Here is a 288,358-nt window from a genome sequence, read left to right as displayed (position 1 = left end):
CTCTAACCCAGCTCACATCCGGCCAATGCCCCTCTTGATCCGGTCTCACCAGATATGGAGAAAGGAAAGTTGAAGGGCCCCTCTAGTTCCCTCCCATGTCACCCAACAAATGAGGACCTTTCTACCTCAGAAAGCCCCCCTAAACTTGCAAAGTGTGTAAGTGCACTGACCCCTTGCCTTCCTCCTGGGCCCACCCTCAGAAGCCACTGCTCCTGGCGACATCTGTCAGTGGTGGCTGAACTTTCCCAGCCCTGCCAGGGACAGCCAGGACATGTCTTGTAACTTTGTTTCTCAGCTCATGAACCTTTGTAACATAAATTTTAAATATTCTTTTATATAAAAAAAGAAAGATAGGAAGGAAGAAGGGAGGGATGGAGGAAAGAAAGAGAGAGAAAAAAGAGAGAGAGAGAGAGAGAGAGAGAGAAAGAGGAGAGGACTAAGAGAAGGAAAAGCTATAAACAAAACATAAAAGTTGTTTAATGGACGACATAATGAGGCCATGAGGAAACAGCCTGGCATTGATTTTCTCTGACATTTCACCTATTAAATTAAGAGCTTCGTAAGGAAGAGCTCAGATTTTTTTCTTCTTCAGTCAATTAAGATTTTTTTTTAACTGAAGAACAAAGCAGCTATTGTCTGAGCTCTGTGCGGGGCCAAGTTTCTCAGCAGGCAAATGGTGGTGCTTAGGGGTGGGGGAGTCTAAAGGTACAAGGTGCCCCCTGATTTGGGGGATCCAGGGGATTGGCCCAGGCCAGGACTGAACCCCATAAACCTCTTCCTAAGTGTGATGACCTAAGTGGTTCTGTCCCAGGATGGGACTGCCATGAGAACATAGAAAGTTCTAGAATGCTTCGAGGGCTTTAGGGAATATCTCTGCTGGGATGCCACCATGTAGGGGTCTCGATGTGAATACGTGAATCCTGACACTAACCTTGTCAGGTAGGCAGGGAGGCATCCCATTTAACAGATGAGAAAGCCGAGGGTCTGAGAGGTTAACTCATTTGCTTGAGGTCACTCACTCATTGTGTTTACATGGCAAGCACACCCGGTTCTGGTTGTTTCCAATGGCCATCTTTGGTCATTGTTCTCACTGCCTCTGTCCTTCTGTCTCCAGGACACAGGACAGCATGAGTCCTCTGCCCTCTGAGGCAATGTGAGGGCAGAGGAGACAGCACCCTGTCCTCATAGTTGTCCCTACCATCGGTCCCAAATCCACCCCCAAACACACCCAAGGTCCCCTTTCTCCCCCTCTCATTTCCCTCCTTAAATCTTGTTCTCAGCTCCATGATTTCCAGAGAGGTGTCAACACTTACTATCTGCTTAAAGTCAAACCTTGACAAGGATGAAAACCAAGTCAAAAAATGGAAGCCATAGGACCTTTCACAGAGTTTAGAATGAATAAGGTAAGGGTCTCTCCAGTTGCTCGAAGATTACGCCACAGGTGCCTTGTACAGGTGAGTCTAAGACTATAAACCATGATGGTGGAGGATCCCAGGGGGTAGCCAACGTTAGTTCTCCTGAGCCCTTCTGGTCCCTGTTCCTATTGGCATAACAAAGATGCCTGGGCCTGAGCAGTGAGGCAGGGTCTGCCCAGGCTGCAGACCTCAGAACCATCTGCTTGCTCCATCCCTGATAAGTAGCCTCTGTGTAGAGACAGCTGGTGGATGAGGACTGTCCAAACATTTCACCCACCAAGATGGTGTCCTCCTGCAAACCAAGGACCAAAGTTTTGCCACTTTTTCATCACAAGGACCTCTCCTAGAGTAACAGCATCTAAGAAGGTAGAGATGCTCCAGTCCTGGGTATCCTACCTGCTTGATGACCTGAATGATGCTGTTGCAGGTTATTTTCAACTGAGAAAACTGAGTCACAAAGAGGAAAAAGACGGCCCAGGTCACACAAGCACAGCTGGAGTTCACAGTGGTTCTGCATGACTCCAGAGCCCTGTGTTACTACCAGAACACACTGCCATCTTCCCAGAGGCAGCAAGAACTCAAATGTGTGCGGGCCTGGGTGTCATGAGGGGTTCACCAAGTCTGCCCCTTTGGACAAGGCAAAAGTAGAGAGAATGTGGATCTCCCGTGGTGGGGACCCGCTTCCCTCATTTTCCTTCAGGGAAAGTTCCTTCCAACTTTAGGTGCAGGCAGAGGAAGCAGGAGAGCTATCAGCCCTTAGTGTGGGCATGTGACCCACAGTCACATGTGGCCAATCAGGAGAATTCATCTTTCTAGGACACAGTGATTGGTTCAGGAAAGGGTGCATTATTCAATTTGGGCCAATGAACGTCAAGTTTAAAACTTGCCGGAAATGCCTGGGCAGGAGCATGTTCTTCCCACGAAGTCTGCAGAGGAAGAGGGAGTTGGGGGGGTGAAGAGGAGGGGGGGTGAAAGGGGAGGTGTGAATTCTGATGATGTCATTACTACTGTTTGCCACATAAACTCCTAAAACATGAATTTCTGTGTTCTTTATTTTATCCTTCATCAATTTGGACAAAGTGTCTGTCACTTGCAATCAAACAGTCTTATTAATACACCCTTTGGTTGGTCACTGTGGTTGCACATCTTCTCTATTGTCATTTAAGCCACAAAGGACTTCAGGGACGTCAGACGCCACCTCCCTTCTACTTTCTTCCTCATGGGCTTCCTAGATGGGCCAGCCAGTGGCTCTCTGTCTAGGAAGCAGTGCTGCAGGGAACGCGAAGTTCCTCGGAGCACAAAATGAAACAGTAAGTGTTCATGGAACTCAGCCCTCCAGGCACTGCCATAGTGTCACCCTCCAACCCACCCTTTCATCTGGGGTGGAGCTGGTCCTCAAAGGTACTCCTGGGAAAACAGGTGACTCGCTGAGGAGCCTGGAAGGTACCAATGGGCCAGGAGAAGGTCTGGCTGCCTCTGGGATCAAGCTCATGGGTTAGACCCACTGGGACCCCCGCTCACCTTCTCCCAAGCTAGTGTTACCAGGAAAAGCACAGGGAATGTGAATTTCAGATACATTTTTGCTCTAACCATGTCCCAGACATTGTGTGAGATATAATAAAAATTTATTTGTTTTCATTAGCTGAAATTCAAATTTAAGTGGACATCCATTATTTTTATTTAATCTATCTGACCCCTCCCCAACAGGTGACAGCTCAGTACAAGAAGCCCCACACAGGTGCTACCTCAGGGCCAGGGAACATCTCTGTCCTCTGTCCCTCCACCCCTTCCCCAGGACAGCTTTTGATAAACACAATCCTGATGCTACTCTCCCTATTCCTCTGTCTCTCCACACAAGAGTAATCAATAATTCACCCAGTGTTGGTGATACTCTTTGTCTTGACCTGGTGAGCTACATGGATTAATTTGTGAAAAATTCATCTACTGTATACATAGTAACCAGTGTATACATAGTCAGGTGCCACATAAGGTCAGTGACAGATCACATATATGACAGTGATTCCATAAGATTATAACAGAGATGAAAAATTCTGATCACCTTGCGCCATCTCAGACACCATATTACTCATGGCTTGGTGCTGATGCTGGTGTTAAACAAAAAACTATGGCTTCACCAGCCACGTAAAAATATAGTTCATGCCCCTATGTACAGTACCTGCTATTTGTCAATGATAACGAATGGCCAGATTACTGCTTTAGGCATCTAGAAAAATCCATGCTTCATTCGTTCGTTCATTCATTCATCTTGTCAAGGGTTACAGGTATTTTTTATCCCCCTTCTCAGATGAGATTAACTAAGTTGCCCCGATTACAAAGTGAATGGCACAGTCAGAATTCCATTGTGGCCCAGGGATCTGCCCATGACAGCATGGCTGCCTGAGATCGTGGCCAAGACCTTGACCAGTCACACCCAGCGTTATCATGTTCATCACCCGCAGACACCCTGGGCCCAACCAGAAGCTCCTCGTGTCCACCACAGGCCCAGGGCATGAAGGGAAGAGCCCTGGACCTATGCAAGGAGCCTGGGATGGATGAGACTTAGCATCTTAGCTCAAGGGTGACCCAGGGCCAGTACTTTTTATGTGGGCAGCTAGGGCTTACCTTCAGGAAGCCCCTGTCTATTTGGCATCCCCTACCCTACTTCTTAGTTCCTGGGGGATAATCTCAGTGCCCCACTTGTCCCCTGATGACAGAGGAGGGCACACAATCAATGCCTGCAAATCAGAGAACTGCCTCCCTGTCCTCAATAAATAGACCAAGAATTAAGCATCTAAGCCATCAGGGAGTTTGCTCTATGGATGCTGCCAGAAAGCAGGTTTCTCCTATCCACGGTCCCAAAATGGCAGCATAGGCACACCTCAAATTTCCAGTGGATTAAGAAAAGATTTCCAATGCATGTAGAAAATCTGCCTAAAATAAAACCGCACAGTGGAAAGAAGAATCAAGAGGTGGAGAGACAATAGTGTAGAACCCCTGGATCTAGCCATACCTGAAACCAGCCACTCAGAATTATCAGTTAATGAGCCCATAAATTTCCTTCTTTGCTGAAGTCAGGCTGGATTCCATTTCTGCCACTTTCAGCCAAGAGAGCTATGGAGATGCATCTATCCTCTCAGCCTTCCAGGGGTGTGGACTCAGGAATTGCCCAAGTTCTCCCTCGCTGACAGCCACCACCCTTCCCTGCGGAGGTTTCCAAGACTGATCTTCTATACCTCCTTGCAGCTTAAACCTTAGGCTCTGGAGCTCTCAGACTGAGCCACAGCCTCCCAGGGTTCCAGATTCCTTCTGTGGCATCTGCTGGCCGTGATGCTGGGCAAGGTAAGCAGGAAATGTGGGGGGAAGCCCAGACTCCAGGAACCTAAATCAAGGGCAAGAAATATCAGGAGCTCAGCAATCCCACTCCTAGGATAGGAGTCAGGCTATTCCAAGGGCACCTGTACACCCATGTTTATTGCAGCACTATTCACAATAGCCAAGCTATGCAAACAGCCAAGATGCCCCACCACTGACGAATGGATTAAGAAAATGTGATATCTATACACAATGGAATTCTACTCAGTCACAAAGAAGAATGAAATTTTGTCATTCTCAGGTAAATGTATGGAACTGGAGAGCATTATCTTAAGTGAAGTTAGTCAGGCTCAGAAGGCCAAAAATTGCATGTTCTCCCTCATATGAGGACTATAGACCCAAAACAAATGCAGTAATATTATGGGACACCAGTCACACTAAGGGGAGGCCGAACCTGGGAGGAATAGGGCAAGAGAAGGAAACCAAAAACTTGAATGTGGTTGACGTGCTCACTGTACTGGAATAGATATAGAAATTTTAAACTGGTCACAGCTACCATGGGAAGGAAATTAGGGAGGAGGGAAGAGGACTGGTAGAGGGGAACCAATTGGGGTTGTGGTACACATGTGCATGGAAACAACACAAGGAATCTCCCTGTGTAGCTGTCTTTATCTCAAACTAGAAAAACCACCATCTTTCTCTTATTATTTTTTATGTTTTTTCTTCTACAAAATCAGAGAACAGGAGGGCGGAACAGGTTCTGCCCTGGTGTGGGGGAGACATTAGTGGGAGGAGGGAGGTGGCAGGGAAAGGTGTAGGACAGTGAATATGGTGCAAACAATGTATCCACATGTGTGTGGATGCAAAAATGATACCTGTTGAAACTGTCCCAGGAATTGGGGAAGGAGGATGAAGGAGAGCAGTGGAGGGGGTGAACTCAAGTATGATATATTTGATGCGTTGTAAGAACCTTTGTGAAGGCTACAGTGTACCCCCACCCAGACCTATTATAGTTATTATAATAGAGGTTATTATACCTGTCCCACTGTGAATTTTGTGGGAAGATAGGTCTTTTGTTCATCAGTTTCAATCACCCTCTTTTCCCCAGCATGGAGACATTCAGAAAGGCAAATATTGAGGGGAGCTGCAGCACGGGGCTGAGGATGAAGCAGAGAGTAGCTCAGGAGAAAGGGGTTTCAGTCCCCGGCCTCCCATCCAGGCACATCAGGCAATCAGGGGCCCTGCCCTGGCAGACACAGTGGGTGCCTATGGGCACCTTCCCCCACCCACCAGCAGGCCCATTTCAATGAGGGGGTCTACTTCTTCCTCCAAAGCGTAGCCCCACCTTCAGCTACAAGTGACCCCTCACTGGCCTAAGCCAACCACTGCCATCCCATTATCCTGTCTGTGACTGGTTCAGGCATGAACTTGTACTTCAATTCTGACCAATAAAATTGAGGGGAGGCCTTCTGAGATCCCCCGGAAAGGTTTCTCCACTAATTTACAAAAAGAGTGACAAACCAGAAAGAGACGGTCTTCGCTATCCAGTGTCATGTCTGCATGTGGTGACTGGAATTGCCACAGTCACGGGGCCTCATCTGGAGGGGAAGCCAGTCCTCTGAAAGTGCACAACTCACTCACTCTACTCCAAGTCCTGCCCTGCCCCAGGACCCTTGCACGTGCATCTCCCTCTAACGAGAATACTCCCTGTGGCTCATTCCTCCAATTCATAAGGCCTCTGATCAAATGTGTACTGCTCAGAGGACTTCTCTGACCCGTCTCCCCTCCATTATTCTCGAGCCCCTTCCTTTTTCTTTTTTTAATACCAGCTCTTAATTCCATTATACGATACAGTTATACATTGCTTGATGGTGAAGATACCCTCTGAGAAATGTGTCATTAGGTTATTCTGTGGTTGTGTGAACACCATAGGGTGAACTTACCCAAGCCCAAATGGTATCACCCACCGCACATGTATGCAGTCTTTTGGTGACAAAAGACGTCGTCATGCACCAAATGACTGTTGCACCCACAAATACTGTGTGTCCGTATGCACTGTGCTCATAAGCAATACATGTAATAAGCACATAAAATATTTATATGTATTATAGAGTATATAGGATGAGTATAGGCATATGTGTATGCATTTAGAGTGTATATACAGCTGAACACACAGCTGTGTACATGTACACACTATATATATATTTATCTTTACAGGTACAGCGTGTGTGTGTGTCCATGTGTGTTTATTGCTAGTCCTTAACACACAAATGTCAGCCCCATGGAGGTGAGGACTTGGGGGCCTGCCCAATACTTAGAAATGCCTGGCACAAGTGACACCAGAAGGTGGGAAGAATGAGCCCTGCTTTTTTGATGACACTGTGGGGCTTCCCAGTGAACCGGCACGCAGGACCTCTTGCTGCAGGTCGTGATGCTCTTCCTCCCGAAACAAGCTGGAGCCTGTCCCTGTGGGTTTGGCTTCTGGCAGCTTCCTTCTGTGTGCTTGCACGGCACCCTCACTCTCAGATGCCCACCTTGCTGAGTTGGGCTGCCTGCCTCCACCTGCCAGGCTTGATGCAATCCCAAGCCCTCCCCAGAATGCTAGGCAGAGGGTCTGGCAACCAGATCAAATCCCAGCTCTGCTGCCCTGTTGGTGCTCCTTGGCAAACTCCATGGTTTCCTTGAGCTCCTGTGCATCCTCTGTGAGGTGGGAACAGCAGGAAGGCGCCCACCTTGGAGACTCGAGGGCCTTCAGTGCGATGCTTAGGGTAAAATCTCTGGCTTGATCAATTTCCCAACCTGGTGACATTAAGTGACAATCCATTCCTCTCTGTGCCCTGAGATCTTCCTCCGTCACAGAAAGGTGACAGAGATGCTGGCTTCAATGGATTAGATGAGATGGTTACAAATTGTTTAGCACAGTGCTTTGATAAAATAGCAGATATTACCGGTGCACTCATACACCTTCCCTTTCAGGATACAGACTGCAAACCCCAAAGGCCACAGGAGATGACTTTTGTAGGATAGGTGAAGGTGTTTGAGTTCATTTCTGACCCTTCCCAGGTGGGACCAGCTTCCTCCACCCCTGAATGGAGTTCTCACTGGGTAAGCACCTTACATAGGTGAGGGGACACGAGCCCAGCTTGGCACTGACTCTGCAAAACTTCCCTCGAAGCTCAGACCCCTTCCAAATCCACAGGAAGGACCAGGGCCACTGGCTCATCCCTCACCTGGCTGGGTCTAAACTGCAGGCATTAGGTTCACTAATCGCCTGTAATCACCTTGTTTGAATTACCATGGCAAGTGCTTCCCACTAAACGGCCTGTTATTCCAAATCACCCTTGGTGGTTTTAATTAAGTCCACTGGAATGTAGGCCCCTGGCCCTGGCTTTATTAGGGAAAGGTCCTGCAGACGCCTTGATTCCCCACCTCCCCTCCACAGAGCCTGTAAGAAGAAGGCATTCGGCCTGTCCGTCAGATTCTGAAGTCACCCTTAGTGAGAGGATGATCCTGCCATGACACACCACCGCTCCCCCAGCCCGTGGGTACCATCTGCTTCCAGAGACTCACAGGGCTGTGACCCAGAGACCAGGAGAAAGTCTTCCTGAGAGAGTCCCCAGAATTCTGGCCTCCTGACTCCATGTCCCAGGCTCCATGCACAGTGTATGAATTGCTGGGCAGAGACCTGTTTCCCCAGCTCAACCCTGAGGGGGCACGGGGTGGGGGCGGGTGGACAGGCATTTCTTGAGCACACATAGGAGATTAAGAAAAATAAGGAGAAGTTCTTCCTATGTCTAAGACCTGGGCAAGATGCTGGACAGGCAAAGGGGAGCCAAGTGACACTGCCTGCCCTCATAGGGCTTCTACTTTGAGGAAAGTTGAGCTATGTTCAGCCCCTGTGCCCCTGGCCTTAGAGGATTTATCCCATTGAATCCTTTACCCATCAAAGGAAGTGGATGTTGGGGTCCTTATAGTGGAAGAAACAGAGGATCAGAGAGGGTAAGTCACCTGCTTAAGCTCACACAGCTGCTGGTCCAATGGCAGAGTTTGAAGATGAACCTTTGAATCTATAGTCCGTCCCCACAAGGCAGCAATCAGGACAATCTGGGGAGGGAAGGACTCCAAAGTCTTCAGGGTGGAGCCACCACAAAAGGATGGTTTTATTTAATGGCATGGGGGGGGAGTGCATTTTCCCTGTCCCCACCCTGACATCACTGTGAACCTTGAACTGCTAAGTGGAGCGAGATGGGGCAGGGCAAAAGGTGAAAGCAGCCTGCTCACAGCCCACAGGGCTGGGGAAATGAGCTAATTAGGACCTTACAGTGGGGCCGGGCCACAGCTGGGCAGCTCCAGCTGGCTCAGGGTGGACAGAGTCCTCCTGGCCCTGAGGTCAGAGGGTCAGCCCTGCCTCAGGAGCAGAGGTTCTGTCCCTGTCCATCTGATCCCCTGGGCCTTCAGGTGCCACCGTGAAGACAAGGAGCCAGACCCACACGCTTCATAGAGAGATGGTTAGTTACGGCTCTTCTCTTCAGAAACAAAACCTCCAGCTCCCTGGTTTTCGTTTGGACTTGGCCTTGCTCTGCCCATGGTTTCACTGGCCTAAATGGTGAGTGCCAGGACACAGAGCAAGCCTGTCCGGTTTATCACTGGTCGGCACGCAGCACCCAGCACAACACCTGCACCATGCAAACTACTCAATAAATATTTTCTGGATGAATTAAGGAAGAAATTGGCTGAGAAGTCACAAAGCTAAGTGGCAGCTTTTCTTGGCCAGCCTGGGAGTGATCTGTGCTGGGCTGGGTTTTGCTCTGACCAGATTCATTAAAGCAGCATACATAAGTCACTATCTGTACTGCACACTGAGAACTCAAAGCTTCAGTGTGATCCCAGGGGGTGGGGACAAAGTCTAATGAGCAAGACTCAATTATTTCTAGATATCTAGGTCAATGACAAACAATCAAGGAAGCCTTCTCAGAAGAGATGGCATTAGAGAACCCTCATGGAGGCATGAAGTTGGTCGGGTAGAGAAATGGAGATGGCCATCAAACAGGAGCAAAGATAAGGGGACAACACCCCTGCATGGTTCAGACATCATGATACACAGGCATAAAAGCTCTCCAACGGCCTCCACTGCTCCTTGCTGCAGGACTCTCAGGGAAGCAAGGGGATCTCTAATTTAGCTGAGAAACAGGACCCAAGGGAGAAGAAACCCATATTTATTGAGTAGCTAGGTAGAGCCTGGATAAGTGGTAAGAACTGAAAAAGACATGGCGTGGCTGTCTGGGGGCCTCTAGCAGGGCAGATGTCAACCACACACAACACACAGTAGACTCAAATAGGGCGGGGGCTGGGGAGAGACTGAACCACAGAGGGAGCTGATGCAGTTGGTGGGCTTGGGGTGGGACCAGGATGACCCTATTTTACAGATGAAGAAACTGGGGATCCGAGGTGCAAATGTCCATCAGTTCTTTAAGCAAAGCAATTGCATAAAACAGCCTCTCACGTGGGCCGCACACAGTGGCTCCCAGCAAATTCAGGCATCTCAACCCTCAGGACCAGAAAAGCCCTTGGAGAGAAAGTGACTCTGTAAAGACTTACTCTGGCCGTCGTTTGGAGACATTTTCTAAGGGAGTCACCAGATTAAGAACACAGGTTAAAGTCAGACAACGTTCCAATGATCGCTGCTCTTGCTGGCGGGCCCTATGCTGGGCCCATGTGATAAGAGAACTGTCTGAAAGTCACACTGGGTGAAGGTGACGAGGCAGAGTGTCTGGCTGCCTACCACGTTACATGACGATGCAAGTGGCAAGGGACAATTTGATGAAAAGACAGCTCCCCATTAATCGTGAAGGGAGTGAGACAGGCTGATGAACCCAAGGCTGGAGCCGTCACCGAGGGGCGGAAGGAAGGACATGGCTGGGTCGTAGAGAATGAGGGAAATTTGATTAGGCAGGATGGGGCCAGTAGCAACAGCCACCTATAGCTCTTGTTACCCTTGAAACCAATCCCTTCTGCGCACACAGCAGCCGAGACCCTTATCCTAAGAATAAGAGGGTTTTTTAAATTGAGGAATAAAAAAGTGGGGTCGGTAGAAGAAGAGAAGAGAATGGTCTTTGCCTTCTGCAGTGAGTGCCAAAACTACTTGTCCACTCTGGGAATGACATGTCGGCAGACCCTGAAAAAGTGTCCCCATGGGCAGGGAGGATGAGCAGTCCCTTGGCCCACCACGGGGAGATTTCTCCATCCTCCTAATGTTTTCCAGGGGGCCTGGTCTCACAGAACAGAAATGCCAAAACTGGCCCAAAAACTTAAAAGTGGGGGTTTTCCACTCTGCACAGCTAGAAAAACCTAGAACTTGGGGGATGATATGTCTCCTCGTGGGACGCATGGGTCACACTCTGTCATGTAAGAATTAATCAGATTGGGGCTCTGTCACAGCTAGGTCCCTCTACAGGCCCCTGGCTTTCAGGTCATTGGGCTGAGGGGTCTTTGTTTGCCTTTCTTCAAGGTCACTGGCTCAAGCGTTCATGGCAACTGAGAAGCACCAGGCTGGAGGGCTCCCCTGCCACACCAAGAGAGATAGCCAGTGACAAAGGACTGGAGCCGAGAGCTGGCCCTCTGCCCTGCCTGTCCCCTCTCTGTACAGTCAGCTCCAGCCAGGCAATGAGTGGGCAGACAGAGCGACACTGAAGTCTAGCCCTCGCGTATCAGTTTTGATTTGGACTGGAATGGCCTTCCTCGGCTGGATTTCAAAAGACAGCGTTACTAACGAGAAACACACAAGCTCTCCAAATGATGTTAACTTCTTAAAAAGGGAAGGGGGAGATCCTCTTTGGCTCTGTTGACATATATTAGAACCACATTGTCCAAGGAGAAAAGAGTCGTCACTTCTGAGCAGAAATACAGGAGGCCTTGGGCTCTGGAAGACGCGGGAGCCGGGTGTCATATCTCTCTAAGCTTGGAGGGCTTTTTGTTTTTGTTTTTATTTTTATGTTTTTTAGGGTGCTGGGAATTTGCAACTTCAATTTAAAACAGAGGGAAAGGAAGGAGGATTACAGTGCGCAGAAATGAATTTTTGAATGCAAATGAACAGTTGGGGGTTTTAAATCAGTTTATCATTTGCTAACTGTTTTTGAGACAAGCAGGAGATGAAGACCAGAAGATAGATGTGGGCTTACAGCTTGCCACCTCCTGACATTTCCCAGCTCCTTGAGCCTGGGCAAGTCACCTGGCCCCAGTTTGGACACCTGAAACACCCCCTCTTAGGCCCCTGGGAGGAAGGCCTGGCCTGGGAGATGCCCACTCCCTGGTCAGAAAATGGAACTTGGTTAAGGGTGTCCTTGTTACCTGGGTGAAGTTAGATCCAGAGCTCTGTAGGCCTAGCTCTTTCGAGAACACTTGAGCATCCTCTAGAACCCCCTTGGAGATGTAACAGTCCATCCACAGAGAACACTCTCATTTTCAGAACTGAAGGTGGGGGGGAGGGACGACTGTGGCCCCTGTCTTTGTGTGCAGGTTGAGCCCAACTTGGGCACCTGAATGTGCCAGGGACTGGCTCCTTCCATAACCCAAGTGTGCTTCCTGACTGTCCACTTCCCGTGCCACCTCCACAGCTCTTCTCCAGAAAAGCCTCACTCGAGGGCCTCGGGAAGGCTTTCTACTTCCCACTTTGGTAATATCTTCTCCTTCCTAGGGTTCAGTTTACCCATCTATGTCAAAAGAAAATTGGGGGAGTTACCCCCAAGGTCCCCTTCAGAGCCAATGCATCACCAGTCTGTGAAGGCTGAGACTCCTTCTGACCTAGCAAAGGCTTTCAAGATGCCCAACAGCGGATTCCAGGGGCAACACATCCCAGCAAGACCCTGGCCAGCTCCCAGCCTCTGGCATCTTCAGGACTGCCCATCATGGTCAGGACACCAGAGCACTTTGGAGCAGGAGACAAATGGTGGGCTGATCCCCTCCTAGGAGCTTTCAGGGCTCAGAGACGCATTTGTCTGCCCACTAGACCTCTCTTCCCTGTAAAGGAAAGCCAAGTGTCCCAGGAGAACGAAGAGGGCTCCAAGTGTCCCAAAGCACGCTGTGGGCCTTTTCTCTTGGGAGAGATAAAGGCCAGTCCAGAAGGACCCTGGCTTGGACATGGGAATGGAGTCCCAGCGTGATCGGAGCCTGCTCTTGGCTTTATAAAAAGAGTCTTGCATCTACAGCTTTCACTTCCCCGAGGCCTTGGTTCTAAGAAACTGGACTCTGCCTTTTGCAAAAGCTGCTGAAACCAAGCAGAGGTCTTCAGCCCTCAGCACTGCGCCTCCACGAGGCGCTTCGGGTTGCTTTCAATGCCTTTAGAGGTTCTCTGGACATCTAGAAGGAAGTGGGCAGGGCTGGCATAAGTCACAAAGGGTTTCTTCCTCTGAGATCAGGAGAGTCTCAGCCCTGCTCCTTTATCAGACAAGCAGTCTAAGACCTTAAACTTTCTGACACTTATCCCACAGCTGTGAACTGGGGATGCCTCCCTGACAGGACTCCTCTGAGGACAAGCCCTGGGTTGGGCTGGGTCTCTGTTGGGGTGCCTGTCAGATGTTGCCACTTTTTGCAAATCTAGAAATTGCCTGGTGGCTAAGTGAAGAGGTGAGTTAGGAGCTCAGTTTCCCCAACTCATCCTAGCTTCTCCATCCTTACTTCTCCATCATGGCGGGTCCTTCCCACTCAGGTGCTGGGCCCAGCAGGTGCCATCTTTTGGTCAGCTGAAAGCCCCCAGCAACGGCTTCCATTCCTGCCCTGTGCCAGGAGGCAGGTGAAGAGAACCATGTAGAAACGTCACAAAGCGAGAGAAGAGAGAGAACAGGATTGTCTTGCCGCAAGACCTCACAGCTGCCCTGCCCTGGCATCTCTCCAGAGTTGGGGTCTTAGGGGTCATCAGCCCCTGAGACGACGAAGTCAGCTGGGACCCACATGGAGCTCTACCTCAGCTGCTATCCCCAGCCTGTCCCCGTGCATCTGAAGACTTGTTTCCAGCCAAAGGCAGACCCTGACCCAACAAGCCCCCAACCCTTTCAGTCACCTTGAACAAGGAATGTTTTTTTCATTAGTGCCCCACTCCTCTGCTCCCCTCCCTGCCCCACAAAGAGGCCTCCAAGCTTGAGCTTCCTGCTGCTGTCTCCAAACCCCATAATATCCCCAGGCAGCTGGAGGAAGAAGGCGGTGATCTCAGCTGACAGCCATGTGCCTCAGCCCTCCACCCACCCGACCCCTCCCCCTCGGCTGGCTGACAAGCTGTTTTCCTTCCCTTCGCCCACGTGGAGACAGCACCACTTCTCCCCCTCCAGGTCTCCCGGGACTCCTACCCCAGGACAAGCTCTGACCCAAGTAAAGCAACTGCCCTGTGCCAAAAGTGCTCTCAGTTGCAGCCTTTCTTAAACGCTCTGTCCCCATTTGACAGGTGAAGAAACTGAGGTGTCTTGCTCTACCCCTCCTCTCTGAGCACAGACTCCTTTTGGTGGTGGGGAGGCTGCCGCCAGGCTCCTGGGTACCATATGGCTCCTCCAAATGGTCAGGGAGCCTTCACTGCAATGCATGTGCTCCTCGCCAGCTGTTCCAGCTGTGCTGATTCCATGCTTCTCCCGCCTCCGCCCCCCCACCTCTGCCTTCCCCATTCTTCCCTTCAAAAATGCTGACTTTAGTCAACAGTAGAAAGTTTACTCTGGAGGGAACTGACACTCCTGTGACCTGAGGAGTTGTAAGGGGACAGATTTTACTTTTTAACAATGGGGATAATTTGACTTTAGAGTCATTTATACCTTGGTTCAAATCCTGACTGTGCCACTTCCTAGCTGTGCACCCTCCATGGGTCCCTTCTTCTCTGAAAGTCAGCTCAGCTTCCTTTTCAGGCAAGCAGGAATATTAGAAGTGCCTGTGGCCAAGGAAAGGCTCAGTGTGACAGAGAAGGAAAAGGATGGCGGGTCTTGAAACTTCTTGCCAATTGCAACCAATTCCTTAACAACCCAAATTTCCTTCCTCCCAATACCTGGAATGAGAGATGTAGCAAAGCCTGGTGGTAGCATTGCTCTGTCCAATATGGTGACCCCAAGCCACCAATGAAATTTAAAAATCAGTGTCTTGCTTACATCAGTCTGGTCCCGAGTGCTCTGTAGCTCCCTGTGGCCAGTGACTGTGATCGACAACACAGACCAGCCTTAAAGCTCTGGTCGAGAACATGGGCCCTGAGACCCAGCTGCGGGCTTCAGAGCTTGGCTTTCTAGCCATGTGACTCTAAGCAAGTTCCTTAGTTGCCCTCTGCCTCAGTTTCTCCATCTGCAAATTGGGGTGATGATAGTGTTCCACTCTTAAGAGTTGTTATGAAAAAAGATAAATTAGTGTTTGCAGACTACTTGCAAAGCCCTTGACACATCATAAGGGCTGTTAAACAATAAAATCAGATTACAAAGTACAAAAGTTGGCTTCCTATGTCCCTATGTATAAATGTCAGCAGGGATGTTCCCCACACACAGATGCACACCTCAGTACTGACCAAATTCCAGATTCCATACTAAATGAGTCACCGTGTGTAACAATTCCTTTAATTCTAGACTTGTACATAGTTTGCATGGTAAATATTAATTCAAGGAAGTAGAAGCGGAAATCTGTCAGAAACTTAAGATCTGGAAAACACAGCACTGAACATTCAGTCTTACCCAGAGCTACCTGGTAGCCAAGGTAAAAAGGGAAATATGGCAGACGGTTTCATTTTTATCTGATGATCAGATGAGCTCATGTGCTTTTCTCTTACCCAAGATCTGATCAAAAATGAAATTTTTATATGTATGTAGATTTTGTAAAAGTCTGTGATTAACCCTCTCTTCAGGCCAATCCCCAAATTTCTAAGTTCCAACACACATCTGAGTTGCAAATCCCACTAGGGTGAGGTTTTAAATCTTCCCATAGCCTCTGCCCCCAGAGAGTCTCATGCCCCTAAGTATTACAGCAACCTCTGAAGTATTTCTGCCTGTCCTTGACCCTGACCTTGAAGCCCCTTTTTCATGAAACTAGGACCTGGTATACATCTGTCCCTGGTGGGAACTCTCCATAGGGCTGCATAGATCTTCTTTGTCTCAGGGTCCCATAGTGTTGCCCAGTTCAAGGTCAGGAATGAGGACACAGACACCAGCCTCCTCACCCTCAACACTGAGCCAAATCAGTTGATGGGCCAGGTAGAAGTGGCAAGGGTGCCAGACTAGTGTCTCCCAGACCTGAGAGCCAAGCTATCCTTGGAACTTTCTCAAACTTCAACTGCCTTCTGCCTGAGACTGAAGATCAGTCTGCCCGCCACGGGCTGGAGGGAAACCTCGGGTGGCACGGAATGTAGCTGTTACCGAGAGCAGCTTACAGCTAATGCCATCCCGCCCAGCCCCACAGGACGTCTGCCAGTCTGCCTGTCTCACCAAAGCTGCGTCATCCCCCAGGGCTGGCAGCCGAGGCAGCCAAGGTCAGGCCAACATCGAGAAGCCTGTGATATGGCAAAGCCGGGTTTGAAGAGACCCTTCAGAATGGCTGGTCCCAGGGCCAATCAAGGTGCCCCTGTAACATGGGTAGCACTCTGCCTGCTGGGCCCACCCCAAGTGGTTCATCCCATTTCCAGCCAATAGGAGGAGAGGAAATGCTCCCTAGAACAGGCCAGCTTGGAAAGGGAACTTTAGCAGTTCAAAGATCCATCGAGACCCTGAACAAGAAGGAGAGGGAGGGGAGTTGATGTGGCTCCATGCTGCTGTGAACAGGCTGAATTGTGCCCCTCCCCCATTTGTAGGTTGAACTCTTAGGATTTGGAGATGGAGGGGCTCTTTACAGAGGCAGTTAAGGTAAGTGAGGTCATATGGGAGGGCTAATGTGACTCGTGCCTTTATAAAAAGAGGAGGTCAGGACATAGAGGCTCTCAGAGGGAGGACCAAGTGAAGACACAGGGAGAAGATGCCATCTTCAAGGAGAGAGGACCTGGAAGGAACCAACCCTGCTGTTACCCGGATCTTGGACTCTAGGCCCTGAAACTGTGAGACAACGGGTTCCTGTGGCTTCAGCCCCTGGCCACGGGTCTCTGTGATCACAACCCAAGCAGTCGTGTGGAGCGCCAACAGGCCTCCTGATGATCGGACTGCACCCCAAAGCTGCCACTCCCACAGCTCCCTCCGGTGGACAGGAACAGAATGAGGTTGGTCAAAGGCCTGTGTGCCAGGCACTCATGGATTATGCCACTTGATCCTCCCAATCCTGCCAGGAGAAGCATGGGCTCCATTTTCCAAGGAGGAAGCTAGGAGCCTCTTGGCAGGGAAGGTCGTTGGAGTTGTGTCTTATTTGGTTCTGTCTAGTTTCAAAGCTGAGGCCCCTTTCACAAGTACATGAACAGAAGACACAACTAGGAACTGGGTGACCACAGGTTAACAGGTGATTCCCAGGTAAGCATCTATCCCACACATCCGTGAGCTCTGGGTACCACACTGGGGGTGGCCCCCACCTCAGAATCTCCCAGAGAAGCCCAAAGTCTTCCTTCCTTGCAAAGAAAAGAGGCCCTGGGAAGAAAGAATGAAAGGAGAGGACACCAGAGCAAGGGGTTTAAAGATGGAGACACTGAGAGAGTCCAGGAACCAGCAGAGAGAGGAGCACTCTGTCCATAGCTGGGAATGTTCCCTAAAACCTCTCCTGCACCCCCAGAGTCTGGTGGCCCCCAATTCTGATGGAATTAGCAGCACAGGTACTGCATGCCAGGTGCTTTGGTGGATTCCTTACACCCTCTCTGTGATGACTCCTTCTGTGGTATGAATCCTAGAGAGGCAAATCATTTGCCCAAGGACCCACGGTGAGGAGAACATCAACCCCTGATTCCTGGAGCTGGAGTCCGCTTCCCAGTCATTCCCCTGCACTGGAAGGGACAACTGTAGACGTTTCATTGTTTGGGCTATAGAAGTCGGTGGCCCACGCCTGCAATCCCAGCTATTTGGGAGGCTGAGTTTGGGAGCATTGAGGTTCAAAGTCAGCCCAGGCAAATGGTTTGAGAGACCTCACCTCCAAATTAACCAGAACAAAATGGACTGGAGGTGTGACACAAGTGGTATAGCACTTGCACGAAGCCCTAAGTTCAAACCCCAGTCCCACCAAAAAAAAGAATAAACTAACGTGTGCACCATTTCAAGAAGAGAAACACTATAGGCAAGAAAAAACCCACCACAGAAAAGGGCTGGTGGAGTGGAATAAATAAATAAATAAATAAATAATAAAAAATAAAAAAAAAAAGAAACACTATAGGCTATCAGCCATTAACAGCCTAGCACAGCAAGTGAAAGTGCATGGAAAAAAAACTGAGTCCTGGCACCCTAGGTCAAGCTGCAGACACCTGAACCAATAAATTTTCTTTTGCTGAACCCATTATGCTAAAGAATTCACTGTTACATGGAAGCACAAAGCATTTTAGAAAGAATAGGTATTAAGTGCAAATTCAATATGCTGATCCTTATTAAAACAGTTTATGGGCTTCCGTTGCTCTCAAGACCCAAAAACTTGACCATGGGTTTCACAGCCCTGACCCCAGATGCCTCCTGCAGCCTCAGCGTGATCCAGCCCCTCCTCTACACTGATCTGCCCTTCTTCTACCACAGGGCCTTTGCACAGACTGTTTCTTCTTCTTTGAGCACTCTTACCTCCCATCCTCACAGACATAACAGATCCCAACTGCGTCTTGATGTCTTTAGCAAAGTTTTCCCGAGCCTCCCCATCAATGACTTTCTCCCCAGTTGTATCCCTCCATAACTCTCCTCTTTAATGCAAAACACCAGTAATCTTTACAGTCATGTGATGACTTCATGTCTCCTCCCTGTTCATCTGAGAGTTTCACGAGGGCACAAATGACATCTGTGTTTGTTCACTGTTGCCCCTCCCCCAATGCCTAGAACAACCTCCTGTCACTCAGCTTGAAAATAAATTGATACTACAGCACCTGGGAGAGAGTGTAATACAGAAACACTTCAGTTTGTAAATAATGTATATTTATTTCTAGGATGTATCTTTTTTTCCAGAGGTGTCCATTTCTTTTGTTACCAGAAAACAAAGATTTATTTTTAAAGAATGAAAAAGAGCAGCACTTCTCGCCCAGAGCAGAGCCAGTGGCTAAGTGACAGATCCCAGCCTGTCACCAAAATATATGAGAATGGTATTTTTCTTTTTTTTATGTTCACAGACACATGCATACCACTAAGTGAATGGACAGAATTATTTCCCTTTTGAAGGTTTGCTTCCACAGTTTTGCTGCCTGCTACTGTGTCAACAGTACAGATTCACAAACACCACCACCACGAACAGAAAGATGCAAAGCAAGTTTGTTTTTGCGTTATTTTCCTCCTCGGGTCAGTGAACTTGACCTTGTGATTTCTACTGCTCGAAGCTCCAAAGTCACATCTTCTGCTAAGAAATGACCCGGAACTCACCTGTTGAAATTAAAGCCTGGTGATCCCTGGAGCCTCTTGTGAGCTCCAGCACATCCACACGTGTGGCCATCTGGTCACAGCCAAGATGACCAGAGAGTGAGCTGGGTGGCAAAAGACAAGCATCGGGTTCCAGGCCCCAGTTGCTCACCCACTCTGTGATCTCAAGCAAGTACCTCTGCCTCACTGGGCCTTGATTTCCCCATCCATGAAAGAAGGAGGCACTGGGGGCATAAGTTGGTGGCGGAGTGTTTGCCTAGCTTGTGCAAGGTCCTGTGTTCCAACTGCAGCACTGCAAAAAATTTAAAAAAAAAGAAAGAAAGAAACAGGAGGAGGACTTCGATCAGACAGACGAGCAATTTCCAAATTGTTGCAAAACTTTGGCTGCAAGTCTTATTTCTTTTCCAGCAAAATCAGAAACAGAAGTTCAATATATAAACAGATAAAAGCAGAGCCTCTCAGCCTGACATGGAGTGAAAGTCTGAGATCCGTCCGTTTGTCCCCTTTCTCCTGCACGACCCCTACTCCTAATGCTTGCCTATATATGCGTGCGCGCACACACACACACACACACACACACAAGCGTGTGCATGCAGCAGCAAAGACACCAGGATGACAGTCTGCAGGTCACAGGCGAAGCCATTGCTAACCCCCTCCCACCTCTGCTAAGCCATAGATTCAGTGGTTTCATCTTGATTGACATTAGCTGTGCCTGTGTCCCATCTTGCTACAATCGTATACTTCTCTCTTAATTTACTGGTCAATGAAAAGGACTAGAGCCTGACATTATACCAGGGACATATGGTACCCAAGAGGAGCACAGCCCTCACAGAGCCCCTGGTTCCCAAGGAGAAATCAATAATGACACAGACTACGTGACCTTGGTGGCAAGTGCTGGAAGAAGGAATTTTAAGGTCCTAGAGAATCAAGCCCAGGCAGGCAAGTAACAGGTAGAGACCCAAAGGATGAGGAGGCTAAGAGGAAAGGAAGAGAAGCCAAAGAAAAGGAACAGCACGTGAAAAGGCCCTGTGGCTGAAGCCTAGCCCACCAGGGAGCAGAAAGCAGGAGAGGTGGCTGGAGCCAAGTGTAGGAGATCATGTGGAGAACTGAGGAGGAGGAGGTGGAAGGGTGGTGCTAAGGTGTCACCCTGGCTCTGGGGGTGTGTCAACAAGGCTTTTCTTTATCCTAAGAGAAATATAAACGCCTCAAAAAAAGCCAGAAACCTGGTACTGACATACATACATTCAGCAACATTTGTTGAGCTACTGTGTGTCCTCACTATCCTGGACCTTAGGGATAAAACAGTTAAAAAAAAAAAAGATCAAACTCACTGCCCTGTCCAAGTGAGGGAGAGAAAAAAAAAAAAACAAACTAAAACAGGAAAGTTGTCAGATGTAGAAATAAATAGATCGGGGCTTTGGTGGAGCCTGAAGATGGCTCCCACAACCTAGGGAGGAAGAAGGTGGGATGGACGCTTTAAGAAAAAAAAAAAAAAAAGAACAAAACCTGCTGGGTGTGGTAGCACATGCCTGTAATCCCAGCACTCAGGAGGCAGAGGCAGGAGGATGGAGAGTTTGCGTTTCAGAGGTTTCCATCCATGGTTCCTCGGTTCTGAGTTTCTGGACCATGGTGAGACAGGGCACCCTCACGGCAGGCGGTGGTTGGGCAAAGCTGCTTACCCGTTGTGGCCAGGAAGTCAGGAGGATGAGATGGGAAGGGACCAGGCATGCCCCGGTGACCTACTTCCTCCAACCAGACTTCACCTCCTAATACTCCTAATGGCCCGTTCAGCTGTGACCTCATCAATGAATTAACCCATTGGTGATGTCAGCACCCTCGTGATCCAATCACCTCCCCACCGTGCCACCCGCTTGAGACCATGCCTTCAACACATGAGCCTTTCTGGGCAGAGGGACACTTCTGATCCAAACCATAATGTCCTCATGATCAGGCACAGATTCAAGGGGCAGGACAGGAGCCCAGAGCCCAGCCATAACTATGCTGACAGCAGTAAGAGATGCTGGCTTGGAGCCTGACACAGAGCAAGCCACGAACACAGCCCCATTCGACACAGCTCCGGAGGTGGCTGACTGGAAAGTGGCAGAGGGAGGTGACAGGCAGACCGAAACTGTCCTGCCTTTTACTCCCAGCCAACAGGGTGAAGGGAAAGGAGACAAGTGATATGGTCTTCTGTATGAAAGTGAGACTCCCTGGTCCAAGGCTATTTATCCTCCTCCAAGGTAGAAGAGTCTTTGTGAAACAGTCTCAGAGAGGCCAGCTGTGTCCCCACCCCTCTGCAGAACCCCCACGGGGCAGTGGCCAGGAGTGGGGCAGATCCTTTTTGGAAGAGTAAAGTAACCCCAGGAGACGCCTGGGAACACTGGGGCATTGACCGTCTGGGGCCTGGACTTTTCCTTTGCCAGTGGGGAGGAAGGCCAGAGGTGGGCAGGACGGGTGTGGGGCTGTCGTCCTAAGCCTTGACTGAGGTTTGGGTGGCAGAACAGACCTGAGGAATGAATAGGGCTGTGGTGAGTTAAGCAGCTTGGAGTGTGAGGCAGGCGGCCTCTGCCACAGCCCCGGGCCATTCTGCTCCTAACAGCTCACCTTTCATGGCTGGTGGCACTTTCTGGACAGGCCGTGATAGCCCAGCTTTGTGGGGCAGCCAACCATTCATGTCATCCAAGGCCAGGACCAGTTCCTTCCTTCCCTGTTCCAGATGGGGTACTACTCCCAAGAGGCTCAGAGTCGCCAAGGAGTCCTGGGGACACCAGCTCCCTTCATGCCAATCAGTGCATATATTAAGAAGCAGAAGAGATGGTTCTTCCTGGGGCCAGAGACTGGCTTTCTCTGCCAGCCCTGTGAGCTGTGTGAATTTGAGCATATTAATTAACATTTTTGAGCCTCAGTTTCTTCATCTGTAAAGAGGGGACTTTTAAAATGAGCCCTCTAAAATGAGCAATATAATGTCACCCCCAGGGCAGCTGTGAGAATTAAGAAAGTGCCCAGAAAAGAAAAGTGCTCAGTAAGTCAAGCTCAGTATGATTATTTACAGACTAAAATTCAAGACCACTAGGCTGACGCTCACAGAGGCAGTGCCAGTGAAGGTTTTAAAACTACAGCTGGAGACTCAAACACAAGTGCTCTACCAGGCAGCCTCGGCTCCAGCATGCTGATCCAAAATTCAAACTGTGGGGATGCTTGTGACTGAATCAGGCGACTCCCGCTCTGGGAAGAGGAAATGGGTCTTGTCAGTTCAGATGCAGGAGGTGACAGGCCCTGGCAGGCCAGGGGAACACTCTGGGAGATGAGCAAAAGCTAGTGACCATTATAGCAGAATGGTTATACCCAGAGAGAAGGGCTCCTTCCAAGGTGAGTTGGGGCAGTTCTGGCCTCCAGCTCAGGGCTGTGATGAGGGAAGCAGACTCAGCCTGCATACTGACAGCCCTCACCAGGAGGCCCATTGCGTGAGGCCTTGGGGAAGGGCTCACTGAGCAAGAACCAGGGCCAAGCATTGTGCTAACACAAGGAGATGGACATTAGTGAGACATGGCCTGTCTACACAGAGATCAAGAAGGTTAACACAGTCTACCTCCTTTGTGAATTCTCTGCAAACACTATTCTCTTTAATCCTCTGAGTGGCCTTAGGAAAGGAAAGAGTTCAGAGATGCTGAGCCACTGCCCCAAGTCACCCAGCAGGAGTGTGGCAGCAGACACAGGCCACCAAGGCTTCCAGCTCTGACTCTGTCATCACAATCTCCCCCAACCCCCCCACCATCACCTCCCTGGCTGTCCATGGAACTTGTACCCAGAGTTGCTCTGTGATAAGAAGTTGAAAGGGAAGGCAAATTCCCCATCTCTGCTTCCCCAAGCAGCCATGTGCCCCTCTCTTGTGCTTCAGCCACTCACCCGGAGCCTTGGGCAGGGGTGCCAGCCCCACCCAGAGGGGCACACCTGGATGTCTTTCCCATCGACCCCACAGGTATCAGGCAGAGGCTCAACACAGAGCCACCCAGCTGCTACTGCCATGGAACATACAAATCAAACCCAACTGTGACCCAAAACCACAGCCAGTTTTTGAACCTTGAAATTTCCCTCCTTACCGACCCTCAAACCAGAGCTGACGTTCACACTCCTGAAGGCAAAGCCAGCCAACAAATGAAAACCATTCCCACAGTCCAAGCCCAACCATTTGCTCCCAGAATTGGAGCGTGAACCTCCTAAGTGTTGGGCCACACCTAGTCTCTGCCCCCAAACTTTTGCTCATGGTTTGGAGCCTTTGAGTATAAAAATGGGGTGCTGAAGGTACTGAGTGGGGGACAAGGCCTTTCTCAGCTTTGGGACCCTATGATAGCCTTTAGGTAGAAAGTGGTAAGCCAACCCCAGGACCCTGGGGAAGGGAGAAAAGGCAACCAAGAGGGCTATGGATGAAACTCCACTTTCCCAACCAGGTATGGCATCACACTCTGTGTTACTTAATGGGTGAGCCTGGACCACCATCTTGCAACCTTGGTCCCTGTCCTCCCACAGCAAAGGGCAATGCACCATCTTGTCTAACTTTGATACCTGGTGACAGTCATCTGGGAGCTGGAAGGGGTCATAGGCTTGGGAAATGTCCAGCCACACCACCATGGGCTTGGCCGAAGCTTCCAATGAAAGTAGGACCACTCAGCATGGCAGTGTGTCTGTCTGTCTTCCAGCCATGTTGAGTGGAGACAGACACAGAGTAGTAGACGTGGGTGTAGGACAAGGAGACCAATAAACTGAAGCCCTGGTAGATGGCCCTAGCTTCTCCCCCAGAGGCTGGAGGGCTGGGTGACCAAGCACACAGAAGTGGCCGGCTACAGAGCTCACCTCCTAAAAGAGATGCACATGCGTCATTCAGTCAGCACCCTGAGCTCATGGCTATTCAGCTATATCACCTCTACACTGAGGAGCTCCTTCCCTTCCCACAGGGAGCCAGGCTGCTTCCCTGCCAGGGCTTGGAGGGGAGAGTGGAGTAGGGTGCCAGGGGCAGGCACAGAGGGGCTTGGTGGATCACTGAGGAAGGAGGCCCCCTTGCAGGAATTCAGGGGAATCATTTCTCAGGCCCCCATGGTGGCAGGACTGGAAAGTCAGAGGAGGTCTTAAACCCACAGGGTCCCAGCAAAGCAAGGAGACTGGCAGTCTACTCACTGTGCCAGCTCAGGTCACCTCAGTCCAGGCTCAACCTTTCCCTGGGACAATGAACCATTCTCTTGGTGAGAAAACTTTCCAGAAAGTTCCTGGCATAGAGTAGGCATTACAGAGCAAGTCGTTGGGACCCAGAGAGGTCTAAGTTGAAGTCCTCACTGTATTCTCCGGTGGTGATAGGGGCTGGTAGAGTGACTCAGTGGTAGATCACCTGCCTAGCAAGCATGAGGCTTTGAGTTCAAACCCCAGTACCACCACCAAAAAAAAAAAAAAAGGGATAATCATAGGTACATTTTACCACTGGCCTGAGGTTGACAGCAGGCACATAGTAGGTACTGTAAATCGCTTAGGCTAGTGGCTATCCCATACTGCCCAGAAGGGCTTGGTACATAGAACCACACAGAAGCATAGTCAGCCTCCTCCAGGGGAGGCTCAGAGCCCCAACCTGGCCTGGCACCCAACACTGCATTCAAGAGTACATTTCTCAGTGACCAGTGTCCGCTTGTCCAGCTCCTCCATGGGAAAACTTGGAGTCCCGACTACAGTTACATTTTCAAACCTTCTCACAATCCAAGTGTCAACACCAATCGAAACAAGATGTTATTTTCAGACCTCCTGCCAGACCGGATTAATTTCTACAGGCTCAAAGCCCATTCTGGAACTGTAATGTCTCAATTTTACAGATGAGAGGAGGGAGGAAAGAAAGTCAAATCCTTCTTTGACTGCTTGATTTGGAGACATTGGGGAAGGGTGTGCTGGAGCAGGTGTGGGATTGGGCTTGGTCTTGGCACCCGAATGCCCCATACCTCAAAAACAGCACCTGAGGCCTGCATCTTTCCCACGGCTGACCTCTGCTGACACATGTCTAGTCCTTCTGTCACCTCACAGCCACCTTCTCGATCCTATTGTATATGTCACCAAATTCTCTGCCTGTTGAGTCTGGAGAGCCAATGGGCATGGGAGCGTTGACCAAGGTAGGGAAGATGAAAACCAGAAGAAGGATGAAACATCTCCAAGCACGGGGTTCAAGTGCACCCCAGATGAATTGAGGCCTGGGTATGTGGCTGCCTGGAGGGAGGACAAGGTCTTGAGTCCAGACGCTGGACCCCACTCACTGGCAAGTGAGGACCCGGCTCTGCCTCAGACTTGCAGCATGAGGTCGCTTTGTGCCATCTGGAATCCTCCCAGCAGCTTGCCAAGGTGAGCATGGTCGTGACGTTGCCAAAATGTCCATGTTGCTGACCAGGAAACTGAGAGACTCGCTCAAGGTCACCAGCATGCCTGGGTTGCATGGGGGTCTTGCTCTCACCAGCCCCATGGACCTTAGCAGCAGGACAGTAGAAAGAAGGTCTTTCCCTTGGGGTGACCCTGACCTTTCCCTATTCACCACTGAAGGGACAGTTGGGTCCCCTGTGTGAGAGCAGAGGGGACAGGACAGTCTGGACACTGAGTATTGTTCAGTCTTGTTCTGTACATTTCCCTCTACTTGCTATCTAACCTGACCTGAATGAAAAATAAACTCCATCTAACTTCTCCTCAGCACAATTCTATGACTATTGTGAGAAGTGGGCAACCTCATATATGTGCAAGAAAGCTTAGAAAGCTAAGCTTCCCCTCCTGACTGCACGCCTCACCAGGCCAGAGCTCCTATTTATCCTCAAGGTGCAATTATAACACTGCCTCCTCTGGGGAGCCTTCCCTGAATTCACCATTGCTTTTTCCTCCCTTGGAGAGTTCTTCTTTTTGCCTACCTAGTATACTGGGATAAGGCTCATATGTCTGTAAGTCCAGTAAAAGGTTGGCACACCAGAAACTCTCAGAAAAATCTGTATTGAAGCAACGAATTGAGAGTAGAGATACATTGGCACCTCATGGCTCCATTTTGGAGATGAAGAAACTGAGGCTTAGAAATCTAAGCCACAGCTTGTAAGTGGTTCTACCTGGCTCATAGCCCAGTTCTGCTTGACTCCAGATGGGCATTCAGAGTCAGGAGCAGTCAGCCACGCCCACTTCTCCAGGGCCCTTGCTCCACCAGCCAGGTTGGGAATCAGCCTAGACTTCCATGCTGCCCAGTCTCTTGACTCTCCAAGGCACACCAAGGCAGGACTGCCCATCGTTCCAAAGGCCCCTGACCATGGACTTGGGGGTCTCAGTATTCATATGTGAATGGGTTCCCTTCAACTTCAATCTGGTCTCTCCCTCATCCCCTGATGGGAGGTCAGGCCCAGTCAGGCAGCCCTCCTTTCCGAGGTCTGGGCAGGCAGAAGGAGAAGGGCTTATCCCCACCCCCGGGGCAAAGGATGGAGAGACAGCGACCACAGCAACAGCAAAGTCATGACCTGAGAAGGGCATCCAAGCTGCCTGCAAATTTTACCCTGGTTCTGTCATCAACCCAGGAGGCTCATGGGAATCCTGGAGCCCTGGGGCAGAGCTAAATGCAGACCAGCCTTCATGGTAGCAAGGGAGTAGCATCGACCAGGGAGCAAATGAGAGACAGCCTACACAAATGCCACAGTGGGGTCCAGAGCCTCCACCCGGATGGGAGCCCTCTGGGACCTGGCTCACAGACAGCATCTGCATCTCGCACATCCCTTTGTTCACCTTGCAGTCCCTCTTCATTCACTAGCATTCAGGAACACAGAAGAGGAAATGAAAAGACTCAGAAATTCACCCCCAACCCCACCTTTCAGAAGGACCACTGTCAAACTTTGACACATGTGATTCCAGGTGACTTCCTAGATATAGCCCTTGTTCATTTTCAAGATGGGATCAGACTGGCCAACACTGTTTTACAACCTACTCGTTTTACTTACCAACGTGAAATTATAGCATGTGCCCACACACGCTTATGAACGCTCCCAACATTTCTGGAAGAACATGCAAGAAATGTTAATTTGGTTGCTTCTGGAGAGAAAGCCTGCAGATCTAGGGTGGGAGAAAACCCAATTTCTAATTTCATGTATTTTATTTAATAAGCATGGGAGTGTTTATTGTATGCACTGTTGCAAGCATTGCACGCAGGGGCACCCCTTTCACTGGCTTTATAACACATTTCTGCAGATTTAATTTCTCACTAGGTATTCCTGGTACTTTTGTATTAAAAATAAGTTTGTGAGTCAGAGTAGAGCTCAATGGTGGAGTGTGTGTTTAGGATGGACAAAGCCCTGGGCTCAATCCCCAGCACCCAAAACAAAAGAAAACAAAAAAACAACAAAAATTGCTTAAATTCACACAGGTAGCAGACATGTCTCCGTTTCAAATAATATCCATTCATGTATCTCTTTCCTTCACTGCCTGAGGTTGTCCATTGGACAGTGCCTGGGGCCAGGCCTGTTTTAAAGGACCAATCAAAGCTGGATACAGCTAAATTATCCACTCCCCTGGAAAGGCACAGAGACAGAAAGAGGTGACATTGCCTTGCCTGCACGTGTATTATAAACAGAAACTCTTCTCTGTCCTAGAAGCAAACCAGGTGGCAGACAGAAAGCCAGACAAGCCACGTTGACTTGTTAAACCTCAAACCAAAATGACCTAAATCTTATTTAAAAAAGAAAAAAGAAAACACAGGCCGGGCGCCAGTGGCTCATGCCTGTAATCCTAGCTACTCAGGAGACAGAGATCATCAGAAGGATCACAGTTCGAAGCCAGCCTGGGCAAATAGTTCCACAAGACCCTATCTCGAAAAATCCTTCACAAAAAAAAAAAAAAAAAAAATGGGTAGAGGAGTGGCTCAGGGTGTAGGCCTTGAGTTCAAGCTCTAGTACCACACACAAAAAAAGAAAGAATGAAAGAAAAAGAAAGCACAAAACCCAGAGTGCCCATGGAAGCCAAGCTTCGTCCCTGGTGAGACTGCTCCCAGTTGTGGTGAGCCTGTTCCCAGAGGCAGAGGACTGACATTTACTGAAGCAGCTCTGGTCCGTTCCTCGGTCTGCTTGAGATCCGTCAACTCGATGACATTCCAGAGCCTCATTCACAGAGATGGGGCTCAGTGCTCAGAATCAGCAAGGCCTGGGGCTCTGGGTGACCTTGAGCCTGTTATAAATCATTTTGGGTCCCAGAGTTCCACTTTCTGGGGCTGCTATAGGCTTAAGTAGCCTTAGGAAGAGGGCCTTCAGGAAGCTGGGCCATGGGGCGACTCTAACCCTGTGAGTAGCTAAGGCCTTGGACCACAGCACCCCCAAAGTGCTGTCCCCTGGCTGGGACTCTTCTAAGCCATTTGGAAGCCTGAGCTTCTACAGCTTGGATGCTGCTGGCTTGTCCTGTCCCCCGAAGGCCCAGGGGGAAAGTAATACTGCTCCCAGTTGCCATCCCTACCAAATCCCAACCATGTCAAGCTGTCCATCCCAGACACGAGGCTGGGCCAGCTGACAGCAGCTCCAGGGTCACTCCCCGTGGGAAAGAGGGCCTAATGAGGCAGACATGAGCCTGAGATTTGGCCAGGGTGGAGGGATAGGCCGCCCCACTCCCATACACTCTGTTCTGTGGTCCCCTCCCACATGGAGAGGTACCACTTCCAGCCTAGTGTTGTTAGTGGCTGCTGCCAGCTTCTCGCTCTGACGGCATTTGATCACCACTTCTGCACCAACTGCAGGCACCATTTTCCCCGTTGTCTAGGAAGGGAAAACTTACTGGAAATCTGTACCCTGGTGTCCCTGAACCCCACCAAAGGGAAGCAGCCCAGACCCCTAAGACAGGACAGAGGCTCTGGAGGAGGAGCTTTCCCAAATCATTTCCAGGAGTCCTCTTGACCGACCCTGACCCTAGCCCCTTTGTCCAAGACCACTGAACAGTTCATAACACTCACTCTGCCCAGAAATTGTCACCCATGGGAGAAGGTGGGCCAAAAGGACACAAAGGTGTCCTCGTGGCCACCATAAGCCCAGCCCAGCTGTCTGTTGGTTTGGAGAAACAGGGCCACAACATAAACCAGTGCCATACCCTCTTGTTGTTTCCTGGGCTGAGCCCGAGTCAGATCTGTTCCCAGTCTCACTGGAAAACACAATTCAGGACTGGGGCCCTTCTGTCTCACGCACTAAGTCCCACCTCCTGCAACTATTGGGACAGTCAGAAAGGGGTCCTACCTGAAATACCCCTCTTTATGTACCAAGGAGACTCTTAGTGTATTCCATCCTTGGCAGTGCACAATGAAAACCCTCTTTATGTACCAAGGAGACTCCATGTCCCCACAACTGAAAGGAGACAGGCCCTCCAAGGAAGGTTCCAGAACTCGGAGAACACCCACAGAGTCTCAATGTGTGAATGAGTTTGGAGAAGGGCAGTCAACAGGTCCCAAAGTTTCTTGCAGCAACACTGTCCCCAGCCTCCACCCCCACCCACCCAGCCTGAAAATACTTTGCATTCTTCCAAATTAGAACGGCCGGTCCCTATTTCAACTAAAATGCAATTTAAGACTAAAATCTCCCCAGCTAAAAGGAGGCAGCCACCCTTACCCCAGGCCTCTCAGCAGGAAGCTGAGACAGCTCTCTGCTGGCTTTGCCGACCTCTCTCACGGCTTCTCTTTGCTGGGGGTGATGGTGGTGGCCCGTAAGTACTAATAATAATTACTTGGAAAAATTAATGCTACCTGGACATTATTACCAACCTGTAATTGAGGGTGGTTGGTTTCAGAGCTAGGCAAACACAGAGGATCTGCCTTAGGGCTTGCCATTCGTCTTCACGGCAGATGTGTGGAGTTTTGTGGATGAACACGAATGAAAAACGCACTTGACTTTGGAGCTGGGGCTTGGGCCTGCTCTAAAATGCATACACAATTCATAATGATGCGTTTGATTAACGGTGAATGGGCATGGAATTCTGAGGGCCAACCCATGTGACGGCCACATTAACACCAGATGAAACTGTCATGTGGAGTGAGGTGACAAAAAATCCAAGTGTGAGTGACTGAGAGTATCCAGCCCTGGGGCTGTGTGGGAGATGGAGACCAAATTTTCTATAATTTTTTTTTTCTTTGTAACTGGGGAAGAAGCAAAGAAGAACCCACAAAGAACACAGAGGGAAAAAGTGAATCTAATTTACATTCAGAAGTTGGCTTTTCAAATGACGAAGTGAGATCCCAGCATAAAAGGTTGACTTCTTTTTCTCTCCTATCGCCAGGGATCAGCTCGTAAATCCAAAGGAATCATACCAGGAAAATGGTCTTTTGGGTCCTCTGATAAGCTCAGCTATTACTGATGGTCAGGAAAGTCATTTTTGAAAGGATAGAGCCCTTAAAACCAGTTGGATGTTTAAAATTGTGCTGGAAAAAAAAAAGAGTTCCAGTGACCACAGGAACATGGGCGGCAGCCTAGCTTGTGGCCAGCGGGCCCAGCACAGCCCAGCAGCCAGGGGTCAGCGTTTCCATGCCTGCTGTGTCTTGCTGGGCAGCAGGGTCTGGAGCATCAGCCTCTACAAGTCTTATTGAAAACATTATCTTTTCCATCAATAATCCCTCTAAAGTTATTAGCAAACTCCCTGGCTGAAGCTGACATATTTACAGCACGCAGTAAACTTTACGTATCTGCTACAATATGAAAGGGGAGAAGTAGAAAGTCCCCACTCAGCGACCACGACAAATCATTCCATCTTAAGATGATCAAGTGGAAAGCTAATTGTCCTGCAAGGACGGGCTCCCATCCCATCCACCCTCCAGAAGCAGCATTAGAAAAGATGAAAAAACTATGTCTGATGATTGGAAACATAAGAATACACATTAAAAAAAAAAAAAGGTAGGGGTGGGGGAGAAAAGAAAAGAAAACTGAACTGATATGACCATCTAGGCCCCAGCAGAAACCTGATATTCAGATGGAATGGTTAACATTTGGGGTTGTTTGGGGAGAATTGCTCCAAGCTGTTTTTGTTCAAAATGTATAGATTTAAGGTAAGAAGCGCCGTGTAGGCTGTGCAGGTCATAAGCACTTTGGAAACAAGTCCCCTGTTACTTTTCAGCTGACGAAGGTAGGGATGGATTTTTGGCTTTTTTTTTTTCCTTTCTTCTAACTGGGTAGCTTCGTGGATTTTCACTTGGAACTGTGTTAGAAAAATATTTACTTGTCTCATTCTTTTTATCAGTCTGTCAGGGTTTTCTTCTTTGGGATTTTGCCATTCTTTCTCATGGCTTTCTTCTTCCCTCTTCCCTCCTGCCTTAGGGCCAGTAAGGTGTTGAGGCAGAAACCCAATTCCATCCCAGCCCACTGATCTCCAGAGACTCCGTGGACGTTGTTGGAATTTTCTCTTTTCTCCTTCAGGGAAAGGAATATATATATATATATATATATATATATATATATAAACATATATTGTATTTACATATATAATCTCAAGGTTCCCTTAAAGAGCACTTAAGATGTGAGCCACCCAAATGTCCAAAAGTTTTGGACTCACAGAAAATGATCTGTTTTGATGAAAATGGAAATGGTGCATATTTATTTGGGAGGAATCCCATCAATGTTCTTTAGGGAAGTATTTGATTTTTTAGTTGTTATTTGGCAAATCCAGAAAGGGATTTAAGTATCCATTTGAAGCTTCTGGTTTTCATCCATTTTGTGAAATGAATTTCTCTCCACCCTTAAACTCTGCATTTAAACCATTTTCCTCAAGGGAAAAAAAAAGAAGAAGAAGGAAAAGGGAACATCAGAACATTTCCAACTCTAAAAAAGCAGAAATACATCTTCAGAGGAAAATATCAAAGGTATCTTAGGGAGGAAATGAAAATAATTACGTTCTAGAAGGCCAGGTTTAAGAGGAGTTTTAGACTCTGCATTGGAACAGAAAGTCTTTTGGAAATTCAGATTAATAACCAGCTCCCCGGGGGCTGTTCGTTTGCAAAGTTCTGTTTTACCGTCAGCACTTTTAAACCTCTTCGAAATATCTGCATTCTTCCCTAACTTCATAACTGAATTGTCACATGTCTTTGCTATTTACAAAAAAAAAAAAAGGAGACATTTAAACCAGAAAAATCTAACTTCAGGTGTAAACTTTTAGTAGTAAAAAATCTATATTAAGAGCTCTGTTTTAAAGACAGCGGTTGGGAAAAAGATTAAAACACAAATTGAAGACAATAAAATGTCATCAGATTCTTATGCTTTTGCTGTACAGAACATCATCAAAGTCATCCCATATGTTAACATGCTTTTTATATATTTTGTTATGTGGCATCCATTTAATTTTTATCAACAATGACAGTCCCAATCTCCAAATATTTGTGTCAGGGGCAGGAAAGGGATACGCACCCAAAAATACCCTCAAAATTATATACTGATGTCAACACCACGCTTTAGAGCTGTTATGTTTTTGTGGTTTTGCTTTTGTAAAAACATCTCCTCTGCGGGCTTTTGTCCATGCATATCTGCATGGGTTTCTTTTTCTTGCAGTAATGGGGACCACAGTTTTTGGCTCCTCCATCAGCAATATCTTTTAATTTGGTCTTTCAACCTCGGTGAAACCATACTGTTTCTTTTTTCGGTTGATCTGTGCTGGAAATGAATTCCACAATTTCCAATCCCGGCATCTCCTATCCCATAACAATACAAGATGTGGAAAATGTGCTTAAGACTGAAAATCACATTTTGAAAATCCAAGCGTTTCTCCTTCTAAACTTTTACTAAGCAGCTTATTGAATAAATGCAGGGATGGCTTAAGCATCTCTAGGGGTAAAAAAAAAAATTATAAAATACAATTTAAAAAAAGAGTATGATGCACTATTTCTTATATTTCATTAGGTAAACCTCAAAAAAGTAAACATTTTCCCCCCATCCATTCACTCACTGCCTGTTTCAGATTTTAATGCAATGATAAGTTTTCTCAGGATCTCCGATATTTATATTTCAGAACTTAAATATCTTTATTTAAACCATACAGTCCTGATCTCCAAAACCCACGATTTTTAATATTTTGGTGACTGAAATCTCTCATGTTTGAAACTTTGCCTCTCTGCAGAAGTCTCTTGTTATCCGAGGTAGAAAAACAAACCGGGAGCCGATTATCAACTGGCCAACGCTGGCTGCTCATGTAGCAAAAACAGGGCCGACCCCGTTCTCCCCTGCCCTGGGACAATTGCTCTCCTAATAATAAACAGGGAAAATGTAAAATGTTTTCTTTAAATTAAAAATCGAAACGAATTGTTTTAATGAATATCTCTGGTTATGAGGGTAGCGCATGCCCTGGTGTGTACACTTTGTGAAGAAAAATTTCCTGTGCGGTTTTCCCTGTGAGATCAAAAGGAACTAATTAACTTTTCTATAAGGTAAACAAAACTTTAACTTGAAATATCCCCATGAAGTATGTGGGAAGTGAGTTTTTGTGTGAATAGAAGAGGGAGGGATGGAGGGAGGGATGAAGGGAAGGTGGAGGGAGCCGGGTTTAATTTTATATTGGAATCTTCCTGTGCTCAGAAGGTATTGGAAACTCCTTCCCCATGGTCAGCCCTCTTCTTTCTCCCCCATTACCAAAATGATATTTAAATCAAAGGCAGAAACATTGCCAAGTTCAAATCCCTCGTTAGATTAATAGGGCATTGTTCCGTTCATAGAAAATGTGTTCTTCTCTGAGCTCCTTTAAGAGCTGGGTGAGTGGAAGAGCCTGGGGGAGAGTGTGGGAAAGCCAGAGTGGGGAGTGGAAGGGTGGAGGAAGAAGAGCTGCCAGAGGACAGGCGGCTGCCCCACCCCCAGTCCAAGTAACTGGGGTCAAGGGACCACCTCCCACCCCCATCCCAGCCCCCTTTCCCCAGGACTTGACTCATTTTCTCAGGTTTCTGGGGCAACCTCACAGGAGGAAACAGCCCCAGGAGATGCTGAGGGTCTTGGGGTTGTGCTGCTCTGGGGCACTGACCCCTGGGCTGGGATCATAGCAGTGAGGAGCGTGCCTGCCCCTCCCTGGAGAAGCAGCTGCCACTGAGGGCCAAGTGCCCAGGGCCTGTCTCTCCCAGTACAGGGAGTCCTTGGCCTGTTGGGGCCAGGTCCCCTTGCAGGGCCTCCTCTTGGCTCTTGCCAGGCAGCCAGCCTAGAGGACAGAGATGGAAAAGACAGCCAGTGCAAAAAGAGTAGTAGGCTCCCAAAGCAAGGCCAGCAAGGCAGGTTCCTGTGTCTACACTGCCTGACACCCTGTCCATCCAGCGCCTGCCTTCAGCTTCCACTTCCCTGGCATCCCCAAGGCAGAGGCCTGGGTCACACTCCCCTAGCTCCCTCCCCCCACCACTCACCTCCAGGCACAGCACTGTGTTAACAGCTAACAGTGACCAGTGTCCCCAGATGCCAGGCTCTGTGCTAAGTGCTCTACCTGTTTCGACTGAACTGCATGGCAAATGCACCAGGTGTGCTACCACTGGTGTTTCATAAAAGAAACTGAGGCAGAGAGCACCAAAACAACCCGCCAAGGTTTCCCAGATAGATACGGTGTCCTATGAAACTGAGCTGCCAAGAACCAAGCTATCTGGGGCAGGGGACCCCAGTGTGAGCTCCCTAGTGATAGCCTAACCAGACCCCAGCAACACACCCTGATCCACCCATCAGCCTGTCTACATCAGACCTGGTGTTGTCTCTGGTGCTGCCCTTGGAAAAGGCCATTCCCAACTCCATAGGGAAACAAAAACAAAAACAAAATGTAAATGCCCTAAATGGATCCTTTTTGCCTTGGAGAATAACCTAATCCTCCTAAGGAAAAATATGGTGTGGGGTGGGGGAGGCAATAATTATTGTGTTAGATTCAGTAGCAAAGCCAGCAGTGGTTTTCCCTAAGGCCAGTAAGGGATGTGAGTAAGGTCAGTGCTGCCTCATCTGGCTGTGTGATCTTGAGCAAGTTCCTTTACCTCTCTGAACCTATTCATCTGTTAAATAGAGATGATTCCAGCTACCTGTAAGAGGATGAAGTGTGACCACACCCTGGTTGTCAGACTTCACAGAGGTTAAAGAAAGACTGACCCTTTCTTCCCACCCCCCCACCCCTTGTCAATTTCTGTGTTGAAGCTCTCACATAATTTTAAATGTTTAGTTATTACAGGTGATGTCCTTGCCAGGAGTCCCTTTGCCATAGCCAAACTCCACTCGGTTTTAGTCAACCCTGGGACACTGACTACAGACCTCCCCCCAAACCTGCCTTTGACTTCAGTGCCTTAGCAGAGAATTCTCTGTCCATCCAGCCCATCCAGCCCAAAGATCGGTGTTCAGCTCCAACGTGGTCTAGTCTTTGTTTTGGCAGTACTAAGGTTTGAACTCAGGGCCTTGCACTTGCTAGGCAGGCAGTCTATGCCTTGAGCCACTCCTCTTGTCCCATGGTCCATTCTTTTTTTTTTTGGTTTTAAGAATTTTCTTTTTTTTATGTTCTTTTTTTTTTCCTTTTTCTTTTATTATTCATATGTGCATACAAGGCTTGGTTCATTTCTCCCCCCTGCCCCCACCCCCTCCCTTACCACCCACTCCGCCCCCTCCCTCTCCCCTCTGCCTCAATACCCAGCAGAAACTATTTTGCCCTTATTTCTAATTTTGTTGTAGAGAGAGTATAAGCAATAACAGGAAGGGACAAGGGTTTTTGCTGGTTGAGATAAGGATAGCTATACAGGGCATTGACTCACATTGATTTCCTGTGCATGGGTGTTACCTTCTAGGTTAATTCTTTTTGATCTCACCTTTTCTCTAGTTTCTGGTCCCCTTTTCCTATTGGCCTCAGTTGCTTTTAAGGTATCTGCTTTAGTTTCTCTGCATTAAGGGCAACAAATGCTAGCTAGTTTTTTAAGTGTCTTACCTATCCTCACCCCTCCCTTGTGTGCTCTCGCTTTTATCATGTGCTCATAGTCTAATCCCCTTGTTGTGTTTGCCCTTGATCTAATGTCCACATATGAGGGAGAACATACGATTTTTGGTCTTTTGGGCCAGGCTAACCTCACTCAGAATGATGTTCTCCAAATCCATCCATTTACCAGCGAATGATAACATTTCGTCTTCTTCATGGCTGCATAAAATTCCATTGTGTATGGATACCACATTTTCTTAATCCATTTGTCAGTGATGGGGCATCTTGGCTGTTTCCATAGCTTGGCTATTGTGAATAGTGCCTCAATAAACGTAGGTGTGCAGGTGCCTCTGCAGTAACCTGTGTCACAGTCTTTTGGGTATATCCCCAAGAGTGGTGTTGCTGGATCAAATGGTAGATCGATGTCTAGCTTTTTAAGTAGCCTCCAAATTTTTTTCCAGAGTGGTTGTACTAGTCTACATTCCCACCAACAGTGTAAGAGGGTTCCTTTTTCCCCGCATCCTCGCCAACACCTGTTGTTGGTGGTGTTGCTAATGATGGCTACTCTAACAGGGGTGAGGTGGAATCTTAGCGTGGTTTTAATTTGCATTTCCTTTATTGCTAGAGATGGTGAGCATTTTTTCATGTGTTTTTTGGCCATTTGAATTTCTTCTTTTGAGAAAGTTCTGTTTACCATGGTCCATTCTTTCAGCAAGCATTTTCTGAGCACCTACTGTGTACCAGCTATTGGACTAATGACTGGGAATTCGGATGTGAAGCTGGGAGACATAGGCCCCCTTCCTGGTGGGCAGGGCCAGGTGACAGGTGCTTTATATCTTTAGCAGTGAATCAGCTCTTGGTAGGGGGGTGTGTGCACAAGCCCCATTTCACTGCCTGTCACCTCATCAAGCCTCTGTGTTCCCAATAAGTTTTTGAGGGCCCACTAAGGGACAGGCTCTGTGCTGGGCTCTAGAGAAGGAGCAGCCGACAAGACCCGTGGCCCCCCTGGAGCCCAGAAAAGAAGTCAGTTGTGAGGGGAAGGACAGACCTTCTCCTGACCAGGGCCCACCATGCAGAGCAATACCATCAGGGACATGGGAGGAGCTCGTGGAACATGTGGGGGTCCCCTAGGCATTTGATCCACCTGGATCCAGGAAGAGACAACACTATGGTTTCAATGCTTGTTCCAAAAATTCATGTGTTGGGCCCGATACCCAAAGTCTGTATGGCACTTAGAAGGGGAGCTTTGAAGGGTGATTAGAAATAGATGAGGTCATGAAGCTAGGGCTCCTGTGATAGTATTACAAGATAGCTTTCTAAGAAGAGGGAGAGAGATCCAGGCTGGACGAGATGCCTGCTGCCATGTTTATGATGCAACACGGAGGCCCTTACTAAGTGCTGACACCATGCTTTTGGACTTCCTAGCCTCCAGAACTATGAGCTAAAGAAACCTCTAGTCTTTATAAATTACCCAGTCTCTGGTATTCAGTTATAGCAATAGAAAATGAGCTAAGATAACAGAGACAGTGACAGCCTGGGTAAGACCAACAGAAGGCTGCTAGCCCTGATCTGACCCTGATTGCATTAGAGCAGACCTAAAGCCTTCCTCCCCTACCTGAAATCTGCCTTCACTAGTTCCCTCCCCTTTCACTGGACTGCTGGTGTTTCCTTCCTGGCATTGGCCCATGTCCCTGCCAGGGAATGTGGACTGTGCTCTGTATTCCAGCAGCAAGAGTCCCACTCCCTGCACCTGGCATTTGGCTGGCTTCTAGTGCAATCAGCTACATGCATGGATTACTAAGGTACAAACACATATTCCTCTGTCTCTGCACACATGCATGTTTGCACACCTGCCCTGGAGAGAATGAAGACTGAATAAGTATTTGCTGGATGGAGCCAAGGGGGGATGTGCATCTGGTATGAATACACGGGCATCCAGTGTGCATAGAGAGACAGACACATATGGCTTCATATACAAGGTTAGAGATCAATTTATGGGAGTGTGTACACACCACAACTCCATTTCTAGTTGGCATCAGGAAGTAGGCTGGCATCTTGTAGAAACTAACTGTTCGTTCAGGTGTACACGCTTACAATCTGTGTGTGTGCAAAGTGAAAAATATGACTTGTTTTTTTCCCCTTTTTCTTCAAAAAGCTAGACAAGATTATATAAATATGACTGACTGTTAACCTAATAGTTAACTTGGAATTTCCAAAATTAACATAAAAAATAACATGGGGCTGTCAGTCTCCTGACTGATGAATTACAGTATTTACACATCCTGGAGTCAACTCCATTGTCACTTGCTGACCACCCCATGCTTTTATGAATCAATTCACAGAAACCCCACCATGCTGTCTTGGTCAGACCTTCTCTCCTTACAGTAAGACAACAGCCCGAGGCTGACAAAGGTGAGTGACCAGCCCATGGTCACCCCACTCAGAAGCCCTGGGGTGCCTTGACTGGTTGCCTTAACTGTGCTCCACAGACTGAAAGGCTTAAAACAACAGAAACATATTCTTGTCTGATTCTGGAAGTCAAGAATCCTTTGACAAGGTGACAACACTCTCTTGCCAAAGACTCAGGAGAGAATCCGTTATCTCTCCTGGCTTCTGGCATTTGCCAGCAGCCCTGGGCTCTCCTTGGCTCCTGGCTGTAGTCCTCCAACTTCTGCCTCTGTCGTCGCTGGCTTCTCCCCTGTATGTCTAAGTCCAAATCTCCCTCTCCAAGGAGGCCAGACTGACCTCATCCTACCTAGTTCTACCTGTAAAGAGTCTATTTTCAAGCAAGGTCACAGTCACAGGGTCCAGGTAGGCATGAACTTGAGGGGACATTACTCAACCCAATGCAGCTGGAATTGAACCAGGTCTGAATGACTGCTACCTTCTTGCTCCTTCCAGCATAGCCAGGTCTCAAGTTCCCATTTGCAAGGTGGAGGTAGCAGTAGAGCTGTCCCTCCCTCTATGACAAGGTCAAGAGGAACACAAGCCACCAGTGACCCTGCTCTTGGAGTCTGTGAGATGCACAGGGGAATATTTATGTGTGTCAGAGCTCTGGTGGGGGGAGGGGGCAGGGAAAGTCATAGGACCCTTGGTGACAAGTGACAAGGAGACATCCTCTGAGACTCCTGCAGTCTGCTGTCCTGCAGGTCCCAGGAAACCAGCTTCCTCTCCACGCGTTCTTCCTCTTCTCCTCCCAGAAGCTCACTCCATCTGCCTAGTGCTGCACTCAAGGAGTTGCAGAAGAGACCTCATAGCTTTAGGAGTCAGGGAGCCACAGCCAGAGGGACAGCTGGGGTCAGACACCCCACCCCGAGGGGACCTGCACTTACCTAGGGAAAGCTGGTAGCTCTGGCTAGTGCTGCCAGAGAGGAAAAGCAGAAAAGAGAAGACCAGGCCACACCCCCAGAAAACGCCAGAGGATTTTCCTAGGGGTCCCTTCCCCTTGCATTTGTCAGCACTCAGACAATCACTTACCCTGGAGGGTCCTGTTCCACCCCTGTGGCTCCAGTTACCTCTATGCCATCACATTTGTTATCAGTGTCACTACTTTAGCAATACAGGCAGGTGACTGGGGGCTGCCTGCTGGACCTGGCACTTACTCACTAGGTAATGGGTGACCTCTGACTTCTCTTAGCCTCTGTTTCCTCTTCTGAAAAAACAGAAGAATCATAGGCACCTCACAAAGTGGTGAAAATTAGGCAAGTCTAACATCCAGCAAATTACAGGTGAATGGCAGTGTCCCTTGTGTACCCACCACCTCCTCCACCCCACAGTCAAAGACCCATGTGATTTCTAGAAACTGCTGTCCACCCTGACTAGAAAATGAGGCCTAGTCCAGGTCAGAGTCATCGTGATTCCCGTATATGGGATTATTTTGCAGAACTGGAGGTTTAGAGATACTACAATGTAATCATTACCTTCAACCCCGGGGGTCCTAGCTCTGCCTGTTATGAGCCCAGTGACTTGGACCAAGCCAGCTGACAAGTTGTGGGTCAGAGGAATGGAGAATGTAGCTATGTTGCCATTCAACATTGTCACATCATTGGCCTGAGCCTCCATTTTCCCATCTGTGAAATGGGTGATGATTCATGCTCCACAATGGGCATTGTCATGTCTGGTGCGTGGCAGAAACTCAATAAATGATGGTGGCATTGCTATTCATGATCAGTTCATCTTCTGGGGGAAACGAGGGGACAAATGTTCCAACAAGGCCTCTGGGAAGGATTCTGGCTAGCAGAGTTAAGGGGTGAAATCCCCACAACACCTTCTCCCCAAAGTCTTCTGCCTTCCAGTCTGTGCCTGTCACAGGGGGTCTCAGGCCAGGACCCGGCTCTGTCCCTGAACCAGGCTGGGTCTGTGGAAGGGTCTGAAGGAAGGGGGGGAGGAGAGGAAGTGGGCCTCTGAGGGGTGAGCGCTCATAAATTCATTGGTGGGTAATTTATGTCAGCCAAGTGTAACACCGAATGCCTGCCAGTGTGAGAGGTTAATAGGGGAGGTTAAGGTTCACAGGCCGGCTGATTAATGGGCCTGGCCACTGCGCTGGCTTCAGAGGTGTCTGGGGGAGATGGAGGGGAAGGTCAGCTAGGGGGAAAGGATGGGAGGGAACGTGGGAGAAAATGAGGGTCCTGAGGAAGTTTGATAAACAGGAGAGGAGGTCACAGCATGGGGAAAAGACAGGCAGGAGCGTGAACCAGGACACAGGCACCACAACCACAAGGTGGTGGCCATGGGAACTTGCCCACTCCGAAGCCCTGGAGGCCTGTCTCACACATGACGTCACACTGTGGGTTTCCAAAGGGTTTGGGTTCATCAGCGGGGCTAGGAAGCAAAATTGAACAAGCACGTTCAGCAATGGAAAAGGAGACAGTGGCAGGTGACAATGACCTCATCCGCATAGCATAGTGTGGTCTGGGCCGAGATGGGAATGGGAGACAGGTAGAGTTCAGCCTCCGGCTCCGCCACTGCCTATCCACAGATTCTGAATGCTGGTTTCCTCACCTGGGAACTCAAGTGCAATACCAAGTCCAAAGGCACTTCTGTACATTCTTGGGAACTTCTGCCTGAGGACACCCACCAGGACATCCGACCTGCACAGGACAAGGGGCAAAAGAGTTGGATCTGAGGGAAGCCTTTTAAAGTGGGCACCAAAAGAGTGGTGAGCAGCTGGTACAGTTGCCCTTGGCACTGGAAAAGTGGCTTAGGGTAGACTTTTGTGACAATCCTCTTGGTAACAAGTGGCCCTATGGTCCCAAACACCAGACCCAGAATTTCCTGAGGGCCACTGGTAAGGTCATCCAAATGGTGGTTACTTAAGAGATGGCATCTTAGCACCCACAGAGCACCTTTCCACTCACCAACTCCCACCTTTCTTTCCGGGTGCAAGGGTCACTCAGAGGAGAAGCCAAGAGACTCGGCCAAGTCTCAGCTGGTGAGTTCAAGGTGGGAAGTGGTGTCTGTCTGCAGGCTTGGGCTTTCTCAGGTGCAGCGCCTCAGCCGAGGGCCCTCAGTGCACTGCCGTTTTTCCCAGAGGGCCTCAGCACCCACATTCTGGGGGTGATGCATGGAGGACAGAGGAAAGGCCAGGAGAGCTCCCCTGGGCTCACCCCAAGACTTTCAGTCCTCAGCTTCCAACGTCCTGTTTCACCACAAAAAAAGTGGGGCCAGTGGAGCTTTTCTGGTTCAGATTTTCAGGGTTTGTCAGTGTCGTTCCAACTCAACTCCTGAGGAAGGGGCTGTGTTCTCAGATCTGGGCTGGCAGGGGGATGCAAAGGTTGCTGTCACCTCCCCCATAACACACACACACACCCCATCAGTTACAGCAGCTTCCTACATGTATGTGGACACGTGTGCAGACATGTGTGGGCATGTAAAAAACATGCATACACACGAGTCAACCCTTGAAAACTGAGCCAGAGCTCAGTCTGCACACAGAGCCATACTCAAGATGTCAGCCCCTGAAGAACAGAGAGGCTAGGGTGATCATCTCTATCTCCAAGACACTCCTTGGGGCTGCCCCTCCACTCCAGCCCTGCAGGGCAGGATCCCTCCAAGGCCTCCTCTTCTCCACTCCAGAGCCTCCATACTTCGCCCTGCCGACCCAGCCTGCACCTTCATCCTTCCCGTACTTTTTCCTCCTTCCCATGCAGCCTTTCCTACATCAATGCAGGAGTTTGTCCAGCTCCTCCACCCTCACCCTCCCTCCACAGTTGTTCTGATCCATAATAGAGGGTCTTCAAGCCAATCTCGTTCATTCCTGGTCTTCAGGGCAACCACACCCCCTTGCCTTCCTCTGCCCACTGAACTTCCAGGTATGTTGAGGCTGGAGACCTGGGTATAGCGTCCCAAGATCTGGACAGTGTTCTGCTCTGCCTCTTCCTAGCTGTGTGTGCCCAGAGCAGTCACTTTTCCTAGAAGGCCATGTGCCTGTGAGGCCAGACGTGCACCACCTTTCAGGCCAGAACTAGACTTGAATGCCGGCTCTACCACTTCCTCACTGTGTGTCTTCAGGCAAGCACACAACCCTCTCTGAGCTTTGCTCTCTTTGTTATAAAATGACAACAACCTGTTTGCTATGGAAATTCAAATAAGATATTTAAGCTCATGAATGCAAATATTTGGAAAATGTTTCTTCAAAGACAAAATGGGCTGCATACCTTTATTTTTAAAGAGGCCTACTGCTTCCAACAGAACATTCACACTAAGAAATACAGGTAGGCAAGTTGAGCCTGGATTGGGTAAGAGGCCAGTCAAGGTTTCAGCTCTCGGATTGGAACCACAGCTGTGACTGTGTGCTCTTTGTCAGAGCCCCTGGTCTCTGCTCTGCCTTGGTTGCCTTATCTGTAAACTAGGGACAGTCATAAGAGAAACAGAACCCTCCTGTAAGATGGTTCTGAGCCTTATTCATTATTCAGACAAAAAATAAACACTGATCAGCATCTGTCCTGCCCCAAGCACTTCTGGGCCCTGAAGACAGGACACAGACACACACCCAGGGGTCCTTGTGTTACGATAGGGGTGATCGCAGCCGACAGCAATCAAACCAGGTCTCTGTGGATAAGATGAAGAATCAAAGCAAGGTTGGTGACAGCAAGTTCCTGGGGTTACCTTGGATTGAGTGGTGCCCAAGAGGAAGAAGCCCAGAATTGGGTCTGGCTCATGATAGGTGCTCAGTAAATGACACTAATTGCTGGTTTCTGTGACTGTGCACACAGTTGGATCAGAAAGGGTTTTGGGTGCTGGCAAGCCAGCCTTGCCTCCCTGGGTATGGGAAGGGAGAGCCATACTGACATCTCAGGGATGGCACAGCTGGGGTACAGACCTGGCTTGCCAGGCCGCCATGCTAGTTCTGGAAGCTTCTGTACCACCTCCTTCCCTGGCCCCCATCAGGCTTTCATTTCCTCTGGTGGAGGCTGAGTGCCAGCGCCCTGCTGCCGGCCTGGACTGCACATCAGAGGCCAGGACCATTTGCCGCGGGTTTCACAGGGTGTAAAGTGCTCAGCACCCATTAAAGTGAGAGGGGTTGCAGGGCGGAGGCTGGGAGCCTGCCTAAAAGGCTCAGAAACACTTCACAAAGAGCCAAGACCAGCCCTGATCCCTGACTCTGCCCTGGAACTGTTTATCTCGGCTTTAAAAGGCCACAGGCCAGGCTAAGAGCTCATAAAAGGGGGAAATGCATATTGTCTTCATGTAGCTTAGGGCAAGTGAGGGGGTCTCCCAGAGAGCTCTCCACAACGGGCGAGGCAACTTCCCACCCGTCTACCCATCAGAGCAGCTATTAGGTGCTATCGGTGTATAGGTCCTGGTTGAGACATCAGATCACAGGATACAGAAAGAAGGATAAGGAAAACACACTTATGAGTGCCTACTACATATCAGGCCTTGCCATCACCTCCTTCAAGCTTCACAGCAATGGATCAAGGCTAGCATTATACAAAGGCCCAGAAAGGCTAAGTAACTCACCTGAAAGTCCACAGGTAATGGCTATCAGAGCTAGGATTGAATAATGGTTTTGGTCCGCAGATATGGCAAAGTAAAGCAGCTTGAAGGAGGCTTGTCCTGCCTTCTGGAGATTGGGGACGAAGGGAATTCTCCTGCCCAGCCAGCTGACCACACCCAGGGATGAGGGAGGGGCAGGTGTAAGGCCAGGGCTCCTGCCATCCTTGATAGTAAGAGTGGAACACTTGCTCACCCTTGCCAGGCACTGCCAGAGAGCATTCTCAAATAGCTACTCACCCTGGACCCAACTGCTAAAGTTACCCCAAGTGTACAGATGAGAAAACTGAGGTCTCCTGCCAGTAAGTGGCAGGGTCCAAATCGTCCCGACTCTGATGACTGCCCCCTCAGGCCCCGTGTGGCGCACGATCGCTGTGTTAAGTGCCTGTTTTGTGCCACCCTCTACTTACAAGGCGCTCTGCACTTTACAAGCCTTTTTCTCATACATCTCCCCATCTCCTCTCGCAACTTGAGCCAGCCTTGGCAACAAGGCATGCCCTAGACCCAGGCTTTGATCTATGGTCCTCTGGGAAGACTCCCAGAAGGGACTGTGAGTTCCTAGGAAGACTGGCTCTGGGGAGCCTCCCCAGCTAAGGGATGCAGAAATAGAGTTTTAAGCGGCATCCGGCATCAGAGCGCTTAGCCTCAACTTTCCAGAAAGTACCCTTGACAGTTGGGAGGAGCATCCTACCTTGATGTCTGCCTGGAGGCAGTGGAACGGACCATGCAACCTCTCCTGGCCTGTGCACTTGGCACGTGTGAGTGAGGAGGCGGTGTGAGAGCCTTTGTTAAAGGGGAAAATAGTTAACCATTCCAAAAACAGCTGCCTTCAGGGCAGTAGCTCAGATATAGCAAAATGGAATCATTCTACTTGGTTCCTTCATTCCTTCCTTTGTTCATTCATTCATTCGCTCAACATCTTTGTTGCCCAAGCCCATTTCAGCTAGAGACTGCATTGCAGGTGATGAGAGCAGAGGATGAATGCTGCTCAGAACAGGGCCATGTAACTCCAGTAGAGAAGGGTGTGGGGAACTTGCAGAAGATGAGGCTGGAGCTTCACCTCAGAAGCTGCTGAGGAGAGAAGAGCATTTCAAGCAGGAAGCATGGCGTGGGTAAAGCAGACATTCCAGAAATGCTCTGGGGACCCACATTGGCAGAACCCAGCCACTACCATGTCCTGATAAGGTGTCATGATTTCCCTCCTTCCTTTCCAAGTGTTGCCTCCCCAATTTGTGGGGACTTTATTAAAAACACACAGTTAATGGCCAGGAAAGAGGAGGCACTTTTGCCTTCTCTCTCTCCACCCGCCCCACCCTGAGCCCCCACTCTGGCTGGAATGTAGCCATCAAAATAAACATTAAATGTAAAATGCCAGAGCTGAGTTATTACTTGTGAGGGTTCTGGGAGAAAAATTTATAGCAACATTACAGTGTTTTGTTAAAAATCTCTTAATGCACCAAAATGGGAAGGTGTGTGTGTTTTTTATTAAAATGTTACACTCTATAAATCCGATCTGCAAGAAGGATACAGGTGGCGACCCAGGGACTCAGCTGGAGAAGCTGTCACTTCTATCTTTGGAGCCGTCCTGTCCCTTGGCTCTGGAAGTCTCCTCTCCCCAGCCCCTGTCCCTCTCCTCCTCCACACCGGCTCCTCTTCCCTGAAAAACACTTTTCCCTCAAGGCCCCAGAAGAGAAGCCGCAAAGGGTGTGACGTTTTGTGTCACTTCCCAATACCCTCGGGGTCTGTGGAAAAGTTGCAATTTTCTTAAAAGGCCTCTCTGAGCAGTAGAGCCCCCACAGCGGCCTTATGAAGTTTGTCTGGCGTGGGGTGAAATTTCCTGTTGGTCCATTTTTGCAAGTTTAGATTCTGGCTGATGCTGCATTTTTCAAGGGTTTCTTTGTGAAAAAGGCAACCAGCTTCTGTCTCTAGTCTTCTGTTCTGGAATGTCCTTCCCCAAAATAGTAGATGATATCACAGGGGCAGAATGGTGGCCGTATTTTCTCCCTTTAACTCTATGGAGGTGTGTCCTTCTTAAAAGGAGAGAATTGTGGGGGTTTGGATTTATATAACAGGAGACTCGCTTTTCTCTCTACTTTTTTTCAAGACAGATTCTTGCTACTTATTCCAAGCTGGCCTCGAACTGGAGATTCTTCTGCCTTAGCCTCCCAAGTGCTAGGATTATAGTCATGCACCACCAAGCTCAGCTTTCTCCCCACCTCTCAAATAGTGATATCAAAGGATTCTTTAGTGGCATTAAAGCAGAGATTCTCAGACTAGATAGAAGTCTGAGAACCCCTTAATTTGCACATGAAATTGAGGATTGAGTGGTCGCCCCCAGAAGATATGTCCAAATCCTAGCCCCCAGTACCTGTGACTACAATCTTATTTCAAAAAGGGAGCCAGGTGCTGATGGGTCACACCTGTAATGCTAGCTACTCAGTAGGCAGAGATCAGGAGCATCATGGTTCCAAGCCAGTTTGCAAGACCCTATCTCAAAAAAACCCATCACAAAAAGGGCTGGTGGAGTGGCTCAAGGTGTAAACCCTGAGTTCAAGCCCCAGTGCCACAATATCTGGGTGGCCCTAACTCCAGTGACAAGTGTCCTTATAAGAGACTGAAAAGAGGAGTCAGAGAGAAGAAGGCCCAGGAAAGACAAGACAGAGACTAGAATAATGAAACCACGAGAAAAGCTTGGGGCCACTAGGAGCTGGAAAAGACAGGGATGGTTTCTTCCTGAGAGCCTCCAGAGAGGGCCCCTCCATTTCAGACTTCTGGCCTTCAGAATCCTGCTGCTTACAGGCGCCAAGGTGTGTGAGAATTTTTTAAGGAAGCTCTAGAAAATTCCTATAGTGCCCAACTACCTCTTTCCAAGAAGAGGGGCCTCAGCTTTCACGCAGTTATGAAGGTGTTGCTCCCCAAAACGTCTAAGAGGCATCAAAACGTTAGTGTGAAAATGTACATGCTTGCAGTTGTCCCTCCTGCAGAAGAGGAACTGGCCTTGATGCAGGGTCACCAAAGGTCCCAGGTCCCAGGTCCCAGGTCCCTGTCCAGTGTCCTACTACACACACTGCCCTTCTTACAAGTTCATCCCACACTTATTCTGTGGGTGCTGGGTAAACGCCCTGCTTTACTTCCTTCTCCAGCTCCCAGGTCCTCTGAGCCCAACTTTGCCTTTGCAAATCACTTGGGACACAGCTAAGGCACTGAGAAGCCAGCAGGAGGGGCTATGAACCCTGATGTCTATGCCATCTGCCTGCATGACCCGCTCTGAGGGTACACCGCTCTGGAAAAGGACAATAGGTCCTTTGGGGAGTGATGAAAACATTCTGGAACTAGACAGAGGTGGCTGTGTGGCAGCTGCACCACAGTGCAAATGCACTAAGTATCCTTGAATTGTACACTTTAAAATGGTTCCTTTCATGCTATGTGAATTTCACCTGAAAGGGAATTGCTTCTCTGGTGCAATCATTTGCAAAACTCATTTTTGTCCCTCCTTTCCCAAGAAATGGAAACCATGTCCCTTAGTCTGGCAAGGGAAAGGAGGAGGCCAGTGACATATTCTAAGAAACAAATCCTGCAAGGACTGATTGGCCACATTTGGGAGCCTGAGGAATCCTTAAGGGCAGGTCACATGGCCCTGGACCCTGGGACCTAACATAAAAGCCACTGGAACTCAAGGCAGCTGTAGAACTTCATGCTGTCCCAAGCCAGGCAAAGCCTTTGTTCCAAGTAAGAATAAGTGCTGAGGTTAAGGGACCCCACCCCGTGATCCCTAATCCTCACAACCTTCCTAGGAAATGCAAACAACGCACTTCCCGTTTCACAGATGAGTAAACTGAGGCACAGGAAGAAGTGACTTGCCCAAGATCGTGCACCTGCAGACTAGACTGACTAGACCGTTTTTTAGTGAACAGCTTTTCCTAGGTCTAGAGCCTGCACTGTTCAAAGCATCGTTTGAAAAAAGCTGAGAATGAATCCAATTTAGAGACATCAGCAGCGAGGAGTTTCCATGCTCTGAGCATGGCAGAGGGACTAGGAAAAGAAGCTGAGAGGAAGCTCAGTGTCCCTGGCCCCAGTACGTCCTGCGCAGGTGTCCCCAGGTTCCCGAAGCCGCTGTCCTCCCAGGCAGAACTCCTGCCTCCCGACAGGGGCGCTTTTGGAGTGGCGGCCCTCCTTGATCTGGCCCTGGGAGGACTCAGGGGAAGCATAGAGGCTGATCTGCTGGGTGTGCAGGGCCACCCACTGGCACCCATGAAACTCAGCAAAGGCGCCGCCTCCTGGGGACTCCACAGTCGCTGCTCCGGGTCTTGCCTCTATTCCTGGGAGTGCCCAGGGAGGTGCCTAAGCTATAGATTTGGCTGTTTCTTCTTCTTTCTTGAGCTGCCTTTTGCATTTGGTAAGGAGGACCTAAGAGCACAGCCATGGGTTTCCCCAAGGGCTGGGACAGGGATATGGCCTTGTGGCAGTGCTGTGCTTCTGCCCTTAGTTGAACAGTCAGGGTCCTTGGACCCCTGCTCTACACAAAGGGGTCCAGAAGTGTCCTCAGTCCTGCAGCTGCTCAAGCCAGGCCAGCTCCGGGCTTGGCCAGGAGAGTTTGGAGAGGCCAGCAGTGTGACAGGGCCCTGGGGAGGAAGGGACCTCAAGGAGAAAGGGTGGGGATCATGTCACTGGAGTTCCCTAATACTCCTGACCAAATGGGGGACATGGGGAAGCTGGGGTGGAGGCACAGATGGTGTAAGCAGAAGGCAATTGGAATATAATCACCCACCCCCTTACTAAGCACCTACTATGTGCTAAGCCCTGAGCCAAGGGCTGTTTGCAGCTGCAGAGCTGCTACTCTGTGCCTGAGAGTAGCAAGTATTTCTCCCAGCATTCCCCTCGGCTTCGCCCCTCCCCCTCTCCCCTGGAGCTGTCCTCCCTGCCCATCACAAGCCTCTGTACTGGGATCAGAATGTGAACCCAGCTGCCTCCCAGGACAGGTGCTGGGAAGACCCTGCCCTCTGAAGGCAGGCAACAGGAGGAGGGATTGCAGGCAGAGGGAATGCGCCCATCCCTGTCTGTGAGGCCACTGCAGCTGTGGCTGCTGGGACAAAGATACCAAGCCTAGGAGCTGGTAAGCCTGAGCTCACCTGCCGTCCTGTTCACAGGTGGAAGGCTTTGTGTGCCCCGGGCTGCCCCAGCTGCGGAAAAGAGGCTTAGACTCCACTCCACGGGATGGTGAGTGGTGAGCTTAGAATCAACGGGTGTGAAGAAACTGCTTAAAGTGTAAGACAGACGTGAAGCTAGGAGCTGAAGGACTCCAGAGACCCTCCTTCCCTAACACCTCTCCCTCCCCAGCACGGCCCTCTCCACCTCCCCTTGCACTGATCACAGGCCCCTGGGAGTGAATTTCTTTGGTCTTTTCACTCCTCTTTGAAAAGACCTGAGCCTTGATGAGGCTGTGGGCAGAAGAGGAAGAGGAATGTGACAGGGATCCCCTGCACTTGAGGGCAGGCACTCTAGCTGATCACAGGGGCTCTAAGCCTGGCCCTGGTGTCTAGAATAGTCTCTAATCTCTCTCTCCCTTTCCCTCTCCCTCTCCATCCACCTCTCCATCTCGGTACTAGCACTCCATCGCTTATGCCATAACCCCAGCTCTTTTAGCCTTAGTTATTTTGGGGATAGTATGTAGATTTTTTTTTTTTTTTGCCCTGGTTGGCTTGGACAGAAATTTTCCTACCTACAGCTCAGCTTCTTAGGGTCAGATAATTTTTGTCCAGGCTATCCTCTAACCTAGATCCTCCCAATCTCCACCTCCAGAGTATCTGGGACTACAGGCATGAGCCACCATTCCCAGGTGAATTTATCTTAAGTGAGTATGGTCCCATTTAATCCTTCAGCTATCCAGAGGTGGGTACTGTTATCAGCCCCATTGTACAGGAGAGGAAAGTGAAGGCCATGAAAGCAATCATTTGGCTAACTTTATACAAAGTAACCGATAAACAACAGAACTGGGATTCACCCCGGATGTGAAGCCCAGCTCTAGATCACTAATTGAATGGCTGCCTCCTTCCTTCCTTGCTTTGGCCAGCCCCAAGGGACAAGGAGGCTCCCTGCTGTCACAGACAGATACCTCAGCCCAGCTCAGTCCTAGAGGCTCCCTCCTAACATCCTTAAGAACTGCACTGGAGTAGGCACAGCTGCCACTGGCTGCCCACCAACTCTCAGCTCTGGGACAGAGGGCTGTGGAACAGATAAATGAAACCTTAAAAGAGAGGGTCTCTCCGAGGTGGAGGGCATTGATGTAAAGCGAAGAAAGGGAATTCCAGGCCATGCTCCCTCCTGGAGGGGAGGCCAGGCAGGACAAAGAGCTCTGGGGATTGGTGGACTGGGGTGGGGGTGGAAAAAAGGGGAAAGGGATAGGATCCCCAGCCAGAGGGATCCAGGAAGCCAGCCCTCTCTTTTCCCCAAGGAAACCTGCTCTTCTGCCTCTTCTCAACTCCTGATTGGTTTTCTGGCTGGTAGGGTGCAAAGACCACCTCTTAGCAGAAAAAAGTGCCATTGACCTTGGAAGAGACTCCCAGCTGTCAGTTGGGCAGTCCCAGGCTGGTATCTTTGTTGCAGTGAAAAGTGAGGGGCAGACTCCACATCTGTGGGGACAGAGGGCTTTGGAGAGAGCACTACTTTGTCTCTCAAGGCCAGGGGGAGAGGGGCTCAGACGTCAGGAGGCTATGCACTTCTTGGAGACTTCATAGAAAAAATTTAATCCTCTCCCCAGAGACAGGCACATATCATGTAGATGATGCACCGAGGGGGTCTCAGATACCTCCAGCCACTGACACTCCTTTCTCTCTACTACTGAGGCCTCCACATTTCCAGCTGAGAAATGGGTTTCCATCTGCTTCCCCCATCCAGGCTGAGCAAAGGCAAACCCACCCTTCCCCCACCACCTGGAGACAGGAAGCCCTCACTTCTGCCCCCCAGGTGCCTCCCCAAGTGTTATGTGTGGGGTGATGTGTAGTGGACACCCTCCATCTCTACCAATCCATCTTTTGCAGTCTCATTTTGAAACCTTAGATGTGCAGCTTCCAGGAAAGAGAGGACACAGGGATCCAGTCTAAACACCTGCCTGGGAGTGGTTAACAATGAATTTGGAAATTTGTGGACTTAAATTATCTGTGTTCTTCTCAGCTCTAACCAACAGACATGGGGTGGGCAGGCTTGGACCCCGAGGAGGATTCAACACGTTCCCTCCACTGGTCTGCACGATCTAAGCTGGGGTGGGAGAAGCAGAGTGGAGATCTCCTCTCACAAGCTTTGGAGTCTGGATTTCGAGGAGGATCGCCAGACCCGGGTTCAGCCTTCCCGGGCCCTTGAAACCCGGGTCCCGGCCCTGAGCTCTTACCTTTGTCCTTTGGGGGAGAAGGTGAGGAGCAGGAAGGCGGGGAACCTGCTGTACTGCGCACCTGGACGGCGCCTTCAGACGGGAACCCCAGCTGCGCCCAAAAGCACCAGGTGCCCAGCGCCCCAAGAACGGAGAGGCAGGCTGTGAACGGAAATATGGATGGGCAAAGGTGTGAGTCTCCAGCCTGTGGAGGGAGCAAAGCTGGCCACTTTTTAAAATCTCGATCGCTCGGACTTGGTACTTCCTAGACGCTCAAAATCGAACAGCTTTGAGCACCCAGAACGCCGTAGAACACCCCGTTTATCAAGCACCTTGGGAATGGGAGTTGGCGCTGGTGAAAATGCAGGCTCCTTTGTCCCCTTCGGTGCCCTGCGGGATTAAACACAGTATGAGCAAAGGGGAGATGGATGTTAGCTAAGGCCGAGTTCTGATCGTTCGCTAGCCGCAGTTCCAGAAATAGTTAATTTTAAGCACCTGATTTCGGGGTGCACATCCCAGTGTGCCGGGTGGGCAACGCGACGCTGCCAGGGCGCTGCTAAGGGGACGCCGGGACCTGTCCCGCGCCTCCTCCCCCCAGGCCCGCCCGCGAGCTCAAAGCGCCCTGGCGACCCCGCTCCTTCTTCGTGGAAGCCGGGTGCGCACTCTCCGCGGCCGCGGAGCGCACAGAACCTTCGCGGGGCAGAGCCTTCTTCCCGCCTCGTCTAGCAGGGGCGCGGCCCGCCGAAGAACAGCGGCGGATGTAGAAGCCAGCGCTCGAAGGCACTGCCGCCTCCTTGGTACAGGGAGATCGGGACACGGTCTGGGAGTGCTGGGTGCCTGGAGGCGAACGTCGCCGTTGACCGTGCGACATACCCCAGATGAAGGGTACGCTTGGCCCGGGGGACTCGCTGCTATCGCGCCCACCCCAGTGGCAATGGAGAGGAGATTTTCCTGCGGACTGGGAAGGTGAGAGACCCTTCCCAACCACCTGTCCCCCGCTGGCTTTGAATGACTCCACAGATCGCTGAGAAGGCTCTTGGGTTCTGAGATCACATCACCTACGTTCAAATTCCAAGTTCAAATCCCAAATTGTCTGCTTCACTTTATCACCGTAAGCAACTACGTGCTTCATTTATTTTTCCGTGCTCCTGTTCTTCCGTCGCTGTAAAATGAGAATAATAATACCACCACAAGGCTATTGTGAGGACTGCACAGATCTCAGTGTGGAAGAGAGCTGTCAAACCCACCATTGCTATTATTACCCCGTTATTTCCAGGGGAGGTTTGTGCATACGTGTCTGCAGAGCAGACGGGTTCCCTTCCACGTTTTCTAAGATTCTTAACTCTTCCCCCTTGACCACCCCCAGAGTATCCAAAATGTCCCCTCAGCTGCCCCAGACTTCTAAGAAGCTTTGTATTTCTCCTTCCATTTGCAGTGGCAACTTCGACTGTGGAGTTCCCGACTGACACAACAGGGTGTGATCTCGGTTTCACCTAGCTGGCAGTTGAGGCTTGGGGCAGTTTCCTGAGGTCATGTAGCAGGTAAGCAGTGGCCAAGCTCTGGACCTGGAGTGTCCCTCCCACCGTTTCATGGTTTGTACTGCCAGACAGGAGTGCAGCAGGGGATTGGGGGAGTTAGTGGCAGCTTGGGTCAAAGAAGGTGGCTCCTTCTTTGAAAGAAATTCAGGACTGCTGTTCCTCTCCCCCAAAGGGGACCCTGTAACCAACTCAGTCCCCTACCCCTGGGCTCTGCCTCAAGAGCTGCAGCCCCGAGACAAGGGAACTGGGCAGTTCTCAGCCTTGGATATTTGTTCCTCCAAGCATTCGTTCAGTCACCCATTCAAGGGATATTTTCTGAGCAGTGCTGTAGGCCAAGTCCTGTGTCCCGCACCATGGAAACAGTGGTCTCCAGTTTGCATTGTAGCAGGCAAACAGACAATAGCACAGTAAATTCACGTGCATGTGGGAGATGCTGTCAGATCTTGATGAGTGCTATGGAGGAGGGGTCATGTGTGACAAAGGGAGCTGGAGTGGTGAATGAAGTCCTCCCTGAGGAAGAGACACCCAGTGCCCAGGCTGAGAAAGAAAGATTTTCTTGCTACCTTCCCTGTCCTGGGAAGGATATACCTGCTTGGGGTAGGAGGCTGCCTGGGAGAAGAAAGAAAAGTGTAGTTAAGGATGTACCTGCCAGGGTTGGGGGCACAGGATGTGCAGAAATGGCTTCACAGCCCCCACCATTCCCCCTGTTGAATGCAGTAGAGTGACCAGGCTAAAGAGACACCCTTGGCTTGTTAAGAGACCTCATGAGAGGCAGACAGCAAGCCAGGGGAGCCTTAACTGAGGAGCAGAAGCCAGGGTTAGAGCCAGGCTTCAGTGCCTTCCATGTGGCAGCTGGGGCAGGGGTGGGGGTGAGTGTAGGGATGGCCAGATGGGCAAATGGATGAACAAATAATTTAACACAGACAGAAATAATCAGCTACACCTATCAGCATTTTCCCCAGCAAGGTGTGTTGGAAGGGACCCAGGAGATGGGGCCAGTGGAGATTAGTCTCTGGAAGGTTTCAGGTCACACTCTTAAACGACTGGTCCAGAATACCATCACAGGGACACAGCAAACCCCACAGACATCTCATTCTTCCTCAGTCCATTCTTAAGGTTAAATGCAGACAGGAGACAGCCTCATTCCCAGGTGTCAGGGCAAGACAGGAGAAAGCCTGGTGAGGGCATCCAATATGTGCCCAAGCGCTAGAGGTTAGAATGGGAGGGGGCATCGAAAGGTTGAATGAGGTAGCAATTACAGGCCATCAAAGCTCAGGGTGGGTGAAACACAGCTTGCTGAGATGGGACCAATCATTACACTGAGTGCACCTGGCACAGAGGTTTCTAGAGATTTAGTGTGATTGTCACCTGTACTCCACCCCTGCCACTGAGATTCAACTCCCATAGTCTTCCCTCCTTTGTAGACCAGGAATTGGGGTGGGGGGAGAGTGGAAGGATGGCTGCCACCATCTGGGTGCCTGCAGGCAGCTTCCAGGCTCTGGGGACTGGAGTAGCCTGCTCTTTGCAATGCCTTGACAAAAAAAAGAGTCTCTATGCCTCTGGGAACCACATGGCGTTTTCATTCATTCATTCAACACCCTTTTTCTGAGCACCTTCACCATGCCAAGCCCTGTGGTGCGTGAGATGGGCCTGTTCCCTTCCTGAGAGAACTCACTGTCTTCTCCTCCTGGGCTCAGCAGGCTACTAACTTTGCACACTTGATTTTGGAAGGGGAGGTGAATGGCCCCCCGTTGTCATTGGCTAGAGGAAAACAAAGATTCTTGGAACTCTGTACTGTGGGAAAACTTGGAAGGAACAGATAGACAGATCGAGGGATCCACAACTCAGCTTCAATATTTTATTCTACAAATATGTGGGGCACTAGGATCTAGGAGGCTGCTCTGAGGGAGCCACTGACTAGTAGGACTGTGCACATAGTCAGCCATCCTGAGGTCCTGAGTGGCCAGGAGGCAAATGGAGCATCAACCTGGACTGAGATAGGAAGGGGAAGGAGTTCAAGGCTGAACTCCAGAACACCAGCCAGATAGACAGACAACAGCAGGGAATTCCACTAGAAGGAACCACTATGCAATATGCCCAGGTAAGAGAACTTGGCAAGTTCTAGAAACCAAAAAGAGCTTTAATTGGATTAAGAGCACTTAAGACCCTGGCAGGCTTTTCTCACCCTTTTGCTATCTGAGGTTACAAATGATTTAGGGTTTTGGTTTTTTTTTGTTGTTGTTGTTGTTGTTTTTTGAGACTCAGTCTACCCATGTAGACTACCAGAGGTATGATGAGGCAAAGAATGCATGGCTGTACTGATGTGGCTTCTGGCGCAACAGATGTTCAATAAATTTAAGAGGCTTAGGTCTGCTGGCCAGAGAGACTGATTCCTGACCAGCAGCAGAGGAGGGGCTTGGTTCTGGGTGCCCGGACTTGGTTAGAGGAAATTTTTTTTTTTTTGCAGTCCTAGAGTTTGAACTGAGAGCTTCACTCTGTGGCTTGAGCCATGTCTCCAGCCCTTTGAGGGATATTTTTATTAACAGCACTTCAAGGTAAGCCGGGATGGAAACCAGATGTAGGATTGCATAGTCGGCAGGGAGCAAGGACCAGAGACACCAAGGAGTGGGGTGGAGTAAGGATCAGCCCAGATGAGGTTGGAGGTAGATACACAACCCCCAGATATTTTCTCTGGGTACCTTAGGTGCAGAGAGTCAATGTCCCATGCTAGTGCTCAGAACACTCAGGTCCTCTCATTTTACTTCACGCTTTCACCTCTCTCCTCACTTTCACCCTCCCAATCCATGGATTTTCCCTGTGGCTAAGGAGGACTGCTCAAAGTGGTCTTCCATCTGAGTCATTCCTCAGCTGGAGATCTATTTTCTCTTTGAGTTTTTGTTGGCTCCACCCTCCCATGGAGGGTTTCTGCATGGGTTCCAAGGAGGTCTCACTGTATGACCTCAGCCAGGTGTCTCCACCTCGCTGAGCTTTGGTTTGCTCATTGGAAAATTGGAGACCCCAATCTTTACCACTTACTGTTGTGAGATGCAGTTGATGCTTAACCATGTGGAAGGGGCTTGGCAGGCAGTAGAAGTTCTTTTCCCGTGCTGTGTGGTGGTCCAGGGGTCCAGCAGCCCAGAGGAAAATCACAGCTCATCACTCCTGTAATCCCAGCACTCCAGAGGTGGAGGTAGGAGGATCATCAGTTCGAGGCCAGCTTGGGCTACCTAGTGAGACCCTGTTTCAAAGAAAAACAAAAACAAAAAATCCAAGCTTTTTGTTTTACAGTGGGGGCAATGAGGCCAGGGAGACTGGAAACTTCCTCACCCTCACCCCTAGCAATTGCAGGTGACAGACCAACAATCAGGCAAGACCAGAGGTCTGGGGACTCCTTACTCTCACCCTGGCCTGCCAGAAAACCCAGTAGGCTGGGCCTGGAGGAAGGAGAAGTGAGCAGTACTCTAGAGGGTCCCCGCAGGGGGTGATGGAACACAGACACCCCAACACCCCAGCCCAGCGCCCTTACAGGGCAGATAAATAGTTAACAAGACAAGAAAGTGGCCACATACAGGATGACAACAGCGCGCGCGCGCGCGCGCGCGCGCGTGTGTGTGTGTGTGTGTGTGTGTGTGTGTGTGTGTGTGAGAGAGAGAGAGAGAGAGAGAGGATTTCAAGGAGAAACCAGGAATTGGGAGCCCAGATTGGAAACCAAGGAAAAGATACCAGAAGACGTGCCACCAAGTTCCAGCCCGGCACCCAAACCACTCTGCCTGTACTCCCTCCGACTCTGAATGTCAAAACCTGTTAAGGTTGTTTTCTTTCTCTTTTTTAACCTGTCATTAAAATTTTCATTCCCCCCACCCTAGGCCAAAGTTCTAACCCAGCGCCCATTCTCAGCCAAGAGTCGGGAGCCCTGGGGGTCCTAGCACCAGCAAACCCCTGCCTAGAATCCAAAGGTTCTCCGGTGCATCTCCTTAAGAGAGAAAAGGAGGGGCAAGGAGGATGGAAGGAGAGTAGGGAGAGAGGAGGGGAAAAAGGAGGGGCGCAGGAAGGAGCAAGTCAGAGAAAAAAAAAATCACTTTTTTTTTCCTGTCTCAAAACCTTAAGAGGGTTTCGGAGATCTGGTCAACTTTTCGAAACATCTGAATCTTTTTACAGCTCTTGGTCTTTCCCGGGCCAGCTGTGGGGAGGGAGGGAGAGGGAGAGAGATAGGAGAGAGAGAGGAAGAGGGAGAGAGAGAGAGAGAGAGAGAGAGAGAGAGAGAGAGAGAGATTCAGGGAGGCGTGGAGGGGAAGAGAGGGAGGGGAGGGAGGAGGGAGACAGCGAGCAGGCCAGGCGGGCGTGGAGAGCAGTACCACCGCCTCCTCGCCTCTCCAAACTCTGGGCCAAGGCGCGCGGTGGCGTCCTCGCGCCCTCGCCCGCGCCCCCGCCCGTCGCCGGCGCAGGCCAGGCATGAATGCTGAGACTTGCGTCTCTTACTGCGAGTCGCCGGCCGCTGCCATGGACGCCTACTACAGCCCGGTGTCGCAGAGCCGGGAAGGTTCATCGCCTTTTAGGGGATTCCCTGGCGGGGACAAGTTCGGCACAACTTTCCTGACGGCCGCAGCCAAAGGGCAGGGATTCGGGGACGCCAAGAGCCGGGCCCGCTACGGCGCCGGGCAGCAGGACCTGGCTGCACCCTTGGAGAGTGGCGCCGGGGCGCGGGGCTCCTTTAACAAGTTCCAGCCCCAGCCTCCGACCCCGCAGCCCCAGCCGCCGCCGCCGCCGCAGCCGCCCGCGCAGCAACCGCATCTGTACTTGCAGCGGGGCGCCTGCAAGACACCCCCGGACGGCAACCTCAAACTCCAGGAAGGCAGCAGCGGCCACAACGCGGCCTTGCAGGTCCCCTGCTACGGTGAGTGCACGTGCGGGTCATCGGGGGCTGAGGACTTCGGGGTCCGCGGTTTCGGCACCCCAGAAACCCACTCGACTTGTGGAAGGCAGAAGTGGGAGGGCTTGGGGAGCTCAGGGCGAGCGGTGGGTGACTCTGGGTCGGAAAATGAGGATCGACTGCTTCCAGGGGGTCAAGGGATCCCTTGGCCCAGGTCACAGAGCGCTCTTGCCATTTTTCCCGGTGTCTTCGCCGTCTGCCCAAAACCGCTCGCTTTTGCGCTGCCCGAGGGGTGGGAAGCTTCGCCCCGGCTCCCGGCGTGCGGCTAGAAGGAGCCGCGGCGCAGCGCGGGGGCGCGGGGCGCGGGGCTGCCTAGGACTCGCCCACGCCAGCCTGGAGGCTCCTTGCGCCGCGCCACAGGTAAGAGTGTCGCAGGTGCGAGCCCGGCCGTGGGCCCGAGAGCGGTCCGCCGGGCGAGCATCGGGCCCCGCGGCTCAGCGCTGCGACACAAGTGCGGCTCGGGAAGCCGGGGACCCAGAAAACCCGAGTCCTAGGCCCGAAGCTCCGCTCGCAGAGGGAACGCTGGCCAGCCAGGGTTCTCGGCTCTTCTTCCCCGGCGGTCTCTGGAAGAAGCCGGCCTGGAAACAATGGTTTACGACCGACGGGGCGGGAAAGCAGGAAGCCAAGGAGAACGCGACAGCGCTGGGCTTGGGGAAGAGGGAAGGGTCCAGATCCTGATTTGGCCCCACAGGGAACCCGAGGGAGCTGGCCTAAATGACCTCCAAGCCCCCTTGAACGTCATGGCAGGGCGCAGGCCTGGGTCCTCAGAGCGCAGCAACCACTGCAGTGGAGAGAGCCTGTCAAGAGGTTAGGCCTTTCCTTCCTCCACAGAATCTGGGATTGGGGGCAGTGGTTCCCCCAGCCCCAAACTGGAAGTAGGAGAGGTACCTTCTTCGGCCAGGAGCCCTGGGTGCACACTCTCCCCCCTGGCCTTGGCCTTCAGGCAGGTCCCTAGTGAGATGAGCTGGTCCTTGACAGGGCAATGAATTTGGCTGGATGTCCAGGCACTAGGCCTGGGGACAGAGGTGGAACATGGTGGAGGGCTTGGTGGCTGGAATGACCTTAGGAAAACACATACTTTCTTATATCAAACTTGCTGTCACAGGCTTAGAACAAGTTCATAGGTTCTCATAGGTTTTGGACACACAAATATTCATACAGTCATATCTACACTTAAGTTCTACACACACACACACACACACACACACACACACACCTCTTTATGATTTAACATGGTCACACCAGGTACAAACTTGTGTGGCCTCAAACAAGTCACACATTCCCAAACCCACAAAGCAGGTTCTGAAAGCTCTGGAAGTCTTTTCCCACCTCCACCTTTTTTCTCCTCCTCCCCCTTTTCTCTCCACCTCCACTGAAATGAGGTCAGGGACTCAGACTGAAGACACCCATAACTCCATAAAGGTTGTCCTTCTATACCCAGGGCCAGGAAGCCAGGTATGTCATCCCAACTATTAGATGAGAACAGGTCCCAGACTGGGGGACCCCCGAGAGTCACAGTTGAAAGCCAAGGGCTTGGGTGTTATCGCTCCCATTGTACTGCATTTTCATATGTTAAAGCAATTCCCAGTGAGGCCTCCGAGGAAGCAGAGATATTACTGGAGAAAAGAGCCAGGTAGCTCCCAAGCTCCTGGTGAGATGTCCTCGGGGCCAGAGGGAGGAGCTGGGTCCCTCCTGCCCTGCTAGGTCCTAGAGGCCAGTCTGGCCCTTCCAATACTTGCTTTAGCCATCGAGGGTTGAGGGAAAGGATCAGCTACTTGACCTGGGCTGCCCCTAACCTACAGTGTGACCCGACAGAGAGCACTAAACTCCCATTTCCTTATTGGTGTCTGGGCAGTAATAGAAAGGCCTCACTGGGTCGTAAATGTTCCCCAGGGAGCTCCCTCTGCCACATTTCCATCCCTTCCATCTCTGTGATTTGGAGTGGCCAATTCTGAGTGTGCTGGGCAGGCTCCTGCTGCTGCTTTGCTCTGGCAAAGTCGTAAGCTACAGATCGGGAGAAAAGGCAGTCCCTAACCCTGACAGAACCCAACTGGCCTGCTGCTCAGGGCAAAGCTGACCGAGGACAAATTTCTCTGTCCTTTCTCCTGTCAGCAACTGAGTTTCCCCGGCACCCAGGGGATTTCTGATCCTTATGAGAAAGGGATTGGGCACATTGAGAGACAGAGGCAAGGCTCTGACCTTCTACAGAGGTAGCTAGGAGGAGGGCCTCTGGAGATGGTTCTCCAATCTGCCAGCAAGCAGGGAAACCGAGGCACACACTGACAACAATTCTGAGAGTGTGTATTCAAAGAGGGGGGAGGGAATGGGGTTTGAGGGGAAATCCTAGGATGTTCCCTGGAGCTTGGGAAAAGACTAGGCAGAGGTAGAGTCGCCCTTGGCCCTGGGCCTGGCCTTGGCTGATATGGATCCCCAGCACAGTTCGGTTAGACCTCACAACTCATCCCAGCTTTGGGGGTCCCGGCCTCAGAACAGTTCCGATTGGAGGGGAGGCCCTGATGCCTGGGTTTTAGTACCACTACCATCACCCAGGCGCACATCGGGAGGAAGGTGCGAGCCTGGGGGCCGCAGCAGGACCAAGCCGAGGGAGTGCGGACAGGGAACTCTCTGGACCTGATCTTTTCTGTGTTGCCTAAAGAGGAGAGAGAAACTCTTCGTGGCTGCAGGCGTCCTTACCCCATCCGAGACCTTTCCCTCTAGTGCAGGGACACTGGCGTTTTAACGAAAGAACCCCACCTATCCCTTGCATAGCGCACCCGGGACCTGGTCGAGCTCCTTGTCCCCCACTCCGGCGTCTCCAAGTGTCAGCCCGAGCTCAGGGCGGGCCACTTGGGCTGCTCCAGCTGCGCCTGGTTGAAGACCGACGTTTCCCTGCGGTGCGAAGGAAGAGCCTCCTTGTCCCCGCGATGGGAACTGCGGCGCGTCGCCTCCAAACCCTCCGCGGGAGTCGCCGCCGGCCTAACGGGCCTTGCGGGTGCGGCCGGTGCGGTGCGGCTGCGGGGAGCGGCCCTACCACCTCCTCTTTCGCTTTCGATTTGGTGCGGCAGGTTTTCGCTGCGAGCAGATTCCTACCTCCACATCCACCCGCTCGGAAGGCAGCGCTCTCAGCGCCCGGATCAGGGACACCGGGCCGGGCCGGAGCCCCTTGAGGCGCCGCCGAGGGGTGCGTCCTGATTTTTTTCGAAGTAGACTCAATGTTTAAGTGCTAGAGATATTTATTTCCCCCACACCGACACAATCCACACACCATCAAATGTGTAAACTCCGCCAGGGTCATATTTGAATTTAGCCAAAGAACGAAGTTTTTTTTTTTTTTTGGAGAGAAACCCCAAAAGACTGGGAGACACGGAGGGAGTTTTGGGTGATTGTAAGAAAATCAGGGAAAACTCGAACCTGGACGCTGAAGGCTGGTCGTGAAGCCAGCAACCCCGGTCAGTTTTCCAGGGAAAAGGAAGATGCTTTTCTTTTTCCCTTGTTAATTTCCGTAACTACCAGCCTGCTCAAACAATTTGACCTAACACACACGTTCTTCACTACAGGAACAGAAGGCTTGGGTTAAAAGCCTAGTATTATTTTCAATCAATTGACTTGCAGAAATCTTTTTATAATTTACATAAAGTGGGGTACAAGCTCTTCGAAGATTTTTTAGGAACGTCTCCGTTGGTATAACTACCACCTGGATCAAGGTAAGGACTATTTACGTGTTGAATATGTGCACGGAAACTTTAGAGGAAAAACCATTTTTGTAAACTGTTTTAAGGAAATTCCAGGAAATATTTCGGAGCGCCCGGGACCGCTTTTTCTCACGGTAGTGTTTCTTGGGAAGGATGACCTTACACGCCGGGGCGTTTGCCGTTATTCCAAGAGCCGGGGAGGGATGGTCATCGCCAGATTATCCCGGAGCGATCGAAGCCCGGAGCCTGCGATTTCGAGATGCAGTTTGGGTCCTCAGGAGGAAAATTAAGTAAAAATATCCTACCTAAAATCTCCCCAAGGTCCCCGAGGGCTTCAGTTTCAAAGACCAGCTGGGCGCACTTTTCCGGGGACGTGCAAACTTTCCCTTTCTTCTCCAAGGTTTGGTTTGCGGCTTTGTTTGCAAGGTCGGTTGAAACAGGAAACGGGAAGATACCGGCCTCTGCTGCTGCGGGGCGTGAGAGAAGTTGAGCATCTGGCGCGCTTGACCTGGGTTGGGGCTTCTCCGCTGGCCCCTGGAACCCAGGGCTCCAGGCAGCAGGCTTGGGAGAGCAAGGCGTAGCTGGCCGAGCCCCGCGGCTCTGTGGGCACGGGATGGCGAGCAGGGAGGCCGCGCCCTAGCCTGCGCTTCTCAATGCATCGACAGGCAGGGGAGAGTGCTAGGAGGGAGGGCTCCGGGCCCCAGCGCATTAGCGATCTCTGCCCAGAAGACCTCTGTTCTGGAAGCCGAAGCGCGTAGGCCCAGACACCATTTGGGGTGGAGCAGTGAGAGTGCTCTATAGTGTCGGGACCTCGCCTGCGGAGCGCGACACCTGGCCACGTGCGCCTGCAGCCGCGCGGTTCCAGGAATGGTAAGCGGCTTTGCGCTCCCGTCATGGAGGAAACGAGGAGTCATCAGTTTGGAAACCATCAGTGCTTAGACCCCTCTGAGTGATTATCCCGTCCAGCGAATCCAGAGTGGAAGCTAAGGGTGTCCCCACCCTAAGGCATTACAAGGCCATGGCTGCTTGGGCTGCGGCGCCACTAGACAAGGGAGAAGAGGCCCTTGGGGGTCTAGGAATCTCCTCACTCATGGCCAGCAAGCCCAGCCACAGCAGGGATCGGCGGTTTCTTCTCTGAGATCAGTTACTGGTGGCCTCCGGGGATCGCCCCTCCAGAGGCGCACCCCAGTTCAGAGGTGCAGAAGAGCCTGGAGGCAGCAACTGTCAGGCTGCCCCAAGCCAGTCTCCCCAGAAAGATTGACAAAATTCAGTGGTACATAGAAGCCTCCGCTGCGTCCAGGACACCCAGTCGCACCAGACTCTCTTGCCGATAGAAAAGACTCACTTCACCCCAACCCACACCCGCCAGCACCAAGAAGGAGAGGGAGGAATAGAAAAGGAGTTAAGGCTAGACTTACTTAGAGGAAGAGAATCCCGCAAAGGGGAGCTCAGAGGAGGGAATGGCTCGGGTAGGATGGTGACGCCGGGATGCCCCAGCGGCTTCAGTTTCTGACTTGAGAGGCAGCTGGCAGGATCACTGCCACACCAGGGTGCCCTTTTGAAGGGGAAGGGTAACTGGAAGATAACAGCGGGGGATAAAAGACACCTCTGCCCACGGTAGCCATCTTTCCCTGCGACCGCGCGGCCGCATGTACTTGGGACCATAGAGATGCCTGTGCCGGCGCGGGTGCTGCCGCGCGTTGGGCACCGAGAGGGAGCCCACGCGGGGTTCATCGGTTTCTTAAAGCAGATTGTCTAGGAGAGAATTCTTATCCTGAATAGAGAACCACGGAGCGTGGATGTCGGCTCCACGTGCTTCCTAAAGCACGAGACCTTGTAACCCAGGTCTAATCGGACCAGCTGGTTGTCTGTGGGCTACTGTGACTGAGAAGGTCCAGAGGCTGTGGAACGTTTGAGCTGCGACTAATGGCGGGCTTGGCCCTCGCGTGGTGGGGCAGGGTGCGCGCATCAGGGTGCAATTCCTGGGTCTTCACGTTCTCCATTCCCTGTGTGGCCTTTGGAGAAGTCCTTTGGAGAAAGTCGGGAATTTCTCTCATGTCCAAAGGGCTTCTTGGGGTGTCTGTGCTGGCTCCAGATTGGCTTCACCTCCTTCCCTCCTGGCTCCCTTACACGTTTTTGTTGGGGAGAAATCATAGTAGGTACAGTGGAAAGAAAGGCTTCCTGGAAGGGAAACAGGTCATGAGTGGACAGGAGTCTGATAGCGACAATCTGGGCTGACAGTCTTGGAAGGCTGCTGTTGAATGCAGGTTCTCGGTTCAGTACTGGGATGTGCACACACGGAGGTGGTTTTGAGATCACAGGGGACCAGGCAACCCAGAGTCTCTGGAGTTCCTGGCTTCTCCCAGGCTGCCCTTGTCCACTGTTTCCACTTAGCTTCCCAATCTCTGCATTTATTGAGCACCAACTGTTGGCTGGACCTTCTCCTTGGAAAACAATCTCTTTGCTAGAGTATCCTTCCAGGTGTGTACAGTTGGACTTAACCAATGTTCCCTGGCTGAAAGGATGCATGAAGAATGGGTGTGTGTCATCCAGAGTGTTGTCTCCAGCATGGTTTGGCGTTCCTGTGAGTGGATCCCAGTACCTTTGGCTGTGTGACTGTAGCATGTTAGTTTAAGTTCATGAGTTTGTGGGTCACACAAGAGCGTGATTGTGGGCAGACATGTGCCCGCCCATACTCACTGGGTGCTGCTGTCCGTTTTCAGGTACACTTGTATTAACTTGTGTGCAGTCCTGCATAGAGGATGTTCAAGTCTCCCAGTATGTGACCACCTTGTGTGTGCACGCATGGGTACGAGGGTGAGCGCCTGTGTGTGGCTCCCAAGACCCCTCCAGGTCAGTGTGTAGCTTAGCTTCTCCTCCAGAGTTGCACCCAGGGAGAGAGTGACTAAGCCCCTTGTGTCTCCAACCTGGGGTCTTCCAGCTGTGTTTGCAACTCCCCAGGGAGTCTGACTCACAATAGGGTAGGCAGGGTCTCCAGAATCCTCCAGGATCCACAGACACAGTCCATTCAGCCCTCCTGAATGCAGGAAGGCTTTCCCCTGCCTCCCAGCTCTGGGATGTCCTCTTTGTCTTGTGTGGCTTGCTGTGGAAGAGAAACCAGCCTTCCACCATTTTTCTATACATTGCTGAATCCATTTAGGAGATGAACAAACTGAAGCCCAAGGAGAATTGTGTCCCACGGCCAGGTTCTTGGGAGGGCAGGAACCCACTGCTAAATTCACCTCCTTTCACTGCTGGGTGGGGAGGTACCAGGGGTTAGGGAAAGTCGGGTCTGCTCACCCACTCTCTTCCCCTCCCCTGCAACCTTTCCAGTGAGTCGCACTCTCTCTTTGCATCAAATAGGGCAGTTGCCTCCAATCCCAGCTCTGTCTTCTCTCCCTTCTCTGTCATTGTGGGGTGGTGGCAGATCCCACTATGAGCCCTGGGGAATTAGAGGGGCAACAGGGAATTGCTGGGGTTTTTCAGGGATTTGTCCCACATAGATCGAGATGGCCAGGCTAGACTCCAGCTCTCCACCTGGCTCTCCAGGGTTGGTTTTCTTTTCTAAGGGCAGGAAATCACATGGTGGGGGAGATTTACCTAAGACCACATGACCAGCCTCCTCCTCTCTCAGATCACTTTCATCTGCTAGGGGTCATGGTGGCATCTAGGAGCCCTGGTACCCCAAAACACATACAGTGGGTCATGCTGGGGTCCCACCCCTTGTTCAAAGAAGCCACTGACATGTTTTGTTTTACAGAGGAGGGGCCTGAGATGACTGATTGCTCATGGCTCACCAAACTTTGCCTGTCACCAAGCAAGCCTTGTTGAGGGTTTGCAGAAGTGCTGGATGTGGCCTTGGCCTTCTGGGCCAGAGGCAGAGACCCTCAGACAAGTTACCTAACAACTGCCCTTCCCTGGAGCCAGCACTTCCCTCAGGCCAGACTGAGAAGGCTGGCTCACCTGGTTATGTGCAGGAAAGACACCCCAGGGTCCTGTAGCTCCTAAGCCACCACCCCCTCTCAACCAGGGCTCCAGGTGGGGAAGCCTCACCCAGTAAGGGGAGGACTCGGGAGTTTGAGGCTTTTTCAGGCACCTTCTTTTCTTCCTCCACACTTTCTTTGCAGATTATGAGATCTAGGTGCCCAATGGCTTTTGTCATACCAGTCTATTTATTGTCACTGTCTGTTGTCACTCAGTGTCTTCATTTGTCACAAAGGACTGTTGGAACAGGAGGAGGGCGTAAGCCTGGGCTGAAGTTGTCTGCACCAGAATCCATAGTCCTACACTGAGTTCTTTGGCCCTCCCCTCGTGAGGGTGCTAGGGGATTACAGATGGTGGTAGTGTGGGTATGATCACATCTTTCTTGTTTATTTATTTATTCATTTATCCATTCATTCATTCATTCATTCAGTGGTGCTGGGGGTGAAACCCAGGACTTCATGCAATGCTAGGCAAGTGCTCTGTCACTGAGCTGTACTCCCAAGCCCCTAGTCAGGTTTTAGAGTGGGGATGGGGACTTTGGAAGCCTCCAGGATGTAGAAGCCTCCCTGATGTAAAGGGTTCTACCTGGCCATGGTTTTTACCTCACCAGTTGGCCACATGGGAACATTCATATCCTGTCCAATCCCAGCACTGAGCTGGGACAACTACAACTCCTTGACCTTCAAGAAAGGAGCTCACCTTCAGACTGGAAAGGCAAGCCTGTCTGCTGCCCAGGTCCCCTGGGACCCCCAAAGAGCTTCCTATTTGCAAAGCCCTTGAATTGGGACTTGATGGTGTCTTAGGCGATAGGCTACTGTGATATTCCAGGCCTGAGACCAAGGGACCAAGAGAGGGGGGTGGGACCCTCAAGAGACCTTGGAGGTCTCCACCACCCCACCCAATTCATTGTACCTAGAGAAGAGAAGCTTGGGCCAACTGGCTGAAGGGTAAGAGTCTGGCGTGCCTTACCTAGCTCCTTGCCTTAGTCATCCTATCTGCAGAACAGGGGTCATAATGGGTGCAAAGGGAGGTACTGGATGCCAGGAAGCATTTCCAACACAACCCTACAAGACGGATAGTGTCACTGACCCTATTTCACAGGTGAAAATTGAGACTCAAAGAGGAGGGGAACTTGTTAGAGCTGGGACAGGTAGAAAGAAGTGAGTTCTTAGTGGCCAAGGATTCCAAGAACCTAAAAGGCTTCCTTTTTTTTTTTTTTTTCAATGCTCCTAATTAGACTTGAAGTCACTCTAATCCTAGACAATATGGATGTGAAAGACAGGGAGTCTTTCAAACATGACCCCAGAGAGCTTTTCCCATTATATCTGGGGATGTCGAGAGGGATGCTGGGTCAAGGGTAGGCTTTGCCACCTGGCAAATGGTGTTCTAGACATGACTCTGACTTTGGACATGGCTTCTTCACCTGTGCCAGTATGGGGACTAACTATATCGCTGCTGGCCAAGCAGGGTGAAGCTGAGTAGTGTCTGGGGGACCAAGCAATGGGAAACACCTTCCTCCTGGACAGCAGAGCTGCAGGAGGTTTTGTCTGTTTTCTTTCAAACTGTTTCCCCAGAGCCTGGAGCAGGGCCTAGTATACACAGTAAGTGCTCAATTCCTTTGTTGTTGAGTGAGTGAATGAATGAATGAGTGAATGACATGAGGTATGAAGGTTCTAGAAGCACTGTAAATCTTTCCATCCTCCCTTCCTTCCTCTGTCCTTCGAGCAGAAGCCTAGGTTGACAACCTACCTTGTCATTATTTTGCACTCTGGTGGAAAATACTTTCTCTTCCCTGGGGTTCCTGTGATCACGGTGGGGGGAGGGGGCAGGGAGGTCTTGGATGGCTGTGTTTTGCACAAGCCTTGGTGCTCTCAGACTCTGGCAACTGGAAGAGCCCCATTTCCTCCACTGCTCCTCTTGGTCTCAGGTCTGGAGTCTGGCTGCCATAGTCCCTAGGGCCATCTCTAGTCGGGTGAGCACTCCCCATCCCAGCCTCTTACACCTTGCAGATAGCACAGCACTATTCGTTCCAGCTCCCTCCTCCTGTAACCCCATTCTGGGTGCCTGTTTCCTCTTGCTGTCTGCCCTAGATCTGAGCTCCTCCCTTGAAATCCCATCTATGTAACCCCCTCCCAGGGGTTCTGAGACACCCACCCTCATACCCACACAAGGGAAGCAGTCTTCTGTTTGGACCTGGATGGCACCCTGGCCTCATAGCCCACCACCCCAAGCACCTGGGTTCCTGCCAGGCTGCCTGCTGGAAGGCCTGTGTCCCATGTCACTGTTCCCTGCCTCTGGCTTCCAGCACTTGCAGCCCGTGAGCATCAAGGATCCTCTTCTCACTGCAAGACTCTGTAGAAGGAATTATGTCCCCACTTTACAGATCCAATCCAAGGCTCAGCGTGAGGCAGTGACAGATAAGGAACACACATCAGGAGTGGCTCTGAGCACAGACTCTGATGCCCCGCTGCCAGGAAGTGAATCCTCACCCAGCACTTAGGAACTCTGGCCTTCTCAGGGGACAGTCCCCTCATCTGTAAATGAAGAATGATAACGTCTCCATCCCACAGGGCTAGAGGAGACCATGGACACATTGAGACCTGAGCTGGGGATGTCAGCACTCAGGGGTGGTGGCTGTTAGTATAGACAGCCAGGCACTTTGGGGGTTGGTGTGGACAGAGACATAGAAGGGCTCCCTCCTTCCTTGTCAGAGAGGGAACTGGGCACAACTGAGGCTTGAGCACTGCCCTGGGAAAGGCCTGGCCCCAGTTCCTCCTCATCCTTGTCAGGCATTGGGTAAATCCTAGAATAAGCTCATTCCCTTGGAGCTGACAGCCTCGTCAGGATGAGCCTGACAAGGCAGAAATCCCCAGCAAGGTGCCAATGGTCTGGGGCTTCCAAGTAAAGACATTTGAAGTGGCCCTTGGAGGTTGACTTGACTTGGAGCTGAAGGAGCCAGAAGTGGTCCTCTAGTCTCAGGAAACAGCAGGAACCAAGACTTTGGGTCAGGAAGGGACACAGAGCAAGCGTGGGCACGTGAGCATGGTGGACTCAGTGAGGTGCGCCTGAGAAGGCAGGAGCCCAGCCTAGAGGGCCCACTGTTATCTGTAGAGGGTTTGGGGAGCCACTGGAGGACCCAAGAGAGCAGGGAGAGGCAAGCCCAGGCCAAGGACTTGGTGCTGCTTGATGTGACCGTTTAAAACAACTTCAAAATCTTCATTTCAATTAGGGGTGGATTTCCTCTTGTAGAAAAATATACATAACATAAAATTTACATTTTAAGTGCACAGTCCAGTACCATTAAGTACAGGCACAATGTGGTGTAGTCATCACCTCTGTCTACTTCCAGAACTTTTCATCATCACAAACAGAAACTGTACCCACGAAATAGTACTAGGATTACAGGCATGAACCACCACACCTGGCTAGAAATTCTTTATATATTTTGGATAATAATCTTTTATTTGATACATGATTTATAAATATCATACATACTCTCATCCTGTGGGCTATATTTCCCTCTCTGGATAGTGTTCTTTGATGTACAAAAGTTTTTTAATTTTGACAAAGTCCTGTTTATCAATTTTTTTCCTTTATTCCCGTTTTTGGTGTTGCATCCAAGAAATCAAATTGAGAATGCCAGTGTCACAATGTTCTGTTTCCTCCTACATGCTTTATTGTTTGGGCTCTTCAGTTTGATCTTTGATCCAATTTTGAGTTAATTTTTGGATATGCCATAAGGTAAGGCTCCAGTTCCATTCGTCTGCATGTGGACATCTCGTTTCCCCACTGCCATGTGTAGAAAAGACTGTCCTTCTTCCACTGGGTGGTCTGGAGGCCCTTCTTGAAGACCAATTGACCGTGTATTTGAGAGTTTCCTCCTGGGCTTGCTATGCTGTTGCATGTTCCCAACATAGCCGTCTTATGTGCGGTTCAGGACTGCATAGTGCAAGGAGACACTTGTAGGTCACCCTTCCCATCTTCTTGCAGGCAGGTCAGTGTCAGACAAGGCACAAATATAAGCTCAGGAACACATTTATTTTCCAGGAACCAGAGTGAGTGAGAAGGGCTGGAGGGCTGAGCCCTAGGTCCTGACTCCAGAGCCACCCACCCTCTGGCTAGGCTCCTGGCTATTTGGGAGTCCCTAGGACCCCTCGGCGGATCATCCTATGGGGACAAGGCCTTTGTAGAATTCTCATGTGCTTCTGGGGCCCACACACCCACCACCGAGACACCCAAATCTGTACCACTCTGCTCATTAAGACAATTCCAGAACCCTTTCCCCAGTGGAACTGAAAGGATCCCTAGGAAGAAAGCCTGCTGTCCACTCCATAGACTCCATGCTGTCAGCTCTGTTTGTATCTTGGGCATTTCCACTTGATTTCTGTAAGAGCCACTTGCAGCTTCCTGTCCCCTGACCAGTCATTCCTGGCAGTATTGCCAGGGTCTCAGGCTCTAGGGACTGGATAGGAGGGGAACAGGAGAGAGGACTAAAGGGTAGCAGCTGTCCCCTGCTCCCTCACCCCATAATTCCCCAGCCCAGGTGGTTAAACAGGGGCTGCTGAAGCCTACTCTCCCAGCCCAGTGCTAAGGGATGTAGCAGACATGATTCCTGGTGTTCTTCCAAATGATAGAAACACTGCTCACCCCACAATTGGGCTCCACAGGCTGCTGAAGCCTTTGGTCTGGGAAGGCCAGTAGTAGCCCTGGAAATAGATTGCATTCCAAACAGCTGGCTGGCCTTGAGCAAAATAATTGATCTCTTTGCCTCAGTTTCCTTATCTGTAAAGTGGGGATCAAAGTAGTGTCTTACCTTTTAGGAAAATGGTGAGGCCCAAATAAGGTTAAGATAGATAAAGAGCCTAGAACAGTTCCCGGGACAGAGCAAATGCCAGGAAAGTTAGCTGTTCCCATTGATAATGATTTGTGGAACCCCGACTATGTTGGTCACTTGGAGACTGGGACACCCAGTTCCTGTTGACTGGGATGAGTAAGACTGGAAAGGGAAGCTATCATTACAGTATCTGCTCTGCACAGTTGAAGATGCGCATCATCTTTTAAGATATGGATGAGCAGTGGAAGGGAGGGGGCGAGCTGTCTGCAGAGCACATGGGTAGGAGGGCTGGAAGGGAAGAAGGGATCCCCAGGCCTCTCGCACCCCACACCCCACATCTCCCTGCAGCTCTGTCTCCAGGCATCATGATTTGGGCATTCCTTCCTCCCCTCCCCTTGAGAATGTCATTTCTCTCTGCTCACCTCATCCAAAGCTTCAGATCTGGAGGTCCCCAAGAGCAGCGGTGGTCGTGTTAATGTTTGTCTGCATCGGAACAGCCTGGAAACAAGGAATCAGGCTGGGGGAAAGTGGGGAGCCTGCACTCTTCTCAGCCCTATCTGCCCTCTGCACTTAAGGAGAGCCAGATTTTCTACTCCAACTTCTTGGGAAACAGTACCCCACTTACAGATGAGGAAGGCGAGACTCAGAGGGGGCAGGAACCTCCCCCAGGGGGTCCCACTGTGCCTCACACCAGATTTGCTGAAGTCAAAGTCTTCTCCATACCTCCACCCATGGGGCTGCACGATGGCTATAAGACACAAACAGCACCTGAGGGAGCTCTGCAAACTGTGGAGTGGGTGCACCTGGGAGGGATTGGTGGCACAGAGTCTGCCATGCAATCGTCCCTTCGTGCACTGAAAGAGTGACCACATACCATGCCACCCAGACCCCAACCCCAACTCCCTCCTTCCTCCTGGGCCACATTCAGATGCAGACTAGGCCAGTCCAGGGCCTGTGTGGGGTAAGCTCCCATGGGTGAGGGAGGAGGGGCCACCCAAACCCCTGCTCTGAGCGGGTCCCCTCCTTTGCTCAGCATCATCCCTGGTAAGAAGCTGGATTGGAGAAGCATTGCCTGACCTGGGCCCTCACTTTACATGAGTCCCACAGGACTCATTCCCTCTAGAGAAAATTTCAGAAAACCCACTTTTGAGTTACCCAAAGTATGTTCTCACCATTTCAGATTGATTCCCCCCATAACTGCTTTAACAGGTTGAAAAGAAGGGGCTTGTGTCACATCTGCTGTGGGTTAAGGCTTGCTTGATAGAATAAACACATGATACATTCTGAAGCAGGCAGGGGGTTGAAGTCTTTTGTAGTCTGAAAGAACAGAAGTCAATCAAGAACTATTTTCAACCAACATATTAACTGTGAATTTTGAAATATTAAATATCATTCATATTTATATAGTGTTAGGCATTTTTCTGTCACTGTAACAAAATGCCTAAGGTAGTGAGCTTATAAAGAAAAAAAAAAGCTCTATTTTGACTCATGGTTTTGGAGGTTCCAGTCAATGAACAGTACCTCATGGTTGGAGCACATGGCAGAGCAAAACCACTTACATCTGAAGCAGGGAGCAAAGAGAGGAAAGAGCTGGAGTCTCACAATCTCCTTCAAAGCACACATCCAATGCCTAAGGACCCTCTTACTAGTCCCCATGTCCTCAAAGTTCCACCAGCTCCCAACAGCACCACCCTGTGGACAAGCCTTTAACACACAGGCCTTTGGGGAACATTCAATGTGCAAATTTCAGCAATACCTATGACAGGGGATAGCAAAACACTTGGACCCTCCTCCCCCAAATCCCAGCCATTTCCTTAGGAGCTCTAACCAAAAGCTTAGATGTAAATATCCTTCAGAAAGTTTAATCATTGCGTAGTTACGAATGTGGGATTTCTTTGAAGGGAACATTGAATGAATGGTCTTTTCCATCCTTATTAACCCCAGAAAATTAAGTCACAGACTTTCTGTCAATCTGGCCATTACTTTTTCCTTCTGGCCGAGGGAAGGAACATCTTTCTGCTGTTCTAGTTTGTCAGTGACTCTTTAGCTTCGAATGTATTTGAGAAAGCAAACCCTGGATTTTGGTGAAAGAAGCAAATTCCTTCCAGGAGGATGCAGAACTTCTGTAGGCTGAGAAATTTGCCTACTTTGAGTGTCAGACACCAGACAAGGTGAGGGGAAGGAGAGAGCCTGGTAAGATACCTTGGTGAGGGCAGTCTGATGGCCTGCGTGATGATGGAGGCTGCAAGAATTCACTCTTTAAAGCTTATTTCGAGTTGGTTTTTGTTTGTTTGTTTGTTTGTTTTGAGACAGGGTCTCACTATGTAGCCCAGGCTGGCCTCAAACTCTCAATCCTCCTGACTCAGCCTCTTGTGCGCTGGGGTTACAGGCATGAGCCACCATGCCCAGCTCTGTTTAAAGGTCATTGCAGTACATTCAATGTTGGTTTTTACAGGGGCTTCAAATGTTTCACCCATTTACAGCCTTTGTTATACATATATAAAATGGGCCCTGGTTGGATGGGGATCCTGGGAGCCATTTTGGGCAGAGGTTCATGATTCATAGACATCACCCAGGCAGCAAATGTGACTGAAGAAAAAACGTGTAGGAAGGATTGAGGAGGGGCTGTGACACCTTCAGGCTGAGGGACTTTGCCTTGGCTCCAGCAGCTGTGGGCCTAGCTTATCTGCACATTCTAGTCATACCAACATGTCCTGGAGGATTTCAGGATGGCAGTGGGGCAGGGAGGCAGAGGACGTCCATCCATGGTCTCTGCCTGCTTCTCACCTTGCCACCATCTGGGATGTGGACGATCTCAGCCTCACTTTACAAGTAAGGAACCCGAGGCAGACAAAGGGCAGTCTTGCAGGGATGGCTTTGGTGACAGAGCTACAGGCTTGTGTGGAAGCCTCCTTAGGCTCTCCTGTAGCCTCCTCCATTTCTCTAATGGAGAAAGCTGGTGTTCTCGGCTTGTGGAAAAGGCTAAGCAGCCTCTGCACCCATACAGCTGCCTCAGATCCCTGTACGGAGCCCTGGAGTCACCCTGCGACCACATGACACACCCCCCACCCCCAGTCCAGGGGAGGTGCCCTGCTAGCCCTCCACCCTGCCCCTACCCACCTCCTCTCTCCCTGAGGCGAGCCTTTGCGGTAGGGGCTTTGTGCTTCTGCCACCTGGCATTTTGCCATCTTGTAGCTGGCACTTCAGATACACTGAATGAGTGGAAAGTGACAAATGAGCAAAGAAGTAGCAGAATCAGGAGCCACACCCAGGCCCATCCTACTCCAAAGGCCTCTCACCCATTTGCCGGCCTTGTGCAGGATTTATGCTTCTGCCTTGGAACCAAAAGCAACATCACAGTGTCCCTGAGGAGGTGTTGACACCGGCTTTCTTCCTGTCACCTAGGGGAAACACAGGCTTAGGGGATCAAGTGACAGATGTTTAGGGACCTGCCTGGGACTACACAGTTTGGGGGAGGTGGAGGGGACAAGGGCAGACACACTGCAGAGTTGGAAGCGGGAAGCATGGGTTCCAGTCTAATTCATCCATGTCTTGGCAGTGAGCCAGGAGGCAGAGCTTGGGTTTTGAGACATGGGCTGGGTCCTGGACATGGAAACTAGGAAACTTCCGGTGTCCTGGAGGAGCAAACCAGGGTTGTCAGAGTCCCTGATGGAGGAGAGAACCTACTCACACCTCAGCATCAGGAGGTGACCTCCAGGTGTCTGGTCACAAATGGGCTTCTGTTGGGGACCCTGCAGCTCGGTTCACATTAGTCCTCTGAGACAGAAATTGCTCCTATGGCTTTCTTCTGTCCCCAGCACAAGGTAAAGACTGTCTGGGTTCCCTCAAGAGTGCATTTGGGTATGAGGGATGACACAGCACCTCCCCTAGAGGCCATGGCCTTGGGGCTGGGCCATCCGGTGGACCCCAGCTTGGCCCCTGCCAGCTGTGTGATCTTCAGAAGTTAATAAATTTCTCTGTACCACAATATTACTCGCAGAGTAATACTCACGACTCCTGGGGGCCTGCAGAAGTCAAGAAAGATGGTAGGTGGGCACCACACAAATACAAGGGACCACACCAATTGTTGTTCCTGACATTCTTGGTTCCCTCTACCTGGCCCCATCAGTCTCTGGCTCCTTGATTGGTAGCTTAGGACAGGCACAGTTGGAGGCTGGGCTGGGGTGGTGTTGTTTTACCACAAAATGCAACACGACTTGCCAAGACCCCTTTGGTTCTCAAGAGCCTCCTGACCTTTCCCACAGGAAAGAGCATCGTCTGCTTCTTCCTATGGAACCTGCTGTATTCAGGTAGGACACAGTGCTCCTGCCCTGGAATCCTGGGCCACTTGACCATGTGTGTTACCTGCCTGCCCCCTCCATGAGACCATGGCTCCTAAGAGGGGCACTGAAGCAGCGCTCAGTGGATGAATAAATGAAATGAGACAGGTGACAGAGTGGGAGAGACCAAGAAAGATGCATTCCAGGTACAGAGAGCTTGGGGGCCCTGGGCCAGGACAGAATGGAGCAAAAGCCAGGACAGAGACTGGGAGGATGGGTTTTCTCTGTAACCACTTTTTTTTGTTACAAGGAAACCTTATTCATTTGGACCAGTGGTGGGAAAATTAAAATGATTATAGACCCAAAAATCAGTCTTTTTTACTTTTTAGCTCCAACAGCAGCTTGGCAGTGACTCACAAATTTACACGTCCTACAGGTCCAAGAAATACTGCTAAAGGAATCTCTCAGTCCCTAAGAATTTCCAGCTTTTTCTGTGGTATGGGGGTTTCTGAAGGGCTGGGGGCTCAAGGTTTGTTCTGAAGCTGGTGCTGGCCTTGGGTTCTGATGACCTCGAGTAAACCTGCCTGTTTAGAATGAGACTGGATGGTGTGGGCCTCTGATCACACTCCAGACAGGCCCTGGCCTGATGAGTTCAGTCCTGCCCCACAGAGGGAAGAGGCCACTCCTCCCATGGGTCATACACTTTTGATTTTAAAACCTGTCCATTTTGACGGAATTTCAGATTTAGAAGTTAGGAGTACACCCCCTTCACACTGACACTGTGCCATATTCACTGATGTCCCCAGTCTTTCTTGAGGGCTCCCCACGTGGATGTATGTGTACGCTGACAGGTGTATATGTACACAGACACATTTTTTTTTTCTGAACAGCTTAAGAATTAAGTTGCAGATGTGCCCATTTGCCTAGAAGTACTCGAGTTCATGGTCCTGAAACAGAACGTGGGTCCACACTTGAGGTCCCCAATGGTCAATGATGCTGATCTTCCACTTGGGGCAGCCTTACAGAGACACCATGACGGAGGAATGCTGTAGGGCTTCTCCAGAGGCAACTGAGAGGAGCTATTCTCCTGTACCTCCCAACTTGCTTCCCTTCCTCTTGGCCCCATCCCACAAGGCACTCGCCCCAGGAGGGCCCAGTGTTCAAACCTCAGCTCTGCCTTTTACCTCCTCTGACCTCAGTTTCTGGGGCTGTAAAATGGGGTGTTTTGTCCATGGTGGTGGCACAGCAGATGCTCTAGGACCTTGTAGAGTACAAAGCACAGTTCCTGGTGGTCTGGAACGCTATGTGTTAATCCCTTTTCCTTCCTTGGTTCCTGGAAGTCCTTTTTCTGGACCAAGAGGAAGCCCCTCCCCATGTGGGAAGAACCCAGAGAACGCGTGTCTGAGCTGGGGTGGCCAAGGAGGGCTGTTGTGCCTGCCTGTGTGGAAGAATCCCCAGGAAGAACTCAGACTAGCGATGACAGACAGGCCAGCCATAAGGAACAGCTCCAGCAAGATAAGAGGCAGGGGTGTCCCAGGGAGCTTTTACAGAGGGCAGTCATCTGCAAGTGAGTCAGGTGTTCCTGCATACCTACTGTGTGCAGCATAGCTGGAGGCAGAAGGCATTCCCTGAGGTCTCCAGTAAGGGAGGCAGCTGAGGCCTCAGCCCTGCCAATCAGTGCTGGTGACATTAGATGGGTGTCTTATCAACCCTCAGTTTGTCCACCCTGGGAGAGTTTTGAGGGGCAGAAATGAGCCGGCAGTGTGCAAGTACTGGGAAAGAGGACAGGCAAAGGGCGGATCCTCCTAACTCATCTCTGTGCCCCCAGTAGAGAAGGGACAATGGCAGGCGCATAGTAGGGCCGAATAACTGCTTGATTGGCAAGTCTTCCTAGGTGTGGCCTTCAACCAAACTTCTAGAACTGGTCATCTGGGCATAGGGCCTCAGGTGCCACCTCCACCCAGAAATGCTTTATTGGAACTGCAGTGCCTCCTCGTGGCCAGTGTGTGCAACTGCGGTCTTGGTGTTGGCCTACTGAAGCTGGGCCTAGAACCTTGCTGCAGGGCAGGGAACTTGCCCCGTGGGTGAGCAGCCCATGCAAAGACACCCCCCAGTTGTGGCTGGTCCAGGGCCATGCTCTCCCACAGCCCTTTCCGCTCTCCCCCTACTGGTGGGAATCCCCACAGCATTGTAGAACCAGGGAAGCAGAAGTTAAAGAGATTTGTCCAGGACCACCTCTGGTCCTTCATGCCCTGCATGAAGTGAGCTGCTTTCTTTGAGCTCACTCCTCTTGCAAGGTGTCGCCCACCCATGCAGCAGCCACCCCACACAGGCAGTGTATGCTGAGGACAGGGGTCCTCCTGGGTCTGGAGCCCAGCTCTCAGGCAGGAGCTCTCTCCTCTGGGGCCCTTGCTGCCCTCAGTAGGGCATGCAGACATGAGCCACACTACCAAAGGCAGAAGGAGCGCAGGGGCATGTCCTCCCAGCTGGTCACACACACTCATTTCCTCTAATTCTTGACATGTGTCCTAGGCACCCATGCACATCAGCCCAGGCCCCAGCTCCAGGCCCCAGCTGTGCCTCAGGGAGGTCCATCTGAACCGCTCACAGTGGAGTGAGGGGTAGGCCTGGAAGCCAGTGCCTTAAAGCAGGGAAGTCAGCATGTAAGAGGTCAGCCCAGCCTTGGGGTCAGGCAGGAAGCTCGGTGACCTCTGGCTGAGCTTCAGAAGCCCAGTAGGGACCTTCACAACAGAAGAAATGCAGAAAACAAAAGCTTTTGCTACTTTAGTGATAAAAACATCAATTCAGATAAGACCTCACTTTCACCCAACACCACAATGACCAGTATAGGCACTGAAGGTTGCTGAGGACACGGACACCTCTGGAAGAGTTTGGTCATGTTGATCACGCATGTGATGAACTCAGTCTTTCTAGCTATGGGCACTGCTAAGATGATCACCATGAATGAACAAACTACAATGGTGCCCATCGCAGACCTGTTACGAATCTACTGCAGCAGAGGAAGGTTCAGCTAAACAGTTGGTCACCATGGAGAGATCTGTGCAGCAGGGAAAGATGTACAGAACAGAGCGTTAAGTTAAAAAAAATTTACAAATGTAAGTGTTTGTGCATGTATGTGTGGAGTGTAGTTTCCTTCTCTTGGCTTGTCTTGATTTTTTAAAGTTTTCTGTATAGAACACAGATTAGCACTTTTTTTTTTTTTTACAGAGTGGTGCATTTATATTTCAAGAGTAATCAAAACACTATTCGTTTGTTAAATGTGCAAACAAGTTTTTTTTTATTGTTTTATTATTCATATGTGCATACAATGTTTGGGTCATTTCTCCCTCCTTCCTAATCCCCCTGCCCCCTCCCTCTCCCCCTCGATACGTGGCAGAAACTATTTTGCCCCTATCTCTAATTTTGTTGTAGAGAGAGTACAAGCAATAATAGGAAGGAACAAGTGTTCCTGGTTGAGATAAGGATAGCTATACAGGGCATTGACTCACATTGATTTCCTGTGCATGGGTGTTACCTTCTAGGTTAATTCTTTTTGATCTCACCTTTTCTCTAGTTTCTGGTCCCCTTTTCCTATTGGCCTCAGTTGCTTTTAAGGTATCTGCTTTAGTTTCCCTGCATTAAGGGCAACAAATGCTAGCTAATTTTATAGGTGTCTTACCTATCCTCACCCCTCCCTTGTGTGCTTTCGCTTTTATCATGTGCTCAAAGTCCAATCCCATTGTTGTGTTTGCCCTTGATCTAATGTCCACATATGAGGGAGAACATACGATTTTTGGTCTTTTGGGCCAGGCTAACCTCACTCAGAATGATGTTCTCCAATTCCATCCATTTACCAGCGAATGATAACATTTTGTTCTTCTTCATGGCTGCATAAAATTCCATTGTGTATAGATACCACATTTTCTTAATCCATTCGTCAGTGGTGGGGCATCTTGGCTGTTTCCATAACTTGGCTATTGTGAATAGTGCCGCAATAAACATGGGTGTGCAGGTGCCTCTGGAGTAACCTGTGTCACAGTCTTTTGGGTATATCCCCAAGAGTGGTATTGCTGGATCAAATGGTAGATCAATGTTTAGCTTTTTAAGTAGCCTCCAAATTTTTTTCCAGAGTGGTTGTACTAGTTTACATTCCCACCAACAGTGTAAGAGGGTTCCTTTTTCCCCACATCCTCGCCAACACCTGTTGTTGGTGGTGTTGCTGATGATGGCTATTCTAACAGGGGTGAGGTGGAATCTTAGCGTGGTTTTAATTTGCATTTCCTTTATTGCTAGAGATGGTGAGCATTTTTTCATGTGTTTTTTGGCCATTTGAATTTCTTCTTTTGAGAAAGTTCTGTTTAGTTCACTTGCCCATTTCTTTATTGGTTCATTAGTTTTGGGAGAATTTAGTTTTTTAAGTTCCCTGTATGTACTGGTTATCAGTCCTTTGTCTGATGTGTAGCTGGCAAATATTTTCTCCCACAGATTACTACTTATAATGAGAAAAAAAGCCACAAAAGTTACAGAGAAGCACATGCTGTTGATAGCTGCATTTAGCCACATGAATGAGGGCACAGCAGGCAGTGGGAAGGGGCTACATGTCATGTGGAAGGCTGGCACCTCCTTGCAGTGCACAGGGTGGCGGTGGGAGGGGTTAGTCTGAAGTTGGAGAAACCCGTGAGGAGGTCTGAACTTGAAGCTGGGTACTGGGAGCCACCATTCTCCAGACACCTCAGAGACACAGCTCAGAGAGGACCTACTTGGTAAGGGCAGTGCCCATCTCTACCACAAGAGGGGCCTTTCTCCCTCACCTTCCTCTACCCCACTCCAAGAAGGCATCGCTCACAACCTCCCATAATTCCTGGCACAGAACCGGCACTTTTTTTTTTAACTGTGGGGGTTGAATTTAGGGCCTTGAGCTTACTAGGCAGGTGCTCTACTGCTTGAGTCATCCCCAGCCCTTTTTTGCTTTAGATATGTTTCAGGTAGGGTCTCACGTTTTTGCCCAAGCTCTGCCTTGGACCCCTATCTTCCCTATGGTTCAGATAGGATCTCACTAATATTTTGTCCAGGCTGGCCTCTAACTGCAATCCTCCCAATCTCTGATCTCTGCCTCCCAATGACCTGAGACTACAGGTGTGAGCCACTGCACCAGGCTGGACCCAGAACCCTTTGAGCACAGGCATCAGTAGGGATTCTACTCTCTGCCTTCAGATAATAGTATAACCTGTTCCCAGGAGAACAGATAGAAAGCTACAAAAAGAACAAAGGTAACCGTATATCCAGGTCTCCCATTCTGTAAACTTCTAGTACTTTCTAAGGATGATACTCCTCGATGCTTTTTCCCAATGAGATTTCTTTAATAAGAAATGAACATCTTTCTGCGTATTAAAATGCTGTTCTGTAAAGTGAGTTTCATTCCTTTCTTCATCAGATGTTCGTGGTGCACCGTTCATGCTCCAGGTATCTTACCAGCCATTAAACGGAAGGTGCGAGCCAAGCAACTATCTTCAGATACGCCCCCGGTTTATGGGAGGGAGAGAGAGACAACAAATAAAGAAAGGCAGAAAGAGACGCAGAAAGGAAACCAATAACTGCATAATACTTCTTGTTAAATGCTAGCAAAATAAGGACTATCAGGAAGGGTTTTCCATTTGTGGAATTAGCAGCCTTTATATAACCAGTTCCCTATTGCTGAATATCCTGGCTAATTTCAGTCTTTCAACTTTTTTGGCAGCACTGGGGTTTGAACCCAAGGCCTCACACTTGCTAGGCAGGTGCTCTTATGGCTTGAGCCACTCCACCAGCCCCTTTTTGTGATGAGTTTCTTAAAGATAGGGTCTTTCAAACTATTTGTCCAGGGTTGACCTTGAGCTGCAATCCTTCTGAGCTCTTCCTCCTGAGTAACTAGGATTACAGGTGTGAGCCAACAGTGTCCAGCTAGTCTTTTCACTTTTAAGCAATGTCAGAATGACTTTTCTTTCCAGTTAATTCTTTAATTATTGCTTTAGACTAATTCCCTTAGAAGTAGGATTTCTGGGTGAAGGTCTGTAAATGTTTTATCTAGTTGGCGGTTCTTTCATATTTTTGAACATAATTTTGTATTTTCTCTTTAGTTGCATTTTTTGAATTATAAAATAACATGGTGTAAAATTAAACTTTGGGTGCACAAACCTATACACTCCTGTGTATATTTCACACTCCACCACCATGATCAAGATACAGAATATTGTAGGTTCCTGGTGACACACACCTGTAATCTCAGCTAATAGGGAGGGAGCGGTAGAAAGATCACAATCCAAGGCCAGCCCAGGAAAAAGTACAAGACCACATCTAAAAATAAACTAAAGCAAAAAGGGCTGGGGGTGAGGCTCAAGTGGTAGAGGCCCTCAAGAGGCCCTGAGTTCAAACTCCAATACCAACAGAAGAAGGAGAAGAAGAAAGGGGGTAGGAGAAGGGGAAGAGGAAGAAGAAGGAGAAGGAGAGGAAGAGGAGGAGGAGGAAGAAGAAGAAGGAAGGGAGAGGAGGAGGAGGAGAAAGGGAAGAAGAAGGAGGAGGAAGTGGAGGAGGAGGAAGAAGAGGAGGAGGAGGAGGAAGAAAATCAAGAAGTAGAGGAAGATTACTGTTATTACTGCAGGTCCAGAATAGTTCCACCACACCAGTGTGACCCCTTTGAAGGCACGACATCTCCCTACCATAACCTGCTCACTAAGTCATCTGTTCTCTGTTCCCATACTTCTGCCTTTCCACGACATCTCCCTACCATAACCTGCTCACTAAGTCATCTGTTCTCTGTTCCCATACTTCTGCCTTTCCACGACATCTCCCTACCATAACCTGCTCACTAAGTCATCTGTTCTCTGTTCCCATACTTCTGCCTTTCCACGACATCTCCCTACCATAACCTGCTCACTAAGTCATCTGTTCTCTGTTCCCATACTTCTGCCTTTCCACGACATCTCCCTACCATAACCTGCTCACTAAGTCATCTGTTCTCTGTTCCCATACTTCTGCCTTTCCACGACATCTCCCTACCATAACCTGCTCACTAAGTCATCTGTTCTCTGTTCCCATACTTCTGCCTTTCCACGACATCTCCCTACCATAACCTGCTCACTAAGTCATCTGTTCTCTGTTCCCATACTTCTGCCTTTCCCAGGATGTCCTATGAAAAGTAAGGGGAGTCACGAAGTCGGCACATTTTGAGACTGATTCTTTGACACATTCCTTAAGGGCAGATGCCCAGGGAGGGGCTCTGGGGCAGGAGGAGAGTGTAGACTGAATTCTACCAGTTGCTCCAGCCCTTGCTTTCACATGGCTTCATCCCTTTCTCTTATCCCGCTGTGACCCGTGTGCTGTGAAATCTCACTGCGGTTTTAATTTGCACTTCCAGAATGGGTAGCACTGTTGACCCTGTGTCTGTATTTGCCACCTGAATATCTTCTTCGGCCATCTGTCCACCTTTAAAAAAAATTAATGTTAAATGAATCACACTCTACTCAGATTTCATTATTTCCCCCTAATGTCCTTATAGTGGGATGCTCGTTCATTTACTCCTGGTGTCCCCCTGAGCCCCCTCTGGTCTGGGATTTGTCTTGTTTGGAGAAGCAGGTTAGGGCTTTGGTGGGTGAGCGTTGGGAATGGGGAGCAGCTGTCCTGGGCACCAGCGCTCCCATCCCATCCCAGCTCCTCCCTGGACTGGCAGCCCTGTGCACGAATGGCAGAACATGCAGAAATGCTCCCTGCATGCTCGCTCGCTGAAATGTCACCCGGTTACTCTGCCCCTTTGGCATTATTTACTGAGCCTCAAGCTAAGATAGGGACAATCCAAACCGAGCTCTGGACAGGGCCCAGCAGCAGATGAGGTGGGGCGGGGCCATGATCAATGGTGACCTTTAGCCTCAGCCCTGCCCCCCACGACTGTTTGGACAGCGGTCGGTTTAGTCAGTGCCCTTTAAATAGCATGAAAGGGCCCCGTGCTGGCCTGTTTTGTTTAAGGAGATTACATCGGTGCTGTGCACTCCGCCACAGGGTGTGTGGGGCCAGCTCACCCGGGAACAGAGCAGCGGCATGTCCCCACAAAGCAGATGTTTGCAGGAAAAATAGATGTAATCAAAACCATGGAGGATAAAATTACTCAGACCGTTAGCTGTAACTGCTTGTGCACAGCCATCCACACACGTCCACACCCACCCATGTGTCTGCTGGACATCCACACCCACACAACTGCACACACACATCCCACTCACGTGCCTGCAACTTGCCCACCCCCCCACGCACATTCACAGACGTCATGAAACTCTCACAAACCTCTCTGCAAGCAATTGCGGGTGTGTCCCCCACACCTGCCTCAGCTGCTGGCCAGTGCCCATGTCCTCCCACACAGGAGGTCACACAAAGAGGCTCCCAGCACCCTCCCCCAAATGGCTCTAGAAGTGCACTGTCTCCAAATCCCAACCAAAAGAAAAAAGACAGACAGACAGAAAGAAATCAGCCACCTTTGGAAATCTCTCAAGGGCTTTCACATCAAAAAAAGAAAAAAAGATTGGAGCAATGTCACTGGGTTGACCAAGGACAAGAGGACAAGTGGTAAAGGCTCAGGAAAGGAAGAAAGGGTTCCCGTTTCTTGCATTTCCCAAGCTGAGACTCAGCAGCCAGGGTCTGCAGCATCAGAGCAAGTGGCTCCAAGAGGGGTGGGGGCTCCTCCCAGATGGGTTCAGGAAGGGCTGCCTCCTGCTTCTGGTGAACCATATGATCTTGACTGAATGCCCCCCTCCTCTTGTCTCCTTACAAGGGGTCCATTACAGTAACACCAGCCTGGAATCATGTTTAGAGCCTTGGGTGTCACGGTGTCACCCCAGCCACAGGGCAGGCATAGTGGTAGATGATCTTGTGTGCACTTTACTCGACTCCTCTGGGCAGCCTAAAGTTCATTTCCAGACCCACAATGCGGAGCTGCAGATTGGGCTTCATTGTGCTGGGCCCCACCACCTTGGCCCCGGGAACTCCTTCTAGGCCCCCCACTCTATTCTGAGAAGGGTAGAGGCTGAAGTCAGTCTGGAGTCTGTGGCATGCCTCCAAGAACCCACTGCGCAGCAGGCAGCTCCCTGGGTAGTGGCTTCCACCCAGGCTGGGTTCTGCTGCCACTCAGCCTATTCCAGTGCTGGGGTCCAATGGCTCTGAAGAAGGGTCTCCAAGACTGGCAAGCAGGGGTTCCCAGTGGCCTCTTCTCTCCCACTGGTGGGCGTGCAGTGGCCTGGTGGGTGTGTAGCCTGCCCCTAGTGGATGGTGTGTGTTGGTCTAGACGGTGAGACCTCCCCCGTGAATCCCAGCTCTCTGCTCCTCCCTCATTCTTTCCCTTCCTCGTTTCCTTCTCCCTTGCTGCATGGGGACCACCATCCCTCAAGGTCTGTCTTGGTCTTTCTACTACCTGCTGCCCCCAGTCACCTCCTTCTTCATCAGCCATGGGACCTTAAATTAGTGGCATTCATTTTTGTGTGCCTTTTTAATGTGTCCTATCCACTTCATCCTCATTGGGTGGCAGAATGACTGGGTCCCACAACCGCTGTTTTCTGCATGTGCACTATAAGGCCCCGGCACACAGTAGGTGTACGAAGAGAGAGACTGGACAAAGAGAGAACACAGTGATATCTGTTTGTGAGAAATTGTTCATGTATTCTTCTGCAAACTCTCACTGCCTCCCTGCCACCTGGCCTACCTTGTGCTAAGCCCTGAGCTGAGAAGGGACAAATGATGAGGTCCACACCCCCGGGGAAGTGACATTCTGCAGGAAGAGATGGACACTGGGCCATCAGTGGAGAGGTGTGTGGAGGACAGAGGACCGTCACAGCCTGGAGGGCTTCCTGGGAGCAGTTGGTGCTTGCTTGGATCTGGAGGTCAGCTAGAAAGGCAGGTGGCCAAAGGTAGGAGCTGCGTGGTTCTCCTTTAGTCAGGAGTAACTGGGCCTGGGTCACAAGACTGTGTTCTTGGTGGCCATCTGGTTTAAGACACAAGTGTGGGGCAAACTGCACCCCTCTCTCACCCAGGCCAGTTCTCCAACCCACCCCTCTGGGTCGTCTAGTTGGAGAACAGTCTGCCAGCTTTGCACAGGGCCTGGCACACTACCCATCTCTTCCCTGTCACCTACCTGTTTCTAATAAGTTCCATGTGCTCAGGGCCACCTGAGGAACAGCAGCGGGAACCATGGTTATTGAGCTAGGCAGGTGGCAGACGGGGAGAAGGGGCAGCTGTCTCCCACTGTTCACGGGGCTGTGTTGGGGAGGGGTCCTGGAGGTCTAGACCAGGGGCTGTGAGCCAGACCCGCGGAGGCAGACATGTGCTAAGTCTGAGGGCGAATGGTCCAGCTCCTAGGGCAAGGTCCCATGCCCCAAGACTGGAAGACAGCCTTTGGTGGAGATGCTGCTGGTGGAGAGACCCTGACTCAGGTGACCAAGTCAGGACCTTGGGACTGTGCCACGATAGTCCCTGGGAGGGACAGACTGGGAGGACCACAACAGAACTTGGTGGGGGACATTCCCTTTGTTATCCAAACGGGGGGGCCCAGCCTCATAACGTGAAGCAAGACAACTGATAATCAAGACGGGAGTGACCCCAGGACTCAGAAGAAGGAGCTCCTCTAGATTTCTGCTATCCCCAGCGCCAACATGCCACCCCTCTCCAGATCTGTGGAGACTCCCTACTGGTGACCAAGGGGGAGTGCCCCACAGGCTGGGGGGCAAGTAGTCCTGTTCTCTGGAGGGGTCTTGCTACCCCCAGCCCTCTGTGCAGGTGAGACTCCCAGAGGTGAAGTATGTCCTCTGAAGTCACAGCAGGGTGGGTAGAGCCAGGACTGGAGCAGGTCTCCCACCTTTCCGATTGATGGTCTTTGCACACACCCTGCACCCCTCCCGTTTCCCCCACTTACTTAGACTCAGTGAGTAGAGGAAAGAGGGCAGAAGTGGACCCTCCCTTCTCAGCACAGAACGTGATACCGTCACCTCACCTGCTAAGACTAGAACCAGTTCCGTGTGGAGAGCTGTTCAGGACCGTGTCTGCCATGCATCCCTAAGGACTGGCCCTTCTTCCCACAGGGCCCCTGGATCATGTGAGGTCCTTGCCTCAACCAGTCTCCCTGGGAATAGGGCCCAAGACTACAGGGAAAGGAGTGGAGGGCAGTCCCGGGAGCAGTGAGGTTGTCTTTCAATAATTAAAGCATGTTCCCTGTTCCCCCTAGCCTCAATTCCCACCCCTGCCCTTAGTTGAAGCTAGGCATTTGTACTGATCCTTACCAACCCTTGGTTTTTATAACATGGGGCTGCCCTTGCCAGGTCTGGCCTCCATGCTGCAAGCTGGAGGGCACTGCAAGGGTCCATGGAGTACAGGATGGGCATGGGAACAGGCGGGGCAGTGCAGGGGCCACCTCCCCTAGCCTGGCCGCCAGGAAGTTACACAACAGAAATGTTTATTTTTGGTGAGCTGGGTGGGATTTCTTTCCTTAAAAAAAAAAAACCCAAAACATAAAACTTATTTGTCTGCTAGGAAGATAAATATCTTTGCTGAAAGCTTTTGGACCAGCTGCCAGTTGCCGTTTGCATGATGCTGTCACCCAAGCCATGGCCGTCCGTATGTTGCTGGGCTCACATAGGTGTCATTCAGTGTCTCTCCCAGCTTCCTCAGGGCACACAAGAAGCCAGGGACCCTGAGCCTCATGCCCCAGGATCTAGATGGACTCAGAAGCCTGGGCTAGAGCACCATTCTTAATGCCTGTTGATTGCACAAAGTGAGGGTCAGAATGGCCAATGCTCACACCTCAACACATGCTTGTTGTGAGGAGTCAGAGCTTGTGTGTGTGAAAGGGTTTTTTTGCTTTGGTTTGGTTTTGGTTTTTTGTGGTACTGAGGTTTGAACTCAGGGCCTTCACCTTGGGCCACTCCACCAGCCCTATTTTTTTGTGAAGGATTTTTTTGGAGATAGGATCTCACAAACCTTTTGTCTGGCTGGCTCTGAACCCCGATCCTCCTGATCTCTGCCTCCTGAGTAGCTAGGATGACCAGCATGAGCCACCAGTGCCCGGTGAAAGGTTTTGTCAAATGTCCCCCAACGTGTCTTAGTAATCACATACATTCTCTCACTCAACCTGGTTCCTTCTTCCCAAGTCACAGACAAGGCAATGTGGCTAGAGAGGGGCTCATACCCACATCTACAGACACCAGTCCCTGCCATCCCTGCACCCCAGGGCTTCTCCCTCAGAGGACTTGTCCTGAGTCAGGATTCTGTATTGCTGATAAGGCCTGGGAGTTTGTGACTCTGAACCCAAAATGGGAACGAAAGCCCACACAGCCAGCCCTGTGTGGAGGGCCTTACACATCAGTCTCGTGATTTTTCACAGCCTCTGTGCAGAAATCCTGCAGGTAACTTCATCCTCATTTCCAGAGGGGGAAACTGAGACGCAGAGCTAGAGAGGCTCAGGTGTGGGGTTCTCACCCTGGTGCCTGGCTCCAGAGCCCGTCCTCTAGGCCCTCCACCATCCAAGCCATTCCCACCCCGCCTCCCAGCCTAGTCTCCATCTCCTCATCCTTGACCCTCATTGCTTTGTCCCTCACACCTCTGCCACAGGAGTCCCGTTCCATCAGCTGTGGGCTCTAGTGGGTTGTGCTCAGGCTGACCCACGAGGCCCAGATGCGGGTGTCCTGGGGATAGGGCCTGGACAGCTCCAAGAGATAGTGGGCAGCCACTGCTGCTGAAAGGAAATGTGGCCTATGCCCCAACTGTGCCCACTCTCAAGGAAGGAAAGGTCCTCTATGGGACAGACTCTCTATGGCTACTGTTGAACCCCAGGAGGGACCAGCCTCAGCCTTAAGACTGGTCTCTCGCCTTCTCTCCAAGCCCAGTGGGGCAGACATGGCTGCCAGTTGAGTGAGTGCTCTCCACCTGCAGGCACTGGGTCACCTGGTTCACGGGGTTGACAGAGATTCGGCCAAGAGTGTTGCCCCGGGACAGGAATCTAGAGTCCATGGGTGGGGATTAAAGTCACAAAGGTCACATTGACCAAGCCAGGGCCACACTTCATGGGTGCTGGAAGTGACCCATTCTAAGATGATGCCAAAGAGGGTCAGAGTGGAAGGAACTTGTCCAAGGTCACACAGCACGTTAGCAATAAGTCCAGGCTGGAACTTTAGTCTTCTGACCTTGAATTCAATGCTCCTCTGCAAGGGGAGAGGCTAGGTGGGCTCCACAGCCTCCCTCCTCTCTTGCTGGGGGTGGCCATTGCTTTCTGACTCTCTTTCTTCCCCCCCTCAGCCAAAGAGAGCTCCCTGGGTGAACCGGAGTTGCCGCCCGACTCTGACCCTGTGGGCATGGACAGCAGCTACCTCAGTGTGAAGGAGGCCGGGGCAAAGGGGCCCCAGGACCGGGCGAGCGCCGACCTCCCGAGCCCACTGGAGAAGGCCGACTCGGAGAGCAACAAGGGCAAGAAGCGGCGGAACCGCACCACCTTTACCAGCTACCAGCTGGAGGAGCTGGAGAAGGTCTTCCAGAAGACCCACTACCCTGATGTGTATGCACGGGAGCAGCTGGCCATGAGGACGGACCTCACCGAGGCCCGGGTGCAGGTCAGCCAGGGCTACGGTCTGGGCTGGTGGGACTGCAGCTGGGGTCCACCCACCATCCCTCCTGCAGCTGTTCCAGGCTGTCCTCACCCCAGGCCCTCATCCCTTCAGCCCCTCAGCCCCCACCCTTACCTCAGTAGCAGGCTCTGTGGTATAGGGGCAAAGGTGGAGGTCTTCTCATTGTCTCTGGCTCTCCAGGGACAAGGCTGTCCTGGCTCTTGAGGCCAAGCTCTTTACTGGAAGAGATGGAGGATAGGTCTCTTAGACAGGAAATGGGATGAGCACGGCATCCACAGCAGCCCCATGGCATGAACAGAGAACCCTCCAGCTCTCCCAGCTATCTGGTGGCCCTCTTCCTCCATCTTTCAGGTCCGTGTCAACACACCTTCTCTGAAGGATCCTCTTGGCCACCTGGCCAAAGCAGTGGTTTCCCCCAATCCCACAAACCCAGTTCAACCCAACCCAACCCAACACAGATCAATTCAACTCAGCATAATATAACTCAACTCAAACCAACCACACAACCTGACCCAACACAGCTCAGTTCAACCCAAAATAACCCAACTCTGTACAACCCAACACAACCCTACCAAACACAGCTCAATTCAACCCAACACAATGCAACTCAACTCAAAACAACACAGCTGAACATGATACAACACAGCACAACCCTACCCAATCCAACACAATACATCTCAATTCAAACCAATATAACTCAACATAACACAGCCCAAAACAATACAACAGAGGCAAAGACAACACAACAAAACAGAGCCTAACATAACACAACACAACATACCCTAAGACAATACAACATAGCCCAACACAACATACCACAACACAGCTCAGTTCAACCCAACACAATCAACTCAACTCAAACCAGCACAACACAACCCGATCCAACACACCTCAATTTAACTCAACACAACTCAACTCAAACCAACACAACACAGCTTAATTCAACCCAATTCAGCCCAACACAGCCCAATAAAACACATGCATAACACAGCCAAGCACAGCCCAATATAACACAACTCAACTTAATCCAATACAACCCAGCACAACTCAAACCAACACAACTCAAAACAACTCACCCAACACAGCCTCGCATAGCCCAACACAACACAGCTTGACACACCACAGCTCAACTCAATCCAACATTAATACAACTCAATAAAACCCAACACAACACAGTACAATATGCTCAACACAGCCCAAATACAGCTCAACCCAACACAGCCCAACCTAACACAACCTAACACAACACAGCCCAAGACAATACAACACATCCCCAATACAGCACAACTCAACTCAACCCACCCAGCTCAATCCAGCTCAACTAAACCAGACCACTTTCTAGCACTTTCTTTTTTGTGCTGTTTTCTCTTTCATATGGAATTTGTGACAGACTTACATAATTTCTCTTGTCTTTCTCCTTCCACCAGAATGTGAATTCCTCAGTCATTCACTACTATATTCCCACCAACTAAAGAAGGCCAAACTCAGAGCACAAGGGCAAAAATTGGTATCTGAGACCAACTGCCCTGCTTTGTCCAGAGGGTGAATCCCCCTTCTACATGGAATCATAGCAAAGAAGGCACTAGAAAGAAAGCAAAGACCTCTCAGTTTTCAAAATACAAGTGACAAAACCCACGCACTGAAGTTCAAGCTTCAGTTTAGCACAAAATAAATGTCATGCTCAAATTTCTTTCCCACTCAGAGCATGCTAGAAAAGGTCAGTAGGGCAGAGGCGTGGCTCAAGCAGTAGACTGCCTGCCTCCCAAGCACAAAGACTTGAGTTCAAGCCCCAGTGCCACCAAAAAAAAACAAAACAAAGGCCAGGGCCACACCATCATATGACAGACTCCCTCCAGGAGGCCAGGCAACCAGCAGCTTGAGAGCCAAGAGGGATGCTTTTTAATCAACCTGCTGTCATGTGAACATTGGGACAGACAGCCCTGCAGCCCCCGGTGGCATTATTTCTCTGGAGGGTGCCCTACAATGCAGTTCTAAGGCCATGATAAAATGCTGACCCATCTTAACTATGTTGTTTAACACCCCTGAGGCATCTGTAATTCAGCCCAGAGACCCTTCATCCAAAATGTCAACATGGAAAAGGTCCATCAGGTAAACACACAGCTCTGTGGGTACTGCCTGGGCCATGCTACGGGGTCCCATGGTTTAAGGAAGGAAGGCAGGGCAGTGGGCCTTACCACCCTGCCAGAAGCCCTCTCACACCTCCATGAGACCTCCCAGCCTGAGCCCTGGCAGGACCCCCAGAATCCAGCCTCAGTTCCAGCTGAGGGACTCAGAGAGGGAGATGAACAGGTGGGGCTAGGGGAGAAGTGTGTTGGTTGTGAGCCACCCCTGTAGGCCTTGTGTTGGCGTGGGACAAACCAGCTCGCTGTGTGAACATACCTGCGTGTGCACCTGTTCTACACGCATGCTTCCTAACAAATGAATAGGAGTGTCCAGAGCAGGATTGTCCAGTATTACAAAAAGGGATGGCCCATTCAGTGCAAAACATGGCAATGATACTGACACACAGTCACAACTCTTCAGTCACCACCATGCAACTACACACATGCCTACTTTCAAACTAGTCGAGGCAATTTACAATGAATGATTTCTCATGTTAATCTAAGATCAAGAACACTGACACGAAATGGGGACGTAATTATGGCATTAATCTAGGGTAAGTCTCCTAGTTGCCACTCTAGCTTCCCGCACCAGGACACATGGCAGATTGTTCTTAGCTTTTCTTGTAGGAAGGCAGCAGGATGTGTGGGATCTCCATGTACATCAGACCTCTGGGTTGACTCTGAGCCTCGCAGTGCCCTGGGGGTGTGGGGACATGATGGAACCCCCTGCCTGCCTCTGTGGAGTTTGTTCCGGCCCACACTCAGCTGGTGGCAAGCCAGGTGCCTGGCGTAGAGCAGTGGTGGGGACAAGGAGGGGGCGTCAGAGGGTTCCAGGATGGACTTTTCCTGGGAAGAAGCCTGGGGTTTGGCCTTGCTCCAGGGGGGGCTGCTGGGGCCTCTCTCTGCTGTCTGGGATTCCAATATCCACAGCTGGTGTCTGAAGACAATAAGACAGAGGCCTCCCCGCCCTGGGCCACCCCACCCTGGCCCCAGATGGGCTGCGGTTAGTCAGGCCTCCGCCAAGACAGTTGGTTCCTTGCACAGCCTGGTTCTCGGGAGAGGCCTGTGCTGAGTGGGCCCAGGCCCGGGTGGGCCCCAAAGCGGGGTGGTCCTGGGCGCGACATGTAGAAGGGGAGAGTGGCTGGGACCGCACGGTGGGTTCTGCTCCCTGGGGTTGCACAGTGGAGACAGGCCCAGAGGCACAGCTGGGGGTCAGAGATGGAGGACCCTTAATGTGAGCCCAGAAGGGCCACCCGGATGCGCCCGTCACCTCCCAGTGAATGGGAGGGTACTGAAGACCAGTCAGGCTAACTTAGCTATAGTCTAGATCTGACATGAAAGCCAGAGCACAAGCTCCACTTCAGGCGCAGGGTGAGGCTTAGGGACAATGGAGGCTTGGAGAAGGAGGTCCTGGGCAGATCTGCTCCCATAGGCCCCTGCTTCCCACACTCTGCCCACCCATCCATAGCCTCAAATGAATCCCATAGCCTGGCTTTTCCACTCCCTTCCCAAGCCAGTGCGCCCACCACCCCTACCCCCATCTGTCCTCATCAGATAATAACGGGGCTGCTTTCCCCCTTCAGCCCCGCATTCCATCCCCCACCTGCTCCTCCCTTCAACTGGAGACCCTTTTGCCAGATACCAGATACACCTCTGATCTCCCTGGAGTCCCTCCAGTGGGTCCAGAACCTACAGCAATACCTCCCACCTCCACATTCCCTTGATGAAGGTTACCTGGAACCCACAGAGGCATCAGGGAAACCCCAACTGCCACAGCAACGTAAACTTGTCTTGCCTTTGCCCCACCCCCCAAAGAAAGAAAGGAGCCAGGGAGCCATATATCTTGGTGCCTCTGGTGGGCTTCTCCCTTCCCCCAGCTTCCCCCCCCCAGAAAACCCTGGGAGGCTGAGGAAGGAACGGAAGGCTGAGCTCAGCCTGCAGGAAATTAAACATGAAATGAAAACAAGCCCCTCTGATTCATTCTCCCAGCTGCCCCAGCCCCCACTCCAGGCCGCTGATAAAGGGGGATCCCATTTCACAGCTCAAAACCGAGCCCCATGTGCCCCTGGCTCCCAGCGGGCGGCCTGGCCCTGCACCCCAGGGGCTCCCTGTGGGAAAGGGCCCCCAGGAGGCTCAGTCCAAGGACTGAGACCCCAAGCCTGAGAGAGGGCCATTCTCTAGGGAGGTCACAAGAAGGGCACTCTGTGTGTGTGTGTGTGTGTGTGTGTGTATGTGCATGCATGTACATGCCTGTGCACAATGCATGTGTGTGCACGCATGTGTACCCCTGTGTACACGTGTATCCACGAGGAGGAGGAAAGGGAGCTCACGCAGGAATGGAGAAACACCAGTGTGCACCCCACCCCGATCACCTCTCCCTCCCACACTGCCATGAGACATGCATTCCCCCTCTCTCTTGACCTCTTTCCTCTGGCAAGAGAGCGAGAAAGGTCAGGAGCTATAAATAAACAAATGTGAAGTGCTCTGAAAACTCAGTGACTGCCTTCCCATCTGTCTCCCCCACTGCTCCAGCCCAGCGCAGATACCGGCCCCATCTACAGATGCAGAAACTGAGGCCACTGGCCATGCCAGTGCTCCATGGGGCCTTCTGTTTGCCCACTGCACTAGGAGCCCAAACAAGCCACAACCTCTGTGGGGTCCCCTCCTTCCTGTCCCTTTCCCACCCTGTCTACTCTCATAACTTACTCCATCACAAGTCAAGGCCCAGGGCAACAGGCTTCAGGATGACCCCTTGTCCAGGTTTTTCTCACCCTGCCAGAAATATTCCTTTCAAGGACAAGGACCAACACCCCCCCACCAGGGCCCCTGGCATGCATGCCAGCCTCAGAGATCTCACTTCATAGCCGGGTGCCTGGCCAAGCCAAGGGCACACCAACCACCCATGCTCAGTGACAGGTGGCCCCACTCTTTGGCAGCAGGCCACCCTCCTGCGCAGGATTTTGCAGTCACCTCCTCCACTGGCAACCCCCCCTTGCCATTCAAGGACCTCCAAAATCTGACTCCAGCTTCCACCTTTCTTTCTCTCCTGCCACTTCCCCCCAGTTGGCCTCTTCAGGCCTGAGCTATCATCCTGCCTGCCAACCACTTAAGGCCCAGAGCCAGGCCTCTCCTCCAGGAAGCCTCCCCTGATTGCCCTTGTTCCTACAGGAACTCAGACACAGTAACTCTCAGGCGTTCTGAGAGTTCAGAGAGTTACCGGGGAGGCTTTGTTTCCGTAAGAAGGCTGTGGAGTGGATGCAAGGGGTAGGAATTCTGGATCTAGTCCTTGTTAGAAGCTATGATGGAGCTAAGTGTGACCGTGCAACGTGAGGGATTTTGGGGAGATGTTTGAACCTTTTATTAGATTTTCTCCAGGAGTCTGAACCACGGCAGAGAGGTGCCCCAATGCTGGGGCTGGTTGGTGACTGCTAAGAAGACCAGCAGTGACTTATTTCCAGTGTGTGTGTGTGTGTGTGTGTGTGTGTGTGTGTGTGTATGGACACTTGTCTGGATTCTGAGGCCTACAAATGAAGTTACTGGAGAGTAAGCTGCCTCCAGCTGAGTATCAGTAGGTCTAGATTGTAAGCTCTTCAGGACAAAGACCAAGGCTGACATTTATCTGTGGCCCCACAGCTGCTCCAATACACCTGACACACCCATTGTGATTAGTGGAGGCTCAGGGAACAGTATGATCTGCCTGAGGACAAGGCCTCCCTGCCTGGCCTGCCCCTTGTGACAATTGCTTTGTCCGGTAGGTCTGGTTCCAGAACCGCAGAGCCAAGTGGAGGAAGAGGGAGCGCTTCGGGCAGATGCAGCAGGTTCGGACCCACTTCTCCACCGCCTATGAGCTGCCCCTCCTCACCCGAGCCGAGAACTATGCCCAAGTAAGTCCTGCTAGACTGCCTCCCCGATCCCAGGCCTCGATGTCCTGACAATGGCTTCTCACAGGAGGGCCTGGGTCCCCAGAGATGGTTCACACGGCTTCCCAAGCCCTTCAGGCCCATTTCAGGTGTGTACCTGTTTGTACCAGAACGTGGGAGCTCTGCAGTGGCTTCTGCCACTCATTGGCTTTAGGCTGGGAAGGTGGGGACAATAAGAGTGGTGTTAGCCACTTCTCTGTGAGCATCAGAACAGAGGCGGTGGAAGGCCAGGGCCTCCAGGTCATTGGCTGTCACTCAAGAGTGTCCCCCTAGGAAGGAGTTCTGTAATCTGGAGGGCGCGTAGCCAGGTTGGGATAAAAGTGGACGTGAGTTTCTTCCCAGCTGCAGGTCTTGCTTACTTCATGAAAGCCTCCAGTTCTTTGAGCCTCAGTTTTTGTCATCTATAAACTGGACTTGATATAAATGTCAGCATCGACTCTTTTGTGTAGGATTTTTTTTGTTTGGTTTGGTTTGGTTTTGTAGTACTGGGAACTAAACTCAGGGCCTTGCCCCTGCTAGGCAAGCCTATACCTCCAGCCCTTTTATTTTTATTTTATTTTTGAGACAAGGTCTCAGTAACATTGCCTGGGCTGGCCTCAAACTCCTGTCCTCTAGCCTCTGCTTCCTGAGTAGCTGTGATTACAAGTGTCCAGCTAACATATATGTTCTTGATCAAGCCCATCCTTGCCATCCCTCAACCTGTCCAGCAGAGGTGGCCTCCGCTCCCTGCCTGGGGCTCATTCTTGTGTGGCCTCTGCCGTCAGCTCCTAGCCCTGCCCCTGCTCCAGAAGCCAGCCTATGTCATAGCACTGCCAAGCCTCCATTCCTCCTGCCTGCCTGGGTGCCATGCTAGCACACGGGCTCTGGACTTCCCACAGAGGCAGCTCTGCACCTCCCCCACATCCTCCAGGAGGTAGGGGCAGGGGGCAGGTCTGCAGGTGAGGCTGAGGATCGAGGGTGTCTCCCACATGCACCACCTGCATCAGCTCCCACTACATTCTTTCCTGCCCTTCTTCCCTCTCTCCCTCCCCACACCCAGGGGTGAAACTCCAGCCCTGGCTCTTTGACCTTGACTGCTGCTATCTGAGTGGGAGGGAGAAGAGAAGGCCCTGCTTGTCTTTCTCACCTATAGTTTCATAAACTCCAGGCTCCACACCTCTTCCAAGACAGGGTGGAAAAGGGGCCAAACTTCTCCCTTCCCAGGGCATGCTGGGAGGAGGAAGGTGGCGTGATCAGTTTGCAGGCACTTCCTCAGAATGCCCAAGGGAACTGGGCCAGTGCCTGTTCTACTCTGCTTTTAAATGTCTTCCAAGTGCCCTCTAAGCCCTGGGGGGAGGGCAGGCCAACAGAAGCCTGCCTGAGGCCACCATGAGCCCAAGAGCTTGTCCTCTGTATCCCAGGTCATCCTCCTGGCAAACACTTAGAGGGTGGAGGAAGGTGAGGCCCAGAGCTGGAGGGGACAGGATTACATTTGCATCCATAGAAGATAAGATATCCAGTTCAACCTCCATCCACACCCTGTGGCCCGTGGATGCCAAGCCCCCCACTTTATTCTGCCCACTCCTATGACAGCTTCTTCCATTCTGGGTTTAGTTCTGAAGCCTCAAGAGTTCCATCTCTGGGGCTGGGCATGGTGGTTCACATCTGTAATCCCAGCATTCAGGAGGTAGAGGTAGGAAGACGTAAAGTTCCAGGTCAGCCGGGACTACTTGTTGAGACCCTGTCTCAAAAACCAAAAACCAAACAAACAAAAAGAGTTCTGTCCCTGGAACCTCAGCCACTGACCTGGGCCTCTGGGGGCATTTAGGCCCCTGCTTCCCACACCCACCCTCCATTACCCCCACTTGCCAAGCCAGAGCCTGTGTTCCCAACATGAAGCTCTCTGGTTACCCCACAGCAGCCCTTTCCCCAGAGTCTCCGTGCAGTTTGCAGTTCGGTCCTTGCTACTGGATGCCTGCTATATCCCGCTGACCTGGACACAGAGGTGCCCAAGCATAAAGCCCCTCCAGGGGTATCTGGGCATCCTTCAAGGCCAGACACCCAAGAATGGTTTCATGTTGGGCACCAGTGGCTCACACCTGTAATCCTAGCTACTTGGGAGGCTGAGATCTGGAGGGTCGTGGTTCAAGGCCAGCCCAGGCAAATAGGTCACAAGACCCCATCTCCAAAATCACCGGAGCAAAAGGAACTGGAGGTGAGGCTCAAGCAGTAGAGTGCCTGCTTTGCAAGAGTGAAGCCCTGAGTTCAAACTCCAGTCCCACCAAAAAACAAAACAAAAAAGAACAGTTTCATTGTAAGAATGGACTCGTAATAAGGAACAGTTCATCGTCCCCCACACCACCGCCCTGCAGCCAGCTTGTGACATCTCTCCCCTCACCCTCTCCAGATTCAGAACCCGTCCTGGATTGGCAACAATGGGGCTGCCTCACCGGTGCCGGCCTGTGTGGTCCCCTGTGACCCGGTACCTGCCTGCATGTCCCCTCACGCCCACCCCCCTGGTTCCGGGGCCAGCAGTGTCACCGACTTCCTGAGTGTCTCTGGGGCTGGCAGCCACGTGGGCCAGACGCACATGGGCAGCCTGTTCGGAGCAGCCGGCCTCAGCCCAGGCCTCAACGGCTACGAGCTGAACGGAGAGCCCGACCGCAAGACCTCGAGCATCGCTGCGCTGCGGATGAAGGCCAAGGAGCACAGTGCAGCCATCTCCTGGGCCACATGACACAGCCCCTCCTGTCTGTCCTGGCGCCCTCCCCCACCTCGGGGCCCTGGCCGTGCCCCTGCTCCCCAGGCCCCCAGCCTCTCACTCAACTCTCCCCTTAGGAACCTGGCCTGGCCCAGGGGCCTGGCCCTCAGCACTTTCAGCCACCCCAAGTCTGAGGTCCCCCCGTGCACTGCTGGGACAGAGTGAGTGGCAGACCCCTGCCCCTCCCCAGCACCGAGGCTGAGATCCCCGCTGCTGGCCAAAGGCAGTGGAAAAGCCAGGTAGTCACGTCCTGCAGCTTCGCGTCCTTATAAGCTGAGGCCTTTTCTCTCCTCCTGCTCCTCTGCCCTACCTGTTTGACCTTGAGTCAAAGTTAGGTTCCTCTCTAGACCCAGTAGCAGCAATGGTCTGGTCTTGTCCCTTTTCTGTGTGGTCCCTGGTCACTGGACCTATGGCTCTGTGTCTGAGGAACCAGTGCCCTGCAGAGTGGGTCTCTGCCTTTCCTGAAAGTTTGTGGAATCTCATCTCCTGAATCCAAGACACCTGGACAGCCACCAGGCTGATGGGCCTTGCCGACTGCAGTCTGGTGTCCCCTCTGCTGGACACACCCAGGGAGCGGGCCGCAGTGGAGAGAGGAGTTGGAGCTGAAGGACCCTGCTGTATCATCTGGAAGGATGGCCAGGCCCCAGGGGAGCTGTGAGCCAAACCTCTCACTCTGAGACTCTGGTTCCTGTGCGCACTGCAGGAGAGGAGCCAGGCATGAGGGGAACTGAGAGCATTTCACACACACCCCCCCTCCCCCCCCCCGCCGCCCCACTCCCAGGCCACCATGGTGCTGGAAGGCTGCAGGGAGGGCCCAGGTGGCCGGGCTGGGTGCCACTTGCAACTGCTGCTGTGGGGAGGGCTGGACAGCTGGCTGTCCATCAGCCAGTGCATCAGCCTCTGCAGGGCCCCTCCATGAGGGTCTAGGGTGCTTGTCCCTTCCTTGTCCTACCCGGGTTGCTCACTGGGGCTGCTCAGCAGAATTCTGGAGCGGAAGGACTTACAACTTGGAATAAATAAGCTAGGGCTCTGTGCCATGGTGGCAGGACTCAGGAGCGGTGGGCAGGCTCTGCCAGAGGATGCATGGCTGTGCTCAACCTCCAGGCAGGACAGCCTGGAGTGACTGCCCCTGTCTACCACCTCTGGCACAGTGTCACATCTGCCTGGAGCCTGGCACGGTAGGGGGTGTCATATCCCTCCAGGCCTAGGGGACAGTACTGCTCCCCTGTAGCCCTCCACACCCTCTTAGAGCTGCCATTTCACTTCATCCCCAGGGGCCAGGGTCAGCGCCCCTCTCCTGCCTCTGGAAGGGTTCAAGGCCAAGCTCCACTGGGTCAGCTGCTTGGTGGCAAGATGCCATCCTAAAGCCAGTTTCCCACCTGCAGGAAACAGCTCCTATCAGCCTGTCTTGACCCCACACGAGGGGTGGCAGTGGCTCTAGCCCTCACCTGAGCTGATAGCAACAGACCTACCCTTGGGTTAGGCCCTTCCTGGGAGAAGCACTGGTCTTTTCTACCTTCTGCCTTGACTTCTTTCAGTGAGGAGAGCTGGGGCCCTGAGCTCAGGGTCCTGGATACAGAACAGCCTCAGGTTGGGCTGAGCGAAACCATGTCATTGAGGACTGAGAGCCTCTGTCTGGGAACTGCCCAAGGTCTTAATAGGCATGGGGGTGTCACAGTCTCCTCTCCCCCGCATTTAGTGTCCCTGTCTGCTCTGGACGGATCTGGTTTTGGCCTCCCCTATTAAGAGTCAGACCTGTTTGTGAATCACAGCCCAAGTTGGATTTAGGTAAAAGGTTCCTCGACATTGAATGAAGTGTTCCTGAAGCCTTGGCTAGAGGTGCTTCAAATGGTTGAGGGTCCTGGAGTCCTTGCCAAGTTCTGACTTTCACAAAATAGCTCATTCTCCCCAGAAACTAGCAAGGCAAGGGGTGACATAAGGCTAGGAGTTCCCTGGTCCCTTCCTAAATGCTCTGGTGACTGCAGAAGCACGTGGGGGGATATTTCACCACAGCTGCTTCTCACACATGAGAAAATCAAAACAGAGAGCAAGAGGACCAGGACAGCTCCAGAAGACAAGGACAGGAGAGAGCTTTTGGTAGACTCTTCTGGAAGGAGCCCCTGACATTTAATTCTCTATTTTCTGAGCACACTAGGTCCATGTTAGGCAAATTTCAGCTCAAAAGCTTGAGAAGAAAAGGTCCCCATTAATAGAAAAAGGGGTTTGTGGCTATGGCCACATGTCTGCCAACACAGCCAAGCATGGCTGATTAAACATGATGGTGTAAAATGTCACCATTCACCTCTCCACAGGTAGCCACCTACCCCCATGCTGGTCCTCTGTGCCTTGCCCTCCAGGGCCTGCCTAACACTAAGGACCACACAGTTACTTGGAGGAGTTGGGGAGGAATCTAGACACCCTCTAGTCAGTTCAGTCTCTTCACCTCAGAAAAGAGTGATCAGGGCCTGAGTGGAGAAGGGACTGAGGCCATGCTGCCTAGGCTCCAAAGGCCTGGGTTTCAGTTGGTACATGGGTGACCAGTGCTGCTCAGAGCTCCCCTTGTGTCTCCATCAGCAGCTCAGCTCTCCAGAAGAGAACCTCGGGGCCCTGGGTCCTCCCCAGGCAGGTCCTCTGCAGCAACCGCTAGGATGCCTAGCAGGCTGGCTGGCTTCCAGAAGCCAGGTCTCATGAAGGTGGGTGAGAGACTACCTGTTAAGTGGCTAACTGCTAAGCGGATAAGCTGAGAGGTGAGGATTTTCTTTGGCTATGTGCCTAGCTGCTCAAAGATGCCATTGTGGGCAGCTGCAGCAGAGCGGGTAGCCAAGATCCAGGCCTGCAGGGAGCATGGCTCAGTATGCCAAGACTCCATACTGAGATGCTGCCTCCTAGGCCTGGGAACTGAGACTCTGGGACAGATAGGCCTGTCTTCATGTCTGGGATGGCACTTGGAGGACACAGGCTTTCATGACTTTCCTTGAATTCTTTTAACTATACTTGATTCTCGCTCTCTGGACCATGCCTCGAGCTTTCAGAAGCAGGGTGATTGGGGGTGGGGGTGAGGGAGCATGAGTGAGGGGGACCCCAGTACATACTTCTGTGCCCACACTGGACTCAGCTCTGATGCTCCACTTGTCATCATCCCTACTGGATAGACAAGGGAATGTTTCCATGGAAACCACCGTGCCCCTGTAAGCAGTCACTCACTCTGGGGCTATCCCTGGGGGGGAGACAGTCTCTGAGGGCTCTGCCCACAGGTACAGAGGCAAACAGGCCCAGCTGGGGGAGAGTGGCTGGCATTCTGGCCTCCAGGGTCATAACCCATGACCGTCCCATTAGAAAAGATGACAGAAACCCTATTTCCCAAAGTCTCCATCAGCCCCACTTCATCATAAGGCTGCTGGGGAGAGGAGAGGAGGCTCCGGTTGAACGTTTTCTCCCCTCCCCTCGCCTTTCTCACCCTTCACTCACACATAGAGCTAGGCCTTTGTACTACTGATTTTGAAGGACAATTTTCAGTGTCTAATAACCTGTTTGGGTGTGCAGTGGTTGAAAAAAGAGAGCGCTGAGTGCGAGACGGAACATGAACCTCAACCGACACTTGCTGTTGTCATTGTAAGATATTTTAACCCTGTATAAGTGCAACTTCTCCTTTAGCTTATGGCCTGGGGGTGGAATATTCAAATATATATATAAATATTAAAGATACATTAAAAATTCAGAAAAATGTAAAAAAAAAAATGAGGTCAGTTCCATGAAGTTTTACTGCCTATACCACCACGTAACTACATTATAGCAAAGTATTAAAAGAAACGTTCTTGCCTTTTAAGTAAGTTATTGCACTTACATCTTTTGGGGGAGGGGAGGAAAGTGGTGAGAAGGGGATTTAGGGGCGAGGTGCGGGGCCTGAACGCAGAGCAGAGGCCGCCGGACGCTCCCAGCGCCTCCTTTGTTGGGCACAGCCCAGTCTGTCTGTTTGGTTGTTGTTTGCAATAAACTCCTTCTCCTTCCTCCTCTCAACTGGAATCTGTCTGTTTTGTTCCTGACTTATGACAGATGAAATGTGATCAGAGAGGCCTCTGAAATCTCACGTTAATTGAAGTCGGCAAAAAATACTAACAGTGCCCTTTTGAACTGCTGACACAGTGCAGAATGGATTACCAGGCTAGATTAACAACAGGTGGCTGGCTGATGCTCCTGCACAAAGAGCGGTGCGTGGCCTGTGAGGGTCTGGGATGTGCCCCCTTCCTCCTTGTTGCACAGCAGGCGAGCTAGAGGGGGCAGGGGCACCAGAGCCCGCCCCTCAGGCAGCAGGAGGGGTCGCAGCAGAAGCAGCTCCTTGCCTCTGAGCATCTAGGGTGTGCTTGTCACAGACTGTGCCTCGAGGACTTCCCAAAGCACTCCATGTCCTCAATGTCACAGTGCTGCTGTTTCCAGGGGCTGCTCTGGAAGCAGGAGGAGAGCCAGGGCACGGAAGTCCTGCTGTTTGGCACCAGAGCGTAGGACAGGCCTCCAGGACAGACAGCTCCCAGGCATGAGCAGGTGATTTTTAAAGCCAGGCTGTAAAGACAAATGATGAAGCAGGAAGAGAGCCAGGAGAAGGGAGCCATCTTTGATGACCAAACCAGCCAGCCCTCTGTTCCACAGCTGAAGTGTAGGAATAAGACTCTCCCTGTCTCCTTTACCAACTCGCCAGGAGGACTAAACAGATGACATATGACAAGAGCTTTGTAAGCTGGTGTGACAACGTGGCACAAAGAACAATGACTGTTTCCAGCTAGGAATCTGATGGAAACCCCTTCTCAGCCTCTCTTTCCAATGGTTTGAACACTTTCTTGGAGCTATCTCTCAGACGTGCTACCTGTAGGAGGTAGATTCACACTCAATGTAGTCCCACTGAGTTTCAGGAAGGCCTGACAACTTTAAGAAGTAACTCTGTCACACATTAGGGGCCTGGGTCACCATACCACTTGGACTGTCAAAACAAAGCACTGTCCAGGCACAGGATGGAAAGGAAGCAGATACAGGAAAAGCCATGTGTCAAGCCACATAGGAGCTGTGGGGTTCTGTCCCTACCTCACATTTCTGCCTTTTCCTGGGGAGCTAGAAGCCCCCAATCCTGCAGAGTACACAGGGTAGGGAAGGGAGAACTTGGTTGGTTTAGACATCTCTGGTAACTTGGGCAGCCTGTTCCTGGGACCTGGGACTCTCAGTACAGCCGTCTCTTGGTATCCATGGGAAAGTCTTTCCAGGACCCCCGTGGGTACCAAAATCCACGGATGCTTAAGTTCCTCATATAAAATAGTATAGTATTGGCAGATAAGACACACAATCTTCCCAATGTACTTTAAATCACTTCCAGATTACTTATAATACCTACTACAATGTAATGCTATGCAAATAGTTCTTATACTGTATTGTTTACAGAGTAATGAAAAGAAAAAAGCATGCACGTGCTCTGATATGTAGAGATGCAAGGTTTTTCCTCAGTGTTTTAGACCCTCAGTTGAGCCTGAAGATATGGGGGCTTGACTGTGGTCTCTAAGGAAGACGAGGCTATCAGGACTTCCTCTGACTGTTGACTGTGGCTCCATCCTTCACTATCTGGCCACCCAACACAGCTCATTGTTCCCCAAACTGTCTGGGCCTTTCACTTATCCCCAAGGCTGGACTTGCTATCTTTTCTGCTTAGAATGTTCTGACCCCTTCTTCCTGTCCCTCCTCTACCTATGGACTCCTATTGATCCTGAAAGGTTTCTTCCAAATGCTAATGCCTCTGTGAAGCCCCTTTCTAGCTATGCCCTACCTAACTTCCAGAAGTCAACTGCTGCCTCTCGGTATCCCCAGAACTGTGGGTAATAGCAGGTCAGCACATAATATGTGCAAGTTGGCTATTTATCTGCTGACATCCGACATGCGTAAAGGCTCTATGAGGACACTGACAGTGCTTACATCTGCATGCCTCAGAAAATGAGTCCAAGGTGAGTGGAGAAGTGGGGGGATGACATGCTGAGTTGTGAGTCAGGGTAGGACAGGAAGGTCAAAGGAGAGTCCCGGTTTATTTTAGAGAAATCCAGAAACTGACTCAGGCAACTGGAGAGCAGCCTGGAGTGAACTCTGCTTAACCTTGGACCCGGCCCACTGTGCTCCTCCAGAGTTCGTGAGCATTTGTAAAGAGCAATGGCCATGACAAGCCTGGCCTCTTTATTTAGTCTTCCTGGTGTTTGGCCAAAGATGGTGCCAAGAGTTCCTGGGTCCAACGGTTCTCCTGTTGGAGCGTCTCCATTTAGCCTTGGTCTGAAATCCTGCTTTCTCCCCATCATCCCAGACAATCCTTATGTCCAAGTCTCCACTCACAACTCTGCCTTAGGAGTAGTCTGTAGACAGTGTCTTTCCTGCCTTGGTCCCAACTCCAGCAGGATCTGCTCTTGCCTTGGATTTACCACCAATCCCACTGTTCCTAGTCTTGCTCTAAGAGATACCGCCAACCTCAGGGTGCCACCAGCTGGCTGGTTTGAGTACAGCAGAGCCCTCCCTGTGGCCAGTAGTGGTGGAACTTCTCCTCCCACAGGTCTAGACTTTCGTGCTCAGCAGCCAAGAAACAATGGGCCCTCCACAAATAGCCAGCCGGTTCCCCAAAATAGGACTGCAAACCGCCTGTGTGTTCGTAGCGAGAAGATGCAAGCTAGAGCCAGAAGACAATGGAGTGTGAGAGTTGAAATTTTCCCTGGAATTTTGTGTGATTTCAAACAGATTTTTTTTTTTTAATAGCTCAACACAGCCCAACAGGATTGAGGAAGGGCAAACTTGCACAAGGAGCTTTGGTGGGGCCATGTGCACGCCATGTGTTAAGGTGTTGCCTCTGCTGGAGAGGAGCAAACCCGCTGTGGTGCCTGGGATCTGGAATCTCCCAGAGCCCTGTTACGACATGGTGCTTAGATGTCCGGGGGATGTGAGGTTCTTGCTGTGTCTGCGGGGGTGTCTCTTTTGGTTGCATCTCATGTCCCCTCCCCAACCCTTCTCTGTCTTCTACCCACAGTGCATCTCTGTAATTTCCAGGCTCTTGGGGAAAGGGATCGACAATAGGTTCAAGCTACACTATGGGGGGTGGGGATGAAAATAAGTGTATATGTGTGTGTGTTTGTGTGTGTGTGTGTGTGTGTGTGTGTGTGTGAGAGAGAGAGAGAGAGAGAGAGAGAGAGAGGATTGGGAAGGGTAATTGCTGAGAAGGATGAAACATGAAGGCAGCCCACACCTCCTCTCCAAGAAAGGTTTGGACAGAGAGAGCTTTGTCTTGATGACAGTGTGGAAAAGCCCTGGCCAGGAAGCCACATGGTGACCTTTGTAGCTCTGTTACCTTACCAAACCACTAAAATGCTTTCCTTGTGACTTTTTCCATCAGGAAAGTGAAGACAAGTTTTCTGCTAATCTCACAAGGTGGTTATAAAGTTCAAGAGTTAAAATATTTGAACACAGTGGAGACAGGAGATATCATGCCTGTGGAGGTTGGGAAGGGCCATAGGGATTGGATTACATGTACTGGCTAAGGGAAGGACACCAAAGGTTGGGGGACTGTGTTTTACAAAGTGTGTCATCACACTATGAAACACTGGGAATCCCTGATATTTTATCTGTGGGATTGGCTGGGTGGCTGGTAAGGTGGTGATAAACAGTGTATTATGCCACACATATACTGGGCAGCTTAAAAACAGTTCTGAAATCCAGGCTCGTGGCACTGGAAAGTTTGGTTTCTGGTGAGGTGTCTTTCTGGATGGTAGATAACTGTCTTCTCCCTTGTTCTCCATGTACACATGTGGAGAGATGAGGCTCTGGTATCTCTGCCTTGTCTTAAAAGGATACCAATCCTACTAAATTAGGGACCCACCCTTAGGACCTCATTTAACCTGTATTTACGTCTTCAGAGGCCCTATCTTCAAACACAGTGACCTCAGGGAATGGGGAATCAGTATATGAATTGGTGCGGGGTGGGGGTGGGGGGCACATAAAAAACCAGCAGCATGGCTGGTGCGTGTTACATGGATGAGGGGAAGACTCAGAAATGGACAAGGAGCTGTTCTTCCCATCTGTAGATCCCAAAGGGTTTCAGTGAGTCCCAGCAAGTTCCAAAGGGGCTTGCCAACCACTCTAGCTCAGGGCCTTGTCACTGTCTACCTCCTGTTCCTAATCTCTCCCCACTCCATCCATTGTCAACACTGATGCCAAGGGTCAGCTCTGATAGATACATCCCTGGCCAGAACATTAGCCTGAGATGGCTCTACTCTTCCTACAGACCAGAATCTCAGCTCTTTGACTTCACTTTGTGATGGTGAGTCTTAGGCGTCAACTTGGATGGATTATGGGCTAGCCAGAGAACTGGGAAGCATTGCTCTGAGTGAGTCCGAGAGTGTTCTAGAGGAGCCTGGAGGATGAGGCAGGGACTAAGTGAGAAAAATCTGCCCTCAGGGTGGGTGAGCCCAGACAGGAAAGGGAGAAAGTATTTGTGCTCTCAGCTGAAGCAAGGACTCACTCGTCCTCCTGCCCTTGGGCATCAGAACCTAAGGCTGCCTTGGGGCCCTAGGACTCGCACCAGTGTTCCCCCTCCCCAGGATTCTCAGGCCTGGACCTCAGTCTTAGACTGAGTCATGCTTCTGGCATCTCAGGGTTTCCAGTGTGCAGATGGCCTGCCTCCATCACCTCCTGAACCACTTCCCCTACTTAATCCCACTAATATATCTCTCTCTCTCCTTTTGGTTCTGTCCCTGGAGAACCCAATACAGCCCTGAACTCTTCTCCAGCCTCATCCTTTCTAACCCTCTGCCTGGACTCAGAGCCCCTGCAACTCAAGGACACCCATTCCTCTCCCTCAGGCAAAACGCCTGTCCTGGCCTGCCCACACCCTCTCTTCACCTGGTGCCCACTCTACCCCATAACTTTCCATGGCCCACTTCAGGTGCCCCTCCTTTACCAAGTCAGATGGAGGCTGCTCCTTCCTTAGCAGGGAACACGTATAAGTCCCCCTTTGCCATGCATTGCTTTCCACAGCAGGTGGCACTCGAAGGGACTCATCTCCCTCCTTATCAATCACACAGTTTTCTTCACCTCTATCTGAAGCAGCTGGCACAGGACCTGTCAGATGGCAAATGTCAGTTGGAAAGGTGGCACGTATTCCTCACCAAGAACACAACAGGAAATGTTGAACTGAGGCAACGGAACTGGAACCAGGTGAGGAGGTGAGGATAGTGGCACACAGCAAAACCCAACAAACTGAACTGTAATGGGTTTAACCATGAGTGATCTTTCTTTTAATCTACTTTATTGAGGTTTTTTTTTTCTTTCTAGTACTGGGGCTTGAACTCGGGGCCTACAACTTGAGCGACTCCATCAGCCCTTTTTTGGAAGTTTTTTTTTTTAGATAGGGTCTTGTGAACTATTTGCTTAGGCTAGCTTTGAACTGCAATCCTCCTGATCTCTGCCTCCTGAGTAACTAGGATTACAGGCGTGAGCCACAGGAGCCTGGTGAGTTTGGATGAGTTGGACAATATATATGCATGTAACCAATTATCATGAGAAAATATACAGCATTTCTTTCACCCCCAAAAAGTTCCCTGGTGTCTCATCCTAGACAACTTATAAATGGTAGAAATCGGTTGTTCACAGTCCTGGAGGCTGAGAAGTCCAAGGTGAAGGCACCATCAGACTTGGGATCAGGTGTGGGCCTATTTCTCAATGGTGCCTCTGGGTCAGCACATGGTGGAAGGGACAAACACCCTCTCTTTAGCCTCTTTATAAGGGCACCAGTCCTATTCATGAGGGCAGACACCTCATGACTTAATCGCCAACCCTGCACCATCATAGGAATTTGGGGGAACAGAAACATTCAGACCATAGTTATGTACTGCTCTTCTAATGTGTTTAGAGTCACATCCCCTCTTTGGCTCCTGATAATGGACCTTGAGAGCTTGTTTGGAGGTTCAGCAGGGGAGTGCAGCTACTCTATACCCTTGACCAAAAAATGGTCCTCTTCCTTGGGGGAAGGTTGTCCTCTTTGACTGAGTACACAGCTTCAGGAGGGTGGCACATGGAGCGATGAGGAAGGAAGGGGACACCCGCCTAGCCAGCCAGATCATCTCAATCAACCCTGGTGATCAATGGGGCGACAGATGTCGCAGCCAGATCGCCCTCACATCTGGCTCCTAGTAATGGGTACACTGTATCTCAGCTCTATTTTTTCTTGAACAGTCTTGAGCAATTACTGACCTTTCTGAAGGACAAGTTCTGGATTGATTTTTCTCAGTTGTTTTCCATTTTTCTATCTCATTGATATCTATACTTTAGTCTTTTTTTTTTTTTTCCCAGTTCTGGGGTTTGAACTCAGGGCCTAATGATTGCCAGGCAGGCACTCTACCACTTGAGCTACTTCGCCAGCCCTTTAGTCTTTCTTTTTACTTACTTTGTGTTTAATTTTTTTTTTATTGTTTCTTAAGGTAGAAGCTTAGGTCATTTTAGACATTTCTTCTTTTCTAATTTAGTCACTTCAAATGATAGCTATCTCTCAAAGTACTCTACCCATACATTTTGGTAGTTTTATAATTTTCACTCAACTCAAAACATTTTCTTAATTTCATTTGTCTTTATTAAAAATCTATGCATTATTTAGAAATGTTATTTAATTTCCAGGTATTGGGGATTTCTCCAGCTACCTGTTATTGATTTTTGATTCAATTTCACTGTGGTCAGAGAATGTATTTTTTGTTCTCAATTCTAAAATTACTTGTGGTGAATGTTGCCTGTGCCTTTGGGAAGAAGGTGTATTCAGCTATGTGGAAGAAGCATTCTATAACTGCCAACTAGCCAAGACAGCTGATAGTGTTACTCAGGAGATCTATATTTTTCTGACTATTTTTTTCCTATTAACTTGTTCTGTCAGTTAATAAGAGCATTTAGACATCCATATATAATTATAGGTCTTCTACTTCTCTTTCAGTTGTTTTTCCTTTATGTATTTTCAAGCATTTTTGTTCACTGAATACATGCACTGGTGAATTGGCCCCTTCACCACTATCACTATGAAATGTTTTTTTCTCTCTAGAAAGATAATCACTCCCACTTTCTTGTGATTAATGTTTGCACAGTATATCTTTTCCAAACTTTTACCTTTTTTAACTTTAAAATGTCAAATTTTCCTGATAGACAGTATGTAATTGCTTTTGCTTTTTAATTCAGTCTTTGTTTTTTGTTGGTATAGCAGAATAGCACAGACTAGATAATTTATAAAGAATAGACAATTATTTAGCTCATGGTTATGGAGACTGGGAAGTCCAAGAGCATGAGACCAGCTTGGCTTCTGGTGAGGGCCTTCTTGCTGCTTCATATCATGGTAAATGGCACTGCCAAGGAAGACAAACTTGCTTTAATGACAGCCAGTCTTATGTACTCACTTCTGTGAGAATGGTGCTCATTCATTCATGAGGGTGACACCCTCATGACCTAAAAACTGGTGCATTGGGAATTAAGACTTTAACACAGGGACTTCTGGAGAACACAGTCAAACCACAGAGAATAGTCTAGATAATCTCTGGAGTTTAATTATAGTGGTTAGGCCATTTACATTTAATGCAATCATTGATATGTTTGGATTTAAGTCTACCGTCTTGCTATTTGTTTCTATTTTGTCTCATTTCTTCTTTGTTTACTCCTTTTCCTGTCTTCTTTTTAACAGTGTATTTTTGGTATCCTACTGCCAGCATTGCCTTATTAACTATGCCCCTTAGTAGTTGCTCTAGAGTTTACACCATGCATTTGTAATTTATCACAGCTGAACTTATAGATTTTTCTATTTTCCTTCTTAATTCACCACCAACGCCTTAGTCTTCTTTGTAGTTCTTCCCTTTCTTCTCTAAGATGTACATTGGGCCTAGTGCTCCAGCCCAGTTCTTGTCTTGTTTCTACCTACTATGACTCTCTGGGTAATCTCAACTAGCCCTATGATAGTAAATCCCATCTATATTTTCAACCCTAGCTTTTCCTCTGAGTACTAGGTATCCAAATGCTTAATGGCTGTGGGAGTGGATTATGAGAAGCCTACGAGAACTTGACATAAGCACAGTTGTGCTCAATGATCTACAGGCTGAGTTTGGCATGGCCCCAGCTGCAGAAGAAAGCCAGAGGCAAAATGCAGCACAGCTGCTTTTCCTAAGTTGTTTACATTCAGATAATTAGGATCTCTGGTTTCTCTTGTTACAACGTCATGCCCCTCCCCGAGAACTGCTGCTCCACATCCTTGTTTTCCACTGGATATAAAAGACTCCCTGAAGGAGGATGTGAGGTTTTTTGATGGGGGATTCTGATTAGTTGACTGTGGACTGTTTGAGAGGCTGCTGGATGTTGTGAGTCTCCACCAGAAGAGCTTTCTGCACCGAGAACTTTATACATACATAGGCTTTAGAAAAGCTAAGCTAAAGAAAAGTTAAAGAGAACATGGGACAGTGCAAGTCTGAGGGCCAAGACTTTAAGAGTTACGCTAATGCAGTTTTTAGACATAGCTGCTGTTGTCTGCAAGTCTGAGCACCGAGACTTTAAGAGACAGTGCAAGTCTGAGGAGCGAGACTTTAAGGGAGATTAAAGAAAACATGGGAAAGTGTGAATCTAAGGAAAGAGACTTTAAAGAATAGAAAAGAATCTTTTTAGCCAATTTGCTCCTAACACAATTGGGCCTGGCTTGCTTTTCTGGCATCCTAGCATTCTCTCTTACATGATACACTTCAACCACACAGTGCTTCTTACTATTCTTCAACTAAGCCAAGCTTGTTCCTGCCCAAGGGCCTTTATGCTAGCTCTCCTTGCTCCCTGGTGTCCTCATGGTTCACTCCTTCTTAACAGATATGTGCTTAACTGTCACCTCTAGCCAGCCCCTCCAAAATGCTTCTTCATGCCCAAGGTGTTACTTATCTACAATACTCTGCTTTACTTTCTTCGCAGCATTTATGGACACTTGAGATGATATCTGTTTACTTGTCTTGATGAGTAGGTACATGGCATTGCTCAATGCAGCATCCTCACAGCAAGAACAGTCCCTCACACATACTAAGTGCTCAATAAAGAGTTGTTGACTGAATGAATCCATTGCACAGGCTTTTTATTGTTCCAAAGGGAATTATCTTTACAAGTTACTAGAGTAAAAACACATGAGTAAAAAATTACTTTCCCCTGGTCCTTTCTCTTACAATGAATGAAATCTTATTGTTAGATGCAATTCTCTCCGTTAAGAGACTTTGAGTTCAGGTTGTGTCCATGAAAATATTTCTCTGCTGAGTAACTAACCAGAATAATCTACTCTGAGAAGTAGATAATTGTCGTTAGCCCAAGTTTCAATAAATAAGGATGTGCCCTGCTCATGGTGTCATGGGATACTTTTGGTGTGCTGCCAAAGAAAAAAAACCACTCTTTCGAAGTCATCATTCACAGGCCCATGCAGTGGCTACTTGGGAGGCTGTGGTTGGCTAGATCAAGGTTAGAGGCCAGCCTGGGCAAAAAGTTAGTGAGACCCCCCCCAACCTAAACAAAATACTGGGCATGATGGTGGATGTCTATAATACCAGCTATGTGGGAAGCATAGGTAGGAGGTCACAATCTAGGCCTGCCCAAGCAAAACTGTGAGACCCTACCAGAAAAATAAGTTTAAAAAAAAAGCAAAAAAGACCAGGGCACAGCTCAAGTAGTACAGCATCTAACTGACAAGTGTGAGGCCTTGAATACTGACAAACTAACACACAAAGTCCTCACTCAGGACAGCTCCCGATCCCCAGACTTCCATGTAGCATGCAACACAGCACAGGCTGCCAGGCATTTCCCTTCTACTCCTTCATCCATCTGTTTTATAAATTCCAAAGAAGGGCCAGGTATGAATGGAAGGTGCTATGAGGAGAGAGAGAGAGAGAGAGAGAGAGAGAGCGAGAGAGAGAGAGAGAGGGAATGAGAGAGAGAATCCTTGAATCTTCCATGCACTGGAGAAGGTGGAGTTAATAAAATCCTCTCTTGGCCATGTTGTCAAGACATCAAACCTAGCTGGCGACAAGAACAAGGCTATTAGGAGAGAAATTACTGGTTATGTCCAGAAAGCCAGGACAGGGAACTTGGCGCAGGGCAGGCAGAGGAGCTGAAGGTGAGCCCCTCAGGATCTACCAGAGGAAGACTATTGGAAATCTTAGAGGAACCACTGCCACCACTGTACAATTTTCGTTAATTACCACAATTGTGGCTGTTATCCCCTTAATGAGAAACACAACTTTACTTCTAAGCAGGCAGGGAGGCTGGCAGAAAGCTGAAACCTGAAAATCAGCAGATACAAGGCAGCATACAGCCCTTTCTAGGGAAATTAAGCCACATCCAAAACACAGGGAGAGGACTCCAAATAGCTTCAGACAGCAGCCAGCCATGCAGGGCCCTTACCAGGCACCGGATGGACGTTCGCTGGACTCGTCAAAAGAGGCCCAAGTCACAAGTGCTCATTTCAATAACATAAGAAAATAAACATGGGGCTTATTTATAGCACAGGAAAGGACTGGGGCAAAAGAACCACTCATTTGGTAATCCGCCCTGACGGGGCCAGACAGGAACCAGACCCCCAGGCTCTCTGGTAACAGGGTATGCAGGGAGAGGGGCCAGAAGAGGGCTGGCTGCCAGCATCACCAGGTAAGATCTGGTAAAAGACCTGATTAGGAGAGGGAGACATCTGAGACTCTGTTCCCTCCCCCCTAACCCAGGTCTTCATGCTCTTGCCATCCCAGTCTCTGGCTGAAGGGACTAAGGCAGGGGCATGGACTCCCTCCAGGGCCAGCGTACACTCAAGGGCAGGTGCCATGAGAAAAGGAAACAAGGAAATCTCTTCACATCCGCCATCCGTTGGAGGATGGGTTCACAGAGTCCTCACGTGTAGTCGGGACTGGAACGCCCATGCTTACAGTCTTGGGCATGGATGGCCTCATGCTACTTACAGAGCTCAAGAGTCCTGCAAGCCCTGGGGCCTCCTGAGCACAGGGCAGCGTCTCTGTCAGCTGCACAGTTCCAGCGCGAGCATGCACAGACCACAGCAGAGATGCTCCCCTGTCTCTCCTTGGGGTGGAACTAGTTGTTCTTCAGCCGTGCTCTCTAGAAAACCATAGGCTTATCCTGCATACGAGCCAGTGCTATGAGTTTATATCTGTAAAGAAAAGTCCAAATAGGTGCATTCTGAGGGAAGGTGCTACACGGTGCAAGGCCCTGCAGGTGGCTCTGTTGGCATCATGTGTAGCTCCTGAGAGGTGCTAGGCAAGATGGTACTTTGCTGAGCAGGCCTGTAGCAGACCCACAGAACCTCAAGACTGTGGGAAGAGTTATAACCAGGGGTACAACAGGTTCAGTGCAGAAGAAAGGAAAAAGCTGTTCCCTAAAAAGGCTGCACATTAGAAAATAAAATGCCAGACGCAGATGCTGGTGACTCAGCTGTGTCCTCAAGGAGAAAGCAGCCGGAAGCCAGGACAGGGGCCAGACTCGTCCTCACCATCCTCCCTCTACTGCCAGCAACATTGAGCCCGAAATTAAAAAGTCACAGCACCTCACCGCCTACCGAGTCCCACGGATCCTCCCAGGGAACCTGGAGCCACACACCCATGTAGGGGATTCCTGGGAATCCACTAATGAAGGTGAAGGAAGGCTTAGAAGGTTGCACCCCATCTTCAGATGAACTCACAACTCTCACCTTAAAGATAGGGGATAGTGTTCAAATGAAGAGTAGGTCCTGTCTGCCTGACTTTGCTCTGCCAGAAGCAGCTCAGGGAGGCCTGTCTCCAGATCCTCAGACCTCACATGGTTGGTACAATGGGGCCAAATGCTACCCCTGCTCATGCTCAGAAGTGGGGTGAGGAACAAAACTGGCCCAGGATGGTACCTCCAGGGCCTCCACAGAGCTCTGGGGTAAGCGGCTGCCTCCAGATCCTGCAGTGGAACGCTCAATTTGCGTCTCCTGCCAATATGGTTAGCCCTCCTGCCAGAGCTGCCTCTCAGGAAGTAACTGGGAAAGGTCTGGCTGGCTTTGCATTCTGTCTCTGCCTTTCTGTGCCAGGGCTGCCCAGGGAGCAGCCAAAGACTATCTGGGCCAGGAGGAAAGAGAAAAGCAGCTGACCTCCAAAGGTGCCACTGTCCTAAAGCAAAGGAGACCCTTCCACCCCTGGGCCCAGGGCAGTGCTGATGGGAACCCCAGCAGCCTTAGGCTTTGCCCTGCAGAGCCAGGAAGAACCTTAGCAGAACCCCACCACTCCCTAATCTGGTCGCTCCCTAATCATCTAAGGTTCTTGGATCTTTAACCCCAAATTCTACTTCAGTACTATGGCAGGAAGTCTGATGTCTCCCAGTGATTTGGACACAGAAGCCTCCTTGCAACTTGGGGCTTGTCAGAGACTGGCATCCCAGGAAGGGGCTGGGGCCAGATGAGTCTTTAGCAACTCCTTCAGGCAGTGAGTGCAGGGGCACTCCCCACTCCAGCTCCAGTCCTGCTCTGCACTCCCAGGGAGGTGATCTTTCCCATGGGCAGTAGAGGACCAAGCACCCAAAGCACTTAGCTCAAAGCTAGCTTTGGTTGAGGAGGTAGAGATGTCAGAGTTTTGAACTTGATGACAGTGAATGAAGAGAGACAATGGAGCATCGCTGGCAGGGAAGACCAGAGATTCTGAGAATGAAGCTCTATCATCCTCTTTAATTCTCCCAGAGAAGGCGGTTTGGTCCTAAACCTGTGGGACATGGTAAAATACATGAGCTAAACATATTAACAACCGTCTAATGTTAAACAGGAAAAAAAGTCATTTTAAGCCTGGCATTCCATTCAGGTCAATCCCAGTTAGGTCCCTGGGCAAAGGCAGTGGATCAGAGCAGACACTTGGGACAGTACCAGGGCCAGTTCAAGTTTGCCTTCTCCACAGGCCAGTAGGACACAATTTCTTTAAAAAGATTTCTTAATCTAGAGCCAGCTGCTGTCTGCTATGGGCCAGAACATGACATTTTAATTAGCATCATTGTTCTGCTTCTGAAAGCACTCTGTGGCATCCCAAGGGCAGATGGTCCCAGCCCAAGCTTATGGTTGGGGCCTGCTGGTTAGCAGCTCAGAAGGACACTCACAAGGGGGTTCAGTTCCTGGACCCTGAATCCCTGCACCCTGACTGCCTGCTGCATTCCTGTCTTGCATTTCTGCTATGACTGGACAACCTGTCCCTTCAGGAAGAAACACTGAGGTCTGTCTCAAGTGGCCAGGATGTGATACTCCTTCCTCAATATAAGTTTCCTTCTGCTATGTTGCAAGATGTAACCCCAACACTTCTGTAAATAGGGAGGTACTTAAGTGGAGTTTTAATGTCCTTAACTCCCAACGGCTCCTTCAGTGGTGACAAAGCCACATGCTCCCTGGGGCTCCCAATCATCTCAGATTAGAGCTCCTCTTTCAAAATCTGAGGGCTAACCAGGTTTAAAATAAGACAGAACAATTTCCTATGGAGGGAGAACTGGGTTAGAAACCAGCCACTAAGGTGAGCTCAGTGAGGAGTAAATGGACAAAAGAGCTGAAGAAGCCAGGCTGAGGTGATGTCACATATGCCCCACCAGCACAGTTCCTGGCTTCAGCAGGGACTTCAATGTGGGCCTCCACCCCATGCCCCACATCTTGGGAACAGGCTGTGGCCTCCTGGAAAGAAAAGGCACTCACTGCCATCAGCTTCCTGGACCTGGAGGCGCACAGAAAGGGATTTCTGTGCCTTCTACGGTACCATCCCCAGTATTGCGACCATGAACCCACAAGGCCTTTCCGGGGTCCTACTGATTAGTGTGCATCCTGCAAGTCAAAAGCACTTCTGGAGCACCTGTGTTTGCAGCGCGAATTCGCTGAGTGAATTGTGGCCCCAATGTCTGCATCTGCAGCATGAGCGAGCTGGGCGGGTACTCCTCATCCCTTCTGTAGATAGTCCGTGACTCCATCACTACTGAATCTGAAGCAAGATGCAGCTTAGGACTTCCACTTTCACCTCTGACACCGTCCTCTGGCCCCTCAGTCAGTGGGAACACATGCAAAGTGATGGCTTAAGACCACAGCACAGTCATTGCCCACCTTCGTGTTGCTCAGCACAACAATCCGGGAGAGTGCGAGTGACTTCGACTGGTATACAACTGGGTTTCCATAATCATATCCATATTCTAAGCAAATTGTCATGTATTTTGTGTTCTGGGGACATATGTTATGGCTAAGGCCCAAACTGTGGCTAATCTTAATATTAGAGCCAGATAAATCTGTTTTGAATCCGTAACATTTAACATTTGCCAGAGTAGATTTGTTCATCAACTGGGCTTAAAGAGGTATAATTCACACATGTGCAATATTACTAAATGCTGAAACTTAATGATTTAAATATACCGGCAACTGTTGCAAAGTGGTTGTTATAGCAGCACTTAACGTTAGCCAGAACCTCCCTGGCTAATGTTACATTTATAACAAAAGAATGAGGGAAATTTTGGCATCCTCTTGGGGTGAGGGTCACAAAGACCTCGACTTTTTACAACATGGCACCAGCTAAAGTGACTCAGTGAATGGTTATCATGGGTCTCCTGTTCCCCTCCCCTTCCCTCCAGCACACCTTCAAAACACTGACTGGGCCCTATCAGGAAGCAAAGATTCCTTTGGAGGCTCTGGAGTCATCTGCTCTTAGAATGGCTGTGATCTGGGCCCTTCTTACACTCAATGCACATGGTACCTGACATTTCTCCTGGCTGTGTCTTCCCAGACTGTTGTTAGGCCAGAGGTGGGGTTAAATACACAAAAGAAGGATGGTTCTCTGAACTATCAGAAATCCGTGTTTAAGACACAGTAAAAAAATAAATAAATAAAAAGGAGTAAAAAATATTTTTAATCATATCAAAAACTAAACCAAAGAGTAGTCATTTAGGGACTGGCAGGCTCGGCTCAGAAGCCAGCACTCTTCCTCTGCATGTGCCCGTGCCCCAGGCCCAGGTCAAATCCACAAAGATGCTGGGTTTTGCACCATAGTCCTCCTAAGACTCTCTGGGGTGAAGTAACTGGAAGTGAGGCCTGGGCATCTTGGCCATGATTTCTGGGACCTAGAGCAGGCTGACAGGTTTTCTCCTCACCAGGCAGTTGAGCAGTCAGTGAGCCTATCACCTAGACTCCAAACAAAGGGTGCCGCACTGAATTCAGATCTGCAGCGCACTACCAAGGTGTCTTTCCCTTGGCACCTTCAGAGGGCCACAGGATACTGAGGACACAGTACAGGCTGCCCAGTTCATGGTGCACATAGAGTTTTCAGAGCTCTGTTCTTGGGAATATGGTTAGGTAGACACACATGGCCACTGAGACCCAGGCTGCCCCCTTCTACTCTCCAACACCCCCATAAAAAGTGTTAGGGAGGCCCGTCCTCTTCCTGCCCAGCTTCTGAACAGACCCCCAGAATGGCATGCTTCACAGGCTGCCGATGTTGGGGAAGCTCTTCAGTTTCTCAGGAAAGTCATCCTTGTACAGCACAGGGTCGGCTCGGTGCTCCACCACTTTGAGGGGCATTGTCCCAAAGACAGAAGCAAACTTGTTGATGCACTCAGACCTGTGGGGTTGATAGAGGAGGGCAGGGGGAGCAGAGTGAGAGGGAGGGGTGGGGAGAAAAAGAAGACATTCAGAGGCAAGAAGACAGCAGAGCACATCACGTTCATCGTGGACTAGGGAAATGTGAGTACCTCCAGCCTGCTGCCCAGCTTTTGAAAAGGCGTGTGGACAAATGAATGAGGTGACCTTGGGTCTCTGACTCTGTTTGCTGGGAGAAAGTGAACAGGAGATGCCATTTGGAGGCCATAGGCCTAGGGTCAGAATATCAGCCCCTTCCCCCTACCCCTCAAATTCCAGTCATTCTTCCAGCTCCCACTAACAGGCCTCAAACCCAGGTGGATTAGCTGCCAACAATCCTTAACCCCATCTCTGCCAATTAAAGAGATGACAGAGGATGGGAAGAAAAAGGCCACCTGGATTTAAGCCTCTAGAAGGCAGAGGAAGGGTCTTACCTACGGAGCCAGGGAAGGCAGAAGCAGATAAGGGGCGGTGAAACTGAATTTCAAACAATGAACACTTCATGCAGCCAACATCTATGGAAGGCTGTGTCTGGGAACGCTCAGCCAACTTGCACAGCTCTTCTGACAAAGCCAAGTTTGCACAGTTCTGCCTGTATAACTGGAATGATTTTGGTCGCCCCCACATTAGAGTTAGCAGTGAAAGCCAACCCAGTGACAGCACAGTGCTCTTGGAGGAGGTGGAGGCCAGAACCTTTGCTCCAGCACCCCCATCAAGGGAAGGATCAGGCACGTTTTGCAGAATGGCTGAGGTCAATCAGGCCAACTGAGTGTGACAGCTGGGTAATGAGGACGCGTCAGCACCAACCAGAGGAGAAAACAAGCCTGAGGAAACAGTGTTTGAAGTCAGGGGGTCCTGGAGGATGGATTTCAGAAAGGTCAGTGCTCTCTTCAGTCAGCCCTGGGCACCTGAGAACTTTAGCAAGACAGACTGACCAGTCAGAACCCTCCACCAAGAAGGAGGCAGATTCCAGACAGACCAGAAACCTCTGTGGTCCTCAGAGACACCACTGTAAGCCTAGTTTCAAACTATTCTAATTGAATCACTTTCATTTAAGAGCTCTGGGCTTTAGGAAGGAATCAATTAATGAAGAAGACTGTCATTATCGAGTCCTTTCTCTTGGCCATTATGTTTCCAAAAACAGTTGCTACCATTCATTTTGAGCTTTTAGCTAATGGAATCATCATGCCCACCAATACCACAAATAAACAGCTCCAAGCTGTGCTAAAGTGCTTTCCAGTCCTGATAACCCCACAAGACCTCCTCCTCTTAGTCCCATTTCACAACAGAAAGACTGAGACACACATGGACTAGGTAACACATGTAAGCATCAAAAAACTAGAAGAGCCACAGCCAAACCCAGGCGCTCTGATTCCTGAGCAAAAATCTTATACGAGATGATACAAATTTATTTGTTGACACAATTCTAGGGCCCAATGGGAGGGGCTGAAGTTAACAAGTGCTGAGCCTCGAGTCTTTGCCTGGTCATTTATGTACACATCTCATTGATTCCTGAAGATTTCTTCCCCTATTCCCACCTGCCTTGCCCAGGGCTAGGTTTATGCTAGCCTCCTGTTACAGATTAAGAAAATAACATACAGAAAGGCTAAGGAACTCGCCCAAGGACACTGAGCTGAGTTTCAGCCTCAGGCTTGCACTGGCAGTGGAGAGTGTGCTCTGTAACGGCAGGCAGCCTGCGCCACTCAGGAGGTGGTGTCCAAGGCCCTACCTGGAGGACAGTGGTGAAAAGAGTGAGAAGCTCTAACACAAGTCATGTGGCCCAGGTACTGGACAGGACTTCCCTCTCTTAAATCATGGGCTAAGCTGGTGGCCATGCAAGTCTCCAAGCTTTCTCTTTTGTCAGTGGTTCTGACTGTAAATAGTTACTGTGCTGTGGGCAGGGCCTGGCTTTGCCCAGCGTAAATACCAGCAGTGTATGAAAGGACCCCAAGCTCTTAGAGGAGGTAGTGGCTCTGCAGTCTGTGGAGACTAGTTTTGTTTTGTTTTTGGTGGTGCTGGGCTTTGAACTCATAACTTCATGCTTGCAAAGCAGGCGCTCAACCATTTGAACCACACCTCCAACCCCCATGGAGACTATTAATGACAATGTCTTTTCTGTGACTAGATCTGCCAGTAGGGCCTGGGCCTCATAGAGCTGCTGCTGGGGCTCAGGACAACCTAGCTTGTGCCAGCTGTCTCAGCTCTGGAAAGCACTTGTTTCTGCACAGCCTATGCTATGCCTCCCAATGACAGTGTTTTCTACTTTCCTGTAACCCAAATGATCTGGTGGGGAACAGAGTAGGGTGATGGAACGTGGCTGGCTGCTGATGGCCCACCTGAGCTGCTCTGCCGGGGGGCCGAGGGGAACCCTGTCAGCAACTGTTCTCCTGCGCTGCTTTCTAGTGAAGGGCACACACTAAGAACTGCCAGTGTCTGCATCTGATGTGTTGGAAGCGTCCGGGGAAGAAAGGACTACAGGTTTTGTTTTCCTTTCAAAACCTCCCTAAAGTAACCGGAAGCCTTTGCAACTAACTCTGGAGAAATTGGGGCATGAACAAACATTGCCAGGTCTAACTGAGCTATCCAGGCTTTCATGAATGATTACTTGGTTCACTCCCAGCACATAACACAATGTTTGGTACAGAGATGCTCAAAAAATAATTGGTGAACCTATTTTAGTGGAGGAAAAGATTGAAGTTCAGATAAGGTAAGCCAATTTCCTGAGGTCACAAGGCTACTAAATGGCAAACTCACAACTGAACAAAGATTGGTCTGAATCAAAATACTGTTTTATGAACTCAACACTGTCTTGTCTGCCACGTGGCCTTGGTGAAGGTACTAGTCAAAACGAACAAGTACAGATTTGTCTGGTTCTTTAGGAACTGGTAGATCTTGGAAATTGGTAGTGGGTAGTAAGAGCTACTCTCCTACACAGCTGAGATTTCTGGTCCCAGACTCTCAAACATAGGACTACAATAAGCCTCCTGAACCACAAAACTCAACGAGAGGTCATACATGGTAAAGTGGTTAACTATTTTCACTGCTTTATGGAAAATGTGTATTCTACAAGGGGAACTATTAAAAAAATAAAACTAGTGAATAATTTCACAGTGTAATGCCAACTCTTGGGCTACCCAAGATGGCTTAAATCATGTCTTCCTCCCTTCTATCTACGCACTGTATTTAACAATTCAGTACCTCAATCTTTAGTCCAGGTAGTTTTGCTCGAAGTTGCTCATTTATTTCAGGATGTATTTCCTCCTACTCCTATTAAATTTCTCATAAGGGTATTTTACACTCACTTACACCTCCTCATCACCGACTCATACTCTAGCTTCATCACTTTCTGACATTATTTTTCAAGACCACCAATAACTATTTAGCTCAGAGAGTCTTCCTCAGCCTGTGTTTCCTTTGCTCCTTTCTTATTTCTGGCCCCTCCTGGGTCTCTGTTCTTGGTTCCTGCCTCCCAGACATGATTCTGCCTTGTCTGCTCTTCAGCCAACTGCTGTCAGCGGGGGACAACTTCCAAACACCTGTCTTTGTTTTAACGTCTTTCCGACCACCTGCTCCATGTCTAAATCTACACAGAAGGCAAGACCTCAATCACCCACCTTACTGTTCTCAGTTGTCCTCATTCATCACTCTGTTCAAGGTACAGACACCAGCCATTTGTCCTTCCTTTTTCCTCTCTACTACCTGCACTATTTATTCTGTGAAAGGAATTACCATTTCTTTTGACTTAAAATTGACTTCTTTTCTGCAAACTCCCTACACCTATCTAGGTGAAAGGTAAGTTGTGCCACATCTTCCTGGGGGCTGGGGGGAATCTTGTGCAATTTAATTTGTTCCTTTTTCTCCACATTCAGCTTTGCTCAAGGCTTCTAATTGGTCTTCTTTCTCCAGTCTCTTCATTCTTTAATTCCATCCTATGTACTACTTCCAAATTAATCTCAAAGCAATTCTTTGATAAAGTTAGTTCCTGTTCAAAAATCCTCGATGGCTCTCCAGAGCCTGAAGGAAAAGGTTTGAGCTCCTTAATTGGGTATTCAAAGCCTGTTGCAGGCCAGTATTCTATGCTTTAACCAAACTGAATTTCTTAATGCCTGTCAAATAAACCTTGAAGTTGCTGATGGGCACCTCATCTTGCACAAAGTGTCACTGGCAGGGATTCCAGTGAGTTTTGAAGGCTTTCTTCAAGTGTCACCTCTTTAACAAAATTATTCTGAATAATCAACCTGGCAAGGAGTTTCTTCTTTCCCCCATGAACTGTAACACTTTGAGCCTCCCTCAGGGTACTTAATAACAAACAGCTTTGGATTAAGCTTTGCACACATACAGCAATTATAAACCGATACAACCTGATTCAAGCCCAACAACTAGGTCTCTTCCAAAGAATAGGCTTCTGCATCTCGCTCACTCGCTGACCAGAGTTTAATAGTCATTGTATCTAACTGAACATTCTGTCTCTGCCTTTTAAGGCTCTTTACATTTGCTGTGATTTCAGTGGTGCTATGAAGAGTTGTCTAGCCTCAGCATGAACTTCGAGGTCATTATCAAATCAACTTTTCTCCCTTCACATCCTTTTCCTAATTCCCCTCCCCCAGTTTTAGCTCAGCCCAATAACTACTTGGCTTAAACCTATGAATTTTCCTGAACACAGAAAATGGGTTAGGTTTAATAACCATTTCATGCACTCCAGGAGAACTACAATTGGGGCCTCTTCCAAATGAGCTATCATAGTTATGTCACTGCCCTTTACTGTGTGATACTTAAGATTACCAGTGACAGACATATTTCCAAAATCACAACAATATACAACTTCACATCAACAGTTGGCAAGTCATGTGATTTTGGTAATACATTTATATATGGAAGCGATGGAATTATTTAAAGTTAGAAGGAATAAAGCATTATAGAAGAAAAAGTTTCAGTAGAAAAACCCCTCCATGCTTGAAAGATTTTATTATGGCTTATACATTTCAGAAATGAATTGTACAAGCAGATGCACATGAGGTCGGTGGAAATTTGAACTAGAGATCTCATTCTAAAAGGTTACTGTAACATTCTTGGAGTGCATCTTGGTTCCTTGACAATTGTGCTAGCGGGATGTCAGAGTTGCCATCTCGAGTAAGGAGCTGCCTTCTGGAGGAACTAGATTTGATTCAGGCACTTTGAAGCTTGGATCTTTCGGGATTCAAGTGGGAGCTAGTCAGTCTAGCACAAGATTCTAGCCATCTTAAGGAAAGGCAAACATCTCCCGCTCCTTTTATCCTGGCTTGCAGCCTGGAGCTACATTCCACACATCTGTGCTTGTAAGTAATTGACAGAGTTGAAATAAAAGGATTATTTCAGGAGCCCCTCCCAACTCTCCATAATTTAAACAGTTTGACTTTTGATCCTGTTCTTGGCAGGTGTTTTAGTAGTGTCAGCGAAGGTACTTTGGTTTAATTCTTTCTATTCAAGCTTTTACTGTGACATGGAGCTATTACTCTGAGAAACAATCCAGTATTTCCTTGGAATTAGCTAGCTTCCACCCAAGTGACTGTAGATAGTTAACTGCTTAGTCCACATGGAGAATCTGGCTTTTGCAGCTTAAGGCCAGCTATAGTTTTAAGACCCTTCCAGCCATTACAAATTGAGTGAATAGCATTCCAAATTAATTCTTTAGGTGACCTGGGCTTGAACCAACCCATTTCCCACAGTGCAAAAAGAGGTGACTATGGCTACCAGCTGCTGTCCTTATATCTCCAACAAAGTCCCATAAACAGGCCCAAGGCAGGAAATGGGGATCAGAAGCTAGGGCGGACTTTTGCTCAGAGGCTCACTCACCTCTCCACCATGTGTGTCTGGTCTAGCGAAAGCCCATCAATGGCTGTGCATTCAGGACACTTGAATTTCTTTCGTGGGGTCACCTGCCAGAGGAACACAAAACATACCTGGCTGTCAGTGCTCAGGATTATAAAGTCAGCTGTGACACCAGTCTGTATGCTGAGATGCTGCATGCACGTAGGCACATACACTCACACACCCCTCACCATTCCTCCATTCAACTGAAACTGGCTCAGTCAGCAGCAGAACTCACAAGGGCCCAATAAAAGAGGCTTGGAGGGCTTTTGCCTTCTGTAACTGGAAAGAAGTGGTGATGACAAGCTCCTTAATTCCTGTTTAATGACTGTTTTCTCACTGCCAAGGTCCTTGTATAAACACCATTTGTTCTTGCAGCCATAAGGGCGATGAAATACAACTTCCCATAACTTTCACTGTAACCTTAGTTTCAGCAGGCAGCCTTTCTCTTTCTCTCAGCTGATGGCCAATGCTAGAGCAGCACCTTGCTCTTGAAGATACCCGATTATTTTGCAATTCCCTTCAGTCAGAAAAAAAAAAAAAATCCAATTGTCTCCAACCCTTTGAATTCTTTCCTTGGCCTCCCTTCTATCCTCCCAAACCTTAAACTTCTATGATCTTTCCAGCAAACTCAGAGGAGGCTGCTCTCCTAATCTAGTGAAGATAAGTAAGTAGAGAAATGATGGGAGGGAGAGAAAGCAAATTGAGTCACGGTGAAGATGCAGAGGCACTGTCCAGAGTTAAGTAACCACTACTAAAACCAAAACACATTGAAAAGAAAATTTGGGGGTGGAAGTTACCTTTAAACTAGCCCTTGCCTTTACATTCTTCCATTTTCTTTGCAGTCAGTTGTTCACTGAGACAGCTGGGGGACAGGGAAGGGATTAGGGCAAGACAATGACTTCCCTCTTCCCTAGGTATGTTGTTTAGTGACAAGGAAACAGTGAGATGCTATGTATGCTTCCAGTCTAAGTCTCCAAGGAAGCTGACCTCTCTAGGCAGATTCCTAGAGGAATCCAGAAGGAAAAAGCTGTCAACCTGATTCTATCCATATATAGAAGTGTCCTTCTTCTACATATTGTAGGATCTGCATTCCAGTAAAGTCTGAATTTCAAGACTAGGCATATTTTCAGACCCAAAGACCTTCCATAGCATCTTTATATAATCTCAACTTTTAATATGTTGTGGGAAAGGTACTTTTAAAAACTGGCAATCAATATGGAAAAATAAGGTTTAGGACAAATACATAATTGTTACATAATTGTTCTAATATCTGTGTTTACAATCATAAGAACTTCTTGGGCTCACAGAATGGAGCTTTGTGCTCTTACCTTGATGACAGCTTTCCCTGTGACATTAGCCACCAGGAAATTCATGGCGATGTCTTCGCAGTTCATGTGCGCATCCACCCAGTTCTTGATGTCCCCAGGCATTTTATAGGTATATAGGTAATTAAAATACTGTCAGGTGAGAAAAAAGAAGAGACAGAAAATTCCCTTTGTCTGACACATCAGCAGCAACTTAGTCATGGTATAGGGAAAGAATAATCTTAAGGCTACATCAAGAGAAAGGGCAAAGGAAGTATCGGAATGCTTTTTAGCTGGGCATGGTGACGCACACCTATAATACCAGCACTCTGGAGGCTGAGGCAGGAAGATGGTGAGTAAGCCAGCCTAGTCTGGGTTACTGTGAGTTTCAGGCCTGCCTTGACACAAAACAAAATAAAACAAAACTACCATTACCTATATGTGTGAAATAGAAATTAATGGGTTGAAAAGTTGAGTTGGAGGTATGGCATGAGTGCTGTAGCACACTTGCCTGGCAAGCTCAAGGCCCTGAGTTCAAACTCAGTACCACCACAAAGAAAAGTCAAGAGTAAATAAATAGTCAGGTGTGTTGGTACATGCCTGTAATCTCAGCACTAGGGAGGCTGAGGCAGGAGGACTGTGAGTTTGAGGCCAATCAGGGCTACATAGTGAGACCCTGTCTCCAAAAAAAAACACTCCCAAACAACCAAACAAAAACCCTACATAAACAAATAAATAAAGTGCACATAGTCTACTACTCAAGAATTGTAAACATTAGGGTCTTTGTTTTTGTTTTTTTTTTTGTTTTGTTTACCTAATTCTGGATTTAGAGTCCTGAAAAATATGTGAGCAGCACTGCTGTGCTAACAACAACAGATATAAAACAGCTAAATTAAATGAACTGTGCTGAGCTGAGCAAAATATCAGTTCTTGATGCTACTGTGGAAACAGACAAGTTCTCATTTAATTAAAGCCCCTGCTTCCAGGAAGAACTGAATATTCTAAAATCAAATGGGTATCCCTAATAAAAAAGAGTCAAAACCATGAGGTGATTCTCAGAAAAGAGGAAATACAAAGGCTAATAAATATACAAAAAGAACTGTAATCTCACCAGTAATCAAAGTTAAAACAATACAACTGCTTATTACAATAGCTAAGTTTAATTTTTTGAACATATTGTATGCAAAGGACAGTGTGGTACAATAGTCCATTTTATGTTTTACTGGTGGGAATATATATTAGAACCAGTAATGTGGAAAAACTACATACACATATCTTTAAAAAAAACCCCAAACACCCATTCCCTTTAATAGAAATCTACTTCTAGAAACCTATCATAATGGCCATGAGTACAAACAGAGAAGAAAATGGATACTAATCACTGCTTAAGCATTACATATTAAGCATTCTCTAAAATAGCAAAAATTAGAAACTTAAATACCTAATGATAGAGAAATAGTGACACGTGACTTAGGGATCATTCACATAATGGCACATTACTAATATCCTAAGAAATAATTGTTATGAAGAAATGTTAATGACATGAGAAAATGCTCAGAGTACGTGAAAAAACAGTGGCTAATGAAATTATTATGACTGTTCTGTGTATGCGTGAATAAGTAAATAAAGACAAATTGAAAAAGTATCTAACGACAATAATAATGGTTACCTCTAAGTGGCAGAATTACGAGTGACCTTCTTCATTTTATTGTTATGAATGTCCACACTTTGAAATTTAAAAGGAGCATCACACAGCATGGCACTTCTAAGCCATCTGAGTAGAACATTTGCCTAAACTTGCAACAGGTCTGGAAAGTTAAACTGGGCCAAATGAAATGAGGGTACATAGCACACCCTCTTTGGTGTCACCCTGACATACTCACCCTGGCCCATACCACTTACCTTGTGATAGAAGGCTGCGCCAGTGAGCACCATGGACACCTCGTTAGTCCACTCAGACTCGTACTTCCACTTACTCATCTCATGGTCCCAGAGATGCAGACGACCTGGGTAGCCCACCAGTCGGTCAGGAAATTCCCGCCAGACCTGGGGACAGAACCACATTGACTGTTTAGATGACAACCATTCAGTAGAGAATCAACCAGGTGGTAGTCAGCAGACCTCCAAGGCTCGAATCTGGGTTTCTGAAGATGTTCACTTAAATGGGTGCTAGTTAATCTGCTAACATTCAAAGACAGATGTTGATTCTGATTGCCTCCAAAACTTCCTGTGTATGCTTGGATATTTCAAGTAATGTGGAGTAACAGCTTACCAAACTGGGCTAATATATGATCAACAAAAGAGGTTCCATTCTTAATGAATACACAAATGAAGGATATATGCAACCTTGTAACTCAATTGCCCTGATTAGTATTAAATTGGTGATTAAGAAAATTTACAAAGTCCCCATTTCTATTTTTTTTTAAAAGGCATCTATTTTTCCTGAGCACACACCCATTCTTATGACTATTAAAAGCCTAAAACACAAAGGATTTATGTGATTCTACATTCTGGAACATACTGAGAACAAATACTTGATTTCTGTGTTTGAAGAGGTTCTTAAAGCCAGTTTTGTTGCACAAAACAGAATGTAGTGTGTTGGGTGTGAGGCACTCTCAGCATCTTTCCCCATGTGTTTCTACATAATTCAGTTTAACTTTTAAGAGGGAGAAGACCCATATAAGAATGAGCAGTTACAGCTCACATGCTGTCCCTTTCCCTCTTATAAGTGTCTTTCTGGTTCTTCAACCTTCAGCCAATGAAGGTACAAGCCCAGGCACCATTCTCTTCTCCAATCAGTCGTTTAAAATCCCACCTCTGATCAGATGACCTCTAACTTTATGTTTAGCCCTGAATGCTTCTGAGACAACCAACCTCTTACTGAGTATCTGTACCTGGATAAACAACAGCACCTGCAACTTACCAGGCCCAGCTCTCCATTCCATCTCCCCAAACAAGTCCTCTCAATTTTCTCATCTCAATAAACTGCCCAGCCAAATGCTCAAGCCCAAACACTGGGAGTCAGTCTTCATCCCCTCCCCCCTCTCCCAATCTGTTAGCAATCCTGCTGGTCTCTTTTGTCATCCTCTTACCACCTCCACTGCCACTACCCTGAGCTCCACCCCATCATCTCACCAAAGACCCCTGTGACAGTCTCCCAACTTGTCTCTTTATTGCTGGTCCTGCTCTCCAACCATGACTTGCACAGCATCTCTGAAATGACCACCCAGCCAGTGAGCCTATCCTATTTTGTAATTATTTTCACCATATATGCATTTATACACACACACAGAGTCATACATGAACAGTGGTTTCCCCAACATGCAAGTGGTGCTGAGTTCAGGGAGGTTCCATATAGCCATTCCAGCCATTCCCTGGGGTAGAGCCAGTGTGTTAGCATTAACACTCCCCCTCCCCCATTTTTAGTCTCCTAGCTACCATAACAAAGAACGACAAACTGGGGGTCTTAGAAACTTCTCTTAAGTTCTGGTTGTCAGGATGATACTCCTGCTGACACCTGTTGGGAAAGTTCCTTCTTTGCCTGTTCCTGGCTTCTGGTGCTTGGCTTCAATATGCATCACTCCAACTTCCATCTTTACGTGCCATCTGCCGTCAGTCAAGTTTGTCTCGGTATCCTGTTTTACAAGGACACCAGTCATAACAAATTAAGGCCCACCTTGATGGCCTTGACTACCTCTGCAAAGTCCCTATTTCCAAATAAAGTCACATTCTGAGGTACAGAGCATCAAGATTTGAACATATTTTTTTGAGAGAACACAATTTAACTGCAGTAACATCTCCCTGAAAATCTTTAAGAAATGTCCCACCCTCAAAACAAAACAAAAATGACTTTCTATTGCACTAAGAATGGCTTTCTCACATGCTAGCAGCCTCTCTGCTATGTGATTGTGACCAAGCCCTTTGTACTTGCTAGTTCTTCTGGCTGGAACATTCTCCCAGCTCTTCAAAAGGCTGGTTCTTTCTCATCAGCCAGGTCTCTGTCTAAATGTCAACTCCTCCGAGAAGCCCTCATGGACTTTCCTATTCTAGGCAAATACCACACACCAGTCAGCCTCTCTTTATCACATCTTCACACCCTCACCTATCTTTACCAAACTTCCATTTTTTTGCAGTTGTTTGTTATTTACGGTATTACATATTTTCCTCCAATAGAATTTCAATTGGATCAGAACAGAGACTGTCTTATTCACCTAGGTATCCCATGTCCAAAGAACAGCTCCTGGCACACAGCCGCGTTGCTGAATGCACAAAGAGGCAACTCTCAGCAGAAGCTGAAGACGAGAAGTGGCTAGAGCAGCACACTCCTCCACTCAGATCGCAAGCCTGAGTGCAAAGAGCACAGGAACAAGTCACCTCCACTGGGCACTGCTTCAAACTGCTGCTTCACAAGTGCAACAAGCTGCATTTGCTGAGCCATCACAGTTTCTGCCCAGCTCTCGCTGGGCTCCAGCAGCCTGTGGGATGTCTCACCTGGGTCTGGAGCGCAGTCTGGTGTTGTAAGAGCTTCCCTTGGTGTGAAACCGGCTCACCTTGGCCTCATTAACACCATGTTGTGACCAACATTGCTAATCGGCCACAGGCATCATCGTAATAGTTGCAGACAAATGAAGCCATGTCAAACACTTCCTCAGATGTGTAAGCTGCTGCTGTGCTCCCTCTACTCTGGGGTGTGTGTCAGCAGATTAAAATAATATGATGCCATTAGAGTTTTATAGAGCCCAGAGTGGCAGCACAGTTATGTGAGCCATAACGTCTCTCTGGGCCCAGGCAGACTCCTCTTAACCAAGCACCGCTCGCTCAAGTCATGGCAGGGCCACACTCACCCGCTCACCTCGGAGGAGTTACGGAGCTTTCGGAAGGGCCCCAAGCCACAGAAGTGCACACCAGTGGCAGGGCAGAAGAAAGGGGCAGGTATGTGTCTGGATATGCGTGAGTATGGACATGAGGTCCAGGTGACTCTTCTATTAAAAATGGTGGTTGCTCTTCCTATTTATTGGCTCAGTTTTAGGGCAAAATGCTGTTAAGATTTCAGTAAGGGCCACTTATTGTTAGCTGAAGTCACTTATATCAGTCTTTTCTCCAGAGGGACTTAATTTGTGACACTGAGCCACAGAATGCTAAACCATGCTTTACTAAAAGGCACGGAGGTGTCCTGAATTTTGAATTCCTTTGGAGCCTTTTATGAGTGCGGTTCCTCCTGTGGGGCCTCTCTGCCCTTGACTTATTCCAGGCAGCTGGATACAATCAAGATACCATCCTTGTCACTTCATCTATAACTCTGCAGCTGACTCCAGGATCAAAACAGAGTGAAGCAGAATGGAAGGGCACCTCTCTAATCGGGACCCAGCGTAGACCGAATTCGATTAGGTAGCTAGTAAAGCATTTTCCCAGCCAGAAGAGCAAGAACTCCAACTCCATGCCCTGTCTCACTGCTCCCCACCCCCACTCTACCACAACTCTTTTCACCTCTGGGGAGGGCTCTGGGGTCAGCTCTTGCCATTACTCTCAGATGCCTTTACAAACTGTTTCGTGGCATTGGAGGTTTTACATCACATCCCTGTAGTTCTAACAACAGTGCCTTCATGTCACTTCAAATCACAGTGCCATCAGGAACTTGCTTATACTGCTGAAGTCCTCCAGGCACAGCAACCTTGTTTACTATGTATTTAGTTAGTTAGTTAATTTTTTTGCAACATGGCCCTACTATATAGCCCAGGTTGGCCTGGACCTCACAATCCTACTTCCTCAGCCTTCTGAGTGCTGGGATTACAGAAGTGCACCACCATACCCAGCTACTTATCTACTTCAAACCGCACGAATCTTTGAGGATAGAAGTATGTCCCTGTTAGCATAGATGCTGCCTTGCTTAGGGACTTAATAATCTGAACAGTCCTTGCTTTGAGGGTATTCTACATCTCTACTTAAATGCAGATTCAAACAATGGAATATCATCCTCCAGCTGTTTCCGTTCTAATGTTTACAACTACAGCTCCAAACTCCTCTTACCTAATTGTGGAAAGTTTCTCCTCGCTGTGACTACTTGGCCATTTTCCAAGATCTTTTACATAAATCGCCCCAAGCCCAGAAAGCCTGCTGAGGTCTGTGGCTTTCCTTTAGAGGTGCTGGTGCTGAGCCCCAGGAGGCGGCCCAGACCGACTGAAAACCTGCAGAAAGCAGATCCGGGATGAGCTCTGCCAGGGTGCTCCAAGCAACTTGGCCTGTTCAAGGTGGCCTGCTTTTATTTCACTATCTACAAAATAAGGGGGTAGGTTAAGTGACAGCTAATGTCCTTTTAGGGCTAAAATCTTATGTTTCTCCTTTCTGACCTGTTCCCAAGGACCTAACCCGTCAACTATAATCTGCTTCAAGTTGCGAGTTTCTCAACAGTCTGGCAGGTATCGTTTCACTTTGTTAAATGCCATACACATATGAGCACCCAATAAATGTTTCTGAAAAGAAGATAATGCCTACATTCTGAGTCAGCCTATGGCGTGCATTTTAAGCACAAGGTAAGTGCTAACCAAAGTCAGCCTCAGGAAGCAGACTGGGGAGAGGGGAAGGTGTAACAACAGGTGGTGCCCATCTGGGATGTGCAATCAGGAAACCATGGTTGGCACCAGGAGAGCAGCCACTGTCTGAAGTGGCTACTATAGCTGTCACCATTTGAAAGGCACAGTTCCACAGGGAGACTGCCACTGAGTAAGAGAAACAACACAAGTAACAGGACTTTTGAGCCAAGAGCAGAGGAAGAAATGGTAAGGGAAATGTGTGGTCCCATGCCTGAGTCAGCCAAGACAGAGCAGAGTTGCAAGGAGTTTCCAACATGCAAGCATCTCAGAACTAGTGGCCTTTCTTCCCCCCAGGCTCTGTCCTGCATACTGCCCAGATGGAGGGGCAGCTGGCTAGGTATTGCACAGGAGTCAGTTATAGGATTCACTCTCAGTCCTCTGGGAATGAAGAGCACCTTTTATACTTGAAATTTCCTGAAATGAGGTGGAATGGAGGAACTGACAGTCTTCCTTTTCAGCTCAGGCTTTGTATTACACCGGGAGGTGGCAGTTTTAGCAAGACAGTATTTTGCAAAAAGCCATTTGCCAGGACACAATCAAAAGCTGATACACCACATCTAGGGCAGGGGAGCTGAGAGGTTTTGTCACCACTAGAGCTCCCTAATGCTGACGGGTTTTGACAAATACATATGCAAGCTGTATTATATTTTAAGGTCTATCTGTTAGATCACTTTAGTCTGCCTGAGGGACCTTTCCAACCCAAGGCAAGGTTCTGTTTAAAACTGGCCTAGCAGGAAAACAGGAACATGGGGAGCATGTGGGTTTGACAGCACTCCCCCTTGTCCCAGGCTGGCTGCAAGTTAGGGCTTTGGTGCTGGGCATATGATGCCCATTCCTTTCATGTTCTTTCTTCAGGCCAAGGGACAAGTGGGTGTGGCAACAGTTGATAAAGGAATGTGCCATTACATCTTTCAGTGGTCACCACTATCAGGGAGACACGGCTGAAGAAGGTGACTTTAGACTTCTGCCTCATCCTGGTATGAGGCAGTTCATATGAGGCAGTTCACCAGATGGCACGACCAAGAAGACTCACATATGCAATCTGAGCCTCTGGCCCTGTCCAAGTTGTCTTTGGAATCTGCAAGGTCATCAGGTAGCAGAGATCATTCAGCCCACTTTCCTCACTGCACAGGTAACAAAAGCGAGATGTGCAGAAGAATGACCGCCCAAGGTCGCACCACCAGGTTGAACCTAAATTGGCCCGAGGCCGCAGTCCAGTCCTGTTCATGAAGTTCTGTGATTCTAAGAATCCCCTCCTCTCTCCCTGAGCCCAGTCCCTCACCCTCGAAGCCAGACTAAGGTGTCGAGATCACATGCAGAACCGGGATTCTTCAGTCTATGTGCTAGTGACAAGTACAGCAAGAGTCCTAGGGACCACTCAGAACACAGCAGGGTAGGGAACATGACAAAACCCATTGCCCTCACCATTTCATTTTCCAGAAGCAGAAGGAAGGCTCTTTGTGAATGTGGTTTCCATTTAGCAAAGACAGCCACACGCTCACACCATTAAGAGAAGGAACTCCCATCATCTGTGCAGCAAACCAGTGAGTTTCCACATGACAGCTGAGGCCTCCTGGAACCTCAAGCAGTCTGTGATACCCTGGGCAGAGAAGGAAATGCAAGCCCAAAGCAGCTGAGTGAAAGATAAAAGCGACTGCTCTTTTTCATGAGGCAATGAATCTCTGAGAGACAGTGAAGAGGGAGGGAGGAGAGGTGTGTATGAGGGATGGGAGAGAGGAGACAACTCAGGATCAGGGCACAGTTTTGGTGATTTTGTGCTCCTTAAGACCCACTACACATGAAATCATTTTTATTTCCATAACATCAACTCTAGGGTGGGTTGTACTATTTGTAAGTCTGATCTCAAGAGATTGTCTAGTGAAATTAAAAGAATAGTAATCAGAAGCCAAACAGCTATTCCCGTACAATGACTAAAAACAGAGACATTATTTTCTTACAAACAACCATTACTGAGCTTCAAAACTTCAAGCTGATTTTGGTGAGGTTCAATTTGAATGACTGGGTATGAAACATTTAGCTCCATGTGGCATGACAGAAACACTCTCAAACTTCCAGCAGTTGCCCTGGTGGCTCCCATCACTTGAGTCAGGGATGCCACAACCAACTGGCCAAATCCCTTCTTAGTGTGCAGAGGAAGAAATGACACTGACTTCAAAGTATAAATGAGCTTCCAAATAGTTACTTCATGAGTTAATTCATCCTGGTGCTTAACCTCTTCATGGAAAATCACACAGTAGAGACTCTTCAAAATAACTTATTGAATTCCATCTATTTCCAAACAACGACTTGGGGTGGTTTACAAAAAGGTAAAACTCAAATTGTCCTAACAGATGACATTCTCCAGAATTAAAAAGTCTAGATCCAGGCATGGTGGCACATGCCCATAATCCCAGCAGCTCAGGAGGCTAAGGCAGGAGGATCATGAGTTCCGGGGCAGCCTGGGTCACATAGAAAGACTCTGTCACAAACAAACAGACAAAATCTAAATATATTCCATCTAGCTTCAAGATATCAACCCTGAAATCAAGTTCTAGAAAGGCGATCCAGTCACAAGCTAGTCATAGTTTAGGGATGGAGAGACTTGAGCATTCTTACTTTATTAATTCATTTATGTATCTGACTGTAATACCTAATGAGCTCCCAATATTTTTTAATTAAACATTTTGTTTGGAGACATATATTTCATTACCAAGAGGTTTACAATTTAGGGAAGTTAGTAACATATTGCATTAAAAAAAGTAAAGCTATTCAGAAAGGAAGGATGCAGGGGAAGAAACAAAAGGAGTTAACAGGGTGCAGAGGTTACTTCTGGGTTGGAAGTGAGACAGTAGGGGGAAAGAAAAAGCTTCACAGATTTCATTTTACAGGAAGAAAGGAAAAGTAAGTTCAATGACAGAATTAGGACTGAGACCCCATTGCTCCCAACCAGGTAAGTATAGAACAAATTACTCTGCTACCTGTTAAGCAGGTCAGCAAATAGAAGACCAGGACTCTCCCACTCAACATGGAATCACCTTACTTAGAACAGTCACTTGTAATTCTCCTCACAGGAAGTATAACCCTAAGAAATTAAGTATCCAAACCTTACATTCATTCAATCAACAAGTATTTACTATGCAGCTATGATGGCCAATCATCTAGCATACAGCAGTGAACAAGTGAGCACAATCTGTGTTGAAAGGACCACACTAAGAGAAGGTTTTTGGTCAAGCCTAAGTCATAATCTCTTTGCTGTGGATGTAGCCCGTGGCCCTGGAGTGAGCAGTGAGCCTCTTCCTTCCCCCTCTAAGAGTGGAGGGTCAACATGTAACAAGTCCTCAAATCTTAGGACCAGCCCAAAGGCTCACTGGGAACCTAGAAATATTACTTTTAAAGGTTGCCAAGTCTTGATCTAAACCAGCCAACAGACAGTAGCAAATATACTGCAGTCATGATTAATGTGAACCCGAGTCACCAATTTCCAAGCACCAAGAAATAAATATGATCTGAGAGGTGAGCTGTAAATATCATGCTGACGAGGTCATCTTGCTTTCTAGAGATTCATTTCACAGTTGTGACATTTCTAAGGTCAGGGACTGCTCTGAGCCTTTCAAAGTTTTCTTTTCCCCAAATGTGGACTCACCATATCTCGTGCAACAGCAATCACCAGCCGCCGTCTCAGACTCAGGACTCATCTGGCAGCTGTGCATGTCCAGAGCGAACGGGGCAAGTTCATATTTAGGAAGAATGATGTGGCACCCCCAGAGCTAGAGATGGTGCCCTTCTGGGAAGGTGGGACACTCAGGGCCTGGGCGTTGCAGTGTCTTTTGTCTGCCCTGGCCCTTTGCCATGTCCTGCCCATGCACCTCCGTTAAGCATCTCTATCACAAGCAAGGCAGATAAGCAGCCCATGAAGATAAATTTCCGGCATCCCGAAACCACAAGCTCTGAATTCTTGAAGCAGTCCAAGTTCTCCAGCAATCAATCCCAATGAGACAACAGGCAGCTTTCAGAACAATAACCCTCTAGCATATGGATCCTTTCAGGGTTGGAATATCACTGTAGAAATCTCCTTTTCAACAGGGGAGTGGAAGGGCATTCTTTACACCATTGAATGAACCAACACCTCTTTAAAATAACCTTCCCACATCATGAGCACAAATTCTTGAGGCACAGGGCTGTCCAGGAAAGGTTGGAGACTATCCTTACCAGTACCACCTGATATACTGCAAGCTCCCTATGGAACACACATAGACCCCACTTACTTGCTCACCTGGGACAGAAGTCTGTGGAGAGGAGATACCTTAGATGGGAAGACGTGCCAGCAGAGGCATGCACCCTCCACTTTGGGACGGCCCTCCATTTGGTATTTCATTAATGACTCTGTAAACAAATTCTGAACTCGCTGTTTTAATTTGCTCAGTGGGAAGAAGAAAGTGCCACTCTATTGTAATTCCCAACTGGGTGCTTTTTTAACGGGTCAGATGTTAATTCAATGTGCAGCATACATACTCAATTTCCTTCCCTTAATATTTGTTTGACTTATTCTCCAGTGGGGCCTGGGTGCTTCAGAACAGCTCTGAGAGGTCAGGCTGCACCACAGCATCTCTCAGCACCTCCCCAGCTTCTGGCCCAGACTCTGGATCTTCTTTCAGCAACACTTGTGGGCATGGCGGCAGCACACGAGCTGTTTTTCCTCCCATCCCGTGAGGCCTAGGGGTGTAAATCAATGCAAGCTGGAGATAGGGCAGACTGCATAGACCATTCACGTGCTGCAGGCTGCACACAGGGTGTCCAAAGGAATAGAAAGAACGCAGAGTGAGGACCATCCAGAAGAATGACTCGCCTCTGACCAGCGCTCCATGGAGGGGCACTGTCTCACAGGTGGGACCACTCACCAAACGGGCCGCTTTGCCATTCTATGCACTGGGATGACAGTACCCGGAATGGTAACTCTTTGGGCATGTAAGAGAAGTGGAAGTCGAAGGTTACAGACACATGTCCTTTTTGGGCCTGTACTTATGTGCCCAGGCTCAGGAAAGGCTCTTGGGGGAACTGTCACTTAGATGGTGACAACACAAACCTCAGAGAACTTATGGCTATCAATGTCTCTTGACACAAACAGGCACACCACAATGCCTAAGAAAGTTACAGTTTTGCAAAAAGCTCACCTGATCTTTGGCAAAATGGTTCTAGCTACACCATAAAGCTTTAGAATGAGACCCAGCACACAGCTAATACAGAACAGCTTCACAAAGTTACTCAGTGAGTGCACCAAAGCTCACTGTGAGCACCAGTGCTGGTAGCATACCAACACACCAGCAGCCACGCAGCTGCCTCGGGCTGAATCCACAGTGTGCATCACACAGTAAGAGAAGGAAATAACCGAGCTCCCAATCCATTCAGTCATTATTAGATCAGACCCCAAGAAGGCTCAAGGATTTGTACAAGAACTCAAGGCCTGGGAATCTAAGGGGCTGGCTCTCACTGAAGCCTCCAGTGTCTCCAACAACTGGATCACCCTCCACTGTAGGTACAGGCCCTGTGTTTTGGTTCCTTCTTTAGGGGTCCCATTTTATTAGTCTCAGCTATGGAAGAACTGAGGTTCACAGGGCACTAGATGAACTCAAAGGGTCAGTTTGCTCAGTACCCTCAGCAGGATAAGATCAGTGGGTTCATGTGCCATAAACAAAGACCTCTCTGCAGAGACCCTTCCGGATTTCCAACAAGCCAGGGCACATTTATAGTTTAAGACCAGGGGCTTAAATCTAGGGAGGTAAGCAATGGATCATGACTACAAGCCTGTGAGAAACAAGCCCATGGTTTGTTTTATACTTATTTGTCCAAAGATCCAGTATCTATGGCATCCTCCTTGGTAGAGGGCTCATGGATGGACCAACATAAGGACAGAGAGAGCTTATGTTTTTAGTTCTCAGCTCTCTTTTAAAGGAAGTTTAATTTTAGGATAGGTTGTTTCTATCTTTCAGCCATTCTAATAAGACAAAAAAAGTGCTGGGCACAGTGGTTCACACCTGCAATCCCAGCACATGAGAGGCTGAGGCAGGAGGATCATGGTTGGAGGCCAGCTTGGACTATATAGCAAGACCCTGTTGAGAGAGAGAATTTAGAACCTCATATTATGTCTTCCTCATGCTCTTTGGATACACATATAGATAACTATAAAATTTACTAATTCTGCTTAAAATGTCAATGTAATATAAAGTCTCAGCTCTGGAATTCAATTAGCAAAGTCTCCTCCCTCATAGCACATTAAATGGGCACTCTGGGTAAACTGATCCCTTCATTCTCCTTGGTCCTTCAATCTATTCAAATGCTCAGACTCTAGATTATCCACCCCATGTCTCCAGTCTCTGTCCTCATGAGTTCATCCTATGATTTGTCTGCTTTTACCACATACCTCCCATCAGACATTGCAGCTGGCCTCAGAGACTGTCCCTCAGCTGGTCCTCTACTGCTTAGCCAAGCCAACTTTCACTGCTAACAAAACAAAGCCCTGCCCAGCACATCAGTCTGCTCAGGACTCCCCACCCCAGCACATACATCAAACTCATTTGCAGTTGGCATTCTTCCTCTTGGTGCTTCCTACATCAGGAAAATTCACTCAAAAATAGCTTTATGGTCTCATGAAAAAAAGTGGGGTATCCCATGTTATTTTGCTGTCTTCCCGTGATTCTTTGAGAATATACACTTAAGTTAGAATTGGAGATGACAGACAGATAGGTAATTGCCATTATCTTGGCTGGTTCTCACAATTTATTAGCACCTAAGAGGTTTGGCCCACTCTAGCACCTATGGAATACCCAGGCTGTAAGAGGAAGAGTTTCAGCATTTTATGCTTAACACACACAGTTACTCCTACAGAAGCCCTGACTTTATAACCAGTATTTTTAGCCAAGAGGGTTTCACATCTCTCAGGTGAAAAAATGTCCAACACTTAAGTGCCACCAATAATTTTTTAAGGTTGAGAATGTAGATCAAAGTACGAAAGGAAAAATAAATTCACAGGTTCATGTAGTCAGCCAAGTCTCCATGGCTCATTTTCTACCACATGTTTTAAACTGTCTCTCAGGAGCGGAGGAGGAGAGCAGGAATGAGTTGCTTTTTATTTCCAGCTCTTTAGGTCTGAAATAAAAGCAGACTTGGAAAAAAAAAAATCAAACATTCGAGTAACATTATACACTGCTACTGTTCCCCCAGGAGTCCCTCACAAATGGGTATCAAGAACTCAATAGATACTTTCCTGGTAAAATACATAAACAGATAAATAAATTATCCCAGGCTGAAAAGAATTTCCACATCTGGTAGCTCACTAGAGCTTGTCAAACAAGTCAGAAACACGCAGGGCCAGAGAAGATCATTCCTAGCTCCTGACTTCAGGGCTAGAGAGGGAATGGAACATTTCCCAAGGCTCTTTGCCTTCCAACAGGGAATATGACCCCATCTAAACAGGCAAATAACCCCTGCGTTTTCTTCCAAGTAGATAAATAATTATACGAGCACTCATTCCAAATGTCTGTGTGCTCAAGTCATAGACACTGGAAGAAAAATTGGTCTGGCCTTTCATTCCCAAGAACTTGCTCTAGTGTACCTTTAAGGGTTAGAGTCAATGTGTACCTAACACCGCAAAGAAGTAACTGAATCTCTTTGCAGCTCAGTAATAAAGCATGGAGTGACAGGATGATCACTAAGGTCTCTTCACATGGCTGTGTGTTTCTTTCAAACAGAGCTTTCCAAATGGGATCCTGAGGCTACAACTTTGCAAATTGCATTTAACCCTTGCCAGGGGGCTTCTTGTTAGTTTCTGTCAACAAGGGCCACCAGGGAGAGCCTGGAAAGCCAGGTGGGAAGGATTGAGGAGGGCCTCCTTCCTTCTTGCTGACTTTTCCTGCCACTGTGATGTGCTCCCAGCAGTGGCAGAGGTTCTCTCCTCTCCCTCCCAGCATTCCCAGAACCAGCTTCATCTTGCAACCTCTGAAGAACCAACAATAGCCAGACAGTAGCCCCTCCTCAGATGTCTACAGCCCAGCACTGGGGGTGGCAATGTGTGTGTGGGTCTACCCCAGGCTTCTAGATCTTCATAACCCCACCTCTTCTCTTCCTTCCTTTGTTCCTCCTGTTTTAGGGGCCCAGATGCTTCCTGGAGCCATTATCTCTTTATTTTGTTCTTTCAGCTTTGATATCTGTGTATAAGAGAATTTTGCATATTAAGTTCATTCTGTTGAAACAACTAATATGAATTGTTTTCCTGTTTGGTGTGGACTCTTATTTGTGAATAAAATAATCTGAAGGAAAATACTCTGGTGTTTTTATTTTCACCAAGGAGAAGTTTCAACAAATGAGTTCAAAAGATATATAGTCAAAAATAAGAGCATGTGTATAATGAAGTCTTTACAGGTTACGTGGAATGATGAAAATAGTACCGAAATGAGTTCTAATCCTATTTAGTATCACTTATTAACTGGATGACTGTCTAGCAAGCATGAGGCACTGAGTTCAAACCCCAGAATCCCTAAAATAAAATAAATGAGAAAAAAAGTGAAATGTTGCTGAAGGGACTGGGGGTCAGGTCAGTTAGCCTAGCATGTGTGAGACCCTGGGTTCCATCTCCAGCACTGGAGAAAGCAAAACAAGACAAAACAAAGAAATTACCAATAAAACCATCTTGGCCTGGAGTTTTCTTAGTGGGAAGATATTCACAACAACTTCAATTTCTTTAGCAGAGGTATATCTACATATTCCATTTAATTTTGTACAATTTTCAAAGAATCCTTCTATTTCATATAAATTTTCTTGATATTTTTAATATCCTTTTAATTCCTGAGGAACCTGTAGTGACAACCTTACCTCAACTCTTTTTCACTGCTGGTAACAAAGATTTGCGTTCTTTTTGAGTGGTCAGCTAGGGGTTATTCATTTGGCAACATTTGCAAAGAACTAATTTTTGTTTGGAGTTTGGTCTTACCATGTTGCCCAGCCTGGCCTTGAACTTGCAACTCTCTGGTTACAGCCTCTGAGTAGGTGAGATTGATGATGGGTCAAAAAGCTAATTTTTGGATCTATTAATTTTCTCTGTTGGTTTGTGTTCTACTTTACTGCTTTTAGCACTTACCTTTATTATTTCCTTCCTTCTACATGTTTTGAGTTTAATTTGCTTTTGTTTTTCTAGCTTCTTAAAGTAGAATGAACTATGGTCATTGATTTTAGACCTTTATTCTTTTCTAATACAACATCTAGCCTTTCCTTTTCCCTAACACACACCCCCATCCTCTGGTAAGAATCATTCTACTCTACTTACAGACAGAAGTGAAAGCATACAGTTCTTGTCCTTCTGTGCCTGGCTTATTTCACTTAGATAATGTCCTCTAGATTCATCCATGTTGTTGCAAATGACAGTGTTCTAAAATTTCCCCTAAACACCACTGTAGCTGCATCCCCCACTTTTTTCCAGCTTTGTAATATGGTTTACTTATAAAAATCATCAATTTTCAGGCTGATAAAATGGCTGAAGTGTTAGAGCACCTGCTTAGCAAGTGTGAGGCTCTGAGTTCAAACCCCAGCAATCCCCCAAACCAAATCATCAATTTTAAGTGTAATTCAGTGAGCTTTGACAAGTGTATACAGTAATATAACAATCACTGCTGTGATAACATAGAGCATTTCCATCCCCTGGAAAGCTCCTTCCTGCTCCTTTGCTGCCAATCTCATCCCTTTACTCTGGCAATTCAGCATTTCTACTCTAGAATTTTGTATATGTGGAATCATACAGTATGCAGCCTTTTGCATCTGACCTTGTACACTTAGCATAACACGTTTTAGAGTCAGCCATGTTGCTGCATGTACCAGTAGATTATTTTTCTTTTTATTGCAGAGTAATACTCCACTGAATGGATATTCCACAATTTGTTCATCTATTGACCAGCTAATATTTCTAGTTTTGGGGTCTGATGAGTAGGACTATGAACACTTGAGTACACGTCTTTGTGTAGACACATATTTTTATTTCTTTTGGAAGTTGGGTCATATGAAAAATGTATGTTTAACTTTATGAGAACCTGCTAAACTACTTTCCAAGCTGGTTGTACCAGTTCACATTTTCACCTGTAATATATGAGTTCAGGTTGCTCCACAGCCTCACCAATGCTCAGTACTGTCAGTCTAGTGGGCCATGCAGTGGAAACTCATCATACTTAATTTTAGAATTGCTGTTATGACTATGATACTGAGGATTTTTTCATGTTATTCTGCATTTCTACGATGTCTTTTTTTTAATGGCTCATGCAATAATTTTTATTCACTATATTCCTTTTCCTCTGTTTAACTGTGCTCTCTTCCAGCATTTAAAATTTTTATTTTTATTTATTTTTTTCAGGGGGTGCACCTGGGTTTGAACTCAGGGTCTTCACTGGCTAGGCAGGCGCTCTTACAGCTTGAGCCACAACTCCAGCCCTCTTTTGTGATGGATTTCTTTTCAAGATAGGGTCTCATGAACTATTGAGGCTTCGAACTTCTATCCTCCTGATCTCTGCCTCCTGAGTCTCTAGGATTACATGGGTGAGCCACCAGTGCCTGGCAAAAAAAAATTATTTTTGACAAATGTTAACTGTATTTATGATGTACAAAGTGATGCTTCGATACATATCCACGTTGTGGAAGAGCAGATCAGGCTACTTTACATAGGCATCAGTTCACATTGTCGCCATCTCTTTATGATAAGAACATTTAAAATCCCCTTTTAGTAATTTTAAATATAAACAGATTATCATTATCTATAGTCACTTGTTATGCAATAGATCACTAGCACTTACTCTTCCTAACTGAAACTGTACCTTTTGTCTAGCACTTCCTTTTCTGTAGTCCACACCCCCAGACTTTGGTAACAATCATTCTACTTTGTACTTCCATGAGTTTTCATATTTAGATTACAGATATAAATGAAATCTTGCAATATTTGTCCTTCTGTGCCTGGCTTATTTTACGTAGATAATGTCCTCTAGATTCATCCATGTTGTTGCAAATGACAGAATTTTATTTTTTTTAAAGGCAGAATAGTATTCCATTGTGTCCATATACATTTTCCTTATCCATTAATCAGCTGATGGATACTTTGGCTGATTTCATATCTTAGCTACTGTGAATCATGTTACAATGAACATTGAGGGTGGAGATATTTCTTCATTATACTGATTTCAAATCCTTTGGGTTTATGCCCAGAAGTGGAATTGCTGGAACATACGGTAGTTCTATTTTTGTTTTTTTGAGGAGCCTCCACACTGTTTTCCGCAATAGTTATATTGATTTACATCCCACCAGCAGTGTACAAGGGTTCTCTTTTCTCCACATCCTCATCCACACTTATTTTTCTGCTTTTTGATAATAGCTGTTATAACAGGTGTGAGGCGATATCTCATTATGGTTTCAGTTTACATTTCCCTGATGATTAGTGATGTTCAGTACCTTCTCATAGATCTCTGGCCTTTTTATGTCTTCTTTTGAGAAAGGTCTCTTCAAAGTCCTTTGCCCATATTTAAATAGGGTTATTTGTTTTCTTGTTACTGAGTAGTCCCAGTTTCTTACATATTTTGGATCTGAGCCTCTCATTTGATGTATGATTTGCAAATACGTTCTGCCAATTTGTGGATTGTCTTTTACTCTGCTCATTGTTTCCTTTGCTGTGCAGAAACTTTTTAATTTGATGTAATTCGTATGTCTGTTTTTGCTTTTATTGTTCTATATGTTCTTTTGTTTTCTCCTTATTGAGTTGTGAGAGTTCTTTTTATATTTTGGATACAAGTCCTCTATCATATACATGTTTTGAAAATATCTTTTTCCAGTTTATGACTTAGCTTTTTATTTTCTTAGTAGTGTCTTTTTTTTAAGAGATGTTAATTCTGATTAAGTCCAACTTATCCATTTTTCTGTTGTGTCATACAATTTGTCTTCTATTTAAGAATCACTGCTTAACTCAAATACACTAAAAATGTTCGCCTATGTTTTCTTCAAGAAGTTTCATAATTTTAGCTCTTACATTTGGCACTAGGATCCATTCTGAGTTAAAAATTTTTTTGTTCATTTTCTTAAGACAGGGTCTTGATATTATAGCCCAGGCTGGCCTGGAACTCACAATCTTCCTGCTTCAGCCTCCCAAATGCTGGGATTATAGGCATGCTCTCCTATGCCTAGCATTGAGTTAAATTTTTATATACTGTATGGGGTAAGGGTTATCTTAAAAATACATATGGCTACTAAATTGTTGCAGCACCAGTCAGTAAAAGATTGCCTTGGCTACATTATACTATCAAATGTGTGTGGTCTAGTTGTGGACTCATTCTGTCTCACTGACCTATTTGTCTAAGTGTACATGGTACCACAGTGTCTTTGATGACTGAAGCTTTGGAGAGTCTTACAATAAGGTAGTGTTAAGTCCTGCAATTCTGCCTTCTTTTTCAGAATGCTTTAGCTTTTTCAGGGCTGTTGTGTCTCAGCTTCAGTTTAGAACTAATTTGTCAATTTCAACAACAGAGTCTTAGGGGATTTTGATGAGGATTGCTTTGAATCTGTAGAACAATGTGGGGGACTTACATATCACAATAAGCACAATATCTACTTCCATCTAGGAAGTTGTTCTTTTCATCTTCAATTTCTCTCAGCAACCTTCATATGTGACATACTTTTGTTAAATTTTTCAAGTATTTCATTTTTTAATTCCATGACAAGAATATAAACATTATAAACATGACTTTTTTTACAAGATAGTTGACGTACAATAAACTGAACCTATTTGAAGTATATGATGTTTTGACTTCTACATGTATCTGTAAAACTGTCATCCCAATTAAGAAAATGAGCATATCAATTTCCTCTAAGGTTTTTTATGCCCTTTTATAATTCTCCCCACCCCCTTTACAGCTGACCCTCCTTTCTCCAGGTAGCCATTGCTCTTTATGTTACCAGATTGCATTTTCTAAAATTATATATATATGTACAGGACCTGGGTTTGGTCCTAGCATGGCAAAAACAAGTGCAAACAAAAAACCCCTATGGAAGGTAAAACAGGTCCTGTCTGGGGATTGGCATCAGTGGGAGGGGGAGGATATAAAGAAAGGGTGTAGGAGGGTGAATGTGGTAGAAATATAATGTACTCATGCACAAAAATGGAAAAATGAGACTTGCTGAAACTATTCCAGGAATGGGGGGAGGGGAAACAAAGGAGAATGATGGAGGGGGTAAACTCAACAATGATACATTGCAAGAACTTTTGTAAATATCACAATGTAACCCCAGTACAATAATAATAAAAAAAGAAAAGAAAAAAACCCTGTGTCCTATTTACTGCTGAGTTGTATCACACTATTTGTTCATCCACTGAGTGTTGAGAGACATGGGTTTTCTTCCTCCACTTGGCTATTACAAATAACAGCTGCTATGAATGTGTACAAGTATTTATATAGACAAACATTTTTATTTCCCTAGAGTAAATTCCCATGGGAAGAATGCTGGGTGATATGGTAGACGTTACCATAATTTGGATGTGGTTTGCCCAAGGGTTCATGTGTTGGAGGCTTGGTCTTTGGTTTGGCATTGTAAAGAGGTGGGGCCTAGAGGGAGGTCTCCAGGTCACTGGGGGCTCTACCTTCAGAAAGGATTAAAGTAGCTCTTATGGGTCTTGTGAGGATGAGCTATTGTAAGAGAGAGCCTGACCCCTGAATCACTCTTTGGCTTTCTGTTTTGAAATGTGATCTCTGCCTACTACACATACTCCTCCAACTGGACATCGGGTGCCATTAGGTCCTCAGTTGCCAATGCTAGATTCAATTGCCCTGAATCTTCAGAACTATGAGCTAAATAAACTTCTCTTTATAAAATTATCTGGGCCCAGGTATTTTGTTATAGCAATAAAAATGGACTAAAGCATATGTTTAATATTTTAAACTCCCACTGTTTTACAAAATGGTTGTATCCAGACTGTGGATCACCATAAAGTGGAAGGGCATGCATGCTACAGTAATCTTTTACCTCCTGCACATGCATTCTGATAATGGAGATTATTCATTCATTAAATATCACCACGGAACTGCTGAGTGCAATGAACTGGGTGAGGCATGGAGGATATGGCAATGAACGAGATGGCCATAGTTCCTGCCGTGGGGCTTACACTGTAAAAAAAGGAGACACTAAGCAACTTAGTTCACAATTAATTACTTGCTTTCAAAGAAGTACAGTGTGCTCTGAACCTCACCTGTCTGGAGACTCTCTGAAAGCTTCTCTGAGAGAGCAACATCTGGCTGAGTGTGGAAGGCCAAGTAGGAATGGACGAAATAGATCCAACCCCAACTGTTGTTGCTAAGTCCTAATGTGGTTATGGACTCCAATACAACTTAACTTATGATGCAAGTTTTAGAATTGATTTACTTGTTGATTTACTCAGCCAAGCATGATTCCCAACTCCTACATGAAAAACTAATCCTATGTTTTGTAATAAGAAGCAAGCTTTAGAAGCACCATCATTTTCTGTTTTCTGAATCAATACCAAACTGAGTACCCTCTTCAGGAGAAATAGCCCTTCTGAATAATGAGAAAAACAGACACTCTTTCTCATAGGTCATAGAATCATGGATAGAATCATGAAATAAAGGTCATGAAAGAGTGACAGGCACAGCTAACATGGCACTTGTCAAGCATATGACTTGCTGTCCATCACACAGAAAGGGTGCTCACCCAGCACTCTCCATGTGGTAGGCACTGTTGTTTCATTACAAATAACTGAGATCCAGGTTTCAACTCAAGGTTTAAAGAGATCCCAGGTTTCAAATAATTTGATCATGTTCATAAATTGGTCAGTGACAGAAAAAAATATCTGGACCTAGAAGTAGCCTACCTTATCTATAATATTAATATGCAAAAAAGTCACATTCAAAAAACAGAATAAAAACTGTCACACAGGCCCTAAGGCATCTGTGGCAGGAGTGCCTGAAAACCACCACGTGACTTTGTGAAGAACGCAGACACGTTCATGGCTCCTGCTGCTACTTTTGCACTATTTAAAGGAAAATTTTTTTGGTGGTACTGGGTTTGAACTCAGGGTCTCATGCTTGCTAGGCAGGCCCTCTACTACTTGAGCCACACCTGCCATCCCTTTTTTGCTTTACTTATTTTTCAGATAGGATCTTGCATTTTTTGTCTGGGGCCAGGCCAGCCTCAGACCACCATCCTCTTACCTACACCCCCCACATAGCTGGGATCACAGGCATGGGCCACCACACCCAATTTATTTGTTGAGATGAGGAGCTCAGTAACTTTTTGCCCAGGCTGGCCTCTAACGACAATCCTCCGATCTTGGCCTCTTGAGTGGCTAGGATTACCATCATAAGGCATGGCACCCAGCCCTAAGTGTTTCTTTTGAGGACCAGTGGTCTCTACTTTAAGGGCCAGTGGTCCCTAACAGTCATCATTCAGGGTTAAATACTTAGAACACAGCAAGGTGTCAGACACACTTGGATTTAAGTTGCAATTCCTTCACTTATAAGCTATGTGACTTTAGACAAGTTATCTAGGCCTGTTCAGTATGAGCACAGAACAAGATCAGAATGTGGAAAGATCAGAGGTGATGTGTGACACTAAGGATGCTGACAGGAATGTAGCAAGTCTCTGAAAGACGCTTCTTCCATGGCATGTGAAGAGGATTCTGGTCAATGGGATGAGGCAGCTTCCTGATTCGCCCCTCTAATGTGCAGCTACTCTCTGGAGGGGAGGCAGACTCAAACCCAAGCAAGCAGGGGGAAGCTGAGCCCTCTTATGAACACATCCTTTACCATCCAAACAGACTCAAGGCTCAAAGAGATCCCAGCCTTCAATATTGTCGAGATCCTGGAATAGCAAAGAGGAATCATTCTGCATGTTCCTTTTCCACCTCACTTTTGCCATAAAAATAAACACATGGGAGAGTCTGAAGCTGTTGTACGCAATGAAGAGAGAAAACACTGGCAGGAAAAAATTAATTCTTTTCCCTGTAAGTGGCTAGAGAAATAAGAAGGCAATTTACTTTTTTAAAAATGGGAATGATGGCATGGCAAATGTCATCCAATACTTTAGATGTGATGCTGTAAAAGTCATTTCTAATGAATGAAAATAAATCTAAAAAGAGACATATTCACCTTTTTGGATTCATCTTTTTGGATTCATTTTCATTCACACTCTGCCTCGTATTTGCCAGTACTACACTGACCAGGGTGCCACACATCAATCTATTTCAGAATAACTTCTTTCACACCCAAATGGAGCTGTATTTTAAACAAAAGCTAAACCAAAAAAACTAGGAAAACTTGGGCTTTTTCACTTTTGCAATAACCTCCCCCCACCTTTTTTTTCCCCAGTGCAAGGGATTGGACCCAGGGCCTTGTGCATGCTAGGCAAGCACTCCAAATCCAACCCTAAAATCTACTCTGATTAATGAGTTTGAAAATAAGTTTCTATAATGAACATATATACCAAATATAGTTTCATTTAATAAAATTTCATGATTTCTTAAGAACTCCAAACTCAACAACTCCTGAGTAAAGGACAGAAAATGGTTCTTCTCTCCCAAAGGCAGGGTGGCCACAGGGGATAAACGTCACTACCATTCCTGTGCCAGCTGGAGCAAACTGATTTATACACTCTGTGGTGCTCCAGTCTGATACCACTGGGGCCTCCTGCAGCGTGGGCCTCTGCTGTCGCCATCATGCTTGGCACATACATCCTTCCTGACAGGCCTCATCAACTGCTATTGCTTCTCACCAGGCCTGGGCTCTGGCACTTTCCCCTGGGGAGGCCTTTACTGGTCTCCATACTTAACCCCTGAACCCAGTCTAATCCATCAGCTGCCCCGAATGAGCGGTGATAGAGAATGTTCCTGCCTAAAGACAGGCGGCCAGCCTCTCCACTTAAAGTTCAGAAAGAAAGCCATCAGCAGGGTCTGCTTTCTGTTTGTCAGTGTCGCTGCTTCTTCACTTACTGATGGTTTTAACTGTGAGTAAGCCTAGTAGCCGGACTCAGGGCAGCATTGCTCTGGGAGACATCAATTAGGTGCTTGTTACATGCTATAGGTGTGCCTTTGGAAATGTCCTCTGGAACTCTCCTTGGAACTTCCCCAAACAAAGAGGGCACGGTTGTTACTCTGGAACAGGGTTCCCAGGTTTTTAAAGAACAGCTTCATAACTCACACTCACACACAGCTTTTGAACTCTACTGGGAGAGTTTAGCAATTATGTCTCTAGAGAAGGAAATAAGGCACTCTTTTCCAGGAAAGACCAGCAGTAACAGCAGTAGATACTTAACCTTTACATACACCGTTGAAAACCTCCTCACCTCATAACCAAACTGCAGCTCATCAGAAGTCAGCATAATAATGTCATCGTCAATGGCCAGGACAGCCTCAGTCTCAATTTCATCATATGGGAAGAAACGGTTACTCAGCTTGTTTTCAGCAGTCCTCACCACTTTTAACGGCACCCGAATTTTGGGCCAGAGAGACTCTAGAAGAAGAATAAAACAAGGTATTTACTGCTTGCCTAATTTGTGAGTAGTAGGCAGTGAGAGCATCCTCACAGTGAGGTAGAAGGATCAGCTTACACCCAAGGCTCTCAGATGCAAAGGTACTCTGGGGAGGAGGATTCTTACACATTTATTTTTTACCACAGTTAAATACATACACACATTTCTTTCCTCTCTGAACCCCTACAGCACTACTAATTCTCCATACTGTGTAACTAGAATAAACAAATCGGCTTCAACTCACAACTGGGGCAGAAAAGCAAAACAACTTGACTGGGGTTACAATGACAGGAAGAGAAAAAAAAAGCCTGGATTCCAGTCCCAGGACCACAGCTTGAATATCAGAACACCTCCGGCAAAATTCTGCAAAAGAGTTTCCTGTCAGAGCACCCAGCTCCAAATGTGCTTGAAGCTACATTAGGAAATGCAGTGCTGTGCTGGAACACACCCTCACACAAGCGAGGCTTCCTAACTTAGCACTCCATCCCCTCCTCCCTAACTCAGCAGGTTCAGTTTCTCATCAAGACCAATTTACAGAGTAAATATCAAATTTCGAGGTTCAATTATGTGGGATTTTCTAGGATGCTGAAGAAACAACAACCCATGACTTGTCTTACATCTCTCCCCATTCCACTTTGAAATGAATAGTGAAATTTGACCACAAGTTTTTTATTTTAAAATCTGCATTCAGCAAAGCATGAAGTTAATACTTCGTTGGTGCAGTTGTGATACCCACAGACCTTGGGGCTCCTTGCAGACAGCAATTTGTTCTTCATATAACATTTGTCAGGGGAGAACAGGCAAGCCAGGTATCACACTGCTTTCAAAACGCCCACCATGCAATATCAGGAAGATCAAGTTTTTGTGGCTCTTAAGGCCTCCAGATGCCTGTGGCCACTACAAAGTGACCAGGCTAAAGGAGAAGCAAGGCAGGGGGAAAATCAAAGGGACAAGGTGGTCTCACCTGACTGCAGGGGAACATCTGACTTCTGTGTATTTACCCTACAACCATAGAATGAATGCACTGTTGGGTGCCCCCTGCGCAAGAGAAAGGCCCTGTAGCTAAGGAAGACAGCCACGATTTTAAAAAAGCCTAAAAAAAAAAGTAGTCAATTCCCAAAGAAGTAGGTTTGAGAAAGGGCTGAACTTGAGACCAAAGAACTAATCCTCTGGGCCACTGTCTTTTAAACAGTAACAACAGTTAACTCTAGTTTCATTCCTGGCACATTATCGATCAGTATCTTTGGCATAAAGATGTGCCTGGACGTGTGACAGAGCGATTGGAGATCTGAATTCCGCATTATCCAGGAGGTCTTAAGCAAGTCCCTTCTCAAAAGTGAGCAGAGAAGGACTTTTATTCCTTGCCCAGTGTGGGCCACATACTTCACGGATGCCTTACCCTTCAACCCTCCTGACAACCCTGCAGGGCAGAAATCATTTACAAAGTGATACACAGCCAATAACGATGAGGCTGGTAGTTGAATCTAAGTCTGCTGAGCATAAAAGCCTAAATATGGTATGACCAGTGCCATAACCCTCTGCAGTGTAAGAACACTGTTTTGCTAAATCTGGAATAAAACTATAAAAGTTCCATAATTTTCTGCAGTAATTATCCTTATTCTTACTTGCATCACCACTCCCTACTTCAGATATATAAAATCCCTGTCACACATCTACTGTTTCCAGATACTTATCAAACATGAATGAATTATAGGATCTAAAATGAAGGCGGTTATAGCATTACTGCTACACCAAATGGTTCTCAAACATTTTACTCTCAGAATCCTTCATGTCCTTAAAATTATTATTAAAATTAAAATTATTATTGAGAGTCTGAAAGTAGTTTAATTGATATGGCACGCGCACTCACTGTCAGGACACTAGAGGTTAGAGCTGAGGGAATTCTAAAAGCACAGCACATGCTCCATTAGCATCAGAGGGACGCTGTCAGCTAGCACCTTACTGACTGATGAAAACCCCATGGCACCCCAGGATGGAGTAAAAGATGGGAAAGGGAAACAATGACTCAGCCTTGCTATGAAGATAACTTTAAACTCCCGGATGCCCTTACTGGATGTCAGGGCTACCCTGGGTGCCTGACTCACATTTTGAGAACTGCTATGCCAGACTTAGGATCTGCTACTCAGATTTGGATCTGCAATATTTAATATTAAATGTTTCCAGTTCAAATTACTTTGTGGTTTCTGTCTTCTAACTTAGCCTGGACTACTATGTGAGGTAGTCAAGAAAGGTAATCTGATAAAAAGGGAATTCTTCTCTATGCTTCCAGAGTTAGAGCCATAGCCAATGGCTGGGTGAAAGTTATAGGGCAAATCATTTAGACTCAAAATAGGTAAGAAATTTCCTGATGGTATAAATAGCCTTAGGACAGAATGAATTGCCTTCAGCAATGCCATGTGCTTTTTTACTTGAAATGTACTAACTTTGATAGATTTGCACTTGACATCAGGTGAGGGACTAAACAAGATACCTCTACGGGTAGGCAGTAATGCATCACAGAAAGAACATTGCATCTGGAAACTTCATGTCTGCCAGTCACTAGCCATGTGACCTTAAACAAGTCAATTGCTTTGAACCTACTTCTTTAGAATAATGGCCCCATCTTCACTCGACTGTGAGGCTAAATGGAGGCATTTGGCACTTAATAGAACAGTGTCTGGCACATGGAAGATACTCACTAAATGTCACCTGTGCTTGCCTTCAAAGTCTCTACCTATTTACACAACCAAAGGATTTTTCTGAGCCTTAGGTGGTATGACAAAGCGATACTTTTAGATCTGGTGCATCACCACAACGATCCAGAGGCATGGCTCCAGAACAGGCCTCCAGTGCCCACTTTTAGATAAGCAGAATCACTCAACAGAACTGAAAATGCCTCATACTAATTAAGTAAGGACATGGAACTTTCACCATGTTAACTCCAAAAGGCAGCTTCTTTTTCAACTATGTGTGGAAACGAGGCTGGCTGCTTTGGCTAAGTAGAAACATGCCTCGGTACTGGATGGAATCCGTACTTTCACTCAGGGAGTGTGTACAGCATGTTCACCCCACAGGCATTTCCATATTCTTCACCTACATATATCCAAAGAATTACTTGAGACAATGTCCATGAAGTGCTAACTTGCCCCTGTAAAGTCTTTGATGGGGAAGTTTTAGAGAGTGATGAAAGCCAAGGAGGTTGATATGGGGTACAGATGGAAAGTAGAATGAATCATGGCTTTTTTAGAAGTATGATGAATTTTCGCTGTTCTAAGTTAGGTCTGGGTAGACAAATATCAGCTTTGACAAAAGGAGCCTCCATTTCAGTGGTCAGCCATCTATGGACCACCTCAATCACTCTAAAAAACTTCACAGCTCTTCTTCATTTTGTCAAATGAAACACGCCTCTGTAAAAGGAAGCGTCCTTTCTGTGGAGGTCAGGATGAGAGGGCAGCAGAGCCCTCAACACAGACCTTCTAAAGTGAAATTTTAATCTTGGGAAGCCTGTATTAAAAAATAATTACAACAAAAACCCCTAGGGAAAAGAGAACTATAAGGCAGGGAAGAATATATATGAGGAAGATTTTTCTCCTTGCTGGTGTTTTAAAACAATAGATTTACTTTTCTATCTCTCTTTGAATCTGTGATGAGGATCTAGCTCTATCTACATAATCCCGAGACAGAAGTGACAAAACATGATGACTTTCCTACAACTAACAGTAATCTAAATAGACTCAGGGAGGCTCCAGCACAGCACATGAGCTTTGGATCCAGGGAGACCTGTGTTTATTCTGTCTCTTGTCATTTACAGGTTTGTGATTTAGGCAAATTACCAATCAGAATTTCACTTTTCTATTTTTGTAAAATGAGAAATGTACAGCTTCCTCATAGGCTTGTCATAAGGACTAGGGAGTGTGTGTGGAGTACTCAGTATAGTTCGATCCCAGGAGAAAGGACACACATGATAACTGGTTATACTAGCATCTTGCCATTATTGTCTTCACAAATGGAGTCTTGTGAAGCCCTATCAACTCTGCTTCTCTGCTGAGAACTTGAAGAGGTCCAGAGATAAGCCGTAATGGGGGTCATCCCAAGTCATGCAGAAAGAAAAAGTATCAGAGCTAGAAGTCTTCAGGCTCTGTTCTGTTGCTGAGTCTAGCCAGGGTCTCTTTTCCTTATTCTTTTGAACTCTAAGTAGAAGAGCATGCCCTTATATTAATGTCTCATGCTGTGAATCTGTAGCAAGCAAAAGAGAAATGTCACCGATAACTTCTCAGTATGGGTCTTAGTCCCGCATAAAGGAGAAAAATGAACTCCTTTTGTAAAGGTTCCCCACCCCCTTAAGATATTGATTAGTGGTTTTTCTCCATGTTGGGTGCCAAGAGACATGCGAGTGAAACAATTTTTCTGCAGCTTGGCAAAGGTACTGCCAAGTGTTTGGGCTGGCTGAAGATAACCCCAAACCCAGTCCTGCCAATCCACTAACTACACACAAAGTAAAACTATCCGATTATCCCCACACCAACCTTGAGCCCACTTCAGTGCCAAATTGCTCAATGTACAACTGGGCTTCACGACATCACTTCCCAAAGTCCCAGAATTCAGCTCAAAGAAAGATAGCTGCTGCTTCTTTCCTACTGCCAGTTCTGGGCTGACCATCCTGACAGGTTCAGCCAATCCCAACCTGCCCACTAAGGACTGTGACAGTCATAACTTGAAGCTGGGGAGTCTACTGATGTCAATTCAAATTTACAACTGAAATAGATTAAAACCAAAGACTGGGTTACTCCTATCAGAAATATGCAACACAAGAGCTTCCTCCAGACTGAGGCTAGGGGCCAAGGCAAATAATCTCTATACCCATCAAGTATGGAAACTGAAGAAGTGGGGAAGGGGAAGGTAGAAGCCTGCCTCTTTTTTTCTTTTGATAGACCTCAAAATCTATAGATTTTGATAGAGTAACAAAAGCTCACTGGAAATTTCTATTGCTTAGCTTAAGTATTTACTTAAACTTCAAATTCAACAATTTAGACTTAACTATAACCAAAAGAATAAAGTATTTAGTTGGGTTGGAAAATGAGAAAAAAAAGTGGGAAGGAGGAGATTTCTACCTATACCAATCCTGCCAGCAACAGACATGTTAACCACAATATTTATTTTAGTAAATGTAGAGAATATGAAAAATATCACTTTTACCACTAATATTTCAAAGTCTTAGACTTTTTTAAATTAAATATATGTTACTAATACTGTAAATGAAAAATCAATGTACGTGCTGGCATGAGGACCAGAGCCGACAGCCCATTTACCAACTGAACAACCCCCCCACAGAAGATTAAACGTGGTTCATCTTCACCCCACACAACCACATCACGAGCCAGAGCCCTGACCTAAAAACCACCAACAGAAAAAAAAATCCGTTCACTGCAACGTGTGTCAAAATTAGGGCTTCATTAGTTAAGGGCTCTCTTCCCTCTCTACAGCCAAAATATTTAAAAAGTAAACTAAACTGTTGCTCATAAAATTAACCACGACATTTCAGTGGGGACTACCAAAAATTAACATTGAATTCCCAGCTCCAAACCTGGGCTCTTGCTCTGTCTGTCACTTATGCCAGTGCTGAGGCTTGCACCAAGAAAATAGGAAACGATTTCTCCTTTCTCATATCTGCTCAAAAAAAGTGACTCAACTCATAGCCTTCTGCCCAAAGTATCTAACCAGGGCTTATAAGGAGAAACCTCTTTTGCAGTTTTAAGTTTCATTTTAACTGACAAATGACAACTGTATGTGTTTAGGGGTATCTTCATCACCTCCACTAGAGCCTGCACTCTGCAGGACTGCAGGAAGTGATCTTTACACAGGAGCAAACACATGTAAGTGTTTGCAGCATGACACAGGAACGTCCCAGACCCATCAGCAATGCTGTACCATCCAACTCATTTGTCTGGGGAAAGGTGACCACTGATGACCAAGGCGAGTGACCCAGCAGCACCTCCCTCTTATTTCCCTTCCTCCACATCCATCCACAGTTCCTTTAAATTTCCTAATTTTCCTTCCCCTTTCATTCTCTTCCTCTCTTCCTTAAGTGATCCCAACACCTTCCTTTTCCTTTCCCCCTTCCCTCTCCGCTCTCCTCTTCCCTCTACTCCCTTCCCCTCCCCTTCATTTCCCTTTCCTCCCTCCCTCCCTCCAGTCCTCCCACCTTCCCTCATGGAGACAGGATCTCACTGTGTAGCTCTGGCTGGCCTGGAACTCACTGTCCTCTGGCCTCTGCCTCCCTAGTGCTGAGATTACAGGCCTGTACCACCACACTCAGCTCTCCTTTATTTTTATTAAGAGTTGAATAAATAAAACAAAAATTTTTTAAAAGTCATGTTATAGCATTAAGGGAAAGAAAAATCTTGGCACAAATAGCTAGCAGATTAAAAAAAAGCAGTTATGCTTCATGGTATAATATAGGACATTCATTTAAAGTAGTTATTTTATTTACTCAAATTGTAGCCCTCTAAACCTGAAAAGAAACACATTATTCTTTCAGAGGACAAAAATCCCACAAAGTACAATTTTTTAAATGTCTCAGGAGGCACAGAGAATTTTCTCAAGCAAATTCTGATCCACTAACACAGACAGAAATATGGTCTTCTTCCAGACTAGATTCTAGGTCTACTGCTTGTAGTTTTCAGGGTTGATGATCCCAATTTCAGTATAACCAATTACAAGGGACTAGCCATAAAAAGGCAGATACTACTGTCAGGCAATAAACTAGACCTTATCGGTGACAGTGGTGCACATTACAAACTTCAAACTCATTCCTTGCTCTAATCCATCAGAAACTTCCTGGCTTTAATAGGCTATAAATGGCAAGAGCTTTGAAGTCCCTGGGATTAGGATCAGTAATAGACAGACTGAATGAGAAACTAAATACAGGTGGAACATATTCTCTGAATTCTGAATTAAAAACAAATCCAATTAATCAAATAGTCCTCAACCCTAGCTGCCAGCTAGCAGATTCCAGAGGTGGCCAAGGCCAGGAGCAGGGTGATCAAGGAGAAACCAATAGCAGGTTCTAGTGAGAGTCCCCTTCCGGACTGACGCCAAGTCTACAGGGCTTTGTTGCTGAACTTCCCAATCAGAAGTAAAAAAATCATTTTTAGTTGTTTTGAAGGAGAGCACAATATCAGAGCAGAGATAAGGAAGGAGAAAACTAATGCCTTTTAAACTGAGTTCTCATGTAAACAAACCAGCTGAGATAGCAGAGAGGCCGAGACCTGTTTTTCCAAGGCTGATAGCCTTTGATCCTATTGATTCCTAAGCCCTCAAACACTTGTGGCTCAGAGTATGCCAGGGAGTTAAATGGGCCACCCTAGAACAAGGATGAGATGAGTCAGAAAGCTGGGGTTATGCTGCCTCAGAAATGGCACTGTTGTTGACAGGGCAGGAAGATTCATGTAGAACACAAGATACGAGTAATTTGGTCATCCAAAGTCAACGCATCTGAGAGCTGCAGGAAAACCCAAACCAGGCCTCCCTGAGGGCACCACTTCCTCCTCACTGTTCTTACCTTCTGGAGGATTTTTGTTCTGATTATTCCAGACGACCAGCAGCTTGGATAGACTGGGTACCTTGGACACTTCGGTGATGACCCGGAAGAGGCTCTCCACACGGTCATAGGTGAGCACAATGGCAGTGAAGCCTTGTGATTGCGGTGGGATCAGTGGGAGGAAGAGGGGGTTGCTCACGCTGGCCCGCTTCTGCAACAGGATAGGAGTTTGTGGGTCAGAGGAACTTCAGTGGTAGGGCTGACCCAACATACCATTAGACCTGGCCATGGCAAGCTGTGGTTTTTCCCAAGAACTGAGCCACTGCTCCAAATCTTTCCCTCTTCAAGGTCTGTATGAACTTCCTTTAGTTAACTTTGGCTCTGATATCACTGAAAAGGACTAGAGAACATCTGCAGCTGAGAAGAGATTCCAAGTTAAACATGGCAGGTTACAAACATGCATTTACCTCCACTCTTTCTCCAAACCAGACATGACAACTGATGATTATAAAATAACCAGGTTCTGCAATGCACAGAGATGGGAGAAGCGACAATAGCGATGAGCCAGCCCACCATTTACTTTCCATAGACTGAAAGGGCTGGAGAGGGCCACCGAGCAGGGGTATGAGTGGAGGCCTGTGCCTGCTGGGAGGGGAGCCATTGTCTTAGGACTTAAGCTGCCTGGGTGCCTCCTAAGGTAAGAAGATGGGTAGAGTTGAAAGCAGGAGGACTGGTTAAAAAAATCTGTGTCAGGAGCAGTCAGAGATCCAGAGTTACAAACCCTCCATTTACTTTACTTAGCCAGAAAATCACTTTTTCCCTTACTCCAGCTGGAGAAGGGAGGTTTATTTCCTGAAGACACGGAAGTTCCAGACAGGTGAACACAGGTACAGCCAAGGCAATCCTAAGTCAAAAATATACATGCTGAATGGCTAGCCCTTCAGCCTTCTTCGTTCTTCAGTTCCAAACATGTTGGAAGCTGTATAGCAGTTTGGCCCAGTATTTCCCAGGGAAGCCCTCCAGACAATAAGCCAGCCCTCACACAAAGAACTTCTGATCAGCTTTCAGTGCCTCCTTCTTAATCATGAACAGATTCTAGAATCACAGACATTTCAAGAGCATCTTCAGCAAGAACAAGGGAAATCAAAAGCAACAAAGGGAAAAGGAACTCGGAGGAAGCAGAGACAATAGAAGCAGAAAGAAAGGAACACAACATCAGCAACAAATTACGCCCTCATTGAGGCAAGTTTCACCAGGAAATAAGGATAAATCACTGTTTTTATTTGGAAGCACCTCAGACTGGACAGAATTCGGATATTAAAGACATAGGAGTTTATAGGTTTATTTGGTTTTTTATTAGTATGGGATTCTAAGGTAAAGATGATTAAATATTCCAGGCTGGTGAACAAAAAGACAGAGATGAAAAATAGGACAAGAAAGAGAAGAAAACCCAAGAGGTCCAACATCCATTTAATAGGAGATCCCAAGGGGAAAAAACAAAGAAACAGAATAAGGACAAAATGAACCTATCAAAGACATGAAACATGCTCTCAGTACAGATGTGAGAAGCATGAGCTTTCAGAGTACAGGGACCAATAAGCAGCTAGCATGGTAAAATTTTCAAAGAAAGATGAAGAAACAAAACAATGAGACAAAACCATTGCCATGTCAAAGCACACCATTTGTGCACACAGGAGCCAAGAGAAACCTCACAAAGTGGAACTCAAGGTGATGAGCATGAGTTTTCCATGCAACTCTGTAAGTTTGGGATTTGTTCAAACTATAGCTTAAAAATTAATGAAAGAAATGCAATCTCTTTCTTACCATTAGAGTGTTAAATCATTTAAGTGTAGCAGTTTAAGCAAAAATATCTTTGTAGTGACAATGAACAGGGAAAGAGCATTAAAACGTTCTTACACTTTTTAACAGCTGTAAGACGCAACTTGTAGACCAGGTAATTCATTCATTTAAAGAATGCAATGGTTTTGGTATATTATGCTAGTTTTTAAATTGTGATAAAAAATGTAAAATTTTCCATCTTAACCATTTGTAAGTATACAATTTGGTGTCATTAATTACACTTATGTTCATATGTTAGCATATTTAAAGACCAGAACTGAACTCCATCTCTACTAGGAGGAGAATGTGAAAAGTCCTATCTGTCATCCTGGCTGCCTTACACTTCCTTAAAACCTTTTATAGGCTGGATTCCCAAGGTCCCCTATCAATCTCATCCATACCACTGATGGACACCCACTACCACATGTGACAACAGCTGTCTGCCAGATGTGACAGTGTGGGACAGGAAACATATACAAACACATGGAGTACACATGGGATGGGAACTCGGGGAGCCTGAATGGGATTCCTGAAGCCTTAATGTAACCAGGATTTAATATTAAAGCCAAAACAGCTACAGAATGCCATCATCAGATTTCATAACCAAGAGACCCATTAAGATAGGTTGTCTTCTCAGTGCTGACCCTGTTTCCATAACATCACAAACTGACACTAAGCTGTAGTCTTAAGAAGGTGCCTGGGTTTTACTATTTGCACACTAGCATTTCCAGAAACCCTTTAAGTTTTATGCCTCTTGTCTTATTCTTCATCTCTTTTTATGGAAACTGAAGTCAGTAAGGAACTCTATGCTTAAGTCACAAGTAATCCCAAGGTACAGTTCAAGGTCTATCTGCACTACCATCCCCAAACCACTCTCCCACTCCCCACCAAAATGATACTCCTTTATGTCTACCTGAAAAACACCACTTTAAATGGAAAAGAAACAAAAAGGACTTTTAAAAAGAACTGTGTAAAATCATTTAATGTATGATATCAGGCTAGACTGACTGAGCCTTTACCAAGTGCTAGGCACTGTCCTTTACCTGTATTGGCTCATTTGAGATCAGGACAAGCCCCAAGGCAGACAGAGCTGCCATTCTCAGTTTACAGATGATGGCAGTGTGCAGGATTAGGAACAGTGACTGACATACAGGGCCCTGGGAGACACTCATGGAGTGGTTCCCAGCCCCTCTCACACTCTCCCACAAACACTTAGCAGAGCCTAGGCAAGTACCACCATTTTATATACTTTAAAAAGTGGAAGTGTAGGGGAACTCCAGAGTTCACTACTTCTAGCTTCTTGCTAAGACAAAAATCCTGAAATTCTTGATCCTTATTATCAATTCTGGGTCAATAAGCAAGAACCCACCCTAAGCACAATGATTTCAGAGAGTACCTGGAACAAAAATGCACTGAATATATAACCCTAAGACAAAGTGAACACATAAATTAAAAAAAGGTAAACATACCACTGACACAGAAGGAAAAACTATTAAAACTCCAACAGAATGAGGTCTGTACTTTGGGAGGAGGGAGGAGTATGCCAACAGACTTAAGTGTCTCTCTGACATTAAGAGGACAAGAAAGTTCCCTGAGAGGCAACGCTTGGCTTCGAAAAGCAAACACCCTATGATTTAACCTTAGACAGCCCAGAAAAGTACCCCAGTTTTATTTCAAGGTGCTGCCAGGGAGAAGGAGCCAGAGTCTCTGGCAAGAGGACAGATCTGGTCTCATCCCGTGTGCCAGCTCCATTTTGGGAAGTGGATGGTTAGGGAAAGGGGAAGACAGGAAGGAAGGGATGGCTAGGAAGTGGTCAGTTACTTTCAACACTACCCAGTTACAACCCAAATAGGGCTTGAACACTGGAGAAGGTGTCATGTGGGGGAGACAGACGTAGAGGAGCATATCAAGGACTGAAATCTGGCCAGTATTTCCTACAACTACAGCAACTGAGATGAACACAGGAGGCAACACAGGAACTACTGAGAGATATTTACCATGCAACAGGCTCTATTCTCCACTATGGGGTGTAACTTCAAGGCTGATGCACATCACTCCCAAAGCTGGTATGTCTGGAGTCAGTTTGGGAGCACAAGTCCTTAATCTGAATTCAGGTTCTTTCATCATCAGGTGTGGGACATAGGCAAAGTACTCACCTCTCTTGTGCCTCAGTTTCTCTGTCTATAAAATCCTAACAATCTGACCAGTACTTCAGTACTTTTCTAGGTAGTGTTACTTAGCATAAACAAGGGAACACATGTAAAGTACCTGGCATGTACAGGCACTGGAGAGATGGCAGCCAATGGTTCATCTGGTATGATAGCCATTTTTCTACAGTCTCAAAAGTGGGGGGCCTAAACAACTAGAAGTCTCTTTTAGCCCAAGAATTCTACATGAAGTTATTCTTCCTCTCTATCTTCACCTCAGCATGCTTTCTTTCTTTCTTTATTTTGCATACTGGGGTTTGAACTCAGGGCCTACACCTTGAGCCACTCTACCAGCCCTTTTTTGTGAAGGGTTTTTTCAAAATAGAATCTCACAAACTATTTGCACAGGCTGGCTTCAAACAGTGATCCTTCCGATCTCTGCCTCCTGTGTTGCTAGGATTAGAGGCCACTGGCGCCTGACCCTCAGCATGCTTTTAAGGTCCTGATTTACCTGGATTTTGCCTCTGCTTCTTCCTTTCCAAATACACCATTTTTATTTTCATAGTTTTCTCTTGTCCTTCCTATTCTCTGTGTTTTAACTGTCCTAAAAGCTTCATGAAGGCAGGAGCCAGAACACTCAGTACCTGATTCAGTGTCTAGTGCGTGCTAAACAAACAAACAAGTTCAACCCCAATGACCCAGGCCATGGTTTGTCTGTCCTCTGTGTAAGACAGGAATAACTAATGTGTACTCAAGTGAGTGACGAGCTTTGAGACAGTAAGTGCACTTTACAAGTACTTACCAAGAATCTTACTGTGCGAAGGATTCAGAAGAGGCTCAAGATTTTATAGCGCTATCTAACCAAGGGCTTGACGCGAGGTCCTATCATTTATTAGTTCTATGGCATCAGTTTCCTCATCTGTAAAGTGGGGACCACGCCGTCCCTCTGTCCCAGTGGAATGATGATTAAGTGACATTATGGACCAGCATGGGAGGTTGTTTAAAACGAATGCAAAACACTCCCTGCTATTCCCAGTCTGTGTTCTTGCTCACTCAGACAATGCATTAACAATTCAGCAATCATTTCTCCTAGTGTTATTTCTGTCTTCATTCACTCAGTGTACCTTTCCTGACCATATTCTACAGACTGGAATAGTGTTAAAGATGCAGAGGTGAACATACTCCTTCCTTTCAAAACACTCAGAACCTGGTGGAGAGGTGTGAGGTAAAAAGATGAATTACACAGCAAACCAGAAAGCAGACATGAAGATATTAAAAGCACTCCCCGGTGCAAGCACAGAGCTCTACGGTATCATGCTCACCTCCCGGAGGAGACAAGACTTGAGGAGGGTCTTCAGGGGTGGGTTGGCCAAAGAAGCCATGAGTGGCACCTACAAGACAGGTTAAGATCTCACTGAGTCATACCCAACAGAAACTTTTTAAATGTTATGCAATTATTTTTGCTTGTTTTGAAACTTTCTGAGTAGTGTTTTACTGATAAATTAACACAGCTACCTTTGTGTTCTTTTTTAAAAGGTCATGAGTAGGAAATGCTGATTTTCAAAGAGACTTCTGTGCCGATTGCTTTTCCCCTTCTCTAACCTAATCCCATTTGCCTGCGGAGCTCAGTGACAGGGTTGGAGAAAGGCAGCCTTAATTGGGATGCATGCCTTCACAGACACTCTGCTCCACTGGAGTAAGGTCAACAAACCAAGCCCCAGAGGGAAAAAAAACCTACTGGAAAGGGACATTTCAAAAATGGCATTTAGTCACCTCTGAAATACCTTTCAGAACTGACCCCCTGCTGGCTGGCCACGGAGAGTGTCTACAGTCTGGGACCTCTTGACCCCACTTTCTGCAGGAAATCAGGCAAATTTAAACCTCCATAATTTACTCAAGACTCTGGCTTCTGCCAGGGAAAGGCCAATTAACCTTGGTGCCTGATTAAGTCTCCACTATGGTGAGATGGGCTATGAAACCAGGCAGTCAGCAGCAGAGACCTGGAAAGAAGGCAAGTCCCACCTGTCACAGCTGCACCTCTGCAATTGCACCAAGGCAATTTCCAAACACACTCCATGAAACTGCTCCCTCAAAGACGGGGGGATATCAAAAGAAGTATGCGCTATTCTGACAATGCACTGGCCTTTGGCCAAAACACCTCCCTCATCTCTCATCCATCCTCCCACCCTCCCACCCTGACTCCTACAAGGAATATTTGTCATAGAAGCTCCAATAAGAAATCCTGCATTGTTAAACTGCAATCACACAAAAGTAGTCCATAACGTTATGACAACTGTCAGGTCACAGGGCCATCTACAGGAAAATTCTTACTTCACTTACTGAAGGTATCCAAGCTCCTCATGAGCAAACAAGCAGAAAGAGTTGTGGGCTCAGGCTTCAGAGGATTTGAAGAGAGGCCTTGGGAGACCAAGCTTCAAGTCAAAACCAGTACATAGGGGTTCTCCTTCGAAAAAAGACTCAAACTCAGGCAACTAACTATGCCTTTGGTAACCCTGCACAAAGAAAGTTGTCTGGGCTCTTTTGCAACCCTGTTTTGTGTTCATACAGTTGGATGGCAGTCCTATCTGAGCCTAACCAAAGCCACTCTGGCCAAGATTACCCCACAGAAGACAGAGGAAGGAGGGGTGAATGAATGACTTGCTAGCCATTCTGAAATGTTCTTGCTGGAGCTACTTGGGGGTTGTAAAATCAATAACGAGGAAAACCACACTTCATGACCAACTCTTTCAACCTAACGCAGACCAAACAATCAGTATAGGAGAAACCAAGCTGCAATGCAGGTTGATTCAAAATCTAATTACTATTACTCACCATACCACAGATTTTTTTTTTTATGTCACTATGTATAACTTCATGTGAAAATAGGAGACTTGGGAAGACATTCGAGTCAACCCACATTTGATTTAAATGGAGGTATTTGTCAGAGCAAGAAAGTGAGAAGTCAGAGAAGAAAGGACTAGAGGAGGACAGGCCTGTTACACAGAAGCTTTGAGCCCCTGGTAATGAGAAGCCTTACCTATTCCTACCTTGATAGAAAGGGCAGTTTTCTTGGTTGTTTTGAAGTTATCAACCCTTACCTCAATGTGGTTTCAATTATGAATTACCAGACTAAAAGGGAAAAAAAAGCTTTGATTTATTCTTTTTTGCTCCAATTATGCATGATGTGTTTCCAGCGAAGACTTTGAAAGTATTTCATCATGCCTCTCATCCTGAAGTGGTCAAAGGGCAAAACCAAAAGGAGTTAACCCTTTCATTTCTCCTCTAGGTTCAAAGAAACTCCCATCAGTGGACATAGTGCAAGACCTCTGAAGCAAACCCAGCAACGAGAGGGTTAAGCATTAGCATCATATTACTAACGTGCATAAGGGTGGTGTCCCTTGTCCAAAATGGTGAGATGATATTTATGCTAATGGTTACTGGGAGATTTGAAAGGGGCAATCAGTAATGCAGCCCATGCTGCCTTAACCATTAAACGCCTACAGCTCCAACTATACACAGCACTCTCACAGGAGTGCACTCTGACCTAAGCATGTCTTCAAGTAGGATCTCTTAGCTTGAGAGAAAGACGATTTGAGGACAAGTCCGAAGTCTACCTGCTGCCTCATGTCTTTATTCAGTTCACTCTTAAGTAATAACTGGCCGTTCGGAAAAACAAGAATAACACTGAAGGACAAGTCTCATGATTACACGTGAAACAGACACGTGGAAGATGAAGAAATTAAAAGTTTAAACATCCTCTTAGGGCTTCAGACTTAACTAAGTCAGCAAGCTGTCAGCTCAGAATTCCTGCAACCTACTTACAGAGTTTCTTCATAAGTAAGTTTCTACATGGTGAGACAGATGTGCCTAACCACTTTTGGGTCACTGAAGTAAGAGGTACTGTGCCTGTCTGATATCTGAAGACACTGAGCCAGAGAGATGAACCCAGGGTTACAGAGCAGGCCCAGTATTTCTACTGTGTTCTGTACCCTTTTCCTCTAGATATGTATAAGATCTCTGTTTTTCTTTGATGTACTTCAGTTTCACTATGATTCCCTAGCTGTGCATTTATTTTCACTAATTAACCTGTTTGTGGTTTGTTGTCCTTCCTGGGTCTGAGGCCTGCAGTCGTCATTCAACAGTTCTGAAAAACTCTCAGCTATTATCCTTTCTTCTTCTTCTGCAACTCTGATTTTACATATGTTAACCTTAATAACCCTCTGTTCTCTGTGTCACTTCATTTTTCTATCAATTTTTCATCTTTGTCACTTTTGGCTACATTCTGAACAACTTCTTTGAATCTAATAGTCTAATCTAATCAATTACTGGAAGACCTTATAGCTCTATTTCTTCTGGTTCTCACTCAGGAGGTTGCCTTGTTTCTTTATGATCTTGTGATTTCTGCCTGTGAACTACTCATTTTCTGTAGACACTTAAAAATAAGAATTACTTGAGCCCTGGGCTGAAGATGGGTCCAGGCAGACAGGGCCTGTGTGTGCTTCCACTGGTTCTTAGTGACTCGGTGCATAGGTCCAATGCCTCCTAAAGCTTATTTAGACCATCTTGTGAATCCCATCATGACCCACTTGGGGCAATGTGTCCTGGCTTAATCCAGAAAGTTCTTGTGAGATTCCCCATCCTGGACAGGTCCTAGGTGACAAACCCTGCTTCCAGGCCTCCACACAGCAGTCAGGTCGAAGCTCTAGATCAGCTCTGCAAAGATTTGTACAGCAAGCACTGGCTTTGGCTCCTGCTCCCTTCTAGAATACCAATGCCACTTTGTTTCAGGGCTCAGCACATCTTATTTTCATGCCAGCTCATCAATAGGTTAAAATTGCATCATAACACTTCATTCAGATGTTCAGATGGGTTGGTCACTCACCATAGCTAACCCATCGTGAAATCTTTCTGTATTTCTAATGTCAATCTAATTATGTGCCACTGTCTTCTCTATTTGAGAGCCAAGTTTGTATGCAAAATAAAAATAATTATTAAGAAAAATTGGAAGTATATTTTAATAGATAAAATGACAAAAATACTTTTTAAGAATTGTCTCTGTACCAAATATATATAGACTTTCCTTTCTTGTTATTATTCCATAAACTATAAAACATAACAACTATTTACATAACATTCACACTGGATAAAGTATTATATGTAATATAGAAACTGAAGTATACAAGAGGATGTGCATAGGTTGCATGCAAATACTCTGCCATTTTACCTAAGGGACTTGAGCACTGGGGTTTTAGTACCCAAGGGGACCCTGCAATCAATCCCCCACAAATACCTATGGACAACTATACTAGTGGATGTATCATTAGCAACTCTTCACTTTTTGATACTACTGTACTACTTATAAGATTCTTCTCTGAGAATTTTATCATTAATTTTTCATAACAATCCTGTGAATAATCTCACTCTTCCCATTTTAGATAAGAATAATGAATTTCAAAGACATAAGAAACCTGTGTAAGATCAAGCTAATAAATGCTCTTGAATTCAGGTGTGATTACAAATTGTCCTCTTCGATGGCCTAGACACGAATTAGTAATCAGTTACAATGATTAATAGCAGTCAGCTATTATGATCCCTAAACTGCCTTACAGATGAGCAAAGTGTTGCACAAGAGAGAGTAAATAACCTCAAGTCACTCAGATCATCAGCAGGAAAGAAGGGATTAAGACTCACAGTTCAGAAACGTCTGGGCTACAGTTAGCTTACTGAAGGCTCATGGGTTAAACCATCTGAAGGCCTCTTGAAAATTCCTGCTATTATCTAAGTCTTAGCTACTTCAATCTTTTCTTTATATAGCACTGCAATTCATATTTGGCTAAATGCCCACCCTTCCTCTATAATGCCAAACTACTGTCAAGAAGAGCAGGAAGGGTGGCCACTGATTGCTTTTCAGGTAGTAGAGGAAAAAGTTGACATTTCATCTTCCTTTTGCTTGGAAAGGAAGGCAGTCATTTATAAGAACCTCATCTGGCTGTGGCTGCCATCAGTGGGATGGACAGAAGCCAGTTAAATGGCTCAACATAAGCCATATTAAAAGAATTTGGAATGAGGAAAGAGGGTTCCATATGTTGATACTTTTAATAATTCATGAGTTATATCAGTCTGCAAGTAATAAATTTCACTAAATATATCTACGGTGTGATTGCTTGAGATATTGACAAAAATAACACATCACTGGTTTTATTGGTTTATAATTCGATATATTAGAAATGACATTTCACCTATTTGACAGTGATGGTGCACAAGATTCAGGTTATTTTTAGAATGTGGACTGCAAACACATAATCATCACCCCTGGATCTGTGATTTTGTAAGCATACTGAAAACACATGAAAGAGATGCCCCAGTGAAAAAGCTAGTACTTCTTTAATGTTAACACAAAGGCTGACCTTTAATCCAAAGATGAAGTGTGCAAGAATGTTAATGATGCTTAAACCACTGCTTCTTATGAGAGGTGAAACAAATTTGCCATCTCATCTGACTATCCCATGCTTGAAATACTCTGACAGTTTGAAAGAACAGCTCATTCTCTGGCCCAGGCATAAACATGCGTGTTGGCAGCCCACTGGGTCCATTAAAGAGGTCAGTTATGATGTGGGGAAGATTTCACTGGCTTGGTAAACAGGAACTCTTGGGAACGATTAAATTACAGCTCATGGCATCCAAGCTCAAAACACCAACATGGTTATGGTGAAGAAAACCAAAGTTTTTGTATAGTTTTGAGCTGATAAGAGCTTAACACCATCATTACAGTTCATAGAGTAGAAACAGCAACCTCTACAATGCAGTCATTTCTTAACTCTTAATTTCTGTGGCATTCCAATAAGGTACATATTTTGTCTACTGTGTTTTATCCCTGTTTTTTCCTAGAAAAAAAAAAAAAAGCACACAGGGCAGAAAGAATAGGCAAGGAGACAAAGACAGATCAGCCTTCAACAAATTTCTGGAAGATAAAACAGATGGAGTCATTCTTTTCAAAATTCTCTTGTTATAAAACACATAAAATGAAAGACAGAATTTTTTTTTTTTTAAATATACAGCTGAGGCCACAGGAAGATAAATTCCTGTGAACCAAAAACGAAGCGCAAACTACAAATGAGTGCTGAAGGCACAGGAGCCAGCAGGCCTGCGTCACCCTGGAGAGGCAGAGGCTATTGCTGGGCTCTGTAATGTTGGGCTTTGTTTTCATGTTTGTGCTGAAAGAGGATGTAGCTTTGAGCCCAGAAAGTGAGAGAGTGAGAAGTGAGACTTCTACAAAAAGTCAGACTCTTAAGGCCTTTGCAACTGGACAGTCGGGGGAGGGGAGGTCAGGAAAAAACCCACTAAGAAGCACAAAGCACAACTCATTTCTTTTTCTGAACCAGAGTCTGGGGTGCTTGGGATAGTACAGGGTGATAAGAAGTCCTCCTTGGGAATGGTTAACAATCTCTATGGTACTTCCTCTTGAGTACCTGGAAGGAGAAGGGGAAAGGGAAAAGAGAAGAGGAAGAGGGGAAGGAAGAGGAGGTAAAACCTCTGGAAAATACCCCCTTTCCCCAGGTTGCAAAGATTTCCACAGAAAACCTCATGGAAGATGAATTCACATTCCAAAATTATAAAAGCTATAAGGAAACAATGCAACAAAAGCAACAGGCTGCAGACAAATGACAGGATCAGATCTTACCAGGAATTCAGAAATTGGATAATCACAGAGTATGAAGTAAATGTCTCAGATGACTAAAGACAAAAAAGAAAGAACCAAAGTAAGGCTGAGGCAGGAGGATTCCAAGTATGAAGTGAGCCTGGGCTACATACATAGTAAGACCTTGTCTCAAAAAAAAAAAAAAGAATAACATAAGGGGGAAAAAAGACACGTGGAGTGTGTGTATAGGGGGAGACCAGATAGGCAGACTTTTAAAAATCAGCAAACAGAACTTCTACAAATAGTCACGAAATTTAAGTCACACTGGATGGATGGATGAAAACATATTAGTCATATCCGAAGAAATGGGAAAAAGAGATGTGAAAAAATTAGCTAGCATGCTGCGCAGAGATGAAAATGTGAAAAGCTTGAGAAACAAAACAAAACTGAGAGACAAAAGGTAAGCATGAATGAAAACTGTTAAAGCAGAAAAGTCACTCTCAAAAGCAGAAGAAAACCACTATTCGACAACCTTTATAATAAGTGATTCAGGCAAGAATCATCAAGGGATGCTAAAACTAGTGGGCAATGGTTTGAAGAGTAACAGAATATGTACAAAGTCTCAAACTGTGTCCCCACAAGACACATAATAAAAATGGTAACTAAATATTAGAGGGCCACAGGAGAAAACTGTGGTGATCTTATCATTACCAATAATGCGATGAACTAATATCCTGTGTCCTCCAATAACACACGCAGAGAGCACATTACTTTTGTGACATTATCAAAAGATGCATAATTTGAATCTAATCAGGCAAAAGCATTGAATAAACCCAAGTCAAGAGACATTTTACAAAATAACTGACATGTTCTCTTAAAAAAATGTCAGTTATCTTGCAAGGTAAGGAACTCATTCTAGAATAAAGAAAGCTAAAGAGATTTTATAATTGAATGTAACATATGGTCTGGATTTTCTTTTGCTACAATGGACATTATTAGGATAATTGATGAAAGTCCAAACAAAGTCTTATCATTAAATAATAATATTACATCAGCGTTTAACTCCTAATGATTTTGGTGACTGTATCGTGGCTCTGTATGACAAATATTTAGAAGTAAGAATGCATTTGTAACTTCCAAGAGGTTTGGGAAAATATAGTGGAGGAGGAGAGAGGGAGAGAGAGGGGAAGAGATGAGGAGAGAGGGGGTGAAAAATAAAGCCACTGTAATAAAATATTAACATCTGAGTGAAGAGTATATAGAAACTACTTTTTTTAAAACTTTAATTCTGAACTATATCAAAATAAAATAAAATAGAGCTGGGAATGTAGCTCAGTGACAGAGCATTTGCTTAGCATTCACAAGGCCTTTGGTTCAATCCACACTATTGCCAAAAAAATAAATAAGGAACTTTTAACCAGGTGTAGTAGCACATGCCTGTGGTCCCAGCACTTGGGAGGCTGAGGTAAGAGGATCATTTGAGTCCAGGAGTTAGAGACCAGCTTGGGCAACATAGTGAGTCTCAAAACAAAGAGACATTTTTAAGTTTACTTAAACAAATAAAATACAGATAGAAGAATAACAAACGACATAGCAAATTTAAAAAAGAGGAAAAGAAAAATCATTCCTAGGACGATGATGGTAACAAGACTTAGAAGTTGGAGGTATTCAGAGATATTTAATAAGGACTAGTTGTTCCGGAGATCCCTTAAGCCCAGCATGCCAGCAAGGATAGCCCTCTCCCTAAGCTGTGCAGAATGGAGGTTTAATTCCAGACTCATCAACTGCAGGAACAGAAGTCTGGGTGAGGGACCATACCAAACACAGTGAGTTAAGCACGGTCTGCAAAATGAAGAGTGAAAATCATCTCTTTTCTCCATTCTACTCCCAAATACTTGTAGCCCTACTTATCTATCCTACTTTCTACTCACCACACAAGGGCAGAAAAATTATTCTCTGATCAATAAACTAGTCTGAGAGAAATAACCTATGGATCCCAACATTGGGTCAAATGCCTAGGTCTCCCTCTTCCAATCTAACCCATCAGGTGGCAATGCATATCTACACATGGACTTTCAATACCTCACTCTCAGATTAAGAGCACAATGCCAGGAATCACCAGGTAGTAGAAGAAAGCTTCTAATACAAAAGACAGCAAATAAAAAACTGAAAAAGGAATTAAAAGGAAACAAAAATAGAACAAAAACCACAAATCATATCTTCAGAAAGAGAAAATAACTATGTCCTAAAACAAGAGTAGGAACTGATAAAAAAGATTAATTGAAAATAAGAAACTGCTTAGATATTAAAAGTGAACATAAATTTTAAAATCAAAAGAAAATTTAGAAGATAAAATTGAGGAATTATCTTATCTGGCTAGATAAGAAAAATAAGGACCAATATAGCACAGTCATCATCTGAGTAATAGATGCTGCCTAAAGAGAGAAGAGAGGAAGAAAATAATCAAAGAAATAAAAAAAAAAAATCTCTCAGAACTGAAAGACATGCACCTCCAGAGAACAAAACTGTTTTAGTGATTCTGTCGGAGGGGGCTACAAGAGGTAGGAGAGATAAAGAAAATGTTAGAGAATAAAAAATATTGAAATAACCCATCTACATATTAATGTAATATAATTCAACAATAAGATGTTGAATATTAGGAGAACATGGTAATAGAGAATAAGTAAGTAAGGAGGAGAAGGGGTTAATTTGACCTGAAGTACCAAGGAAAAAATTCCCTTGAATTATCAATATACATTTAATTGTAAAAAAATGAAGGGCGGGAGGGAAAAATAAATCTCAGGGGGTGGGTACCAGTGGGAGGGAGGTGCACACAAGGGAAGGGGAAATAAGGATGTATATCGTGGGTGTATTTTGTATTCACATATGAAAACAGAAGAATGAAACCTGTTGAAATTATTAACTAAGATATACTTTAAGCACATATGTAACCATCACAATGTATCCCCCATGCAACTATTATATGCTAATAAAATTATTTTTTAGAAAAAAGATGACTGGAGACCTAGAAAGGAATCAACCCAGATTGTAACAGAGGACAAAAGAGAGATGACTCCAAAAGGAAAGAAGCTTATAGTTTACTGTGCCTGACCATTTCACTATTTTATTGGAGAACTTAGTAAAAATTGACAAATGATAGGATCAGAGGAAAGAACAAAAGCAGCAATTAACTCCCTGGATAATGAAAATTTGTATAAGAAAGGAAACTTAATCATTATTTATGACTTGGTTCAACTGAAAACAGTATGTATATAGCCCAAATAATGCATAAAGTAAAAACTGCTTTAATGAAAAATGATGATACAACCCTACTGGTCAGGTGAAAGGGGAGAACCATACAGGGGAAGAGAAGAGAACAGGAGAAAAAGTGCTAACTCAGATGAAGAGAAAAGATGTCTCTATGTGAGAAAATTAAAAATCATATTATAAGCATTTTGGAGGGAAATAAGAAGATAAAAATCAGAGAAAAGTTAAAAGAACTGAAAAAAGTTGCCCTCTGGGAACAGGCCCTAATTTTTACTATATGTTTTATATTTAAATCCATATGTTAAACCATACTAGGTTTTAAAGCATTAAAAGAAAAAAAACCAAAAAACCAACCTCTACTTAGAGCAGTGTGGAAATTTTGCAATCTGCAGCTGCAATTACCCAGTTATTAGAAAATTAATTCACATATCAACTGAGAGGATATTAGAAATGGAAACAAAATTCATTATCCTGAGGTTGTAATAGTCAACCACCATTTTTCCCCTGTAACTTGTGTTAAGTGGACTCAAGGGAGAATTACAATGGCCCCTAAAATAGAAGGAAAGGGAATCTGATGTACTAGTAAGTGACAGCTGGTGCACACAGAAGACTGTGGAGACAGTCGCTCACTGCAGATAAGGCTCCCACACACTCAGAGACGTTATTTGACTCGCTGCCTTCCCACAAGCTGTGATGTCAGGAAGCGGCCAGGTTTTGATTCATGAAGGCTGGAGCCATGAAAGTAATGATGGAGTTAGGACTGAACCCAAGGCAACAGCATGTGGTTCTCCACCGCTGGGGTCGCCACGCAGATGTGCATTACACAGGCATGTTAGCCTCTCTACTGGGGAGGGAGTAGACACTCACGGAAAAGATCTGATTGGCATGACAATCATCTCAGCAACATCCCCAAGTTCCTTTCATGTTCCTCATACATCCTCCTCATTCAAATCTGGCTTGTGACCCAGTCTTCTCTATTTTCTGTCTGACCAAAATTGGCCAAGCTCTTTAGTTCTTCTTGCATCTCTCCATCCAAAGAACCAACCCAGCTTTCCTTATTCCCTGGCTGCTGATGACCTGAGATTTTCAGTGTTTCTCCAGGTCCTCACAGAAAAGTCTAGACTTTAGGATAGCATTTACTGGATCACTTGTTTAAATGTGATCCAATAACTGTGATACCTCTACAAACAATAGAATTTGAAAAGCTTACACTTACCTAAAATGCAAGCTAAAATTTCTAAATTCCATACATATTTTTATCTTATCTAGGCAGTGGGAGAAAGAAGGGTCTGTGAATAAACCAAGAAGGCCTCCTGGGGGGCAGGGTAGGCTCTCAAATTCCATAGAAACATTCCACAACCTGGAAGTTAAAGGGCAGCACTGAGTTGAGTTAAACAGATTCAAACCTGGTATCTTTTCAACTTAAGAGTTCTAAGGCATACATCTGAGCTAGTGCTTCCTCAACCTGCAGAGTGATGTATTGCTTGTTAGTATTTACCAGCTGAGTGATATTTTCAGCTGCTCGTACCACAACTGTTGTGAGCAAGGACCACCATCTGGACATCTAAGTCAGGAAGTCCTGAGTTCTTCTTGTAGCTGAGACAAATGTAGCCTAAACCCTAGTCTCTGGATGCTTCTGATCTAAGTACTACAGGTCAAGAAGAGGAACTGGATGGAGAGAGAGGGAGAAACTTCTCTAGTCAGTGAATTAGATACAGATAATAAATCAAATTCTACACTAAAATATGGCCCCCAGATCAGAAGCATTAACACCAAAGATCCAAGACATAGAAATGTGCTAGAAATGCAAATTCTGGCTCTTATCCTAGACCATGCTGTGGTGGAAGGGCAGCACTCTGTATTTTAACAAGCCTTTTAGGATATTCCGATCATACTGAATTAGGACAGTCATTGCCCCATGAGAAGATCTCCCATAATTTGCCCTGAACACTGATTCTGATCCTCATAGATGTGTCTTATATCGCTCCCTTGTTCTATCTTCAAAAACTGAACTTAGACAGAGGTTCACAGGACATAAATATATAATCCTTATCTGAGGCTTCAATCACAGGTAAGTTGGCACTCTGGCTGGATTTCATCAGAATAAGCTCTTGTTTTTCCACATGGCTCTTACTCTGGATATAACAATTCATTTTAAGATGCTTTCCCAAATTCCTCATCGGTTTTTATCAATGGCCATGGGGACTCCTCCTATTCCCTCTTTCTGTTCCAGGTCTGGTATGGTAAATGCAGAAAAGATAAAAGAAAAAAAAACTGGGGTATATCTTTATTAGTATTAGCTATGATGACAAACTTGGAAAAAAATCTAAGTGTCTATCAAAGGAGAAAATAAAATCATGATATTGATAAAATGGGATGTAAAATCACATGGAAAAACACTCTTTATCACATAACTTTAAGATGATATAACATTTAATTTAAAATTGTTACTGAGAGGATATGGTTTTGCAGCACGTGCCAGAAATGCAAACATTCACAGTTTAATGCTCACTTGTCTCGGTCTGTTCCTCCTGCATCTGTCAGAGACCTGGAAGTGAAGCAAGGGAGAGCATCTGGGAAGAGATCAGCCTAGGATGTAAGAATGAAGGTCTGCCGAGGGGCCAGGCCAGAAAAGGCACTATGGTTAGTAGTGAGGCAGGAGTGAAGTGCTTAGGGAGATGGAAAAGTTTTGTTGACAGGTGCAAAGAAGAAAGATAAAGGGATAGAGAAACAGAAAAGATCAAAAATATAGACAGTCTTAAGATGAGGAGCTAAGAAAATTAATGATTAAAACATACATTCTTCCCCTCTTAATAAAGCTGAACTTGGTGAGAAATTCCTTCCCAAGAGCACATGCAAAGCAAAGAGCCAATCTCTCCAATTTAGACAGACTGGCTACTTCCAAGTGATGCTCAAGAATTACTGTGGCAAACTCTTTCAAGATCTGAGGGTGTGACACAATGAGGCTAATGTAATAAGGCTCACTTTACAGATTAGAATGGCAAAGAAAAAAAACAGAATGGCAAAGCATTTCGGACACGAATCCTCCGTGAGACCACCCCTCTTGGTCATCCACACCACATGGGACATTTTTACATTAAATTAAGGCAGACACAGCTGGCCAAAATATGATTCTCAGCTCTCACCTCTTGCTCCCAGTCTGAGCAGACCCTGAGTGAGCAGGAGGCCCCAAGAGTTACATCTCTGAGAAGCCTAGACTATCCCTTGATTTACTGACCACACTCCACCACCTACTCCCAGCTCGGGTGTCTGACATGGTAAATTCAATGGAATCCAAAGGAGAGACTCCCCTGCAGGTTGGGTTCCAAGTAATCTCATCTAGAGTCAGTTAAATATTTCTAAGGGGAGGGGGAAGTTAAGTATAAATAAATCTTTGCTACTCAGACCTCCTGTCAGTTGCTTTCACTGAACATGCAGAAATGTGTAGCCTGCTGCTTTAAATCAGGGCTCTCATCACCTGAGCTCCTAGAAATGTGATAAATACCAAAGTGCCCTAAGGACTGTTTAAGAAAGAGAGAAATAGAGAATGAGTTTTCTAGTTGTATATCTACGTTTATGCTTATTGCTCTTATGCTCTCTCTTTAGTTGAGAGCTCAGCACCTTGACCGTTCTGTCCTAAATGGAAGCATCTATTTCAAAACTGTGAAACTTCACATTTTCTTATAAAATAAGAAAATTCTACATTCTTATAAAAGAGAACTAAAATTCCAACCATTTAGTCTTTTAAACTTTAGATAAAAGTATAGGATGAAGTCTCACTATTTCCCCACTTTCTGTCCGGGTCACAACTAGCATGCTTGTTTGCATCCTAACTTTTTTTTTTTTTGCAGCACTGGACACTGGAGTTTGAACTGAGGACCTCATGCTTGCTAGGCAGGCCGTCTTACTGCTTGAGCCACTCCTCTAGCCCAAAGCTCTTGTTCTAGCTTCAGTGCTGTGCTGGTCTTTCTATGTATGTTTTTTTTTTTTTTTTTTTTTGGCAGTACTGGGGTTTGAACTCAGGGACCTATACTTGCTAGGAAGGTGCTCTACCACTTGAGCCACTCTGTCAGCCCTCTGCATCCTAACTTAGCATGTGATATTCTTCAGCTCACACCTGCGCCATGTGTTAGAATAGAAGTAATGCTCCAGCCCAGAGGAGGCTCAGTGGCTCCCACAGAAATCCATAGGCAATGCAAGATAATTTGTAAGTAGAAGACCTGGGTTCTCACTGTTTTCACAACTTGCCAATTAAATGAGTAGAGACAAGTCATTGGGACCTGGCAGTCTTATCATGACCACTTTACAGATGAGAAGGAATCTGTCACTTTCCCTACCTTCCCAGCAGGATGAGAGTTAAATAAAGTGATGGATATCACATCAGCATGTGACCGAATCGTGGATGACTCAAGTTCTGGAATCCTGATCTTCCTCCTTTCCTTCCTGTCTCCCACTCTTCTTCCTTCTTTTATGTATCAAGGGAGTCAAGTCTAAACTAAATTGTCATAGGTGATATAAGGATTACCAAGATAAGTCAGTTATGATGCTTAAAACTTTGTGGGAAATTATACTTCGCTATAGGCTACATGACAAGAAAGAAAGACAGATAGCATGGCCTAAGCGTTATGAGAAGGAAAAGATCATGTCCTGAACAAGGGTGTGTAAGACCTCATGGAGGAAGGCATATATGCCAGGCCCCTGTCGTATGGAAAAGATGTAGATATGGAGTTGATGGTGGAGGGCCAATGGTCACAAGGCACAGAGAAGGAGAAAGGATGGAGCACACACAGGAGGGAAGCAGCTGTGAGGCCAGAAACCTAGAACTGAAAGGGAGCAGAAGGAGAGAAGGCTAGAAAGGCAGACTGGAGCCAGACTGGGAAGGCTCTGCAGTTAGGCAGACTTTGTACTCCAGTACCACCTCACCCCTGACCCTGTGCATCTAAATTCCTTCTCTGGATAAACTACACAACATGTCTGTGTCTTCCTAGTCTTCTCCCCCACTTACTAATGAGAACAGTTGATCCTCCTAGGCATGGCTCAACTTTGTCCTCTATTAATTCTCTCTGGGGCTCCTGAAATAGTCTATTGCCTCTAGTCTTGTCCTACTGCTGTGCATAATCCATTCTCCACAGTGTCACTCACAGATTTATCCCAAATGCAACCTTGTTGAAGATGCTGTGGTGACTCATCACACACAGATAATACTCCAATACCTCCCATAAATTCTGAAATCTGGCCCTCGTCAGGCCCCATCCTTCTTTCTCACAACCTCCCTCCTACTACCATCCTAACTCCTCGAAGTTCCTAACTTCATGCTTCCTTGCCCTCTGCACCTTTGAGTTTATAGTTCTTTCTGGATAGAACCTAACTTTCTCCCTTTCTCTGACTGCCTTCTCTTTTAAATCACTATTTAACACAGTTCTAGAAATACCAGCCAATGCAAATAGATAAAAGAAAAAAATCAGAAGTTCAAATATTGGAAAAAAGAAGCAAGACCAGCATTAGTAGATATTAGAAAATCCAAGGGAACCACCTCAAAAAAGTGAATCAACTATAGAATTCAGTAAGACAGCAACTACAAAATCAATATATAAAAGCCAAAATGTGTCTTTATACAAATAGTAATCCCTTAGAAACTGTAATGGAAAATAGTCCTTTATCAGAATATAGGATAACATATTTAGGAATAAAAATAATGAGGGCTTTTTTGTTTGATTATTATTTTTGAGGGAGGGTCTCACTATGTAGCATAGGCTGGCATCGAACTCCTGATCCTCCTGCCTCAGCCTCCCGGATGTTAAGATTACAGATATATACTACCTAGCCTGGCTGTGGTTTTGTTTTTATTTTTTTAAGAAAAAACTTATCAGGATTAGTGAAGAATCTATGTAAAGGAAACTTTTAAATTCTGACATAGAGATAAATCTTTTTTTTTTTTTGGTGGTACTGAGTTTGAACTCAGGGCTTTGTGCTTGTTAGGCAGGTGTTCCACTGCTTAAGCCACACCTCCAGTCAAAAGATAAACCTTCTAAATGGCAAGACCCAATGTGCTCCACAAAAGCATAGCTCCTTCTCTGTTTTGTTCACTGATGCTTTCAAATACCACAAACATTGGTTAAAACAATCTGGAAATTAAATGAGATACTATTCAAAACACAAATAGAATTATTCAGGGGAACCTGCAAAAAGTACACATGAAAGGTCATTTTTCACCTAGTAATGAACAAAAATTTATGTACATTTAGTTACTCAGAATACCCAAAATGTTACTTATGGATCTAGTTTTTGCAGAGTGATTTGTTACTATGTCAGTATACCAAAAGTGTTTTAAGTATTTTCTTCACTGGAATTAATTCTATACATGTATGCACACATTTATGTGTAAACATAATATAAGGAAGTGTGCCCCATGTATTACTTATACTATTAGAAAACAGATAAAAGAAAGCGGTCTAAATTAAATGTCTACCAATAATACACCCAGACAGAACAGTACATAGCCATCGATGACCTATACAAAATGAAATGAAAGCCTACCATTTATTGTTAAAATAAAAAGGCAATCTAGCAAGAGAGAAGCCCTGAGTTCAAGTCCCACTAACACAAAAAAAGGTGCAGAGAAACATGTACAGTTTTGTTTTATAATTATGCAACTATGTTTGTACATGAACTGGAACATTGTGGAAGGTCACCTTTGGTAATGGATTCAAGGAGGAAATATCGTCTCAACAGAACAGAAGGATATTTATCAGTATTTTTGCCATAAGAATAGGTTTTCATCCCTCTTCAGAAGTGACCCAGGGAAGAGAAATGTGAGACCACATGCTCCCATGGCCCTCTGGATACTGCGCTGGTACAGGACTTACACTATTGATGCTTTACTTGCTGGCTTCCCAACAGTGAAGAACAAAACCGTCTTCTTTTCCTGTATTCTTAGCACATTGTGGAGGGCCTACAACCTAGAATCCATATAATAAAAGCTAGAGAAAAGAAAGAAGGAAGGAAAGGAGGGGTGCAAGGGAGAGAGAAAGCTGACTCAGACCACAAGGAGGGCTGGCCTGAACAGGCCCTCTCTCTTCTGGAAACCTAAGAGCCCATGCTGGCTTGAGTAAGTGACTATAGCAATCACTGCATCACTTTTGCTCACTATTTTCCTCACAGGGACTGGAAATGTCAATTGAAATAACATATACAAAGCAATAGCACAATCCCTGGCAGAGAGTAGCTGCTCAAAACATAAGCTTAATATTAAGTTGCTTACAGACGTTTTTTAAGAGTTCTAAGCTCTAGAGCAACAAAAGCCGTCAGGAAATCTATGATTACCACCAAGACCCATGCCACCCCGCTTATCTCAGTCATAAACTGTCTGTCTGTCTGAACACACTGAAAACAAATCAGGAACTACTGCTTCCATATTTCTTACTTTTGCCAGAATTTCAAAATTAAGCTGCCCATATCAGGCACCAAATATAAACAGCAGTCCCTCATTGTAGATGGCTAGAGTTTAAATAACCTTTACAACTGCAGTACATTTTCCTTTCTCCCATCCTGACAGCCCACTCACCACAGAGGGAGGGTCATTCCATTCTTCATAGGAGATGGCCGCATATGGATAGATCCGGTCATTGATAATCTGCAGGGTGGCCAGGGCAATGGCTTTAATTGACTGGAAGTATGCTTCCCAGAACCAGCGTGCCTGTAAAGAAAACAACACTGCTGTAAGTGAGCAAGCAAGCAGTATCGGGAGAACTCTATCACAGTCAACACTAGGTAACTCCTTTATTCCCAGAGATTAGAAGCCTAGGGCTCCCTGCTGTCCAGGCCAGCTCCAACACAGGTGTGCCTTTATCAAATGCAGTCAGGATAGAATAGCAAGAGAAATATACACTGGATTCAATTTAAACAGAAGAGAAACTGTGATGATTAAAATACCAATGTGTTGTGTCAGACCAAGTTTATAGTCTTTTTTTTTTCAGATATAACATACACACACTAAAGTGCACAAGTCTTAAGTGTACAGCTAAATGAATTTTTCACATGTACATACTCTTACAACTACACCCAGATGAAGACAGAGAGCATTCCAGTACCCCAGAAGATCCCACTTCCCAGTCAGCAAGGTTACTTCCCTGTAGGAGCAACCATTACTTGGGTCTCTCTTGTGCCCACTCTTGACACTCTTAAATTTCATGTGAATGGAATCAAACACCATTTATTCTTTTGTCACAACACTTGAAATATCTAAATCAAGGTTATGCTGGCCTCATAAAATGAGTTGGAAAGTGTTTCTTCTTTTCTATTTATGCAAAATTGACATTATTTCTTCCTTGAGAGGTTTTAGAAGAATCTCTCATCAAAACCAGCAGAGGGGTGTGTGTGTGTGTGTGTGTGTGTGATGGAGAGGGAGAGGGAGAAAGAGAGGTTATTTTAATTTTTATTTCATTTGAGCCAGGGTCTCCCTAAGTAGCCCCACCTGTCCTCAAACTTGGCAGTCCTTCCTACCTTCACCTCTGGAGTTGATTACAGGCATATGGCACCATGCCAGGTTGAGTGACGATTTTAAATTATTTTCTTTATAGATTTAAAATAATGCCCATTTTCATGTGTGTATCATTTTCTTTAATTGTGCTTTTAATTTTTTTTCAATATGTTCCTCTACATTGTTAAATTTATTGGAAAAACTGCATCCTATCCATTTAATGATTGCACAACCAGCAGTGATCCACATTTTCATTCCTGATATTGTAAGTCTGTTTTCTCTTTGTACTTGATCAGTCTTTCTGGAACTTTATCAATTTTATCAGTCTTTCCCAAAAAAACAACTTTTGGTTTTGTTGATTTTCTTCACACATTCTCCTATTTTGTTGATTTCTGTTCTTCTTTTATTTCCTTCTTGATTTTGGTCTTTATTTCTAATACATGCATTTAAAGCTATAAATTTCCCTCTACATCCTATTTAAAATATACCCCCACATATTTACATATTGTTCTCATTATCATTTAAATTTTTTAAATTCTACTTTCCATTATGATGTCTTCTTTTTGTTTTTGAGATTGTGTCACTTTGTAGCCCAGGCTAACCTTGAACTCATGATCCTTCTACCTCAACCTCCCAACCAGGACTCCCAGGACGATGTGTTCTTTAACATATGGGTCATTTAAAAGTATATTGCTTAATTTCTAAACATTTTGAGATTGTCTTTCTTTTTTTGTTATTGATTTCTACTTCAGTTGCACTGTGGACAGAGAATATACGTGTGATTTCAACATTTTGCAATTTATTTAAACTTGATTTAGCACATTGTTTATTTCTATAAATGATTTATGTGAAGTTTTAGAATGCGTACTGTAATACATGTTTATGGAATAATCTCATTGAAAATCCCCCTGCACTGGTAATACATGCTAATTTTTTTAAATGTGTACTGCAGAGTTGGTATATGTAATGTTGTCTATATCTCCTACATCCTTGCTTATTTTTCCCTGTCTGTGTATATATGTGCATATATTATATGTGCATGTATGTATACATATATAAATTTCAAAAAATTTTACTTTCAAATTTGGACTATAAGATTATCTCCTGTAAAAAACATGTTTTAATATTTTATCTTCTTTCAAGAGTCTTCTTTCAAGACTCTGAGCTTCTCCTTTACTTAATATAACCACTGATGTGGCTAAGTTTAAGCGTATGCCTATTCTATTTGTTTCTTATTTGTTCCATCTGTTCTTTGTTCCTTTATTATTCCTTTCTCATCTTTAGAATGAATCAAAATTTTACACTTATTCCATGTTTTTCTTGCTCATTAGCTTGCTGGTTTAGTCTTTGGTTGTTGTTGTTATTACTATTATTATTTTTTTTTGGCGGGACTGGGGTTTGAATTTTGTGCTTACAAAGCAGGTGCTCTACTGCTTGAGCTACATCTCCGGTCCCTTTTGATCTGATTATTTTGAGATGAGGTCTTATGAACTATTTCTCTTGGCTGCACTTGAACCTCAATCTCTCAGATCTCAGCCTTCCAAGTAGCTAGGATTACAGGCCAAGCCGCTAGCAACTGGCTCTTTCGTTATTCTTTTAGTTGGCTATCCCAACAATTAAAGTAAGCATCACTAGTTTATTGATACCTCAAATTAGCAATTTAACAACTTAACAAACAATGCAAGAGCCCTTACTCATCTATGTGTTATGAGTGAAAGATTTCCTCATTACATGTTTTCAGTCCTACACGGCTGTCATTGCTTTCACAGGGGAATTTTCATTCACATTGACCCTTTCTTTCCTTTATGCATATCTGAGCTTGTATCTTAAATTACCTTCTTGTTGCCTGAAGAACTGATTTTGTTATTTTTGGCTGCAAGTCAGACAGTAATGAATGCACTCAGTTTTTATTTGTTTGAAAACTTCTTTTTACCCAACTAATTTTGGAAGAATATTTTTGCTGGGTTGAGAATTCTAGGTTAGCAATTATTTTCTTTCAAAGCATTCAAGATAAAATTACAGTCTTCTAGCTTTATCCACATTTTTTCTTACCAGCTAGCTGTCAGTCTTTCTGGTGCACCTTTAAAGATAACATGCTTCTTTTTTCTGACTACATTTAAGCTTTTCTGGTTTTGGCTAACAGTAGTTTAACTGTGATGTTCTTATATGTGGCTTTCTGTATTTATCTTGCCAAAGACTGTAGAACTTCTTCAATCTATGGCTTTCGCTGATTTTAGAAAACTCTCAGCAAATAATTCTTTAAATATTACTTCAGTCACACTCCCTTCTCTTCTGGGACTTCAAACACATACACGTGATAAAGTCACTTCTCAATGTTTCACTACATTCCATGTGTCTCCTATTCTTCTATATTTTTCTTCTCTGAACCTCCATCTGGGTGTTTTCTAACTTTCCTTCAGATTCAATAATTCTCTATTCCCTTTCGTTTAATGTCTAAATGGCTATTAAACCCATGTATTGAATTCGTAATTTCAGTTCCTGTATTTTTCAGTTCCACAATTTCCATTTGACCTTTCTTTTTTAGGTGCTGGGGATCAAACCCCAATTCAGACCCTTTGAAAAGTAGCTCTCTGCTGGATCCTGTCCTTCTATTTTTCTGATACAGTTAGTAAATGCCTAGGACTCCCTCATCTGAGTCACCTGTGGGTCTCTTTCTACCGGCTATTCTTTCTCTTCATTTTGGTCATTTGATGTCAAGTTCTAGCATGCTTCTTAATTTTTTTTAATTGGCTGCCAGACATTCTGTTTAGAAGCTGTAGAGGTTTTGGATGACCCAGATCATCTTCCTAACAGTGTAGCATGGCCTCGTAGCAGGCAGAGAGAATGAAGTGAGACCACTTTAATCCCATCAGAGGTTAGTTTTATTTCAGGGCTAGCTTCTTTCAGTTTTTCCTTACTCCAAAGGTGTGGACCTTCTGGGCCTCCAATTAAAAGCTGAGCATTTATCAGAATCCCTCTAACTTGGCAGGCCTTGAACACCAGTCTCATCTCTCAGTACTCTGTGTGGCTCTTGAAATACTTGCACTGCTCATTACATTTCCAACTATTGCTTTCTACAGGGCTCCTGGATCTTGCTTTGGTTATATGGACTTAGAAGTGGCAAACACATTGAAGGAAGACTACAGGCACATTTTTTGCTTTCTTTCCTTGTGATTCCCTCTCCTGGAATTTTATCCCTTAAATCCCAGATACTTTGGTAGCCCCTAATTCCATTATCTGAACCCTGTAGGAGTCTTACTCTCTGTTAGGATCCCACACCCTTGGTTGTGCGTTGGAAAGCACTCTTAGGGAGAAAGCTAGGGTAGCCACTTCTGCTTCTCTTCCCTCAGGAATGGTATCCCCTCAGGTAATGACTGCATTGCTGCTTTCCAATGCCTCTGAACAGTTGCTTTATCTATTCTGATAAGCTTTTAAGCTTCTTTTTTTTTTCCTTTGAGAAGAGTACTCCAGTTATCAGCTACTCTGTCACACTTCAATATAGTCTTTTTGAAAGAGGACAGTTGTTTTTTGTTTGTTTTAATCAAGCAGAGTACAAAGGTTAAACAGGCAAGATATCTATCAGTCTAGATGAGCTGTCCAGCTCCAGTGTTCTATTCATGAATTAAATGCCTACGTTATCTTCTGAGTTATATGATGTTTTCTCTTCACTGGCTATAAGAAGACAAAGCATCACAATGAGAATTCTTCCTACTGAAAGAAAAGCTGAAATATGCTCTTGCAAGGCATATGGCTTATTCACACTGTCCTGCAGCTGGTTGTCTGGGTACAGATGGCTGGCTGTCACTGCTGCTTCTCAGACATGCCCTCCTCACTCCAACCGCACTCCTCCTTTACATTTATGTTACTGCCTTCTCTCCCATCAACAGTGAAACCTTTACTGGTCCCTTCAAATGCCAACAGTCTCACTTCCTATGAAGCCCACAGCATGGAGAGCCTTTCCATCAGATGAGTTCTGTTATAAACTGCTCTGTGATTTCCTGTAGTTTCAGATGGACACTTCTCTCTCCAGCTAGATCATGAGGTCCTTGGGTGTAAAGACTGGCCTCTTTATTCATTTTTTGAGCAAAAGTTAGATTGCTTTACCTGCTACAAAACACTGTCATGTCTGTGATCTCATCTACTCTTGACAGCCAACTTGTCACTTATATGGGGCAGATACAAACTTCATTTTATATGTGAGGAAACTAGATACAAATATATTAAAATGGCAGAATCCATTTAATATATTTAATATATTTAAAATTCCATCCCATAATTCCATCTAACTCTCACTTTAGACATTTTTCACCCCATTCTGGAGTATTGAGAGGATCAGGGTAAGTTTTAGGAAATGGTCATTTTTCAAGAAACTGAGCAATGTAAAAATTTGCTAAAATGCAGGAGCCCACACACAAACACACATAAATCCTGACTACTTTCCTTCTTTTTTATTAAGTAGGTCCATCATATTTTTTAAAAATTTAAATCACATTTAAATTAAATCACACTCAAACTTGAGCATTCCAAAAGCCTTCTGCTCACAAGTAATCCAGGAGAGAGAGCAGCCTTTGGGATTTATAGAAAACAGTGCTTGATAGCAAATCTCCTTAGAATAGCAGCCAAAGGTGCAACTGTGGAACAGAACTTCTAACTCAAGATGTCTGCAATCATCTCTCCCTGTCCACAACTGCAATTCACTTGGAAAGGAAGCAAGTTCTGCCAATGATCACAGCTCAAGTGTCTCAGCCTGAGCATAAATGAGCCTCACAGGCTGAGCATAAGTGAGCCTCACAGGCTTAATTGTTTCTGCAGGACTTCTGCGACACTTGAAGTGTTCAGAAGGCAGATAATTTACAACCCCTCTAGGACTTGCTGTCAGCTTCTTATCCACAGAGAGGAAGGAGTTTTCAGCTATGCTAGCAAGGAACGAAATCACCTCTGTTCTCATCCAGAGAGCAAATGCAAATAAGTGGTTATTATGTTCTCCCTCAGCCCACACAAGAAAAATGTGAGCCACATTTATATCTATCTAAAACGTTTGAATGAGGAATTCTTCAGCCACAGTGCAAATTCCCCAGCCCCTCTAAACTGTGATGGCTACACAGTTGAAGAGTTAGTCACATAGGAGTAGATCAGACCAATATAACTTTGAGCAAAGCATTTAACCTTTCTTGGTTAAAAAGATTCTGTAGTGTTAAAACACACAGATTTCATAGCATGAAAACTACAGAATTCCTCTGACACAAACATGAGGACAGGGAGTAGGGTCAGCATAAAACTATCATAATGACAGTTTTAAGGAACTTCAAAGTGAAATTGCTATTTCAGTTTATCTATCAACTGAATGACACTATCTTTGATTTTCAGTATCGTCAAGCCGATAGGCTCAGCAATAACACATATTAAAGAGAAACCAGTGAAGTGTAGCAGCATCGTGTACAAGTGTAAGTCACTAACCTACCTGTGCTTTCTAAACCTGTGAGATGGAGATCATATCTTTTGTCTCCTGGAGTTGTGAAGATTCAAGGGATAAGTTTTTCACAGCTCATCCTTAAGGGCTAGTGCAGGACAGACAACCAGCAAAGGACGGCTCTCCCCAACCACACCTGCTCTGAGCCCTCAGGGTCTTTGTCACTTCCATTAGAAAACACTCAACACCTGGTAACATACCTTGGGTCTAGATTTGGTGATAGAGAAGAGGAGATGGAATAGCATCCCAATGTTATTCTATTCGCCCCAATTACTGAAGACAATGAAGAAACCCAACCCATCAGAGAAAAGTTAGAAATAATAAGAACACAGCAAGGCAGAATGGGATAGCACTTCATACTGAAAAGTACAGCAATCAATAACATGTCCCTTTTAGTTTAACATGAAGCTTCTGAGGAGGTGAACAGTCCTCTGGAAACTCCATGACAGTGAGAATACCTCCACTTTGCTCACCACTGAATGTCCAGCACCTAGCATAGCACCTTGTTAAAGAGAAGGCAATCAAACATTTGTTCAAAAAGCAAATGGCAACACTCCCTGAGAGTCACCAGGTGGTACAGGCCCTGCTGGCATCCACAAAACATTTACAAATGTCTACATACCAATCCATGAGATATAGGGGCAAATCATTTAATAATGAAATCATATTTTAAAAGGTGGATGATGGGGAGTGAATTTGAGGGAGAATAAGGAAAATCTGTTCCTCAGTGGAACAGCAAGACAGAAAGGAGACTAAGAATATCCCTTATATTATGCTTGTATAGACCACCGGAAAGAGAAACAGCTGTTACCATTATGTTACACAAATGTGCTACCTAGGCTATCCATCTAACAGGGCAGAGATCTTTTATATATATAAAGTAGCCCAAGAGCACCCAAGGATGGCTTTCAATGCCTTTACTGACCCAGCAACCTTTGGGCTGCTCTTTCAATCACAACTCTGGGTCCTGGATGGGACCCAGATCAATGGGCTTCATTTTGGTATTTTAAAGGATTTTTTATTTTTTAGGAAACACACAAAATAAAATAAAGGCATAAACTGACCAACTATGCTTTTTTAGCTAGCTACACACCTGACCATGGCCATAACTGTGGATCCGTACTTGCTTACACACTGCTCTAGTCCCCCTCTCCCAACCCACCAGTTAGTTGGTCAAAAGAAGAAGAACCCCCTTCTGCTTAGGATGGAGAAAATCACAGAGGATGTGGAATCCATCAAAACAATAAGAAAAAATCATCAAGAACCTACAAACACCACAGTGGCCCAGCAGAGAGCTATGTCATAGGGTAATCAAGGGAACCAAATTACAAAAGAAAGCAAGTCCCTCTGTGTTAGCCAGATTTTCCCATCATTATAACAAAAACTTGAGATGATTAACTTATAAAAGAAGAGGATGATTATGGCTCACAGTTTTGGAGGTTTCAGTCTACAATCAGTTGACCTTGTTGCTTTGGGCCTATGGCAAGGCAGAATGCCATGGTGAGGAGGACATGACTGGGCAAAAATCACTTGCCTCATGGCCCAGAAGTAAAAGAGAGAAAGAGAAAAAGACCAGGGCCCCAACTCTCCCCTTCATCAGCACACCCCCAATGACCTAAGAACCTCCACTAGGCCCCACTTTCTAAATATCCCACCGCCTCCCAAAAGCCCTCCCTGCTAACCAAGTCTCCAATACACCAGCCTCTGGGGAAAATTCATCCAACTATATATATAATTACTATGTGCCAATTAAAATAAAATAAAACTAAAAACCAAAAACAGAACACAGAGTAACCTAGAACTGTAGGATGACATCAAACACTTTAAATATTTATACTAGAGTCCCAGAAAGGGAGAGAAAGGGGAACAGAAAAAAGGCAATAATATCTTTAAAGGATAACTGCTAAAGATTTTCTGAAAGTAATGAAAAACAACAAAACATAGATCTAAAAACCCACTCTGAGCCAATGAAGAGATTCAAGAGATCTAGGTTGTAGGAAACTTTCTGTGAGCACACCACCACTGTCAAACCATTTATTGCAGGTAAGGAGTTGGAAAACATCTTACTTTTCAAAGCTGTGTTTAAAGGTGAACCCCTGAAAACTTCCAAAGGGGTTCTAAGTCTTCCCAAATACCCACGTCAGGGCTCAGTAATCCCTCTTCCTGTGTAATGTTCCCAGGCTACTCCTCCAAGGCTCTGCTTCTTCTTCTTCACTGCTTGTTGTGCAGGTTGACAGATCAAGAGCAGGGAGCCTGACCCTTTCCTGAACCACAGCACGACAATCTGGCCAAGGGCCGGAGCTAGCTTCTAATGTCTTTATCCACAGCTGAAAACTCAATGATGAGGGCAAAGTATAATCCAATCATTCTTATTTCTAGTTGAGAGTTACTGTATGCAGGATGTTGTTTGTCCTTTTGCTACTCCATTACTATAAACATAAAATCACATGACAGCTTACTTAAAATCCAAGAGGGAAAAATGTAATGAAAGCCCTCAAAAGCAGTTCTCACAGCATGGGGGTTCTATAAACACATACTATGCCCATGTCATAGTTTCTCAAGGAAGAGGGACGTTCATAGGCATTGGATACACCCTTATGCAGGAACTCAATATTCAGCAATAAATAAGCACTTACCTTCTTTAAAATAAATAGGAGCTTCTATAGCAAAAAACATTAATATACCTGGGATGTAGGAGCATACCATTTTTCTTTAATAAAGTATTTATTTTTGTTAATTTTGTTACATTTGAAATATCTCATAAGAGTGCTTTTTTTTTCACTCCCTTATTCACAAAAGCTATTGTTTGCTCTCTCCACATGCACTCTAAAAAGTCTTTGATACACCTGAAGACACTTCATTGTCTGGTACAGGGTTCCCAGCCTCAGCAATTTTGCCTCTAATTATCTGAATATAGTACTCTGTGAACTCACAACTATGGAACTTCCTGGAATTTTATACAAAGCCATAGTCATCATTTAACATAAAAATAACAGAGTTCCTTTTACAGCCTTTTGGTAAGTATAAAACTTCTTTCATTTCTTTGCCATGCAAAGCAATATTGTAATTGCTTTCCTCTAAATTTATTTCAAAATAGTTTTAGAAGACAGGCACAATGTTGGTACCCAGAGTTACTGAATACCCTTCACCTAACTTTCCCTAATGTTAACATCTAACATCACCACGATGCAGTAATCTAAACTAAGAGGTCAACATTGGTACAATTCTATTAACTAAACTACAGATGTTTTTCTTCTCTCAATTTCCCGAGTTTTCTTCTAAGGTCCTTTACCTGTTCCAAGGTATTATCCAGGTTACCACACTGCACTTGTCACATCTCCTTGATCTCATCCAATGTGTGACAGTTTCTTAGTCTTTCCTTGTCTTTCATGACCTTGACACTTATAGACAGTGTTAGTCAGGAATTTTGTGGGAGATGTCCCTAAACTTGGGTTTGTCTCTTTTTATTTGTAAATTGAGGGTAAGGATTTTGGAGAACAGTAGAGAGCAGTGACTAACCCTGCTCTTCACATGGTATTCACATGCTGTCAACATGACTGACTGTGGGTGGTGTTCACCCCTTTGGCACAGTCATGGTGGGATATGCTGGGGTTCTCCACTGTACCTATTCCATATTCTGTTCTTTAAAAGGAGTCACCATGTTCAGTCCATACTGATAAGGACGGTAATTACACTCCCCCTCCTGGAGGAACTATCAAAGAATCTAGATACACTTTGAGTGTACTTTGAAAGGACTAAACATTGTGAAATTGTATTCACTGGAGATTATAATTTTTAAACTACTTTGTGTCTAGTGTGGCATTCCATTAATATTCTTAAATCTACAGGGATTGATTTGTGGCTAGTAGAAAATGGGAACTGGTTTTCTTTCCTCATTAACAACTTCACTAAAATAAAAAAAATTGGACATTTGCCTTCAATGTTAAGTTGAAGCCTGATAACATACCTATTTAAGAGAAAAGCATATAGCCACTTTTATCTTAAAAATTTTAGCAATGAAATCTATTGAACCCTCAAATATTTCTGAAATTTCATCTAGTACCACATTTAAACCTAATTCTGTTATTTACACAAAATTACTATACAAAATAAAAGTAGACATCCAAATTGATAGTGGAGAAAAGAATGAAACAAACTTAAAACTAGTAGAAATAATGAATATAAAACAGAAAAAAGAAAGGAACTTGAAAACACATCTAAGAGCTTTACGTAGATTGGCTATTTAAGGAAACCCTAAAGAATCATCTAAAAATCTATCAGCATTAATAAGGAAGTAGCCAGATACAAGGTAATTTTTTTCCAGGCTAACCTCAAACTCCTGCCTCAGCCTCCCAAGTGTCGGGAGTATAGGTGAGTGCCACCTTACATAGACATAAATATAACAAAAACTCTTATATTCTAGCAATGTCCATTGAGAGTTTACACACATACACATATACCAGAGCTCTTATCATCACCTTAACTTCTCAGTCCAGATTATTCAAAGTTCTTGTGATAGACTATTAGTTGCCTCCCCAACATCAGTTACCTCCCTCATCTTTACCAACAAAATCAGCTTAAAATACTAAATTTCCCAGACTTCCCTGAAACAATGTAATATAGTACTGGCCCATGAGGTATCGTGCCTAGGTGAGTATTCCTGCTTATAAGAGGACAGTCTTGATGTAATAAGCATTTTGGTGTTTTCCTTTGGCCTTCTCACTTCTGCCTGACAGAAGGCAGACATGGTTAGCTGCAGGTGAAGCTGGTGTATTGTAACGGAAAAGCAAGGATCAACAAGCAGAAATACAGAAAATTGGCTTCCCTAATAGCATCATTTAGTTACTACCTGGAGTACCCACTTCCAGATTGCTCTCAACGTGAAGCAAATAGACCCTTGGTTTTTAGGCCATGGTTAGTGGATCTTTCTTTCATATTCAGTTAAATATCCATCTGATATTCTCCTCTTATGTGAAGACTATAACATGAACTTCAATTCCTGAAATATAAAAGCAGTAATTTTTTTTTGCAAGTGATAAGATTTTGTATCAGGAAAACTTAATAAAATCAGCTAGTAATATGCAAAATAACTACAGAATCAAATAAGGTAGATAATTACAAAATATTCTTAGTAAAATCAACAACTCTATTCTACTTCCGTTAGGTTATAGAGGGCTACAAAAGACCACTGCCCATTTCACAATAAGAAAACACCGAATAAAGTAAAGATTTGAATTTTCTTTAAAGCCAACCAAATTGTACCCTACACCTATGCTAAATTCACTTATTAGGTCAAGTTACCTGACACAGCAACCTGTGTGGGTAGGTTACTTTGGCTTTTGTGAGTGTACAATCATGACATCTCCAGAGAAAACACTTTCACTTTTTCTTTTCCATCTATTATGCCTTTTATTTCTTTTCCTTTTGCATTGTCCAGGACCCTGAATACACTACTGGATCCAGGTGGTAAAAGTGGAAATCTCTGTCAAGATCCCAATCCAACTGTAAAAGAAAGTATTCAATATTCTATCATGAAGTAAAATGCTAGCTACAGGGTTTTTGTAAATACCTTTACCAAACTGCAGAAGTACCTTCTTATTCCTCTTTTGGCTGACAGATTTTCTCAATAGAGGTTGTTGAATTTTAGCAAATGAATTTTTCTACATTTATAAGGTAATCAGATGGATTACTCCTTTATTTTGTTAATGTTGTAATTTACACTGACTAAATTCATTGAATGTTAACCAACCTTGCATTCCTGTCCTCACTTAGTGATGATATATTATCCCTTTTTACATATTGCTGGATTCTCTTAGTATTATTTTATTTAGGACTTTTGCATATACATTAATATGGTCTAGCTATCGACCACCAATTGTAAGATGCATCATTGTTTTATATGGTACTAAGAAAGAAAACGTTTTCAGTTAAAATATGACACAATGTTAAAACTGTATCAACTATAACACAATCCTGACACCAGAGATTTATTTAATTTATTGCTTTTACATTTTTTTCTGATATTATTGTGGTACTGGGAGTACATTGTGACATTTACAAAAGTTCTTACAATATATCATAGTTGAATTTACCCCCTCCATCATTCTCCTTTAGGCCCCCACCCTCAATTTTTAAATGTAAAAATATATGGGTCTTAGAATCAAATGCAGTATATATACATATATATACACATATATAAAATATTATATTATATATTGACCTTCACAATAATCCTATCATTAACATATCTTTGGTTTACATTTAAGAAAGCAAGGCTCAGAAAGATTAATGGTGATAATGCTCCTGATCACAAAGCTGTCTTCCCTAACATGTTCTTTTCATCATGATCCTGCCAGCAAGGCTTCTCTGAAAGTCAAACTGAGAACTGCAGCCAAATTTTCAATCAGGTTGGATTTAACCTAGTAAGGTTTTTCCTGACACAGAGTTCTCTGAATGTCATGAACAAAACAGAACATGTTTCTCAAACACCTCAAAAAGGCAGCATCATTAACAATGCCACATGTTCAAGCTAAATGAAAGGTCCTGTATATTCAAGGGTCATTAAATAACCCCTCCCTTCCTTTCTCCCTCCCCCCTCCCTTTACTCCCTTTGTCTTTTCTAAAGCAAAGCCTAACACCTATCTGGAGGGAAAAAACACCCAACTCTAATGAGAGAGGGTAATACCCAATTCCAGCCCCCTCTACTCATCTTGTCCCACCTAAGCAGGTGGGAAACTGAGAAGTATTCTTGAAGCTGCAGGTCTGGAGCCACAGGCTCACCAAAAGACCAAGACCTAATCACAGGCACAATAAACACTTGCCCTGCCCTGCACCTTACCACCACACCACTATAGGCCCATTTACTAGAGTTATTCTCATCCAGTTCTGACTACAACAAAAAATCCAAAAGCATTCTAAAGGATAAAAACTGTTGAAGAAACTGAAACAGCATCAAAGCCAAAATTAGACATAGGAGGGCTGTTGGCATTATTAGAACAGGAATTTAAAACAACTATAATTGATATTCTAGGGCTCTAAAAGAAAAGACAACATGAAAGAACCAATGCATAAATGTAAGCAGAAAGATGGGAATCCTAAGGAAGGCTCAATTTTGGAGAAAGTTCCATGGGCTGCTGAAAAATACATGTATTGTGCTGCTGTTGGATTAAAATACTCTAGATATTGGTCAAGTCCATTTGATCTATGGTGTCATTCAATTCTAAAATTTCTTTGGTTTCTTTTGTGTGTGTGTGTGTGGTGTGTGGTGTGTGTGTGTGTATCGCCCATCTATTGGTGATACAAGAGTACTGAAGTCTCCCTCTATCACTGTGTTGGGATTTATCTGTGTTTTTAAGTTCAGTAGTATATTTTTAATGAAGTTGGGTGCACCATTATTGAGTACATATAAGTTAACAATCGCTATTTCCTCTTAATGTATTGTTTCTTAATTAGTATGAAGTGACCTTCTTTGTCTCTTCTGACTAACTTAGGTTTGACATTTATTTTATCTGATATAAGTATAGCTATTCCTGCCTGTTTTCAGGGACCATTTGCTTGGAAATCTTTGTCCACCCTTTCACCGTAAACCAATGTTTGTTTCTGTCTGTGAGATGGGTTTCTTATAAACAACAAAGAGTCAAGTCTTCCCTTTTTTTTCTTTTTTTCATGGTACTGGGCTTTGAACTTAGGGCCTTCACCTTGAGCCACTCCACCAGCTCTTTTTTGTGATGGGGTTTTTTGAGATAGAGTCTCATGAACTATTTGCCCAGGCTAGCTTTGAACAACAATCATCCTGATATTTGCCTCCTGAGTGGGTAGGATTACAGGCATGAGCCATTGGCACCCAGCTATGGTCTTCCTTTTTAATCCAGCTTGTCAACTGATGTCTTTTGATGGGGATACTGAGAGTATTAACATTCAGTGTTGAGAGGTATGTGGTGATACCTGACATTTTGTTGTTTTTAGTGTGTAAGGGTGTGTGTATGTGTGTATGCGTGTGCAATTGATTCTTTGCTACTCTACAAGTGCTTGTCTGCTCTCCTCCTGAGATGGTAATAATTCCCATCATTTTGTGGCTGTGTTTACTTTGATTTTCTGTGTGTAGGGTTCCCTTGAGTATCTTCTGGAGTGCTGGCTTAGTGATCATATATTGTTCTAGTTTCTGTTTATCATGAAAGGTTTTTATTTATCTTTCAATTATAAAGAATAGCCTTGCTGGGTAGAATATTCTAGGTTTGAAATTGTTTTCTTTCAGTGCTCGAAGTACCTCACTCCATGTTCTTCTTACTTTTAAGGTTTCTGTTGAGAAATCTGCTGTTCTTTTGATGGGTTTATCTTTATGTTATTTGATTTTTCTCTCTTACAGCCTTCAATATTCTTTCCTTGTTCTCTGTGCTGTTTTGACTATAATATGCTGTGGAGAGGCCTGTTTTGGTTATGTCTGTTTGGTGTCCAAGAGGCCTCCTGCACCTGTATGGAAGTCTTTTTGTTGAATCTGTTTTCTATGCCTCTCCTTCTTCAATGCTCATGATTTGTAGGCTTGGTCATTTGATGGAGTCACAGAGTTCTTACATATTTCTTTCATAATTCTTCAGTGTTTTCCTCTACATATTCATCTATTCTTTTTATATCTATCTAGTACTTAGGTCCTAAGATTCTGTCTTCCACTCTAGTCTGCTGGAGTGGCTTTCAACTGTATTTTCTATTTGACCTAAGGACCTTTTTTTTTTTTTTTTAAGACTTGAAATATCTTTGTTAAACTCCATGCTCACATCTTGCATTGCCCTCTTTATTTCATTTATCTCATATATATATATATGAGATTTTATATATATCATTTAGTTGTTTCTGTGTTTTATTGAGTTTTTGTCTGTATTCTCTTGGAATTCATTGAGTTGAGACAGCCCACAAAATGCGAGAAATCTTTGCCAGCTATACATATAACAAGGAATTAATAACTAGAATTTACAGGGAGCTCAAAACACTAAACTACCAAAGAATCAATGATCCACTGAAGAAATGGGCAAATGAATTGAACAGAAATTTTTCAAAGGAAGAAGTACAAATGGCCAAAAATATATGAAGAAATGTTCACCACCCCTGGCCATAAATGAAATGCAAATCAAAACCACATTAAGATTCCACCTCATTACTGTTAGAATGGCTGTTATCAAGAACACAAGCAGCAACAAATGTTGGTGAGGATACAGGGAAAAAGGAACCTGCACACACTGTTGGTAGAAATGTAAATTAGTACAAACACTTTGGAAAACAGTATGAAGGCTCCTCAAAAAACTAAAAATAGAACTATCATACTATCTAGCAATATCACTCCTATGCATATACTCAAAGGAATGTAAGTCAGGTTACAGTAAAGAAACATGCACGGTCACGTTTACTGCAGCATTATTCACAATAGCCAAGCTATGGAAATATCCAAGATGTCCTAAACTGATGAATGGATTAAGAAAATGTGGTATCTCCATACAACATTTTATTTAGCTATAAATGTCAATTGCAGGTAAATGAATGGAACTGGAGATCATCATCTTAAGTGAAGTTAGCCAAATTCAGAAAGCCAAAGGTTGCATGTTTTCTCTTATATGTGAAAGACAGATCCAATACAAATACAAGCATAATCATATATCATATAAATATATTCAGAGCATTTTTCTAAAAGTGGGACTGTTAGAGGAGACTAAGGGAGGAGGAAAAGAAGGACAGAATGATAGAATGTGAATAATAATGAAATACATTACATCTGTGTAGGAACAAGACGCAATGAAACATATGGAAAACTGTTGACCAATACAGGATGGGAGAAAACAGTAAAGAAGAGTAGTGGAGAGGGGCTATACTGACAGCATATGTATAGGTAAAATACCAAGGCAAAATTCATACCGAAAAATGAATAAAAATTTAAACAATGAAAGACAAGAATGTAAAACAGGTCATATTAAATGGTGAGCACTAGTGGGAGGGGAGGAGTAAAGGGGGTGAATGTACTTTCTATACAAGTATGAATGTGAAATATTGAAACCTTCTGAAGTCACCATAAGAAGGGGAATGAAGTAAGAGGGAGAATAATGGAGGAGATGAACCTATTTTGGGTACAATACATGTATATATGGAAATGCCACAACAAAACCTCCTGTATAACTATCACAAACTAACAAAAATGTTCTTTTTTTAATAAATGAAGGAAAGGAAGGTAAACTAACTAGGTCATGTCTGGGGTGGTTACCTTTGGGAGATGGGAGGGCATAAGGAAAGGGTGAAGGAGGGCAAATAAGGTGGACGTATTTTGTATTCATGTATGAAAATAACAATGAAACCTGTTGAAATTGTTCTAAGAAGGGGAGAAATAAAGGAGAAAGATGAAGGTGTGAATCTAATTAAGATATATTGTAAGCACTTATGTAAATGTCACAACGTACCCCCTGTACAACCATAATATGCTAACAATAAAAAATTAAAAAGGGATGCTGGAGATCTAAAAGACTATCATAGAACAGAAGAATGCCTGTGATGGGCCTCTGAGATTGAGGCTATTACAATAGGAACTTCTAAAACTGCAAAGCAAAGAATAAAAGACTAAGCGAGGGAGAAAGGGATGGAGGGAAACAGTATAGAGTATCCAAGAACTGTAGAACAAGCACAAAAGGTATTACTACACTACATGGAGCATGTGTAGGAAGAAGAAACAGAAATCATAGTGACTGAGAATTTTCTCCAAATGAATGTCGGACACCAAGCCACAGATCCAGGAATCTCAGAGAACATCAAACAGGATAAATGCAAACAAAACAAAATCCCCAAACAAACAACAGCTAGAATCAAATTTCAGAAAATCAAAGATAAAATATCACAAAGAAAATAAGAAAAATTTTTTTTCATTTTTCTTTTATTATTCATATGTGCATACAAGGCTTGGTTCATTTCTCCCCCCTGCCCCCACCCCCTCCCTTACCACCCACCCCGCCTCCTCCCTCTTCCCCCCACCCCCTCAATACCCAGCAGAAACTATTTTGCCCTTATCTCTAATTTTGTTGTAGAGAGAGTATAAGCAATAATAGGAAGGAACAAGGGTTTTTGCTGGTTGAGATAAGGATAGCTATACAGGGCATTGACTCACATTAATTTCCTGTGTGTGGGTGTTACCTTCTAGGTTAATTCTTTTTGATCTCACCTTTTCTCTAGTTCCTGGTCCCCTTTTCCTATTGGCCTCAGTTGCTTTTAAGGCATCTGCTTTAGTTTCTCTGCGTTGAGGGCAACAAATGCTAGCTAGTTTTTTAGGTGTCTTACCTATCCTCACCCCTCCCTTGTGTGCTCTCACTTTTATCATGTGCTCATAGTCCAATCCCCTTGTTGTGTTTGCCCTTGATCTAATGTCCACATATGAGGGAGAACATACGATTTTTGGTCTTTTGGGCCAGGCTAACCTCACTCAGAATGATGTGCTCCAATTCCATCCATTTACCAGCAAATGATAACATTTCGTTCTTCTTCATGGCTGCATTAAATTCCATTGTGTATAGATACCACAGAAAATAAGAAAAATTTTAAAAAGCACCTTATCAGTCAGGAGCCAGTGGCTCGTGCCTATAGTCCTAGCTACTTGGGAGGCTGAGATCAGGAGGATTGAGGGTCAGGGCTAACCCATCTCCAAAATAACCACAGCAAATGGTAGCACACCTGCTTTGTAAGCACAAAGCCCTGAGTTCAACTCCAGGCCCACCAGGGGAAAAAAAAAACACCTACAGAGAAGCACAAATGAGAAGTATACCCCTCTTCTCTTAGAAACCATGCAAGAAAGAAGAAAATGGAGTGGAATATTTAAAAGAATTTGATGGGGGAGACCCACCAACCTACGAATTCTATACCCTGCAAAATTACCCTTCAAAAGTGATAAGGAAATAAAGACTTTCTCAGACAAACAAAAATGAGGCAATTTGTTATTAGTAGTACTACCTTGCAAGCAATGTTAAAAGTTCTTCAGAAAGCATGAATCAAAAATCAAGATCTAACTATATGTTGTCTACAAGAAATTCACTTTAAATACAAAGACACACAGAGATTAAAAGTAACTGAATGGAGAAAGGTATACCAGGATAACTCTAGTCAAAGAAAGCAAGAGTAGTTATATTAACTTCAGACACAGCTAACTTCAGACCAAGGGAAGTTACCAGGTATAAAGAAGAGCATTACATAATGAAAACACGGTCACTTCTCCAAGTGTGACTTAACAATCTTTAATAGGTATGCATGTGGCTAACAACAGAGCATTAAAGTCTATGAGGTAAAGCCTGAAAAAACTTCTGTATCAGAAACGGACAGATCTAGCAGGCTGAAAATCAGTTAAGGATATGGTTGAACTTAGTAACACCAACAGTCAACTGGATATAATAAACATCTTTAAACTAGAATTGGCCCTCTGTATCTAAGGGTTCAACCAACTGCAGATCAAAAATATTTTTTAAAAAATGTATCTGTACTGAATATATATGGACTTTTTTGTCATTATTTTCTAAACAATATAAAACAACAACCATTTAGCCAGCATTTACATTGCATTAGATATTGTGTGTTATCTAGAGATGATTTAAAATATACAGGAGAATGTATGTAGGTTATATGGAAATACCTTGTAATTTTAAGGGACTTAAACATCTATGGATTTTGGTACACACTGTGGGGAAAGGAGATAACAGAACAACAGAATGTACACTCCTCAGGTTCACACAGAGCATTCACCAAGTAATACCATGGTCTAAGCTACAGTAAAACATGCTCTAACAAGTTTTACAGATCAGAAACCACACAGCATCTGCTCTCAGACTACAAAAGTAAACTAGAAATAATAACAGAAACACAGCTAGAAAACCTAACAATCTTGTAGATGACAGTTCTTTAGGTGATCTTAAACAGATCCAGTTCTCCTCCCCCTTTTCATTTGTAGTTCTCAAGAATTACCTTAGAATATGCTGGGATGTAATGTCCTGAGATGGGGCAGGGGAAGAGTGGGCTGATACAACTCAGGCTCTGTTCCAGTCCCTCCTAGAAACAGGATGCTTTCCAGTGCTTTAATCCAGAGGGGTCAGGTCACCCCAGGGAACAACACCAAGGGCGTGCTGCTTCAATGATCCCTTAGCTATGGTGTAAGGAAGGCAGATGTAGACATGATTCTACCCATCCTGGACAGCTTTGAGAGACTGACTTGCAATGAATCCTAGGCTTCTGTTGTCCCTTGCTGCCTATCTTTAAGCGATAAATTCACTTTCGTTAATTTGTGTGTGAAGTGTTTGGTCTCTCCTGACTCTAGCAAGTACTAAAATCGTAGCCTAAAGTGCAGTGAGTTTAAATGGTAAACACTGCACAGTGAAACTGCTTGCAACTTGGAGATTAAACAACATACTTCTTTTTTTAAATTACTATACATTAATTATACAAAGGGGTTTCATCGTGGTATTTCCACAATGACACTATACAATGTACTTTGGTCAAATTCTCTGGTCTATTACACTTCCTGAACCCCTCTCTTCTTCCCTCTTTCGTATAGTATTTAGAGGGTTTCTTTATGTTATCTGTGTGTGTGTGTGTGTGTGTGTGTGTGTGTGTGTGTGTGTGTGTGTACACGTATAAAATGTATTTAGATATGTTCACCCCTCGGTACTCTGTCTTTTTCCTCTTCTACCTGTCCCCCGCCCCCTACACAGACCTTTTAAACTCATGTCTTACCATTGTCATTATCATCATTGACACTTAGGTCTAAATTCTACATATGAACAAAAATACGCAATGTTTAGCTTTTTCAGCTTGGTTTAACTCACTCAACATTATGATCGCCAGTTCCATCTACTTTCCTGCAAACGACTTAATTTCATTCTTCTGTATGGCTGAATCATAGTCCATCATGTACAGATACCATATTTTCTTTATCCAATCATCGATTTTTAGGTACCTAGGCTGATTCCACAGGTTGGCTCTTCTGACTAGTGCTGCACTAAACATGGAAGCGCAGGTATCTCCCCCCATTTAGTATGATGTTGGCTATAGATTTTTCGTATATAGCCTCTTTATTATGTTGAAGTATGTTTCTTCTAATCCTAATTGGTTCAGGGCTTTTATCATGAGGCATTCTTGAATTCTGTCAATGCCTTTTTCTGCATCTATTAGGAAATTATGTGATTTTTCCCTTTATTCTAATTTGTGTGCTGTATTACAATTATTGACTGCGTATGTTCAACCATCCTTGCTTCCCTGAATGAAACTAATTTGATTATGATATATAGGTTTTTAAGGTATTGTTGAATTTGGTTTGCAAATATTTTATAGAGAAGTTTTGCATCTATGTTCATCTTGCTGTGTAATTTTGTTTGTTATGCTGTTATCTGGTTTTGGAATTCATAATACTGGCTCCACAGAATGAGTCTGGTAATATCCCTTCCCCTTCTATTTTATGGAATATTCTGAGAAACACTGGTGCTAATTGTTCCTTAAAGGACTGGCATCCAGCCTGTGCTCTTCTTTTTTAGGAAACTGTATTACTGCTTCAATCTTATTACTTGTCATAGATCTGTTCAAGTGATTCACTATGGCAGGTCACAGAAATCACTACCATAGGTCACTATGATAGGTCATCTAGAAATTTCTCCATTTCTTCTAGATTTTCCAATTTATTAGAATGTAAGCTTTCAAAGTATTCCCTAAATATCCTCTGGATTTCATCAGCTTTTGTTGTGATACCACCCATTTCATCTCTAATTTTATTATTTGGATCTTCTCCCACCTTCTTTTGATTAGTTTGGCTAAGGTTTTATCCATCTTTTTATCTCTCCAGAAAACCAACACTGTGTTTCATTGATTCTTTAAAGAACACATTTTAAATTAACAGATGAGTCAAAGAAAAAAAATCATGAGAAATTTTAAACTAAGTGAAAATGAAAACGCCACTTATCAAAATTTATAGGATGCAGAAAGAACAGTATATAGATGAAAGTATATAGCACTGAATGCATATATTTAAAAAGAAAGATCTAGAATGAATCATCCAAGCCTAGAAAAAGAAAAACAAATTAAATCCAAAGTAAGGAGAAAAAACAAATTATAAAAATTTGAGCAAAAATCAATGAAATTGCAAATCAAGGAATTCAAGAGGAAAATCAAGGAAAGCCACACATGGCTCTTTGAGAAGATCAATAAAATCAAAAGGCCTCTAGCCAAGCTAATTAAGAGGGAGGACAGAAATAACTAATATCAGAAACAAGAGAGGGATCATCAGTACAGACTCTATGAAATTAAAAGGATAATGCAGAACTATTAAGAACAACCCCATGCCCACACAGTTGATATCTCCATAAAATGGGCCAGTTCTTTGAAACACACAATCTGCCCAAAAATCACACAAGAAGAAATAGCCAATGCAAGGAAATTTGAGTCAATACTTAATGACTTTCCAAAACAAAAAAGCACCAAAGCCAAATGGGCTCACTGGTGAATTCTTCTAAACACTTAAGGAAGAAATTATACGACTTCTTTATCGTATATTTCAGATGACAGAAGCAAAAGGAATACTTCTTAACTCGTTCTATGATGCCAGTACTTTCCTAATATCAAAACCAGACAAAGACAGCATCAGAAAAGAGAATAGACTAATGTCTCTCATAAAAGTAGAAGTAAAGTACTCAACAAATTATTAGCAAATCAAATTTAATAATTATAAAAATTATATAACAAAGCATGTGGGATTTATCCTAAGTATACACAACTGATTCAACATTCAAAAATCAATTAATGTAATCCACCAAAATCAATGGAATAAAAAGAAAAATCATATGATCATATCAGTATGTGCAGACATATAGCATTTTATCAAAATCCAACACCCATTCATGATAAACACTTTCAGCAAGCTAGGAATAGAATGGAACTTTCCCAAATTGGTACAGATCATCTTCAAAAACCCTTCCGCTAACATCGTGCTTAATGGTGAAAAATTCAAAGCTTTCCTACTAAGATCAGGAACAAGACAAGGATGTCCCCTCTTACTCCCCCTTTTCAACATAATACATGGACATCCTAGCTAGTGCAATAAGAAAAGAAAAAATAAATAAGACATACATAGATTGGGAAGGAAGAAACAAAACTGCCTTTTTCACAGAACATGATCATTGAGGGGAAAGGGAGGAGAAAGGACAAAGGAGGGTATGAATCTAAGATATATTGTAAGCACTTATGTAAATATCATAATGTATCTCCAATATAACTATAACATGCTAGTAAATTTTAAAAAATGATCATCTATGCAAAAATTCAACAAAATCAACAACAAAACCTCCTGGAACTAACAAGCAATTATGGAAAGGTTGCAGGATACAATGTTAATACACAAAAGTCAATCACTTTGCTACATACCAGCAATGAATAAATGAAATTTGAAATTAAAAACATATAACCATTTATATTAGCACCTCCCATACAAGTATAAATCTAACAAAAATAGATGGACTCAATATTGTCCAGATGTAAGTTCGTCTCAACTTGACCTACATCTCAATCAAAATCTCAGAAATTTTTTGTGGATATCAACAAACTGATTCTGAAGTGGAGAGGCAAAGGCCCACAATAGGCAACTTAATATTAAAGAAGAACAAAGAGGACTGACACCATCTGATCTCAAGATTCACTATGAAACTATAGCAATCAAGACAGTATAGTACTGGAGAAAGAATAAACAGATCCATGGACTACAATGGAAAGTCCAGAAATAGGCACACATAAAATAGCTACAGACTTTTAATAAAGGAGCAAACACAATACAATGGAGAAAAACAGTCTTTCAACAAGTGGTGCTGGACATTCATGCAACAAACATGAATCTAGACACAGGCTCTTTACCCTTCACCAAAATGGATACTGATCTAAACATAAAACACAAAACCAGAGAACTCCTAGAAGATGACATAGAAGAAAATCTATATAACCTTGCGTATGGTGATGATCTGTTGCAGACAACACCAGAAACAAACATTAATAAGCTAGATTTCACTAATATTAAAATCTCCTGATTTGCAAAAGACAATGTGAAGAGAATGAGAAAAAAAACAAAGGGCATATCTGATAAAGGACTATTATTTAAAATAGACAACTCGGAAAACTCAATAATGAACAACAGATTAAAAAATAGCAAAAGACCTCAATAGGCCAGCAAAGATATGCAGGTGGCAAGCAACCTGTATAGGGAATTGCAACTTGAAACAACAATGAGATAGATACCAATACGCACCAATTCAATGGCCAGAATGCAAAATATGACAATACCAAATGCTGGTGAAGATGGGGAGCAACAGAAGCTGTCAGCCATGCTTGGTGGGAAAGTGAAATCCATAGTCACTTTGGAAGACAAGGTGTCAGCTTACAAAACTGAATGTGCTCTGCCAAATGCCAGTGGCTCATGCCTGTAACCCTAGGTATTTGGGAGGCTGAGATTGGGAGGATTACAGTTCAAGGCCAGCCTGGGCAAATAGTTCATGAGACTCCTATCTCCAAAATAACCAGAGCAAAATGGACTAGTGTGGTTCAAGTGGTAGAGTACCTACTTTGCAAGCGCAAAGCCCTGGGTTCAAACCCCAGTCCTGCAAAAATAAATAAATAAATAAACATGTCCTTAACCATGCAATCCAATAATTGTGCTTCTTGATATTTACCCAAATGTGCAGGAAATTTATGTCCATACAAAAATTTGCACACTGCTGTTTATAGCAGCTTTACTCATAACAACCAAAACTTGAAAGCAAACATGATGCCTTCCCATGGGTCAACACATAAAGTGTGATACATCCAGGCATTGGAACATTGCTCAGTGCTGAAAATAAAGGAGCTATCAAGACATGCATGAAAAGGCATGAAAGAAACTTAAATGCATATTGATAAGTAAAAGATGCCAACCTGAAAAGACTGCAAACTCTATCATTCCAACTGTATAACTTCAGGAAAAGGCACAATTCTGAAGACAGTGAAAAGATCACTGGTTGGCAGAACTGGGAGAAGAGAGTGATGATTAAGCAGAGCACAGAGAATTTTTAAGGTAATGAAACTATTCTGTATGGTGTTACAGTGGTCCAAACTCATCAAAATGTACAACCAAAAGTGAACTGTAATGTAAACTTTATGGAGTCTGTGTGAAAACAATTTGCCAATGTAGACTCATGAATGATAAACGCCACTGTGGTGTGGGATGCTGATGGTGAGGGAGGTTGTATTCCTGTGGGGTACAGCCTAGAGTAAGACCCTTGTGTCCCAGAAAATTGGAATGGATTAGGAGAAAGAACCCTACCCTTAATGTCAAAACTAATCTTTCCCAGTAGCAGCAAAGCAAACTAGACTTGGCTTAACAAGTAAAGACTCCATTTTAAGCTGTATTGCTCCAGAGAACTGCTGAAAACCTTTCTAAATGTAGCCACAGTCCAGTGCTAGCTGTCATGGATCATACCTTGCTGAAGATATACTTGCTCTTCTCCCAGGATCCCATATACAGCCCAATAATTCTTGCTAGGAATTAGTTTCTTCTAGGATTTAATCTCAATTTTCTTATCACACATTTCCATCCTACCAAAAAATGTATTAAAATTGAGACTCCCTGGTGGGTTGTTATTACTGCTGTTTTGCCTTTTTAAATTAGTCTAGTCAGTTGGCCTATATATAGTGAAAAAAGTCACTTTAATATTAACAAACTCAGGTATGTAACTCTGTGACATAATAAATGGAGCCTTTTTCTCACTCTCACCCTCCTTGGGACTTTGAGAACTCACTTATAACCACTCTCTTTAGCTGGCTGAAAGAACCTAATCTAACTTTCTCCTCCCTCGGCATTTTTTTAACCATCTCTTAACCTTCCCCAACTCAATTCCACTTTCTTGATGCTGAAAATGAGAGGGTTTTACATTGTCTCCCAGGCCATATCTCCCAGCACATTTCAGAGAATTACTGAACAACTCGCAACAGCCCCCTTATTCATATATGAAATACACCACAATTTTCCCTTTAGGTGAATTAATTTCTAGTATTTCTACATCTTACTCCTACATCCCAAATTATGAGTTACTCAAAGGTTTAAAAAACAGGCAAGTGCACGGAGCAGTACTAAATCCTACTCTCAAGCATAATTGGCTGAAAATTTCCCACAGGTCCATATATGCACATGCCGTCCACTTGGAAGCAAAGTATTCTTTCCTTTCACCTCCAGTCTCAGTATTGATATTTATGGGGAATAAGGAATTAACATGAAGTTCGTCCTACTGGAGAAAATGGCTACAGCATGTTCTTTAATAATTACAAAAATGCAAGGAAGTCTGAATGATAGAGTCCAGGGTAATAATTTCTGATAGCAAAATAGTGTACTCACTTAAGTTCACAGGAGTTTTTAATTAGCCAAGGTGTTCTCTCAAGGGTCAATACATATTTACAAGCTCTTTACAAGTTTACATGGCATTCGATTACATGGCTGATCCCTGTAGAGTTTAAAACCCAGCTCTCATCAGAAAAAGAATACAGAGAAGAACCAGAACAGGACAAAGAAAGACAAATGCAGCATGGAGAGTCCCAACTACTTTCTCCATTGCACGTGATAGAGTTTAGAAAGGAGGAAGTGAATCTGCAATGAGAGAGAAAACAGGAAAAGATAGCGTGGGCACCAACCTATAAATCATCTTCAACACAGGAATGTCCCAAGACACACACCTATCTCAGTGTAAAAGACAACTGTTCACAGAAGAAGGGCAAAAAGCGAACTTAACACACACAGTTCATTCTGCGTCCAACATGTCTGAGCTCAGGTAACGATGATATGCATCATCATTATCATCACAGCCACCCCTCCACCAGGAAGTGAGTCCAACACTCACCTCCCCACACCAGGAAGTGAGCTCCACAGGCAGAGATTTTTGCCTGCTTTGCTCACTGGTACATCGCCACCACTCAGAACGGTACCTAACATGAAGTAGGAATTGAGTAGATACCTGATTAAACAAGCCACTTACATGTAGCAAGCACTACATAAACTGCTTACCTGTACTGATTTATTGAATTCTCACAGTCTGAGGAAATTATCCCTATTTTATGATGGGAAAACTGAGGTGCTGACAGATGTTTGAGCATTACTGGTCCTGTTTTTCACTAGACTTCCTAGTCTAACCCAGGTAGCACTGGTGCATGTGCTGAGCGTTGATCCTACAGAGCTTACTAAAGCAACCAGTCAGCCCCTGAAGATTCCTAACAATGAAGTTCAGCTTCTCCAAAAATAGCCCTTTCCCAGCCCCATACTGTGCTCTGAGCAAAATGAAGAGAGGCATTCAACATCTGACCCAACAGTGCAAGGCCTGTTATGAGTCTCTCTTGAAACATGGTGGAAGATCTCCTGAGAATAAATAACCCTAACCAAGAACTTCCTCCAATATTTAGAAAGTAGTTATCTAGGTTTCACATACCCACTTTCATCCTTGATCGCCTTCTATGGTCATTCTAATACAGTTGAGGGTTAGTCCTTACTAGGGAATATAAAAACAAACAGGTGACAAAATGGTGATATTTGAAAGCAAATGACTTATGCATAGTTACACACTAAGAATCATGAAGAGGTCAAGGCATGGTAGCACAAACCTGCAATCCCAGCACTCGGGAGGCTGAGGCAGGTGAATCATAAGTTCAAGGACAGCCTGGGTTGCATAGCGAGACCCCGTGCCAAAGGGGAAGAAAGCAAAAAAACACTTCTAAGAATTATTCCGTTGATACGATAAAACAGCAACAACAACAACAAAAAAAACCTGAGCTTTTATTGGCCTTAACAAACTCTTTTAATAACATACACACCATCCTGCTGTAATCAGGGACTATGATGTGTAAGTCCCACCCCCTGATAAAATCCAAGACAGAGTCACCTCATAAATTTGAGTTTTGCCCAGCAGACCAGCTCTGTTTCCATGCACAGTGCAGTGAGTGGCATTAAAAGCACTTCTCCTCATCAGCTGCTATCCCCGTTCTCACCCTACACTATTACTTCTGTTTGTCCCTGGGTGAGTAAGAACATTGCAGGAATGGACTTCACAGTGAGGAGTGAACTACTAACTGAACTCTGTCTATACAAAAGTCCTGCATTGAAACTCTAACTCACAGTACCTCAGAATGTGACTGCATTTGGAGAAAGAGCCTTTAAGGAGCTGAGTGGGTTAAAATGAGCTGGTAAGTGGGCCCTAAGCCAGTCCGTGTCCTAACAAGAAGAATTTAGACACACGTAAATGCACAAACATAGAAGCACTGCATGTGAAGACGTAATAGGAGGATGGCTATCAGTGAGCAAAAGAGAGGCCTCAGAAAATCTAACCCTGCCAGCACCTTGATCTTGGACTTGGGCTGCCAGAACTTTGAGAAATACATTTCTAATACTTAAGCATCTAGTCTGTGGTATTTTGCTCTAGCAATCCTAGCAGACTAATATAAACATTAACAGATATTACATTCCACCCTCTGAGACTGTCAGCTGCTTGAGGAAAAGGCCCAGAACTTGCACACCTCTGAACTGTGTGCAGTGTCCTTCCCAAAGTAGGCATTTGGAAAATATTCCAGAATTATAATAGTTCCATAGGTGCTCTAAACAAAGAAAAACAGAACTTTACAAACATGCTTCACACTTGGGAATCACATGCCTCAAATTCTTCCTAATCCCTCAGGCCACTTACTCAGCCTCTAAGGCTAACAACTACCCTATCGGATACATGAAGAAGCACCCAATGCAGTAGCAGCCCAGTTATGAACAGAAATGTTCATTCTCCCCTTCCCTTAGCAGCTAAATGTGAGCTCAGGACACTATTCATGGTCACAGAACAAAGTAGCGGTAAAAATCAGGCCTAGCTCTTGTGATACTTGGATACCTACTAAAAACTCAGCCTTCCTCTGCAGCAGAAAAAGACCCTGCCAGACTGACCTTTCTTTTTTGAAAATATAAGACATTTTCTTTTTTTGCTTTGTTTTTAATTATATTATTATTGTGTGGGGGTATATTGTGACATTTGCAAAAATTCTTAACAATGTATCATAGTTGAATTCACCCCCACCATTATTCTCCTTTATCCTCCCCTGCCCCCATCAGACTATCCTTTCTGTCAAGATAATGTTATTATCAAGAGTACGGTATCTGAATTCTAAAAAAGCAAAGGACCTCTGTTGAGGTCTATTAAACACCTCTATTCGGGTTCTTGTCTAAGCTAAAGGCATCACGAGCTGAAGAGGAATTTTCCGCTTGGTATTTTTAGAATAACAAGTTTGAGTTCTTACCAGAGAAGTATACTGAAGTCATCGAATATGCACAAGTCCTTAGATTTGCCTCTAAATACTAAAGCTTCTACTCCTGCTCCTTAGGCAAGAACTGAGCCTATACAGGACGCAGTCTATGCTATTTGTGTGTCCTAACGGTGGGATAGAATCAAGAAAGGTGGTGGAAAGTGCAGCTGGGCTGATCTGAGAACATTAGGACTGAACATGTAAGCTCTGTGTGCTACTTTCACTATGCCTACTTTCTCTATGCCATTTTCACCACTAATTATGCTCCCAAATAGCGAAGAGAGCTAGTGATGTATATGCTTTTCCCCTATTCAAAAGAGAAATAATTTAAAATCAGTGCTACTTGGGGAGAGTTAGGAGTAAAAGCTGATGGTAAGAGAGGACTTGAGAGTACTCTTAGGAAATGCTACAGGGTGATGATCTTCTGCCCTATGGGAAACGGAGGGGCCGAGGAGGTAAAGGGGAAGCTTGAGTCTTGCTTCTTGACATGTGACAGACAGCTTCTGAAATAGAAAGCCAGAGGTTTCAAGTCTCAGGGGTATCACCTTCAAATATGTCAATGTTCTAAGGGTGGATCAGTTTTCTCAACTGCTGAGACCCTGCTGGGAGGCAAGGTCCTAAGCAAAACACAAGCTCCTGACTGGGAGCCTTTGAGGAGGCAGGAGCCATGAGGAGTTCAAAGGCAAGGCCGGCCAGTGGCTTGCACCTTCAAGAGCCACAAGGGTGAAAGGTTACTAAAGCAGGAGCCACTGACCAATAAAACTGTGTTTGGTCAGCCTCAGCAAAGAGACTAGAGACTTGATTCTGTTGGCCCAGTATTCTGAGTCATCCTGCCTGCATCCCACCATTCCCAGGCCAGAACAGGGAGCTTCTTTAGGGACTAGCTGCTAACTAGCTCTATCCCCCAGCCAGTTCCATGGGAAGAGCTGAAAGGTAGATTGGAAATCTTTAATCAAGATCTGCCATCAGAAACAAATAAGTAAGAGCACAACTTGGGTCAACCAGCTTTAAAGGAATCTACCTGGGGTGACATTCACCATATTTACGTGCTAAAAACAGTAGAAAGAAAGCATACATTTGTTTGACTAAAGTAGACAAATATAAAACAAGCCTTACTACAACCAAGCCCACTTGAAAGGCCTGCCCCTTTTAATTAAAACACACATGCACTCCCACCATGCAAAGGGACTCAGGGCAGAACTTGGAAGCTTGCTTCCATCCCCAAAGCTACTACTGGGACAGCCATGATAGGACAAAGTTCTTTCTTCTGCTCTCTTTGCTATGAGCAACAGTTCCAGACAAGGGTAAGGAGACACTCTTTGGCACATTTGTTTTCTTAGTATGAATACTAACTCAGCAGTCAGGTTGCCCACAGCCTTTTCCACTGTTACTACACATTCTAGAAAAAAACAAAATTGAGAACGCTGTGGGCCCAATACCATGAATCACCACTGTTCTTCCTGACCAAAGGGGCATGAGTCCTCTATGAACTGCTTGCTGTCAGAAAGCCCCACCTTCTGACTGCAGGTTACTGAGATGAGTTCTGCTGGTGATCCCGAGGGAAAACCCCACTGTACTTTCCCAGAGGAGGACTCTGAGCAGAGTGCTATGTCTCTGCCCCTTGTCACCTGTGGGATGGCATGTGCCTATAAGTGAGAGAAACTACAGTTCATTAGGGCAGGGCCTCTCAAGAGATCCCCAAATCACAGCCCAGAAAGTGCTTCAGAGTGAGAGTGGCATGGGGCATGTAAAAATTCCCATAGGGAATTCTGATCCCTCCCCCTCAGCTCACAGTTAAACATCACTTTGGTAGCTGATTAGACAGTTGAAATCCTTCTCTTCTATAGTTTCCAATCTAAAGATTTCCAAACATTATACTTGTGGCATGTCATATGTAAAGTCACCTACAGCTTTCTAGCAGAGAGATCTGGGGGAATACCAATGTCAGCTAAAGGGAGTACAGTTGGCCTACAGTTGCCTACCCACCGTATCACATTCCTTGAGGATGTTCCTCAGACCCTTCAATGTGTCACCAGCTTTGGGGCTTCTTATCCCTATCAAATGCCAGAATGCCACAATGCTGACCTCAAACCTCATCTGCAGCTTACAACCAGAAGAAAAGCTCAAAGGTCTTTTTAAAATATAAGTGACACACATGTACGATCATCGAGGTCTGATCAAATTAACCTGAAATTTAAGATCACTTCAGTACATATATGGTTTTCAAACATTTGAAAAGAAACCACTTGCTCCTAATGAGAATACTGGTACCTGAAAGATAACAAGCAAATTACTTTCCTTACTAAAGTCTTTATTAAAATGGACAGTAAGTACATTTTTATTTATTTATTTTTGTGGTACTAGAGGTCAAACCCACAGTCTCATGCAGGTTAGCACCCTGCCATTGGGCTGCATCCCAGCACACATTTAAATATAACAAATTAGCCTTTAAGTGTCCAAGAGAGAAAACTATATTGTTCAAAAAGGTTTACAGGAAGTTAAATTTCTACCAATCCTAGTCTGATTCAGTACTAACAGACTTTAAGTGAAGGCAGTGAAATAAATACATGTAACTATTGTCTTAAGTTTCCAAGACCCATATAGCACAGAATTATAAGATTAACTGTGCTATGATAAAACTACAAATTACACCAAGCCAGAAATAACTAGACAACTCCAAGTTCTCTCAGTCCTTGAAATGCTGAGGAAGACAATATAATTAACATTTATGAATACAGACAGAAGTCCTCCATTTCTATTGTTTCTAATGACTACAATATGCTATAGCATCATCCTAAATCATGCCAATAAAAAAAATGACTACCTTGTGAATCAGTTTAATCCTTATTAAAGACTTAAAAAAAGTGAACTCTCTACCAAACATATCAACATTTGATCATTTACAATTTAGTCTTTTGTAAACCCAGATATGCTTTCTAAGTAGGTGGATAATGAATTCACAATACCTACATGGTATTTCCTGGAATGAGCAATCATTTCTCAGAAACGCTTGGCAAATAGTCTGACCCTGTGGGACTCCCATCCCAATTCTTATACAGGCTGCAAATTAGTATTTAACACCTTTATTAGAGAGGCCATTTCCTAAAGCAAGGCCCATGTTGGGACTCACTACAAGGGATTAACCCATGGTGACTTTAGAGACAGTTCTCTACCCAATGCCCAGGGAGGAAATGGTGGCCACTCTGTCTACCTGCTCTCCTTGGGGAGGGCTGTGTTATAAGAAGAACGGTTCTGATAGTATATTTACAACAGCTTTCAGTATATTTAAGTTATTTCCTGTGTTATACCCAGCTCACTGTTCTAAATTAAACTCCTTAACTAATTATAAGATATTAATTTAGTCACCAAGAAAGGATGAAAAGTTAATTCTACCACTTAAAGAGTTCAAGGCATTTGTTTTGTTGCTCATTTGGTTTTGTACCTAATTGCTCTCCCCACAGGAAACTGCAATAAAAGAATCAGCATTTTATTGTTTGCTCAATAACAATACTAGAATAACAGCTATAGATGTTTAACAAACTACGGAAAGTCCTTGCTTTTGTCTCAGCCCCAAGTTAAATGAGTATTTTAAAGAGAACACTTGCAAAATTTCTCATGTCCAAAACTACTTGTTAATGCCAGAAAGGGGTGAAGAGTACTTAAAATACACACACACACACACACACACACACACACACTTGGATGTTGCTTATCACCACTACCCTCTTCCCAATGCTCTACTCAGAAGAGCAGGAAGATACAAAGGACTCTCTGAGGGCACCTTCCCTGCCCCCCACCCCCTCAAGGCAAGACTGGAAAGTTGAAAGAAGAGCAAAGATGCTCTTTTCAAATGCCTGGAAAAACATTCTGGGTAGAAGAAGTTGCCAAAGATTTTGAAGCTCCCATCAAGCCACTGGCCTTTGTCCAAGTAATGGTTTTTCCTTCTCCTCAGCTGCAGGCTGCAAGTTTTCCAGGAAAGAAAGAAAGGAAAAGTGGTAGGAGCGAGGGAGGGGCAGCCTCTAGTCCACTCTCCATGTGGGAGAGGGCATAAAGGGCCAGCATCACAGGCTGACATTTATGGAGGGCCTGAGGTCTCCATGAAGCACTGTGGAATGATTACTAAGGGTAAGCAATCTGGTCTAAAAGGAGCAGCAAAGCAGATTTACGAAAGTCCCTTTAAATTCGGTAAGAGTGACTGTGTGGACATGAATACCACAGGCTGAAGCTGGCAAAGACATGACAGCAAGGATCTGGCCAGTTGGGCTACATTAAGGAAAGAAATACACAGCTAACCTGGCCACCCCAGCCCTCTAGGCCTGCCCGCCTCATGTGCAGAAGCATGGAAGCACAAACTGCCAGGGGAATGGCATTTCTGATGGTGGGGTAAAGACAGAAGTCCTTGGGAAACCCACTGTGCCCTAACCTAGCCCTGGCTGCCCGTCCCACCAATGGTCAAGGGTCAGATCTACAAAGGTTAATGGTCTGGCTGGTCTTTCACCGCCAAATCACGGCTCCTCCACCTGATCCTTTCTGCCTGGCATTTTTCTTCAATTTTAATATCAGAAGTTTCACACACCCGCCTGAGCTCCTGGACTCAGCAGAAAGGCCCATATAGCTGTCAGCAAACTGATAAGAACTTTCAAATGACTCCACAGGGCCTCTTTATAGAGACGAGCCAAAGAAGCCCATAAAGAAAGAGGGCAGGGGCCACGGAAACCAGCCGCTTGCACTGTTTTAACGTGGCATTAAAATGAGCCGCAGATTTATGGGAGTGCTTTAGCCCCTGGCCTGAATCATCTGGGAGCTGAGGCTTGTCTCAGCACTGCAGCTCCAGCGGGACTTCAGATATGGGACAGAGCTGGAGAGAAAAGGGGGGGCTGGGAGTAAGGGAGGCTGAGGTACAAGAAAAAGAGAGCAAAGTCGAGACACAGAGAGCAGCATGAAAATCATATGCTAGAACTCATCCTACTTCCAGTAGGGTAGAAACAGCTGCTGTTTCTAAAAAGTATCTGACCAGTCCTCTCAAATTCCCATAAGTTCCCTTATTTGTAATTCATACCCACTAGACTCTAGGTCTTTAGCTGTTTACCATCCAAATGTCAAGTCAGATTTTAATTTTCCTCTAAATTTACTTATTTCATTTTCTAGTTTAAAAAATGAGTAAAACCATGATTTGGCAGAGATCATATTAAAAGAAGTACAATTTTTTTTTCACCAGTAAGAGGAAAAAATAACAACACTTAATCCAAATGTGCCACTGGATTAAAACAAAAGGACAGCTAGGGAACCGCTGATTTTTAATCTCCCCCATAAGCCATTCTGATCCTAGCAGAAAAACAGAGGTGAACATTCTTCCATGCCAAGATATAAAAAGTACACCCAAACCCACAGGACTAAATTCTGTTTCAAGTTTCCAAGCCCAGAAGCAAATGCATAATACATCCGTGCGGTAAGTTGCTGTGGTTCCTCAAGACCACGCTCCTTACCAGGAGGCTCCTTCCAAAATTCAAATGCAGACCCAGGGGAGCTTTCTCGAATGAGTGCCAGCATGGAGCAGGGGACCAGAATCCACATGCTTAAAACACATGATCACATCCAGTCACTGCAAGTACTCTACAGGAAAGCTAAAACCTGGAGAGAGAACTTACCCAAAGTCACAGAGCTGGGAAACAGATGGCAGAGCTGATGATTCAAATTCGGCTCTGTCTTCCCGCCACCACACTTAGCAAACCTTTTGGACTGGGACTCAGTTAGAAACATATAAACACATTTTATGACAACTCAAGGTTAATGTTTTCTTTGTGATGGCTGAGGATCAAACCCAGAGCATGCTGGACAAGCATTCCACCCCTGAGCTACAGGTACAATCCAACAACTTAAAACTAAAACAATTTACCCTTTCTATGTCTATGTATAATGTTCTCTGATAGTTTCCTACTATATTTCATTAAAAAAAATAAAATGCCAGTTCTGATCCACTGAATTGACCTCAACATCTACTAATGAATCATTATCAGTGGAAACTACCCAATGTGAAGTACACTATGCCAAAAAAAAAAAAAAAAACACCAGACTCGGCATCAGGAAACCTGGGCTTCAACTCTGGTCCTAACAACGCATTCTCAAGACCACCAAAACTCTCAGGCTTACTGGCAATTTGAGAAATTCACTGGATAATTTCTAAGATTTTATTTTTTTCTCTAAATCTCTTCAATTTCTTTCCTCACACATCTTTTCATTCCTCTCCTCTAGTTACTCCCCTCCCTTCCATCCAGTTCTATGCAAAGTTCCCTGCAGCTGGCACTCCCAGCCCAGGCTGCTCCATCTTGCTCCAACCCAGTAGAAGGCAGTGCCCCCTCATCCTCTTCCTTCAGATTACCAGTGGCAAAGATTCCCTTCTTCTTCTGCTTCACTCCCATCTTGGGGTCATTGCTGATGACCCTGAGTACACAGCACTCCTGGCAATCTTGTAATTCATCTTATTACTGACAATACTCTTGCAGCAACCTGAGGTCCTTCCGAAAGACCTGGATCTGGAGCCCCCTTTTCTTTTAATCACCCTCAGTGTGCCAACATCGTAATAGGAACAAGGCAGATGCTTAAAATACAAAATTTGATGGTTTGCATTATGAAATTAAGGACCCAATTCTCCAGTTCTCCTAAAGTTAGACAATGCTTAAGTGGGCTGCTCTAGGAAAATCCACCAAACCAATTAAAATTTGTATCACAGTAAAAGAAGTGACCCTATACAGATGAAGTTCCATATCATCTCAGTTGTATTTGCCCACGGACAAGATATACCAGGCTGCCAGGGAAAGCAGCTTTTATGGTCTCTCCATCTGGACTATGAGGATTTAAATCTCAAAAGCTATACAAAACAACTACAAATCAGTCCAAACCTTAAAGACAGGAAAATTTATTTACAGGCCCCAGTGCACTATAAATTTGAGACAGTTCTATTAAAATGCTTTTCTTGGCTTCCCATCAGATACTTGGTAAAAGACATTTTCCAACAAGGTTCTTAATACCAAAGTTGAAAAAAAAAAGAAGTTAAACACAGAAAATGTTCTTCCTTAAGAGTTCCAATTAAATGAGTCCTTAGTTTATTCCATTTTATATACATAGGAAAACTTAAACAGCATACACCGTGCTACTGAAAAATATTATGCAATTTAAAATATCCCACAAGTGATTACACCCATCACTAAAGTTCTCTCATTGGCCAAAGGGCCTCACTTTGTATCCGAACCCCGGTGTTATGTTTCACAGGGAGAAGGTCCAGGGATCTGGACCTGGATGTTGCAGCTTTGTTTTCCTTTTCTGGTGGAGCTGGGGATGGAACCCATGCCTGGTACATACTAGGCAAACATTCAACCACTGAGCAATCCGCCCAGCACAGTAGCTTTGTAAGGACAAGTTGGGAAGCTGAGACTGGGAAACATAACTTGGAGTGGCCTATCAGGACTGGAGGGGAATAGTTGGCTTTTTTTTTTGAAGACCTGAGACTCTTAGTTCATACACATAAAAACATTCTCAATTTCACAGTTTGGGGAGGGGGAGTGAATAAGAATGACAAGACATTACAATACGGACCCTGGAAATTAGGAGTTAAACCTTTTCCACATTCCCCTTACTATATTACCAGGGATGTGTCCAGTCCTAAATTTCTCAAACATTCACTTTGAGAAGACTGGTCAATAGTCAGCTTGAATTGTTGGGAGACAGCCTGATTTGACTCGCAGTCCAGGCCAAACAGTTCTGCAGTCTGAACACAGTTGTGGGCAGCAGAACAGCATGTGCTCCGCCCACCTCACAGGCTGTGTGGTCTTGGGAGGATTACTTCGTGTCTCTCCATCCTCAGTGTCTTCACATAAAAAATTCAGATAACAGTCTACCTCCCTCCTCTGTTGAAAGACTCTGCTTTGTAAATGGGAATAAGTCAGGGTGGGAGATAAAGAAGAAATGGGCATAGACTGCCATATAACTGTCCCAGTAGCACAGGAACTCTTGGACAATACAGGAGTCTGGGTGGCTGAGGTTTCTATACATGTGAAGGAATCACAGAACACTTCTTAAAAATAAAAAAAAAAATCTAAACAGGAAGCTTTATAAAACATGTTACACAAGATCCAATATTTTAAAAATACATATGCTAAGCAAAATAAAGCCTCAGCTTAAAGATTTAAGATGCCCATCAATAACAGCTTTGGGGAAAAGAAATAGAGATTCAGTGTTCAAACTGATGGCAAGACTCCTGTGCGTGTCAGAATTCAAAATGCAAAAAACAAACAAACATGCATTTCTATGAACTGAGGAATTCTGTCATCTTCCAATGATATGCCAGGGTACCATGATGCCTGCAAAACTGTATGGGCTTATGTCCAATATACTGAGTCCTTTTTAACATTCTCAATGCATACAAGACTGGCAGATGACCCAGCTCAGAGACAATCACTTTCACCCCTTCTAGCCACTGTAATTATGGAAACCAAACATTGTAATTCAATGCATTGAGACTGAGTATAAATAAGACAAAATAAGAGTGTCCTCATCGGGGCTCACCTATAAATATAGCACATGAACTTGGGCGGATACATATACATTCTGCTCTCCCATGGTCTCTTCTCTCACGAGGCCTAACTACAGCCCTATTGGGGAAAGATACCACATGCCTGGGTTTTATTTTGCTAAACAGAAATGTTTTGTCTTTTTTTAAAATCAGCCCACTATATCTTAATACACTTCTCTGTAGCACAAACATTTGGCACACTTAATGGGCAAACATAAACGTACACGGAGATGGAGCCATGTCAGTAGAGGATGTGTCAACAGTATCCCAGCATTAAAGACAAGAGAAAAGAAGATGCTGAATGTTTCCGCCACCTCAAAGGCTCCTAGTCAATTGAGTACAAAGAAAAGTTCAAAGGCAAGGCAGGCTCCTGACTTCCACCTCCTAGTGTGGCTGAGGTTAGAGGTTACTGCTGGCGGAGCCACTGACCAATAAAAGAATGTTTGGAAACTCTGCTCAACAGATAAACCGTGGATCCACTTACACCTTCCTCCTTACCCACACAAACATGTCTAACTACACTGTACAGTGTCTACCCAGCCTCCCAAGACCCTAGATCGTGTACTCGTTCCTGTAATTCAAAGGAGACTGGGGAAATGAGTGTGCCATTTGACTACAGAAAAATATTTAGATGCACACTTCTTTCTGCCTTCCATTACAAGATGTCATCTCATATTTAAGGCCTGCCCAAATACTATTTCCCAGTCACTCCGTCCTGGTGACGTTACCCAGATTCTGTGTCTTCCACTTCAGCCCCTGACATGCTCGGACACTGGCAGCATCTCCCCAAATGGCTCTGAGTGCTTACCCTGTACCCTAAGATGACTATTAGCCCTGTGGGTGGGTCACAGATTCCTTATTATGGCTCCTGAACAAAACAGTTAGGGCTTCAATAAATCAACTAACTGGTTAATTAGCTCATAGGACAACAAAAGGCCAACTGATAAGTCAGTTACAACTATTATCCTCTAACTTAAGGAACTGTGTTTTAACTTACTCCCCAAAATAAAGCCTTCAGAAGCCTCCACCAGAATGCCCAAGGCCAGGCGTGCCAACACTGCTCACTGAGGCCTTCAGGAGTGTATACCAGAAACATTTTTTTTTATTGTGCTTGTCTTCAAAAACTGCAGTTTAATTACAACTCTCACTTACAGATCCAGCCTTACATTTAACTTTATGTAGCTGCTTCATTTGTACATCTAAAGTCATCAGGAGAATTTAATTTCTTTCCTTTATTAGCCAAAAAGTCTTTCTCCCTGGGTACAGCTGAAGTTCCAAGTCCAAATAAAGACTTTCATGAGTGAATACACCAGGCAGTGGCCTTCTGATCCCAGACTGGAAACTGCAAACTGTAGCTGCACTACCTTTCCCACCAAGGTCCCCGCTGTCCCCCAACATGTCTGCAGTCAATGCAGAAACTCAAACTCTAGCAAACTCCTGCTCTGTGCAGTTTCCGCTTCACCTGAACAAACTGGTCTCTAGAGAGTAGCAATGTCCCTGTGTAGAAACAGTGTGGCTTATGGCAGATAAGATTTTTTGGAAAGATTTAAACCCTAGGAAGAGAATGAGTCATTTAAAAGTGGATGGAGACCCCTGCTGGCTACAACTGTACATGCAGCTCCTTAAACTAGATCTGACGTTTCAGCAAGAGAATGAAACTCTGGTTCCTCTGGGTCTTGGTTCATCTGACCGGTCACCTATGGGTGCTGTCAACCACTAATGTAACTGGATTCCCCTAAAAAGTAACCTGTCTTACAAAAAGACCCAGCTACAACCTCCCTAAAGAGAACTCACTGAGATCTAAGAACTTTTCAGGATCCTGTACATTATGTTTTTAGTTACTCCTGCCAAGGTCAAGTTCAATTGATGGAAACAGCACGCAAAATGACAAGCAAATTTTGTTATAGAACAAAAGAACCCTTTCTCTGCTACAGCTTGGATGAATGTTCCCCAAAGGTCCACATGTAAAAGCTTGATCCTCAAGGTAGCAGTACTGGGAGGTACTATGGATCTTTAACAGGTAGAACCCAGTGAAAGGTATGCCCTCAGTGAGGGTTGTAAGACCCCAGACCGTTCCCTTCCCCACTCTCCAACTAGTGATGTAATCAATAGCTCCAACGTGTGCCCCATCCCACTACCACCCACCACCCTCATCAGAGGGCAAACCCATGGGCTGTCAGATCTTGAACTGGAACTCTCAAATTATAAGCTAACGAACCCTTTTCTCTGTAAGCTAGTTGCCTCAGGTATGTCTCTGCACTAACCCAAAGCTGACTAATACAATCTCCAATCTCAGAGATAGCACATTATCAATAGAACAGTGGCTCTCAGTCAAAGCAGTTTTGTCCCCTACCAAGAGGGTCCTTTGATTATACTTGCAGAGATTTTTAGTTGTCACAACTTGGGGGAGGGAAGAATGCTATTGGCAACTAGTAGCAGTTGAACCTAGTCATCCTTTACACCTACCTGGAAATCACTTCAACCAGTTCATCTCACATCTAGATGGGCTCAGTCTGGTTCGGAAAGTTGGGTTGGAAGAGAAAAGGGGCCATTTTGGGGATACAGAATACTTGGAAAAGGAAACAGATTGGTGGGGCATCAGTGGAGAGCTCTAGACAGTCATGGAGCAGCTCTGGGAAGCAGAAGAAAGAGCCAGAGAGGGAGTCAGAATGCCTCTCCACCTCCTCCTGTTAGTTGGCATGATGAGAGGTAGTCACCACCAGACTCGGTCAGCAGCTCTGGTGACCACAGGTGTTAAGGGGAGAAGAAATGACTGCTTGGCTAATCATGATACCAGGGAGAATAATATTCTTGCTAGGGACAAGCAGTTCACAGAGCTGTTACACAGCAGCATGGAATATAAGCGGTGATTTAGCCAACCCCTTCATTTCATAAATGAGAAAATGAAAGCCTTGGCAGCTTTGGTGACTTATGGTCATGCAATTAATAGGGACAGAGCCAGAGCTCAAATTCAAGTCTTCCAACTCCAAGTGTCTCTTTGAACCCAAAAAGCCTACAAGTACCCTGTTTTAAATACCCCACAATCATTCCATCTCAACCATCCTGTGATTCTGAGCGTGCTGCTGACAATATGCAGCCAGGCTGGCCTCAGGCCTCTGGCTCCCACCCCTGCTCCTGTGGAGAGCAGGACTCTGCTCCAAAAACCAAATGACCTCTTACTCAACCTGAGGCTGGTAGGGCAGAGCAGGAACTGCACAAAATGTGCTCATTTTACCTAGACCAGGATCTTGTAGAACCTGACATAGCATAGGATTCTATAGTTGTGCTATTAAAGGTGCGTGAAAAGAAACACAAACACACTGACTTGAAAGGGCATTTTCTTCCTCACAAGTTTCAAGAGCCACAGGTTTAGGATGAAAATCTACATCTCTAGATTGCTTCTTAGATTCACTAAAACCTGATGACATGGAAACTTACAGCCACCATGACTATGCTATGAGCTACAAAAACCCAGTGAGGAAGCTGAGGTCACCTGTGATTTGTTTTCCAGTGAGGACACCATAGTGTTTCACAGATGAAGTTTCTGAGAACCACTGATGGCAGATCCTTGCCCAAAGGCAGGGCTTGGCACCCAAGCCAGGCAACCCAAGAACCCATAGGCTAATAAGTACAAGAAAAAGCTCAGCGTCACTATAGATTGGATCTTAAGTGTCCTCCAAAGATCCATGCATGAAAGGCTTGATCCCCAGAGAAGCACTATAAGGTGATGGAACTTTTTCTTTCTTTTTTTTCTTTTGGCAGTACTGCAGTTTAAACTCAGGGCTTCATGCTTGCTTGGCAGGTGCTCTACCACTTGAGCCATGCCTCCTGCACTTTCTGCTGTGGTTATTTTGGAGACAGGGTCATAGGGTTTTTTGTTTTTTGTTTTTTTGTTTTGGGCTGCATTGGGGTTTGAACTCAGGGCCTCTCACTTGCTAGGGAGGGGAACTTACCGCTAGAGCCACTCTGCCAGCCCTTTTCTGTGATTTTTTTTTTTTTTTTTTTTGAGATAGGGTCCCACAAACTATTTGCCCAGGGATGGCTTCAAACCAAGATCCTCCTGATTTCTGCTAGGATTACAGGTGTGAGCTACCAGCACCTGGCTGGGGCATGGCATTTTGCCCAGGTCAGCCTGGAACAGAAATCCTCCTATTTTACATTTCCTGCCATAGCTGAGATAATAGGAGTGTACCACCATGCCCAGCTTTTCTCCATTGAGACTGGGTCTCACAAATTTGTCTAGGCTACCGACTGGGTCTCACAAATTTGTCTAGGCTACCCTGGAAACACAGTCCTCCAGATATCAGTCTCCCAACTAGCTTGGGATGACAGGCATGTACCACCACTTCCAGTTATTGGTTGAGATGGGGGTCTCTCAAACTTTTTGCCTGGGCTGACCTCAAACTGTGATCTTCCAGATTTCAGCCTCTCAAGTAGCTAGAATTACAGGCATGAACCATTGCATTGGTGCCAAATGGGAGATGATAGAATTTTTAAGAGTAGGACCTACTGGGAGGTTCTAATGGATTGTGAGACTCCCAATCCAGTCCTCTTCCTCTCTTTCATTTGGCAACTATAAAGCGAGCTGTTTTGCTCCACAATGTGCTCCCACAATGTTGTGATGCACCACCCCCCCACACAAGCAGAAGCCTAAAAGCTATGTGTTTGTGCAGTTATAGACTGGAGCCTCCAGAACAGTAAGCCAAAATAACCCTTTTCTCTTTAATGTTGATTATTTCAGGTACCTGTTATAGTGACAGACAGCTAGCTAACTAACACAAGTATAATAACACAGAGGGTAGACTGAACACATCCATTTTCACTCTCTTCTAAAACCCTAAAAAGACAATTAAAGGGAACTTTTACAAATCAAGGTACCAACATCCTATGAAAAAGAGAGGGGTGGGGGCAGGGGGGAGAAAGTGGTGGGGGCAGGGGGGAGAAATGAACCAAGCCTTGTATGCACATATGAATAATAAAAGAAAAATGAAAAAAAAAAAAAGAAAAAGAGAATGGGAGACAGACAGCAGTAACACAGTTTGGAAGCTAAAAAGCAGAGAGGACAGTTAACTGTCACTGCAGACTCAGGAGAGCTCAACCTGAATCAGCTTAGGGAAGCCCGAGTCACACTGCCAAACCCAAGGGGTAAAGGTAGGGCAAAGAGCAAGAGGGCACATTGATGATACAATTACCCAGACCATCTTCTCATCCCATCTGCCCTCACCCAGACAGAAGCCTGCAGCCTATTCTCTCCTCTGGGCAAAGTTCAACAGAGATTCCCTGCCAGAGGGATGCATGCTAAGAAGCTCCAGTCTCTTCCCCTGCTCATCTCCTGCATAGATAATTTTGATAAACATTAAAACTTTTTAAAAATCCATTAAGAAAAGAAACAAAAACACAGTACCAATTTTGGGATCATCTTTTAAATTTCTTTAATTTGCCTAACATTTAAGCCCAGTTACATTTCTTTTGAGAGAAAGAAAGAAAAGACAGCCTAACTGGACATGCAGTGGAGTTCTTCAGGCAGGCAGAGAGCCACGCTGGGAGGGGCATGAGAAAGTGGAGAGAGGTCTGAAGAAGGAGGCAGGAAAAGGGAAAACGTACATGGGAACAGGACAGACACTTTGGTACAAAGGCTATCTGAACTAGGAACCAGGCCCACATACATAGCATCTTCATGGTCTGCCTGAAATGGCCCACTTTCGCTAGCTGTCTTAGTCAATATCACTTGCTGTGACTTTGAACCTGCCAAAGGCTTCTGTTTTGTACCCTGAAGACCCTGCTCCAGGAAGACCTTAATGGCAGCAGACATCCCTCTGCGGAGTTTGTAAATTTCCAGTCGCTATTATTTCCAGCCTTACTTGGTACAATTCGCCTTGCTTTCCCTTCATTGAAGTTTGGTTAGCCAATCCAATGGGAAATGAACCCCACTCACTCACTTGGCCCTATGCCCAAGCAGTTGAGACCACTGCAGCATCCCCATGCCACTTCTCAACAGAGCTGCTTAGACTTGGCCTCTTTCTTACCTGTCTCTGCATCTCTTCAATCTGTCTTTGCGGGATGCTCTGCAAAATACTGAACACATCGGACATCTTTTCTTCTGGGACAACCACAGATGCTCTGAAGACAACAGCAAAACAATTTGTACTGTGTGGCCTTCACATCCAGCACTTACACATACAGTCTTGTTTCACTCTCACAAGCAGAGTCGACACCCCAAAGTTCCTTGAGCCCCGCCTCCCATCCATAGAGTGTTCTCTCTCCTTCCCCTTCTCATGGCTGACCTTCTCAAAGGAGTTTTCTCAGCAGCTCCAATTTCTCACCTCCCACTCCCACTCCATCTGCCTTCATTTAGTGGTGCATTCTACATGCTTGGCCCTGCCTCAAGACCTTTGCATGTGAAACTCCACCTGCCTGTCACACTTATTTTTTTTCTTATTAGTACCGAAGTTTGAACTCAGGGCCTTGCACTTCCTAGGCCAGTGTTCTACCAGTTGAGCCACACCCCAAGTCCTGACACACTCTTCTTCACTCTTCTCTAGACTATCTGAATTAACAATTACATTCTTCCTTTACCTGTCTATACAAATTCATTCATTTATCTGTCATTTCTTATAGAAGCCCTATTACATGCTAAGCACTGGTGAGACAACACAGAAGAGATCAGATGAGGAAGGCAGGGAGCAGGCCATGAGAATGCTGAAAAGGGCGCTAGAGGTTGTGAAAGGCCCTGAGGAGGCAGCACGCTGGGCATATTCCAGGAATAGAAGGGAGGCCTCCAAGACTACAGCAGAATAAACATGACAGAGAACAACAAGAGCCAAGAAGAAATGGGAGAGAGGGTCACAGCAAGGCACAGAGAACTTGGAGGACATAGAAGGACACAGAGATGGAAAGTCACTAGCAGGTTTCAGGCAAAGGCATGACAAGCTCTGAACAGGCTCCCATAGGACCACATGATCTAAAATGTCAGAACAAACCACAGGAAGCAGGTGCAGGAGCAGAAGAGGCTGGAGAGCCCCGCAGAGGCAGGCCAGAGCTGATGACCACAGGAGGAACTGCTGAAAGCCATAGAAGGCCCAGCCACAGGATGTGCTCTCAGATTAAGTATGTGGAGTAAAAGGAGATTCATTGATAACTCTTTTTGAAGGACAATTAGCAGAGTTTGTAATTATGCTTGAATAAATTAATTCATTACAATCTAACCCCCACTTCCACCCACTAGGTTAGTCCACTAGAATGGACACTGTGCCTGGCTCCATTTACCAGTGCACCCTGAGCAGCTGGAATGTTGCCTAGCACAGTCAGCTCTTGATGGTCATTTGTCAAATAAGGAAGTAGTTTCTACTACGCAGATAGGAAAAGCAAGATTCGAAAGAGATGGTCATTTGCCATGACCACAAAGCTAGCCATGAACCAAGTTGGTTATCCAAACCTAGACCTTCTAACTTCAAATTCAAGGTCCTCCCACCACTTATCCATAATAATGTATACATGCAGACCTTGATCCTCATAGAAGTATCCTCTGATCCCCAACCTGGAGTCATCACTTCTGTGAAGTTCTCACCTATCCCACTGTCTTCTCACTCTTTTCCTAGCAGGCCAGCCAGCCAGGGCTGTGTTGCATTGCATCATGGTATTTAGTAACTGCTGGTTTACTGTTCTCCCTTCCATCACTAAACCTTCTTGGAGGAAAGATTTGACCCTGTTCATTTTCTTAACCCCATGCCTGACACTGCCTGCCAAATAAAAGGTGCTCAATAATGCTTTCTAGGGGGATAAAGATTGGAAGTGGCTCGTTGCTTCTCTAAGGTACAAAGAATGATGTCATACTCTCCTCTTTTCTGAGCTTCCAAGGCCCAATGCATGCATCTGCTATGGCATTTCCCAAGAACGCCACACAAGCCTGTCAACACTAATCCAAAACTCCTAAATCCAAAATGATCCAAAATCTGAAGCTTTTTGAATACCAATGTAACACCATGAAACTGTTTCATACACAAAAACATTGCATAAAATTACCTTCAGGGTATGTGTATAAGATGTATATAATACAAATGAATTTCATATTTAGAATTGAGCCTCCTCCCTAAGATATCTCACTATGTGTACACAAATATTAAAAAAAAAAAATCAGAAACACTTCTGGGCCCCAGCACTTCAGATAAAGGATCCCTAGCCTTAATCATTGGTTTGTCTTCCTCTACTAGATTCTAGCCTCCTCAGAAGCAGAAATTCCGTAATATTCACAATAGGCTTTCCAACAAATGTGAGATGAATGAATGAATAAATTAGTGAATTAGTGCTATTTAGACTGTTCACATACCTGTAATCAGAGCTCGATAAAATATCAAAAAAGTTGAGGGAGAAGTAAGTAGTTAAGCACCTGGGACAAGGACAAGACAGAGAAGTATGTAGAAAAGGAATTAAGTTTCAACACCCTTCAACATCTAAAGCCCTGGGGACAAGAAACATGCAATGAGAGGTCTATGTCGTGAACATAATCAAGCAGAATCCACATCTGTCCCTCTGTCCCTCTGTCCTTGGGGATGTTTTCCTCGCCAGTGGCTCCCCGCTGCCAGCCAGTACAGTGTACAAATTTGACAGTCTCTGCAGCGTGGCTCTCGACCAGATCTACAAATACGGTTCCCTGGGAGCTTTAGAGTTCAGAATCCCCAGGGCAAGGTCAGGCATTTTTAATAGTCTCCTCTGCAGTCACAGTTGAAAACCACTGAGCTAGGCCAGGGGTTGGAAACTGCTTTGTGGAAAGGGCCAGATAGTAAAAATTTTAGGCTTTGTAAGCCACACAATCTCTGCGATTTCTCAACTCTGCACACATAACACATCAACAGCCAGAAAATACATCAATGAAGGGGCGTGGCTATATTTCCATAAATAGCCAGCCTACAAATTTGGTCCACTGGCCTCAGTTTGTGAACTGCTCTAAGCCAATGCACTAAGTCTTTCAATGGAAGATACAGCAAAATAGGCTAAAGTAGAACAGGCTCAGTGTCCTTTATCCAAAATGCTAGACCAAAAATATCTCAGATTTCAGATTATTTCAAATTTTGGAAAATCTGCATATGTATAATGAGATATCTTGCGGATGGGACTCAAGTCTTAACATGAAATTCAACTTATGTTTCATATATACCTTATACACATAACCTGAAAGTAATTCCTAGTGCACCAGCATTTGACTATGTCAAACAACGTGAGGTCAGGTGTGGAATTTTCCACTGTGGCATTATGACAGCACTCAAAGTTTCATATTTTGGAATATTTTTAATTTCAGATTTTTAGATTAATAATGATCAATATACAGTTCTCAAACCTAGGCATGCATTACAAATTATTTGAGAGGCCTTTTATTTCTAGTTCTGGCAAAAACCGCCAGCTAAAGTTACTAGACAGCAATACCCACCTCTTCCAGTCAAGAACCTCAGAGAATGGCAGAATGTAGGAGTCTGCAATGACAACTGGGATGCAGCCAGCCTGCAACACATCACTCAGCACCACTTGGCCCAGACGAGCTCCACGAAGGACCACACAGAAAGTAGCCTCCTGCAGGAACACAAGAGGGTGAGGGTTACAAACCAGCATGGCTGAGCCATGGACTTGAACCCCTGCAGACCAGGAAGTTCTCCTCCCCCTAAGGCTTAAAATCAAGCAATACCAAGGCATCTTTGGCAAAAATGCCAAAAACAACAGTTCATACCTATAAAACATGGAAAGCCTAACTGGTTGCCATACTTCCTATTTCTACTCTTCAGTGTCACCCCAATGCACCAGTTACAACTGACATCCAGTCAATTCAGATCCAGTGACATCAAAGCCTTCTCTGGACAGAAAACCATCAAGCTATGAGCTCCTGAAGACTGGTCTCTTTTCATTTCATTTTATTTTTATTTATTTAGTGCAGTGGCACTGGGGTTTGAACTCAGGGCCTCATGCTTGCTAGGCAGGTGTTTTACCACCAGCCTAAATGGTAGCCAATGGGATATTGTGCATGTCGTTTGATGAGGACATGAAATTTTTTTAATTGGCAGACTGGGGTTTGAACTCAGGGCCTCATGCTTGCTAGGCAGGCGCTCTTACCGCCTAAGCCACTCCACCAGTTCCTGGTTTCTTTTTAGTGCTAGTATACTATGGAAACACAGCATGGAACCTGGTCTGAACACTGCCCACAGCACTGATCTAAGCCCGCCTTATAACAGGAATATTTGGGCTCTTACGAGAACCCCAAGGGAAGGCTTCAAATCTCTTTCATCTTCCTACTCTCCATAACATCTAGCAGTGTCTACATATAGAAGACACTCATTTAAGGAATGCAGGGCCTTTGAAAAGATGTAAGGCATATGTGTTCTATCTAGAAACAAAAAATCTAGAGAAAGCAAGGTCTCAAGAAACTTACTAAACCTCTCAAACCCCATAATGTTGGGAAGGCTGGGGAAATGAAAGATGTACAGGGGAAAGCACCTGCCATGGGCAAGCCAAAGGAAGACCCTATTCTTTAATAGTCAGTTTCTCCCAGTTTTTGCCTCTTCAAGAGGAACAACAACAACAAAAAGATTTAAAAATAAAGCATGATTTAATCTCTCAAGTTAGAAAAAGAAGGCAGACATGGTGGCACACCTATAAGAGAAGACTGAAGGTTCAAGGCAGCCTGAGCTCATGGCAAAACCTTCTTAAAAACCATAAATAAATAAAGTTAGAGAAAAGGGAAGCTCAAGAAAAATATGGAGAAACATGATATCCCAAACTCCCCTGGTGATAAAGGAGAGAAACAGCGAGAGTGGAGGAGAGGATGAGGCATGGCGCCTGAGGTGCAGGTGGACAGCTCAGCCTGATGGAGGAGTTGTGTCCAGATGTGGACACACACGCTGATAACCACTTTTCCTGTCTAGACCAAGGTTACTATAAATACTCCTGCTCCCATCACCACTCTTATCAGTCAGACATTCTGGGGGAGAAGTGGCACTTCTTGAGAGAAAGTATTTTAACAATCTCAGTATGGGCTAGCTCTCTGGAGATTTTTAAAAAATCACACCAGCGCCTTCATATTTTTTCTCCTTCAACTAACTGTCTATGTTTTAAATATTTAAGTGAACAAAGCTCAAATTCTCCTTTCTTAGCCCCACCCCTATGGAATGTCAAAACTCCTGCCTATAAAACATCCCCAAAGGCTGCTTTGCCTTTGGTTATGGAGGTACTGGCACAGCCATGGTGCATGAAGGACACGCTCCTGGCAGGACATGCCAAAGGCGGCAAAACCACCAAAAACCAAACAATAAGAGCCACCCAAAACATCCCTCCACTCCCAGGGAAAGCTGACTGGTTTCGTGGGCTACCATGGCCCCAGCAATGCGAGCTGCCACTCTAAGGAGGAACATTTCCCTGGACTGGTCCATGAGTCTAGAGGTAAAAGCAAAGTACATATCTGCTTTGTCTACATGGCTCCTGGAAATCTACCAGATCTGTAGTTTTTAAGTATAGTGAGTATCTGGAAAGAGTATGAACTTTCATGGAACGAGCAGCTTTGCATGAACACCACATACCAGGTCCCCAAGCATGAAGGTGTACATAGCCCATAAAGAGCATTATTGCATTGTCTCCTCCCCTGGGTAATATTCCTAGCTGCATGTGGACAGTTACTCCTGCTGCTGGGATCAGTTTCACCCCTGGCAAGAGAGGTATTAAATGATACTCACCTGCAGCACCTGAGGGTAGTCAAAGACCTGGTGGTTGTGGCATCGCTTGCGGACAGAAAGGACCCCCTCGGAGAGATTGGTGCATTTGTCTAGGACCAACAATGACTCTCCATGTTTAGCCTGGAGGCCTTCTAGGTCCTCTCTGTACTCAGGATGCAGAGCCATCTGAGAGGACAGGAGGAAGTATCGTCGGGGACTACAAAGGAGAAGACAAGGTAACTGGCGTGTCAGTCAAGGTGAGACAAACAGTAATGCTGACTTATGGTAACAAATGTTTGCTTACCAGTGTTGACATCTACTGATTTTTAAAAATTATACTGTGTAGCATTACTGAATATTTAAAATATTATATACTGTGAAAAATAAGATATTTATTCATTTGCATTCTGAAATATTATATAATCATACAAAGTTTTATTTTGGAAAAGGTCTTAATATTGCAAATGGTATTCCTATGCTATGGAGAGGCTCTGAGAAGCAAGTTCCATCATCAAGGACACACAAACAGTTGCAGAAGAAAACTATCTTCATCGAAGCATGGAACCAGTTTCAACATGTGAGTGAGTAGCAAGGACACTTAAAAGAAAATGGAATGAAGAAGGAATTTCCAGGGGCCTAGTGCCATGTAGCTTTCCAGAAGGGACAGAAATGTGAACACAAAGCCAGACATGGTGGTACATGCCTGTGTCCCAGCTACTCAGGAGGCTGAGGCAAGAGGATCACTGAGCCCATGTGTTCAAGGCCAGTGTGGGAAACTATTATGGTTTAAATCTTAAATGCCTCCCAAAAGCTGGTATGTTGAAGGCTTGCTCCCAATGCAGCAGTGTGCAGAAGTGGGGCCTTTGAGAGGTTACTGGATCATGAGGACTCTGACCTCATCCATGGATTTATCCATTTATGGACTCATAACTGAATGAGCTATTGGGAGGTGGTGAAAACGTTAGGAGGTGGAGCCTATTTGGAGAAGGTAAGAGATTGAGGGAGTAGACCTTGAAGGGTATATTTTGACTCTGGCCCTTTATCTCTCTCTTTCTACTTCCAGGTCACAAGAGGTAAGCAGCTCTGCTCAGCCTCATAGTCCCACTGCCATGATGTTCTACCTCACCACCAGCCCCAAAGCAACTGGACCACCCATGAACAGAAGCCTCGGAAATGACAAGCCAAAATTAATCTCAGGTATTTTGTCCCAGTAGTGGAAAGCTAACACAGCAACATTGCAAGGCAGCATCGACCTCAAAAAAAAGAAAAAAATATGAACACAAAGTGCATAAGGCTGAAATCAAGAGGAAGATTTTAGGGAAACCAAATGGGAAATAGTTCCCTTCTGGAAAGCAAGACTCCCACAAGATAGACGGTACAAGGCACAGAGGCTCTGTAGGCTGAGGGACCACTAGGGATCACTCCCGAAGAGAAGTCTCATAAAGCAGGTTCCAGGAAGAAATGAAACACCTCAGACTGAGAGGTAGTACTCACTTAAATCCAGCTCAAAAACCAAACATGGGTAATTTATAAATCTCTCTCTCTCTCTCCCTTCCCCATTGTTCCCACCTTCCCTTCCTCACCGCCCCCCTCTCCTCACTCTCCCTCTTCCTCTTTCCCTCTCTCCTTTTGACTTTAATTTCTTTGACTTATTTACTTGGAGGATCTAGCTGGGCAGAACCTTTCCCACACCCCCATGGCTAAGAACAGTCACTCTGTAACTGCAGTGATTACCTCCTTTCCCAGAGCATGAAACTTCAGGTCAAAGCACATCAGCAATGAGTGAAGAAGGTGAATACTAACCTTTCAGCCAGAGCAGCTAAATAAACTCAAGAGAGCAAAGCAGAGTATCAATAGCCAGGTTTGCTTCTAACTCCTCAGCATGATTACTTTTGGTGATTTCTTTATTCAGCTAAACTAAGAGCAAAAGGTATTTTGCACATTACAGTTAGGATAGAAAGGGACCAGCAGACTCCTTAGTTACACTCCCTAAGAGAAACTAGCCACAGGAGGCCATTTAGTTTTAAACGAATGAAAATTAAATAAAATTTAAAATTCAGTTCTTCAGTCCTATCTGCCACATTTCCAGTTCTCAATAGCCACCAGAGAGCTGGTGGCTACCTGGCAGCACACACGCTGACCATCTCTTACACAGAAAGCTCTACTTGACAGGGCTGCCCTGGGTGGGTGAGCTCAGGAGGCCAGAGCAAGAGTAAGTGGAGATAACAACCCCACTAGGGAGATGGTTTGGATCAACTCTATAGACTTGTTCCTTTTTCTGCCCAAGTCTCTTCTAAATTACAATTTGCTGAGCAGTTATGCTGAATATTCACGGCCAAAAGTTATTCCTTCTAGACACTGACTCGGACTCTTGGATTCTCTTCCCAGCCCTATTCCCCAAGAAATCTTTCTCCAGTTGAAGTATCAGTTTTCAGAGGGAGGACTCAGTGATGGCAAGCGCACATGCTGGGAGCACTCCCAGCTCATCTCAAATTGGATACCATCTCTGCAACCAAACTTGTCTGTTTACACAATCAAACCCACAGACAAGTAGGAAAACCTCCTCAGCAATTAAAGCTTCAAGAATTAAAGGTTCAAGTGGTCAGTCTCTGAGGCAGGGAGTTTGTCACTATATATCAGAAAGCATTTCATCAAAACTATAGTGAAGTCATGCTTCCAGGGAGAGCCATCTGGTCTCTAAAGACCTTTCTATTCTTAAGATCCTGCTTCTATGGCAAATCTCATGGAGCACCAAAACCTGCTGGATGTTTCTGGAATCTATTTATGCAGATCTGTCAGTACAAAGCTGATGCTGTACAGTATCCAGAAAAAGACAGACATGGGCATCAAGGGCAGTGAAGAGGGTCCACGTAGGACAGCAGAGTCTCAGTATCCCAGAGGGCATTTCTGCATATTGAGGGTGGTCGGGGAGATGGTACACACAGAATGCTAAAGGTGAAGTGAGGCAAGAGCTTCTGCTTATGGGGAGGGTAGGGAAGCAGCCTGGTGCCAGGCATCAGATCCCAAGAGGGCAGAGGAAGCCTTCTACACTGTAGACATGGAGCAGATGTGACCACCAGCATGGGATGCAGGAGACCAAGTGCAGTTAGGAGGGCATGTGGGCAGCCAAAATAGTGCCAAGGAGGGCCACAAAGGGAGCTCAGGCTACAGAAGGAAGATGGCATCAGTACACTACCCCAGGGCTGGGACCGAGAGTTGTGAGGAGGGGTCTGTGCTGAGGCAAGGGCAAACTGCAGCAGCAGCAGCAGTGTAGGGGAGGTAGAGCCTGAGCAGGGTGAGGAGGGCGTCGTGCAGTGCCGGTGCAGTGGCAGCAACACTTGATTATATAGAAGAGGGTGGATCAAACATGTATAGACATTGAGGATCATGGGAGCCAGAGAAGGGAGCCACAAGAGAACCAGAATGCCTCTGCTGTGCTGCACAGGACTGGAGATATTGACATGAATGCGTGGGATTCAGTATGCATAGATACAGAGAAAGATCTATCTATACAGATTCAGAAGTAAATACAGATGTATGTGTGTACTTGAAGGAAATTAAGCAAAGATAGGCTCAGGTTAGATTTCACTATTAACAAAGTTCTGTAACACTCAGTTACCAGGACCACTACCACATCTCCCTCTCCAGCAGCGTGACAGCGCAGATGTGAGTAAGCAGTAGTCTGAATAGTTCCCTGTCCACATGTTGGCTCTCCCTGACCTGAAAGGTGGCTGATAAGAGTATGCCCATTTCAGTTTTAAGCTAACAAAATTTCCAGGTGAATTTGTTTTTCTTTCAAAGACTAAAACTACTAGCTGTGACTTTCATGTTTCCTCCCAGTGATGCTGATATCTAAGTTTAAGTAAAATCACACTGAGAACTTGAAATCTCCCCCAATGGTAATGGTTATAAACTCCCAATTGAGGTTCTTTTAGAAGGAAAATGACAAGAATTCTAGCCGGGGCCAAAAGAGCTGTGAGAAGAAGCTATCAATAGTAACCATCCTCAGCTTCTCATTGAAAAACTACTGAGAGAAATTTAAAGCAAAAATAAAACCAGGGCGCTTGCTACTTTGGGCAGTCCTTAGGAGATGTGGGAATTCCCTCAAAAAGCAAGTCTCACAAAGAGCAACAAACCCATCGTGTTGCTATGAGGCCCACCCTGCCTTCTCCCAAGTCCCTGAAGGGAGTGCAGAGCTGCAAGCCTGCTTTTACCTTTTGGTTATTATCCTTTGTTTTCGGAGGGCAGAAGAATGATCTTTGTAAAAGTAACACCACCGCTGCAGGGCCAAACTGCAAGCTGGCAAGGTAGTGTCAAGTAGATGCCTAAGTCACACTGCAGAAATCCATCCACTGGTCAGCAGAGGGGGTCATGTCCAGTGAGCCCTTACCTCTCATGGGTTACTCTAAAGATACAGTGTGGTATCTTACAAGATTACTGAACCAAAGAGCTTTAAAAACTAACTGGAACCTTGAGTGATCAAGTTAAGGATCTTAAATTCAGTGTAGTTATACACAAAAATTAGGGAGATCGAATTACTAGAAAAATACCACCAACATAACAGTTTAAATCTGTGAAACTAATTATTTAAAAACGATCTCCACTGTTCCAAATGGTTTGCTCTCCTTTGTTGTGTTTTCACCAAATCTCCCCTGAATTAAATCTAGAGGGAATTAAAGAGTCCTGAACCAACTGAAGAGAACTAGATTATGCTAGAGATTAGGTCATAATGAGAGTTTAGTTTGATGGTCTCAAGAAAAGAGTACCTAAGGCAGAAAGGCCCAGAGGCAATAGAGGGGCCTGATCTTCACCCACTCACTACCTCACCCAAGGTTTCTCAGCCACAGCAAGCTGACATTTGGACACAATCATTTATCACTGCAGCTGTCCTGTGCAGAAAAGTTAACAGGGTAGGCCTGCCTGCCATCTTTTGGCTGGCATCTGGGAACCTAGATTTGGAGAAGGTTCCCATTATCCCCAGAGCTAGTAAGAGAGGTTCACTGTGCCCAAAATGCGCAAACAAGATGGTTCATGCTGAACACGTGCCTCACTGCTGGGAGTCTGGAGTTTTGGTCTATGCCAGGAGAGACAGCCTGTGCTATCAGCTCCCAATACAACCCAGGCACACTGTCCTACCTGACAGCATTTCACATGTGTTGTCACAACTTGTCCTGTGTGACTCTGCTAGAAGAGGACACTGGGCAACCTGTGCTTGGTTTCTCTGGACACCATCCACACACTTCTTCCCTTTCCTGACTTTGCTTGGCCTTCTTTCACTGTGCTAAATCATGGCTGCTGGTCCCATGAGTCATCCTCGCAAATCCAGAAACTGACGGTGGCTTGGGACTCCTGAAATGCACCCTCTCCTCATGATAGTCAAAAATCTCTACATACTGCCAAATGTCCCCTGGGGGGCGATCCCTCCCTTCATCCTGTTGAAAACCACCAGCCCAGCCCAATAGTTGGCACAAACAGGCCTCCGATCAAGGTTCACTGTGAATAGAAGTGCACTGAATTGAATTAAATAATTTCCAGAACAAAGTCACAAAAAAAGACAAAGAAATGAGTAAAAAGTTATCTTTTATCACACAACTGATTTAAGTAAATGCTCACAGAAGCAGAAGCAGAGTTTTTCTACTTATTAGCTACTCATATTTCATGCAACATTAACGTGCCAAAACCTGAAATGCCCCAGAGAGCACCAACTGGCTCACGCCACTTGCTCTTTCTCAATTTATGAAAATCTAGCCTCAAAACAGGCTGTGGAACCATATCATTTTCTCCACTCTATGAGTCCTCTAGAAGAATTATTTTTTATTTGATGATAATCAAAAAAGTTAGTATAGGCATATTTTTGCTCACAATGATGATTTCTGATTAAAAAATTCAGTGTCTAAATGCCCTACAAAACTCAGGTTGAAATTTAATCCCCACTGTCCCCACTGTGAAGTAGAAAGAAGGCAGAAACTTAATTCGACTATGATATTTGGAGATGAGACCTCTGGGAGGTAATTACAGTTAAATGAGACCACAGAACAAGGCCCTAATCCAATGGGGCTGTGACTTTGTAAGAAGAGGAGAGACCTGAGCTGGACAGTCTGTTGCACCATGCCCTGCACCAGGTTGGCACTCTGCAGAGAATCCCCACAGAAAGAAGGACCTTACCAAATACAGCTGCTGATCTTGAATATCCCAGCTTTCAAAGCCATGAGCCAAATGAAGAACCTTCATTCTTTATTAATTACTAAGTCTGTGGTGCTCAGTTACAGCAACAGAAAATAAGTTTGTATTTAGTGGGATAATAAGAAGAGGGAAAGATTTAAAATATAAATCAACTATAGCAAAATGCAAAATAGTAGAACCTAGGTGGTGGGCAGACATTATGTTCACTATGAAATCTTCAAAACTTTACTATCTGCTTTGAAATTTTCATAATTAATGTTGGGGAACCATGCATCTACATCAGATGAAGATAAATGTCACAACATGCTACATAAAGGGAAGCTTCCTAGAGGTTCAAATAGAAAACAAGGCAGGGCAAAGCATACTACCACTCAATATCTAACTATCCAGACTTGCCAAACCCTATGAACCATATATTAACTCCACATGCACCTTAGAGAATAGAATTCCATTTCTAAGACACACCCTCACCTATCACATTAAATTATGCTAATATGCTATTAATTTTGTAGATGTAGATGTTATTATTTAATTTCTAAGTTTGTCTTAGTTTTGTAGTGGTATAAGCACAAGATATTTTGATTGCTTTTTAATTGCACTATTTAAATTACAGTATAATAAAAACAATTAATAAAAAGTGAGGGACCTTGAGTCCCTTAAAACCATTAAAACCTTGAAAAAAAAAATCACAAAGTTGGAAAAATCACATTACCTACTTTGGAACTTCCTGCAAAGCTAAGCAATCAAGCCAGTATGGTCCTGGCTTAAGGATAGACATAGAGACCACTATTAGAATTGAGAGACCAGAAATGAATCCATACATCTATAGCCAGTTTATTTTCAACAAGCGTACCAAGACCATTCAATGGGAGAATAATACTCTTCTCAGCAAGTGGTGCTAAAATAGCATTTTATTTTTGAAGTGATAAAAATGTTATCACTATACTGATGATAGTTGCACAACCTTGTGAATATACTAAAAATCATTGAATTGTATACTTTACAGCAGTGAATTTGGGCTGGACATGGTGACACACCTGTAGTCCCAGCACTCAAGAGGCAAAGGCAGCAAGATTCCAAATTCAAGGTCAGCCTGAGCTACATAGTAAGAATCTATCTCAAAAGTTCATTTTAAAAGTTGGACATAATGGTAACAGTGAATTTCTGATATATGAATTAATCTCAATTTAAAAATAACAAATTAAGTCAACTCTGAGAGTCCATTAAAGGGGAAAACAGCTAGGATGATGATCTTAGCCACAAGTGCATGAACCATTCTGTCCTTTGTACCTGCCTAAGGGTAAGGGAAAAAATGTGCTCAGAGAATGGTTCTAATGTTCTCCAAGTCAACCATTTCTTTGAGATCCATTTCTATGACCAAATAGTATGAATGGGTTCTTAAATATCAGCTAGTATGATATTTTTAGTGTTGTAATTTCAGATGCTGTCATATCTGAGTACTTTTCATGGGAGTAAAGAATGCTTTTATCATGTTTAAAGCTCACAGAGTCCTCAACATGAAACAGCACAATTTTTTTTTAAACAGACTACAGCAAAAATGTTAAACAAAAGGCCCACCACATTCATGCCCTTTTCACTTATTCCACACATTAAAATATGAGCCAACTATGTGCCAGACACACTGTGACAGTTAAAAAGCAGACCTGGCCTCTGCTTCATTGCACTGACAAATTCCAAAGTCCAAAGAAGACAAGCTTTCAGCAAGTCACGACGCCAGGGCACATAATGAATGTTACCCTAGGAGAATGGCAGCCTGTTATGGGAACATAATGCAGAGGAGCCAGTCCAGGTGAAGTAAGTGCGCCCCACACTGCCCCAAGTTGACACCTAAAGGATAAGCAGGACGTTAGACTGAAGATGAGCAGAAAGATTTCCAGGCAATGGAGAGTACATCTGCAGCCCAGAAAAACTGAGAGAGCAAAGCCTATTATAGGAACTGAAAGGAAGAAAAGTTCTCAGAGAAGGCTGGCAATGGGTACAGTGGTGAGATGACAGAGAACCTAGACAGACAGACATTTCAGGATAGTGCAGCTTTATCCTTCCAGCATAGTAAGGTCAACGGCCATGTTGGAGGGGAGCAAGACTAGAGGAAAGGACACCAAACGGGATGCCATTCAGCAGTCCAAGGGGAGATACCAGTGACCTGGCTTAGGGCAGAAGCAGAGGAGAGAGACCAGACAAATCTAAGAAATATCTCTGACACAGAGTAAATAGGACTTGTTATTTTAATGTAGGAAGTAAAGGAAAGGAATGAGTTATGGATGCCATAGGTTCCTGCTTGGAAAACCTGGTAGACAGTCCTGGGAGTTTACTGAGATAGAGATAGCTATAGGATAAAGATGGGATGGGGTGAGGTGGGATGGGCCAGACAACAACTCTGGCTGAAAATGATGCTCTGGTTGCTGAGATATCCACGTTCTGCCTCACCAGCATGGAGCAGAGTCTGTGAAGACACACAATCTGTGCTGAAGGCACCTTACCCTGGTCCTTTCTCTGGAAGAGTCACCTCAGCTGACAGTGGACTATAGACGGGGATGCTGACATCGTAGCCTTGCCGGTAAGTCCATGTAGAAAAGCCACCACCAGCCAACAGCGCCCTGAAAGCAAAGGATTTTATCAAACGATGAGAAACAAAGAAGGTCTTCATTCTGATAAACTCTGTAGAAAGGGAAGGAATGACTTAGTAATAATAACAGAGACGTTACCTAGTCACTCTTCTATAAAGACACTGTGCTAGGTGTTCACATTCACATCGCATCTCCCACACGTCAGCTCCATCCTGTCTGAATCACCAGCTTCCCACAGGGTTGTAAGGTCTTTTCTTTCCATTTTTAAAAACGTATCATAGCTTGGGGACACAATGAACAGTCCCTATCTCACTTACCTCCCTCCCCTCCAAAGTCATACTTCATCTTTAAACACATTCCCAGCAACAGGAATCATAGCAGGTCTGCACGGGAGAAGGCTGGGGCAGTCGTTTCCCTTCTTCTGCCTGGAATCTTAGGACACAATAGCATGGAAGGCAGAGGTGGCAGAAGGTATCAGCTCTCACATCGCATTTGCCTAGACTCTCCAATCCCTACTGCAAGCAGTCCTTCCTCTATTGCCCCAGAGCTCCACGTCAATCACACAGCCTCAGTCAGCTCACAGTGTCCATTCTAGCTACACAGGTATTAACCCAATTCCCTGTTCAGGAAGCAGAATACTGCACTGGACCTTTAGTGCCTCTCTTGCAGTTCGCTTGTACTAGCTTTCATTCTCCTTTATTAGAAAACAGTGACCACACTGTTTCAATTGGATCCAGCAAGTAGTACAGCAACACTTCATCAAAGAAAGGAAGCAGGTGTATATCACACCACCTTTCACTGTTATTCTGTCTGGGGGGCCCCAAGCCTACCGAAACCACTTTCTAGGGCAGTTTTGCCAGCTGTACAAAATGTCTGAACTGAGAAACCACATTTTTTGCAATACTGATTGCTACCAATCCCCTCCCTGCCCTGATGACAACCTACATTCCCTTCTTACATGACCAGTTTAAGTTCAAAGATTCTTAAACCACCCCTCTGGTTTAAGAGGGAAATCCCACTCTGTTTGTTTAAGCTTTAAGGAACCAAAAACTGGTGAGTGAGGTAATGTGAAGGCTAAAAACCTCTCCAGCTGCCAGTCTGCTCCTAGAATGTAATGACTATCCTTAGTACCAACATACGGTCTGATTTTTCCTGATTAGCATGCAGCACTGAATCCGTCCAACATGAACTTGGGCGGGTTCCATGGCCATGATGGCAAGCAGACTCCACATGGGCCCACAGCCTCTGCGCAGAGAAGCAGACGTGGATCCATTAGACAAGCACCAGACAGTGAAGGTAGGCCAGGACCGTGGGTAACTAGGGAATTACACCCCCGCCCTAGAGGAGAGGGGTGGGTGTATGTGGAAAACAAGGAAGCAGACATACAGCACATCAACATTTTCTGTTATTCTGTCCCTGCAGCCCTGACTCATTAATCTGCTCCAGGAGGTGAGGTGGATGTCCTGAAGCAGCAGCAGGAGAGCACATAGTCTAATGCACACCTTGTGTCACAGATCACACTCAGGCAATCTCCATCTGCAATCCCAGAAAGAGCCACAACTGCAGTTAGTCAAACTCGCCTCATACCACCCTGCTGCTGACACCCTTCAATGCGAGTCACGGCCTCTTCTGCAGAGCTTTCCCTAGCCTTGTAATAGAGAAAATATTGTAAGCACCCAAGCTTTACAGAACACATGTTTCACATTGACTGAAAAGTGAGTTTCTGAGCAGTGCATTCTGTTTTCCTATTATGGATCCCCAAATCAGAGATCACTTCCAAAGCTACAAGAGTAAATAGAAAACTTGTAGCCAAGAAGTATTAGTATGATGATCACAGTTGTGGTATCAGTGGAAGAGTTCTCCAGCATTTGTAGCACTTGCCAGGGCTTCCCGACGCCAGGACAGCTCCTCTGTTCTGAGCCTTCCTCCGCAGCCGCAAGCTCTCCAGCCTCCCCACTCTACCTCCTGCACGTTCCTCACAGTTCTCCTCCTGCTCCTGAGCAATCATGGTGCTGAGATGGTCAGCATGCAAGTTTATTCTTTGCTTTCCTTTAACCCACACACCTAATCGGGCCTGTGCACTCTTCAATATAAAGCTTACAACAAAACAAAACAAAAGCCAATTGATCCTACTGGTTACCTTATTTGCTTCCTGAGTCAAACATACTGTAAAAACATTATTTGTGAGTAAATTTGAACAAAGGCTAGATATTTGGTAACATTAAAGAGCCACTTTTGAGCTGGGTGTGGTAGCAAGTCTTTATGCCAGCACTTGGAAGGATGAGATAGGAGGATCACAAGTTTGAGACCAGCCAGGATACATAGTGAGACCCTGACTCAAAAATCAAAAATAAAAATAGGGCGGGGTGCAGTGGCTCTAGCCTATAATCCTAGGTACTTAGGCAGAGAGGAGATTGGGAGCATCAAGGTTCAAGGCCAGCCTAGGCAAAAAGTTCTTGAAATCCCATTTCAACCAATGGCTAGGCCCTGTGCACACCGTCTTCCCAAATATGGGGAAGCACAAACAGGACCACAGCTCAGGACAGCCCAGACATAAAGTGAGATCCTATCTCACAAATAACCAACACACAAAGGCCTGTCAGAGTGGCTCAAGTGGTACAGTGCCTGCCTAGAAGTGTGAAGCCAAGTTCAAACCCCAGTACCACCAATAAATAAATAAGATAAATGAATAAATAGAAAAAATTGTCAGTATTGTAGGTATAATAATATTATAGCTATGTTTTTAAGCCTTATCACACAGAGATTCACACAGAAATAGCTGTAGCTATAATGACACAACACCTTGGGATTGCTTCTAGATAATCTGGAAGGGGCAAGCAGAACAGATGAAACAAGACTGGCCTTGAGTTGATGATGAAGCTTAAGAGTAGGTTATGAGGTTCACTCACTGTACTGCCCACTCTTCTCTTGTGCAGGTCTGAAATTCTCCATAATGAGTTCAAATAAATAAAAGTATGCCCACATAAAGGCAGAACTCTGTAAGAGCTATGTGGAAAGAAAGGATAATGAAAGGATAATGAACAGAGCAAGAACACTGACACCATCAAAGGGTATATATGCTCCCACTTAAGTTAAAATGGGTGTGTGTATGTATGTTTGCGTCTAAGCCCACAGAAAACAGACTAGAAAAACAAAATATCCTAATAGCAAGTGCCTCTCAGGAAGGAGCAGATTGTTAAATTTTGTTCTTTATTCACTTACATGCTGTTCAACTCTTGTGCAGAAAAAGTACATGAGTATCATGTGTACAGTATTTGAAAATTGCAAGAGAAATAGAAACAGATTGAAGCAGCATGAAAGATACATTTGCTGAGCAGACGTTTCCCTTCCTTCATTGCATTTCCCCAAATAACTTAAGCAATCACACCCACGGCTTCAGACTTCAGGAGATCTTCAAGCAGCCTAATCTGGAGTCTGCTTTCTAATTTCCAAACAATCTGTCATCCAGCTCCTGTTAAAAGTATTCTACCCCCTCCCCAGAATCCAGGAGCAAGGACAAAGGAGAAGAAAAATTAACAAATCTACCACTCCTCACCCTACAGAAGGCCACAGGAAAGATTAAGGAGGGAGGACTGTGTGCTGAGCTGTTACTTGTTCCAGGAAGGCCTATAACCACTCACAAAAACACAGGCAGAAGAAAACCACCTCACCTTCCTGATCCTGACACCTTAGCACTATCAAGAACTCCAGTTGACACCTTCCTGTGAGAAATAAAACCCCATTTAACATGTGCACTTAATAAAAACAAAATCCATCCCCCTACAGATGCATACACTAAAATGTAAGCAAAAACTGCAACGTCCCAACGTAAGCCCTTCTGAAAAGATACACAGAACAGGAGGTAAAGACACTGCATTCCTTGTTAACAGCTCTTTTCCTTACCTTCTCCGTTCTCAAAATTATCTCCCTTACCCAGAACAACCAAGCCCATAAAGCAGTAGCCCATTCAGGAACAAACACACCTTCCCTGGGCGGAGGCCAATCAGGGATCACTCTTTGGGGCGGGGGGGGGGGGGGGGGGGGCCGGGATTCTACACCATTAGTGTGGCCACACTGCCCTCTGTCGTCCAAAGTGGTTTCTATACAAAATTGAGAGGCAGTCTTGCTGGGTTTGTCTCCCTTCTAATGATAATTGTATTTCCAGACAGAAACTCAAAGTGACTGGAAATAATGACTTAGAGCAATGAAGGTTCAGATTTCACCTTCTGGGGAGAAAAACAGTATGAAGTATAGATTTCCATCAATGACAGTGTTAGCCTGTGACAAGCTGAGAACACAGTTGGCCTCAGGCTGTTCTCAGGCTGACTTCTGTCAATAACAACGATCTCAAGAGTTCACCATCAGCTCGCACAAGACTGAGGATACAGGAGTTCACACATAAACTCTTACAATAATCCTACACCTTAAATACTGTCCAGAACCCTATCTGGGGCCCAAACTTTCTGCACTAAGAGAGGTGTCACATGCTGCACCTCATTCCACAGCTTTCCAAAGCCTCTGGCCAAAGCATGAGCACATGAAAGGGAAGGCATGAACTCAAAGTCAGAATCATGGGTCATGGGCCACCCCAGTTCACATCTGTCAACTTGGAAGGTTTCATCACAAAGGAAGGAAAGAAAGAAGGAAAGTGGAAGGGGAGGCAGGGTAAGAAAAGAAAGGGGAGAGGAAAGAAAGTACCCTCCTGAATGAAATACAGGCAAATGACAGTGTGCATAGCAGGTTAGCTATCACTTTTATATATCCATGCTTCTTATGAACTGTGTGTCTACTTTAGGCAAATGCTCCCAAATTCAGAGAAAGCCAACACAAGCCAATCCTGAACCTTCCTGGCCTTAGGAACTGGGGTGCTACACTCAGAAAAGCATAACCCAGACTAAGAAAACAGACCATTTTCCAAGAGGCCAAACATCAACATAACCTCTGAATGGTTTCCACAACAGAATTTAAGCAGGTTCAAGATTTCTGTGTCTTAAGAAGGGAAATGCCTGAGATACTTTTCTAGTTTAACAATTCTGATAATAAAATATGTTCCAGTAGGTTTAAGACTATAATGTTATAAGAACAAAAAGATCTTACATAATTTGCTTACTCCTCAGAAACCCATCACAGAGACAATCCCAAATATGCCTACCTGTCTCTGGGGACTTCCAGGGCAGTGTTATAATCTGGGGGACCTCCAGGCAACATGTTGAACAACAAGTGATTTGTGCCTCGATCCCACCTATTAAGAAATTAAATGAGTTCTTAATTAATGAGTTCTTGTCAACCAAGAAGAAAGGAGAATCAGCAGCTGGATAACAAGTGTCCCCAACCCAAAGAGGGTCACTTCCCAGACATGCAAGGTAAATTCCTACAAGTCCCAACAGTACATCAGGCACTAACCCGGCTCTGTAAAAGAAAAAGTGGACAGACATATACTTCAAGCTTGTCCACAGCAGGTTAATAAAAAAAAACAAAAACCCTAAAACCTACAATATTCATCATTTGATGAAAAAAAGAAAAAGTAAATAAAATATAGAAGACTGGCTGAATATATTATAGAACATCCAGAAGTTGGAATACTATACAACCTTTAAAATTATACTAAAAGAATGTGAAATTGTTTGGAAGTACATTCATGGCACATTAAGGGGAAATACAGCCAAAGTATACATTGTGTGATCTCATTCTTGATATGAAACACTTAATAAATACTCATATGAATGTATTTTTTATACAAAAATGACTGAAAAGTAACATCAACATATTAATAATGATAATCTCTTGTAAGCAGGATTATGGAATGAATCTTACATTCCCAGGACGCATGTATTATGTAAGGGATTGGTGACAGAAGCAGTATATTTAAAGTGTGGTAGGAAGAGCCATCCTTAGTGAATTCCCCCCACAGCAGAATCAGATGGCAGACTGCTCTTCAGTGCTCACAGCATGGCCTCTGGCTGCATGTCTGTGAGAAGACAGCATCTGGAGGCCAGTTCACTAGGAGAAGCACTCCTATCCCTCCCCTTCCCTTCAGCTCCCTGAAGGACCCCTCTGGTCTCTAAGTGGTACATACCTGGAGAGTTGGGCCAGTGCCTGCGCAGTCTCCTTGATGCGGAGAGAGTTCTGGTTAAGCACGTCAATGGAGGGAACAAACAGACAGGCCCGGGTGATGTCATCAGTATAGTAGTCACTCTCTGAGATGGCGGTGAGCAGTTCGTTATACTCCCGGGAGATGGTGCTACTGACAGGGACACCAGAGTCATCCACGTACTTTTTCAGAGAGTAGATATACACCTTGATTTTGTTCTTTGGATTGAAGCCACAGCGATAGACGTCAAAGCACGTGTGCATTCTGCAGCTGAGATCTCCCCGCTCTGGGATGGGGCTCTCAGCTGGTAGCCTGACCACTGGCACATCCCGGACACTGCGCTTCTCCACACTCCAGTCATTGGAGGACTCGATGGAGTGGGGCCAGAACTGAAACATGCCAGTGGCGATGAGGCCCAGCAGGACAATGGAGAAGAGAGTGATGTAGTAGATTCGGTGTTTGGTCTTCATTCTTGGGATGAGGGCAGGACCCCGAATGTTGTACTTGACTGACGCACACATAATGACACAGGCAGCCTCTTCCTCACGCTCCTGATGGCCAGGAAGAAAAACAAGAAAAATCAAGTATCTACAGTGGCAAGTGACACCCTTATTTAAGAGGACTGTTTGACTTCTAATATTCTAGTTCTTTCCTGCAAATAGTATGATGAAATAACAAAAAGATTTTTTGTTCTACTAATAAAAATACACAGACATTTGTCTATATAAATATATAATTAACTTAGTATTTAATACCACAAATGCTTAATATAAGTATCAATATATAATATAAAATTGTAACTATACCCTATAAATATATGTTCATTTAAAGCACAAGCTGGCAAATGTGGGGCCCTGGGAAGGAAGTACTAAACAAGGAAGAAAAATCAAAATTGGAATAGCTATCCACTTTATTTTATTTTGAAACATTTACCTAACATAAAACAATGCTTTATCTGGACAAACTGATGCTCAGTTATTCTAAAATTTGTTTTCATTTATTTACTCATCTAGTAGGAATATGACTCCCAAGTGCTCTCTGTAGAAGTGGTGGGAGAAAGAGGGAGCTGACACCCACTTTGTTAGAGTCCTAGGCATCACATTTTGCTCAGTACCTATCACAGTTTTTTAGTACTCCCCATCCCTCTGCATCCAACTCCCCCACAGGAAAAAAAAAAAAGAAAGAAAACCACCCGAGACAAATCCCAAGGAAGGGTGAAAGTCATTTATTTCCCTGGGAGTGATGTCAGAAAGCCAGAGAGGAAGCAAGGAGAGAGAGAGATGGAAGAGGGAAAAGCAACAGAGCATGCTGCAAGCCGGAGACTACTGCAGACAATAGTCGCACCTACGAAGCCCACATCTTGTCCTGCTTGGGGATTCCAGAGGCTGGGAGGCTAGAGCATTTGTCTGCACCTGGTACTAGCATCAGCTCAGACCCTGTACTCAACAACCCCCAAAGGGTACTGGGTATTGCCCTTTCCTTGTCATACAGTTATCCTGATAAGGAGCTGTAGTTTTTCAAAGTGTGATGGTACACTCCTAAAATCCCAGTGCTTGGGAGGCAAGACAGGAGGATTACAAAGTTTGAGGCCAGCCTGGGCTACATAACAAGTTCAAGTCCAGTAGAACAGGCCACATAGAGAGACCCTGTCTCAAATAAAAAGGCTGCAATTCCTGTGAGGAGGGATTGAGGGAAGATTTGTCTGTGCATGCAAGGATATTGCAAGATTCTTCTTCAAACACATTCAACCTTCCCCTCACTCCATGGAATACAGGTCTGAAAACTGATTCACATTTGAAAACTAGGTGAATGACTGATTTTTCCACTGTAATAGCTGACAACCTTCTTCTTGCTGTTAGGAAAACACCACACATCGCACACAAAGGAGGCTCACGAGAGTTATCTCACGTCCAAAAGTTTAATAAGCAGGCTGGCTGGCCGAGAAAAGGAAAAGAAAAATGGCGAGCAGCTTTTCTCGGTGGTCTGGCCTTAAGTAGCATTTGGGAGAAAGCAAGGGCTAGGGATGGACAAAGAGAGGTGGCAGAAGTTAAGGGACAGTGGGGCTTTGTTCTGCAAGGGATGAGACCAGCTGCAGAAGCAAGGTCTAGGGGCGGGCAAAGGAAGGTGGCAGGAGATAAGGAACAGTGGGCTTTGTTCTGCAAGGGGTAAAGCCAGCTGCAGCTTAGGATGCAGAAGGGGCAGTTCTTATCACTTGCCAGTTCTTGGTTTTATTTCCTGGCTATGTAAGCCAAGCAACATGTGGTTACTGCCCATCTACACTGCCCATAGGAACACCATGCTGTACTAGCAGCCCAGCCCAGCATTGCTGTCCTATAGGGACTCTGTCTGTCCTGCCTCCATGGCTACTGCCACCATCAGGCCTCTGCTACTTCACAGCTCTATCATCCTCATTGATACTGGCAGCCCCATTCTATGGTAACCCCATTCAAAGGAAGGTGGCAGGAGATAAGGAACAGTGGGCTTTGTTCTGCAAGGGGTGAAACCAGCTGCGGCTTAGGCTGCAGAAGGGGCAGTTCTTATCATTCCCCCATTTTTTGCTTAATAATGATGAGGTAGGGGCTGAGGATCAGGAATTGGGGCAAAGCATGGGTCTCTTTAGCTGCTTCCTAATGGTAGGGGGTGTTGTATGGGGCAGGATCCTCAGGCTTCTGTGGCATCTGGATGAGGCCTTTACAGTAGTTTTTCTGGGTGGTTTTGGAGAGGTTGATATCCCTGGAGGTACAACTGGTTAAATTTTGGATTAGCAGTAGCAGACATGTAGTATAATACAAGGGACGAAGCTTAAGAAAAGGAGAGCAAGAAATACAGGCATTAGGATGTGCATTAGCCAAGAGAACCACTGTGAAATGTTGTTCTCTAGAGGGTTTTAAGGGTTCATTCCTTAAGAGGTGCTGCCACTGGGGGATCCCATTGAGCCTGACAGCAGTGGGTGTCATGAGAATAACCAGATGAAGGCTGGTCCACAGAAGTCCTGATGGAGAGAGTAGAGGATCCTTTAAGAGAACAAGATCCCATAGTTTAATAGAAATTGTTATAGGGTGGGGCAGGATCTGGTCTGTATGTTTTTTGAGAAGTTCCCTGAGCAGGTTAAGATAAGGTAGTAGTCAGCCAGAGAAGAGTCTGTTGGAGGCAAGTTTTCTAAGAGAAATGGGTGGCCATATATTATTTAAGACCTAAATAGGAATATTAGGAGGAGCATAAAAGGTGTCTGTTAAGGGACTGCATACCTAGGGATCTAAAGTTTGTAAAATCCTATAACTCCCAAGCTTGCTGAAAGCTGTCTTATGGTATGGGGGGAGGGAAACTGAAGATTGGGTTGATTCACTCATGACTCAGGGAGTGTGTCTGTCCTTTTAAGAACACACCTAGGTAGATGACCTGAGGGAGACATAATTGAGCCTTCTCCTTAGAGACTTTGTATTCCCAGAGGCCAGAAATTTTATTTTTTTTTTCATTTTTCTTTTATTATTCATATGTGCATACAAGGCTTGGTTCATTTCTCCCCCCTGCCCCCACCCCCTCCCTTACCACCCACTCCGCCCCCTCCCTCTCCCCCTCCCTCAATACCCAGCAGAAACTATTTTGCCCTTATTTCTAATTTTGTTGTAGAGAGAGTATAAGCAATAATAGGAAGGAACAAGGGTTTTTGCTGGTTGAGATAAGGATAGCTATACAGGGCATTGACTCACATTGATTTCCTGTGCGTGGGTGTTACCTTCTAGGTTAATTCTTTTTGATCTCACCTTTTCTCTAGTACATGTTCCCCTTTTCCTATTGGCCTCAGTTGCTTTAAGGTATCTGCTTTAGTTTCTCTGCGTTAAGGTCAACAAATGCTAGCTAGTTTTTTAGGTGTCTTACCTATCCTCACCCCACCCTTGTGTGCTCTCGCTTTTATCATGTGCTCATAGTCCAATCCCCTTGTTGTGTTTGCCCTTGATCTAATGTCCACATATGAGGGAGAACATACGATTTTTGGTTTTTTGAGCCAGGCTAACCTCACTCAGAATGATGTTCTCCAATTCCATCCATTTACCAGCAAATGATAACATTTCATTCTTCTTCATGGCTGCATAAAATTCCATTGTGTATAGATACCACATTTTCTTAATCCATTCGTCAGTGCTGGGGCATCTTGGCTGTTTCCATAACTTGGCTATTGTGAATAGTGCCGCAATAAACATGGATGTGCAGGTGCCTCTGGAGTAACAGTCTTTTGGGTATATCCCCAAGAGTGGTATTGCTGGATCAAATGGTAGATCGATGTCCAGCTTTTTAAGTAGCCTCCAAATTTTTTTCCAGAGTGGTTGTACTAGTCTACATTCCCACCAACAGTGTAAGAGGGTTCCTTTTTCCCCGCATCCTCGCCAACACCTGTTGTTGGTGGTGTTGCTGATGATGGCTATTCTAACAGGGGTGAGGTGGAATCTTAGCGTGGTTTTAATTTGCATTTCCTTTATTGCTAGAGATGGTGAGCATTTTTTCATGTGTTTTCTGAGGCCAGAAATTTTAAAAGGGACTCAGTTGTATTGCAGATAAGGGGTTCTGTGGCTCTGCATTGAAGAAGGGTGGCTTCTGGGTAGTACCTATCTAATAAGTCTCTGGTTAGGGTCTGTCCACAAAGATGAGGGCTTTCTTTAAATTCTTGTGGCAAGACTGACCAGTTAGTTGTTATAAAGCGTTTGTGGGACCTTTAAAGGCAAATAAATAGAGGCTGACTGTCAGGATGCAGGTTAAATGTAACACTTTTGGATAAAAGAGAGATTTAGCTCATCATTTTACATAAATTGACACTCTTAACTCTGTAAATGTTTATACCATATTTAGATAAAGTCTAGACACTGAACTCAGTTATAAAGTGGTCATTTAAGAGACCACTGGATGAACAAATATATAAATGAACTCTGATAAAGTTGACAATATCAATAGGAAACACAAATAATTTCTTTGATAAAATCTTTCTCTGTAATGGTTTTTTGTAGATGTTACTCAGAGCAGAACAATATTAAGATAACCTTGTTATTTTATAGACATAGAGAATTTGATTTTAGTTTGACATGACCCTAAAAATCTTGTAGGCAACCCTTAGATTATATTTAACTTTGATTTTATTACACATTGAAGCTTATTATTATACATTTTTAAAACTTACTTAGACCTTTATATAACATATTAAACCTTTTGATGGCTTGCCTTTATCTCTCCTATTTGAAACAATATTAGGACAAACCCTTCTTTATAAAATCTTTTTTTATCTAAAAACAAGTTTTCTTTAACTTCTTAAAAAATACATTTATTACCTATTTATATCTCTTTTAGTTGTTTATTTTGTAACTTATATTTTAAAATTAACTTTTGTAAGAATTTTAAATTTATTGTAGGGGCTGAAGTAACTAATTGGCAGTCCTTATTTTTTACGAAATTTATGATATGCATAAGGCCTCATCATCCCTCAGGCTTGAGGGGATATTGTTTTGGGTGTGGAAACTGTGAGGGATTTTTGAGTTCTATTTGAATAGGGTGGGCCGTCCAGGCTTGCCCTACATTTATCTCTTCAGTTTACACTGAGGGATCTATTTGTTTCTGAAGGAGGGGGCAGCAGAGATAGCTGCCTGGGGGAGGAGAATTTCAGTTTTTAGTTGTGATAGTAAATCTTGTCCCAGCAGGGACATTGGAGTTTTAGATACGATGATGAAAGAGTGACAGAGAGGAGGTCTCCCCAAGAGTAGGCCAGAGGCCGGGTAAAATAGTGCTCTAGGGGCTGGCCAGATTTGCCCCAAATGATAAACTTTGTCATTGGACTGGGGACCCGGAGAGAAAGGTAAGACAGAGATATGAGCTCCACTGTTCAGGAGGAAAATAACCTTTTGCTTTTTTTTACCATTATGACTACCCCAAGGCTCCAAGAAGTAGAGAGTGGACAGGAGGCTGGGACCCATCAATTCATAGGAGGTGAAACCTCCCCTTCCATCTGGAGACAGGGGCACTTAGACCTCCAGTGGTTACCCTTGCAGAGAGGGCAGGGTCCTGGTTGGGGGCAGGGCTGTCTCCCGGGCTGTTCCCCTTAAGCATTCTCTGCAGAAATGCCCCTCCTGTCCACAATGGTAGCAAACTCGAGATGTAGGCCCCAGTTGGGTGGGGGAAGCAATGAGGTCCTATCTCTTATCTTTCTCTCTGTTAGTAATGTCTCAGTTATAATATACAGATATGGCTAGTTGTATTAGTTGGCCCAATGACTTTTCTCCTTCAGCCATAGAGACTGAGTTTTTTACAAATATCAGGGGCTGACTGTTAGAAATTTATCTTTGAGGAGAACCTCTCTCACCTGTGATTCTGGGTCCATCATGGTATGTTTTCTGATAGCGTCCTTAAGATGTTGTAGAAAGGTAAGGGGATTTTCTTTTAGGGCACTGCTGTAAAGCAAAGTTGTTATTTTACATTGACACCTGACACTCTGAAGAGCAGGTCTTTAAACTGTTCTGGGCCTCAGTTTCCCCATTTGAAGAATGAGGAAACTGGTCTAGGTTAAACTACTTTTTTATTATGAGATGGCTGAAGTGGCATTAATGACAGTTATCTTTTTATTATTATTATTATTATTTGATTTAGTAATGTTGGGGAATTGAACCCAGGGCTTTGTACATGTTTGGCAGACATTTTTCCATTGAGCTACTTTAGTTCCAAATATTTTTTGTCTTTGGCTGTGTTGAATTTGAACTCAGGGCTTTATGCCTGCAAAGTGGCACTCTACTGCTTGAGTTATTATCATTAGTTCCTTTTAGTGTAGATCAGTTAAAGGGACTGTCAGTGCCCCTGTAGGCAGGTGTATTTATTTCCTCATTTTTAGTATTGGGGCTTATTGTAAATGGTAATCATTTTTAACCTGAGTGGCCTGGGCCGGAACCCATTGTATTTTTAAATGAGACAAGAGTCTGGTCTAGTAGAAGCAAAATATCCTTTTATGTTAATTGAAAGGTTTGGATCACAGAGGTAAAGGCTTGAATGTATTTGTCTGGGCATCAGTATAGCTGTTTAGATGTTTCTAAATTTCCTTTAGATCTGATAGCTGGAAGGGAACATAGACTTGCCCTCTTTTTACCAAAGGTCTAATTGGAGTATGGTGTTGTAATTTAAGAAACCCTGTGAAGGCCACTTCTCTTGGTCACCCAAAGCATATTGAGGCCAGGCCTTAGTACAAAGCTTTTAACATCTACAAGCCAGAAGACTGGAAGGTGCAGGTCCCATTTAGAAAGAACAAAATGTTAGGATCCTGTCTTTTAGCTAACAGCAGGCAGCCTCTTTAATAAAGGCTACTTTTGATAGAGAAATAAATCATGCGTAAAGTTAGAGAAGGGCATTCAGAGGGCATTTTGGACCAATAACAGTACCATATGGGACAACTAGTGTTAATATTTGGAGGAAAAAATTTATGTTAAGGCCAAAAGTATAGAAAATTTTAAATGAGAAGTTTAGAGACCCCAGTAATGTGTTATTTTGGGGACTATAACTTTGAGTTAACAATTGGCTTACAAGGGCTGGGTTTGGTGCCAGGTCTAGGTGAGGTGGGGCTAGGAGCAGCGCTTGTGCAAGGTGCCACTCCCTCCACACACACCCAGGACAAGCGAGCCTGACTGCCTAGGCCTGATCCTGCGGCCTGTTGCCCCCCCCCCCATTCCTGTGTACTCTGTGCACGTTTATTCTAGGGGAAGTGGTGGTGGGCTGCAGCCATTGCCACACGTGACTGGCGGCCCCAGATGTGCTGGGTCCTCTCTATGGATTTTTTTTTTTTAGTTATAGCAGACGTTCTGCTGTGCCCAGGAGCCAGCAGCCTGTGCATGAATGTGCCTGTTTATTTTCCCTCCTCCCTTTGTTGGGGCAGAGTTACTGTGTGAGTGTGGCGGCCACAGTTTCTTGTAATTGCTTTTGTAAAGCAGCTGATTTAAAGTTACTTTAGACTGAGAGGCCTGGCAAACTAGTTGGAATAATTTAAGTCATAAGGTACCATGTCACAAGTTTTTCACGGGAGGCCAGGGTCCCCGTAAGCCCAGGGAGGGGAAGGCAGACAGAGGCAGAGGACATGTGGTGAGACCATGGAGGAGGCAGAAAAGGTGAGCTGACATCTTAGGTAAGGGAGGGGAAGGCAGAGCCTGGAGGCATGACACACACCTGAGGGATTAGCCATCACCTGTGTCTCTAGGTTGCTCCTACTGACTGGTACTGGAACATTTTCAGAAACACGAAACCTCCATTCCCTGGTCACTGTCTCAGGAAAAAGGGACATTAGACAGGAGGGGGGTAGAGAAGCAGTCGTCAGATGCCATAATTAAACAGGATTCTGCCAGTGTAGCATGAGGTGTACTGAATAAACTTGGCGCTTGGTCTCAGCCCACAGGGAGGGAGCATGAGCTCCCCAGAGCTGGAATCACTGTGAGGCCAGAGTTGGCAAGGAGTGGCTTGTTTAACTCCATGACAGGAAAGTTTTTCAGGAAGATAGGAAGAGACAAGCTGAGTGAGCAGCACAAGAAGTCTGTTTACATGGGGAAGGAGGAGGTTAGGGAGAGGATTTGGTTTGTTGGCAGGGTCAAAGGAAGAGAAGGTTTTGGAGTCAGGAACGTTAATTGGGGCTTTTATGGCCAGAAGGACTTGGGCAGGGGAGCAAGAGGTGCAGAGAGAAGGTTTAGAGCAGAGATAAGAAAATGCTAGGACATAGGGAATTTCCTTTAATTTTCCAGTGTGTTCACAGAAGTTATAGAGATCCCTGAGAATGTTAGGGTCGAGTGTGCCATCTAGTGGCCATTTAGAGTTATTGTCCAATTGGTATTGTGGCCAAGCCTGACTGCAAAGAAAAATGAGTTTTTTTGCCTTTAGATCAGGCGAGAGCCGTAGGGGCTCAAGGTTGGCCAGCAGACAGCCCAGAGGGGTGTCTGAGGGAATTTTGGAAGGTCCAGTGCCCATGATGAGACCCTTTCCGAGGAAGAATATGGCAGGCGTCCCCGAGATATTCCTTTCCTGGACGAAACAGAGAAATGGAGGGACCTCAAGGGAACGTCTTCACTGAGAGGATCACCCACGCCTCAGGAACCTGGTTCCTGAGCTGAGTGAGTCAGGAACTAGTACTAGGATTTCCCAACTGAGAGAGTGAGGGGGAGAGAGAGAGAGAGAGAGAGCGCCACAACTCACGACCCAAGGGAGCTCACCAAGGGAGGACCAAGGAAATCAGACGGTGGTGGGTGAGTTACAGGAAACACACTGGCCTTGAGGAGGTTCCCTGTGAGCGAGAGTGGTGATGGCAGCACTAGTCTGGGGTCAGGGGTCCTGGCAAAGCAGCTCAGATCCCAGTAAGTTTATCCAGGCTTAAGGAAAGCAGCTCCCACCTGAATTTACTGACTGGGAGAGCAAGGTCCATGCCGGAAGCTCACCTGTTCCCAGCCAATGCACCAAATACTAGAAAAACACCACACATCGCACACAAAGGAGGCTCACGAGAGTTATCTCATGTCCAAAAGTTTAATAAGCAGGCTGGCTGGCCGAGAAAAGGAAAAGAAAAATGGCGAGCAGCTTTTCTCGGTGGTCTGGCCTTAAGTAGCATTTGGGAGAAAGCAAGGACTGGGGACAGACAAAGAGAGGTGGCAGGAGATAAGGGACAGTGGGGCTTTGTTCTGCAAGGGATGAGACCAGCTGCAGAAGCAAGGTCTAGGGGCGGGCAAAGGAAGGTGGCAGGAGATAAGGAACAGTGGGCTTTGTTCTGCAAGGGGTAAAGCCAGCTGCAGCTTAGGATGCAGAAGGGGCAGTTCTTATCACTTGCCAGTTCTTGGTTTTATTTCCTGGCTATGTAAGCCAAGCAACATGTGGTTACTGCCCATCTACACTGCCCATAGGAACACCATGCTGCACTAGCAGCCCAGCCCAGCATTGCTGTCCTATAGGGACTCTGTCTGTCCTGCCTCCATGGCTACTGCCACCGTCAGGCCTCTGCTACTTCACGGCTCTATCATCCTCATTGATACTGGCAGCCCCATTCTATGGTAACATCTCCAAAATCCAATCCTGGCCTACAGAGGACAACCAATGCTGAGCCTGCTTCTCATAGATGGTGGTAGTACATTTCTGACCTCAAGTGATGAATCTACTTGAACTGTCTACCTCACCGAACCTTCTGATGCCTTCTTCCTTACACTCTGCCAAAACAGTCCTGACATCTCCCCCCTCACTTATTGCAGGCCAGGGTTTCTTAACATTGGCACGACTGACATTTTGGGACAGATAACTCTTCTGTGTGAGGAGGTGTTCTGTACATTGTAGGTGGTTTGGTAGCCTCCCAACCTCTACTTGGTAAAAGTCAGAAGCAACCCCCAGTTTTAGCCACCAAAAATATATCCAGACTTTGCCAAATATCCCTTTGGGAGGCACAGTCACTCTAGGGTAAAAACCTTGGTATCAATCACTGTCATGTCCAAGCTTCAAGAAGCCTGACCAGCAGCATCAGAACCAGCTCCAGTTGTCCTGCCAGGGCATTAAATCCTAGATCAAGAGCAAATGCTCCCATGTCCAGCCTAATATTCCACCACTGTCCCCACTTCTGCAAGATTCACTCCTTACCTGTTCTCTCAGGTCACATTAGCCAGGTCCTGCAACTCTGCCAGCACCTGAAGGCCTCCCTGTGTAAGCAACGCTAAGAGCAGAGGGAGGTGGAGGTAGATCTTGAGGCAGACAAGTACTGCCCCTGCCTCCAGCGAGGTTCTGCATGGTGCCAGGATAGGAGAGGCTGTTCTCCTCTACCACTGAGAGGGAACCTCTGCTGGCTCCAGAATCTAAAGATACCTGCTAGAGTTCAAAGTTCTCAAAAGCCTCCATCCAATCCCTCAGCCCCAGGGCTTCTTCCCTATCAAGACCCTGACTGTAGGAGAGGCAAACTGTCAAGGCTGTGCCTGCAGCTTCCTTTACAGTTCTGCTGCAATTATGATTCAGTTCCAATTATGATTCAATGCTGAGCCTGATCTTCAACAGTCTGCCCTCCAGCTGTAGGATATGCTGCCACAGAGCCTCCTGTGTTTCACAGTATAATCAGAGTCTAGTCAATATTCCAGCATCTAATACCAAGTCAGTTGGCACCTGGCTGCCCTGAGCCCAGCATTGTCTTACCTCAGCACTTCTAAGGGATATACAAGGACCAGCCAACTCCACCATCCTTACACCACTACTGTTCATGCCCTACTCAAGTGCTAGAGATACTGTGCTAGCCACTGCCTTCCCTCTGACCTGGACTGCATCCCAAACTACTGCCGTTCAGTCTTACAGCTGGGATGGTAGCGTACAAAGGGGTCCCTGCTGCAATCTGAGGGTGAGTGATCAGTTACAGAATACTATTCTCAGGGCCTGATTTCTAGAGCTACTTCAAATATCAACTATCCTAATTTGTGCTCTACCAATAACAACAAAAAATTGGGCGGCATAGCTTACAGAAGATGAATCCAGAAAGCCAGGGTGAAGAGTAAGGAGATGAGTCACACAAGAATGGGAAAAGCTGGTTACCATACTGAGCTGGGCAGAGAAGCCCTCTGCAGATCTATGTAGAACCTCAGAACTGCCCCTCCGACAGACAAGGAGCTGTCACAGGCACCCACCGAAGCCCAGCCAGATGTGTGAAGGCCTGGCTGGAGGTATGCCTACAACAGACTAAGCAAATGCCCTAACATCTACCAAACTTTGAGGACTAATGCTAAGGCTGTGGGAAGCAGCTGAGGTAAAATAAACACACATGATAAAACAAATGAGGCAAGAGGGTCAGAGGAGGGGTGTAGGTCAATGGTAGAGTTCTTGCCTAGCATTCACAAGGCCCTAGGTTCCATCCACAACTTCACAAAAGATACAAATAAATAGATAAATCAAAATGGGGGGGACAAAAAGTGAAAGGGGAAAAGTGGTGCTTCAGAGTGAGAGACCTGTGCTCATCCACCTCCAGTTTTGCACACTCGTTGCAGCACTTGCCACATTGTGTCAATTAGTCAAGTATCTGAAAGTTATCTCCTCTACAGGCTGCCAGTCTTTCTCAGCATCCCCAGCGTCGAATACCAAGTATAGAACATATTTAACATCAACATAAATGTTTGCTGAATGAGTATCTCTTTCCCTGCCAGATTCATTGGTGCATACACTATTCAGCACCCACTTACTTTGAATGGTTACATATTGAAAAGTTCTGATTATTGTCTCCCTGAATTGGAAAGGGTTTCCATAAGGGAAACGATGGCTAGCTTCTTCTAGATGCTAGAGTTTTCTGTACACACTCCTGAGCATCCCCTTATGCTGATCACACAAAAGCACATTCACAAAGCCTGCTGTTTACCTGCCCCACCTTCATAAACCTGTGCTCAACTGTCCCCTTTTGTAAAACTTCCAGCCTAGACTGAACCAACAATGTTCCCAACTCTGATGCCTCAAGCACACCCTTGTAACACAGAGAACCACACTCTCCAAAACCATCATCCAAGGAAACAAGTGATAACCTTCCCATCCAAAAAGGAGCTCCCTAGCAGCAAGAAGCTGGAAGGCTCCATAGAGAGCAGATGAGAAGGAAACTTCTGATGAATGTTTATCCTGTACAACTCATAACCTGGAACAAAACAAGAATTTACAAACAAAACCCTATAAACATTATCCTCCTTGAGACACATCGGACTTGTCCTTGAAAGACACTGGGATCATCTGGCCTGCTGTCAAGCACTGAATCACTGGAAAGTCTTTCATTCCTCATCTACTATCAAGATGAGATGCATTTTCTGTTCCTGGAATTACTTATTCTTGAAATGTGTACCCGAGTAACCTTTCTTCTGGGCTTCAGGTTATAGCCAAAGCATTTAGTCCAATATTCTAAGTCACAATTTCTTGTCTTTTTAACCTTTTTAAAGAAACCCTCACAGCTGAACTCCCAGGGCCATGCTGCACTGGAGCTTAACCCAACCATTCCCGAAAACAAAGGATGGACAAAAGCAAATGTGAGCAAAAGCAAATATGAGGAAAATCCACAATTCATTGCCTTATCTGATATGATTCTTATTAAAGTTATATTATAGCTAGGTGCCGGTGGCTTATGCCTGTAATCCTAGCTACTGGGGAGGCAGAGATCAGGAGGATCACTGTTCAAAACCAGCCTGGGCATCAAGAGACCCTATCTCGAAAAAAACCAACAAACAGGGCACACGGAGAGCCCTGGCAAGCTGAGGGCCTGAGTTCAAACCCCAATACCGTCAAAAAATAAAAAATAAAAATAAGATTATATTATCGTTAATTACCTTTAAAAATGATTTAAAAAAAAAAAGCCTGTGCCTTTGAGTTGTGACAATCATACTACAATTAATATAATTAATATTATTAAATAACTAACAGTTAAACTTAACTGATCACTTACATGTCTGGGTGTTTTAAGCACTTTATAAGTGTTAATTTATTTAATCTTATCCAATCTTCCTAACAGTGCTGTGTGCCAAAAGTATTACCACCCTCATCTTACAGATAGAGAAAGTACAACAGAAAGGCTAAAAGACCTTGACCGATACTATGTAACTATAAAAGGCCGAGGCTAGGATCCACAACTGATGATCCACGCACATGGGTCAAGTGCAAACAGAATCTGTCAGTCAGAGAAAAGCAGGAAGGATGGAAACTCAGTCATGTTTATTGCCACGAATAGCCTTTGAGCTCTGAACCGCACACACCAAGTTCAGCTCAAGCACTCAGGCACTTGACTGACTCACAAGAATTAAAGTGCACAACCTCCCCTGACAAATAGGGAGTCCTTCCCAGTAAGTTACACCAAGCCAGTACTGGAGTCCCCAACTGGACACTGTATCCAGATCTGCTTCCCAGGGTCCGCCAGAACACAGCAGGCGGAGCCCAGAACCTCCAGGCCTCGGCCACCATGCCCACTGCGGCCAGCCGCGGGCGGGAGGACGGGTCGCGGAGCGAGGTGGCAGCAGGAAGAAGAGGTCCGGAGGGGGGCGGGTCCCGGGAGGAAAGAGAGGGCGGGGCCGGGGCAGCAGCAGGCGAGGGGGACAGGTGGGAACGGAGGGACAGAGGGACGCGGAGTCAAAGCGCTGCAGCAGTGGGTTGCAGGGCGGGTCGCCTCTCGCAGCTCCCCGCCTCCCGCGTCCGCTCCCCGGCCCGGTCCCGTCGGCCCGCCCGGCACTTGGCCTGCCCGCCCGGGCCTGCGCACCGCGCTCACCTCGGCCACGGCTGCCTCCCGCTCGGCCCGGCGCTCGGTCACCGGCTCATGCCGCGGGGTGCGGGCCACGGTCGCCCGGGTGAGATCGCTCCAAGGCGGGGGCCACCTTCAGGCCAGGTCCGCGCAAACCCGCGGCGGGGAAAGCGACGCCGGCGTCTGACACCGCGCGCACTGCGCATGCGAGTGCGGCCGTGCCGCGCCCCCTGCCGGACAGGAGGAGTCAGGGCACCGCTAGGGGCTCGGGCTCAGAGATGGAAGGCCTGATTTTCAACTGGAGAAGGTGCAGATCCAAACAAGAAGGCACTACGTATGTCAAATGTAAAGCTGTCAAAAATGGAAACATTTAGCATAATCAGTGCTGGAGAGCGTGCAACATTCCCAGAGGACAATCTGGCACTATCCATCAAATGCAAAATGCGCCAGACCCTAGTCCCAACAATCCCTACCCTCTCAACAAGGTTTATCAAAAAATTCATGACAACATTGTTTCCAATAATAGAAAAATATTGAAAGCAACCTAAATGAATCATGGGACACGGTTAGAATGGAATATGGAATATATGTTGGTAAAGAAATATCTCCAAATATTAATAAGCAACCATGGTCCAAAACAGTGGGTAAGCATGAGGACCTTTAGGGAAAATATGCATGCAAAAACAAGAGAGAGAAAACGTGTGAGTAGATGCTTACCTCAGGCACATGTGCAATAATTTTTGTGGAAAGACTCCAATAAGCAATTATAACAGTTTTGGGTGGAATAATTATAGAGACGTTTTCGTTTCTTTCTGCATTATGTACAGAATGTAGCCTTTTACATACAAGTAAAACCTATTATAAAGAAGTAAATGGACTTTAAAAAAATTAATATGCAGGGCGATGTTACTGGGGTTAATGAAATGACCCATCTGGGCTGGTGTTTGATGGCTGGTGGAGGTCTGGGCCTGGCTGCAGAACCCAAATCCGTTTTGGTCTCAGCCATGCTTTAGAGCGCCATCTGGTGGAAGCTGTCACAGCTTAAATATTCATGGAATGATCTGAGTCTGAAGCCGGATTGAGGCTTCCTGAAGTAGCAGTGATTGCGGGAATACTTTTGAGTTAATGCTTCCTTATCATAGATCTCAGGAGGTCGGAATGAGAGCATTCTAGAAATGGGAAACCCTTATCCTTCTTTCCCACATCCAAGAGAGTATGGCTCTGCCCTCTATCTCCACATCCATTCATAATAGGAAATTCACACCCTGAGAACATGATTGATGGCCAGCAGGGCCAGTAACTGATAGTACTGCAGCCAAACTCCTGTTATACCATTGGTTTTACTTTTTAAAATAGGTCATCAGTCGTTATCTGGACTGAGAGACGGTGGCTTTCTTCTTCTTCTTCTTCTTTCTCCTTCTCTCTCTTCTATGTGTATTTAAAACATATATTTTAAGTACACTGTACACATGTAGGAATTATCACTATGAAACCCCCTGGCATTATTAATGTATGCTAACTCAAAAATAAATTTTTTTAAATAAAAAGATAAAAGTTCAATTTAGCTACAATAATAACAAAAAATGTGTATTTTAATAATTCATTCTTTCATTAAATGAGAACTTGCTATGTTAAAAAAAAAACTGTGTTGGAAGTCAGGCACCAGTGGCTCACACCTGCAATTCTAGCTACTTGGGAGGCTACAATCAGAAGGATCGTGATTTGAGGCCAACCTAGGCAAATAGTTCAAGAGATCCTATCTCTTAAATAACCAGAGCAAAATGGACTGGAGATGTGGCTCAAGTAGTAGAACACCTGCTTTTCAAGTATGAAGCCCTGAGTTCAAACTCCAGCCTCCCTCCCCCCGCCCCCGCCAAAAAAAGACCATAAGAGGAAAAATTCAACACACAAGATGGCAAAGTAGACAGATGGGTAGAACCTGGGCTCAAAATACTGATTTGCCTGGATGGGCAGGCAAGTGAGTAGCACCAATAGGCCACCTGTGAGAGGAGAGAAATGGCTGCCAAGGAGGAATTGGTATCTGTCTTTCCAAATCCCTGGAGGGTCCAATACGCATCTGCTACAAAGATTGTATAGCTTGGTGCTGTTCAGCAGCCATCTTGCCACCATTTGTATGCAGCATGCCTGACAATGAAGTCATACAGAAGAGATGAGAACAAGCATAAAATCTGATGGCATCATTTGAACTCTTCACTAAAGCCATGCCTAAAACATCTGCCCTTCCCTTTCCCATTGTGTTAATTCAGTACATTTTTGCCCCCCGTCCAGGCCTCCTTTTTAAAATTTGTGCTATTTCTACCATTTTGGGCCCTTTATAAACAAAAGAGTCTTAAACAATAGCTTAAGAATTCCCATTGAGATTTCCCTAGACGAAATCTTTTTCATTGTAATATTTTTTACAATATAGAGGATTCTTGCAGAGATTCGTAATGTAAGAACACTTTGGGAGCACAAATGTGGAGATCAAGAAAAATGGTACCAACCTGGACCCGCATCTCAAGCTACTTTTTGTTCCACCTACCATTTATACCTGACTCACACCCCCCGAGAGAGGCTGGGTGCAGATGGTTATTCTGGAAAGCAATCTTAGGGGAGGAATGAGAAGATTGGAATGAGTGAACCAGAAGAAAATGACAACCTGAGGGTCTGTTATAAAGCTGGCTACTGCCATGGGCACTGGGGGCTCAGTTCCATTAGGGACTCTTGGGGAACCACATATTGCAGAACTGCCCACTTGTATAAAGAAAAGGAATTTTATCCACAGAGTCCTATCTGCCATTGTTCAAGGATTGACCCGGAAGTGTTAACTCTCACATAGTTCCTAGTTTGCAAGTGTCCCTCAGGTCCTGTGGAGGTGCGAGAGAGAAGCTCAGGACAGAAAATAAGAGATACATGATAGAGGTGAGACACTTTCAGGCTATACACACACCACTGAATAACTGCAGTAATAGGCAAAGCAAAAAGCCAAGAGGACTTCAGATGGAGGTAAAATATGTCAGACCCACAATCCCCAGAACACAGATAGAGCATGCTCATTCTGTAGAGCACAGCCACTGGGCCACAGGCCTCCTGTTTGATCCTCAGACATGGGCTCAGTGCAGGCCCAGATACCCTGGCCAACTCTCTGTGCTGGGGAGCCAGCTTGAGTTCTCTCCAAAGGAGTGTCTAGACTCCTGCCTCTGAAAATTCTTAAAAGGCTGTGTCACATGGGAGACTCCAAACAACAGTGGCAGAGTCGAAGCAGAGATTTTGGTGAGGACACAGTCTTTATGGGGACCATCCTGAGCCTCCATAAAGGCTGAGGTCACTCTTGTAAAACAAATCCTGATCCCAGTATTTTCTTAAGAGTGGGAGTAGAAGACTGCTCCTTGGCCAAGGGAATGAAAACACAATTGAAAATCATGACAATGACAACACAAGACTGGTTCCCAGCATTTCTTCTAGAAGTTGGTTTGGGTGCCTGGGAAGAGCATAGGATTCTGGACCAAGCCAACCTAATCTGAATCCTGGCCCGGACACTTTGTAGCTTTATGTTGGGACCCTCACTGGGTCCCCTTAAGACTGCTTCCTCATTTCTAAAAGTGGAGGATAAGAATGTCATCTCCCAAGGTTGTTGAATAAGCAATAACACATATAAATTACCCCAGCAGTGTCTGCCATGTGGCGGGGGAAAGAATGATGGAATGAAAGGCAGATCGAAACAGGGGGAAATAACCTAAACCAAACAGCATGATTACAGACTGATTACACTTATTTTGCCGACATTCTCTTAAAAGATGTAATCCCACTAAGTTGTCCCGACTGACCTCAGCCTCCAGAGTAGCTGGGACAACATCTAAGATTCACTTTTATAAGGCAGGAGTATGGCACTTGAGAAGGTTCTCAGCCCATGGTCCAAGAGGGATCAGAATGTTCCTTTAGGCTCTGAACTAAAGCACCCTGGAGTCGGGGAGAGTAGCCCCTCACTCATTTACTTAGCATGGAACGGTCAGTGTCAGTCAGGTCAACCCCACACAGCCTCAGCTCAGAGTTCCAGCCCCAAATTTCCCCCGCTCCCCACCAGCCATTTCTGGGCCGCTCTGCTTTGGGAACATCGGTGTAGGCAGCTCCTTCTTAGGCAGGAGGAGGTGAGTCCCAGAGATCGAGAGGGCACTTCAACTCCTGCCACAGGGTCCTGTTTGTCCCAAGAAGAGGCCTGTCCGAGGTTCCTGGTGTGCTGTGAAGCAAACAACCAGAATTCACTCTCTGATCCTCAGAATGCTGTCACCTTTTTATTTTTCGGCATTCTCTCTGTGTGAGCTGTTGCTCTGGCTTGTTTCCCTAGCAACAAAAAGGCCCAAAGGCACCATCACAAAGAAGGTACAGGTTATTTGCTCTCATGTCCTCGGGGGGCTGAGGGCTGTGGTTAGAGCAGTCATGACTCCATTCTAGAAACTACTCACAAAAGAGGAATGTAGCAGACCCCAGACTTGAATAAAGGAGCATGGTGGCCCATGATGAACCTTAGCTTAAAGAGTCTCCTGCTGTCACCGGCAAAGGCAGGAAACTATTCTTCAAAGGCAAAACAGGCTGGGAATCCTGATGGCAAATTGCTCATCCAGTTTTTGGCAGCCCCTGCATATCCAGGGCAGGGGCAGCAGCTGCTTGTGAGGCAGTGCCAGCTCATCTGTGCTAGTCACTCAGCTGCTGGGGCTGACAAGGAGGGGCGTCTTGGGATTTGCCCTCAAGCACCTGCCGGATCCTCTGCATCCCTGAGAAGAGGAAATAAGGAGCCATGAGCACTGATGGGTGGGCAGGTGGGAGCCAGAAGAGGTGGCGTAGCCTGAGGGATGCAGTGGAGAGGAGGCTGCTCACCCAGGCGAAGCCGGTGGACCTTGTCTGAGAAGATCACACGGAACCAGCCTGGCTCTTTACACTCAAAAGCCTTGCCAAAGGACAGCAGCACCTTGTTGTCCAAAAATCGGCGCCAGAGCAGCATTTCCTCCTCATAAGTGCTCTTGCGAAGGTACTGGGAGGGCAGAAGAGGCTCAAGATGCAGAGGACACCTCCACTGCCCCTCACCTGCTGGATGGAAGTTTGACACTCCCTCCCCTCCCACGTCTCCACCTGCATTACCTTTCTCAAGTCAATCCAGATGAAGAAGCCTGCCCCACGACTCAGGAAGGGGATCCCCAGGACCCTGAGCTCTTCCGAGACATAGGTGTGGGCAGCCTTGAGCCGGGCATGGTTTGCTGGCAGGTATACATGGTTGATCCAGTCTGAGTGAAAGGAAGCCAAAAGATAAATCTCTCTTTGGCCTTCCATTCCATCCCACTAGTCTAAGGTCATGCTGCAAAGACTATGGAAGTCCCTCATCTAGCTGGTTTATTGGGGGACCAGGAGATGAGGATGAGTTGGGAATTCAGTGTTTAGTGTAAAGCACCTTTAACCCAGATACTCAGCTCCAGGTCCCACATGCTGTTCAGTAGCCCAGAGCACAAAATCCCTCAGGATGTAAATGAAAGACATGTCCAGTTACAAAGTGATGCTTTAGAGCCACAGAGACCAAGATTCAAATGCAAGACAAAGGGAGGAACCTCAGGCAACTTCACCTCTCTGATCCTCATATATTTGTTGACCTCTTTTTAAAGATGTACAGTTCTATGGATTATCATGCATATATGGATTCATGTAGGCACCATCACAGTCAAGATTCTGGATGGTTCCAACACCCCAGAGAACTCCATGCTGTTTATATTCACATCAACCCTTTCCCATAACCCTGATCTGCTACCCATCACTAGTTTTGCCTTTTTCAAAATGTCAAAATAGAATCAGACAGTATGCAATCTCTTGAGACTAGCTTCATTCACCAGCAAAATGCCTTTGAAGTCAATCGATGCTGGCATAGACTTTATTTCATGATATGGACTGCCACAGTCTGTGGACCCATTCGTCTGTGGAGGAATATTAGAGCTGTTTCCTGTTTTGGGTGGTCAGGAAAAGCCACTCCGAGCACTCATGCAGAGGTTTCTGTGTGACCATCAAGGTCAACACCTACAAGCTGGGTCACTTGGTATATGGGTGGGGGGGTTATGTGTTTGTTTGTTTTGCAGTGCTGAGGATTTAAGCCCAGGGCTTCGTACATGCTAGGTAAATGCTCTACCATTCAGCTACCTCCCCGGCCCTATGTGTTTGACTTTGTAACAAACTGTCAAATAGTTTTCCAACATGGCTGAATTATCTTACACGTCCATCAGTGACATATGTGAGTTCCACTGCCCTGCCTCTTTGTCAACACTTGATGTTGTCCCTGCTTCTAAAATTGTTAAGTGGGTGTGTCATATCTGATTCTCATTTTCTTCCCCAAATAATGGGGAAAATATAAGAATTCTTGCTTCCTAGGTGTAAGATCATCTATATGCCTTATGAATGGTAGCAACAAAAAGCAAAATCCACCATCTGCCCTTGCTATCAGAACCTAGAATAGAATCTATCAGAATAGATTGGCAGAGGCAGAGACAATGCCATGCTAACAACTTTTTCTTTAGAAGCTTTTCTCTTATTTTTTAACTGCTCGCAGCTAGCTAATAATGAGTTCACATTTTACTTCCTTTTTTTTTTTTTTTTGAGACAAGATCTTGGTATGTTACCCAAGTTGGCCTTGAACTCCCAGGTTTAAACAATCTTCCTGCCCCAGCCTTTTGAGTAGCACACACCACAGTACCTGGCCAGTGAGCTCACAATGGCCAAGTAAGCACCTGTTATATCCCAGGTACTGTTCTAATTGAATGACAAATCACACTCACTCTATTAGACAGGTACCATTGTGATCCCTGTTTTACAGATGAAGAGACTGAAGTTCGGGAGGTGAAGGAATGTACCACACAGCCAGGAAGTGATGGAGTAGAGTATAGACTCAGTCTGGATCCAGAGATGTTAGAATTTAGGGTGGCATTACTAAATTCTTCTGATGGGAGAAGCACCATGATCCCTGGCCAGTCCCAGACTGATGACAATCCATCCCCCTCTACTGAGTCACCAGGCCCCGGCAGTCACCATAGTCCTGGAGCAGCTGTGCCATCTGGTACTGGACCAGGCCACTGAGGCTGTGATAGCGGCAGAGGGACGCCACAGCAGTGGCCACATGCTGGTTTTCGGTGTATAGCGTGCCAAAGCGCATCCCAGACATCCCGAAATCCTGCAACAAGAAGCACCATAGGACCCAGCCAGTCCTCCATGGAGGAAGCTGGTTCCACACACCTGTCTTCCCTCCATCTCCCTCACACCCCCAGGTCAGCCAGGAACTCACCTTACTTGTCGCCCACATCACATGGGTCCTCTGGGGGTCAGGTAGCCTGCAGAGAGCAGAGCATGGGGACAGACTTGCTTTAACCAATGAGGAGACGATGGACAAATATGGTTCTGGGTTAAGCTCTGTTCTCATCTCTTTAACACCACTTCCCAGCATCCTTTAGCACAGGAGCCAGCAAACAGCCCAGAGGCCAAATCTAGCCTGCTGCCTGTTTTTGTAAATAAAGTTTTATCAGAACACAGTAAGCTCATTTGTTCACATAGTATCTATGGCAGAGTTGAGTGAGATACCATATGGTCTGACCTCAGAGATAGAACATAGCTCAAGTGTCATTCCCTCAAAAGACCTCCCTAACCTCCTCTAGAAGGACAGGCCAATCAGTTTCCCAAGAAGATCCTTCATGACACCCAGATCTCTCCATTTTAGCTCTGCTTTGCATCTATCTGGTCACGAGGACCAGATGAGAAAACCAGTGGACAGCACTCAGCAGGGCTCAAGTTCTGAACTGACATCAAGAACTGTCAAGAGTCACTGAAGGTCAGAGTCACAGACTTTGCAGATGAACTGGTTCAAGTGTTTCCAAAGGTGTTTAGGTTATAAATTGTGTGCTCAAACTAATTCTAATGGAAAAGTCCACTGTTTAAATAGCCAGAAGTGCTCAGCACATGCAAGGGGAGCATAACTATTTGCTGAATAAATATGTGAGTGGATGAATAAATGAATGAATGAATAAAACTCAACTACTCTGAGATGGATGAAAGAGAAAGAGGAGAAAGAAAGAAAGAGAGAGAGAGGAAGGAAGGAAGGAAGGAAGGAAGGAAGGAAGGAAGGAAGGAAGGAAGGAAGGAAGGAAGGAAGGAAGGAAGAAGGAAGGAAGGAAGAGTGAGCTACTCTGAGGCAAGGCATAATGGTACATGCATATAGTCACACCATTCAGGAGGCAGAGGTAGGAGGATCAGTCTGAGGTCAGCCCAGGCAAAAGTGTGAGACCATTTCTGAAAAACAAACTAAAAGTAAAAGGACTGGGAGCATGGTTCAAGTGGTAAAGCACCTGCCTAACAAGTTGGGAAGCCCTGAGTTCAATCCTAGTACCACCAAGACAAACAAACAAAAAAACTAGAGCTACTCTGGAGATGAATGAAAGAGCAAAGGAGACAAGTTTCCCTCCCTCAGGAATCTTAAGTCCCCTCCATGGAGCTCTTAGGACCTCCATAGAATAATCTGAAAACCCCTAATTTAACCCAGTCCCCCACCTTCTTCTTTAAGGATCTGAGGACCAGTGGAACCAGCCAGATGTTAGACAAATTGCCCTGGGGCAGGCTATCCCCTGTGAGTAAGGTCAAAGAAAAGCCAGGACACCATAGAGACTGGGGTGCTGGAAGAGCCAGTTGTGTCGGGGAGCCTCACCCTTCCAGGCTCAGGACACTGTGGTATTTGATTGAGTCCTCAAACACGGACAGCATGTAGACCTCATCCATGATCACGTGCAGCTCATGCCTGGAGTGGGTAGGTGGTAGGAAAAACAAGAGCTTGATCCAAATGTGTACCCCAAAGTGGGGTGGCAATATATCAGACACCAGAAGGACCACGGTCTAGCCCAGTGCTACCAAACTTATTTTTCCAAGAATACCTTTCTTTTGTCTGTTTTTCAAACAGGGAACTGTGCTACAAAGCAAAGAAAAATGGAGCATTTGACATGCTGTAGGGGAAAGGTGGGACCTACAGAGATCTCCAATGAGGGGCACATTTAAGTACAAAGGCTGAGTCAGATGGACCCAGATACAGGTCTGACCCCATCCTTGACTTGACCACTCTAAGACTCCATCCACTGGGGATTATAAGAGTGTCTATTTTTGATGGGGTCATTGTGAGGATTAACAAAGATACAGATACAATGCCCAGCATGGCCCCTGGCCCTACAGTGTGCAATAACTGATGGCTATTGTTATAAAATGGAAGAGAAAAAGAAAAATGACATCCCAAAAAGCCCTACCTCCCCACTCAACTGCCAGAGAGAAATCAAAGCACACAGAAGCCCAAAGTGGAGTGCACAGGGTATACAGGCCAGATCCCATGTCAGAGCCCACCTGCCCAGATGCTTCTGGGGGCAGAGGGAGGCTCACCTCTTGGCAAATCCCAGGAACTCTTGCAGCTCTCTGGGGGAATAGATGTCACCCAGAGGGTTCTGGGGGTTGATGAGGATGAGGCCTCTGACCTTCACACCCTGAAATTGTCCATAGGGCAGAAGATCTCAGTTCCTCCCCAAGACCAGTCACATAGTCCCACTAGATGGGGCTGACCACCAGATGCCTTCCAGGGAAGCATGACAGGGATAGGTTTATGACCCAACATGAAGCAAACAACTAGGACCCAGAATTATTTCCTCAGCATCGTGTGAACTATGGAAAGAAAAGCACTGTAGAGAACAGAGGAAACTGTGTCCAAAGCCAGCAGAGCTGCCTGGGTTGGAAGAATTAGGAGTGGGAGTTTTGTACTTCCAAAATTCCTACAGTGAGCATGTGACAGCTTGAATGACAAAGGCCAAATAAACTAAGTAGACAGATTGTTGAAAAGTGGACTGGAGCACAAATCTCTGCATTTCTTCAGGGGATCCCAGTTCCTCTCAAAGTGAGTAGGACCACTCCTTCAAACTGCCAAGAAAAGTAGCTGAGCTATAAACTCCTAGCACCACACCCGACCCCTGAAACAGAATCAGAGGGACGGAGGAGAGAGAAGGGTTTTTAATAAAGCTCCCTGGTTGATTCTCTTGACACTGAGGTTTAAGGGTCTTTTGGTAATGGAAGAACCTTTCATGGTCAGGTTCCTGCCCGACCCCAGAGTGGTTCCATGCTTCCACACCACCATGGGTATCAACCCAACTCCCAGGAAATCAGCTATAAGAAGAGGGGTTCACACCCACCCACTCCCAGCCCTGGGTTCAATTTGATCCCCAGACCTCAGAGTTAGCTCCTTGCAGGGCCATCTCCAGCTTCTCCACTGTAAGCTGGAAGGGACGTGTGTCCTGCCCAGTGACCTGGAAAAGACCCATGATAGCCAGCAGCCAAATTCAGTGACACCTTCCACCCAACCCTGAGCTCTTAGTCCCCTATAATCTCCAGTCTTCTCAGAACTGTCTCTGAAAATTGGGTGGGATTATTCTCTCTTCCTACCATGTACCCCCACCAATCACATCAGGGACAACCCTTCTCCCCACTGTCACTCTTAGGTTTCTGTCAGAAAATCCTGGGACTTTCATGTTAAGCACCTTCCTCCTTAAGCACGTTAAGGCCTGTTTTGCCCATCTTCCCACACCTTTATTTCTGAGGTTGATCCTTGGCTTCCACCTGGACCCCAGGAATCCCAAAGCCTGGAGCTTAGAAGCCCCCAGGAAACCCAAGTACAGGTAGCCACATGGTAACAGAAGCCTCCACTCCCTTCTCACTGGAGCCCCAGAGCCCTTCTGTGTACTTTCTTCTCATGTCCACCTACAAATTTAAACCCAAGAAGCTCTTGGCCTACAGGAAGGCCCAGATCCCACCTGAGATGCAGGAACTCTTACCTCGCTGTCCAGATACACAGATACCAGTCGGACATTGCCATAGAGACAGACGTGTTGGGTGATGGCTCCATAGTAAGGTGTGGGGATCAGGAGAGCATCTGGGGGCAGGTGCAGGCAGCCTGTCACCCTCTGGCTAGAGCTCTCCAGGCCCCATTATAGGCCCCACTACCTTTCCAGGAGTTTAATATTGTTGGGAAATATTTGAGGCAATGCTCCCACCCTCAACTCTAAAACCCCTAAATCTTGGATCCACTGAGATCAATCTCTTTCCTAATACAGATTCTCCTCTACTTACGTTGGGGTTACTTCAATATAAACCCACTGTAAATTGAAAATATTAAGTCAAAAATGCATTTAATCCACCTAACCTACTGAATTTCATTAGCTTAGCAACACAGTGTACTGCAGAATGTCAGTTTTTTACCCTCATGATGGTGCAGCTGACTGGGAGCTATGGCTCCCTGCCACTGCCCAACGTTGCAAGAAAATATGGTACCACATATTGCTAGCCAGGGAAAATACCACAACTCAAAACTTGAATATAGTTCCTACTGAATACATACAGCTTTCACACCATCGTGAAGTCAAACAATCCTAAATTGAACCATCATAAATTGGAACCATCTATAATTAACAGCTAACACTTGATCTTGGTCAAAAGGCCAAGAGGGAGTTGATATCTAACATTTACTGAGCACCTCACTATGTGCTGGGAACTGTACTAAATTTCTATTTGCATTGCATCTGCTCCCCACCATGGCTTTCAGTAGGTTCTATCATCATCCCAACTTAACTGAAACTTAGAGGGTCCCTGTTCTCAATTGTTCAATCTATGATATTCTCACAACAGATCTTCTTGGTATGGTACGAATCCCACAAATCTTACAAGCCTCAGTCTCCTCCACTATAAAATGGGACAACCATAGAAACCACCTCATAGGTAAGGCTGTTGTGAGGATTAAATGGCAGAACTATGCATAAAGTCATATTCCAAAGCAGTGGTAAAGAGATATTACTAATAACATCATTATTAATTATCATGAGCGGGTCTTTGTTCCTTGTAAGCAATGACCCCTGACCATGACCAGTTCTTAACATGACCGTGGTTCTCATAGCAGGACCTGCTGGCTGCCTGCCCAACTACCATTCTAGTTTCCTTCCTTGCTAAAAGAAAAGCAGGTTTTTCAGAGAGGACCAGCAAGCTGTCCAAGGCAGGCGGGTCTTCTCCCAGCTGTGGAGGTGAACCATGCCTGATTTAAGCCAACCCTGGCTCTCTTAGTCCTCTTTGCTAAGGACTGCTTTGGGAACAGGTTTAGGAGTCATCTCTAGTCAGTAGGATCCAAGGGGCCTCTGCTCGGACTCTCTAGGAAGGAGCACACCTCTGCCCTGATAGGAAAGAGACAGGCATGGCATAACCTTGTCCTTCACTTCCTGCTGTAAGACATACTGCTAGAGAAGTATCTGACAACCACTTAGTGAATAAGGAAAGCCAAGGTGCTTGCAGAGAGAAAGCACAGTCTCCTGACATCATTCCAACCTACGCCAGAATTGCCACCCCAGGTGCATTGTTAAGTCCTTCTTTAAGGTCTCTGTAGGCACCTATATTCTACGATGGCCAAAAACATACTGATACAGTCCTTGACACCAGGCAACTGGGGACACCGTGGCACAGTGCAGCCCAGCACAGAGTGGGCCATGGAGTTCACTTACCCCCTGCCTCACACAGCACGGTGGCCAGAGCAGAGAAGAGAGAGGCACAGCCATTCAGAACAACCACCTGGGGGTGACAGTCAGGGGTAAGGGATTACTGTTCCAGGAGGAACAAGGACTGCAGCCTGTGTCTGAGGACAGAACAGCTGGAGAACCAGGCCCCTCCTCAATGTCCTTGAGGCTCTGTCTCACAAAGGCCTCCCCTGGCTCACAGCCAAGCTCATTCGTGGGGTCTCTATTCCAGATCAACTGAGCAAGAAACAGGGAGCTGGTCACTCTAGGGTCTTGCCTGAAGGTGAGGAGGCCAAGGGGCCCCAGCACAATGGGGGAGGGGCAGAAATTATAGCCTAACTCTAAACCTCTAGGGTTAGGGGAAAGAAGGGAGGAGGCATTCTCACTGACTTTGAAAACAATCCAAGACTAAACAAAAGGCAGATCCCAACCCCACCCCCTCCTTGACCACCCAAAAGTTGGGGCGTGAGATAGAAGAGCAGGAAAGAGGAGTGGAGGAGGGGGGCTACTCACATTCTCTGGTTTGAGGGGTGCCGGACTCTTGCAGTAGAAAGACAAGAACTTAGCCACTTCCTCCCGGAGGCTAGAGACAATACAAGAGAGACAGACAGATGGACAGTGCTTCCCAGAGGGTCCTCAACCCACAGTCAGTACCTGCCCCAGCACCCCACCCTCACACCCCTACCTACACACTACAAAGCTTTAATGCTCAGTGGTTCTATGACAACCAACCCCATCTAATGAAGAGACCTCAGGGGTATCAACAGTAACACTATACATAGATCTGGCTAAAACCAAACCTATTATTATTATTGTTGTAACTATTATTATAGTTCTTATTGCTGACATTTATTGAAAATTACCTTATAAAAATATTATTTGGAGACTCTTACACTGTGACTATTGTTGTTATTATTATTTCCATTTTACAGATAAAGAAACTGGATTTAAAGGAGTCAGGTCACTTTCTGTTAAGTGGCAGAGTCCACACTCAAGCTCCATGGTCTGCCTCCAGGGCTCACCATCCTAATTACTATATTTTAAGAACATGTGCTTTGGATTCAGTCTTGTGATCAAATCCTGCTGGGCCACTAGGCCCTCAGAACAGTGTCAATCATCACATTGTCATCAGTATTAGTCACACCGCCCATCTTACCATCAGGAAACGCCCAGCCAGATCTCTCAATGCTGATCCTGGCCTCTGTAAAGTTACTGAGAAAGCACAGACAGACTTCCCACCCTCTCTGTGCCTCAGACACAGGGTGGTGGACACCAAGCTGGGAGCTCCTGAGATGGGACTGGATCTATCAGGAGACCCCATGATTGCCACATCTCAGCCTATGGCAAGCTCTCTTAGCCTGACGCTACTGACATTATCTGGACAATTTTTTAGCTGTGAGGGATGACTCTGTACATTGCAGGTTTAGAAGCACCCTTGGCCTCTATCTGCTAAAGGCTAGTAGCAACCCTCTCCCACTTATGACAGCCAAAAATGTGTCCCAGCATTGCCATGTATTCCCAGGGAAGCAAAACACTCTGTGTTGATAACCACTGGCCTATGGCAACTACTTACAACAGATGTCCCTTCCAGTCAGGATACTGCAGCAGGGACGGCTCTATCCGAAGCATGTCACTCTGACTCAGCTGGGGACAGAGAGGGAAGAGCAGGTCTGAGGGCCAGCACTGTCACCTGCATCCACACAGCACCACAGCCTTTATGGCCAAGGGCTATTCTATTTCTCAGAGAATCCATGAGAGGGCCGGCACCCGTACAAGATTCTCAGTCCGTTTTGCAGATGAGGAAGGCACAAAAAAGTGAAACACCTCAGCCAAGGTCACAGAGTTGGCAAGTAGCAGAGCTGGAACCAAAACTCGGAACTTTTGGCTCCTGGTTCAATGCTCTTTATACAACACTGCCATCCACAAAAATCTTGTTGAGGGGGTGGATAGTTGCAGAGGCATCTATGAAGTGGTGCTACTCAGCTGCTCCAGGAGGAACAGAGAAGGCACCAGAATTGGGGCTATCACCTCAGTCTTGGCTCCAATTTCTGGAGGGACTAAGGCCACTGTCCTCTTGCAAGTTCAGCTCAACCTCACACTTTGGAAAAGGTGGCAGTATCTAGACCATCCCCTCCATGACCAGGTGCTGGGTTAGTGATTCCTAGTGCATCATAGGTACAATGCTCGTTACGCAGTGGTTTGGGCAGTGGGACCAGAAGAATGGAATCAGCCACTTCTATATCACTGGGCCCAGCCATTTCCCTCCCTCCCTCCATCCCTCCCTCCCTCCTTACCATCCCTTACAGCTGGCCCAACATGGCAGTTGTTAGCCACCTGTGGCTACTAAGTAGTCTGAATTAAAACATGCTGAATTCTGAAGACTTGCTATGAAAAAAGTATGTAAGATGTACCAATAATCTTATCAATTACATGTTGAAATAGTCACAGTTTGGATCTATTAGGTAAATGAAATAGTATTACAATTAATTTTAGCATTTTTCCCTTTTAATAGAAAATTGCAAACTTGTATGTGACTCACCTTTTATTCATTTCAGTGCTGAGCTGCCTTAGAAGGAAATGTATTTAGGTAAAACCAGTCTTTAGGACCTGCTGCCTACAATCCCCACCCCTTGGGGCCTGGATTTTTCTGTCTTGTTAAGACATTCCTTTGAATTAAATGTCGCTATCTGTACAAACCCAAGGTCCAACACTATAGTCTTGGGAGACACATTTATCCAATGCTTTTTAAACCACCTGGCTCAAGAAAACTGATTATGAAATCTTCGGGAATTTTGCAAACTGGATTAGAAACAGCCATTTAAAACCCATTTTAAAAACTAATTTAATATTAACTTACAACTAAGTAAATCATCTTAAAAGCAAAAGCAATACACACACAAACATCATTGCTTCCCATTTGTTACTACATTGTATTTTTACCCATGCTCTTAAGGTTATCTCCGTCCAAGTGTCTGTGTGGTGGGAATGCTACATACTGTTGTGCCACCCAGCCAACAGTCCAGCTACCACATCAATAGACTTTCTGTTCCCCTGAAGAGTCAATTTTGATTACACATAGCACTAAGCGGTTCCCCTTGAGATCAAGCACCCTATACAGCAGGAGGGACTAAGGGACAGAACCTGGAGAGGTGACAAATCAGGATCAGTGTGGGGAAGTGGCTCTCCCAAGATCACACAGAAAGTTGTTCATGTGACAGACCTGGAATGTAAGTGTTCTGATTTCCAGGTCTGAGGCATGCAGAGGGAAGGAGGCATTCCAGGGAAGAAGCCCTTGGAGCTGCTGATGCCACCCAAAGGTGCCCCAGGACTCACCCGCCAGGATAGCAGATCAAAGCAGAGTTTGTTCTCGCTGGTGCCCAAGTTAATGATGCCCTGCAGATGAGAGGTCCAGAGGCAGGGTGAGCATGGCAGAGGAATGCCGACAAAGCTTGAGAAACCCAGAGACAGCCAAGTGGCAACACTCTGTGATCTGACCTTCCACCTCCCCTCCTTGCCTTCGCTCAAGCTGTGCCTCACTCAGCTCCCAGATCCCATCTCCCCATTTCCAAAGGCCATCTCCTCCAAGAAGCCTTCCTGCAAGCCCCACTTGGAGGGGCTCTTTTCTTCTTTGGGGTCACACAGCTCTTTGTCTGTCTCCCCTCTAAAGCACTATCACTTTCCATCCCAGGCCATGGGACTACTATGTATCTGCTATATGTCCCCTGCTCCCTGAAGGCAGATGCATGCCCAAGACACTGTCTCACCCAAGGACTGAGCAGGAATCCACAAAGGCTTATAGGATGAAAGACTGCACTCTGGCAGAAATAGAAACAAGGGTGGAGATGGATCAAGAAGGGGCGTCTGGGGCTGGCAGAGTGGTAGAGCACCTGCCTAGCAAGCATGAGGCCCTGAGTTCAAACCCCAGTGCCACAAAAAAGGGGATGGGGGACTTTGTCAGGGTAAATGCTCCCCTAAGGGACCTGGGCAACCTCACATAACATCCAATCCCCATAAGAACTTAGTTCTCATAGGAGAGGAAGGATGAGAGGTGCGGCCTAAGTTCTCCCTTCCAAAGCTCCCAAGAGACTCAACGTGGATCACACATACAGCTAACTGCTGATCCCAAGTTATGGCGGGGGTGGAGGGGAGGAATGAAGGAAGAAAGAAAGATGAAATAGTGGAACTTGAATGAGTTGACATTATGACTAATAGGGAAGCAAAATGGTGGGTTCCTCTATCCGCCACCAATGTATCTGCAAATCTTGGGAGTTCTACCTTCAAAATGCATCCACGGGAGCTGACAAAGTGGCTCAAGCAGTTAAGAGTGCCTGCCTAGCAAGTGTGAGGCCCTGAGTTCAAACCCCAGTTCTGCAAAAAAAACAACAAAAAAGATGCATGCACAATCCAGCCACCTTTTACACTCCACCGCTAAGACTCTAGTCCAAGCCACAATAATTCCTTGGACAGATTTGGCAATAGTTTTCCTACCTTCTCTCTTGCCCACCCCTTCACCTGTCATCTGGTTTTCCTACAACCGTCCAAGTTGTCTTTTAAAACCTCAAATTGGATCACATTATTCGTTCCTTGAACACCTTCTATCCCACTTGATCTAAACTCAGAAGGCTCATCACGTCCTTGCAGGATCTATTACTACAGGATCTATTATCACTCCCTTCCCATGGCCTTTCTGACCTCATCACCCACTGCTGTGACTTTATTGCAGCCCCAATGGTCCCTTTGCTGTCGCTTGAACTCATCCAGCATGGCTCCTGCCTCTGGACCTTTGCACTTGCTGTTCCCTCTGCCTGAAATACTCTTCTCCCAGATAGAAAAAGTCTCACTCCTGGTGGTGGGACAGCTTCTACAATGCTCCTGGTGATTCCCACCTCCTGGCATTCACACCCCTTGAGTGTACTGTACCTAGTGACTTGCTTCGGATGAACAGAACATGCAGAAGTGACAGGATGTCAGTTCAAAGATTAAGTTATAAACAGTCAGTGGCTTCCATCTTGAGTATTCATGATCATCTCAGTCTCTCTTGGGGAGAAACCCATGTGGAGATGAACTGAGACCCACCAGTAACCAAGTGAGTAAACATGGAAATGAAGCTATCACTCCTCTGGATCCCCCCCCCGCCGCCACCACCAAGAAAAAGCTTTCAGATGAGACCACAGCCCCAGCTTCAGGGCCACAAACACAGAAGATCCTGAACCTCAGGCACCACCAGGATTCCTGAAGCCCAGCAACTGTGAAATGTTTGCTACTTAAGCCCCTAAGATTAAGCCAATTTATTATAGCAGTTGTTAACTAAACAATACCTCACTTTTCTCAGGTCTTTTCTCAAGTGTCATCTGATTCAAGAAGCCTTCAGTGACCTCCTTATATTAAACAGCAACATCCCCAGGCCACCATCACTCTCTACCTCTTTACACTGCTTAATTTTTCTCTCTAGTACTCATCACCATATATTACATATCATTTTGTCTGTCCTTTGTCTATCTCCCAAACTAGAATCTAAATGCATAGGGTAGGACTTTCTTTTGGTTCACTGCTGTAACTCCAGCACTAGAACAGAGCCCAGTGGTAGACACCCAACAAACAAACACTGTGAAGGGTTATTCTGGGCAGTTCTCTGACCTTTGAAGGTATTACTAGAAATAGCATATAATAATTGGGACAGATGATTGTAATAACAATAATAGCAGCTACCACGTATTAAGTATACCATGGGGCAAACACTCATAAACTCATACACCTGATCTCTTCATTTCGACTCTCTTACAGAGCAGTTGTTATCTCATTTTAGAGATGAACTGACATCGAAAGAGGTTACGTAACAAGCTCAACAACACACAACCCATAGGTGCAACGGTCGTGACCTGAATCAAGTTTTATCCCAGATCCGAAGTGGAATAGTGGAGGAACAGTGGCTAGTGGGGGAGAGGAGCATAACTCAATGGTAGATCACTTGCTTAGCATGTGTGAGGCCCTAGGTTTAATTCCCAACACCCTAAAAACATATCAAAGTTGAATAATCGGCAGGCTGTGGGTTAGAATCCATGTTTGAGCAGGCTATGGTTTGAGAATTCCTCTCTCACAATCAGGGTCCCCTAATTAAAAACATTTTATTGAAACCGGGGCTCTATGAACTACCTCAGAAGCCCATTTGGAGTCAGAGGACCATGACTCCAACCTGACAAGTACAAGTTGGGTGCTGCCCTAAGAGTCAGGGAAGGTTCCCGGCCTGCAATCCCCTCTTTGGGGTCCGCACTCACACTGGGGTTCCTGTCCTCATCATACTCATCCATGTGGAAGGTCCGGTAGCCCTCCTCAGCTGAGTCCCAGAACCATTTGACGACTCTTCCTCTAGAAGATAGGCAGGAGCTCTCAGAGGAGAGGATGGTGGTGGGATCACCCACTCCATAGATCTTGGACTGCTTCAGGTCTGGTTTTCTGGGGCATTCTGCTTCCAGACCATCCTGACAGCTACTGCCCACATCCTGTGTGGAGGCTGAGTCCTTCTGAGAAAGGGTAAGCATCTGCAAAAGGACAAAAGCACTCAACACACAGGCCTGCTAAGGGCTTTCCAGAACACCAAGCACCTCGCGGCCCTTTTTTTGGAGACAAGTTCTCAGTATGTTCCCCAGGCTGGCTCCAAACTGCTGGGCTCAAATGATCCTCCTGCCTCAGCCTCCCTAGTAGATGGGACTAAGGCAGCTGCCCTAAGCCTGCTCTCTGCCTCTTGCCTGAAGTGTACAACTCATTCCTTCCATTTTCCGTACTAGTTGTGACCATGTGAGCAATCTCAAGTGTGAAGGACCCACGATCTAGCCAGGCATGTTGGAGAATGTCTGTAATGCCAGTGCTGGGGAGGCTGAGGCAGTAGGATCATGAGTTCAAGGTCAGTCTGGGCTACAAAGTCAGTCAGGAGGAAAGGAGAAAGGAAAGGAAGGAGGGAAGAAAGAAAGGAGGGAGGGAGGAAAAGGAAGGGATGGGAGAGGGATGGGAGGGGGGAGGGGGGAAGGAAGGAAAGAAGGAAGGGAGGGAAGGAGGGAGAGAGGGAGGGAAAAAGGAAGAGAGAGAGGGAGGGAAGGGAAAGGAGAGACCCATGATGTGCCAGACTCTGAGCTTGCTACATTTAAATAACTTTAACATACTCTAGGTTTAGCTTGTTGCATGTCTGCGTAAATTTTTCATTCTGCAGCCTAAGGGATCACCAGTATTCTCCCATTTTTGCTGACCTCAGTTTCAAAAAGCCACGTTAAATTTGTCCAAGCAGATCACTGCTGGGAGTCCTGGGTGTCTTGTGGTGTTTGTAGTTAGGATGAGATTAGTGGTCTGTGGCAGGTGGTGGTGGGAACTGAGGGGGAGGGTGAGCAGGGGTCACCACAGTGCAGGCACACGAAGCAGAGCTCCGAGATCCTGGCCTTCACTCGCGAAGGAGGCGTGGGTGGCAGGAGCGGGTCTCCCCCTTCCCTGAGCATTTTCCTCATCTGCGCAGTGGGTGTGGCAGTAACCACCTTCCTCTGCAGCAGTGAGGATGCAAAGGCGATAAAGTACTCAGACCAAATCCTGGCCCGTGACAAAATCCCATCTGATAGGAGTCACTCTATCATAAATCCTCGCCGATTTTTCCTGTGCTAAGGCGCAGCCTCCACACATCACGTGAAGATCAGCGGGCAGGGCGGAACCACCACTACCCCCCACCCCGCCCCGCCGTTTAATATTGCTTTGCAAAGTCTTCTCGCGGGTCCTCCCCAAATTGGCGGAGTTCTCGGGACAGCCTGGCGCGGAGGCCAGGGCGGGTGGCACGGCCCGGGGCTGGGTGCGACCAGTTCCCAGCTCCAACCAAGGCTGGAGCGAAGGGTGGGCTCCGAGCGTCCACCGAGTGGGAGCAGGCCCCGGGATCTCGGAGGCCGAGCAGCCACCGCACATCGAACCCCAAAAGGACCCTGTGCGCGGTGGGGACGCCTCGCGAGAGCCGCCCCGGGTTTTCCAAGCAGAGGACGTGGGATCGGTGCCAAGAGTTTGGGTACGGAAGGGCAGAGGCTAGCAACGTGCATGGAGGCCCAGCCGCTTCCCACTCTGCAAGTGGGGATCGCACCTACTTGGAGAGGCGCTGGCACTGGGCCGTCGCGCTATCCGTGTCCGACTCCTTGGTCCTGAAAGCCCTAGGGCGCTTTGCGCGCGGGTGAGGACAGCTGCGGATCCACACCTCGGGGACCGAGGACCGCCCGCGAGGGAGGGCCGGGCTTCCGGGACAGCTCCAGCCACAGCTCGCCCCCTGGTGACCAGGCCGGAGGGCGCCTAGACGGGGCCCGTAGAGGGCGCACACGTGGACACACGGGGCCCCGGAGTGCCTCAGCTAGCGGCCAGACCTGGAGATGGAGGGGAGGAGAGGTGACACAGGGGACGACACCTCCTCCAGAAAGGGGCGGATCATCCGCTCTCGGTGGCCTGAGCACTGCGCCAGGCGCTTCGGCCCGCCCAGCCGCTACGTGCATGTGGGACGCCTCAGTCTAACTCCCGCCTTTCTCCTCTTTTTTTTACCCCCCAGGGCGGGTTAGAGCCACCACCTAAGTTTCTTGGCAAATGCTGTGACCCACCAGACAGCCTTACAAATTGAAGTGGGAGCAACTTCAAACGTGCTTCCTCTTGGTTCACACGCGCTTGGGATCTTTGCACCATTCCTTTGGGCTTTTCTTCAATCCCCGCCTAACTGGAACAGACACCCAAATGTGCTCACAATTGTAGTTTTAGCCTACAACAACTCACTTTACTAACCAGCCTGTCAATTACACGAAATTTAAACATGCATTTTTTTTTTTCCGTTTCTTTCTTGGTGTGTCATCTGTGGCCGCGCTCCCCGCCCTCTTCCACTTGCAAAAGAACTCCTAGAGCTCCAGGCAAGGTCATCGGCCACTCGCCTTGCCGCAGTGAAGGGAAGAAACCGTGTCAGCAAGGGATAAAACCCCGAAGTCTAACGCCACATGGGAAAATAAGCAGACCGAGACCACCATCAGGTCTGTAGGCTCCCAGACAGCAGCTCATTGCAGTCCTCACTTTGACTGCAAAATAAATAAACCTTAACTTCCTTTTCTCAGAAAACCCTGTTCTCCTTATTTGTGGATTGCCATTGAGTTCAGGGGACCAAATTTCAGGTATCACCCAGAAGTATTTTTGTTGTTTTTTTGTTTTGTTTGAGACAGGGCCTCACGAGATAGCACAGGCTGGCCTCGAACTTGTGGTGGATGCTCTTCCCTCAGTCTCCCTAAGTGCTGGTGTTGCGGGAAATGATGAGCTGAGATAGGCATCTCTGAGATCAGCAGGAAGCAATGTTTACTGTGCCAGCACAGACCCAGTGGACTCTGTCCAAAGGCTGAGCCCCCAGAACAAAGGGGTCTCACCTCATACACCCTTGCAAGCAAGTTACAGAAGCAAAAAGCAAAGCTCAACTTACATATGGCTGCATGTGACTCCATTGGCTATTTCATTTCCCCAGTGCTATGTGACCTTCATGTTTCAATTCTTTAAGTTTTATCTCTCTGCTTTGCCATCCCCTCCCCCTGTCTGGTTATCAAAACACCAGCCTGTCTGTTTATTTTCTGGCCTCCCCTTTCTTGCTACATTATTCCCCCCTTTGCTGCTCAGACCCACTCAGGGTCAAATAGCATCACCTTGATCTAGGGATTTGTATTTCCATAACATCATTACATATGCGGCTGTTTTCCTTCCTATAACGGACTCCATAATAGTCCTGATAGACCGTAGCACCAGAGGAGCCAGGCAGGGCAGTATTAACCTTCTAGAATTAGACCTATTGCCCCTATCAGAGTTTTGAATCCACCTAAGGCAGAAAACCACCCTCCAAAACAGGTCATTGGGATCCCATCCTCTCCCAGTCTGGACGGGGACATGGGCAAGCATTCTCATTTTGTCTGTGATCCCTTTTATGATCTTTTCTTTATCATCAATCTGTAAGCAGCAGTTGCTCAGGCTAAATTTTCTACAAACTCCTCCCTTAGAGGCCAACAAATAGTCTAAAGCCAAGCGGTCCTGATAGCTGGCATTGTGCATCTTAGTGCTTTATTTTGCCAGCAAATTGAGGGCTCTTGGAGTTTCATTAGTTATAATCTCAACAACAGCCTGCAGCCTGGTGATGCGGTTGAGCGTATATATAGGGGTGCAACAGCTCCAGGACCCGTCTTCTGCCCAGGTGGCAGGACCATAGTATTGGATAATTTGCTCAGGAGGCCATTTGTTATCTTTTTAATTCTCAAATTGCAAGGTACCCCGTTTTTGTCTACTTAATCTTTTTTATATATGGGTACTTCCAGTTTTTTATCTCGTCTGAGGGGAAGCAAGAAGAAAGATGGTCTGATTGAGCTAGCACACAAGATGCAAACCAGCTGCTAGGTAGCACCGTATAAGCTTGCTTCCCACAGATCCAATACAGTCCCACGGGCGCCTGTCAATCTATGTTTGCGGTAAGATTGTTCTATGCTCTCTGGAGAGTAGAAAAGGCAGTGGGTACGGCTGGAGTTTTGTGTGGTTTGGAGTTCCCCACCATTAGGTCTCTTGGCAGTGTCATTGTAAAACTTTTGTGACAACATTTCCTGCCTGAGTAGGTCACAGGAGGAGGGCTCTGAGGCCAGAAATGGAAACCACATCAATAACAATAAACAGTAATTATGCATCCTTCCCAAAAGAGATAGAAGAGAGCAAATAAAAACCTTTCACCGTGAGTCCAACCAGCGTGGGCAGTTTCTGCCAGACCTATGGCAAAGATTATGGTGAGAATTACAGCAACCGATACAAACAAGTGGTGACAGTGCATCACAGTGAGATAACTGGTGTGAAGAGAGTCTGGTTGTCGTTAGAGAGTCGATCCTCAAGCTTCTGTCACGTAGACTAGTCAGCTTCCAAGGTGCGACTAGAGCAGAGCTGTTGTTCTGCTGGTTTTGGTCCCCTGTTGTTTCCTGGGAGGTGGAGTCTGGGGGAGGGCACTCAGGTTCCAGAGGGTGATCCTACACAGTGAAGGATCAGGGATGCACTCCCACTGGAGAGAAGCTGGTTTGACTTGGCTATGGTGGATCCAAGGAGCAATCTCTGCTACTTTAACTGCGGTGGGAGTAGACAAGATAACAACAAAAGGGCATCTCCAATGGGGTTTTAATGGCTGGACATTTTATATATTTTTTTATCTAGACAATGTCTCTTTTTTTTTTTAACTGAGTAGACTTATGGCAACAATATATTATCAATATATATGTCCAAGAAAACACGTTGTTTTTAAAAAGTTGAAACCACCTAGCCTGGCCCAAAAGACCAAAAATCGTATGTTCTCCCTCATATGTGGACACTAGGTCAAGGGCAAACACAACAAGGGGATTGGACTTTGAGCACATGATAAAAGCTTTAGCACACAGGGGAGGGTGAGGATAGGTAAGACACATAAAAAATTAGCTAGCATTTGTTGCCCTTAACGCAGAGAAACTAAAGCAGATACCTTAAAAGCAACTGAGGCCAATAGCAAAAGGGGACCAGGAACTAGAGAAAAGGTGAGATCAAAAAGAATTAACCTAGAAGGTAACACACACACACAGGAAATTAATGTGAGTCAACTCTCTGTATAGCTATCCTTATCTCAACCAGTAAAAACCCTTGTTCCTTCCTATTATTGCTTATACTCTCTGTACAACAAAATTAGAAATATGGGCAAAATAGTTTCTGCTGGGTATTGAGGGGGTTGGGGGGAGAGGGAGGGGGCGGAGTGGGTGGTAAGGGAGGGGGTGGGGGCAGGAGGGAGAAATGACCCAAGCCTTGTATGCACACATAAATAATAAAAGAAAAAAAAGTATTTAAAAAAAAAAAAGTTGAAACCACCATCTTTAAGTATCAAAGGACATGTTTAGAGCCAGTAAAAATCATTATTTTGTCTCTATTTAAGTAGAAGACCCTGTCTAAAAATATGAGTTTGTGTCTAGAAGGGCTTTAATGCCAGATAGACACACATGCATAAGAACCATCTCTTTAATCCTCTCAGCCTTGGTTATTTTTGAGAGGTCTGGTACCAGTAAATCCATTGGAACTTTGATGGCATTCCCCTCTTTGTCTCCAAACTGCTTGTCTCTGAGCAGTCTCTTCTGAAGAGCTGTCTTCCACCCAAGTACTAACGAGGCCCAACCCTACTTAGCTTCTGAGATCAGACGAGATAGGGCGCCATTCAATGTGGTATGGCCATAGACTAAAGATCTTTCTTGATTGGTCATTCTTTCCTGGACTTTGGTTGGTTGGTTTTGGTCCCACATCGGGGTGGGCAGGGGGAGAAATAATGAACAGATTAGGCAGGAATCAGAGCCAACTAGACTCTTTTGGTCAAATTTAAGCAACAAAGAGGCTTAGAAAGAGTGGCTCTTAGGCAGCGGGCTTCTAGATAAGGACAATACAAAACAAAATCTAACAAAAGCAAATGTCTAAAAAGCTAACCTGGTTGACACATAAGTAGTTATTAGAGTCATTTTTTTATGGACTTGATTGTAAATGCCCCAGAAGGATCAGAACTGTAATGTCAAAAACTTAAAGAGTCATAGTTAAAATTTTGATGGACAATTTAGCAACTAACAGAACAGTATATCAGTACCACTAACTTTTTTTTTTACCATGTTTATCTAGATTTTGTATTTTAGAAGGCTTAATATACTTGAAAAACATAAATATAGGAACCAGCAACAGCATCACAAACTTATAGAGATTATATATACACATTAGTTTAGTTGTTCTTGAAGTAAAACCTTAGATTTTTATCAGTTGGGGGAGACAGGGTCAGTGATCCTACATAGCCCAGTCACAGACACATAGAATACCAACTGTATTAGAATCACTCAAGACAACAGTTGTTTAACCATGAGGTTATCTAGAAAGTTTTATATAAACTGTTAGAAAATAAGAGGCATGGAAGAGGCAGAGAGATGGCTCAAACAGCAGTTTAGGGTTTATTGTTTAGGCAGAAGCCCTGTGGGGGGAGACCCCAGCAAAAGAGCTATAGCCCAAGCTATAGGCTTGGGCTAGATATAGGGGGCTAGTGGAAAAGTACCAGGAAGGTCACTAAGGGATATTGTTGCTGGGCAACCAAGAAAGATAAGAGTTGTAGTTAGGTCACTGTCTGCCCAACTGTCCTTGGCCTCTATCCAGGGAGATAAAGGTAAGCCATCTGCAAGGAGGAGGGGGTCTATTCCTAACATGGCTGTCCTCATTGTTAACCCCAACATAAACCAACTCTTAAATGAACAAGACTCAGTTACCTTAGTAGTTAAAACCCTGACAAACCAGAGAACACAGGTAAATATTTATGGGGACTGAGTGTGGAGTTAGGAAACAATGGCCAAGAATCATGGCTCAGATCTTTTTTTTTTTTTTTTTTTTATTCATATATGCATACAAGGCTTGGGTCATTTCTCCCCCCTGCCCCCACCCCCTCCCTTACCACCCACTCCACCCCCTCCCCTCCCCCCCTCAATACCCAGCAGAAACTATTTTGCCCTTATTTCTAATTTTGTTGTACAGAGAGTATAAGCAATAATAGGAAGGAACAAGGGTTTTTGCTGGTTGAGATAAGGATAGCTATACAGGGCCTTGACTCACATTGATTTCCTGTGTGTGTGTGTTACCTTCTAGGTTAATTCTTTTTGATCTAACCTTTTCTCTAGTTCCTGGTCCCCTTCTCCTATTGGCCTCAGTTGCTTTTAAGGTATCTGCTTTAGTTTCTCTGCGGTAAGGGCAACAAATGCTAGCTAATTTTTTAGGTGTCTTACCTATCCTCACCCCACCCTTGTGTGCTCTCGCTTTTATCATGTGCTCATAGTCCAATCCCCTTGTTGTGTTTGCCCTTGATCTAATGTCCACATATGAGGGAGAACATACGATTTTGGTCTTTTGGGCCAAGCTAACCTCACTCAGAATAATGTTCTCAAATTCCATCCATTTACCTGCGAATGATAACATTTCATTCTTCTTCATGGCTGCATAAAATTCCATTGTGTATAGATACCACATTTTCTTAATCCATTCATCAGTGGTGGGGCATCTTGGCTGTTTCCATAACTTGGCTATTGTGAATAGTGCTGCAATAAACATGGGTGTGCAGGTGCCTCTGGAGTAACCTGTGTCACAGTCTTTTGGGTATATCCCCAAGAGTGGTATTGCTGGATCAAAGGGTAGATCAATGTTTAGCTTTTTAAGTAGCCTCCAAATTTTTTTCCAGAGTGGTTGTACTAGTCTACATTCCCACCAACAGTGTAAGAGGGTTCCTTTTTCCCCACATCCTCGTCAACACCTTTTGGTGGTGGTGTTGCTGATGATGGCTATTCTAACAGGGGTGAGGTGGAATCTTAGCATGGTTTTAATTTGCATTTTCTTTATTGCTAGAGATGGTGAGCATTTTTTCATGTGTTTTTTGGCCATTTGAGTTTCTTCTTTTGAGAAAGTTCTGTTTAGTTCACTTGCCCGTTTCTTTATTGGTTCATTAGTTTTGGGAGAATTTAGTTTTTTAAGTTCCCTATATATTCTGGTTATCAGTCCTTTGTCTGATGTACAGCTGGCAAATATTTTCTCCCACTCTGTGGGTGTTCTCTTCAGTTTAGAGACCATTTCTTTTGTTGAACAGAAGCTTTTTAGTTTTATGAGTCCCATTTATCTGTGCTATCTCTTAGTTGCTGTGCTGCTGGGGTTTCGTTGAGAAAGTTCTTATCTATACCTACTAACTCCAGAGTATTTCCTACTCTTTCCTGTATCAACTTTAGAGTTTGGGGTCTGATATTAAGATCCTTGATCCATTTTGAGTTAATCTTGGTATAGGGTGATATACATGGATCTAGTTTCAGTTTTTTGCAGACTGCTAACCAGTTTTCCCAGCAGTTTTTGTTGAAGAGGCTGCTATTTCTCCATCATATATTTCTAGCTCCTTTGTCAAAGACAAGTTGGTTATAGTTGTGTAGCTTCATATCTGGGTCCTCTATTCTGTTCCACTGGTCTTCATGTCTGTTTTTGTGGCAGTACCATGCTGTTTTTATTGTTGTTGCTTTGTAATATAGTTTGAAGTCAGGTATTGTGATACCTCCTGCATTGTTCTTTTGACTGAGTATTGCCTTGGCTATTCATGGCCTCTTGTGTTTCCATATAAATTTCACGGTAGATTTTTTTATTTCTTTAATGAATGTCATTGTAATTTTGATGGGAATTGCATTAAACATGTAGATTACTTTTGGGAGTATCGACATTTTTACTATGTTGATTCTACCAATCCATGAGCATGGGAGATCTCTCCACTTTCTATAGTCTTCCTCAATCTCTTTCTTCAGAAGTGTATAGTTTTCCTTGTAGAGGTCATTCACATCTTTTGTTAGGTTTACACCTAGGTATTTGATTTTTTTTGAGGCTATTGTAAATGGAATTGTTTTCATGTATTCTTTTTCAGTTTGCTCATTGTTAGTGTATAGAAATGCTAATGATTTTTCTATGTTGGTTTTATATCCTGCTACCTTGCTATAGCTATTGATGATGTCTAGAAGCTTCTGAGTAGAGTTTTTTGGGTCTTTAAGGTATAGGATCATATTGTCTGCAAATAGGGATATTTTGACAGTTCTTTACCTATTTGTATTCCTTTTATTCCTTCTTCTTGTCTAATTGCTCTGGCTAGGAATTCCAGTACTATGTTGAATAGGAGTGGAGATAGTGGGCATCCTTGTCTAATTCCTGATTTTAGAGGGTATGGTTTCAGTTTTTCTCCATTAAGTATAATGCTGGCTGTAGGTTTGTCATATATAGCTTTTATAATGTTGAGGTACTTTCCTTCTAGTCCTAGTTTTCTTAGAGCTTTTATCATGAAATGGTGTTGGATCTTATCAAAGGCTTTTTCTGCATCTATTGAGATGATCAAGTGGTTTTTGTCTTTGCTTCTGTTAATGTGGTTTATTACATTTATTGATTTTCATATGTTGAACCACCCCTGCATCCCTGGGATGAAGCCTACTTGGTCGTGGTGAATAATCTTTTTGATGTGTTGTTGAATTTGGTTTGCTATTATTTTGTTGAGGATTTTTGCGTCAATGTTCATTAAGGAGATTGGCCTATAGTTCTCCTCTTTGGAGGTGTCTTTGCCTGGTTTTGGGATAAGAGTAATACTGGCTTCATAAAATGTGTTTGGCAGTTTTCCTTCCCTTTCTATTTCGTGGAACTGTTTAAGGAGGGTTGGTATCAGTTCTTCTTTAAAGGTCTGATAGAATTCAGCAGAGAATCCATCAGGTCCTGGACTTTTCTTTTTGGGGAGACTCTTGATTGCTGCTTCAATTTCATTTTGTGTTATAGATCTATTTTGGTGATTGATTTCCTCTTGGTTCAGTTTTGGATGCTCATATGTATCTAGAAATCTGTCCATTTCTTTAAGATTTTCAAATTTATTTGAATATAGGTTCTCAAAGTAGTCTCTGATGATTTCCTGGACTTCCATGGTGTTTGTTGTTATCTCCCCTTTTGCATTCCTGATTCTACTAATTTGGGTTTTTTCTCTCCTCATTTTAGTCAGATTTGCCAGGGGTCTATTGATCTTGTTTATTTTTTCAAAGAACCAACTTTTTGTTTCATCAATTCTTTGTATGTTTTTTTTGGTTTCTATTTCATTGATTTCAGCTCTTATTTTTATTATTTCTCTCCTTCTATTTGTTTTGGGATTTGCTTGCTTGTTTTTGTTTGAGATGTATCATTAGGTCATTGATTTGGATCTTTCAGTCTTTTTAATATATGCACTCATGGCTATAAACTTTCCTCTCAGAACTGCCTTAGCTGTGACCCATAGGTTCCAGTAGGTTGTGTTTTCATTTTCATTGACTTCCAGGAACTTTTTAGTTTCCTCTTTTATTTCATCGATGATCCATTCTTCATTAAGTAATGAGTTATTTAGTTTCCAGTTGTTTGCATGTTTTTGGTCTTTACTTTTGTTGTTGAGTTCTACTTTAACTGCATTGTGATCAGATAGTATGCACGGTATAGTTTCTATTTTCTCATATTTGCTAAGACTTGCTTTGTGCCCTAGGATATGATCTATTTTGGAGAAGGTTCCATGGGCTGCTGAGAAGAATGTATATTGTGTAGAGGTTGGATGAAATGTTCTGTAGACATCAACTAGGTCCATTTGATCTATTGCATAGTTTAGATCTTGGATTTCTTTATTGACTTTTTGTTTGGATGACCTATCTATTGATGATAATGGGGTGTTAAAGTCTCTCACAACCACTGTGTTGGCGTTTATATATGCTTTTAGGTCTTTCAGGGTATGTTTGATGAAATTGGGTGCGTTGACATTGGGTGCATATAGGTTGATAATTATTATTTCCTTTTGGTCTATTTCCCCTTTTATTAGTATGGAATGTCCTTCTTTATCTCATTTGATCAATGTAGGTTTGAAGTCTACTTTGTCAGAGATAAGTATTGCTACTCCTGCCTGTTTTCGGGGGCCATTGGCCTGGTAAATCTTCTTCCAGCCTTTCCTCCTTAGCCTATGCCTATTTCTGTCGGTGAGATGGGTCTCCTGTAAGCAACAAATGGTTGGATCTTCCTTTTTAATCCATGGTCAAGCGGTGCCTTTTGATGGGTGAATTAAGTCCATTAACATTAAGCGTTAGTACTGATAGGTATGTGGTGATTCCTGTCATTTAGTTGTCTTAGTTGTTTGAAGGTTTGATTGTGTGTACCTAAGTTGAGGTTACTCTCTACTGTCTTGCTTTTTCTTTTCCTGTGGTTTGGTGCTGCCTGTCTTTTCATGGTTAAATTGGGTTTCACTTTCTGTGTGCAGAATCCCTTGAAGAATCCTTTGTAGTGGTGGCTTTGTGGTCTCATATTGTTTTAGTTTCTGCTTATCATGGAAGACTTTTATTGCTCCATCTATTTTGAATGATAGTTTTGCTGGGTAGAGTATCCTGGGGTTGAAGTTATTTTCATTCAGTGCCCGGAAGATCTTACCCCATGCTCTTCTTGCTTTTAATGTTTCTGTTCAGAAGTCTGCCGTGATTTTGATGGGTTTACCTTTGTATGTTACTTATTTTTTCTCTCTTACAGCCTTCAATATTCTTTCCTTAGTTTCTGAACTTGTTGTTTTAATGATGATATGTCGTGGGGTAGTTCTATTTTGATCTGGTCTGTTTGGTGTCCTGGAGGCCTCTTGCTTCTGTATGGGAATATCTTTCTCTAGATTTGGAAAATTTTCCGTTATTATTTTGTTAAATATATTACACATTCCCTTTGCTTGCACCTCTTCTCCTTCTTTGATGCCCATGATTCTCAAGTTTGTTCTTTTGATGGAGTCAGTGAGTTCTTGCATTTTCTTTTCACAGGTCTTGAGTTGATTAATTTATATTCTTTGGTTTTTCCTTTAATTACCATTTCATCTTCAAGTTCTGAGATTCTGTCTTCTGTTTATTCTATTCTGCTGGATTGGCCTTCCGTTTTGTTTTGCAGTTCTGTTTTGTTCTTTTTTCTGAGGTTTTCCATATCCTGGCTGGTTTCCTATTTAATGTTGTCTATTTTTGTCCTGAGTTCATTTATCTGTTTATTCATTGTGTTTTCTCTTTCACTTTGGTGTTTATACACTGGTTCTATGGTTTCTTTTATTTCTTCTTTTGCTTTTTCAAATTCTCTATTTTTGTTGTCTTGAAATTTCTTGAGTGTCTCCTTTACATTTTGGTTGACCCTATCCAGTATCATCTCTAAAAAATTCTCATTGAGTACCTGTAGTATGTCTTCTTTTAAATTATTCTTGTGGGCTTCATTGGGTCCTTTGGCATAGTTTATCTTGATTTTGTTGGAGTTGGATCTGAGTACCTGTTTTCTCCATTCCCCTCTGGTTCCTGTACTAATTTTTTGCTGTGGGGAAACTGGTTTCCCTGTTTTTTCTGTCTTCTTGTCATTGTCTTTGTTACTGTCCCTGTACGGTGTGCAATTAAGTATTTTCTAGCTTGTCATAATAACAATGGTAATATTTAAAATGGAAGGGTGAGCTGAGATGGAAAGCAAGAAGTTAAAGAAATGGGAAAAACAAATACACGGACTGGAGGGAGAAAACAGAACAAGGTATCAGACAAGAAGGTTTCAAAGGTATAAACAGGGAGCTTTAGTGTACTAATTGACAGTAGGCTGAACAGACATTAGAGAGACAGAGAGAGGATTGAAAATCAAAAATAAAAAAAGTAAAGATAAGAATAAAAATAAAAAATAAGTAAATGAAAGAAAAATCTATATATAAAAATGTATTAAAATAAAATGAAAAAATAGAAAATTTTAAAAAACCAAAAACCTCCAAGTTCAAATGCAATGAAGTTTCAGTCTTAATGATTTGGGTGTCTGTTTCAGTCTCCAATCCTGGAGATGGTGCCTCAGATGTTGTTCTGTAGTTGTCTCATCAAAAGGGATGCATAAAGTAGAACAAAACTACACACACACGCACAAAAAAATAAACCCACCAAGTGTCCCAAGTTCAAATGCAATACAGTTTCAGTAAGTTTTTCAGCTTGCAGGTGTAATTCGGTTGTTCTCTCATCAAAGCTAGGGAGACAAAGAAAAAAAAAGAATCTGGAGACAGTTCTGAGAATGGTATCTGCAGCTGTGGCTTGCCTGCCCACTGCTGTCAGCCTG

At 45.6% G+C, this 288,358-nt stretch overlaps 3 protein-coding genes and 1 long non-coding RNA gene across 9 annotated transcripts; 1 reads left to right on the top strand and 3 right to left on the bottom strand.

Moving 5' to 3' along the window:
• Nucleotides 1-57,400: 57,400 nt before the first annotated feature.
• Alx4 (ALX homeobox 4) lies at nt 57,401-97,840 on the top strand. Its single transcript, XM_020163708.2, has 4 exons — nt 57,401-57,863; nt 87,989-88,299; nt 94,193-94,321; nt 96,744-97,840. Exons 1-4 carry the CDS (start codon nt 57,422-57,424, stop codon nt 97,071-97,073), a joined length of 1,212 nt encoding a protein of 403 aa, XP_020019297.1. The 5' UTR covers nt 57,401-57,421; the 3' UTR covers nt 97,074-97,840.
• Nucleotides 78,867-90,104, bottom strand: LOC141412168 (uncharacterized). The gene is made up of 3 exons (XR_012437012.1): nt 89,711-90,104; nt 88,429-88,532; nt 78,867-82,150 (listed from the first exon to the last, which is right to left on the bottom strand). It is a non-coding gene; the product is annotated as an uncharacterized lncRNA (long non-coding RNA).
• Nucleotides 97,841-115,993: 18,153 nt separating the features above from the next.
• On the bottom strand, nt 115,994-256,282 carry Ext2 (exostosin glycosyltransferase 2). 3 transcript variants are annotated; one of them, XM_074044650.1, is made up of 15 exons: nt 256,107-256,282; nt 241,853-242,418; nt 240,929-241,018; nt 235,690-235,806; nt 227,027-227,222; nt 224,740-224,879; nt 221,342-221,435; nt 178,030-178,161; nt 160,882-160,950; nt 155,595-155,784; nt 147,848-148,014; nt 125,796-125,939; nt 123,918-124,046; nt 122,572-122,654; nt 115,994-116,722 (listed from the first exon to the last, which is right to left on the bottom strand). In XM_074044650.1, exons 2-15 carry the CDS (start codon nt 242,386-242,388, stop codon nt 116,584-116,586), a joined length of 2,226 nt encoding a protein of 741 aa, XP_073900751.1. In that variant the 5' UTR covers nt 242,389-242,418; nt 256,107-256,282; the 3' UTR covers nt 115,994-116,583. The 3 variants fall into 3 exon arrangements, with proteins under 3 accessions (XP_073900751.1, XP_073900752.1, XP_073900753.1); XM_074044651.1 differs by lacking the exon at nt 256,107-256,282 and adding an exon at nt 250,052-250,072; XM_074044652.1 differs by lacking the exon at nt 160,882-160,950 and having other exon boundaries at nt 256,107-256,281.
• Nucleotides 256,283-260,349: 4,067 nt separating this feature from the next.
• Accs (1-aminocyclopropane-1-carboxylate synthase homolog (inactive)) lies at nt 260,350-277,136 on the bottom strand. Of its 4 annotated transcripts, XM_074044653.1 has the most exons (15): nt 276,784-277,134; nt 274,951-275,214; nt 272,009-272,068; nt 270,249-270,319; nt 269,189-269,258; nt 268,664-268,730; nt 266,954-267,051; nt 266,351-266,428; nt 265,518-265,618; nt 264,802-264,891; nt 263,392-263,437; nt 263,139-263,280; nt 261,216-261,358; nt 260,955-261,108; nt 260,350-260,851 (listed from the first exon to the last, which is right to left on the bottom strand). In XM_074044653.1, exons 2-15 carry the CDS (start codon nt 275,212-275,214, stop codon nt 260,772-260,774), a joined length of 1,464 nt encoding a protein of 487 aa, XP_073900754.1. In that variant the 5' UTR covers nt 276,784-277,134; the 3' UTR covers nt 260,350-260,771. The 4 variants fall into 4 exon arrangements, with proteins under 4 accessions (XP_073900754.1, XP_073900755.1, XP_073900756.1 ...); XM_074044654.1 differs by lacking the exon at nt 272,009-272,068 and having other exon boundaries at nt 276,784-277,136; XM_074044655.1 differs by lacking the exon at nt 276,784-277,134 and having other exon boundaries at nt 274,976-275,114.
• Nucleotides 277,137-288,358: the final 11,222 nt, after the last annotated feature.

This window comes from Castor canadensis, chromosome 1 (genome assembly GCF_047511655.1).
Source record: "Castor canadensis chromosome 1, mCasCan1.hap1v2, whole genome shotgun sequence".
In the NCBI taxonomy this organism is placed as follows: Eukaryota; Metazoa; Chordata; class Mammalia; order Rodentia; family Castoridae; genus Castor; species Castor canadensis.
This window is presented reverse-complemented; position numbering and strand designations above follow the sequence as displayed.

Excerpts from the sequence above, each read along its gene's own strand:
- Accs (XM_074044653.1), bottom strand. The coding sequence starts at position 275,214 with ATGCTTACCCTTTCTCAGAAGGACTCAGCCTCCACACAGGATGTGGGC. Across the intron at positions 264,892-265,517 it reads TTCCTGGGATTTGCCAAGAG|GCATGAGCTGCACGTGATCA; the intron begins GTGAGCCTCCCT and ends TACCCACTCCAG. Across the intron at positions 261,109-261,215 it reads TCTGGATTGACTTGAGAAAG|TACCTTCGCAAGAGCACTTA; the intron begins GTAATGCAGGTG and ends CTGCCCTCCCAG.
- Alx4 (XM_020163708.2), top strand. The coding sequence starts at position 57,422 with ATGAATGCTGAGACTTGCGTCTCTTACTGCGAGTCGCCGGCCGCTGCC. Across the intron at positions 57,864-87,988 it reads CTTGCAGGTCCCCTGCTACG|CCAAAGAGAGCTCCCTGGGT; the intron begins GTGAGTGCACGT and ends TCCCCCCCTCAG. Across the intron at positions 94,322-96,743 it reads GAGCCGAGAACTATGCCCAA|ATTCAGAACCCGTCCTGGAT; the intron begins GTAAGTCCTGCT and ends CACCCTCTCCAG.
- Ext2 (XM_074044650.1), bottom strand. The coding sequence starts at position 242,388 with ATGTGTGCGTCAGTCAAGTACAACATTCGGGGTCCTGCCCTCATCCCA. Across the intron at positions 224,880-227,026 it reads ACTACCCTCAGGTGCTGCAG|GAGGCTACTTTCTGTGTGGT; the intron begins GTGAGTATCATT and ends GTGTTCCTGCAG. Across the intron at positions 125,940-147,847 it reads AGCTGCAGTTTGGTTATGAG|GTCTGGCGGGAATTTCCTGA; the intron begins GTGAGGAGGTTT and ends TTCTGTCCCCAG.